We start from the raw sequence: 226,159 nt of genomic DNA on the forward strand, positions 1-226,159 counted from the left end.
ATTCATTCATGCTCTCTCTCTCTCATTCCTTCCTTTATTCCCTTCCTACTCCCCTCCCTCACTCATTCGCTCCCTCCTTCTCTGAGTCCGGTAAATTGACTGTGACTGCTGATCTCCTGCCCCCTGCTGGATGTTGAGAGGCGATAAACAAAGACGGTGTGAACAGGTGTTTTCCTGTTTACTGAGATTCTGGTCTAAATCCAATTCGCCGCCCCGAAGTCTTGGTCGCAGCAGCCTCTAGGCATTCGTTTTTCTCCGCCTTCTCGCCGAGAGGATCCCTTCCTCCAAGGTTCATCTGTAATGGGCGTGTCCAGAGGTTAGAACCTGGAGAGACCTGTGATATAGATAGGGCCAGGGTGTCCTATTCTGCCATGTAGCCCGTTGTTAGAAAATAAAAGTCGATGTAGAAGAGAAAGACAGTAAATGAAAGAGAAGCACTGTTTTGGCCGAGTCCTGAGAGCTGCCTGGGGTTCCAGACAAGGGACAGGATGGAGGGTCAGCCTCTGGGAACAGAGGGTCCCAGTGGGAGTGGGCTTCAGTGAAGGCTCTCTGGAAAGATGACACTCCCCCACACACTCCAGCTGTGTAACAGATGAGGACTTTTGGGGGGGGGAGGAGGGACAATCTTCCTCCATTAGAAACACTGATCAGTAACCTCTTGTGCTGTCTGGAGGGACATGGGTGGTGGGGAGCCCGGAAAAGACTGTGCCTCACACACTCCAGACTTCATTTCTGCTTCACTTCGTTGACTGCAGAAGATTTAAGGTTTTATCTAGTGAAACATTCATTTGTAAGTGAATCTTCAGTTAAGACGTCCTGAGTGTTTGTGGGGAAAGGAAGGCTAGCAAATGGACCAGATGAGGACTTTGGGGGAGTGGGAAAAGCATTTTAGGAATGGGACTGTCAGCAAGGCGGTGGAGGTGAGATCCAAGGAAGTGAGTGGTTAAGAGGCTGCCAGGACTTTCTGAGGGAAAGTTGAGGACCAGACCCTGCCTTCTGGAGGTGCGTGTGTTGCTGAGGGCAGCCCTCAGCCAGGGCCAGCAGGTGCCAGTGCAGGTTGCAGAGCCTAGACCAGAGAGTGGGAGGAAGTGGAGCAAGGGGACAGAAGGGAACTTGTCCTCTGGTTGGCAGGGAGTGAGGACAGAGGGCTGATTGGAGATCTGGAAAGGAGGCAGGTTCCCCAGTACATGAGTGATGGGTGAGGAGCAATGAGCCCAAGTGATGGAAGGAGACAGTAGGACTACCCCAGTCACAAGGAGGCTGGAGCAGGAAGAGGGTTGGGGAAGACAAGGCCCACCTTTGCCCTAGGGAGGGTAAGGAGTCTGCAGGTGTCCAACCTTGGGCTTTTCTGGGGGAGTCAGGTCAGAGGTGAGGTCATTTTGATATCATACGCTGAACAAGTATAGGGGAAAGTGGCGTGGGTTGAGGGCAGAGCAAGAGGCACACTGATTTTCCAGGGGGCACTCAGAGAGCAGGAAATCACAGAGGGAACAGGAGGCACAATCTCAAAGGTCTAGTAGGGCTGGGTTTGAGGGTAGCCCCAGAGGATAGACGAGGCAAAGTCCTTAGATCTGTAACAGGGAGGCTTTGGATGTGTTCACAGGAACCCTTTTCTTGAAGTAGCAGAAGCCAGCCTACTGTGATTTGTGTGAAAAAAGGTAAGGACAGGAAGTCTGCAGGGATAGGCCTGGTCTCTGAGTTGAGGAAAATGGGACCACAGTTGGAGGGGAGAGAGAGAGCACCTTCAGTGTAGGAGGGAGGAGCTAGTGGGTGGAGAGAGCAAGGATGAGTGAGGGGGAGGAGGCCAAAAGAAGGTGGGGTGCTGTCCTGGCCAGGAGGGGAAGGGCATTCTCCAGTCTTCTCTGAACTAGAGGGACTATCTCAAAATACACCCTAGTTCCCCTACTGGAATGTTCTGGAGGAGGGGAGTAGCAGCAAGATAGCCTAAGGCCTCAGAAGCTGCAGTTTGCAAGATAATCTGGCATCCTCCCAAGGATGTGTTCCCATTCTCAAAGGGTACACACTTCATCTGCTGCTTCATGGCTGTCTTCCCAACCCCTAGAACAGGGCTGGCACTCAGTAAGTTACCAAGTAAAAAGAGGTCAAGGGAATTGAAACAGAAATAAAAAGCAGAGAGATTGGCTAAAGGACTGGTATAGATGGTAAAGGCTGTTTACTAGAAACTCCAAAGGAGGAAGTCCCAGTAGATGAAAACAAAGGAAGTTGAGTTCAATGTCAGTAACAATCAGGAAATGCATATGATATACCACATTTTCACATATTGTTAGAAACAACTTATTTTGACACTTGTTAAAACAGTAAGGAAGACTATTGTGATAGGGTTATGTGAGTAGGGAAGAGAGATAGGGTTTGACTCTGAATGTAGCAGAGACAGATGGGGGTTTATAACCAAGGATCAGGCTGAAAGGGCCAGTGAATGTAAAATTACTAAGATAAGACATCAAGGGTAGGGAGATTGTCCCTAAACTAACTTAGCAGAATTCTTTGCTAAGGCTGGCCTAGGCAAGGCAGAGACAGGACAGGGGGTAGGCTGAGGCCTCCTCAAGAGGAGGGCTCAGTTCAGTTGGTTAGAGCATTGTCTGAATACACCAAGGTTGCAGGTTCTATCTCCAGTCAGGGCACATACGAGAATCAACCAATGAATGCATCAACAAGTGGAACAACAAATCGATGTTCTCTCTCTTTCTCTGAAATCAGTAAATAAAAGAAGCGAATTCAGAGGATACTTACTAAAGTTTGGTGAAGGAGTCTTTGTCAACATCAACATGGCAAAATATAAAATAGGATGAGATCAAATGTTGGTTGGTAAGGGTGGGAATGTGTATACATTGCTGATGGGAAAGTGAATCAGAATAGCCAGCCCTGGCTGGTGGTGTTCAGTGGATTGAGTGCTGGCCTGCAAAGCAAGGGGTTACTGGCTCGATTCCCAGTCAGGGCACATGCCTGGGTTGTGGGCCAGGTCCCCAGTGGGGGCTCGTGGGAGGCAACCACACATTGATGTGTCTCTCCCTCTCTTTCTCACTCCCTTCTCCTCTCTCTAAAAATCAATAAATAAAATCTTTTTAAAATAAATAAATTAGAACTAATTCGGAGCATACTTGGAGCTCCAACTTGGAGCATATAAAGATTTTAAAATATGTCTGTGCCGCCCTGGCTGGTGTAGCTCAGTGGATTGAGCACGGGCCTGCGAACCAGATGATCGCGGTTCGATTCCTAGTCAGGGCACATGCCTGGGTTGCAGGCCAGTTTCCCGCAGGGGCCAGTTCCCTGCAGGGGATGCACGAGAAGCAACCATACATTGATGTTTCCTTCCTCTCTCTTTCCCTTCCCCTCTAAAGATAAATAAATAAAATATTAAAAAATAAAATAAAATATGTCTGTGCCGAGACTGACATGGCTCAGCTGGTTGAGTGTGGTCCGGCAAAGCAAAGGGTCGCTGGTTCAATTCCTGGTCAGGACACATGGCTTGGTCCCTGGCTGGGGAGAGAGGGGAGAGTGATTCAATCAGTGTTTCTCTCCCTTTCCTTCTCCCTCCCCCTCTTCTAAAAGGAAATAAATAAATTCTTTAAAAGAAACTACATCTGCACATTCTTTGACTCACTGGCCTTCAAAAAGTCAAACCCTGTCTCCCTCCCCTTGAATGTGGGCTGGACTTAGTGACTGGCTTCTAAGGAGCAGAATGAGGCAGAAGTGAAAGCATGTGATCTTCAAGGCCAGGTCATTCAAGTCCTTGTGGCTTTTCTGTGTTGCTGGGTGTGCAGGAAGCGATCCACCAGGTCGGGAAGACACTGAAGCAGCCCTAAGCAGAGGACTCCATGGAACAGAGGCCTCTGTCAAAACCAGCACCAACTTGTCAACCAGGACTGAGATGTCTGGGAAGCAGATCTCCCAGCCTCAGGCCTTCAGAGGAACCTCAAGAGAGTCTGAGGCAGAACCTGGCTGGTCCTCTCCTAAAGTCTTGACCCACAGAAACTATGAAAGATGATATATGCTTATTATTGTTTTCAACTGCTTGGCTGTGGTATTTTGTTTTCTGTGGTTTCAGTTACCTATGGTCAAATGTAGTCCAAACATAATAAATGGAAAACTCTAGAAATAATTCATAGGTTTTAAATTGTGCACCATTTTGAATACCAGGATGAAATCTTGCACCTTCTGACATCATCCCACCGAGCAGGGAAAGCATTCCTTCGCCTGACATCCCCACATTGTGCATGCTACCTGCCCATTAGTCTCTCAGTGAGCCATCCTGGATATCACACCGACCAGTGGTATCGCAGTGCCTGTGTTCAAGCATCGGGAGATGATTTAGGACCTTGCAGATACCTGGGTGCCAGCAGAGGTCTAAGGAAGAGGAAGACTGTGTTTAGTCTGTTGACTTTAGTTGGTGTGAATCTGGTGAAGAGGTTCCTGCCACTCTTATTTTTTTAATAAAAGGATTGCTTTATACCCCTAGCTGGTGTAGCTCAGTGGATTGAGCTTGGGCTGCGAACCAAAGGGTCACGGGTTCGATTTCCAGTTAGGGCACATGCCTGGGTTGTGGGCCAGGTCCCAAGTGGGGGCCACATGAGAGGCAACCACATGTCGATGTTTCTCTCTCTTTCCCCCTCCCTCCCTTCCCCTCTCTCTACAAATAAATAAATAATAACCTTTTTTAACCAGATTGCTTTTTAATAAAAGGATTGTTTGATGAACAATCATTATTTTTGTACATTCTTTCCTTATCTCCTCTGGAGAGGCACCTTCTGATAAGGGGCTGTTTTTGCAAGATTCTAGCCTCAAGCAGAATTCCTCTAATGATTAGCATGTCTGTATGCAAGACAAAGCAAAAGCTATTAGCCTGAAGGCCACAGGAGCAAAGCAAGCTTGAACATGATAGAGTTAGAGAGGCCAAGCATTTTAGCCTGTTACAATAGTATATACAGGTTTCAGAACTGTCCTAGGTTTAGTCTCTTGTAGCCACTGATAAGGGGGACTACTATAATTTCTTATGCAACAGCATTAGACAACTTAAGACCTACAACAAATGGCAGTAGCTAGTACCACTTAAATAAAATGCCAAGTGGCTCTCTGCAAACCAACAGCTCCACTCTGAGTATCTGTATTGAAGAAATACAGATGGAAATCCATCTTACCTCCTGATGGAATTAAGACAGCACAGCAGCCCTAGCTGGTAGCTCAGTTGGTTAGAGCATCATCTCAATATGCCACGGTTTTGGGTTTGGTTCCTCCTCAGGTACATGCCAGAATCAACTGATGAATGCATGAATGAGTGGAACAATGCACTAGTGATTCTCTCTCTCTCTCTCTCTCTCTCTCTCTTTTGTTCTCTCTCTTTAAAATCAACTTCACCCTGGCTGGTGTAGCTCAGTGGATTGAGCGAGGGCCTGCGAACCACACGATTGTGGTTCGATTCCCAGTCAGGGCACATGCCTGGGTTGCAGGCCAGTTCCCAGCAGGGGACTCAATAGAGGCAACCATACATTGATATTTCTCTCCTTCCCTCCCCCTCTAAAGATCAATTTAAAAAATCAATTTCAAAAAAAGTGAAGACAGAAAAAGAAAGAAAGAAAAGCCCTGACTTGTGGGCTCAGTAGATTAAGTGCGACCCTGCAAACAGAAAGGTCACCAGTTTGATTCCCAGTTGGGGCACATGCCTGCGTTTTGGGCCAGGCATGTTGAGGGAGTGTGGGAGGCAACCGACTGATGTATCTCTCACACAACAATGTTTCTCTCCCTCTCTTTCTCCTCCTCTTCCTCTCTCTAAAATAAATAAATAAATAAATAAATAAATAAAATCTTAAAAAAAAAAGGCAGTACAGCAGAGGATATTAATTGCAGCATATTTTCAATTGTGAAAAAGTGAATGTCCATGAACTATGGTGCATTAGTATGGCGGAATGACCTGCGTCGAGTGATCTAGGGGCTGTGATATAGCAATCGCTCTTATTAAGTGACAAGGACAAATTGTTAAAAGATACATAGTATACTGTTTATGCAAGAAACAACCAATGCTTTGAGGACTGAAGCCATTCACAACCTTCAGCTTACTGTTTCCATCAAGATGATTTCTTATGAACATTTCTTATGTTCCAACAGGATTGAATTCGGGAGGGTAAAGTTGCAAATAACTGTTTCTTTCAGGAACTTCCAGAGAATCTATTTATCTGAACAATAGGCTACTCAACTAGTGACCATCAGAGGGTATAGCCCCATCTCAAAACAACAGAGCGCTCTACTGAGTACCTTCAAGGCCTGTTCCCTCTTCAGGGCTGCTTCCGACCCCTCAGCTAGAGGTGTCCAGCGCTCCTGAAGCATTCTGTCGGGAGCTGTGCCCAATTATAATCAGGCTCTGATACTGAAGGGCCCACTGCCAAAGCCTTAGAAATGCAGAGTGGAGCAAAAGTAGGTTTACAGTTGTTCACATGGAAAATAATATAATAATTCATTAATAATCATGTAAGAATGAACTCTGTGTTTCGTGTACTCAAAACTATAAACCTCCTTTGGCCCCACCCTGTATAAACATGCTGCCTCCCACGGAATTCCATTTTCACCCACACAAAATCAATAATCGTTTCTCTTTTTTAAAGATTTTATTTATTTATTTTTAGAGAGAGGGGAAGGGAAGGACAAAGAGAGGGAGAGAAATATTGATGTGAGAAAGAAACATTGACTGGTTTGTTGCCTCTTGCACATCCCCAACCAGTGACCTGGCCTGCAACCCAGGCACGTTCCCTTACTGGGAATCTGACTGGTGATCTTTAGGTTTCCGGGATGGTGCCCAACCCACTGAGCCAGACTAGTTAGGGCAACAATAATTTCTTAATATCATCAAATAGTCAAGTAATCACATTTCCCAATTATCCTTTATATGTCTTTCCTTGTTGCTTTTGAAGTTTATTTGAATCAAAATCTAAACAAGGACCTCACATTGCAGAAAGTTGAGATGCCTCTAAAGTCTCTTTTAATCTTTGGGTTCTCCTAAAAATTGAAATATAGTTCACCCTTTTAAAAAATTTATTATTTTATTATTTATCTTTAGAGGGGAAGGGAAGGAGAGAGGGAGAGAAATATCAGTGTATGGTTGCCTCTCGTGCGTCCCCTGCTGGGAACTGGCCTGCAACCCAGGCATGTGCCCTGACTGGGAATCAAACTCTGATCCTTTAATTCGTAGGCTCACACTCAATCCACTGAGCTATGCCAGCCAGGACTAGTTCACCCTTTAAAAGGGTGAACTATATTTCAATTTTTCAAATGTGCTTGAGGGATACAGATAAGGTGACGAACCATCCGGGTTGGTCTGGGACTGAAGAGGTTGCAGGGATGCAGGACTTTCAGAGCTACAATTGGGAGAGTCCTGGGCAAACCAGGACAAGTTGATCACAAAGATACACAGATTTTTAAAAAAAATTATCTTCAGGAGAATGAGAGCAAAAAAGTTTAAAGATGTGAACAACTCTCCTGTCAACAACCCAAGAAGCCTTGTAGGCAAGGGGGGCCCCCTTTGTGGAAGTTGGTCACTTCCTCCTCTCCCAGCTCTCCCAGTCTGCATTCTCCACCCCAGTTTCCTGCCTGGGGTACAGGGGTAGCATGTGTACACAGCCCAACCTGGGCCTGCCTGGACCTACTTGACATCAGTAGGTGTCAGATCACAGTTTTTGAAGCCCATATTGGTGACTGTCCCCTTAACATTTGTGAACCATCTAGGCTCTGGACTTTTGTTGCCTGTCCTCTTTCCTCAGGGGCACAGACAAGGGGCCCATAGGTTTAATCTGCAGAACTCTTATCCTTCTAAAAGGCTCCTCCATCCCCCTCCACCCAGCTTCCATCTGGCATGCCTCCTCCCAGCAAGTCTGAATGCATCCAGGCATCAGCCAGGATCTAGGCTGCGTTCTCCATGAACAGGACATGGCTATTGGGCCAAACAGGTAAGCCCATGTCTAAAAATTAATAGATGTGGATTTGGTTCCTTACATCCCCAACCTCTACAAAATATGGCCATTGGTGGGATATGAGATTTCAAGAGTCTAATGGAGGTAAGAAGCACCGATGAATATCCATCTGGTCACTCTCATGCGGCGCTGGAAGGCAGCCACAGGAAGGCAGGGCCCAAATCATGTGGGCATAGTATCTGGCACACAGTAGGTGCTGATACATAGCTGATAAACCAGCTCTCCACTGCATCAGCTATAGATACTTGGCAGCTTCGTGTGGCACCCTCGACGGGTGCGGACCTCCTGCACCTGCTGAGACGTAGCATTACGTAGCATTACGTCCACCAGTAGCATTACGCAGTCCGCTGGCATCAGTTCGCAGTACTTGGCGCCCCCCCCCCCCCCCCATCGCGTGACAGTCGCGCTGGGAGAGGTGCGCATGGTTCGAGGAACCTTGGGGATGTCGAGGACATCCCTGCGTGACCGAAACTCCATTTCCCACAGGCCCGCACGCGCAACTCCATTTCCCACAATTCCCGCTCCTCTTCCGGCGTGGCCAAGGTGCTGTGGACGGCTTCCGGGTTTGGGCCTGGCGCTTCGGTTGTGTCGGTGGTGGCGGCGGAGTGGGACACGGGAGGTGGGAGCTGGGGGACCGGCATGGACGTTTCGGGGCAGGAGGCAGACTGGCGGAGCGCCGCCTTCCGGCAGAAGTTGGTCAGTCAAATGTGAGTAGGGGCCGGAGCGGAGGGCGGGATCCCGGGACCTTTCCCCTCAGCTCCCCCATCCTGGCTGGCGAGGCCCTGGCGAGACCCGCGGGAGACTTAGGGCGCCGGGACCCGCGGGGGCTCGAAGGCGCCCGGAGGCCGAAAGCGTCGGGGACCCGCGTGTGTCCCACGGCGCCGCCCTCCTCCTGCGGTCCTCTCCGTTCTCAGCCGACAGAGACTGCTTGTTAGCGTTCCTGGGGCCGAACTATGAAAACCATCCAGCCTTGGCTTATGAGTCATCGTCTTGAGCTTTCTTACTTGTCTTGTGTGTGCTTTGGGTGCAGACTTTCCCCTGCTTTGAATCACTGTGCATAAGAAAAAGGAATAAGGCAGCTCGTAGTGGCTTTAGCAGGTCAGGGTGCTTTGTGTTTCTCTTCCAGAAAAGCGTATCAGGGTAAGAGAAAGATTGGAGGGGGTGGATGTAAGATGAGGTTGCGAGCCTAGCTACTTGGGCCGTGGGCGGTGGGGACTGAGGATCTACGGGTGTCGCCGGTGGGGTCCCCCACCCCACGCCGCCTCCGCCCCTCCCCCTTGCCCCCCAGCGTGGACTTTCCCGAAGGGCGACTGGAAGAAGCTGTCAGGACTGGGAGGAGGGAGTGAAGAGCTAGCGTTAGTGTCTCATCCTCGCAGTCTCAGTTGTTGAACCCCTCAGTGCACGGACTGCCAGTGCACCCTAGGCTTCACCCTAATGGAACTGCAGCTTCTCACCCCGCACTGCTTGTTTCATTTAGTCTTTTACTGAGCTTACTGGCATGTCGTGCTAGCCACAGATTTGCCTGAGACAGCTCCTGCGTTCAGGGAACGTACGACCGTAAAGGAACAGTTACAGCGCAGTCTTGCTCCCAGAGGAAGAATTGACAGTTTCCTTGAGCAGTCCAGGAGCAGTCTTGTGAAGCGGATGAATAAACTTAGTCCTAAAAGGACAAGCAGGAGTATGATGGGCCATCATTCCAAGCTAAGGAGTGGGGAAGGCTGAGCACTCACTGCGTGGAAGATATTGCTGTAGGCTGAGAGTTCTGGGGCTTGAGGATTAGGAGGTTCAGCAGATGATCACGGAATGAAGGTGAGCAGGTGCTGACACGTTAGTGCTGTGCTAGGGAGCTGAGCCTGTGTTGGCATGTGTCCTGCTTTGAAGTAGAGGAATGCCGGAGTTAGAAGGATCCCTTGAGTCCCAGGAGATGGATGGATCAAGAACAGAGGAGAGAGACCAGTTAGGCCATTATGAGAGTTTTGAGCTCTTGGGGTTTGGAGACCTGTCATTTTTCATCCCTGTATTTCCACTGTTAGACCACTGCCTGTCACATGGCTCCACAGAATGGTTGCGGAATGACCTAACCAGGCAAGAGATGATAAAGGCCTGCATTATACAGTGTTAGAAACTGAAAGAGGAAGGCCATTCCAGAGAAAGGGGAGAGCAAGCTCTGACAGTCATCCTTGATGACTAACTGGATGGAGGGGGTGGGGCGCAGCCGTGTGGAAGGAAGGAAGTGGGGCGGAATACTGGGGAACCTGTACCACAGTGGGAGGAGTGGGGGCTGTAGAAGCAGTGGCTGGGGCGCTGCTGTGGAATAGTCTGGGGACAAATGTGCAGATACTGCAGAAGCAGTGAACCGTGTTTTGTGTTTGATTTGGTTTGGCTTGGCTTGGCTTTGATGTACTGGAGCTGTTTGTAGAGGGATGGCTCACTTCAGGGCTCTAGCAAGAAATGCTCCCAGGCAAAAGAGTCTCTTTTTGGGAAAGCGCAGAATTTAAGAATAGGAAGAATGAGTTGCAATCAGAGAAAATGGGGAGGGTGGGAGAGTGTCAGGGGGCTGAGAGGGTGATTGCAGAGTTTCTGGCTGTTAGGGACTGACTGGATACCTCACAATTCAACTTCCTTTTGCTTCCAGGAAAACTAGGTTCTTCCCATGCCCCCACCCCCCATTGTTCCTTGTGTACTTGTTTTCTGTTGCTGCCGCAACAAGTTACCACAAATATAGCATCTGAAAACAACATACATTTATTATCTTACAGGTTCTGAAGGTTAGATAGAGGTCTAGGTAGGTTCAGCTGAATCTTCTTCTGCCTAGGGTCTCATGGGGCTGAAATCAAGATGTTGGCAGGGGGCAGAATTTGCTTTCAGGCTCATTCCCGTTGCTGCCCGGTTTGGTTCCATGCAGCTGTGGGACTAAGGTGTCCTCACCCCTCACAGTTTGTTAGCCAGGGGTTAGACTCTGCTCCTGGGGGCTGCCTGTATCCCTCGTAGTTTCTGTGTGGCCCCTCCAGCAAGGGTGGGTCCCTCTGCCACAGCCCTCTGACTTCAGCCAGAGAAAATTCTCTACTAAAGGCTCAGATTAGATTGGGCCCACTGTGATAATCCAGGATGATGTCTCTGTTTTTCTCTCTTAATTACATCTGGAAAAGTCCCTTCTGCTCTGGAATGTAGCATAGTCACAGGTTCCTGGGATGAGGACATGGACATTCTGGGGGAGTTCTGCCTTCCCCTGGCATGGGCAGTTTCAGAGGCTATCTCCCTAACATGACGTGGACGTGCTCACTTCTCAATTTGTGTTTTCTCTTGGGTTCCGTTTGGGAGTCATGAGGACTTAAATGAAAGGACTCGGGTTAGGATACTATACATAATTGTTCTGATTTTTTTCCCCAGTGTTTATGCTGTTGTTTAAGAGTTGGCCATCTTGGAAAATGTTTTGAACCCAAGTGATTTATAGTTGGTGAGGTTAACAAGAAAGCAGAGCAACGACTGAGAAGTTTGAAGAGGGAGCATCTGGTGGCCTGCTTCCTGGCTCCGCCTCCCCCTTAAACAGCTGCCCAGGGGGTACTGCTTCAGTGAGGGCCAAGCAAACTAGCCCCCCAGCTCCCACTGAGAAAAGGCAGTTTTGAGGTGGGGCTGGTTAGGAGAATCCTCACAGGTGCTGCCTCCTGCAGTGTCTTCTCAGCCCTGCACGGCCTCTACCTCGTCCGGGCCCATCCTGGACTGCTGTCTGCCTCTCTCCCGCACTCTCCCCTGCCCTGCTGAAACCCTAGCAGTGACTTTCTGTGGTTTTAGGACAACTCTAGATGACCCCCTCTCCCAGCCCCTCACCATGGCCTGGCCTGGCCACATCTTCTTACATCCCCGACCCTGTTCCAGCCCCTCTGGTCTTTCAGCTTCTTGAACATTCCAAGTTTTTTCTTTAAACAATGTATTATCAAATATTTAAGATAATATTTGATAGTAGACAGACTTCCCCACATTATATTTATGACTAGTTCCTTTTCTTCATTTAGATGTCTGCTTAAACAACAAATTCTCAGTACCCTTTCCTGCCCACCTTGCCTACAGTGGGTCTCATATGTTGTATCTCAGCACCTCTTAGTTTTGCATAGGACTCCAGTCCTATGAAGCACGGCACCTGGTGTTTAAAACACTTGTTGAAGAGTGCAAGAGTATTTTCCTGGGGCTACAGCAGTGGCCTTCTTTGCCTGTGCCATTGTGCATCGTGAAGCTCTGGAACCCCACTTTCTCCACTTGTTAGCTGAGTGACCTTGGGCAACACACTTGACCTTTCTGGATCGTCTCCCTCATCTATGAAATGAGAGGAGTCCAATGTGTCATGGGGGAGGTAGGAGGGAAAAATGAAGAGACCTCTGCTGGGGCCCTAGTAGAGGCCTCAGGACTCAGTGTCACATTCTTTTATTTTATTTTTTTAAGATTTTAATTTATTTATCTTTAGAGGGGAAGGGAAGGAGAGAGGGAGAGAAATATCAATTCATGGTTGCCTTTCTTGTGTCCCCTGCTGGGAACTGGCCTGCAACCCAGGCACGTGCCCTTACTGAGAATTGAACCACAGTTGTTTGGATCATAGGCCTGCACTCAATCCACTGAGCTACACAAGCCAGGGCATCAGTATTGCATTCTTGATGCCTCTTTCCGGGGCTCTTGGAGGAGTAGGAGCCTTGGATGATAAAGGTGAAACCCCTGAGCCTGGTTAGGGAAACTGATGACCCTTAAGGAACTTGTGGGGAGGGTAGCTGTGAAACTATCCTTGGGTTCATCTCTGCTTTCCACTGAACTCCCACTCTCTGCAGGACCTCGGGAGAAGCCCCTCCCACCTTACAGCTCCTGAGCTGGTTGCTCAGGAGGGCATTGGGTCTTCCCTGTGGGGTTTCCGGGTTAGTGTTGAGCACGTGTCTGGCCTGTAGGCCCCAGAGAACAGGCGTGTGTGAGTAGTGACCAGCATGTGCCTGGTAGGTAAGAGGGTAGGTAAGCCATTACTGCATGAAAGAACTTAATCATTTCTTTCCAACTCTTTAAAATTTTTCTCTCATCTTATCCTTGAACCTTTTATGCTTCCCACCCTTCAGCACAGCATATTCCACATATAGGCCTGGAATAAATAAATGTTGGGCTGCACAGATTGCAGAGGGGAAGAGACTTTGAGGGGAGGGCAGCCCTGTCTCAGGGTGCCAGTCGGGTGCCAGTCTTGTGCTAGGAGGGGCTTGGGGAACATGGAGTGGGGTCAGAGCAGACGGGGCAGCCACCTCTTCTGGCGCAGAGCCCAAAAGAGATGTGAGCTCCAGGTTGAGGACTCAGGAGATGCAGAGATTTTAGCCTAGGCTGTGAGGGTAAAGCCAAGTACTATATAACCAGAAACAAAAACAAAGGGAAAAACACACAAAAAAACCAAACTAAACAAAAAACCCCAGAGGATATAAAGAATAAACTGCACAGCAACTTTCAGTTGCCCGGAGAGGCCTTCAGAGGGCAGGGAGTGCCCTGAGACCTGCACAACCAGACCTCGCCCATGAGCTGTGGTCCCTGCCAGGGGCAGAAGCTAGTGTCTGGGCCCCGCTTTTTCTGGAGCTTATCCCACTCAGGCCCCCCAGCAGCCTGGTTCCTTCCCCGTGGGATTCTGGCCCTTGTTTTCCTGCCGTGCCCTGCTGCTTTCTTTGTAGCCTGGTTGAGGTCTAAATGCCTGGGCTGGTTTCTGTGTGGGACCCACTGCTAGGATGTCTGCTCCCTGAGGGCAGGGACCCTGTGTGATCACCTTCAAGCTCCATTCCCCCTGATGGCGACCAGGAAGTGATTGTTGAGACACTGGCTTCAGCATTCTGACCCTTGGCTCTCTACTGCCTCTAGACCAGGAGTGAGTGACCCGAGGGACGAAGTCCTCAGTCAGGTAGCTGCTCTGGAGTCTGGGGCTTTCTCCACAGTAGCAACAATGCACCGACGTGCACTGGGCGTGCTGTGCCGAGCCCCGTGCAGGAGTCGACGTGTTAGTTCACTGATTCTTCATGCTTGCCATGCCATAGATGCACTTCTTATTCCCATTTTTAAGATGAAGAAACAGACATAGAAAAGAGGCTGCAGCTGCTTGTAAAACTCACACTCTGCACATTATGAATGAATGCTTGCTGAGCTGTAGCAGGACAGAAGGGGCAAACCACTGTTTAATCTTTGACAGAGAGAGGTCACACCTTTTGCGGGGTAGAGGGGCAATGGCAACTGGAAGTTAACCCAAGTCCGTGGCATTAGAAGAGCGGGCTAACGGAGTCTACTGCTGGCAGGCATCCTCTTGGCAATTTTAGCAACTCCCCGTGGGTCCTTGGGCCCCAGGTAGTGACTGGCCCTCCAGTGATTGCAGGGAGGGCTGTAGAAAGCAGTGCTGTCTTCTGTTCTCTCAGCACAGCAAGCCCCTGCAGATCTGTGGCCTCCTCAGCCAGTCCCCAGACTCCACCAGCTCCTCTTTGTAGGTGACCCCACCCACCTACCACAGCTGCAGCCCTTATATCTATTCCTGACCAGACTCTTTCAACTGCTTATGTCATTCTTTTTTTTCTTTTCTTTTTAATGTATTTTATTGATTATGCCATTATAGTTGTCTTATTCCCCCCCTTCATTCCCCTCCACCCTGTATACCCCTCCCCCACCATTCCCCCTTTTTAGTTTATGTCCATGTGTCACAAGTTCTTTAGATTCTACATTTCCCATACTATTCTTGCCTTCCCCTCTACCTATTTTCTACCTACCATCTATGCTACTTATTCTTTGTACCTTCTCCCCCCTTCTCTTCCTTCCACTCCCCTGTTGCTAACCCTCCATGTGATCTCCATTTCTATGGTTCCGATCCTGATCTAGCTGTCCTCTTAGTTTGCTTTTGTTTTAGGTGTGGTTGTTAATAACTGTGAGTTTGCTGTCCTTTTACTGTTCATAGTTTTTATCTTCTTTTTCTTAGATAAGTCCCTTTAACATTTCATGTAATAAACGCTCGGTGATGATGAACTCCTTGAATTTGATCTTATCTGAGAAGCACTTTATCTGCCCTTCCATTCAAAATGAAAGCTTTGCTGGATAGAGCAATCTTGGATGTAGGTCTTTGGATTTCATGACTTGGAATACTTCTTTCCAGCCCCTTCTTGCCTGTAAGGTCTCTTTTGAGAAATCAGCTGACAGTCTGATGGGAGCTCCTTTGTAGATGACTATCCCCTTATCTCTTGCTGCTTCTAGGATTCTCTCCATTTTAATCTTAGCTAATGTAATTATGATGTGCCTTGGTGTGTTCCTCCTTTGGTCCATCTTCTTTGGGACTCTCTGAGCTTCCTGGACTTCCTGGAAGTCTATTTCCTTTGCCAGACTGGGAAAGTTCTCCTTTATTATTTGTTCAAATAAGTTTTCCACTCACGGCTGTTCCTCTTCCCCTTCTGGTACCCCTAATAATTCAGATGTTGGAGCATTTAAAGATGTCCTGGAAGTTCCTAAGCCTCTCCTCATTTTTTTGAATTCTCGTTTCTTCATTCCTTTCTGGTTGGATGTTTTGTTCTTCCTTCTGTTCCATTCCATTGATTTGAGTCCCAGTTTCCTTTCCATCACTATTGGTTTCCTGTGCATTTCCCTTCGTTTCACTTAGTTTAGCCTTCATTTGTTCCTCTAATTTGTGACTATAATCAACCAGTTCTGTGAGCATCCTGATCACCAGTGTTTTGAACTGTGCATCTGATGGGTTGGCTCTCTCTTGGTCACTTAGAAGTATTGGTTCTGGGGCTTTGAGTTCTTCTTGAGCCATAATGTTTTGGTCTGTTCGCATCTGTTACATATGAGGGGCAGAGCCTTAGGTGTTCACCAGGGCGGGGTGACCCAGTTTCTGGGTTGTGACGCTGTATGTGGGGACAGGATCAGAGAGGGGCAATGGTGGTTGTTCCATTCTCTCTCTCGGATTTCAGTCCCCTCTGCTGCTTCCCGCAAGCAAACCGGGCCCTTCTGGTGCTGGTTCCCGGGGGGTGTGGGCTTATGTACCCTCCAGGACCCTGTGAGTCTCTCCAACAAACTCTCTGTGAGCCTGGGAGCTTCTCCTGGCACCCCGACCCCAGAAGTTTTTCCAATTGGTGCTTTTAGGCTTTAATTCCTGTCACTGGGGCCCTAGCCTGAGTGGTCTGTCTCACTGCTCACTCCTTCGCCTGGTTTATTTGAGTGCGAATGTGTGACCTCGGTCAGCCAGCCACCTTGCGCCTTCACTGGGTCCGCACGTTGCCACCCCACACCTGGGATCTGCCAACTGCCACCTGTGCACCTGGGTCGGTCCAGCCACTTTTTCTGCGAGACCCTGCTCCGCCAGCCGCTGACTCAGCCCCTCTTACCAGTCTGTCTGAATGGTTCATTGTCGGACTTCCATACAGTTCAATTTTCTGTGTTTTGGTTGCATTTTTGTTACTAAAACTTTGTGGTCTTTAAACTTGGTTGTGCGAGGAGGCACAGTGTTTCCAGTTATGCCTCCATCTTGGCCGGAAGTCCCCTGAAATTATGTCATTCTTGACAAGGTGGCTGTGGCTAGTCCAGGACCCATGTTATGTGGTGCAAAGGACTATGGCCACGTGATTATCTGTCATGAAAGACAAGGGGGTACCTACCCCTTTAAAGCATTCCTTAGAGTAATAATGTTGGTTACATACCCAGAAGGTACTTTTTTAAAAAGAAGGTACATTTTTAAAGGAATTCCAATAAAGTTTTAAAAATTCAAACTGGATAGCTCAGTGGATTGAGCACGGGCCTGCGAACCAGAGGATCGTGGTTCGATTCCCAGTCAGGGCACATGCTTGGGTTGCAGACTGGTTCCCTGCAGGCCAACTCCCAGCAGGGGATGCACGAAAGGCAACCATACATTGATGTTTCTCTCCCTCTCCTTCCCCTCTAAAGATAAATAAATAAATAAATAAAATCTTTAAAAAAAAAATCTGTAAAAAAAAAAAAAATTCAAACTGGAAAGTTTAAATCATAAACCCAAGTGGTATAGTTTAAAGACCCCGTGTCCATGTACCCACCACTCAGCTTCGAATGAGCAACTCTTGCTTCATGGATTCTGCCTCCTCCCCCAATTATTTTGATGCTCAGAGCGTGTGAGTGGCTGCCGAGTGCCTGTGGGTCCAACTCTGAGTCCGGCCCCCTTACCCCGGGTCTGCGCCTGCCTGCCCGCTCCACCATACTGTGTTGCCCGGGGGCGCCTCACCCTAGCTGCTCAGCATCCTGTTTGTTCCCCTGCCATAGCAGAGCGCAGCAGTCCCATCCCACTCACTTTCCAAAGACACTGGGCCTCCAACTGCCCCCGGCTTTTTAGTCGGAATGCCTCAGGCATGAGGGTTCTCGAATCAGAGTTGACCCCTGTCTCACCAGCAGTGCCATGGCCTGGTCAGGTTCTGTGGCAACAGTGGATTAAACCGAACGGCAGTTACTTCTGGGTTGAAAGCTGTGGCGCTTCACAGCTGAAGACACAGGCATCCTCGCAAACTGCTGCTGGAGCACATCAATTAGGTCAATTTTCTGGAAGGCTGTTGGCAATGTGCTCACCCCAGTAACCTTAAAATGTTCCTTTCCTTTGGCATTTCCTCCAGAGCTCTTAGCAGGAGTGTCCAAGGTCTGGTGGTGATGACGCTGCCCGTCTCCATATCACGTCCAGAGCGGGGTAGGGAAGACAAGCCAGCACTGGGAGCTGGGTCAGACTAGTAGTTGTAGCTGCAGATGGTAGGCTGGGTGCTGCTGTTAGAAAGGACGTGAGCGATCCTCCATAACACATTGTTATTGAGAAGAACACGTTAGCAAGCAGGATGCCATGGTGCAGGCTGAGTTTTGTTAAATAGATGTCTTTAGCTGGTTATCTGATTTTAATTTTCTTTGTAATTTTAGTACATATATGTATGTGTGTATTTTTGTAAACAATAAACACGCATCCTTTTATAATCAACTCTTGTGAAGATGAGATGCGGTGGCTGTGGTCACAGGCAGCTTCTATAGGTGGGAAGCCATCATGTGCTCTGTCAGCAGGGCAGGTCCTCTCTCACCTGGGTCTTGGGTGCCAGCACAACCTTCTTAAGACAATTCTGTCTTTTCCACCCCTGCTAAGAAGCATTCTTCTTTCAATCCAGCTGGCACTCCCTCTGTGCTGGTGTGAGAGCCCCAGCATGTTTCCTGCTCCGTGCCCCACTCTCTGGTCCCCATCGCAGCTGGTTCTCCCTCTGTCATTCTTTCCCTTCCCTGTTGGAGGTTTGGCTATGGCCTCATCCCTTACTCGTGGGACGATGGCTCAGCCCACTGAGGTTCCTACTTCCTCTTGAGTTTGTAGAGCCCTCGTTGGCTGCATCCTGGCATGAAATGAACTCTTTTTTGCTATTTTTACACTCATTATTATTATTATTTCACTCTGCCAACAACATTGTAAATTCCTTGAGTGTAGGAGCTGGCCTTGCACCCGCACATCTCATTTACCTCCTAGCACAGTGCCTTGGCTTAGACAAGAGGTGCGCACGGTAATTGCAGATAGGGTTGTAGGAAGCAGTGCCGCCTACTCTTCTTCCAGTCTGCCGGGGCTTTGTCCATTAGTGCTACCTGAACACTGGACTGCTTCTCCTTCTGAGCCTTTTTCTTTTTTAACTGAGACATTTGTTTAAAGACAAAGGGGAATCCAGGCTGTTACTAGATGGTTCTGTTTAGCAGATAAGCAGATGAGCACCCAGTCTCAGAGAACAAAGAGGGATGGACTAGGTGGAATCCTTTTGAAACTCACCATGAGGGGGATGAAGAATTTTTTTTTTAATTTCAAGAATGTTTTAAACATTAACAGAGTTGCAAGGATAGTAGAGGAGACTCAGGCACGCCCTTCTCTCTGATTCACTGATTGTCTCACAAATGCCTTCCTGGTGCTAATGTTTGATGAATGGCAGCCAGTGATTGTTCTTCCTCCTTCTGGACCCTTTGTCCCCACAGGGTCTTTGCATGGGAATCTGCTTAGAGGGATGGGGGCAGGTGGGAACAGGTGAGGTGTGACCTAGTTGCTGGTCAGCCTTTGAGCTGAGCCACTTCTTGCAGTCTGTGAGAGGGACAGCAAGGCAGAGGAGTGGCATCCAGGCCAAAGCTCCCAGACTAGAAAGGCTCCAGCCTCTGGGGCTCCCGTTCTTCCCATTCCTTCCTGTCCAGGCTCTGGTGGGTACTGGGAGGCAGTGCTTCTTGGTTATGAACTGGCTTATCCCCATCCCCACTGTCCTGTTCTGCTCCTCTCTCTCTAACTTCCTTTCAGTCCTCATCAGAGGTGACATCTGAGGAAGTAATCTGGCTGCCACATGTGGATGGGGGTCCCATGATAAAGTAGAAAGAATGCCAGCCTGGGCCCTTCAGTCACCATAGGTCTGCTTCAGTCCATGCTACGGAGGACTCACGCCCGTGCAAGTGCTGCTTGTGGAAGTACTGCCGAGTCTCTGCCAGGTGCTCTGTAATAGGAGCTCAGGCTTGAGGCTGATCAAGTCCAAACCCAAGGATGGAGCACAGGCAGGATTCTGTAGCCTGAGCTCGAGCTCTTGCGTGTTTTACAAAATATTTCTTTACATTAAGTATAACTAGCCTACTGCAGTGAATGACTTAAGGACATGAATCTTGGGCATGGCAGTGCAAGATGAATGTTCATGCATGTAAATGCCCCCATAGCCACCACCAAGACCTGTATCTTAAACAGGCCAGCAGGCTCCTCCCTGTGCTTCAGCGGTGCAGACCCTGCCCCGCTCTCTGACTTCCCCAGGCATGGAGACATCTGTTCTTAAACTTCCTGTCAGTGGAATCACACTCTGCAATCTTGCATCTGACTCATTCAGCATTATGTCTGTGAAATTTATTTATTTTTTAATATTTTATTTATTTATTTTTAGAGAGAGGGGATGGGAAGGAGAAAGAGTGGGAGAGAAACATCAGTGTGTGGTTTGTCTCTCATGTGTCTCCTAGTGGGGACCTGGCCTGCAACCCAGGCATGTGCCCTGACTGGGAATTGAACCGGCGACCCTTTGCTTCAAAGGTCTGTGCTCAATCCACTGAGCTACACTAGCCAGAGCCGAAATTTATTTTTGTAGGTAGCAATTTTTATTTATACCTCATATCATTCATTACATTGCGTGACTACCCCAGATTATTTTCTCTCCTACCCTTGATGGATGTTGAGGTTAGTTCCAATAGGAGGCTCTGAAGACTATACTTTCAGGGATCATTTCTGTAGTTTGTTACCAGTAATAGGCTCTGCAGATACAGTGCCAGGGGTGTTTTGGTTCCTGTTTTATGATGAGTACATATGGTTACTCTCTGGGCTGTGGACCCAGGGCTGGGTGCAAGGGCATGGCCTCAGCTGCAGCATGATCTACCAATTTTTCTAGGTGGTACCAATTTACATTCCCATAGGCCGTGTGGGGGAGTTCTGCTTCAGACATCCTTGCCAACACCTCGAATTGTCAGGTAACCTGCCTTTATAACAAGCATCCTTGTTGATCTTAATGCACACTCAAATTTTTTTTTAAATATATTTTATTGATTATACCATTACAGTTGTTCTATTCCCCCCTTCAATCCCCTCCACCCACACCCTCCCTCCCCCACCATTCTCCCCCACTTAGTTTATAACCACGTGTCTCAAGTTCTTTGGATTCTATGTTTCCCCCACTATTCTCGCCCTCCCCCCTATCTATTTTCTGCCTACCATCTATGCTATTTTCTGTGCCTTCTCCCCTCTTCTCCCCCTCCCACCCCCCTGTTTCTAACCCTCCATGTGTTCTTCTTTTCTATGGTTCCACTCCTGATCTAGCTGTCTTCTTGGTTTGCTTTTGTTTTAGGTGTGGTTGTTAATACCTGTGTGTTTGCTGTCCTTTCACTGTTCATCTTTTTCATCTTCTTTTTCTTATATAAGTCCCTTTAGCATTTCATATAATAAGGGCTTGGTGATGATGAACTCCTTGAACTTGACCTTATCTGAGAAGCACTTTATCTGTCCTTCCATTCTAAATGAAAGTTTTGCTGGATAAAGCAATCTTGGCTGTAGGTCTTTGGATTTCATGACTTGGAATACTTCTTTCCAGCCCCTTCTTGCCTGTAAGGTCTCTTTTGAGAAATCCGCTGACAGTCTGATGGGTACTCCTTTGTAGGTGACTGTCCCCTTATCCCTTGCTGCTTCTAGGATTCTCTCCTTCATTTTGGTCTTGGCTAATGTAATTATGATGTGCCTTGGTGTGTTCCTTCTTGGGTCCAACTTCTTTGGCACTCTCTGAGCTTCCTGGATTTCCTGGAAGTCTATTTCCTTTGCCAGACTGGGGAAGTTCTCCTTTATTATTTGTTCAAATACGTTTTCCACTCGTGGCTGTTTCTTTCCCCCTTCTGGTACCCCTATAATCCGGATGTTGGAACGTTTAAAGATGTCCTGGAGGTTCCTAAGCCTCTCCTCATTTTTTTGAATTCTCATTTCTTCATTCCTTTCTGGTGGGATGTTTTGTTCTTCCTTCTGGTCCATTCCATTGATTTGAGTCCCAGTTTCCTTTCCATCACTATTGGTTTCCTGTGCATCTCCCTTCATTTCAATCAGTCCAGCCCTCACACGTTCCTCTAATTTGTAACTTTGTTCCTCTAATTTGTGACTATAATCAACCAGTTCTGTGAGCATCCTGACAAATAGTGTCCTGAATTGTGCTTCTGAGAGGCTGGCAATTTCTCGGTCGCTTAGAGTTATTGGCTCTGAGACTTTGAGTTCTTCTTGTGCCATCTTTCGGGTTGTTCGTGCCTGTTCCATAGCAGGATCAGAGCCCTAAAGTGTTCACTAGAACAGGGCAACTCAGTCGCTGGGTTGTGACGTTGTATGTGGGGGCGGGGTCAAAGAGGGACAATGGCTCTCACTGGTATTGCAGGGCAACTAAGTCGCTGGGTTGTGACACTGTATGTGGGTGCGGGGTCAAAGAGGGACTCTGGCGTCCCGTCTGCCGCCTGCCGCCCTGGCCCTCACCGGCGCTGAAGGGCAACTAAGTCGCTGGGTTGTGACGCTGTATGTGGGGGCTGGGTCAAAGAGGGACTATGGCGTCCTGTCCCCCGCCTGCCGCCACGGCCCTCACCGGTGCCGCAGTTGCTGCCATCAGTCACCGGGCCCACGCGTTTTGTCCCACTGCACGCGAGTGTGCCACCGCCGTCAGCCCTCGCCCCCTGGGGCCTGCGTGGTCTGTCTCACTGTGCGCGAATATGCGCCCGCGGTCTGCCCCGCACCCCAACTGGTTCCCGTCTGCCTGCGTGCCTGGGTCGGGGGCCATGTCCTGCCCGACCCTTCTCGCTGCTGGCTCCGCCCCTCTTACCGTCCCCGTTGAACGGTTAGATGTAGTCGGACTTCCGTATAATTCAATTTTCTGTCGTTTGGTTGTGTCTTTGTTTCTCCAAACCTTTGTTGTATTCAATCTTGGTTGTGGGAGAAGGCACAGTGTTTCCACCTATGCCTCCATCTTGGCGGAAGTCCTCCACACTCAAATTTGAGACCCGCTGGGTGCAGTGTCAACAGGAATGGAAAGAATGATTTGGGAGGGAGAGAAACTGTAAGGAAAGAAACGAAAGAGTTTGGTGACTGTGCTTGTGTGTGTTGTGTGTACATACACGTAGGAGGAAGGGGGAGGAGAAAGACACCAGAAGGAGAAGAGCCCTGATTTGGAGAGGTGGGGTGTAGAGGGTGATGTGCAGAGTGTGGGGGTGCCAAACCTTCTAGGGGAGAAAAGTCCATCAGCCAGTGGGAGATGCACAGAGCAAATCAGGGAGAGCAGTCGGCTGCAGGAGTGACACGGGTAGGATGTTCTCATCCTCGGGTTGGGACGGCAGGGGAGGCCGAGCAGATGGCCCTGGAGGAGGGCTGTGGGGGCAGAACAGATGTAGCAAAAGGCTGGAGGGAGAGGTTCTGGGCGCAGGGAAGCCAGTACCCCCAGCTCAGGCCTGGCTCTACCTCCTGGTTTGGTCAGAGTGTTCAGGCCTTGTGGCCGAAGTGCTTCATTCCCTTCCAGATAGCACTGTAGGGGCTTTCAAAACAGGAAAGTGTTTTCCTAATCTCTCTGCCCACAGATACCTGTTACCGACTTTCTGATCTATTTCCTCCAGTCCTGTTTTTGTGTACATATAACTTTATTTGTATGTATTTTGAATATGTAGCTACATTTGTATTTCTAAGTGGAATTCAGCTCTGAGTTTAGACTGAGTCACTGTGACTTGCTTACAGCTTAGGTTTTGTGTATCTCCTGGGTGGCGTCTGCCTAGGACCTGTTTGTCCCGCCTCCCAGGCTCCTGCAGGGCAGGGGCCACACTTGCATAGCAAGTTGCCTAGCCCGAGGGGCTCTTTCACACAGTCAGGCTCTGTCTGCATAGCTAAGGTCTAGACTGACTTCTAGCTGAGGGAGCAGATTTTTAAAAACCTTTTAGAAGAAGTTATTTCTCTCTTTTTAAATAAAAACAACTTTTAAAAAGTTTATTGATTTTAAGGTCAGAGAGGGAAAAAGAGAAAGAGAGAGACATATCATCGATTTGTTTTTCCTCTTTTTGGTTCATTCATTGGTTAATTCTTATATGTGCTGTGACCAGGGATTGAACCTGCAACAACCTTGGTGTATTGGGGCTACTTTCTACCCCACTGAGCTACCCTGCCAGGTGGCTCACTGATTTTAGAGAGAGGCTAAGGGAGGGAGGGAGAGAGGGAGAGAAATGTAGATCAGTTGCCTCTCACATGCACCCTGACTGGGGACTGAACCCACAACTCAGGCATGTGCCCTGACTGAAAATCAAATCCACAACCTTTCAGTTTACGGGATGACACTCTAACCAACTAAGCCACACCAGCCAGAGCCCAGAGCTGATTTTTAAAAAACATTTATTGGTTACCGCCCTCCAGGGGCCCAGGCTCCTTCTGGCCGAAGGGAGAACTTGTAGTTGCCGTGAGTCAGCGTGCAGGTCCACTCACTCCCTGTGCGACAGCCCAAACAGCCTCTCTGGGGAACACTGTGGGAGCTAAACCTCTTCTAGGCTCCTCTGCACGGTCATCTGCGTGCTTGACATGAGCATTTTACTTACTTTGTTAAAATCTTCATTGTAGACTTTTCCAAACATCCACAGAAGTACAGTTAGTAGGAAAATGTCTCCTAGTTACTTCCAGAGGTAGCAGCATATGGCCTCTGTTTCATCTGTCACTCTTCACCTCTTCCTTAAATCACATCCCAGGCACCATGTGATTTCAAATGCCGATACTTGAGTGCAGGTCTCTAAAAGATAGAATTTACCTCCTGTGCCCAGATACCACAAAATCATGTGAAATAAGCATTTTATTAAATTACTGGGTTGGCAGAGAGCATCCTTCCCACGTGGCTGCGTGGTGGTGAGTGGGATGTGATTGGGGCAGGAGCTGGGGGAAGTGAGAATGGTTCCAGGACTGGAGCCCAGCAGCCAGTGCCTGGACAGGGTCCAGAGAGCTCTCCAGCCCTGGCCGGGTAGTTCAGTTGGTTGGGGCGTTGTCCCCGCACACCAAAAGGTTGCGGGTTCGATCCCTAGTGGGAGCGCATACAGGAGGCTTTTCTCTCACATTGATGTTTCTCCTTTTCTTTCCCTCTCCTCCTTCCTCTTTCTCTAAAATAAGTAAACACATCCTTGGGCGGGGGGGTTAAAAAAACAGAAAAGAGGCCTCTCAGCTTTCCTGGGCCCTGTTGAGGCCAGACCTCAGAGAGGCTTGTGTAGTCTTCTGAGCTAGCTCGCATAACAGCACGCCCTTTTAAGGACAGCGGCATTTTCTGTAGGTGTGGTTCTTCCATTGGTCTCATTTATTGGGATTGGAGAAATCTTGAGAGCAGAAATTGGACCACCAAATCAAATGAAACAAGAGTAATTGTGAGGAGAAAGTGTTTTAGTTTCTTTTTTTTTAAATTCTTTTTATTTATCTTTAGAGGGGAAGGGAAGGAGAGGGGGAGAGAAATATCAATGTATGGTTGCCTCTCGGGTGCTCCCTGACAGGAACTGCATTCCCTGCTGGGAACTGGCCTGCAACCCAGGCATGTGCCCTGATTGGGAATCGAACCACAATCCTCTGGTTCGCAGGCCCGCGCTCAATCCACTGAGCTACACCAGCCAGGGCAAGTTTCTTGTGTTTGTATACTTAAAAAGTTTATTTCCGCAAGACTAAAATACCCCTTCCTACATGTAGGTGGATGGTTAACTTCTGAAATATGTATTTTTATTTTGTTAAAAAATGCTTTTATGTTTGTTTAGAAAGTCAGAGAACCAGAATGCAGAAGCAAGCTAACAGAGAAGAGGAAGAAGTTGCCGTCTGGGATAAAGTTGGGCCGGCAGGCTGCTTGCCGCCTGTGGGGCTGAGAAGGCTCCCTCCGCGTCTAGGCCAGATGTTTGCTTTGGTTACTTCCAGTGACTGTGCAATCTGTGTCTCATCTTTTCCTGCCTCCGACATGAAACCACCTGGGGCACCGGTACAGTAAACTGCTAACTGGTGCAGAGTGGTGGAAGGCCGGAGGGGCATGAGGCTGCTTTGTAGCCATCCGTGGACCTGGTGAAGTTTGCCTGACTAGTGAACGGCCCTGCAGGACAGGGAAGGGGTTTTTCCAGCTGTGGGGATGGTGGGGAGACTGCTTTGCCAGCACCTCTCTGACTGTGCTCAGACTGAACGGCCCCCTGGGAGCACTGGAATGAATGTGTGGTTGGCTGTTGGGCCACTCCTGGAGGTCAGATTGCTGATGAAATGGAAGCTTCCTGTCTCCCTGTTGGCAGAGTAAGGGAGTTTGGATAGATGAGGGACACTCCTCTTGATAGCTGGCATTCACGGTGTATTTCTCTGTGGCAGAGTCTGTGGCACACTTTTCAGGTAAATTGTGTCGTTTAACTTTTAATTACCTTTTATTTTAACAAAAGGGTATCACATGAATTTTTAAAGTCAGGGGACGATGAAAGACTTATGAGAAACTGTGGTGGTTCCCTCCTCACCAAGTCCTCCCCCGTGGGTCTCCGCTCTTTCCTCCAGCATATGCCTGTGACTCGAAGTGCTGTGCACGAGTGTTCTCTTGTGTCATCCCGTTCGTGACTTTTATGAGTTATCTGCTGATTTTCTGTGCAGCTCCCATTACACAGCTGTTATCTCTGCTTCTGCCTCGGCCCACCTGTGTTTTACCTTCTGGGTCAGTGGGTGAGGAATGCTGATGTTTTATGCCTACACAAATGAGAGTCACAGTGGAGCATAGTGGCATTCTGTGATCGTTTGGTTTTTTTCTCCTAGAAAAAAAAATGCCTCCTTAAAATGTGCCTAGTTTTCTGTGTAACTGTGGCTACTTCTTCAGATACCTTCTGGTAGCCTGTGGGCACAATTACCTTGTACTCAGTGCTGCCAGGCTATTCATTCCAGCTTTTCCCCTGGACTTCCTTTCCTGGGCAGTGGCCAGCGGTGTGGGGAGGACAAGCCTTGTGGGCTTGTCTCTCAGTTGCATGGCTGAATGGCTCTGGTGTCGGGCCTCCTTCTCTGGATCCAGTGGGGACAATGCTCTAACCAGCTGAGCTACCCAGCCAGGGCTGGAGATTTCCTCAGCTTTGTCTCTCACTTTTCCTGGTAACGTGCTTTTATTTGTAAGGATACTTTGTTTTTCGCCCTGGCTGGTGTAGCTCAGTGGATTGAGCACAGGTCTGCAAACCAAAGGGTTGCTGGTTCGATTCCCAGTCTAGGGTACATGCCTAGGTTGCAGGCCAGGTCCCCAGTGAGGGGCATGTGAGAAGCACACACTGATATTTGTCTCCCTTTCTTTCTTTCTCCCTCCCTTCCCCTCTCTAAAAATAGATAAATAAAATCTGAAAAAAAGGAATACTTTGTTATTGTAATCTGACTTCTCCTGTTTTATAGCATCCTGTTCTTGTTAAATAGATGCATGCCTTTTCTCTATGGATAATAAACACAATTTCTGGACATTTTCTTCTTCCTGCTGAGTTTCTGACAGCTACAAACAACATTTCTGATGGGGGAGGTCTTTTTAAAAAAAAGATTGTATTTATTTATTTATTTATTTATTTTAGAGAGAGGGGAAAGGAGCAAGAAAAGAGAGGGAGAGGAATATCAATGTGCAAGAGAAACATCGATTGGTTGCCTCTTGCACGCCCCCAACTGAGGACCTGGCCCACAACCCAGGTGTGTGCCCTGACCAGGAATCAAACCGTGACCTTTTTGGCCCGCAGGACAATGCTCAACCCACTGAGCCACACCAGTCAGGGTGCAAGGGTTTTTATCTGCCACATTGGGGTGTCTGGGAGCCCTCGGTTGGCTTCTCCCTCTAAGAATGGGGCACCACATAGGTGAGTGGACACTGCTCACCTGGGCTTGTCCACTCCTGCAGCTACAGTTTCTCTGAATCTTTCTTCTGGAGCGAGGTCTTCCAAATGCTGGGCTGAGGGGGAAGGCCTGGCGCCCGCCTGCTGGGCACCGTGCTGGAGGGGCTGCAGGTGGGTGGGTCTCGGCAGTTCGTGTGGATCTAGTCACTTGGATGGGCTGCAGCCCACCTGTTTCATTACCCTCCCCACGCCTGTTCAGCTGGGTAGGTTGGCCCTCTAGTCCAGTGACTCGCATTCTGTGCTTTTCCAGAGAATGCAGTCCCCTCTCTAGTGGTTTCCTGATGTGGGGGTGGTTACATAGCAGTGCAAGTCGGGGAGGGATGTGGGGTGGCTTTCTCCAGGAATCCTCCCATTCGCCATAGTCCCAAGCATCTGGACTCCCCGATGTCCTGAGCCATGCGAATACGCAGCTGTCCCTGGTGGTCGCTCAGCCATGCTTTCTTGGTTGGCGTGCGGTGTCCATCACCACTCACTTGGCCATCAGCCCTCTGATCTCCAGAAGTGTTGGTGCCGCCCCTCCCATTCTTTCCATCTTTGTGAGTTTGTGTTAGAGAAAAACAAAGTCCTTTTCTTTCCTGTGACTTTAGTGTTGTTTTTAGAAGAAAATTAGATGTGTGGCTTCAGTTCCTCACTCAAACCTGGAGGTTATATTTCATTTAATTTTATTTTTAAAGTGAAATCATTGTGGGGAATGTGTTTATTTGGATTGTGACTTAAGCAAGCTTCATTTAAACCAAGCACTTCACCCCTCACAGGGCTTTGTTCCTCCACAGATAGGGGTCCCTCTTTTCAGAGGGCCAGAACATTGCATTTGGAATCGTGTTTTTCATTCTGATCCCTTATCTTTCTGCTCTCCAAATAAATTCCTAATTTAAAAAAAACTGGCACCTAAAAGAGTGTAAGATTTTGGGGGAACAAGCCAGAATTATAGTGAAAGATGGGTCCTGTCTGAATTGAAAATAGGAAACCCATAGATGTGACAAGGATCAGGCAACGTTGTGTTTCCCCCTCGGTGCCTCGGTGCCCGTGTGTGATTTGCTCTCCTCCAGTCTGTCTTCACCTCCTGGCCCCTTTCCTGAAGGCAGGCTCACAGAGTTCCTTGGCACTAGAGTGGCACAGAAGTTTTGTGGCTGTCCTCATCCTCGTACCCAGCTGGCGTTTAGGGAGGGGCACAGTTCTTTTTCATGCTGGCCTGAACTGTGCCTTAGCAAACACAGAGCACCCCGGGACTGCACCACAGATGCTGGGAGCATCCCCCACAAACTTTCCGGCCACTGTGCAGGCCGCACATATAGGCAGGATGGGCACTGCCCTGAGCACCCTGACCGGGCAGTGTGGCTGCCAGAGACTGACCCCTCAAACAGCAGGGCTGGGCTTGAGTCACTGCGGGCCTGGATCATTGATCGGGGCAGCTGTTCCTGTTTCCCCAGTAGATGGCCGGGGAAAGTGCAGTAGACATCTTTTAATCCGGCAAAATCTTTTTCCCTTTGTGGGGTCTACTTTCTGTGATGTGCTTAGGAAAGCCTTCCTCATACCACTGTTGTGTAACTGTTTTCTTGTTATCATCTGTTATTTTAGGATTGGGGTTTTTGCACACGCAGGGTCACACACACGAGCTTCCCGCTCCTGTCCCACTAGCAGGTAGGTGGCAGTCCACCAGGCGGTCTCTCTTTGGGGGTGCGGGGTGGGCTGGTGAACATTCTTGCCGCATTGGGGCTTAGTGAGTGGAGGGTATTGTGGTTCTCCAATCAGGAGATGTTCCTCAGGGCAGAGTGAGAGTCTTTCATACCGTTGGGTGGGCAGATGGGGTCCCGTTCACCCGTGGTCAGAGGTAAGGAACGGTGAGGCAGAGCAGGCCGCGCTGAGGCCGGCCTGTCCTCTCATGCTGGCCCCTTCTGTATACCTCCCTCCATCTGGGCCACAGCCTGATTTTCAGAGTGCTCCTCAATGAAGAAGATTCACCTGGGCCGCTGAGTGCCTTTCCCAAGACTTGAGTGGGCGAGTGGCCAGGCTGGAATTTGAGCCGCAGTCTGCGCAGTTCCAGAGCCCAGGCCCACCCTCCTCTGCCTACTCCTTGCCAGGCAGCTGCCCAGCACTTCCTCCCGCACCGCCACATGCCTTTCCCCAATCTGTCCTCTGTAGCCTGGACATGCTTGTTCGAGGCCTGGTTTCCCCCGTGCCTGCCACACTGATCCTCAGGTTCTGCATCTCATGTTTCATTAAAATACATGACGTTAACCATTTCTTGTGTCTAAGATTGCAGGGTGTTTTCTTAATGTGTCACCGCCTTCTGCTCTGGCAGGATCTGGACAGTAAGGGCCTCCTTTGGTCCCTGGAGGGAGAGCTCACAGGCCTGTGTGATGGGTCAGGTCCTCTCTCAGCAGGCTCTAGTTTAAGTGAGACACAGTGGAGCCCTGCCTAGGCAGGCAGGTACAGCCGTGGTAACCAGGAGGAAACAGGCTGAGGGAGTTGGCGGAGCCCAGGTCACTCCAAGAGCTGTGTGCTCTGAGCCCGTGTCAGTCCATTAATTTTCTCGGGGGCTGGTCCGGCCCAGGCAGACAGAGCCCTTCTGTTACGGTGCTAATGCCTCCCTGGCAGCTTTGGTTTTGGTGTCTGGACTGGGGCAGGATGGCCATTTAGAGTCTGTCCCTGTGAGCAGACACCGGTTTTAGGGACAGTGGCTGGAAGGGGTTGGTTTTCTGGGGGCGGAGGCTGAGGAGTGGCCATTCAGGTGTAGCTGCTCCTGCAGGTCTTCTGGGGCGTCAGCAAGGTATACCTCGGGGTGGGGGGAATGGAGGGGCTTTGGCAAGCAGCCGGTTCTGTCCCTGTGCGGGGTACTCCCAGTGTGGGCCTGGGTCCTGACGATGGCCTCACACAGTGGATGTATTAGGGCCTGAGTGCAGAGGAGGGACACCATACCCAGGCACGAGTATGCAGTGTGGTGTGACATGCAGTCAGAGCCCAGACCTGGACGGGTGCCTCTGACACAATGCTGAGATGGCTGGATAGGAGAGGGCAGGCCCTCTCCTTGGGGGGAAGTGTAAGATACTAACAGAGAGCATAATTGCCTGGTTCCTTTTTTGCCTCATCTTCTGTGTTCTGGAGCTTGATCTGCAGACTAGAAACGGGAGCAAAAACATTGTTAAAAATATGGTTTGCAGACCTGAAAACATCGCTCAGAGCACCTGTTTATTCTTTAACCAAGCAACGCGCAGCAGTGGAAGGGACAAGTGCATGACAGAGCACGGCGCTGCCTCGCACGGCCCCGGTGCCTGGCCAAGGAGCGGCCTTCCTCCTTGGCTCTGTACTGGTGCAACCCCTCTCTGGGCTCACGGGAGAACTGGACATTTATCCCAGTTCCGTTTCCTGTTTTTAAGATATGTGCTCCAGCTTGACAAGATATGCCTGTTTTTGCCCTGGCCGGTGGCTCAGTGGGTTGGAGTGTTGTCCCGTACACAAAAAGGTTGTGGGTTTAATTCCCAGTCAGTGCACAGACCTAGGTTGCAGGCTCAAGTCCTGGTCAGGGCACGTACCTGGGTTGTGTGTTTGATCCCAGGTTGTGGCATGTACAGGAGGCAATCGGTTGGTGTTTCTCTCTCTTCGTCTCTCTCTCCCCCTCTCCATCTCTCCCCTCCCCCCTTCATTTCTCTAAGCATATCCTCGGGTGAAGATTAAAAGCTAAAAACAAAAGGAAGCTATGCCTGTTTCTGGCCTCCAGTGTTGTTGATGCTCCTCGGGCTGAGTCACTAACAGCTGGTGCCCGTGCCATCTGTGTCGTCTGTGACGTGGCCCTGACCAGGACAGGATAGGGCTCCTCCAGCAGAGCCCCTGGTATCTGGTACCTTCAGGCCTGCTGCAGTCCCACACACACCTCAAAGCTATTATAGTAAACCAGTGTCTGTGTGTGATCTTTATGGATGTGCCAGGTGTCATCCCTGTGGTTGAGATGCACAGTGTCTGGCCCTGGCTGGTGTGGCTCAATCAGTTGGGTGTCGTCCCTCGAACTGAAGGGTCTCGGGTTCGATTCTCTGTCAGGGAACATGCCTGGGTTGCAGGCCAGGTCCCCATTTGGAGGCATGAGAGAGACAATTGATGTTTCTCTCCTTCTCTATTTCCTTCTCTTTTGCTTTGTGTAAAAATAAATAAAGTCTTTAAAAAATGCACTGTATCTGTGGGGCCTATGAGTCTACTGACCCTATAAAAGATGGCCAGCCAGTAGCTCAGGGGGAGAACTTCCAGCCAGCCAGGAACCTGGTTAAGCCCTTGGGGATAGCTGCTCTTGGGCTAAGAGCCCATCTGTGTAACCAAGTCTCACTTTCAGAGATCTCAGCACCCCTCTCTGCCTCTCTGTGCTTCACATGGTGGCTCCTGGCTCCACCTTCTACCCATAGCCTCCCCACTCTCCACCCATTCAGCCTCCTGGCTCTCCTGCTGACCAGCAAGTGCCCTCTTGCCATGTCCACTGCTCTGCTCTGGGTCCTCCTTTTGGTCCCTGGCTCTGTGGCAGGGGTTGCCTCACTGCTGTCAGAAGGTGGCGAGGGGAACAGGTACTCTCCAGGGGGGTGCAGGTGAGGCACCCTTCTGAAGACAGGTCTGCTCGGTCACTTCTCTTGTCAGAAGTGCTTAGTGACTTAGAGCCTACAGGTGACATTTCTCAATGCCATGTGGGGAGTATTTGCCTCACATGGGTGCCAAGACCTCCTGGCTTGCTAGCCTCACTTCCCTGTGTGTAGGGTCTTGAGTTTTCTCTCTGCGTCATTCCTCTTGCCTCTCTCTTGTGGTCCTGGTCATACACCCTCTTGTGCAGGCATCTGCTCCACTTTAGGGGCTCTGCCAGCAGGAACCTGGTACTGCCTCCTGTGCAGCCTTGAGGAAGCAGACAGAGGGCAGGGACCCTAAACTCACTTGTGTTGGCTGAGTGATTCCGTGGTGTAGTGGGTCAGTGTCATTTTATTTTTTGTATACATTAATGCAGATTTGCCCATCTCTTAGCATTTGGCCTCCTTTCTGCGATTTCTCGAAGAATCACAAATCTGACCCTGCAGCCCCACATGTACACGCTGTCAGTGTCTGGGGTTTCTTTGTCTGGAATGGTCGGAATGCTTTCTAGCAGCAGCTGGACTGGGCTTGTTTGATTCACGTGGGGGAGGCAGCAGAGCCCTGACCTGTGCGTTCATGTGTTTACCAGCCGTCTCAAGGCTGGGGAGATGGGCAGGGAGACCTGTTCTGTAGGGAAGAAAACAGTCTGTGAGCAGAGGGACCAGGCTTCCAGCCCCAGGCCTGAGATGCCCCTTCCTTTCTAACAAATGCACGTGTGTTCTCATCTGTGTGTGTGTGCACGCAGATGTGGGTGCTGCCGTTCCAAGGGAGCTCAAGCCTGGCTAATGTGCATGGCTGTACCCCAGCGGAGCATTGACATGATGAAAGCGTGTGATAGGGTTTCATCTTTTATTGTGTATGTATGGGCAAATGTGCTTTTAAGATGTTTTCCTCATGTGTGGTCTGTCTCCTGGCTCCCACCTGGAGAACCTGCACATCCCCCTTTTGCCTTGGGGGCACTGAGAGATGACTTGTCTGCGAAGGAGAGTGGAGCTGGGATCCCATTGCTTTTAATGCCAGAGTTGGGTGGGGACCAAGACCATTCAGAGAGCGGGAAATAGAGGCTGGCCAGCCACGCAGCCTTCCAATGTATACTTGATTTTGTGCTGGTTGTGAGTTATCACCAGGCCCTGCCCCCTCTGTCTCCTCTGCCCCCTCATGCTGGTGGTGGCTGTTTTGCTTCGTGGTAACCATCTTTCCTGTTCCTTCCTTCTTGTGACCCTGCCCTCTTATTCCCTTGCTCAGCCACCTTTCATTGCTTTGCTGAGCACCCCTCCCTTGTTGCTTCTCCTAGACCTCAGTGAGGCTGGTGTGCTGGGGGACAGGCCCCTCCCACCCAGGGGCAGTTGCTGTGCAGGGCCTTCTGGCCGGGAACCGTGCGGGAGCAGACTCATAGGTGTGTCAACATCTCCTCTTTTTTTGTCTTTCAGCGAGGATGCCATGAGAAAAGCTGGCGTGGCCCATAGTAAATCCAGCAAGGAAATGGAGAGCCATGTATTCCTGAAGGCCAAGACCCGGGTAAGACCATGCTGGGCAGAGCCCATGGCAGAGAGACTCGGGAAAGGCAGGGTGTGATGCAGACTCCAGAAGCCCCTCTGCCTGGGGAGTGGGGATGGGGTGGCTGCTCACTGATTGGCCACAGGCACTATCAGCTTTGCCTGCAGCACTCGGTGGGTCTTCCCTTGTGTCCACGGTGTAGGTACAGGGAGGTTACTGGGTGAACTCCCAAGATACAGGCCCAGCGTCTGACCCCAGAACTCACTACAAGCGTCCTCCATTCGTGGTTGGCACCCATCAATCCTGCAGTGCATTCACTTAGGTCCCAACTGCTCCAGTAGAAGGGATGAGTACTTTGGCTCTTGCCTGAGTGTCAGCTCTACCAGGGGGTCTTCACTTAAGACTCACAGGGCCCTGACATGTGGACCCAGAAGAGTTCCTGTCCCCTTTTGTTAAGGGATGAAGGTGGTGCTAGTGGAGATTGAGGCCTTGATCAAAGAACCAGACAGAGGAGTATCACTGGTGGAGTAGCTGGGGAGGATTTCTGGTGTGTGAGCGACCCCCTGGGCCGACCACCTCCTCCGGTATGTGCACTTTCCCTGGGCGGAGCTGTGTTAGTAGAAATGAAGCAGAACGGGCACAAAGAAGCCAGGCTGCTTGTCTAAAGTTACCCAGCCCGTGCAAGGTGGGACTAATGCCTGGAGCTTTTGTTCTGCACCATCCTGCCCTATCCTCCTTGTACTGGGTTGGCCAAAAAGTTCGTTACGTTTTTTCCATAAAATAAAAGGCACGTTCTTCGTTTTCACCAATAACTTTATCGATTTGGATATTTTGAGTATGTCAGCTGTCTCCCACCATTGGGCTCTAGTGGGTAGAGCCCGGGGTGCTGCTAACCGTCTTCCAGTGCATAAGACAGTAAAGAATTGCTTGGCCACAATGTCAATAGTACCTAGAAATTTTGCAAACTTTTGGCACATTTGATCAGTCACAGCACCTTCTCCATATACTGTACAAATAATTTTTTGCATTTCAATTCTGTTTTTACCTTTCTTGAAATAATAAAGCGTAATATGCCCAAAATGTTGCTTATTTTCTTCCATCTTCATTATTAAAATGGCTACACAAAAATTTACCAATTTTGATAATTTATTAAACAATGCATGGTGATATGACAGCTCACAATACAGTCTAACAAAATTGTTTCGAATGAAGTTAAAGACAACTAAGCACTTCTAGAGCCATCTTTTTTTTTATTAAAGATTTTATTTATTTATCTTTAGAGGGGAAAGGAAGGAGAGAAGGAGAGAAATATCAGTGTATGGTTGCCTCTTGTGCATCCCCTGCTGGGAACTGGCCTGCAACCCAGGCATGTGCCCTGACTGGGAATCGAATTGCAATTGTGTGGTTCACAGGCCCGTGCTCAATCCACTGAGCTACATCAGCCAGGGCAAGAGCCATCTTATGGAAAAAACTAAATGAAGTTTTTGGCCACCCAGTCACTCCCAACCTTCAGTGCCCCCCTGATGCATCAGCTGTGCGCTAAGACGTGGTGCAGCGTTGGAACTCCGAGACACACTTAGGCATCACAAATTCAAAGCAGGCGTTATTTATGGCCCTTGATTGGATACTGATTGGATAAACCGACTGGCAAGTCACCTAGAGGCCAGTTGGGGAAATCTGAGCATGGGCTGCATGCTGAGATGAGGTGAACGTTCAGTGAAGTGCAAAGGTAGAGGTGACTGGCTGGAAAAGGCAGGTTCCAGAAACCATCTGTACAGTTTGGTGTTAAAGGTCAGAGCACATGAGTGTGTGTTTGTGAGCACATGTACATGCAAGGGAGGGCTATGTGCCCTGGGTATATATAATGAGCATTTTTTTTCTTTTTCTTTTTTCTGTAACAACTTTATTGAGATCTACTTCACATACTATACAATTTACTCTCTCTCTTTTTTTTTTTACAATTTACCCATTTAAAGTGTGCGATTCAGTGGTCTTTAGGAGACTCACAGAGTTGTTCACCACCACCACAATCTAAATTTTAGAACATTTACTAAAGGAAACTCCGTATCCAGCCCTGGCTGGTGTGGCCGAGTGCTAGCCTGTGAACCAAAGGGTCGCAGGTTTGATTCCCGGTCAGGGCACGTGCCTGGGCTGCAGGCCTAGTGCCCAGTAGGGGTCCCATGAGAGGCAGCCACACATTGATACTTCTTTCCCTTTCTTTCTCCCTCCCTTCAGTTCTCTAAAAATAAATAAATAAAATATTTTTTAAAAATAGAAACTCTGTATCCATTCTGTTATTCTCCATTTTCCCTTGACCCTTAGCCCTAAGCAACCACTTACCTGCTTCTTGTTGCTATGAATTTGACTGTTTTGAACTTTGCATGAAAATGCAATCATACATTATATGCTTTTGTGACTGATTTCTTTCACTTAGCGTATTTTCAAGGCTCATTCTTAACTCACGTTGTAGCATGTACTTTATTCCTTGTAGTTGCTGACTAACATTCCGTCATATGGATGTGCCATAGTCTACGTACTCAGTTGACGGACTTTGGATTGTTTCCACACTTTGGCTGTTATGAGTAATGCTGCTACCGTCATTTACGTACAGGTTTTTAATTTTACTTCTCTTGGATGTATACCTAGGAGTGGAATTGCTGGGTCATATGGTGACTGTGCGTAACCTTTTGAGAAACTGTCAGACAGTTTTCCAAAGCAGCTGCATCGTTTTACATTCACATCAGCGCTGTACGAGGTTCCAGTTTTCCCACTCTTTGTCAGTACTTGTTATTGTGTGTCTTTTTCATAATAGCTATCATAACGAGTGTGAAGGAGCATCTCATTGTGGTTTTGATTTGCATTTCTCTGGTGACTAAGGATACGGAGCATCTTTTCATGTGCTATAAGCCATTGCATGTTTTCTTCGGAGACATGTTTATTCCAATCCTCTGCCCATTTTAAAATTGTGTTCTTGGTTTTTTTATTGTTAGACTTAGAGTTCTTTATGTACTTTAGATACAAGTCTCTTATTAGATATATCATTTGCAAATATTTGGGGGATGGGATGATGTTTTTATTAATTTGTATTGTAATTAAAAGAACTTTGATAAGGGCTCATTGAGCTGTGTCAACTAGTGAAATGCCAAACTTGTTGGTTCAGTATTGTTTGTTATATATTGTTTCATATGGAACTGCCCGAAACCTTAGTGGTCTAAAGCAGTGTGTCATTTCTTCTGATTCTGTATGTCAGGAATTGGGGCAGTTGGGGTTGCCTGTCTGGCAGTCCACTGGTCTCACTTATGACCTCTCGTGTAGCTGCGTCCGGCTGGCAGCTGTGTGGGCCAGATGGCGCATAAGGCTTTACTCCCATGTCTGCACATGAGTTTTCCTTCCACGTAGTGTCTCCAGCAGCATAGCCCTGGCTTCCTACTGCAGGGTAACTGGCTTCCGAGGAGTAGGAAGTGGAGGCTGCCTGTCCTCAGAAGTCCTAGAACATTGTATGGGTACAGGAGGCCCAAAGACCAGTGCAGATTCAAGGGAGTGAGAATCACCTCCACCTTTTGATGTGAGCAGTGGCACGCGGGTACAAAGAAGCTGGTGACTGTCAGCAGCCCTCTCAGAGACTGGCTGCCATGGAGACTCAGGGCAGCGGGGGAGTAAGCCTCACAGCCCAAAGTGAGCATCCAGCAGGCAGCGCTTCCCTCACTGTCTCAGCCTTTGCCTTTCTGCCGCCCACACACTGGGCCTTAGCAATTTCAGCCCCACCTCCTTTGTTTGAGCTGGTTCTGTTGTGAATCCTTAACTCCAAGATGAGGCCCTGTTTGGAAGAGACAGTTGTGAGAGGTGTTGGAACCGTTTTACAGTGACACACTGCTTAGGCACTGCGGTCTGGGGCCCGGCTTTTCACCACTGCTCAAGTGCCGCAGAGAACCAGCCGTGGTGTGGCCCTTCATGACAGGTGGGAATTGGGAGGACCCTCTGGGTCAGGCAGTGCCTGGCCTGCTTGTTACCTGTGACCCCACTAGAGTGACTGTGAAAGAATTTAAAAGGTGGGACTCCGGGGCAGGGAAAAGGATGGGGAAGAGTGATTTCTGTGTTTTTCTGGACTTTGGGAGGAGCTGGGAGGTGGGGGAGGCCATAGAAAAGAGGCCGACCTAACTTGGGAACTCTGGCAAGCTGGTAGGTCCCCAAGTGACTGTTCTGAAGGACAATGAGGTGCTAATGGGCTGCCCAGGGCAAGGAAAACCTTGAGTACATTTGTTCGAAAGAATTCACCAAATTGTCTGGTGTGGGCTTATCCTTCCAGTGTGAGTGTTGCCAGTCCAAGGTAAAGCCCTCCCTGCTTGTCATCGGCTGGCTCCCGGCCTCAGGGCCAGATCTCATTTGTTCCCTCTAGAGTGATGTCCCCTTGCAAGGCCCTTTTCTGTGTGTTTCACCTGTGTGAGCTCACTTGACCTCACATCAGCCCTGCGAAGCAGGTACAGCAAATCTGTAGAGAGGTCCGGTTTCAGATCCTGGGGTCTTCTGCGGAAGGGAGTGCTTGCAGCAGACCTGCACCGCTCAGTCCCCAATGGTTTCCGAGTGACCCAGTCTTTGCAAGAATTTCAGAGATGTGTTTAATCCATAAGAAAGCCCCTTGGCAGCAGTGTGGCGTAATTGTGTCCTCTGCCCATTTCTCCTGTCAGGTGGTTACAGCCCTCCTTCCCTCCCACCCCTCCCATCCCCGCAGGTCTCCACACTGGTCTGGTCTCGAGAGCCTCCACAGGTGGAGCAGCCTCAGCCAGGAGCAGATGGTGCTGTCGCCTCTGCCCTGGGCCAGGGAGTGGCGCTGGGACTGCTGCATAGTGGCATCAGCAACCTGGCTCTGAGCCCTCACTCCTGGTTCTATGTGAAGGGCATTGGGGACATGCTCCTGAGCCCCATTACTGTAGCTTGTGTTTTCATAACAGTATCTGGTTGCTTTTTAAACCTGCTTCCTCTTGTCTTACCTTTTATGGAAGTGGAGAGAACTTCACAAATTCTTTTAACCTATTGCCCATCTAAAAGATGGCCCAAGGCCCTAACGAGACATCAGAGTCAGATTTAGACCTGGCAACTCGCAGTCCTCATCACCTCATACTTGTGTCCTGAGCTTCCTTTAGACAGACACCCCTCCCCCACCCCTGCCTCCTTCCTTGCTCACCAAACTGCTGTCCCTCAAGAAGCAGCCTCCGTGGGTGGTCCAGACGCAGGAGCCCTGACACCAGTGGCCTCTTCACTCCTATTACCCCATCTTTCCTGCTGGAACAAGGTGGGGGCAGTGGGAATTGGTAGTGTTGACAACCTCCTTCGTGCCCCTTCCCTCCGGCGGAGCCTCACTCTCCCTCTTTCTGTACCGGCCTCCGTGGGTGCGCTTACCATCCCAGCTCTGCCTTTCCCCTGGGCCTTGCCTCCCCGTGGTTTCCTCTGTTGGTTCCCCTGGTGGGAAAAAGTGATGGCGTGAAGTCTGGAGTTAGATGAGGGAGAGTCGAGACTTAGAAAGTGTACTTACAGTTTTACATTCCCATGAGCCCACTTTCATTTGATTCCCCCTCCCTCGGAGGTGTCCTTACAACAGAGGCTCACTGTGTGTCCCTGGGCTCGCAGGCATGTGTCCAGGGCGGTTCTACTTCAGGGGCTGGGGCCGGGTCCTGGGCATTGTCTTGCCCATCTGCAGTCCAGCGGACCCTCACTGTCACTGATGCAGGAGGAGGGTCACGTGAGCAGGGCAGAGTGTGAAGGCCTTGCACCTTTGGGGCGGCCTTGGTGGAGGGATAGGCATTTTGAGGAGGGGAAGGGGTTCAGCTCCTGTGAAATAGATTGGAACTCAGGCATTCCTTTGTTGACTATGGGACAAATCTGCAGTAGTGGTTCCCCCGGAATGTCCGGGAGTGAGTGTCCTTGGTTGCAAGGAGTACAATTGGTGGAAGGCAGGCCCTGCTGGGCAGTTCCAGAAACACAGCAGCTGGGACAAAGAGGGCCCTCGAAGTGGCCTTCACCTGCCACCCTTGAGTGACCCAGTGTCCTCTCCCTTGCCTGTGCAGTAAATTCAGATGAACACAGATCTCCAAAAGCACAGCTAGGGGCACACATCCAGATTTGCATGCAAGTGTGACGTCAGCAGTCAAAAAGCAACAGGCTGGGTAGTAAAAGCGAAAGCACTTCGATGCAAATAGTGCAAAGACAAGAGCGGCCCGGCCCGCCCATGACAACTTCTGGTGATGCCAAGTGACCTTAGAACAGCCCCTCATCCCCACTGGACCCACATGTGAAAAGAGAGGCATGCGCGTGCGGGTGCTCGCCCTCCCAGTTCAGCGTTCACAGCAGGGAGGAAGGAGCAGCAGTTTGAGGTCTCCTGGTGCCCTTCTTGTTTTTCTGTTTCTCTGCGCCTTTTCTTGGCCTCTGCTAGCTGAGCTCTGACAGCTTCTCTCTGAGATTCCAGAGGAGGCCCAGCCCTGAGGCCCTTCAGGAAGAGCCCTCAGCCTGGTGGCAGGCGGGTGGGAAGGGGCGGGGAAGCGGCCTGGTTTCTTCATCTTGGATTAAACTGCTTCCTGTTTTCACTTTTAGGACGAGTACCTGTCTCTGGTGGCCAGGCTCATTATCCATTTTCGAGACATTCGTAAGTAACAGTTTGCATTTCTGGTTGTGATTGCTGCTAGAGGCAGCCCTGTCTTGCGGTAGAGACTTACTTGGCCATAGTGCCTGATTTAGAATGTCTGTGTAGAAACTCCTGCTTTCTGGAAAGCTCTAACTGCTTTGTGTTTGATTCCATATTTCCCATCCACCCCTCAATGCTGCCCCAGAGCCTCAGCCTCAAAAATGCTGATTTTGGCATAGTGCATATGTTAGTCTCGAAGTGGTTAAACTGGACTGCTGTTTTTGCTTGTCCATTTAATCTCCTTTTTAAAAAGGACTGTTGCTTTTTTTTCTAGGCAGTCCTTAAGCAGTTCGCCCTGGAATAGAAACTTCTTTCCCTGATTGGTGGTTTTATTGACCCATGGAGGCCTGACCTACATGTGTGATTCTGTCAGGCTGGAAGCTTCTGAGGCCAGCTTCCTCGGTCCTGCCTCTAGCTCCTTGCCGTGGTGAGGGATGCCCAGTCCTGCCACATTCCTCTTCTGGCTCCCTGGGTCTTGCTGTGGTTCTGTCAGCCAGGCCTAGCAGTAGCCAGGGCTCTTCAGAAGTGAATGTCATGGCATCCCAAGGTCAGGGTCCTGGTTGTCTTCCATGGAGACAGTGAGGGTTCCTGGATAGCTGCAGTCTCTAGAGGAAACAGGCTGATGGGGCACTCTGTGGTTTCAGCCAGCAGTGACTCCTGCCTGCCTGCAGCTGTGTTACCATGGGAGATGGGCTCCTGACACAGCCTGTCCTGGGGGCGTGCACGTGGGGGGTCCAGTGGCTGCTCCCCCAGTTGTAGAGGCAGCTACAGATTTGCTGTCAGTAATCATGGACCAAGCGAGAACCCCAGAGCCCCTGTGTGGCCAGCAGGGTTTGCTTCTTTCCACACCGACTTTTTACCAGGACTGCCAGCCAGGCGAACCTCACTTGATTTCATTTTTGTGCTGGGTTTGAGAAGGTTCTATGGAGTACAGAACAAGAAGAGACAGAAATAGGAGCCTGGGGAATGAGCAACCTGGATGGTCCACCCTGATTTGTCCTGGCAGAGACTCTGCCTGTTGGGGCGGAGCTGGCCTGTTCAGGAGGTGGCCCTGGCATGCTGGCACACACAGCCTTGTGGACAAGGCTGTCCACAGCCGCCTCACCACTTCCTCACAAGAGGGTGGAACTCATGTTGTGGTTTCCCATCTCAGCGAGATTTGGCATCACACCTACCTTGGCCAGCCTCAGTTTCCTCTGGAAAATGGAGATGCTGCCCCACCAGTGTAGGCTGACGAGAGAGGTGTCATGTTCTCAGTACCGTCCTGGGCCTGTCATGGATCCCTGTGGCTTTCCTGTTTGTTGCTCAGGGCACGAGCTGAGACCCCGGACCTGGGAAGGAAGGAGAGCTAGCGCAGGCCCAGGGTGCATGAGCTTCTACCTGGAGGCTGTTCTCTGAGGCCCTGGTTGACATGGGCAATTCTGCACCTTCTTCCCCCGAAGCCTCCTCCTGCGTCAGCCCTGCAAGGAGTGGGACGCGCGTGCGCGCACACACAGACACACGCACGCTGATGCCCTGAGGTCTGTTTTATCTAGTTTCTAGGCAGGGTTAGCTCTGTTTTATTAAACGACCTCTGGGCACATGCCTGTAAAACTGACTTACTATGGAAATATGTGGTTATGTGAAACTTTGTTTACTTTTTCTCTTTTAATATAGATAACAAGAAATCTCAAGCTTCTGTCAGTGGTAAGAATTTTTCCTTTTTGAATTCGCATTTCCCCAACCCTGGCCCTGGGGCAGCAGGAATGAGATTGTGGAAGTCACGGATGCTGGGGGTTAAGCTGCTCTAGAGGGCAGAGTTCACGGAGAACAGACCTCTGGCTGGTGAGGATCCTGGAGCTGCGCCCCATGCTCCCCGCCCTCCTCTTCCCGTGCCCATGAGATAGTGCTGCCCTGTCGCATTTCACTTAAATATGGTTTTCACTCAGCAAAAAGATGATAAAAACTCACATAGTTATTGAGACATTATCTAAAATTTCCAGCTCTCTGGGAGAGAACGGCTATGGTAGATTCAGTGTAACAGCATATAGTCGTTCTTAAGTAAGAATTCTCTTTCTTAAGTTGCAAAGTTTCTTCATCAGTTAAAAATTATTCTGTTTGGCCCTGGCTGGCGTAGCTCAGTGGATTGAGCACAGGCCTGAGAACCAGAGGATCGCGGTTCGATTCCCAGTCAGGGCACATGCCTGGGTTGCAGGCCAGTTCCCTGCAGGCCAACTCCCAGCAGGGAATGCACGAAAGGCAACCATACATTGATGTTTCTCTCCCTCTCTCCTTCCCCTCTAAAGATAAATAAATTTTTTAAAAAACTATTACTATTTAAAAAATTATTTTTTAATTTTAAGACTTTATCACACATAAGGGAAACCCTGTTTGATGATTCAGTCTTGGTTTCACTGACTGAGTTGCCAGTGAAGGGATTTAGGCCCAAGATGCCCAAATAAGCCCCAACCTGTCAGGAAGGGAGCCAACACACCATATGTCTTATATACCAGACACCCTGCTGGCCTCAGCTGAGCCAACTGCACTTGACCGTGTGTGCCCTATCTCCCCTCAGGGTCTCTCTGCATGTATAGTGCTTCCCAGCCAACTGGGGCCTGGTGGGATCAGAGTACATGGCCAGGAGGATGTCTGGGCTCTCGGCATTGGAGCTACGCTCCTTGGGCACCCAATTCTGTAGCAAGGTGCCCGGTCCAGGCCCTGCCTCCCTGCAGCGAGCCTTTTGCCGTGAGCCGACACTCAGGAGAGTGTCAGCTTCCGTGTCCCGGTTCAGCATTCATCACAGAACTGAACCTGCAGACCTGGTGGGCTTGGCAAGTACCATGGTGCTCCTGGGCACTGTGTGGGCCTCTCTGTCACACCCTTGCTTGCACTGGGATGGTGGCCCTGGACGGAGAGTGTGCCTAAGAATTGTTCCTCAGTGGAGTTCTGCAGATTAGCAGAGGTGGCCTCCTGGTGTGCAAATAGAGTGTGACCTCCCTGGAAAACATCTGCTTGCCCTCCCCCTCCACCCCACCCTGTGTTCTTGTTTACTTGGAGAAGGGCCTTTGTGTGCTAGCCCAGAGGGAAGGGTTGTGCAGCCAGAAGGGGTGGGGGCCGCCACCACTCCTGGAGGGCCAGTCTGTCCCTCAACGTTAGGACCCTGGCATGGGCCAGACTAGGACTGGGACAGGCTTCCTGCTGAGAAGGGCTCTAGAAGTAGTAAAAACACACAAGGCATCCTGCCCCCTGGGGCGTGACAGCAGTTGGGGAGGCTTCCAGGGCTTGGGCCTCTCACTAGGTGGGACTTTGAGGGAGTCGAGCCCGGAGGCCACTAGGAAGTGTTTACTCTGGGAGGTCTCATGGCCTTCCAAGCCCCGCCGGTCCATCGGGCACTTCCCTGAGACGCCATGCCCTGTGTTCCCACAGACCCCATGAATGCACTTCAGAGCCTGACTGGCGGACCCGCTGCAGGAGCAGCAGGAATCGGCATGCCTTCTCGGGGCCCAGGACAGTCCCTAGGCGGGATGGGAGGCCTTGGTGCCATGGGTCAGCCGATGCCCCTGTCCGGGCAGCCGCCCCCCGGCACCTCAGGGATGGCCCCCCACGGCATGGCTGTTGTGTCCACGGCAGCTCCGCAGAGTGAGTATCACGCCTCTCAGAGAACCTGCCGCTCTCTTTGGAGGCCACACACATTTCATTCCTTTGCTTTGGATGGTACCCTGAAAGTCGTGGAGAAGCTCCAAGAAGCTGTGTTTTTCTTTGTTGGTATGGAGAGGAAAGTCTCCAAGCCTTCTGTAAGCTACCAGCAGAGTTAAGTGACGCCAAAGCCCCCTTTCTACCCCTGGGCAGGAGTGAAGGACTTGGAGGAGGTGGGGGCTCCCTCCAGGGGGTTGTATTTTGTAGCTATAGTGGAAATGGTTCATCTCACAGTGTTCCTGGCCGTGAAGTGCTGTTAGCAACCTGTGACCCCAGGACTGCCCCTATCTCAGGAGCCTCTTTGCACTTCTCTGCAGGACACGGCCCCTTGTCTTCTGCACCCAGCTGCCCCTTCTGGAAGGTGGACTACAGCGCAGGGCTCCCTCTTCCTTCCAGGGCCTGTCTCAATGGACCTTTGATTTTCATAAACATTTATTCAGGACTTTGAATGTACTTCAGGACTGCAAAGCCTTCAGCACTTTTCCCCCCCGTGTAGAACATTTTTTTTTTAAATAGTTTGAGTCACAGGAAGTTGCAGAATAGCTCAGAGTTCCCATGTGCCCTTTACCCAGCTTCCCCAACGATGATAATCTTAGTAACACTATCAAAACTGAGAGATGAACATGGGGACGCTTTGTCAACTCAGGTGGACTATTCAGATGCCACCAGTTTTTACACATGTTCTCTGTGTGTGGTTCCGTGAGACTTCATTGTGCGGACTTAAGGAGCTGTCCCCACGGTCAGCCTGCAGAGCCGTCAGAGCACTGCCAACAAGTGACCGCACTTGCCCTCCAGCTCTGAGCCCGGGCAGTCGCTGGTCTGTTCTCAGTCTCTGTAATTGTGTCACTTTGGCAAGTCACATCAGTGGCATCACACAGTGTCCAACATTTTGACATTGGTGTCACTCAGCATAACGCCCCTGAGGTTCTCCAAGTTGTATCAGTAATTTGTTCTGCTTGTTGCTGAGTGCCGTCCATGGGCTGAGTGCACCAAGTCTACTTGTGCCTCCACCCTTGGAGGACGTCTGGGTTGTTTCCAGTTTGGGGCTGTTAGAGATAGAAAGCTGCTGTGGACACTCGTGTACAGGTGGTGGTGTTTTGATCTATTTTTGCCATGTAGTCCTTAGAGTAACCCTGTGAAGAGGGCAGTGTTACTGCCTCTGCTTTGCCCGTAAGGCCTAGAGCTGGGGTCGAACCCAAGCTGCCTGACCCTGAGTGCTGTGTATTGGCATTGCCTTGCTCTTCTCAGGTGCCACGGTGTCCTCCTTCCTGCCCACTCATACACTGGAACCATCCATCCCCCGCCATTCCCTTCTTCAGGTCTTCAGTCTCTTCTCCTTACTGATGTCTTGTGGTCAGACTCAGTTCTTCACTCAGTTCTTCATGTTGGGCTCCTTTGTCCCCTTTTGTCTTATCAGCACACCTGATACACTTACAAGGTAGCTTGTGGAAGAATGTGCAGGAGAGGTGTGGGCGCCTTTCTACATTATACTCTGGCATACTGGTTGAATTTCTTTTATCACAAACTGATATTTCATAATAAGAGATAGTTTTAAAATATATGAATTTAGAATGTTCCCATGATTTGCCTTGCAGTCTCACACCTAAGACTTTATTTGTCAGTTCAGTGGCAAAAGCTTTGGTATCCTGCCTGCACCCTCCCCAATCTGACCTTGACCCACATCCTGTTTTCAGGTTCTGAGGGACCTGGTCTCTTATGTGGCACCAGAAGGAGGTTGAAGTGGGTTCTGCACTTTCTTGCCCTGCTGCTGCCTCTCTCAGAGACCCTCCTTCCCTGCCCTTGACCTCTTGCCTGCCTACTCTACCTGGAGTAGCTATCATGGTCCACTAGGCCTTTGCTCTCCCTTTCTAACATTTTTTCCAGATCCCACTTCAAGCCTTCACCCAGTGCCCCCAGAGGGCAGGGCCTTCGTCAGAGGTTTAGCCAGGGCTCTCAAAGGGTGGTGCAGGGCGTACTGCGATGGTCTCGAGTGGCCCCGGGTAGTCACGGGGAACGCTCTGACTGCCGATGAGGCTGTGGGTTTGGGTGAAGGGTTGGAGTGAGACTATCACTCTCGACATCTTTGTTCCTCAGTGAATTTTATATTGTGTGTGTGTAAAACGGACTTTAAAAAAAGAAGTGCTATTTCTGGCTGGTTGACAGACTGGGTGCTGAGGAGCCCTCCTTCTTCTGGATAGCCAGATCCTGGGTAAGCCGCATTTTGAGTTGCTGGGCTCCCAAAAGGTAGGGGACGCTCTTTGCCTTGCTGTGCCTCGGTCTACCCACTGCAGGATGGGGGAGAGCAAGCCTGGGATCCCTCCATCCATCAGGATTTGTGCTGAGGCCCTTGGCTTCCCTAGCTCCCCCAGAAGCAAGGGCTGATTGGAGAATAATTAGGACTGTGGGAATTGCAGTTAAGGTCAAGCACACAATCAAAGATCAGCAGGCATGAGAGGAAGCAGACACTGTGTGGAGGAACGGAATAAACAGTTGTGGAAATTCCCAGGGACCACATACACAGCAGTTGTTAGATGTGGGCTTGGCCTGCTTCTGATGAACAAGCACTGTGGTACACTACCAGGAGTGACCAGCAGGTCTGGAAAGGAACCAAATAGAGGTTGTAGAAATTGAGAAAAAAATTACTGAAAGAAGAAAGTATGGGTGAATAAACAGTGCATTAGATATAGCTGAAGAAACGCTGTGACTGGTGTGGCTCAGTTGGTTGGAGGGTTGTCCCATAAACCAAAAGGTCACAGGTTCAGTTCCTGGTCAGGGCACGTGTCTAGGTTACAGGTTTGGTCCCCAATCCCTTGTTTGGGTGCATACGGGAGGCAACCAATCGATGTTTCTCTCTCTCTCTCTCCTTCTCTCTGCCCTTCTCCCCCCACCCCCACCCCCACTGCCTTCTCTCTCTCTGGAATTTAAAAAGAAAGTAAAAAAGATACAGATGAAGAAAAAATTTGTGAACTAGAAGCTACATTTAAAGAAATTATGTAGAACGTAGCCCAGAGAAGAGCACATGAAAAATAGGAGTTTCCTTAGGTGGAAATTGGTCAAAGTGTAGAAAGGATCTCTCTATTCTTTTTTTATAACAGCTTTATTGAGGTACAGTATATATACCATATAGTTTACCCATTTAAAGTGAAACTCTCGATAGTGTTTAGTATATTCACAGAGTTATGCAACCATCACCGCAATCAATTTTAGAACCTTTTCATTACTCAAAAAGAAACTGCTCCAGCCTGGGCCGGTGCGGCTCCGTGGATTGAGTGGAAATCTTGTAAATGATTGTTCATATCAGTGTTTCTCATAACAGCCAAGAAATGGAAACAAGCCAAATGTCCATTCCTGATGAATGGGTGAACTAAATGTGGGAGATCTGTATAGTGGAACCCTATTTGGCAATAAGAAGAAATGAAACAGAGCCCTGGCTGATGTGGCTCAGTGTGCCAGCCTGTGAACCAAGGGTCGTCAGTTCAATACCCAGTCAGGGCACATGCCTGGGTTGCAGGCTGGGTCCCCAGTGGGGGGCTCTTGAGAGGCAACCATACACTGATGTTTCTCTCCCTCTCTTTTTCCCTCCCTTCCCCTCTAAAAATAAATAAATGAAATCTTTAAAAAATAAGAAAAGAGCCTGGCTAGTATAGCTCAGTGGATTGAACGCGGGCTGTGAACCAAAGGGTCACCAGTTCAATTCCCAGTCAGGGCACATGCCTGGGTTGTGGGCCAGGTCCCCAGTGGGGGCCACATGAGAGGCAACCACACACTGATGTTCCTGTCTCTCTTTCTGCCTCCCTTCCCCTCTGCCGAAAAATAAACATAAATAAAGCCTTTAAAAAAAAGTAAAGAAAATATCAGGAAGGTTTTTAGAAAAAGAAGAAGAAATGAAATACTGATACATCTAGAGCATGGGTGAACCTTGTAAATATGCTAAGCAAAAGAAGCCAGTCACAAAGACCACGTATTATGAGGTTCCATTAATTCGAAATGTCCGGAATAGGCAGATCCATAAAGACAGAAAGTAGATTAGCGGTCACAAGAGGCTGGGCCTTTTGGCCATCCACAAGACTTAGCCCTTTTCTTTTTTTCTTCATTATTGTAGAGCCATTCGTAATAGTGAGTTCCATAATCAACATGAATACTGCTCCCATCACATCTGTTCAGTCCCAGCAGTGGGCAGGGCCGTGGGTGGTCTCACCACCCTACCCGAGTGCACAGCACTGGGAAATGGGCCTTTGCCTGGTGCCTGTCTCGTACTGCCGGGCCTGATTCCCGGGTCTGGTGTCCAGCCCAGCTGCAGCTTCAGCAGGTGGCGTTGCAGCAGCAGCAGCAGCAGCAGCAGTTCCAGCAGCAGCAGGTGGCGTTACAGCAGCAGCAGCAGCAGCAGCAGCAGCAGCAGTTCCAGGCTCAGCAGAATGCTATGCAGCAGCAGTTCCAGGCAGTGGTGCAGCAGCAGCAGCAGCTTCAACAGCAGCAGCAGCAGCAGCAGCAGCACCTGATTAAATTGCAACATCAAAACCAGCAACAGGTACCAGGTGCTCTCCCTCCTGTGACATTTGAGCCCTGGACACACACCAGCCACTGTGCTGGGTATGGGGGCCCAGAGTGCCTCGGCTTCCTTCCTCATGGGCTCTCCACAGAGCCTGGGACGTGGAGGAGAAACAGGCCCTGACTTGGCAGGAGAGTGCTGTGATCGCACAAGGAGAGCCTCCCCGCCAGTCTTGGGTGTCTAGCTGTAGGCCTACTGTGTGCTGGGGGCTGACTCAGTGGAGGCTCTGGGTTCAAGCGATTCATGTAAGAGTTAAGTGAATCAAGAAGTGAGAAGAACACCCCAAGATGCAGGAATGCTTGAGCCATCTCTGGGCTTGTTTGGTGTCTGGACGCAGCACTAATTGGCCTCCATCTGGGGGCCTGCAGGGTCACGGCAACGTCCAAGAGAACCTGCTTCTAAGAAAACACTTTCTTCCTCCCATGGCTCGCAGTCAGCATGCAGATGTGTTAAGCACCTATTGTTACACCTGCTCTTGGTCGAGGGAGAGTCTCTGACGGGACCTCTCCATTTTTCAGCCTTCTCCAGGCTTTGGCTCGCTGACTCCTTTTCCCAGTGGCTGCAGTCCTGGATCTGGGAGGCTTCTCTCCCAGAGCCAACAGGGACTTTTCGGTCCTACTCTTCATCCTCATCCTGAAAAGCAGACATTGGCCATCTCTGTGAGGCCTATACTGTTGACCACTGTAGGGGACCAAGCTGCATCACTGGGGTGCCTTCAGAGATCTGCGTCACCCTAGCATGTGTCCCAGGTTCCATGGGGTTGCACCCATGTTAACCCCTTACTAAGCCCTCCTGATATTTGCCTTGAATCTTCTTTCATTCTCCCAGGCCTAGGGATGGACCAGTATCTGATGTCCAGAGAGCGTGTCCTCAGTGTCCTTCTGTGGGAAGTGCTCCCTCTGCCCCATATGAGGGCAGGCTTCCTGGGGGCAAGGCTGGCACAGGGCCCAGAGGCTGATGTGGTGATGGGGTGCTGATTGTTCTGCCCCTAGATACAGCAGCAGCAGCAGCTACAGAGGATGGCACAGTTGCAGCTGCAGCAGCAGCAGCAGGCTTTGCAGGCCCAGCCGCCGATACAGCAGCCACCAATGCAGCAGCCACAGCCTCCCCTCTCCCAGGCCCTGCCTCAGCAGCTGCAACAGATGCACCACCCACAGCACCACCAGCCACAGCCACAGCCCCAGCAACCACCCATTGCTCAGAACCAACCGTCGCAGCTCCCGCCACAGTCACAGACCCAGCCTTTGGTGTCGCAGGCTCCAGCCCTCCCTGGGCAGATGCTGTACACCCAACCACAGCTAAAACTCGTGAGTACCCATGACTCATGGTGGGTCATAGCTCTTCCCTTGTATCACATGTAGCTGGTGGCTGTGAGCAGTTTCTGGGGCTCCTGAGCTACTGATGGCACACCCTCTCTTTAAGTACCGGGACTCAGGTGGCCCTCCCCACGGTAGCCTCCCCTTCTGGCTCAGTGAGGGACTGTGCATTTCAAGAGCTCCTGCGTGCTACATGGAGGGCGCCCTGTCCTGGGGAAGCAATTTGTCTTCCGAGCAGCATGGCTCCTTTCGGTGGTGGCCATGGCCATTTCAGCATCGTGGACGATTAGATGGACAGAGCATGTACACTCTCACTGTGGGGAGGACATGTCACCTCCATTGAGTATCCATGATGATTTGCTTAGCTGCTCAGAGCTCCTGATCAAAGATATCTGTCATTACCATATTTCTTAGTGGGATATTAATATAAAACATTACGTTCTCATTAGGCATCTCTGTTCAAAGATTCAATCAGTGACATTTACACAGATGACAGCATATTGTTACCAATTCAGGAGTAGCTGCATCAAGGAGCCATTTTCATGTTTTTTGGGGGGAGTGGGTTTATTTATTATTTTGGCTCACTTCCTTGGTTTTCATGGCCTTTTATATTTGTGATTCATTGGCTGCAGTAGGGACAGGCTAGGCCTGAACTGAGTGGTAGGTGAGCAGGAGGCCCTCAGGGACAGGCTGAAAAGCTAGCAATAATTGTGAGGAGCAGGTGTAAGCACACCTGTTACCTGGGAGCCAGCCTGCTGCTGGCTGGCCAGCCACCCTGGTCTTCTGTGAGGCATCAGGGCTCCAAGTGGGACTCTTGCAGACTGTTAGTGTGCTTGGCCCAGAAGTTGAGCAGACTGGGCTGTGCAGTTGGGGCCATTGATTTGCTTGTAGTGGTAGCTGATGGTGACATCTCAGTGGGAAGGCTGCTCTTCTCACTGGAGTTAGAGGAGGTGTCTCAGCTGTGCCAACTCAGAGCCAGGCTGGTATGGGCCATTTCTGGTGGGCTAGGTGGATAAGGAATGGCCAGTAAGGTGATATACCCAGAAAAGTCATAGTGATCCCATCTTCCTCAGGAAAAGCTTCCCCCAGAGGTAGTGGGTGCTCTGCTTTCTGTGGCTCCAAACTGCATTCTCCCTTCTTCCTTCAGGTCCGTACTCCAATGGTGGTGCAGCAGCCACAGGCACAGCCCCCGGTGCAGCAGCAGACAGCGGTGCCGACAGCTCAGGCCCCCCAGATAGTGGGTTCTGGAGTCCAGGTGAGGGCCAGCAGAGCCGAGAGCAGTAGTTGCTAGCAGGTGCATGTCCACTTGGGGATGGAGCTGGATTTCCGCGCAATGTGGCCAGGGTCCTGATTGGATCGGGGGCCAGGTTTGTAAAGCATGGGGCTCCTCTTCCCTCGGCGCTTTGTAAGATGATGGCTTTCCTGGAGCTGGCCCCTGTGGTCATGGGGTAGCCAGCTCTGCATGATCATATCTGGGTCCCCCAGCTGCACATGTCATTCCCACCTCTCCTCTGATGTCCTTTATTATCTCTTTCCTTCTTCTGAGACCACTCAGTGGAGAGGGGGACATTGCAGTCCCGTGCTTGCCTCAGCTCTGAGTATAGGGCTGGCAGCGGGTGGACAGTAGCTCTGTAGAAAGTGGGAAAAGCACAAAAATGGCAGCATCTTGCTCCAGCTGACAGCGCAGGCTTACACTGTGGGTCCCCAGCCTGACTGACTCCTGGTGCTCATCCCCTGTGCTGGGAAGCGTGGCCAAGACCTGCCATGTCTACCCTCTATGTGTTGGATGTCAGTGGGGAGGAGGAGGCCTTGTGCTGCCTTTCCTAGTAGAGGGAGATTCTCGTTGGTCCCAGGGCAATGGGGGGCTGGAGATTGGCCCTGTGACTTCTCCCTAGAAACACCTCCTTGCCCTTGTGCTGGTGCCGATGTGGGGAGACTTGCAGTCCGGAGCCTGGGTTCTTCCTGTCTCCACCCAGGGGTAGGAGCGCTGATTGCCCGGCCCTGAAGGGAGTGTTGGCTTTAGATGGAGCACACCTGCTAGTAGATGTGCTGAGACTACAGCCACCCAGTGCCACGCTGCCTTCCTGTCCCGCTTGTTACCTGTGAGTGCACCAAGCTCCCTGCTGTTGCACAGGGCCACGTGTCGAGCACTCTGGGATTGGTGTGTTCCTTTGGTGTCCGACAACATTTCCCTGTGGGTGTGGGCTCAGAAGCAGCCTTTCCTGGTCCCAGCTGTGTTGCTGGAGTGTTGGAAAGCTGCCTGAGGTGTGTGGATACAGCTGAGCCAGTCTCGCAACCTCCAGGGTCACTGTACCAAATGACCTGGGCCCAGAGTCCCCTAGGTTACCAGCTTGCCCAGACATGGTCTTGTGCAAAACACAGCCTGTACTTCACATTTGGTTCAGGGGAGGGGCTGGCTCCCCTTGTGACCAGGTCGGAGTCCGTTTCTGTGGCCACCGAGTGTGTCCTGGGCTTGTCCTCAGGTCTCCTAGGACTCCCTGCTCGTGGTGTCTCATACAGAGAAGGAGGCGGTGCCTGTCTAGAACCTTGACCCACCCAGCCCCCAGAAACCACTTCCCCTGCTGCTTTGTGACCCTCCCTCCTCTGCCCCAGGGCCGTTCTTAATGGAGACTTCTGGTTCTCGGTCTGGTCTCGTAGGAGAGGCTTGACACTTTTTACTTTGCAGTGGGCTGTTCTGAAGCAGAACTTCCTTCCCTCTTCATTCCATTTCTGTGGTGTTTGGGAATGAGCCTCCATGGAATAGCGGATGACTTCCGATGGTCTGGGCCCATCCTGCTGGCTTATTATTACTAGGCTTCCAGCTGAAGGAAGTATACTGCCTGTAACTTTCCTGGTGTCTCACCACCTTCCAAAAGCAAACGCAATTATTTGCGCTCGGTACCCTGCAGTGAACCCATGCTTTTCCCAGCACACACTCTTCCCTCTGCTTCTGCCGGAGGTTTCTGTCCAACCAGCTTGGGAGCTCGACTGTGGGCTCAGCCATGGGCTCAGTCACTTCTAGAGTGACCTTGATTCATAGGAACCTTCTTTCCCTGTGGGTGGGGCATTCAGGGCCTCTTTTCAGGCGGGACTCCGGTAGCTGGGGGCGATGAAGGAGAACACCACTTGAGTACTTATGGGTGGGTTTGGTTTTTCCAAGAATGCACCTCCAGTGTTTTTTTAGGAGCGATGCCCACCTCATTCCAACGTGTCTTGTCACAGACCAGTGTCGTGCAGGGTGTGGCTTGCGGTGGGGTTCCCAGGCGTTGGTGGCAGAGGGAGCGTTCTTGAAGCCCAGGCGTGTGAGTGCGTGTTTGTGCTCTGCCTCTCAGTCCACACGCAGACCTCGGCAGTCCTCTGCCCCTGGTCTGCTGGTTCATCTGTGGGCTCGTGGCAGGCAGGGCCATTTCGTGGGTGCCGGTTGGCCAGCATCCCTGTTTTCTGTTAGCAGTGGGGTCCCCAGGGTGGGATGAGCTCTCCAGGGTTGGGGGGGGTGATGTCACTGGATTCACAGCCTTCCTTTATTCACAGCCTTTGCAACCAGGGTTGGCACAGTGGACAAGACAAAGCAAGAGATACTCTGACCCCAAAACTTATAAAAATATGTGGTGACTAAAAATGGAAAGTAGTTAAGAGAAGGGTAAATAAGGGAAGGATTTCGGGGCAGAACAGTGTGGCATCCTCAGTTCTCAAGTGTCGTAGCCACAGGGCACACACAGGGTTCTGCGGAGCTTATTTCCTAGTCACATCACAATAGAAGTAAAACGTTCTGTAATTAAAGTCTCTCAGTCAACGTTATTTTATGGGTAGTGTTTCTACTTATGAATGCATCCTACTGACCTTAATTACTGTCTTGTTTTGGGATCCTGAGATTATTTTTAGTTTTCTGCCATTACCAGCGATGTATGTCCTGATGCCTGGTTAGGTTCTGAGTTGTTTCCTGATGCTTCCCAGAAGCGAGTCACTGAGTCACTTTGATGTCCTCGAATTATATCAGCCAGTCATATACCAGAAGCTCAAACACACCAGCTAGGACTCCAGTGTGGCGGCCACACATCAGGACACAGCGGCCACGTGTAGCAGTTTTGCGTATGTAAGTGATGGCACAGGAGCGAGCGCTGGCTCCTCCAAAGGAGTGCGGAGACCCGGCCTGAGCGGGAGCCTGCGCACCTTGTCCCCCGAGTCTGCCCCCCAGAGAAGGAAAGGGGGCCTTGCTGGATGCTCCGTGGGGCTCAGCTGGGGCCTGAGCTTGGGGTTTGGTGTTCCAGGAAAATTGGTATGCATAGTGTATATATGCCTGGCTCTCACATCTGACGTCACTCTCGTAAATGAGGTGGTTGACGCCACCTTCACTGCAGCGGGATTTGCTAGAGCGCACGGGGTAGCTGTGCTAATGTCTGTTTCTGTCCCAAATGGTGTCTGCGACTGAAGATACAACCACGGCAGAATGTGTCTCCATTTCCAAACCGTTCCTGTTTTTATCTTTTAACATTCAATTCTTTTGTTTTATGGAAACTTAACTGTAATTCTCCAGTTACAAAGAGTCACCATCAAAGGTACTTCCCTGACATGGTACCCTGCATGGACCCCCCTCCTTCAGGGCTTTCCTGCCCAGTGACCAAGGGGGAGCCAGGCCCGCAGCCTTTGGGATGGAGGCTCAACTCCTTTCTGGGTAGATGTGTGTTGGGAGGCTGGGAAAGTGAGTTGCTGGGTGTTCGCTGCCTGGCCCATCAGAGTCAGTAAACCCTGCTACTATGTTTTATTAGAACTTGTGGTGAAAAGAAAATGCGCTTTTTCTCCCCGGAGTTCTCAGAAGAAAACTAGTCAGCAGCAAATTAGATTTAAGCTTTCATTCCTTATTACTTTTGGTTTTTTTTTTCTGGAAAAAACATGCAACTCTCTTGCACCACCTGACTTCCAGGCCTTTCCCCCTCTGGAAGGAGCCCTGCTGCCTGGCCCCTGGGCTCAGACGGGCTCCTCCAAGGGCAGTGCACCGGCACTTGTGAATGGACAGTGTTCGCTATTACTCCATCTGACTATGGGCTGAGAGCTGCACCCAGGGGAGAGGGGCTTTTGGCCCCGCCCCCGGGTTTGGGGAGAGCCACGCTTCTCCAAGGCTTCCCATCCTCTCGCCCCCGCCAATGCCCTGCTTTGTGTCTGATTGGCTGGTGAGTGTTGGGCTCTTCAGGATCATGCTTGTGTTTGGCAGACACTAGAATGGCTTCCTCATCCCCCACCACCAGGTAGTTCTTCCTCTGGGGTGGCTGCAGGAATGTCTGCTTCCAGTCCTGTGTGCAGGCCGCCCCATCCTGCAGCTGTTGGGAGGTTCAAGTTGGAATCTGCTATTGTGTGCCACCTGCAGCTTGCAGTGCCTGCTGCATGCCACTGTGGATGTGAGTGTGGGGCACACTTGAGATGCCTCGAGTCAGCCCTCAGGCCTTTCCGCTGCTTCAGAGCTCTGTCCTAGCTGCACGGACTGAATGGCCACCGTGCAGCCTCGGTCTCATGGGCTGGCTCGCAGCCTCCTGGGACAGATGTTTTGTTTTTCCGTGGGTCCTCCCACTTCCTTTCTGAGGGGCTGCGTTTTTTCATCTGAACAGCTGTGAATGTGTGCAAGCCTGTTCCCCAGGCCTCAGGGGACCACAGGCCAGGACTCAGCGCAGGGCCGCCTGGACACTTGTGGAAGTGGGAGTTGAGGAAGGTGGCCCCAGTGTGTGCCCAGGTTCTGGGGTCTGGAGTTGTCTTGTATATCTAGGAACACAGCTGGCCCACGTTGTTGAGGGAGGTGCACCTTCTCAAGAGCTCGAGGCTTCAGGCAGAGTCCCAGGCATCCCTTGCTGACCTCCCCCTGATTTTGGTTACAAAGTAGTTCTCCTGAAGAAACTCAGACTCCTGGAGGAGAGCAGGACAGTTTGAGTCCAGGCCCTCAGTAGTGTTTTCATCGGGCAGTGGGTATTGGGAAGGAACAGTGCCGTGGCCGGCTAACTGGGGCACTTTCTCCAGTTCAGTGGCAGCCAACTCCCCCTGACCAGCTTTGGTGGAGTGTGCTTTTCCCAAGTCTGTCCCAGGAGCCCGGTCTCCCAGAAACGCCACCCCTGACCCTTGAGTTCTGGCCTTGAAGGCTCTGCAGGTGCACCAGCAGATCAGAAGCTTGTTGAGGGAGGGCAGTCTACAGGACAGGAAGGGCCACGGGCCGCATTCTTGGCAGTGCCTTGATGGGCCTCAGTGCTGTGGGCTCGAACACAGAGACCAGGCTGCCCCTAGCCCCTGAAGGCCCCTCACCCTTGTCACGGAGGCTGCACACCCCTCTCCACCTGCCCCCGCACTGTGTTTCTTTGTTGCGATCACCTTGTCTGTTGTCCCTCTGTCCTCAAGATGATCACCGCAGCCTTGGCTCAAGGCGGGATGCAAGTAACAACCCGGTTCCCGCCCACCACCACCGTGTCTGCCATCCAGGCCAGCTCCATCCCTTTGGGCGGACAGCCCTCAGCACAGGTATTTACGGGGCGGTGCCCAGGGCCCCTGGGAAGCTCGGGGTCCGCTGAGCGCCTTGGTGAGGCCCACCGTAACCTCTGTGACTCCCTTCACAGGGCTCTAAGTGCCCAGCCCAGCTTCCATGAGGCCAAACCCTGCTCGTTTCTTGAGGGGATGTGAGTAAATACCTGGGCTTATTTGTGTTTTAGTGTTTTGGATAGTTCTGATGTTTTCATTTTCTGGAGAATGTGAGAGCAGAATATATATATTTTTTAATTAATTTATTTATTTATCTTTAGAGGGGAAGGGAAGGACAGGAGAGAAATATCAGTGTATCGCTGCTTCTGGTGTGTCCCCTGCAGGGAACCAGCCTGCAACCCAGGCATGTGCCCTGACTGGGAATCGAACAGCGATACTCTGGTTCGCAGGCCCGCGCTCAGTCCACTGAGCTACACCAGCCGGGGCTCAGAATATTTTTTTTTCATGTTAGCATTTCAGACAGTCACAATGTTGTCATTTCTGTGGTCAAACAACACAGAAGCAGAGCAAATAGATTTGCTTTGCAGGGCTGTGCCATCTAACACTGTCGCCACTGTCGCCACTCGCCGTACGTGGCCGTTTACATTTAAATTAAGTAAATTAAGTAAAACTAAAAATTCAGTTCCTCAAGTTATAATCAGTTCAGTTACATTTCAAGTGCCCAGTAGTCCCTTGGGGAAGTTAGTGGCGGTTGTGCCCGTCATCACAGACCACCCGCCAGCTGAGTCAGTGTGAGGACACGCAACATCGCCAGGCCATGCTGTCACGGTTTCCTGTGTCGAGTGGGGAATTCACTACACAGGCCCCCCTTCCAGGTAGATGAAGGCCTCTGTGCACCTTACACTTTTGGGGGGATATGACTTTCTGGTTCTTCAGTATGAGGAAATTTGGAATTCTTCCATGGTATTTTTGTGTAACAAATAGTCATGTGCATTCCATGGGCCAGGCCCCATTCTAAGTTTCTGAGAATAAAATGGAGATAAGGTTTCCTTATCTTACAGACTTTTTCTTCATTTGAGTGGGTTTGCTGTGAAGACCTCAGATTTGCCAAAAACTTTAACATACATTTTCTGTTGTAAGAGAGATGCATTACAATCCTAGGAGACAGCAGCCCTTCCCTGACCTTCCAGGGTTTAACCTGCTCTCCCCTCAAACCCCCACTTCCCCCCCCCCCCCGCCACACANACTCCCCCCCCCCCCCCCGCCACACACACACAGGGCCAGGGACGCCTGGCATTCAGCTGGCCATAGAGTGGGTTCTAGGATCAGTGTGCAGCCGATGTTGTGCCGGTGTATTTCTAACCCTTTTCTTCTGAGAAAAGAGAGCTTATTCCGAGAATGTATTATTGGATGTATTATTGAAATGTAGCCAGGAGTCAGCCCTGCTGTCCCAGTAAGGGTCCCACCTAAGCTCTCAGCAGCTGGCATCCCCAGAACTTAGCAAGTGTATACAGCCTGTCATGTGGCTACTGTCTGCCCCCGGCTCCCAGCACACAGTCCCCAGCGGGCTGTGCTCAGCACCTGCTGTGCCCACTTGGGACCTTTGGCAACAAATTAGGTTCAAGAAAACAGAACGCCAGCTCTTCTTCCATCAGCCCTCTTCGAGACAGGGTTCCTCCGTCCTCATCTCTCTCCCAACCTGGCCCCCGGCCACTGTTTCATCTTGTGGTATGGATGCTCACAGATGCAAATGGCTGTAACCAAGCGGAATTCTGTGCCAGACACATGAAGGACACAATGCCCCCAGTGCGGGAGTCCAGAGGTGACGTGGCTTTCTGTCCCAACACTCCCTTGATGGGTGTAAGCAGGTGGCTCCACATTGGGACTCATGTTGCTCTTGAAAGTGACTCAGGACACACTGTTTGCAGGAGGCCAGAAGCATGGTGCAGTCCCTGGGATATCCAACAGGTGCTGACGGTCCCAGGAGGGCTGCAGTTGGAGGTGCCATCAGCCTCCCCTGAGGCTTCCACGCAGCCTCCCTGCCCTCCGGCCTTGGCGCCCTCCAGCCCCGCCTCCTGCCTGCCTGCCTGCTTGCCCCTTGCGTGCTCTCTGCATCCACCCTGCCTTCTGTCTGCTTCCCTGAAGGCCCCCTTTCCCCTGGGGATGCAGATGACGCCAAGTTCCCTGGACTCCCCACCCTTCCCGCTAGCCATTTGACCTCGAGTAAGCCAGTTCCCTCTGAGCTTTCAGTTCCTGTGTGTGACATGTGGGTGATAGGGTGGCACTCAAACTCCCTCCCCTGGAAGGGGCAGCATTCTGTGGCTTTGCCAGTAGCTGGGATAGACACACCCGTGCCTGTGGCAGAGTGCTGGAGAGGTGAGAGAAGTGGAGCTGGAGCGCAGTGCCCCCTGATGGGCTCGCCACAGAACGGAGGGTGCACAGCTGTGTTGTTCTCTGTCCCAAGCCAGCTGGACCCAGTGCGAACCTGGAGACCAGGGTTACTGTCTTGTTCACTGCCTCACTAGGCCAGTTTTTTCTGGACATGGGCCTTTGGGTGACTGCGTCCCGTCCCAGGTGTGCCACTGGTGACTCAGGACTTGGGAGTCCTGGGAGCCTGGGGCCTCCCAGCACTGGCTCCTGGAGAGGCGTCCTGAAGACCTGTGAGGAGTAATATTTGCTGCCAACAGAAACTCTGCATTTTTCCAGAGGACCTGTTGGATGCAAAGAGATCTGGATTGGATGTTGGAGGCCGAGGGGTCTCCCTTAGGAGCCTTGGGAGTGGGAGCCACAGTGGCCAGAAGGGTGGAGCCCAGGGCTGGACCCAAGAGGTGGACTTGGGCAAGAGGCAGCACCTCGGAGCTGGTGCCCACGGCCTGGGCAGGCTGGTCTCACCATGTCTCCGACCCGCGGACTCGTGCCTTGGGAACTGCACGTGTTGGTGGCTCCTTGGAACCCAAAAGCAGAGGCTGTGGGCAAAGTGCACCCTGCTTCCCTACAGTCTGAGTGCTGAGGGAGCATCTTAAAATACAAGGTGGGGCAAAAGTAGGTTTGCACACCCTGGCTGCTATGGCTCAGGGGTTTGAGTGCCAGCCTGTTGACCAAAGATTGCCGGTTGGATTCCCAGTCAGGGCATGTGCCTGGGTTGTGGGCTGGGTCCCTGGTTGGGGCATATGAGATCAGTGTTCCTTTTACACATCCATGTTTCTCTTCCTCTCTTTCTACCTCCTTTCCCCTCTCGCTTACAAATAAATTAAAATCTTTTTTTAAAAAGCAGGTTCACAGTGGTTCGTAGGGAAAAATAATACAGTCATTAGTAAACAATAACACAAGGATGAACTCTGTTTTGTGTACTCACAACTGTAAACTTACTTTTGCCCACCCTACACAATTTCAGGTGTTTCAGTGGAAAGTGGGCTGTCCAGTGGCCTCCCCACTGCAGTGGCCCCACGCCTGCAGGTGCCTCGTTCCGCTTCAGAGGAGCACCAGCCTTAAGCTACAGACAAGAGCTGGACACCTTCTAAAAGGGACAGCTGCTTGAGCAGAGGCTGAAGCACTTCTCTTGGGCAGGTGGGGAGCTGGTTCGGCCCAGGTGGTCAGGACAAGGCCAGGTCAAGGGCTTTGACTTGAAGGCAGGAAGAGGGTGAGGCAAGAGGCAGCTTCAGGGACTCTAGGGCAGCAGAGAGTGGCAGCGACTCAGAGTCTGGGAAAGGTTGGGGCTGGGGCAGGGGAGGAGCAGGCTCTACAGGGAGGCGCCCATGGCTGACAGGCTGGGCCTGGAGTGGGGCCCCAGGGCCTTTGCCTCCCCTCCTGGCGCCACATGCGGTTGTCTGAATGGACTCTTCTGAGGCGGCCTGTTCATCTTCCTGGTCCTGGGACTTCGTTGGCCCCTGAGTGTATTTTCTGGTGCAGGGGCCACGACGAGGGCGAGTCCTGCCCAGAGGGAAAGCTGCTGAGCTCCGTTGCCAGCCAAGCTGCTCCAGGCCCCGCCCTGCCCCTGCTTGTGTCAGTGTGAACACCTACGACCACATCACTCCCCTCAAGCTCCCTCAGTGCAGCCTTTCCACTCCCAGCCAGCTGTCTGGTCAGAGGGGTGGGAACAGCCCATTCCGTCTTGGGTTTGTGCCTTTCTGACCCAACCGTGTTGGAAGTGTCCTGGTGTGGGCTCTGTACCCACTGCAGCTCCGTCCTGCACACTCAGTGGGATGGGATAGGAAGCCAGAGAACAGGAGGGGCAGTCTGTTTCCTTCCTGGAGTTTGGTTCAGGCAGTACAAGAGAAAGGGCAGGGCCCAGGCCCACCCCGCCCAGCCAGTGGGGTAGGCGGTGAGGAGGGTGGCATTCTGTTTTCCCTGTGGGATCTGGGCCCCGCGAAACATTCTCTCCTGCTCCCTGGCAAGAGGACTGGGATGCAGCAGTCCCCTCCAAGCGATCCTCACGCAGTACTCCCAGTGCCGTGCATGGTGCAGCGGCTTGTGGGGGAGAGGTGTGAAGCTGAGGCCTCGGACCGCCTCGCTGTCCAGAGTGCCCTGGCAGAGGGCAGAGTCAGTCTATAGAAGTGGGTGGTTCAGGAGGTGGGCTGTGGGCAGGGCTATAGAAATTAGCCTCTGAGGAGGTGCTCGCAGGAGGTTGACTAGGCTGTGGGTGTGAAGCTGCTGCCAACCCTTGGGAGCACTGAGGCTGGCAGGGTCTTTGGAGCGGTCCCGATGTGTTGAGGGGCCAGGCCTTTATGCCACCGTGACCGAGCACCGAAAAAGGCAGCCCTCTGCAGGGCTTGTTGCGGGAGATGCTGGTTCTCCTGGGCTGGCCAGCAGGCATCGTCCTCACCCTCTGGAACTGCTGTCTCGAGCTTCTCCAGAAAGTGATGGTTTCACACTTTCTTGTGCCTGATTCCTGGGTGGAGTGGTTCCACCCTGTGGAGTTCACAGCCTAATAGGGCACAACGACACTGGCGCAGTTGACTGTTGTGTCCTCCTCAGTGAGGACTGCAGGGAGTGGGGCGAGCCCTGGCTCTGCAGGTAAGGAAATGGCTTCTGAGAACAACTCCGAGCCGCTCATGTCTCTCAGTGGGACCTGCGGGTCCAGCCCGAGGAGCCCCAGGAGAGGCGTGCTGGTGAGGGCAGATGCAGGGGCCACTCTGCTCCCACTAAGTGCAAGACCAGTTTCCCCTGTGACCGGGGATGGAGGCGCTCGTGGAAGCAGAGTAGATAGTCTCTCCCATCAGAGCAGGGCCCACAGAGGTGAGCACACATTGAGGCCACAGGCCGTCCCCGGCCTTATGCTCCACAGTCCCCCACACCCATGAGGCAGGGACATGGGGGCGTCCTGTCCCAACACAGAAGGCCCAATACATCGTGGGTCTCACACCGTGGAGCAAGGGCAACCCAGCCTGGCCTGAGTCGCTGTGTGTTTCTGTGCACACCCGAGAGGTGGGGCGTGCCTGTATTAGTGCTTGAGAAGCAGGGCCTCAAAGAGAGACAAGGCTGGCAGTGAGGCTGGGAGAGAGAAGGGGCTGTGCGTGAGGGTGGGGCCGTCGAGCCTGGGCGGATGGGAACATGGGGACAACTGGAGTGAGAGCGAGTGGCAGGTGAGCAGGCTGAGCCCCCTCCACTTCCAGGTCAGCCAGAGCAGCCTCACCATGCTGTCGTCGCCATCGCCTGGCCAGCAGGTGCAGACCCCGCAGTCGATGCCCCCTCCACCCCAGCCATCCCCGCAGCCTGGCCAGCCCAGCTCGCAGCCCAACTCCAACGTCAGGTAGGCCCTGCCAGGGTACCCCGCCCACTTGGCTCACAGGGAGGGGCCCTGCCGGTGCCCACAGCCCACAGACACACTCTCTTTGACTTTGCTGCAGCTCCGGCCCTGCCCCATCCCCAAGCAGCTTCTTGCCCAGCCCCTCACCACAGCCTTCCCAGAGTCCAGTGACAGCGCGCACCCCGCAGAACTTCAGTGTGCCCTCCCCGGGACCTTTAAACACTCCTGGTAAGTGGGGCTCAGTGTGGGAATGTGTAGCCTGGGGCCCAGTCAGGTCACCCACACACCGCCCTGGGAGCTGAGGTGCCAAGGGCCACCCCTCATCTTGAGGCACCTTGTAAGGGGGTGAGCAAACTCACACCCTCGGGGCCCCAAGCGCCCCGCCTGGAGGGTTTGCAGAGAGCTGGGCCTCTGTGGGCGGGCTGCGCTCACAGGACCGTGTCCTGCAGTGAACCCCAGCTCCGTCATGAGCCCCGCGGGCTCCAGCCAGGCCGAGGAGCAGCAGTACCTGGACAAGCTGAAGCAGCTCTCCAAGTACATTGAGCCACTGCGCCGTATGATCAACAAGATCGACAAGAATGAAGGTGAAGGTGGGGCCGGCCGGGGATTGGGGCAGGACCTGCAGATCCCCAGGCTGTGTCTTAGTGTCCCCACTTCTGTTCCAGACAGAAAAAAGGACCTGAGTAAGATGAAGAGCCTTCTAGACATCCTGACAGACCCCTCCAAGCGGTGAGCTTTGTCCTCAGGTCCCCAGGGGAAGGGTGGCGCTGTGCCCATGGCTCAGGGAGGGTCCCTGGCTGCTCGGCCGGCCCAGCCTAGGGCAGTGCAGAGTTTAAAGAAGGGGCTGTGGCATCGCAGCTGTGTGTCATAGGGCCATTGGCTAGCTCTGGGCTTGCGGTGGCCCTCACTAATCCAGCTGCATGAGACAGGCCTCAGTCTGACTTTCAGCCCTGCCCCCGACTTACTGGTAGCCTTGGACAAGCCACAGTGTCTCAGTTTCCCCATCTGCACGAGGGACAGCTGGGGCCCTCATGCGTTAGCTGTGAATGTGAAATGAGACAGTGTCTTCCGAAGCACTTGGGTGGCAGGGGAGAGCCAGGTTGTCACACAGCACCGTGCCCCTTCTGTGGCGCCAAGCTGCGACAGTGCCACAGACTGCACGTGTGGACTGGCCTTCGGGTACTGCCCTTGGCCCAGGTGGTTTTCTCCTCCTGAGAGGTCATCCCGCTTTGCTTTTCTGGACAGAATGCTAGACACTGCAGGACGGGCCTGTTAGAGCTTGATGGTCTGCCAGGGCTTCTTGCCTTGACCCCTCCTATTGGGCTACAGGCCCTTGGTCCCACCCTGTGGCCCATCACGCCTATACCTTGTCTGCCGACCAGGACTGAGCAGCTCCTGGGGGTGGGATCGCCACACCATGGACCCTGGGTCTGGGAAAGGCTGGTCAGCTGGCTGGGGTTCCTGTGGAGGGTTCCAGTGGCCAAGGCCCCTGGGCTGGCCCTGTCCGGGGAGGATGGGTGCAGTTGTAGTCAGCATAGGAGAGCTGCCAGCTCCCCTACCCTCCAGCACAGGGGGTTAGCACATGCCCTCTCCCCGCAGGTGTCCCCTGAAGACTCTGCAGAAGTGTGAGATCGCCCTGGAGAAACTCAAGAATGACATGGCAGTGGTGAGTGAGGTGCTGTGGCCTGGTGGAGTTCAGAGGGCCGCAGGCATCCCTGGGAATATCAGGGCTCAGGCAACAGCAACTCAGAACCACAGGCTGGGAGGAGCCTTCACAGTCCAGGGCAGGCAGAGGGGGCTCATCGCTCAGCCTGGGGACCCTGTCTGGAGCCTTCTTCTAGATAGGTGTGCTGTGGGTGGTGGGGATGTGGGAGAAATTGCCCCCTGGGTGCTGCCTCCACCCCCCAGGCTTGTGGGTTTTACTGTAAGCTGCCGCCACCATCCTGCCTCCGCTTGCTGAGCACTAGGTCAGGCCCCCGTGGGAGGGGACTTGGGGAGAATGTGTCCAGGATTGGCCATCTTTGTCTGCAGGGGTCGGAGGTGGTGGGGAAGCCTTGGGAAGTCTGGCTGTATGTAGGGTTGAGGGCCTTGGGGTCTGGAGAGCCTTCCCAAGAGTGGGCTGCTTACCCCACCCGTCCTGTTTCAGCCCACGCCCCCACCGCCCCCGGTACCGCCAACCAAACAGCAGTACCTGTGCCAGCCGCTCCTGGATGCTGTCCTGGCCAACATCCGCTCACCCGTCTTCAACCATTCTCTGTACCGCACATTCATGCCAGCCATGACAGCCATCCATGGCCCGCCCGCCACGTATGTACAGCCCAGGGCTTAGCCTTGAGGTAGGTGGCGGGTGGTGAGCCACAGGCCACAGCCCGGCCCAGTGTGGTCACCATGGTCGCCTCTCCCAGGGTGCCAGTGGTGTGTGCCCGGAAGCGTAAGTTTGAAGAGGATGAGCGGCAGAGCATCCCCAATGTGCTCCAGGGGGAGGTGGCCAGACTAGACCCCAAGTTCCTGGTGAACTTGGACCCTTCTCACTGCAGCAACAACGGCACCGTCCACCTGATCTGCAACCTGCGTGAGTACCCAGGGAGGGCGGGGCCGGCGAGGGGAGCCCGGCAGCGAGGCCCCAGGGTTCTGCCATGTCCCCAGGCCGCGGTGCTCTGGGCACAAAGACTTCCAGGCCCTGCCTCAGAACTGGTCCAGCCGGGACTGTGTTCCACACAGTGCTCGGCCGCCCACAGACCTGCAGGATCACAGCCCAGCCCCGGGCCCATAGCCCTTCTGACCCTCTCAGGAGTCTGCCTGCGTTGTCCTTGATCCTGACACACCTGGCCCCAGGACACCTACCACGGGGCTGGACCATGAGCCCACGCACTCTCACCTCCCCCCGATGTCAGGGCAGCCCCCTCCTGTGCAGCTGTGGAAACCTGTGAATCAGTGACCTCTGGGCTTCACAGCCTCACCAGAGCAGGGCTGTGATGCAGGCTGTGTGGAGTCACAGTCACAGCCTCTTGTGTTGCAGACGACAAGGACCTCCCAAACGTGCCACCACTGGAGCTCAGTGTGCCCGCTGACTACCCCGCCCAGAGCCCACTGTGGATTGACCGGCAGTGGCAGTATGGTGAGTGTGCCCAGAGGGTGGCTGTGGGGAGGCCTCTTGGCTGCTCCTAGGGACCCAAGGCAGGTGGGGGTCAGCTCTGGGCAACCCGGGTTTTCTCCACGTGCACTCTCCCGAGCATGGCCCCTCCCTCTTCTCTGGCTCTCCCTTCATGGACAAGAGCAGGTTGCTCAGCAGCCGCTGGAGAAAGAAGAGTCTCTGCCCGCATTGTGTCCCTGTGCCTGTCCTGCAGCTCCAAGGCATCCATGTCCAATAAGGGAGGAGGGAGCAGGCCAGCTGTCCCAGCATCCCCTGGGGGCTTCTGCCAGGCTGACGTGGGGGAGCAGACAGGAGCGTGGGCTCATGGGGAGCTATCTGGGTGACATGGCGCTATGGCAGAGGCCCAGAGAGTTTCAGTGATAGTGACAGTCCCCTGAGGCTCAGACCTGGCACACAGGGGACCAGGACTCGGACCCTGAGGCTTTCCCTGAGGGAAAGCCCTGGGCTCCAGGGCCATTCATTTTCCAGTTCTCCAGTGACACCTGGGCCAGGAAGAGTCAGCAGGGCATGGGAGATGGCATCCCCAGTGTCTGTGTGACGTGTCCCAGATGCCAGCCCTGGCCTGTGAGAGCAGGTTCTCTCCAGTCTCCCACAGAAGCTGCTCATGTGGGCCAGGGGCAGGCCTGGTGCCGCGCTGTTCCGGCAAAGGGCACAGAGCTAAAGGCTGGCTGCTCTGTTGCAGACGCCAACCCCTTCCTGCAGTCGGTGCACCGATTCATGACCTCCAGGCTGCTGCAGCTCCCCGACAAGCACTCGGTCACAGCCCTGCTCAACACCTGGGCGCAGAGCATCCACCAGGCCTGCCTGTCGGCTGCCTAGCCATCGCCACTGCTGCATCGGGCTGCCAGCCCACCGGGACCATGGGGTCAGCCGACAGACAGCCTTGTCGGGGCCACAGAGGACACATGCCTCGTGTCAGACATTTCTAGCTGTTGGCTCTCTTAGAGAGCCTGGACTTAGGTTAGCTTTCCTGCTTTTATCTTCTGCCTTGGGGACCTACCAGACATTCTCCCACACTTGTACGGGACTGGGACAGGTGGCTGCGGAGCTGGCTGCATCGGTGGTGGCAGTGAGTTTCTCCAGAGGCAGACGCCCTCCAGGCCTGCGCTCCTTGGGCTGCTGCCCCTTTGGCTTCTGCAGGGCCTGTGTCCTTCCTCCACATTATGGGGGAGAAAGCAGGGCCTTGTCAGAGCCCTGTGTGTGGGGGCCAGGAAACACTCTGCCCATTTCTGTAGGGGAACACGGCGAACGTGGGAAACCCAGCAGACACACAGAATCCCCCCATCACAGTGCCATGTTCAGAGTTTGCCACCATTGGCATATGGGGCAGGCCACGAGGAGGCTCCTGCATCCGGGGCGCCGGCTGCTACTCAGAGGGAAGTCTGGCCTGTGGGTGGTGGCAAGTCCCCACTACCAGCGGGACCTCATACCTCACGGCTTTTCCCTTTAAGCCCTGGGGGCCTGCTGAGCACTGGGTGCTGGGGGCAGAGGCGTCTGAGGGAATCCTGGCCCTGGCACCGTGTGCACTAGTGGGCTCCCTTGGGGTCAGGGAGCCATTCTCTGGGCCTGGCATCCTCAGAGCCACTCCAGAGTGAGGACTCCCTGACGGGACATCAGCCGGCCCTCTTTTTTATGTGCACTACCATATCATGCGTGGTTCTTATAATAAATGTATTATTCCTGTGTCTGTCATGGCTTTGTCACTGTGTCCCCCTCCCGTGATCGTCTTCAGGGAGGGACTCTGTCAGGCCTGAGCCATGTTCCCCATCTTGGAGATGCCCATGGATGCCCAGACCTCAGTTCACCCTCCGACTGTCGATGCCCCGCCCTGGTTCACCTCCGGGTTCCTGGCGAAGGCCCCGCTCCCTGAAGCCAGGGAGGCGGAGATGAGCACTGAGGAGATGGCCAGTGGGGCCAGCACAACGGTCCTGTTGGGGAGGTTCGGCATGAAATTGGCCACCTCCGGGAGACAGAGGATGAAGCTGCTGCTCTGGCAATTGAGGGGTTGATGTCGGCCCTCGTGGGGCAGGGTGGGGCCCCAGCCCCAATAGAGGACAGTGGGCTCGGAGGGGTGGCTTCGTAGCTGTTTGTCAGTGTGGACACAAGATGTCTCTGAGGCTGGAGGATGGCATCTGAGGAGCCCACACGCCCAAGAAGCATGTGGGCAGGCAGGAGGCCCTCCAGGCGCGCGTGCCTGGAAGGCTGCCCCTCCTCTAGCTGCAGGCCGGGAAATAGTCCTGTGCTCCCAGCCGGGTGCATGCTACGCCTGAGCTCATTTCCAGGGCAGCTTCCAGACGGCCCCCACTCATTACAGCGCACAGAGCGGGGGCCCTCCCGGGGCAGCAGTGCCTGAGAGCCAGCGAGGGACCAGACTCGGGACCAGGAAAAACAAGCTTTATTTTGTCTTCTACAGGTGGGGTAATACTTCTAACACGATTTTGTGTAAATGCAGAATAGTAAAATACCAAGCAAGAAAATAAACAGTTTCTCAGTCCTGAGACCAAGGACTCTGTCTGCTGTCAGTTGGTTTATATGGCACTAGAATGCTTTGGGGACACTACCTGGAGAGGGTCGGTGTCTCCAGCTGTGCCCAGGCCCGGCTGTGGACCACCGTGAGGACCGCACGAGGGCACTAGAGCATGGAGCGGTGCAGCCGTCGGTTCTGCACCACCTGCAGCCTCTTCTGCCGTTCGGCAAAGTTATTCTTCAGGGTTTGCTTCAGTGCGGGCAGGATGGCACGCTCCGTCCCGGGTATCGGGCTCAGAATCAGGCTGGTGGGAGTGGAGGGCAGCAGAGACAGGCCTGCAAGTGACCGCCGGGGCCTGCTCTGCGCTGGGCCTGGCCCTCCTCTCCTTGTAGGTGCCCCACCCACCCCGTGCCCTTGGTACTCACCATTTCTTAGAGACACCCTTAGTGGGGACCTTGGGGAGCTGCGAGGCTTCCTGGTCCCTGACGAAGGAAGGGCAAGCAGTGAGCCTCACGCAGTCAGGCCCCCACTGTGCTGGGAAAGAGCCACACCGGGCACTTACGTGGATCTCGGGCCAGGCTCCTCAGGTGTCACCTGGGATGACCTCTGGGTCCCTTCCAGGAGAGACTTGAGATGCTGCAGCTGAAAGGCAGGAAGAAGCACCGTGGCCGAGGCTTGGGAGACTCCAGGGCTGCCCCCCACCGCCCAAGCCTCACCTCTTGGGCCTGCAGGAGGTTGGCATTCCACAGCTGCCGGATGATTACCTCACACTGCTGAACCGAGGTGGGTTTGCGCAAATGGGGGGGCAGGCTCATCAGGGGGTGTGCCCCCATCACCTGCTTGCCCTTGTACTGGCTGCCTGCCGCAACAGTGGCCTCGAGATTGAAGGTCTTCACTTCTTCATCTCTGAAATGGTCATGCAGCAGCCCAGGGGTGGCCTGCCAGGCTTGGCCTCACTGCCCGCCAACCCGCAGGGCAGCGCCCTCACCAACGTGAGGCCAGCATGGGGAAGAGGGGCACCAACACAGCCTCCTCAGGGGCCTGGATTCCTTCTGCTGGCTAGGGCACTCCAGGCCTCAGGTGTGGGTCTGAGGCCTGTCTCTTCCCCTCTCGAGGTGCACTAAGGGTCAGATGTGGTTCAAGCTGTCCTGACCCCAAACCTGGTAGAGCTGGTCAGGAGGGACTCTAAGGACTGTGCAGAGAAGCAGGAGCCTGTCCTGTTGGCTGTACTACCTGGGGGACAACGGGGTCTCCTTTTCTGGTGCAAAGTCCAGACTCACTGCTGCTTCCCTTTCCAGGCAAGTTTCAAAAACTGTGGTGTCCTGCCTTCCAGTGGCCAAGTGAGTTCCCCAGGGTGAAGCCTGGGAACCTGACTCATCATTCTTGGCGCAAAGCACACTCATTTGGAGGTTAAATTCTTTGAGACAATGGTTTAGGGGCTGCTGCTGGCCTCTCTTGTGGGCTGAGGTCAACACATGTACCCCTCAGGGCCCCCAGCTTGGTTCATGCTGGAGGCCAGCCTGGTTAGGAGGCAAAGCCATGGGCTGGTTCTTGGTTGTGAACCTACTAAATGCCTTACTTGGCCAGCCCCTGTATCCCCGTGGGCTTGTCTGCCTTGCTGCGAAGTAGGGCAGCAGCCGAGTTCTTCTCCTCCAGGTCTGTCTTCTGGGGAACCTCAGCTTTCAAGTCCTGCTTCTTTGAGCTGGGCTGTGGCCTGGCCTTGCCTTGAGGGTTAGCTACAGATCAGACCCAGACAGGGCCAGTCATTGCGGGCCTGAAGTGCCGGTGCCCAGATCCTCCAGGATCAGCTGTGTGTGCCCAAGGAGCCCCCGCCCCCGCCGCCTCCTGGGAAAAAGGAGATGGTAACAGAGCCTCCTGCTGGAAAACATGAGTGAGGGTCTGAGGACAGAGCCTGTGGGTGGTGTCTGCCGAACGCTCTGACATGGGAACCGGCCTGTCTCCTCTCAGCGTTTGGAAAATGCTGGGGGCAGGGTAACGGCCCCCCCCCCCACTGCAGTAAGCTGTCCCAACTCTGAAGCAGCACCCTGCTTGGAGCAAAATGAAACTGAATGAGATCTTGACCCAGCCTACACAGGTTTACGTTCCAAGGACAAGGTCCATGGGCTGCCGGGGTCCTACTGGGAGCAGGGGCTGCTGCTCCTCAGGATGCCTGGCCTTCCAGGGCAGATAATGGGGAGCAGAGGCTCTGAACTGCCCTCAGGCAGCAGAGGACACCACAGCCCAGGACTCCATGGGCAGGGCCAGTGCACCTGCATCCTGCCTGCTTCGTGGGCACACTGCATGCAGGGCTTCTGCAAACAGCCAGCTCACCACCCCTCCCCAGAAGACCACTCAGAGAGGCTGTCAGTGAATCTGCCTGCCCACCGTCCCACTGCAGGGCGGGCCTGCCTTGGGACCTTGTGCCCCTCATTGAAATGACAAAATTTTGCAGCCAGACCCACTGAGCCTTTGCAGCCTCCCTCTGGCAGGCCCCCAGTCCTTTCCCACCCAACCTGAGCCCCCTACTGGTGGTTTCAGCTCACCACACCCTCCTTGGATCCCTTCAGTTGCCCCTTAACCCTCAAGTCCAAGGGCCCTAACAAAGGCACCCCTGCCCCAGGGCTGCCCAACAGTGGGGCACTTGCCCCCACCACCTTAAGCACACTCAGCATGCTCACCTGACACCGCTGAATTTGAGATGGGCTTGCTGGACTGAAAGCTGGAATTGGAGCTGCTGCCTGTGGGCAAATGTGCAGGGGTCAACCCAAGATGGCAACAGTGATGCTTGGGTCCTGGCTTCCCCAGCAGCTTCTGCACAGCAAGGGGCTGGGCACATCATGCCTGCCTACTGGCCTGACAGCTCCTGGGCCCGGGCATTGATGCAGAACCCTCCCCAACACTCTGGTCAGGCAGCCCCAGACCCAGCCAGTGTCTGAGGGAGCCAAGACCATGGGAAAAGTGGCTTTCTGAAAGGCCATCCACAAAGCAGGAGCTTGGGATCCTAGAAGTTGCAGGTCTCGAAGGAGTACTACCTCTCCTGATGTCCCACCAGAGACCTCCCCCCGCCCAACTGCTGGATGGGCATCACTGTGTGCCTAGGGCAGCTCACTGGAGAAGGGCTGCCCCACTGGGGAAGGGCTCCCACCACCCCATTCTCCATGTGTGTCCCTCAGGAACAGAGATTCCCAGGTGCCCCTCACACTGGGGCATACCAGGCTGGCACCATCACCACCCGGGCTTCCTCCCAGGCTCAGGCCTGGCCCCAAAGGTTAAAGGGGAGAACAAGCCTAAGAGAGCCTGGGCTGGGCTGGGCTGGGGGAAGGGCCTCAGACAAGTGGCTGCGGGCCTCTAGGTCTGTGCTTCCTTCTCCTAGCCCCCATAGTTGCTTCTGAGATAGCAGGCAGGACGCACCCCCCCCCCCCCCGTTGCCCCACCAATCTGTCCCAGTGAGTGAGGGACCAGAGACACAGGGCTGTGCTGGGCTCTCAAGCATTTCAGAGGGAACCTGGAGCGGGCCAGAGCAGCAGGCCAAGAGGTAGTGAGGTTGGGGAGGGCAGGGGGAGGGCCCAGGCAGCCCCCCACTCACAGCTTTTCTGCCCACTGACTCTACTGTTCAGACTTCTGGCTTTGGGGTCCCTGAGAGTGGCACCTTTGTGCTCGCCACCCAGACCGTGGCTGGGGGCAGTGGTGCCTATCTATCCAGATGCTCCAGGGCCCCTCACCACAAGGACAGAGCCTGGGCCGGGGTCGCTGGGTGGGTACAGGCAGTCTGGAAGGGCTGCTCTTGATAGTGGTGACTTTCCATCAGGCACCGAGGGCTTCAGTCTTACCTTTCTTCTGTTGTTTCTGATTCATTATCAGCTTGTAATGGAGCTCTGAAAGCAAGCACATGTTCTCGTTGTTTTCCAGGTCACAGCCATTTTGAGAGGTGCTTGGCTTGCCCTGCCCACTCCTTCTCAGCTGAGTCTCTAAGAGGCCTCAGGGACCCTGCACCATGGGNGCAGGCCAAGAGGTAGTGAGGTTGGGGAGGGCAGGGGGAGGGCCCAGGCAGTCCCCCACTCACAGCTTTTCTGCCCACTGACCCTACTGTTCAGACTTCTGGCTTTGGGGTCCCTGAGAGTGGCATCTTTGTGCTCGCCACCCAGACCGTGGCTGGGGGCAGTGGTGCCTATCTGTCCAGATGCTCCAGGGCCCCTCACCACGAGGACAGCCTGGGCCGGGGTCGCTGGGTGGGTACAGGCAGTCTGGAGGGGCTGCTCTTGATAGTGGTGACTTTCCATCAGGCACCGAGGGCTTCAGTCTTACCTTTCTTCTGTTGTTTCTGATTCATTATCAGCTTGTAATGGAGCTCTGAAAGCAAGCACATGTTCTCGTTGTTTTCCAGGTCACAGCCATTTTGAGAGGTGCTTGGCTTGCCCTGCCCACTCCTTCTCAGCTGAGTCTCTAAGAGGCCTCAGGGACCCTGCACCATGGGCCAAGCCTTTGCCTTGGGCACCCTAGGGCCAAAATGCCTCTGGCTATTCCCTGAGCCAAAGCCCCTGCACAAGAGCCTGAAGTCCTACCATTCATCCATGAGGCCTACTGGGCAACCCTCTGCCAGGTGGGGGCTTGGTCCCAGCTGTACAGGGGTGAGTCGTGATGACCCGGCTTTCCAGGAGCCCCAGGCCATGGATGAGCTGGCACAGTCAGTGCATCAGCCAAGTGACGTCCAACCCACCAGCTGGCCACATCCAGCCTGTGTCAGGAAGGGACTGGGATGAGACTCATGAAGACAAGGGGAGGGGAGGGTCCAGACATGATGGAGACCCTGTGTTGGCATGCCTGGCACTCCAGGTAGAGGCAGCGGGAGAAAGGAGGGGAGAGAGAAACCCAGGCAGGCCTGGGAGAGAGCTAGAGCGAGGAAGGCCAGAGAGAGGGCAAGGTCCCATGGTGGAGGCCTCAAGTTCTGTTTAAGGCCTGGCTCACTGGAGCTGGGGAGCCTCAAGGGGTGTGGTTAGGAAAGGAGGTCTGCCCTGAGAAGACACAGGGCACAGAGCCAGAGGTGTCTGGGGAGGACCTGGATAGGGCCCCAGGACCCTTTGGGGCCAGCATACCTGCCCTTGATCTGGGTGGCTTGGTGTGTGAAAATTCACCGAGCTATATCCTGGTACTTTCAGGGGTATGTTTTACTCCTCTAAAAAGTTCTTAAAACGAGGTGGAGGCCCTGCCTACAGAGAAGGCTGGCTGGGTGACCTGGGAAATGACGCCACCAGACTTGCCCTCGCCAGATGGGCAGATGACCAGGAAGGCACCTCCCACCACGACCGAGGCTGGGTTTTTTGGCCTGGGGCAGGGAGTTGGAACCCCGAGTGGTAGGACTCGGGCATGGGGCTTGCTGCCCTGTGTACTCCCTGAACTCTGCATAGAGTCCATATACTGTTTGGGTGCTGAAAGCGGTGGGAGGTTGTCAGGGAGGCAAGGTCTTCGGGTATCTCAGGGCCCCACGGAGCGGGGGCGTACTGCCCCCACCCCGCCCCGCCCCGGCGCTGCCACCCCACTCACCCTTGTTCTCCCGTTTCAGGTGCTCAATCTCCTCGTGAAGTTTGACCAGAGTCTCTGAGTGCTGCTGCTGCAGGAACTGCAGGCTCTTCTCCAGGTCCAGTACCCGCTTCTGCGCCTCGCTGAGCCCGACCTGCACGTTGTATTGCCCCGGGTGCTGGAGGGCTGGGGGCTGGCGTTGGCGCGGACGCGACGCCCCCCAGGAGCTCGGGATCCCCGAGCTGGGGGGCCGCTGCCCGGCCACCACCCCTGCCAAACTCATATCTCCGGAGCTGCTGCCGCTGCGTGTCCAGTGGGTGGCCGGGCGCCGCGTTGCCATGGAAACGGGCACGATCTAGGGCGTGCGGTGTGAATGGGGCGGGGTCTGGTTGGCGGGGGCGTGGTGGACGGGTGGAGCCCAGATGAATCCCACGTCATTTAAAAGGAATCCTCTGGCTTAATTAACCGTCAAAAAAAATCGGCTCCTTTACAGTAAGCCTCAGCATTTAATTTGCTTGTTGTGCTTTAGTGGTTTACTTTTTGAACAAATAATTCGATTATAGGTTCAAAAGTCAAAAGGTAGTGTTTCCACTTCCAATAACTGCAGAAACCCCATGCATTATGAAATGTGGACAAAATATACGAGACAGCTAAGTCTGAGGCACTGAAGGTCAAAAAGCAGGTGGAAACCGGAGGGGAGGCATCTTAAAATCCCCTGAGGGCCCTGGCTGGTGTGGCTCAGTGGATTGAATGCCAGCCTGAGAACCTAAAGGTCGTGGATTCGAATCCCATCAGGGCAAATGCCTGGGTTGCGGGCTGATTCCCCAGTTGGGGCCAGGAGCGTGCAAGAGGCAACTGATTGATGTATTTGTTTCACATCGATGTCTCTCTCCCTCTCTTCCCCCATCTCTAAAACTAAATAAATAAAATCTTTAAAATCCTCTGAGAGATCTCTCTACTCAGCCAGACCTCAAGAGGCTGTCATAGTCTTATTGGCTCCAGGAGGCAGAGGATGAGTTTGCTGCCGCTGATAATTGAGGGGGTGATGCTGGGTAGTTCGGATCTTCCGCAGGTGAGAAGTGGGAAGCTACAATTCCCTTCCAATAGATGGCTGGCACGAACCGCACATGTGGGTAAAACCCCAGGATCCCAGGAAAAGACAAAGCTGAAAGGGCCTAGAACTGAGAAGATTCATTTTCTGTCAACTCCAGGAAAGGCTTGGTAAACACCTAGTGTTCCATTTAACCCTAAAAGGGCCTTAGCTTGGGAATAAAGACCCTGTCCTAGAGATAAGGATTTGCACCAAGACTGTGGGAAAAATCGAAGTATATCTGCCCGGATAAAATTGAAAGCCAAGCCTCTGCAGGGTCATGGTGGTCTTCCAGTAATTCAGCTCCAACGAGAGGAAAACAACACTTTTCAGAGAATTACACCAGAACCCAGGGTTTCTATGGCACATTATCCACGATGTCTGAAATACAAGAAAAACACCAGACATGCAGAGAAACAGACAAATGAAATTGAGTCAAGAGGAAAAAAAAATCAGATTCAGTCAAGTGAAAGACAAATAATTATAGATAATAGAATTAATAGAAAACTGCTTTATAACAAATATATTTAAAAAGCTTAGCCCTGGCTGGTGTAGCTCAGTGGATTGAGCACGGGCCTGCGAACCAGAGGATCGCGGTTCAATTCCCAGTTCGATTCCCAGTCAGGGCACATGCCTGGGTTGCAGGCTGGTTCCCTGCAGGCCAACTCCCAGCAGGGGACGCACGAAAGGCAACCATACATTGATGCTTCTCTTCCTCTCTCCTTCCCTTCCCCTCTAAAGATAAATAAATAAAATATTTTTTAAAAAAAGGAAAGAAAATACTGTTAGGCTTGTTATTTCAGCATCCAGGACCGTTTCCTTTGCTCTTTCCTCAATGCCAGAGAATTCACACTGGACAGAACTCCACATATTTACATTTTGCAAATTTTTAAAAAATTAACATCATTCATACTTTATTGTGTACTTAATAGATGATTATCTTTTCATTGTGTTAAAATATATATAACATAAAGTTTACCATTTTAACCATTTAAAGTGTGCGATTCAGTGGTATTAAATAAATGCACAGTGCTGTGTAGCCATCACCAAAAAAAAAATAAAAAAATAAAAAAATAAAATAAATAAAAAGCTGCCGTGGCCGGTGTGGCTCAGTGGGTTGAATGCAGGCCTGTGAATCAAAGGATAGTTGGTTTGACTGCCAGCCAGGGTGTGTGCCTGGGGTGTAGGCCAGGTCCCCCAGTGTGGGACGTGTGAGAGGTAACCACACATTGATGTTTGTCTCCCTCTCTTCCCCTCTAAAAATAAATTTAAAAAATTTTAAATCCTAAAAAGCTACAGAAAAAAATGGCTATAGTGATTGAAACCACCGGGAATTTTTCAAAATAATAGGGAAAGTATATGTATGCATACATATTTTTAAATTATTTATTTATTTGTTTGGTTGGTTGGTTTATTGAGGGGAAGGGAGAAAGAGAGGGAGAGAAACATCAGTCAGTTGATTCTCAGGGACTGAACCTGAAACCCAGGCATGTGCCCTAACCAGGAATTGAACCAGTGACCTTTTGCTTTGCAGGACAATGACCAGCCAACTGAGCCTCAACAGTCAGGGTTTTTTTAAAGGATATCCTAGAACTAAAGACATATCTGGACTTCTGGTTTCTTGGTCTGGCATGTAAGGAACTTTGAAGTTGTCACTCCCATCAACACAAAAAGAAAAAAGCTGAACAAACCGACAATCAGTAACTCTCAGATCCATCAGAGGACTGAGGTCACAGGGCAAACGACTGCCCCACAACTGGAGAGACAGCCGGACAGAGCCACAGCTCACTGGAGCCAGACCTCCCAGGAGCCAGCGGGAAAACCCAGACTGTGTTGGTGAATTGCTGGGGCGGCTCACTGCGGGAGTCCAAAAACCCAAGGGGAGGGCCCAGTCTTACGAGGTCCTCACACTTTTGGGAGTTTAGCTTCCAGGAGCTCTATCATGTTCTCACGGGGAAGAATGGAGACAAATCTCCTTGTGGTCCCAGCACAAGGAGAGGGGAGTAGCCATTCTGAAATATGCACACGACATTCTGTTCTTTACCAGGCCTCCGCTGTCCTCCCCACCCAAAGACACCCTAGGAGCTAAACTGACTGGGAATCTGGCAGAGCCAAACTCACTTGGAGGAAGGGAAATACCCAAATCCAGCCTACCCTACCTTCCCTCTCTCCACCACGTCAACAGGGGTTCTGTATTAAAAAAGGAAAACACAGTGAATCTCCTCTCAGCCTTAGTTTAAAAATAAGCTAATAGTAAAACCCAAAGATAACAGGGAAGACAAAAAAAAAGGTGTAAGAGAACACTGTGCTTCTGACACCCATGACTTTAGCAAGCAGTGAACATGAACTAAGCCCCACTCAGATTAACAACTCCACACCAAAAACCTATTTACCTCAGTTCCTTCTATCCAGTACATCATGTTCCGCTTTCTTTTTTAAAATATTGTTATTTATTAAAAATTTTTTTAAAGTATTTTATTATTTTTAGAGAGAGGGGAAGGGAAGGAGAAAGAGAGGGAAAGAAACATCAGTGTGTGGTTGCCTCTCACATGGCACCCACTGAGGACCTGGCCCACAACCCAGGCCTGTGCCCTGACTGGGAATCAAGCTGCAGTTGTTTGGTTCCCAGGCCCGCGCTCAATCCACTGAGCTACACCAGCCAGGGCAAGAATGTTCTTGATGATTTCATCAGTAGATTGGACATGGCCAAGGACAGAATCAGTAAGCTTCAAGATACGTAAATAGAAACTTCCAAAACAGAAATGCAAAGAGGAAAATGAATGCAAGAGAACAGAATACCCAAGACCTATGGGACTAACAAAAGAGGAAACATATGCATAATGAAAATATCAGAAGAGAGCAAGGAAGACAGAAAATATTTCAAGCAATAATAATTGGTAATTTCACAAAATTAATGAGAGACAACAAATCATATATCCAGGAAGCTCAGGGAACACCAAGCAGGATAAATTCCAAAGAATCCTAGTTCTAGGCATATCATATTCAAACTGCAGAAAATTAAAAAGAAAATGTTGAAAGAAACAAGAGGGAAAAGAAAACCTATAAAGGAGCAAAGATAAAATTATATTGGACAGCTTGGAAACCATGCAAGCAGTAAGAGGGAAGGTAAATATTCATAGCACTGCAAGGAAAAAACCCCACCAATGTACAGTACTGTTTAGCCACCTAAATTTTCTTTCAAAAGTGAAAGACAGTGTGTTCTTAAACAAATAAAAATTGAGGGACTTTGTCACAAGTAGTTGTCCCAAGTTCGTAACATTTCCTGCTTTGCAAGAAATGTTATTCAGAAAGAAGAAAAGTTATATAAGTCGGAACTTGTTTTTACCTGAAGAACACTGTTCTTCATGTAAACAAAAGTAAAATATTTTCTTTCTCGTATTAATAGAACAGATAACAGTTTGTTCAAAATACTAACAGCAAGAAAGCATTTGGCGTTAGCCATTACAGCCCATGGATAAGTGAAATGAGCCACAGCAACGTTACACGGAGAGGGAAGACCTGGGGACCCTCCATCACAAGTTACCGGAGCTCCCACGAAGCAGCAGTGCTGTTTGAAAGAGGCCTTGGATGCGTCATAACTGCAAATCCAGTTTAAGGCAACCAGGAAAAATAAGTACATAATAAATGCATAAATAATAATAAAACTTATAACTTGTTTATATATAATTTATATAACCATAATATACAGAAATGTACATTATAGTAACACATATTTATTTAGCCATCCTGCTTGTGCACCATCTGCTTCCTCCACGCCAGCTCCCAGGCCCCTGACCTCCTGAACCCAGGCCCTCCCTTTCTTGCCCTCCCCATTCTTCCTGGTTCTGCACCAGGAGGTCCCAGAGCTGGGGTGGCCCTGCCTGCTCTGTTCCCAGCATAGCTGAAGGTGCACATAGTAGGTGGCTATTCATGGCTGACGAATGTATATTTTGAATAGAGTGGGGTGTTGGTGAATGTTTCAGAAGGAAAAAGAGACAAGAGTCCTGGCTGGAGGGTTCAGTTGGTTGGAGCATCATCCCATCCATCTATCAGAAGACTGTGGGTTTGATCCCTGGTTGGGGCACATAGGGGAGACAACCACTTGATGATTCTCTAAAATCAGTAAGAAAACATTTCCTTGGGTGAGGATAAAAAAAAGGGGGGGGGAGAGAAATGTGGGCAGGGGTGGAATTCTGTCAGGGGAAGCCAAGGGGATGTGGGGGCGAAATGGCGCCACCAATCTCTCACTCTGGCCACCACCTGGCAGTGTTCACTTCTCATCTCTCCACCCGAGTCTGATGACAGCGGCCAGTTCGGTTCCCAGCGGCAGTGTGACCCTCTGAGCTTCCCAGCGCCACAGAAAGTGCAGCCCAGGTTCCAAGATCACTAGTTTTGTCCCACATTAAAGCTGACTCCGACCCGCTGAGGAATAGAAGGCAAAGTCCTCCCAGCTCAGACTGATCTCGGGGGCTGAGCTGGCGGAGGCCCACTTGGTCTGCATCCCCAAACCTCTGGGGCCCAGTCTCCATCACGGCCACTTCCCTGCACCTGCCTGTCTGCTGCTGCTCCCAGTGAACCCCTGACCCCGGGGTGAGGCACGGCAGGACACCCAGTGGCCTGAGCCCAGGCACTGACTCAGGGTTGAGGATGGGTGTCTTCAGACCCACAGTCAGGTACAAGCCTGATGGGGTTTTTGGTCACAGGCCACCCAACACCAGTTTACATTGGAACACACAGTCTAACTGCTGGTTTGGAAACGTAAGAGCCACCACCAGCAGCAGCACATGCACCAAAGACATGGCTCAGTCGGGGTGGCCTCGGTGGCAACCCTCTCCGGTGTGCCATCTGTGCGACAAAAGGCACAAGCCCCGGGGGCGTTTCTGGCAGCCCACGGGTGGTTGTTATTTGAATACTGAAGTGCTTTCAAAAGGTTCTCTTTGATTTTATTGAAGAGACAAACAAAGCTTTTGATCATCTTTGGTTGTAGACCAGAGGCTGGCAGAACGAACCTGGAGGTCGCCCTATGCCGGCAGGGGGGAGCCCTACCGGGCCAGGCGGGGCCACGGCCACCACTGAGGCAAGTGCTGGCTGACGTGGGGCCCGCGGGACACTGGGGTGAAGCGCTGCCTCCTCCCCACCCCCAGTTCTCCTCGAGAATCTCCTCTCCTCAGAACCTGAACTGTGTGGCCCAGGCTTCAAACTGCTAGAACTCAGACTGACCTTGCTTTGCCAAGTGTGGTGGCAAAACTTAGTTTTAAAATTCAGAGTCAGAGAACTGTCATTTAATTTCCTCAGCAATCTCTTTTCAGGTCTTTGATTCCTCTCTGGAGCCAGAGGCTGAGCTACTGTCTGGTGTCACCCAGGGAGGGGAGACTCACGTCACACTGTCCACCTCAAGAGCCCTCGGGAAGAACTGACTGGCTGGTTTCACATGGCTAAATCCCGACGCGGTTAACAAAGAGAAAGGCCTTGAAAGCCATCTCACTGTGGGGCCTCTGTGGGAAGGAGGAAGGCCCAGCGGCTGGGCCAAGGACTGCTCCCGTGCCGCACAGCTCAGGGGGCCCTGGACAGCGCCCTTCTGGGCCGAGGGTGGCCTGCACACCCTTCTCTTCCAGGATCTCTTCCCAAAGCTTCGGAGGCCACAGCAAAGTGGCCCCTAGAAGTGTGAGGATGACCGGGCTCAGGCTCTGAGGTGGCCTCCTGGGAACACAGGAAGGGCCATGTGGGGACAGAGGGTGGCTCGTGGTCAGAGCTGGTGCGGCCTGCCCTGCTCCATCAGCAGTGTCATGGCCGCGGCGTAGAGGAAGTAGCCCAGCACGAGGAGCAGAGCGCAGGGCAGGGGCCCGATGCAGAACAGAGAGGCCACAAAGAAGGCCAGCAGCAGCGACAGCAGCGTTCGGTAGCTGCCCAGGAAGCGCAGGCTGAGCCTGGGGCCCCGGGCACGATGGGCCGTGCGCCCCTGCCCCACGGGGCTCAGCAGGTGCCTGCTAGCCAGCCCAGGCTCCATGAGGTGGTATCTACAGAAGCTGCCGAGGAAGTCCGCCCGGGAGCACAGGGCTGCCATCTGTCCTGCAAACTAGAGCAGACAGAGGCACAGGAAAGTGGGCAGTAGGCAGGGGCCACACTTTCCACCCTTTTGGGGGCCCAGAGCAAAGGATGCAGCCCTCCACCCACACTCACCCTGTGGTTGATGGCAGAGGACAGCCGGAAGAGGAAGCGGACCAGGCTGGCAATCTCATAGCTCCGGATAGGCTGTAGCTCTGAGTCCCCCTGGTATTCGATGTCAAACTTTCGCAGCCCGTTGATGATCTAGAAGCAGCAGGCAAGGTGAGCCCCAGGTGAGACCGGGGCCACAGGAGCCATCCAGGAAACACCTTTGCAAACAACTCAGCAGTCACCTCTGCTCGTGGGGGGTGGGAACGGGCCGGTGAGACCACCAGCCGTGCTGCCTGGAGTGAGCCGGAGGGCCAGCCCCTTGGGGGTGCGGGCCTTACCTGGTACCGACCCAGGGGTGTGAGGAGGAGTCCGTCCTCACCCACGATGCAGTCCGGGAGCTGCTTCTTTCCATTCTCATCCTGAGTCGTCCCCAAGGCGAGAGTGAGCTGGGTGAGCTGGGCCTCACTGAGCTGTCGGAGAGAAACCACCGGCTCTCAGTTTGCAGGTGAAAGGAGGAAACTGTCTTCAACCCACTGGGCCCCTGGCAGTGACAACGATGGGACCCAGACATAACGCTGCGGGCACAGGCCAGCGTCTCCCACATTGACCCCTTTATGGCAGAACCCATGCTGGGCTCTGGTCCGTGGCTGAGCAGTGGGGTGATGGCCATAGGACCCAACCCGGGGAGGTGACGGCCCCGCGGCTCATACTCGGAACATCTGGCACAGGTACTCCAGGGCCTTTTCCAGGTACTCGTCTGTCTTGCGGACACTGTCCTGCCCCACATCGTCCAGGTCATTGGCTGGGTAGGAGCTGTTTGTGTCCGAGAGGTAGAAGCCCAGCCATGACAGAAAGGGGCGACCGGCTGTGCTCTCCCCACACTGGTCGGAGATGGACTTGGCTGTCTGCTTGGCCTGCGTGATGAGCTGAGCCAGGCGTAACACCTGCGGGGCAGAGGGGAGGTCAGCAAGCTCTGATGGGGTCACTCCATGACACCGGGCCACCAACAGACCAGCAGGCCGTCCTGGGGGAGCCTGCCAAGGGCCAGGAGGGGTGCCCTCCACATAATGAAGAGTTTAAAAAACTAAGATGCATATTCTAAATGTGGGGAATTTCCAACAAACACTGCCTCGATTATCAGAGATCAGCTAGACTTCACTGAACAAAAAAAAGAGGGGGGGCAGAGGAAGTGTGCACTCAACGCCTAACCGTCCTCCTTTCCCCAGCTTGCGCACACCCTTTCCGGCTCGCTGTCCCAGAGGGTCAGGACGGCCTGTGGCTGGTGCAGCCCAGACCCACTCACCAGCGTCCGGACCTCTGGCCCAAACATCGGGGTGTACTTGCAGTCCTGGCCTTCCAGGCTGTAGACGTGGCTCTTCACCTTGAAGGAGGTGTCGGTGACAGCTGGTGGCCAAGACGACAGGAAGCTGCCAGAGAACGTGGGAGCGGTGAAGAGCCGGTGCTGGCGGTGGGGGATGACGGGCTCGGGCTCCAGGAACAGCTGCTCACCTGGAAGGCAGAACGCAGGTCTGGCTTTGGATTCCAAGGACACAAAATATCCAGTTACCACTGGCCAGCTCCCTAAGTGCCTCCTGAGGTTTCCGAACAGCAGGGACCATGCAGTGAAAGGGCCCAGGTCCTGATGCTCCCAGAGCCCCTGCGGGTCCCAAGTGGAAGGCCAACACTTGCCGAGAGAGAGCACAGGGAGTTAATTCTCAACAAAGCTGGCTTCGATGAAAGTAGGACTGGGACCGAGACTGCCATGCGTCACCAGTGAGACAGCTCAGAGATCTGCCCCCATCCTGCTGGGCACACCAGACTCTAGCCCAGGGTGCTGAGCTACAGGGACGATGGGGTTCGGCCAGGCTCAGACCTCCACCCTGCCACTGGGCACCAGGACTCCCTATGCCACTCCTCGCCAGGCCCCCTTACAAGCCGCGAGGCACATCTAGGGTCTGGGATTCCCTCTCTAAGTGCAGCTTCCAAAGGCTAAGGGCTTACCTTTCTGGATCATCTCAGCCAGGTTGGGCTGGGCAAAGACCTTGGCCACTCGGAACACCATAAGTGCGTTCTTGGGGCTGACCAGGTCGGTGCGCAGTGCACGGCTCAGGAAGCCCACAAAGAGCTTGGTGTACATCAGCAGGTTTTCCTGCACAAAGGGTGCCCTGAGGACCAGGACGCTAGTCAGGGGCCAGATCTCCCACTGGGGGCAAGGACCATGTGGCCTTGCCCCCTTTCCCCAGTCATAACCTCATGAAGTATCAAGAATGGAGGCTGGGGGAGTCTGGGGGTGGCAGAGGAGATGGCAGGGCAGAGACTGGCAAGACCTAAGCCCCCTGAGGACAAAGGATTCTCCCCAGAATGAGGTTCTTTCTGAGAGGACCAAGGCCGTCAGGGCAGCCAAGGGATGCACAGGAGGTGGCAATCGCAGATGCCGACGGGGCTGGCTGGGAGATGTCAGGGATGTGCAGTGGCTGTTGTAAAAGAGCTGCTGACAGCCCTGGCTGGTATAGCTCAGTGGACTGAGCACGGGCCTGCAAACCACACGATCGCAGTTTGATTCCCAGTCAGGGCACATGCCTGGGTTGCAGGCCAGTTCCCATTTTCCGGCAGGGGATGCACGAGAGGCAACCATACATTGATATTTCTCTCCCTCTCTCCTTCCCTTCCCCTCTAAAAATAAATAAAATCTTAAAAAAAAAAAAAAGAGCTGCTGAGGGAGGTTTGGGGTGAGCATGAACATACATTGGAGGGAGACAATAATGGTAAGGCGAGAGAGGGGAAGCAGGTGGCCTGCTATTTCCATGGAAACCAACCCCAGGGCCCAGGCAAGACACAGCAGAATCAAGGAGGGGCAGCCGGGGCCCCCACTGTGCAGGACCTCGGAGGAGAGCCCCAGGAGGCCCCCGGAGCAGCTGCCCTGGGGAGGGCAGGGTGCCAGGCTCACCATCTCTCCAACACGCAGCGGGCCTGGCCATCAGGGCTCTGAGACTGCTTGTCAGGCGCGTACCTCCAGGGCTGCAGGTAGCTTAACCACATCTCCAGGACCTGTGAGATGTGTGCACACACATGGGCTGTGGGGGACAGGCTTGGGGAAGATCCCTGGGCCATCTGGCTCAGGAGGCAGCTCATGGGAACAGAAGCACGTTTCCAGCTGTGGGATTTAGCTCTGCTGGGGTAGGCGGGGGGGGGGGGGGGCACGGGCGCCAGGTTCTGGCTTCTGCCTGCACTCCCCTCAGAGGGCACTGGAGGGACTCAGTGCCCCTCTGGAATGTTTAACCCTCTCAGTAGCCCTTCAGAAGCAGGGCCAGGCACAGCTCAGTGAGGCGCGACAGGACCCACACTCACAGCTCTGAACGACGCATCCAGGGGCCAGTGGCCGAAGCAGTGCTGCAGGAAAAGGTAGAGCTTCTGCTGGACAAACCTCGGGATGGCAGCCCTGCAGGAGAGGAAGTGGGCACCTCAGCGGCTCCCACCCCCTGGGAGCGAGACTTCATATTTTTAGCCCCTTCTTCTGAGGAAGAAACTGCGGTTCAGAGGTTAGGGAACGTCCCGAGGACACACTGCATGCAGGTGGCCATACAGTGCGGCTCCTGTATTTGTCGGCTTGGCTCACAGCCCCAGCCCTTTCCCTGCCTGACAAGGGGGACGGGCTCCACAGAACTGAGCCTCCTGTGGCAACTGATCCGCCCTGCTGTGAAGGTCTCCCCGGCCCATTAGTTTTGCCTGCCAATTGGAAGGGACAAGAGGGACAAGACAGGGCCTTTCCCTCGCTGGCATGGCTCTTTCCATCAGAGGGCTGGCCTGGAGGGAAAGGCCACAAAAGCCAGAGAAGCAGCTGCGTGCCCCCACCCACCTCTGAGGCCAGGGTGGAGGTGAGGAGACAGAGCCAGGAGGGGACACAGTGACTGCCCACCTGACCCACCCTGCAGAGGCCTCACACACCTCTGCTCACCTGGCCCACACGCCCTGGGCAGAGGTCACTGGGCAACACATGTGTGGGGGACACAGAGGCAGGCAGAAGCACAGCAGCCTGGCGTGCAGCCCCATACCTACCGTTTGAACTCCTCCAGGGGGCTAGTGGCATGGGAGTGGGTGGAGGGCGAGACCTGCTCGGGCTTCAGGCTGTTGGAGAAGGCGTGCAGGTGCTTGACCAGCAGGCGCACCACCAGCACATGCTCCTCGGTGGGCGTAAACGACTCCTAAGGCAGAGAGGGGCATGGTGTCAGAACCCAGATCCTTCTGAGCTAGAACCCCCACGTCTGACCATGTCCCACCAGGGCCCATCTCTGCTCTCCAAGCTGGAAGCAGGACCATCTGGGGCCCCACCCAGCCTGCCACCCGCTGATGACCCTGGCGCCACAGGGTCCGAGACTGGCTAAGGGTGGCAAAGCCTGCAGTGTGCCTGGACAGCTGCTGAAGCAGACAAGCTGGCCCAGTACTTCCCTGCGGACTTCAAACCCCTCATCTGAAGCCCCCATGGGTGCCTTGTCTGGGCTGTCCATCGGGTCGTCAGGGGTCCTCACCTCCTGGCCAGCCAGAGGATGAGGAGCAGCGCGGGGGCAGACCAACATCCTACCTGGGATCTGGACTCAGGGTATTCCCCTGCCTCCCAGGTATGTGCAGACAGCTCGCTGTGGCCCACAGCTTCCCTTTTCCAGGTGAAGCACTCACTCCCCAGTTCCTCCTGCTGCTCCCCGTCCAGGACATGGCCCTCCCCTTGCCAATGAACCTGGAGTCAGCACAACCCCAAAGGCCAGAGCACCCGCCATCTTGTGAGCCAAACGCTTGGTTCAGAGTCCTCATAGTATCTTTGAGAACCAGACCCGAGAGAAAAGCCTGTTTGTCAGCTGTTCAGGGGCGGAGTGCAGGGTGGAGCCTCCCTAGTGACAGAGGACACATGGGAAGGCAGGACCCACTGCCCCCACCCCAAACGCTCTGACTATCCAGATGGACATGCTCCTCCCCCCACACTCACCCCCAGCCCTCTAGGGCCTCAACAAACTCGCTGGAAGAGGTCTGGCAGCCTCATCCCAACGCAGAGTGGTGCTGAGGCTGGTGCAGGCCCTGCCTCCTGGCACACCCAGTGACACGGGCCCCTAGGGGCTCAGGAAGCCAGCCTGCTGGGCTCTGCTCCCAGCACTGTCTACACAGCTCTCCCTGCCGTGGAAATGCTGCCATAGGCCAAGGTGACACGCCCTGCAGGTCCCTACATCTACAGATGATACTACTGCTTACCTGCATCTTTAAGTTTTCATGCAATGAGTTTATTACTTAATAATAAAAGATTGGGGCCTGTCGGGGTGGCTCAATTGGTTGGAGCGTTGCCCCATATACCAGAGGGTTGCAGGTTCCATTCCCAATCACGTATCTAGATTGCAGATTCAATCCCCGCAGCTGAGTTGCATATGGGAGGTGGCCAGTCAGTTTCTCTCTCTCTCAAATCAATACACATATCCTCAGTGAGGACTAAAAAAGATTAGAAGGGCATCAATTCCAGGCCGTAACTCCCAGCTGAGTGCCCTCGCCTTCCTCATTCCTGATCCTTCTGTGGACACGCACAGGGGAACTGGGACCCCTGCTCCATCTCTACCCATGCTCCTTGCCACTTCTGGAGAGGCAGGCTCCCCACCACAGGCCCCCAGCAACCACACCATAACCCCCTCAGCTACCTCCCCTCTAGGTTTGTCAGGTCAGTCTTTCCCTCCAACTCCACACCCTCCTGAGCCAAAGCCCCACGGGACTCTGGCTACAGCTGCAGGTGGCCTCCTCCACCTTTTAAGGAGACTCTCCCAAAGCCCATTCCAGGGCCCCCGGCCCCCGCTGTGGAGCGAATGCAGCCGGACTTTTCTCCAGGGATCCTTCCCTTGGCTGAGTGAGATTCTCCCAACAGAGGCTGGAGCAGCACCCACTCCTGTGTTCAGCTGGTCCATGCTAAACCTTCTGGAACATTCTCTTCCCTTCTCACTGCAGCTGCTGCTGCTTCTGAGCAGAAACCCTGATATGTGCTACACGCTGACTATTCTATCCCAGCAAAACAAGATTTTTTACCTTGAGTTCAAATTCAATGTGGTGTGAAATAGCTAGGCTCCTGGCTGGGAGCCTGGCTCCAAATACACCATCCGGCTGTTTCTGCCTAGCCTTCCAGGCTCATCTCATACATAAGTGAACTATGAGGTAACACCCTACAGGGCTGACCACAAATCTGTCACACTGTTCATTTCTGCCTAAGCAGACCACAATCTCCATGAGGTCATAGCTCACTCTTGTCCACCTGTGGAGGATTCCACGAGTCTATAAGCTTGCAGAAAGCCAGGCCTACTTGTTCGGGAACCGACCGCATCTCCAAGCGAGAGGGCCAAGCCAAGAGTTTTCCTGCTCCTCTGCCTCACACAGAGGTTCAGGGCAGCAGGGGCCCTGCCCACAGCCCCTGGGCCCTGTGTGCTCGGTCACTTCCTCAGTACCAGGCTTGCACTGCAGGGTGAGTGGGGCCACGCACAGGCACAGATATTCGCTCCCTTGAATCAGCGCCAAGCACGGAGCCCCCACAGCACCCGAGAACTTGTGATACCTCAGCCGCCTTGAGGCTTGGCCAGGCAGATCTGATGACACCATAGCCAGCAGGGATCATGTGCCCCACTCCCTGCCACATGGCTGTACATCCCAAACCCTGGCTACTCCATAAACCTGGAGGCCGTGCCAGGCTGAAGGGCCAGGCTCCCCCCCCCAAGCCCCAGGACCCTGCTCTGTGTGAACCAGGTCTCTATAGCAGCCCCAGCAGGCTCCCAGCCATGCCCTTGCTTTACCACTGCACTGATATGAGCTCTGTGGCTTACACCACAGGGCAGGGGTGAAACGGAACAGATCAAGAGCAGCCAGTACTTGGTAGGCGTGGAGGGCCTGGAGGCTGGGTTGGGCAGGGCTGTGAAAGGCGCTGGAGACACTGAGTCGGTAGTGCAGAACCTCCAGCTGAGACAATAAAACACAGAAGCCAGACAGGGTGGAGGAAGGGAAGGGAAAGGGGAGAGTGGTGGGGAAAGAAAAAAAAAGTGAGAGCCCAGAAGTAAGGAGAAAAAAACAAAAAACAAAAGCATGTCAGTGACAATCCTAATAATCACGGCCCACCAACCTCAGGCCAGTGAGACCACCCTCTCAGCAACCCAGACCAAGCCCCTCTCAGCAGTACCTGCCAGGCAGAGGGGTGGACAGACCCTTTCAGTCACTGGGAGGCCTGATGGCCTCCATGTCACTGGGGCCTGAGGGCCCTTCCAGCTCTCTGGCCTGACTCAGTTTCCTTCCAGAGGCTCCTGCTCTCCCCCGACCCTGCTGGCACTGTGCATGCATGCTGCAGCTGGCCAGGGGCCCAGGTGCCTCGCTGGGATACACTGCCAACCATCAAGACCCTGAAGGCCTGAGGCTCAGGAAAGAAACTGTTTTAGGAGCCAGTTCTAGAAGGAGGCTTTCCTGCCGAGAACACAAAAATATGTAATTTACTGGACTTCCTTGCCCCGGGGAGAAATCTACCAGCACACTTCCCATGTGTCTAAGATCTAATCACTGTTCTCTCCTGACGGTGGCTGGTTCCAAAAGGCGGCACGGAGGTGAGCATAGGTTCAGCCCTCCAGGCCTTGCCAAATGCCCTCTACACTGGACATTCTGGATACGGTTAAAGGAGGCGCAAACACTCCTTGGCTCTAATTCTGGGAAGACCAGCCTCTACCTCACCAGGAGCCCCCAGCCTCCAGATACATGGAGACTTTCATCGGTCCCGATGGCAAGAATCTGGCCATGGTCACACATTCCCAGAGGCAGCTAGAACCCTGAACCCGAGACACACGAATGACAGCTGAGCAAGCATGCTGTCGGGCCCACTCTTGGACCTTCTGCCCTGCCTCCCCGAGAAAGCAGCCCTCTGCCAGCCAAGCACAGTCCAGAGGCAGCCCCAGCACACACCCTGCCCTGCAAGGGCCGTGCCTGAGCAGCACGCCCCACACAGGAGAGGGCAGAGTGAGTGTGCTGGACTCCAAGGAGACAGGCACAGCCAGAGACACGCGGAGCAGGGGTGGGAAGGAGCACAGCAAGGGGGTGTTGGCCATTCATAACCTTCCTCTGGGCCAGACCTTGGGCTCAGCTGCAGTTCTCAGTGAGGATTCAGGGCACAGTTTTCCTATCGGGTCCCTGTCCTAGCCTGTGGGGACACAGGGCAGCCCCACACCAGCCTGCAGGGCTGTAGCCATCCTTACTACTCTTCCAGAAGCGCCACTCAGCAAGCTGGGTGTAATGGAGGCCAGGCCTCCAAGGAGCAAGCATGCATCTCTGCACTCAGCCCAGCCATGGATGCACTGAGGGCTTCAGGAGCTACGCTTCCAGCTTCCCTAAAACCAGCATTTGCCAGGATTTCCATGCGGTGCGGCGCAGTGCAGTGTGGGCACTGCAGTGTGGATGATAACAAGAAGCCTTAGATGGAGCAGACCTCCACAGCGGTCTTGCCCAGCTTCTGACGCATCGTTGTTTCAGGTTTTGTTCTTCTACTTCAGTAGGAGTCCAAGGGCTAAACCTCCCTGGGTGCCTGGTGGGAATGACTGTTGCCCTCCCCACCGCCTGCTCCCAACCATTCTGAGCAGCTTTCACCCACCCCGTGGTCTGACCAAGAGGAAGCAAATGTGGGGAGAAGGGGAAGGCCCCCCCGTCCCAGCAGGAACAGGCTACTGCCCCTTCCCCGTGTGGACTCAGAATCCTCACGTGACAGCCCAGAAAGGCCTTTCTGCCTCACACATCTGCTAAAAGGGAAAGTGAGCATCGTTCCCACTGGCTCAGAAGACCAAAGAACGAGCAGATCAGGAAAGCAATGCAGTGAAGTGGCCTCTGCAAGCCCAAGCCACATGCACAGGGTAAGCGAGCCTCCCAGGATCCCGCGAGGAAGCCAGGAACATGCAGAGTCCGCTCTGGAAGCAGGAAGGACAGCGCAAGAGTGTTGTGACGTGAGAGGCCCAGCCCGGAACAGAGCCCCCTGTTCTCCTCTGCCTCCTGTGTGACACCAGAGAAGGAGATTCGGGGCACCCTGCACTTTAGAAGGGCAGTAATGGGAGGGCTGCACCCCAGCCCCCTCCACGGAGAGCACTGGGGACACGGACCTGGCTGCTGAGACTCCGCAGCAGGAACAGAACCGCCACTTCTTCCAGGATCACAGAGGGAAAGTTACAGAGAGCCATTTCCCATTTTTAAACAAACCCTATGTCCTAATTCTTAAGGAAGCTTGTGAGGGCTTTGTCTGGCAGTAATGAAAAAGCAAAGTCTAAGGAGTCACACACTGCAGTCTCTCAGAGCACGAACCCAAGTGCCCATCTTACTAACCGAGCAGAACTGTTCTGTTCCGGATGGGCCAGTGGGCCATGGGCCCCACGGACAGCAACCCCGGGAGGCTGCCAGGGTCTTGACCACCTCCACGCCTCTGCACACAAGTGTGCGGCCCAGCCAAAGAGGGGGAGAGGCGAGGAGAGGAGAGGAAATAGGCGAGGCCACGTGCAGGAGGGCGTCAGGCCTCAACCACCAAAAAAGCCTGCGGATGCCGAGGAGGCGGAGAACCCGGGTAGTGGGTGTCTGCTGGGCGCCCCCTCAGCAGGAAGAGGCACTATGATGGTAGAGGGAAATGGCAGAGGGGGACTCAGACCCGACTCCCAGGAGCACAGGGGCTCCCCTGCCTCCACAGTGCAAGCACCACCACCTCATCTGCTTCCGCTCTCAGGAAGGGCCCCGGAGAGGACAGGCCTCCAGCCCTCAGGTGGGAGCCCACCACAAAACACAATGCACCTGCTGTGCAGCATCTCAGTGGGGCTGGTGGCAGGCTTGTTTCCCACCATCGACTAACTGATATCAAGGACAAGAAGTAGCAGGCTGACCAGAGACACAAGGACCAGAGCAGGAGGTGGAAAGAAAAACTGTGGTGACATACCTTGGCATGAGGGGACTGCATTTTTTGATACATCTCCAAGGAATAATGATGAAGCCACATTTCAACAAAAACCTGCAAAAGAGCATCAGCTGGTCAAATGAATTTGCGAGAGTGTCAAGACCAATCGGGAAAAGGACAGTCTTTTCCACAAAGCTGCTGAAAAAAGCAGGGTGTCCACATGCAAATGAACGAAGTTGGACCTTTTCCTAATACCACAAAAAAGATTAACTCAAAATGGACCTAAGACCTAGATGTGAGAGCTAAACTTACAAAACTCTTAGAAGAAAGTACGGGAGAAACCTTCATGACATTGCATTTGGCAATGGTTAAGAAACTTCAAAAGCACAGGCAATAAAGGAAAAACAGGCAAACTAGATTTCATGAAAATGAAAAACTTTTGTGCATCAAAAAATATTATTGAGAGTAAAAAGGCAAGCCACAGAGTGGGGGAAAATATTTGTAATTCATGTATCTGATAAGGGATTAATGCCCCAAATATATAGAGAATGCCTAAAACTCAATGTTCAATGACAAAAAAAACAAAAACAAAACAAAACACACACCCAAAAACACAAAACCCAATTCAAAAATGGGCAAAGGACTTAGACATTTCTCCAAAAATAAACAACAGGACATGAGAAGATACTCAATACCACTAATCATTACAGTAACACAAATAAAAATTGCAATGAAATACCACCTCATATCCACTAGGGTGGTTGTAACAAAAAAAGAGGAAATGATGAGCACCGGAGGGGAGTAAGTGGCTCCCCACGCACCGCTGGTGGAATGTAAAATGATGCAGCCACTGTGGATGAGATCTTGGTCCACCGACGAGATTCGGGGAAATACGACAGGGCAGCTGATGGTGACTCCAACAAAGGATTTGTGTTTTGAACAGCAGAAGGGACACCGGGAGAACTGTGCGAGGTCCCAAGGCACCTACACTTTGAAGGGAACTGAGGTGTCATTGTCCTATGTACAGTATTTCTTGTATTTTTTCTCTTCTTCAATAAATGTCTCTGTTTTTCACAATACATGGCTGGACACCTTCTGGACATCACTACCCCTGACCCTTAACAACAGTTAAGATGACAAATTTTGTTATGTGTATTTTATGTAACTTAGAAAAAAGCACTAGCATTTCAGTCTAGGACAGACCCCTCCAGTGCTGTCCTGTAAGCTCATGCCATGGTCACCCGCCATCCCCCTGGGGCCAGCAGAGCCCACAGCCCACATTATCCGGCGCCATCTGAAGCACCAGGCTCCTTGGTGAACAGGGAAGATGGATTCCAGCCGTCCCACCTCCCAGCTGTGGCAAGAATATAGGAGCCTCTAACAACACAGCAACCCACATGCCAAGAGTTATACACAAGGTGGGAGGGACAGAATCCCATCTTATCCACATTCCACGTTGCCAGCAACGTCTGTTGTTACCAACTCAGCCCCAGAATCCTGCATGAGAACCAGCTAGACCTCACTCTCCAAGGTGAGAAAACCAGGCCTGGGAGGTGGCCTGCGCTGTGCGGTGGGAGAGAACCAGACCAAGCCTGCAGGGGAAGCTGGAGCGGCACCAGGGCAGACAAGGGGCACTGCCACCTCCCAGGTGGACCCGGGACACAGAAGGGCTGGGGGCTGCCTGCTGACCAAGGTGAAGGCCTCAAAGGAACTCTCTATTCAGTATCACAAAAATGTTGCCGGGGCAACACTTAATATCCACAGGACAATGACCACAGAAAATGCCACGAAGCACATGGGAGTGGGCCAGTGTGGTGGGGTGGGGTGGGGAAAGCATTCACAAAGACCCACTGGCAACCGTAAGACTGCGCAGTGAGTACACCACCACGAGAAAAACCAAACAAATCTGGGTGGACCGGGCCTCCTGGGATGATAAACACTGCCAGTGAGACACAGGTTAGACAGGTGGGCGAGTTTCTTCCCGTCCATGTTCTAAATGTCACAGGGGTCTTCAAGTCTCTGCCCCCCTGGGATGGAAGGTGGCTGAGCAGTTTATCTGAAAGGAAAGCAGAGAGGAGCCGCCTCGGTTCTCACCTGCAACAGAGTTTCTGACCTCCAGATCTCATGGGAGGCAGGGTCTGCGTTCACAGATGTCTGATGAGAGATGTGTCGCTTTAGGAGACTGGTGTGGTGGAGGCCATAAGAGGCGAAAGGCATGGCTGGTGTCCTGAGGGAGACACAGAAACAGGCCCTTGTTAGGGACTCCCACTGGCACGACCAGGGGCAACCAGGACATCAAAATCAACGACCACAGTAACAAGTGCAACCTGCTGAATCACACAATGACCCCCCAGTCCGTGCTGATATGGACAAATAAATAATGGGAACAAGAGAGTCCCTAATAAACACCGAAGTGATGAAAATGAAAAAACCACAACTTGGCAAGCATCATATTAATGACAGATCTGGCCAAGGGTTGCTAACACCAGTGCTAACTGCAGTCATCAGGCACCTTCAACCAGCTTGCAGCTTCGTGTCACCTACCACCTATCACCTACCACCTGCCGCCCTCTCACCACCTCTGTGCAGGGCTTGGCTGCTGCGCGTGGGGTGGGCAGAACACAGCCCGTCCCAACAGCAGAGCCCTGCAGCCACAGGGCCTGACCAATGACCAGGAATGGCCACTGAAAGCGAAAACACAGACCCCCTCCTCACCCCTGCCCTGTGGTCCGTGCTATGGCAGCTGTGGTTGGAGAATCTCAGGCATAAAAAAAGCAGGGCTCCCTGGACAAAGAGTGGCACCACTGTCCCATGAGCAATGCCTACTGACCAGGCCACTCCCTTGCAGAAGAGCCAGGTAGCCGGAGAGCCTACCTGGGAGCTGGGGAAGGACTGGGTCCCCCTGGGCTGGAGGAGAGCGGGGGGAGCACGCTGCCTTCCGTGGGCAGGAACCACGACAGGTACCGGTCCACCAGGATGAAATAGGCGCAGTCTGAAGTACGGACATGGAGGGCCCCAGGGAGCGGCTGGGAAACAAAACTCAAGTCAGCGTGTGGTTCTGGGCAGCCGCCCAGGCTGCAGACCCCCGCAGTCACACGAAGGCCCTGGGGTGTGGGCTGTGCCTGCAGCCAGCCATGAGCAATGAGGGTGGTGCCAGGAGAAAAGCTCCCACCAGACAGCCTGACGAAACCCACAGTCCCACCCTGCCCCAACATCCGGCGGGCACCTCCTGAGGGAACCCCAACCGCCACTCGAGGTGCCTAGGTCGCCACATGTCACCAGTTAAGTCTGCCCACCCAACTGTTCCCCTACATGAGGATGACCCGAAGGACGAAGGCTGGAAGAAGAAGGAAAGGAGGACCCAGAGAAAGGAGGCAGGGAGGGGAGAGGAGAGACAGAAGGCAGAGCAAGGCTGGCAGCCGGCTCCCAGGCCACGTCCCCAGCTCCCCCTGATACGTGAAAACAAAAGCCCGGGGCCACAGGCCTCACCCCTCACAGGGTCTCCAGAAAAGCACTGCCGAGAGGAGTTCTATACCTTTTGAGTGATGAGGCTCAAAGCGAAAAAGAACATGTAATACTCGAACGGATCTGAAGGCAGCATCAGGGGCCAAACGGCAGAGTCGCTGGGCCACCCCCCCCACCCCTGCACTGTGCTGGCCACCCCGGCCTCCCTGCCCATGGGGCTAGCAAAGGATACTGAGGGCCAGGTTCAGGCCGAGGCCCCCGGCGGCAGGGAACTGGACCTTATTGTGGTACAGAGGGCTGTCAGGGAGCACACGCTCCTGGATGGATGCCTTCACGGGGCCCTGTGGGGAGGGGGAGGCAGGCTCGCAGGCAGGCTCCTGCTCGGTGCCCCACACACGGCGCAGCTCTTTGGCAAAGCCGCCGAGGAGGCAGCCAGCCCATGGAACCTGTCTGTGGGAACAGTACTATGCTCTGCATAGCACCTGAGCAAAAGAGTCTTTACTTAGAATCTTTCACATCATCCCCATAAAGAGCGGCAAACAACAAGGGCCCCTGCCCACCCACCACCCCTGCAGCAACTGGCCAGGGCTCTCTGCCCCAAGCACAGGTCTCAACCCCACTGCTTACTTACGGGCAGGTAGGAGACAGGAAAATCAAACTTATAGTCTTCAGCTTGAAGTTTATAAACCAACTTCATCATTGGGCCACTGAACATGAAATTAAACCAACAAGAACAGGGCAAATGAACCACAAAACACGTTGCCTCAATTGGTTTCTTAACTTTAAAAAGTACAGTGATTTAAAAATGAGATCGACAGAGGACACATACAGTTCCTCAGGCGACAAACCTACCTACCCAGGGTCTAGAAATTCCATCACAAGACTGTACTCTACGGGGCTCACGCGTCCCTGCAAGCAGCGGAGGTTCCAGCCGAGGAGAACGCCATCCAGGCTGCCGAAAATGCTCTCTACCAGCCACGGGAAGATGGCGTGCAGCTCCTGAAACAGTGAGCAAGTAGGGCTTTGGGCGGGCTCGCTGCGGACAGTGCCCACTAGCCCACTGCTGGGCAGTGTGCCAGCTCCAGCCCTGCGCCACAACCATGTGCTGCCCACTTCCCAGCTGGATCTGACCTCTGGGGATGTCACTCCCCAGTTCAAAGGCCCACGGACCAGCGCGGCACCCGCAGGAACCTGGCACAGCTGCGCTGACACAGGCCGTGGACTCCGTCACTGCGGCCCCATGAGACACGGAGCAGTGCTGCTTTCTATCTGGGCCAGTTACACAAGTCAGCATCTTTAAAGTTCCTCAAAAATGTCAAAAACTTCTGATCTGAAGAGAGCTTTACTATAAAAGGCGGCAACATTCTTTCTCAAAGTGAGCCCTTGAAACCGAGACTTACCATCATTTATTTGGCAGTAACCCCTTCTCAGGCTGGCTTCTTGAACTTACCCCACTTACTACTGGACATTTCTGCATGTGATGCAAATACACACTTTCAGTGTTCACATCAGGGTTTATCAACTTTGGCACTGTTGACATTTTCGGCTGAACACTTCTTTGTTGTGGCGGCTGTGCTGTGCATTATGGGATGCTTCACCAGCACGCCTGGCCTCTACCACTCAATGCCATTAGCACCAACCCCATGTAACAACCAGAAATGTCCCTGGACATTGCCAAGCACCCCATGTAGGACAGAAGCATCTATAACCAAAAACCATGGGTCTACATAGTCACACATCTAAATGTATCCACAAACGTCATAGTCACGGGGCCCGGTCAGGCCTCGTGCGGCGCAGTGCTCAGGGGCAGGAACCAGGGTCCGCAACAACATTTTCAGGACAGTGAGAGACATGCCATGAGACATGCCCCAAAGAGATGCTAGCAGAGCTGTACCTTTGCTGGAAAATCCTCGATGACTTTAACCAAGTCCTGGCACCGTTGTGCAAAAGGTTTATTTATAGAGTCAGCTTTGAGGCTAGCCTAGAAGAAACCGAAAAAAAAAAAAATCATTAACATGTTCATTTGGAAGCTCTTGATGATACTCTGGCTGGAGCCAAAACAGAAGCCCAAATGGCAGGCTGGAATGAGATACACAGCACTGGCCTGATTCCCTAATACCTCATACATCAGGTCATGCACATGTCAGTGACCTAAAGGATGCTACTAGAAGAGAGGTCCCATGCTCTCTAGACCAGCAACTGTCAGGCCTGCTTCTCAGCACCCTCTGTTAGGCATTGCCGGTTACCTCAAAGAGCTGCACATTATCAAAATAAAACCGACTGCTGCCTGACCCATAAGCAGGGGGTCAGCCCCGCACCCTAGAGAGGCCCCTGGGAACAGGGTTCCCCTCACAGACCACAGCATCCACCAGGTGTGTGTGCACAAAATGGAAATTCCCTGTGTGACTGCCCACCCACTTCCATACTGTGATCGTCAGGAAGAATGTCCAGTGAAATGAGGGTGTCTTTTGTTGCCATTTAAGCCCTTCACCAAACTATCCTTATGAACCTACTGAACCTTCACAACCTGAAGAAACAGGCAGATTCAAAACCGCAGACGGCTCCAGCCAGGTGCTGGTACTAATCACGAAGGTGACGGGAAGAGCAGAAGGCATTCAGGCACAGGCCGAAGGAATCTACTTGTGGGCATGGGGTGTGCGTACCCCGACTACACCAAGAAAAGAAGCCGCTGCACAAATGAAGATCGAGAGGAAGTGCCCAAGTTTCAACAAAGAGGGCTTTGCCCAGGGTTATTATCTAAGGCCTTGTCCGCCTCCAGACGAGGGTGGAGTCCATGGGGTCCCAGTCAGAGCAGAAGACCTGGGCTGTAGAGGCCGTGGTTGGCTCTGTCAACCCTAGTGAGTTCGCTGTGGAAGAATGTCCTTCCAAAGAAACGTTTATGTGAAGTATCTTCTGGGAACTGATATCTGAAACTTTCACCACTGACATTTGCCTCACGCTCGACTTCTCCATGTCATGTTTAATATTTACAGTGCAGGCCTGGTCGCCCCCAACACAGCAGTGTCCCACTGCCTTTCACTGATGACAGTTATTTTTATTATTTAAAAAAAATTTTTTTTTAGATTTTATTTACTTATGTTTAGAGGGGAAGAGAAGGATAGAGGGAGAGAAACATCGATGTATAGTTGCCTCTCCTGAGTCCCCTGCTGGGAACTGGCCTGCAACCCAGGCACGTGCCCTGACTGGGAATCGAACCGCAATCCTCTGGTTCGCAGGCCCGCGCTCAATCCACTGAGCTACACCAGCCAGAGGACACTGATGACAGTTATAATTATTACTTTTTTGTGTAAGAATTTACAATACTCAAAAATTCAAATGTACATCCTTTTGAGTTGCTGCTCCTCCTCATACCCCAAGAAGCAGGGGACAATGGCATTTGAATCAACTTGCCTTGCAGATGAGAAAACCAGGGCTCAGCAGGTGAATAAACCCAAGGTCTGGCAGAGGCAGCCTAAGGATTTCAACCCCGAGTGCAGTGCTATTTCCATCACACGTTCCCCAATCAACCACTGCGGAGTTTAAGGCAGTGGAAAGAACTCTCAAGTCCCCCAGCTTGGAACTACCATTGCACGGGCACTCACGCGGGCATTTGATACTCACCAGCAGGAAGCTGGGCTGTTGCAGGTGAGGGAACGCCATAGCAGCCTCCCAGGGAGAGTTGAAAATGGCCGTCTTAGGAAACCACTGTAGAAAAGCAAGGATGGAACCTCAACACCTGCCAAACCACAGAATACTGCATCGCTTCGCAATGCCCAGGAAAACATGTGTAACTCAGCACATGCTGCACTGCCACGCCCCACACATCATAGACACGCTGTTCTCACGAGGTCCACAGCAGCCAGCTTCAGAGCCAACTCCAAGGTGGTGAACCCTTGGGAACGTGGGGTCATGCCTGTATAGCACTTGCTACGTGTCAGGCCAGGTTCTAAGGGTTCTTAATATATTTCTCACTTAATTCTTGGTGTTTGGCAGAATTCTTAGGTAGCCCTTCGAGTGCCCGTCCCTGGTTATTCAATTAAACATTCATCTAAGTATTGCTGTGAAGGACTTCGTAGACACAATTAAAGGGTCAGGTTAGTGGACCACAAAATAAAACACAGAGCAGTTCTGGTTGACAGCCAGCACGGAAACAGGGCCCTTAGTTCTGCGCCTCCAAAGAACTCTGACAGCAACCTGAACACATCCGGAAGGAGCTACTTCTCCATGGCATCCAGGTAAGAGTGAAGCCAGCCAATACCTTGATTTCGGCCTTGTGAGACCCTAATGAATTTAGCAGCTTAAAACTTTACCCCTTTAAGAGATAATAAAGGGGTGAAGTTTTTTAAAGATTTTATTTATCTTTAGAGGGGAAGGGAAGGAGAGAGGGAGAGAAATATCAATGTAGGGTTGCCTCTCATGCGCCCCCTGCTGGGAACTGGCCTGCAACCCAGGCATGTGCCCTGACTGGGAATCGAACCAGGATCCTTTGGTTTGCAGGCCCACACTCCATCCACTGAGCTACACCAGCCAGGGCTAAAGGGGTGAAGTTTTAAGCTGCTAAATTCATTATGCCAAAAAAGAAGAAATACATCCACACAAAAACCCTACAAGGTCAGTACAGATGAGGAAATGGAGGCTGAGAGAAGGCAAGTCCTTTGCCCTTACCAAGCTGGTAAACAGCAGAACCAATATTCAAATACAGAGACCTCCCCACGCATCTCTCACAGAGACGGGCGGGTGAATCTCCTCTGTATTGCCTGTGCTCTGTGAGAACGAAGGGAGGGGTGAACAAGCCCTGCCAAAGAAGCCTTTGGTCTGGTCATCAGAGTCAGGAGTAGCTCTCCAGGTTCCTACTTCTCTGCTCACTCAGGTCAAGAAATGAAATAATCCGGATGTGATCTGCATAGAGAGGAAGCCTGCCTCATTCCAGTGATGGGTTAACTGATGGCTTTCCTGGTACAGCTCTGCCCACAGCCTGAGTAAGGGCACTGAGGGGGTAAGTCACAGCATAACGTGGGTAGACAGTGGCTGGGTGCAAGGGGGCTGTGTAGGCAGTTGAGGGGTTGACAGTGCCAACCTGCCACTTGGCAACACAAAGACTTCCAAGGTTTTTCTCAGCTCTTTGTTTGTTTATTTACCTTTAGAGGGATGGGAAGGGAGGGAAAAAGAAAGGGAGAAAAACACTGACCTGTGAGAGATACATCAGCTGGTTGGCTCTCCAACGCCCCCAGCTGGGGACCTGGCCCACAACCCCGGTGTGTGTCCTCACTGGGAATCGACGACCCTTGGGTTCTCAGGCCAGCATGCAATCCACTGAGCCACACCAGCCAGGGCTCAACTCTTAAACCAGCTCTCAGTTTCAGTTTTAAGAAAGACTTAAAACAAATAAAACACCTCAGTCCTAAATCAAATGGCCAACAGAGCTATTCCAAAATGACCAAAGCGGCATAAAATCCTGAACTGTTTGCAAAAGGCAGAGCTTTAGAAATGAGGTGAAAGCACCTCCTTGCTCAGAGGGAGCTTGCAGAGGCAAGGCCTGAAGGAATGAGGCCAGAGGCGCCAAACTAGGGGTCTTTCCAAGGGTGGCAGTGTCTGTTCTCTGGCCCTGCCACGGGCAGGCGCCCCCCATGACCCCCTTCTGCACTGTGCACCCAGCGTATGCTTCATCCCACCACTTCAACGACCCCTTTCTGCAAGAGCTGCTTCGGACCTTGTCTGGGGATTCTTCCGGGGGCGGCAGCCCTCGTTGCCGATCATGCCAAGCATATCACGCTACTGTCAAGGACTCCCCCTAGCTGCTCTAAGCTATCACAACTGGGGAAACTGAGGCTTGAAAAAAATTGAGCCTCCCAGGGAGGAAGGCTCGGGCTGGGACTCACACCTAGCTCTTGCTCCTACACGGTTTGTTGAGTCCAAGGCTCAACTTTAACTCGAAGTTCTTCCTCCCAACTCGTCCAACGAACGTTAACCGAGCACCCACCGGGACGGCATGGGCGAGCCGCGCGGGAAGGTGGCAGGAGGGCGTAGCTCGGACCCTCGGCTCCTCCGCCGGCCCGAACCCGGGGCTCGCGGAGGAACCGAGACAGCCTCGGCGGCAGTTCGGGAAGGCTGCCGGCACGTGGGACCATCCTGCGCGCGGTTCCGGCCACACTCACCTGTGGAGTCCATAGTTTCGTTCACCTCACGGACTCCGGCTACTATTCGGTATCCGGCGCTGGAGTGTCGTCATCAAGCTGCGCGAGGCGACACGCCCCCTGGCCTGGCGGGAAACGCGCCTCTACCTCTTCGCCCGGCTATCTCAAAAGGCGCGTGCGTAAAGCGAAGGCGGCCTAGGTTGATGGGTTCATTTCTGTATGAGTGCGCGGTGGGTGCGATGCCTCTGCGCCCCTCACTCTTGAGCTCGTGCACCGAGTCCACGCCGAGCAGCGCGCGTGCGCATCAGGAGAGGTTGTTAATTACGTGCCACCAGGGGCGCATCCTGGCTCAGAACAATCACACTTTGTGCACTGACTGCCCTTTGTCCCACAAGCATTTATTGAGCGCCCACTGTATTACAGACATTGCACTGGATATTTCTACTTCAGCGACAAGGACCAGTGCAGTCTAGCAGGGAAGTCCTCATCACCAAAGATCAGGTCTCCATGGCCCGCCACCGTATCCCCCATGCCTAACACAGTGCCCGACACGTAAATGTGGGTCGAATGGCGGAGGGGAGATGAACCAATCCCCGCCCCCCGGGGTTGGGTTGTCCGGGAGGCCAGGCGGTGGCGCTGCTGGGAGAGGAACCGCCAGCGAGGCCAGCCCAGGGCTCTGTAGGAGCGCCGAACGAGGCGGGGTGAGGTCGGGACTCTAGTCTTCCCGCAGGTCGAGCAGATGGCGGCTCCGGGCTCCGGGCCCGGGCCACCCCCGGGGCTGGAGGCGGCCCTACAGAAGCTCGCGCTGCGGCGGAAGAAGGTGCTGAGCGCCGAGGAGATGGAGCTGTACGAGCTGGCGCAGGCGGCTGGCGGTGCCATGGACCCCGACGTGTTCAAGTGAGCGGGTGGGGGCTGCGCGCTTCTCGGACCCCCAGACATTCCTGCTCTCAGCTCCCCGCCGGGCCACTGATCTATATATGAGTCCCCTGTCCTTGTCGGAACCCCCCTGGGGACCCAGAGAGAGGGGTGGCCCTCTTGGGCCTAACCCCATTCTGATAGCTATGTCTGGCCCGTTCTCGCAAGAGCTCATGGGCCGATGAGCAGGAGGGCTCACTCCATACCGCGTCTGTTCTAACCAGGATCCTGGTGGACCTGCTGAAGCTGAACGTCGCGCCTCTGGCAGTCTTCCAGATGCTCAAGTCCATGTGTGCTGGGCAGAGGCTGGCGAGCGAGCCCCAGGACTCTGCGGCTATGTCCCTGCCCACATCGAGCATGCCGGAGACCCGAGGTCAGAGTTGGGGTGCTCTCTTGCCCCTGTGGCCCAGGAGGTGGGGTTTTCGGGGCCAGATGGTGGGCAGTGCCCAGCACAGCAGGGCACTGAGGGCTGTGGCCAGGCATTTCTGTAGGATTTCTCCCAGGGCTCTCCCCTTTGGCTCAGTCCCCAGCTTTGGCTTCAGTGCTAGCCTTGAGAGAGTACGTCTAGATCAGGTAGGCGGAATAGGTGCCCCAGCGTGGCCCAAGCAGGCTAGGGCTCGTCTGGGATTTTGCTGTCCCAGGCTCTTCTCACCTCATCACTCATGCCTTCAAATCACAAATACAGGGAGGAGACTGCCTTGGTTCCTGTTCTCTTGGTGTGTGCAGTGTCCACGGGAATGCTCCAAGAGTGGGCAGGCAGAGGCCTTCCTACAGCCCCCTACCCTATACGTACCTCACCCAGCTTCAGATACTGTCCAGGAGTTGCCTTGGATTTGGGGCCAGGTGTCAGCATGGCAGTCCTTGCTACCCTAGACCGTCAGGGGACAGAGGCCTGAGTGGCAGAGCACTGGGCTCAGGCTTGAGGGGCTGTCTCACCCTCAAGGGTCATGACTAAGGGATGAACAGGTGCTGGTGATAAGGATGTTATGACGGAGCACCTTGTCACTTATAATCCTGAGGGCTGTCAGAAACCCTCTGAGATGCAGCAGAACCTTCTTAGCCAGAGCACTCAGGCACTTACATTCTGAGAAACAGCTGACATTGGAGGAGAGGGCAGGTTGGCCCCTTTGGGTGGGAGTGCCAGGGTCCTAGGCACTCGCTTCCTCTCTCCTGAGAGGCCCTGAGCCTCCTCACTGACCCATGCTCCATCTCCTCTCTTTGTGTCTCTCTCTGACCTGCAGAGGCCTCCTTTCTCTCTGCCAAGAACTGTAGCCCCTCTGCAAGGCCCTCCTTTTCCTCGGCCCCGCGGCCTGCGGCCTCTCCGGTTCTGCATCACAGCCCAGCTGCCACGCACTCGCCTCTCTCTCCGGGGCCCCCCGGTTCCCTCCGGTTCTCTTGCTGCCTGTTCTCTCCTTTTGCAGGTTGCATTTATTGGTTTATCTCTGGGGGATGGTGTGCTCTTTTGTTTCCATGGAAACTGCTACACCCCAACAAAGCCAGGGTAGCTTTTAGCTGCAAGGGCAGGGTCCTGCTGGCCATCTCTGCCATGCAGCTTAGAAAGTGAGGACATGATTTCATGGTTTATTAAGAGACAACCCCAGTACTTCCAGAATGGGACCAACACCCCTTACCCCACAGAGACTAACTCTGTGGGTGAGACTTGCACTCTATAGAGGTGCCCCTGCCCCAGAAGAAGACAAGAGGTCAAGGGGCAGGGAGCAGGCATGTGGCATGCTGTGGACTGCAAAGCCTCAGGTGTGAGAAACACCTGAGTTTCTTAGATGCTGTCACATATCTGGATGGGCAGCCTGGAGGGTAAAGCCATGATTCCCCTTTCCTGCCTGGTTCCGGAGCTGCGGGTACATTGTAGGCATTGCCAGGTGTGATGAGGCTGGGGGCTTGAGATCCCACACGTGCTCTGGCTTTCCCCTTCTACACACCCCGTCTCACATTCCCCACCTCACCATTCCAGGTGTCACCTGGAACTCAGGCTAGGGAGGTGTAGGGTAGGGCTAAGAGGCAGTTCAGAGTAGGGGTGGGGGGACTACAGGCTGAGCTGAGGAACTGATGGGTGAGTTCCCAGAGGGAGGGAGGAACTGGGAACAGAGAGGGTAGCACCACTCGCTCAGTGACTCTGGGTGCCAGGCCACCTTTCAGTGCTGAGGGCACAGTGGGGCTGCAAGATGGACATGCTCTCAGTCCGGTGAGGGAGATGGCTATATGAGAGACAGGAACTGAAGCTGCAGGGGTTAAGCAGGCTATGGGGTGTGTGTGGGGGGGCGGGGTAGGGGACCGGGTCCTCTGCTAGCTGCAGAGCCCTGGGAGGTGGGGAGGGGCCAAGAGAGAAAAGGTGGGCTGAGATGCATGGTATGGTTCAGGCCATGGTGGGAGCTGGGCCTGTGCTGGAGGGTGGGGGTGAGAGGACAATGGAGAATCAGGAGGTGCACCACAGGCATGGTGCTGGGAGCACTGGCCTAGAGGGGTTGGGAAGATCAGAGGTAGGTAGGGACAGGAGTGGAGAACAGAGGTCGTTTTCTCCCAGAGGCTCAGGCATTGGATCCTACTAGGCTGGTGGCCAGGAGCCAGGCTAGGAAGACACGGGGGCCCTGGGGAGGTGCATGGTGTGCATAGAAGGCAGCCTGGGAGGTCACTGATAGAGAAAAGTTGGAGGGGAGCAGGGCAGTTAAGGGGCCATGCCAGGAGTGTGCTACAGCCGAGAGGCAGAGGCCACTGGACAAGACATCTCTGAAGCCACGAGTCACGGCGTCTGTTCACACAGACCTTCCAGCTACCCCGTTAACAGCAGGTCGGGGTGGGGAAGATAGGTTGTCAGAGCAATCCAGCTGTGGGGACCGTGGTGGCCTAGGATGATGCTGGGGCTTTGGGGCTTTGGGGCTGACTGGCCTTAGGCTTCTCACAGAGTTGGGGTGTAGAGTTGCTCCTGGCCATCGTCTTGATTCTGTCTGGGTTTCTATCCCCCGCCCATTGAGGTGGCCTGCAGGGACTTCACCAGCAGGCTGACTCCTTTCTACCTGTTCCTGCAGAAAAGGGGCAAACAAGACCCCAAAGCACAGAAGAGTAATTCTTGTCATGGGGAGGATGTGGAGTCACTGAGGAAAAACTTAATTCAGTTGAGTGCTGTCTGTTGAAGTTTAGGGAAACTTAAGTTTTAAAAAGACATCCCTCCAGAACGTGTTAGGTGAAGTGGCGTGCAGAGGCCGGAGCTGCGCTGTCCAGCACGGGAGCCACGGCCCTGGGGTGTGCTGGGGAGGTGCCATGAGTGGGAGTCTGCACCACTGGCCCAGATGTCAAAGAATGGGCCCAGAAAGGGAACGTAACTCCTCACGAGTAATTTTTACATTGAGTACATCTTGAAAATGGGCTTTTTAATTAAAATATATTATGTAAATTTCCTGGGTTTTTTTTTTTTTTACTTTTTAATGTGGCTGCTAGGAAGTTTAAAATGCCATATGTGACTCGCACCATCTCTCTGTTGGACAGCAAGCGCTGCTGCAGAACGTGGCAGTGACGCTGTTCCTGAAACGCCGTCAGCACCCTGTGCATGTGTGGAGAGCACCTCCCACGAAGCATGGGCTAAGTTAAGGGTTAAAAGTCCATGTGTGCACATCGGTGTGGCGTGCCAGTCTTTGTTATTGTCTGTATGTGTTCTGGAAGCACTGATTAAGCCCCTGCTGTGTGCCCAGCCCTAAAAAGAGGGCAGCAGAGCTTTCAGTGGCTCTCCGGGAAAGGCCAGTGGCCTTGAAGACGCTGGGTGACCTGCGCTGCCTAGCCGGGCTGTGGCCTGTAGCTCTCTCTCCGTCTCCTCATTTCTCACTCATCTGTCCTCCCCGCCCACTCTGTTCTTTTCCTTCCTCATACAAAACACATTCAACTGCAGGCTCAGGCCAGTCACTAATATTTTGTCTTGGTGGCATCACTGGCCCATACTGCCACGAGGGGGCGCTTGCACCGCAAAGGAGAAAGGCCTCTTGGGGACCAGCCGCTCCTGCTGGGACTTCTTATAAATCTTTGTTCTCAAAACAGCTCTGCCTGCAGAGCTTGCAGGGGATGGTGAGTAGGACTCAGGTGGGCCACATCAAAGGTGAATGACAGACAGGGTCCCTCTGTGTCTCACCATCTCCCCAGCTTCAGGGGCTCCCCAAGTCACCAGGGGATGACAGGCTGGTGTGCTTTGGGAGTTTTACTTTATTAGGGGGTCACAAAACCCTGAGTGCACACAGGCTATAGGGGAACACAGGGGTAGAGGAACACTGACTTCTGAAGACAGTGCGCAGACCACTGCTTTTACTGTCCAGCAATGTCAGTCGCTGTGCCCCCAGGAACCGGGCGCATCCCTGCCTCTCCCCAGCCCGTGGTCATCCTCAGCTCAGCTTCATCCTCCATTCCACTCGACCTGCTCCAAAAAGTCCTGTGCTGGCTCCACCAGGGAGGGTGTGGCTGAGCCCGAGCCCAGCTGAACACGGTGGGCCTTTCCCTTGCAGACCCCACAGACCATTCTCTACCCTCCGTCTCCCTGAAGAGGCCTGAACGTATCTCCCCAGTAACCCCAAGAGCGTGGGATTCCTGAGGGTTTCATGAATCGCACAGAGCCCACTAAATGGTCTACTTGCATTGTTAGATGGCTTTCTTAATGTCCTCTATGGCTCAAAGCCACTTTGGTGTCTTATTTCCAGAGTTCAGGGCCTTGTCAGATTTATGGAGAAACATTATTTGCCCTTTTCTACTTTTCCCTCATCCTTGAGATTCCAGAAGGACCCTTGTCATTACACTGAGGGGTAGGGAACTCGTGTGACAGGCTAAAGAAAGCTGGCTCGAGAGCCAGGCCCACCTCTGAGACCCACCCTGCCACGTGCCCGGGGTGAGCTGTGCCTGAGCTGTACTTCTGAGTCCTTCAGCAAACACCCCCTGTTGAGAGTTTGTGGGATGCCCAGGGACCGAGGATTGGTGCCCCTAACCCAGGTGCTACGGAAGACCCAGATGACTCAGGTGCTTCTGTTACCAGCCTGATCTGCGCAGACACGGACCATTCAGGGAGGAGGAGAGTGCCCGGGAAGCAGCGAGCTGGCGGCCCTGCTGACGGCGAGCCCTCCCGTGCTACTGGCAGTTGTAGCTGTAACCACGGACGCCTCCCTGGGCAGGAGTCAGAGTCAGCACGCCGAGCTTCCCTGAAATTGGCCATCGATGCTTTCCCCCTCCTTTCGTGCATGACCTCCGTCCTAGGACACCCTCGAGGCCACCTGTGCTCTGCCAAGGACTACTCAGAATCCTGGGCTGATAGAGGGTTCCTGCTGAGAGGACTGTGAGCCCAGAAACATACTCGATGTCAGTGTTGCTCAAGGAACACAAGTACAGACAGGTACTGTGACCGTGGGGTTTGCCCTGGTTCCTAACGATCGTTCTCTGTGTCTGCTCAGGGAGAAACAAAGGCAGCACTGCTCTCGGTGGAGGCCCAGCCCTGGCAGAACGAAGCAGCCGGGAAGGATCCAGCCAGAGGTTGCCCCGACAGCCCAGTGCTACCAGGTTGCCCAAGGGGGGCGGGCCAGGGAAGAGCCCCACCCGCAGCACCTGAGCCCAGCAGAGACTGGTCATGCCCACCTGCTGTGGGCTCCACCGACCTGGACAAGGTTATGTATTATTTTCTCCATTTGGTAATAAACCTTTTTGAAAAAACTGAGGGTCCACTCAAGATGTTTTCTACCATCTTTTGAATATTTTAAAGCACAGATATTTAGAATTAGTTCTGTGTGCTGATCCTGATTATACTGCAGCTGAATTGACCCAGTGACGTCACCCTCCTGGAGCTCATTTTCTGGTCTGAGAGACTATATCCATATTACTAGGTCTTTTATTAATAGAGTTCAACACGTTTTGCTTGATGTGAAAGAGTGACGCGTTGAGACCATTCCCACGTGCTCAGGTGCAGTGGGGCAGGGGTCTCAGCACGGAGCGGGGACACTGTCAAGTCAGCACAGGACACAGATGAACTGTGCAGGGCATCTAACCTGTGGGCCAGGCACGCCACTGGGGACTGCAGTAAACCCCTCTCCCGCCAATGTCCTGACCTTACACATGTGACCCAGGCTTTTAGGGGTTCTGTAGACACCCCCCATCTATGGATCTCAGATTTTAAAACTCCACTCCTAAGCTTTTATACTTTAGTCCACACGTCCCATCAGTGGAAAAGCCTTAAAAATGGCAGATCCAGTTGAAAAACCTAACTCAATTTTCCTAGAATTTAGTAAATCTTTATGTTTTGAAATCTTGGATCGGAAATACTGTTTCCCTTGGGTCTGTCCTGTACGCAGTACTCCCTACAGGTGTGGTCAGTGCTGCATGCACCCAAAGTACAGCACCATGCAGCCCAGACCAGCCTTCCACGCAGGCCCGGCCGGCTTTGGGGTCCTACCACCCCAGTGGGCAGATGAGCGTGTCCCAGCCAGGCATGGCAGCAGACAGATGTGATACAGAAACTTTAATGGCAAACAACTTGAAACCAGGTGAGCTGAGGGGAGGCAGGAAAGGGTAGAAGAGAGGTACACATGCCAGCCCCCCTCTCCCACTCAGTATTCTTCCCCTTCCTCAGCCTCCGCTTCCACGGAATCCACGCCCACCTCCTCATAATCTTTCTCCAGAGCTGCCAGGTCCTCCCGGGCCTCGGAGAACTCCCCTTCCTCCATGCCCTCCCCCACGTACCAGTGCACAAAGGCTCGCTTGGCGTACATGAGATCGAACTTATGGTCCAGGCGGGCCCAGGCCTCGGCGATGGCGGTGGTGTTGCTCAGCATGCACACAGCCCTCTGCACCTTGGCCAGGTCTCCCCCGGGAACAACGGTGGGGGGCTGGTAGTTGATGCCCACCTGCCAGAGAAGGGAAATAAAACACTGTGTGAAGCCTCTGTCGAACCCAGAAATGGTAGCTGCTCTCTCAGAAACGTTCAACACATGGGTGCCCTGCCCTCTGGTGATCTGGCAGGGGCTCGATTCACCCGCAGTCTCTGAGCCCTTCTTTGCACCAGGCAAGGTGCCGGGAAGGCAGGGTGCTGGTTTCCAGACAAGGAAGTGGCTAGCGCCCGCCACTCTGGCTCAGTCCCAAGCTGCCTGAACGGCTGTGTCCCAGCCCCTGTGACATGTGATAGGCACCTGGTGATAGAACTGTCTTCCTTCTGAGGGAGGACACTGCCCTGGGTTCTTCATAGGTTACTTTCTCCATAGGCTTCAACAAGAAGGGAGTCGGGCTCCACGGCAGAAGCCTTTCACCCAGCACACAACTGTGATGGTGCTTCATGGGAGAACCTACCCCGGCCTTCCCACCGAACAATCAGTGTGTGCACGGCAGAGTGAAAGGGACATGGCCAGAGGACCTAGGGCCACTGCTACAACCGCAAAGCAGGTGGTCTGTGTGTGTGCTGAGTGGGAGGGAGGGGCTGCCTGCCATTCTAGGCTTCAGAACCAGAGGAGACAGGACCAGAGCTTTGGGCGGCAGAATGAGACAGGGTTGGCCAGAGTCAGAGCCAGCGAACTTTGTCCATAAAGGGTGAGACAGTACGCAAGCTCTGCTGTGTGGGTAAGTCTGTTCTGGCCACTCAGATATGTCTTTGGAGCACAAAAGCAGCCACAACAGGCCACTATATGGTGGAGGCTGTGTTCACGTTCAACTTTACATAATCAGGCGCTGGTCCACCACCCATGCTGACCCCTGAACTCCAGGATGAGAGAACCCAGCACAGCAGGCCCACCAGAAGCAGTGAGGGTCTGAGCCAGAGGGGGTGGCATCAAAAGCAAGGCTCAGGGAAGCAACAGTGCCCAGAGGGAAAGAACAGGCAGGAGTCAAGTACAGTGCAAAGCTGAAACGCCAGAGCAAGGCTGCTTTTCGGTTTCAAATGGAAGGCTGGTGCGAGATGGCGGCCAGAGGCAAACTCATCCAGGCCAGAATTCTGCAGCTTACAGGGGGAGAGAGAGATGTCGTCATTTTTTTCCATAAAAAGATTCACGATGATATTTCTTTAAATCAAACACTTCATAGGACACTTAAATTGGGTTTAATTTCTATATGCATATGGAATTAAGAGGGATTTAGTGACACTAATGTCCCAATTTTGATTATCCACACAAATGACCAAAAATGCCCAGAAATTTCCTATTACATAAAAAAAAGTCTTATAATAGCTACACAGCCCTGGCTGGTGTAGCTCAGTGGATTGAACATGGGCCTGCAAACCAGAGGATCGTGGTTGGATTCCCAGTCAGGGCACATGCCTGGGTCACAGGCCAGTTCCCATCGGAGGACGCAGGAAAGGCAACCATACATTGATATTTCTCTCCCTCTCTTCTTCCCTTCCCCTCTAAAGATAAATAAATAAAATCTTTTTAAAAAAGGACTTTGATTTTAAAAGAAAAAACTGTCTTATTTTTAAGGCTAACCAAGATTTCCCATACTAACTCCACCCACAAACAGGGGAACAGAGAGACTGCAGAAAATTTCCTGTTCTGTCAAAAAATTTTTTTCTCACCACAGATACACAATGTAATGATTCAGGAAGTTCAAAAGTCACCAGTGACACCCTGGCTGGGTGGCTCAGTTGGCTGAAGCATCATTCCGTAACAAAAAGTTTGCAGGTTCAGTTCCGGGTCAGGGCACACTGATAGTTTGCAGATTTGATTCTCAGTGAGAATGTGCAAGGGAGGCAAACTGTTCATGTTCCTCTCGCTTTCTCAAATCAATTTTTTAAAAATATTTTATTTATTTATCTTTCGAGGGGAAGGGAAGGAGAGAGGGAGAGAAACATCAATGTATGGTTGCCTTTCGTGCGTCCCCTGCTGGGTGCTGGCCTGCAGGGAACTGACCTGCAACCCAGGCATGTGCCCTGACTGGGAATCGAACCGCGATCGTCTGGTTCGCAGGTCCGCGCTCAATTCAAATCAATTTTAAAACACCATATCCTTGGGTGAGGATTAAGAAAAGAAAAAACACCATGGGATACACGATCACTCTGGTTCACTGACTGATGACCAGAGCCTAGCTGCCAGGGAACAGGATTCCCCACAAGGGCAGCATTCCACCCCTGGGTGTGCTATGCTGAAAGGAAAAAACACCCGTTATCCACCACATGGTCCTACCTTGAACCCCGTTGGGCACCAATCCACAAACTGGATGGTGCGCTTGGTCTTGATGGTGGCGATGGCCGCGTTGACGTCTTTCGGGACCACGTCCCCGCGGTACAACATGCAGCAGGCCATGTACTTGCCGTGGCGAGGGTCGCACTTGACCATCTGGTTGGCTGGCTCGAAGCAGGCGTTGGTGATCTCGGCCACGGACAGCTGCTCGTGGTAGGCCTTCTCGGCCGAGATGACCGGGGCGTAGGTGGCCAGGGGGAAGTGGATACGGGGGTACGGCACCAGGTTGGTCTGGAATTCCGTCAAGTCCACGTTCAGGGCCCCGTCGAAGCGCAGGGAGGCCGTGATGGAGGACACGATCTGCCCGATCAGACGATTGAGGTTGGTGTACGTGGGCCGCTCGATGTCCAGGTTGCGCCGACATATGTCGTAGATGGCTTCGTTGTCCACCATGAAGGCACAGTCGGAATGTTCCAGGGTCGTGTGGGTGGTCAGGATGGAGTTGTAGGGCTCCACCACGGCCGTGGACACCTGGGGGGCCGGGTAAATGGCGAATTCCAGCTTGGACTTCTTGCCATAGTCCACCGAGAGCCGTTCCATCAGCAGAGACGCAAAGCCAGAGCCGGTGCCGCCCCCGAAGCTGTGGAAGATGAGGAAGCCCTGCAGCCCTGTGCACAGATCCGCCTGAGAGAAAGCAGAGACCGTGAGCAGCGCCTGTCCCAGCCACACCGCCAACCTCCGACAAGCCTAGGTCGCTTCTCTTGGCCTCCACGAGAGCAAACCAATCCCACTTGTCCCCAGGGAACAGGCATCATCACACTTAGGCCCGAGGCAGAGCAGACACAAACATGTACGATGCACTGCAGCCACACCAGACAGGAAGACCACAGGTTCACTACTCTGGCCTCAGAGGGGGGATTCTGCCAAAGGGACCCTGCAGGGCCTCCCAGCACTCTTCTTACCAGTTTACGGATCCGGTCCAGGACCAGGTCCACAATCTCCTTGCCGATGGTGTAATGGCCTCTGGCGTAATTGTTGGCTGCATCTTCCTTCCCGGTGATCAGCTGCTCTGGGTGGAAGAGCTGCCTGTAGGTCCCCGTGCGCACTTCATCTACAGAGAGGACACGTGTGCAGTGGCTCTTTAAGGACAGTTGTTAACTTGCCAGCATGGACAGACTCAGGGACCATTCAATTCTACCGTACTGTTCCTCGCATCTCCACAGCACCAGTGTATCAGAGGGACTCCCTCTGTAATACACAGAGCGCATCTGCATTCTGTGGCTCTAGGGAGGTACACTCCACTCATGGCACAGATACCAGCTTGAGCAGTTCCCAAAGAAGGAACAGAGCTCGCAGCCCTGCACACAGGCAATTCTACATGTGCATATTTCTTTCACACCAAAGACATAAGTCAAAAACTAAATCCATGTTTCTCTGCCTCTCTTCACTCCTCTCTCTCTCTCAAAGTCAATACATAAAAAATTTTAAAAACTTCCATACTGGACATCACCAGGTCAGTGTGGTTGTGGCCAGGCAGTCATATCATGGCCCCTGTGAGGCATATAGGGTCACATTCTGTCCTCTCCTAGATGGCCCGACAGGTGCTCTCTCTGCAGCTCTCCTTGGAAACTATACTTCAGGTATCCAACCTGGAGGAAGCCAACAAATGTTCTCTCCTTTCTATGTTTGAGATGCATCAAAACTCTTGTGCGCCAGCCTGAGAGAGTGCACAGCATTCATGAGATAACGAGACCCCAGCCAGGGTCTACAGCTGCCTGGGGCTTGGGCAGTCACAGATGAACTGCTCACAATCCCAGTTTACTCCTGGGAAACTCCAGCTTTTTTCTGTATGTTAGGTTTTCCTAAACCAGAAGCCTAAGCCCCCATTTCAAGTATTAACTTTCAGTTTCTTGCCCAACATGGTCACAGATATACCCGTGTGTCTGCCCACCCCTTCTGCAGAGGGATTCCGAGGGGCACCCGCAGGGATTTAGCGAGGCTCTCCCAGCCTCCCTGGAAAGCCCCCCTCCTTGCCCGAGCACCTACCCACCACGGTGGGCTCCAGGTCCACAAACACTGCCCTGGGCACATGCTTGCCAGCTCCAGTCTCGCTGAAGAAAGTGTTGAACGAGTCGTCCCCACCACCAATGGTTTTGTCACTTGGCATTTGCCCGTCAGGCTGAATTCCATGTTCAAGGCAGTACAGTTCCCAGCAGGCATTGCCGATCTGGACACCGGCCTGTCCCACGTGGATAGAAATGCATTCACGCTGGGAAACAGAACATAGTGTGAGACCCCAGCCCCCTCATCTTCAAGGCAATCATCACTACATGGCATGAAAATAAAACCTGATACCATAAATTCATACAGTCGTGCAACACTTAATGACAGGAATACATTCTGAGCAATGCATCATCAGGCAATTTCTTGTCCTTGTGTGAACATCACAGAGTGCACTTACTCAGACCTAGATGTTATAGCCTACTACACACCAAGGCTATTGCCACAGCCTGTTGCTCCTGGGTACAAGACTGTACAGCACGTTTCTATACTAAACGGTGTAGGTAATTATAACACAATGGTGAGTGATGGTGTATTTAAACACAGACAAGGTACAGCACAGTAAAAATACAGCATAAAAGATTTTTTAAAAGGTACACCTGTATGGGGTACTTACCTGGGAACTTGCAGGGCTGGCTTAAGTACTATAAACTTTTATTTATTTATTTATTTATTTATTTATTTATTTATTTATTTATAGAGAGCGGAAGTGGGGAGAAAGAGAAACATCAATGTGTGGTTGCTTCTCACATGGCCCCCACTGGGGACCTGGCCCACAACCTAGGCATGTGCCCTGACTGGGAATCAAATCTGTGACCGTTTGGTTTGCTAGCCACGCCCAATCCACTGAGCTACACCAGCCGGGGCAGTACTATGAACTTTTAAATCATGTTTAGGCATTTCAACTTGAGAAGACACTATCATACGAACAAGCAATGCAATGGCTGAATAGTTCTTCTGAAAGTATTAATCATGGTATTTTTCTCGTTAAGACAAAGTCTTTGCTAAAAATAACAATTCCTAAAAATGATGAAAAACACACATTTTTTCCTAGTCCTGGAACTTCTTTCAGCTGTCATGTAATAAAAGTTAGCTTTCTTTTACACTTGAAATAATTCAACCTTAAAAAAATTTTTTTGAGAGCCCTAGCTGGTGTAGCTCAGCGGATTGAGCACGGACCAGTGAACTAGACGATCGCGGTTCGATTCCCAGTCAGGGCACATGCCTGGGTTGCAGGCCAGTTCCCAGCAGGGGATGCATGAGGAGCAACCATACATTGATGTTTCTCTTCCTCTCTCCTCCCCTTCCCCTCTAAAAGATAAATAAATAAAATATTTTTTTAAAGTTTTTTGAGCTTGATTTCATGCCATACAATGACCAACGACAGAAGTTTCAACACTAACTTTTACAAAGGGAGAAAGCTGAGGTTAGTGTGGGTTATTATGTAGGCGCACTTTTGACAAAGTTTGGAAGCTGCCATGGAAAGTAGGGCAGGAAACTGAGACTGAAATAAGTAGCCATCAACCTCCGTTAACTGAGAACAAGTGACACTTGAACTGGGTCACATAAAGTCCTGTGAGAGGATCATTCTGGCCTGTCTTCGAATATGGTTGTCTCCTGGGTGCCACTTGTTTTAGAAGCGCGAGGTGACAGAGGCGTTGGTTGGTTTCCATCGATGTTTAAACTACCTATGTCTTAATTCAACAATACCTAGGACATACCTATGCGCTGAGGACATAAAAATGAGCAATATAAATGCTGTGGAAAAACAGTAATTCTCATATATTGCCAATGATAAGGAATCTGATAATATCTACAAAATCACAGCCATCCATTTCTGGCATCACATACACACCCACACCAGTAGGAAATGGCTGGTAACAGACGTTATTGTACTTTTCTTGTGTAAAACACCAGAAAACATCCAAGTATCCAGCGATACAAAACAGGCCAAATAACCTACAGCCACTTGCTGGAATACTATGCGGCAGTGAACAGCAATGCAGTTCTTTGTATATTGGTAAGGAGGTAGCCAGATTTTTTGCACAACAAAAAAACAAGAAGCAAGAGCATTACTATGTGCTACCTTTGGCGCAAGAAAGGGAAAAGTATAAGCATATCTATTCCTGTTTGTAAGAAGTTATGAGTATAAACAAACAACCAAAAATTAAAAATCCTACCTAATGAAACAAGCCAGATTTTCAGCATATACTATTTTCTATCATTCTTAGTTCAAGACCTTGTAAATACTGCCTTTTTGCATAAGCACCCTCAGAAGCTCACACACAGCATAGCAAAGGCAAATAGGAGGGAGTTCAAGGTCAACACGATGTTGCTTTGGAAAGTAAGTGTGAGAGCAGAGGATGACTGCACTTTGCGGAGTGTGTCCGGTGCCCACTTTTGACTCCCTACTCCAGACACGGCTCCTAACACGACCCCGGAATACACCCTGGTCCCAGCGATACCGGGTCAGGGATAATACCCTCCTGCCCTCCTACTCCCTGGGCCTAATCCCCCACTATGTAGCCCGCCGTACCATGCTGGTCACTTCCTATCTTCACGCTGCGCTGCCACCTCCACTCTGTCCAACTCCTCACGCCCAATGGCCCGCCCTCCACGCCGAGCACAGAGTCCTGATTGACACGCTGCCTGTACAACTTCAATTGGCTCTGAGTGCTCCAGGGGACAGGCCTTAGGCTGGAACCCCAATTGCGATTGGCCATTTTCTATCCAAAGCTACAAAATCTCTTTTCATTGGTCTTTTCTTTGGGCGGGAAGTGGCAACTCCACCTCGGCCAAGAGCGGCAGACACCGGCTGAGCAGCTGTGATGGGTGGCGGGTGGCAGCAGGGCTAAGAAGGAGCCCTTGCTTATGAGTGGAGGCCACTCTACATCAGCTGACACCTCCTGAGTTTGTCCACGTGTTTGTGGACAAAATATAGTCTTACTATAGAGCTGTCGGGGGGTGTTAGAAATTAGGAGGGCTGGTAACTGTGACAGGCCTTTGCAGACCTAAGCTGGAGCAAATACCTGTAAGGTCTACTCAGTTAGCATCCTTTTACTGGTGATGTTAGTATCCTAGGTTGGTAAAAATTTTAAAGTCCAGAGTGTGCCAGGGGGCCAGCCTGTGCATTGGAGCTCTTGCAAGAGTATGAGATGTGGACCATGGGTATAAGTTCCCAGAAGGAAGTGGCTAAGAAGCTCTAGGAGGGAGGGAGGTGTTAATTCCACCTTCATGAAGACTTAGAACATCTCTGCAAAGAGGGATGGATGGTGTGTGCAGGGCAGGCAGGGGAAGAAGGAGGTCAGAGAGCTGTAAGTTTTGCCTGGGTACTGGCCTGGCTTGGGTGGGCGGAAGCCAGCCAGCAGCACATGCAGGTTGAACTGGCTGTTTAGGGGGGAGCACATGGTAGGAGAGGGAAATAGGGTAGGGGGCCCCATAAACAGTCATTGCAAGAGGCCAAAGGATTGCCCACACATGCACACACCTTGGTGAGAGCACATGCAGGATTCCCAAGGTTCCTGGAAGGGTGACTGAGCCCTCAGTTCACCTCTGGCTCCAATTCCCTCCATGCCTGTTGCTGGTCCATGGTGTGTCTGTGTTTACCCCACAGACACAGGAAATAGCCCCTTTTCTAAGCATAACCCGAATGAGCTAGAATTTTCTTTCTTTTTTTGTAAAGATTTTGTATTTATTTATCTTTAGAGGGGAAGGGAAGGAGAGGAGAGAAATATCAATGTATGGTTGCCTCTCGTGAGTCCCCTGCTGGGAACTGGCCTGCAACCCAGGCATGTGCCCTGACTGGGAATTGAACCATGATCGTGTGGTTCACAGGCCCGTGCTCATTCCACTGAGCTACACCAGCCAGGGCAAGAATTTTCATAGAGAAATTAAAAGAAATATAATATAGATAACATCAGAAATAGCTTAAGTAAATTAAAAAAATACAAAACGCAGATTTCTTACCCTGCCTACCATTGCTAGGTCAAGGGGAGCATGAGGTCATGCTCACAGTGGCCGCTCAAATGATCTGGGTTTAAGCCACATCCTCCCCCGCCGTCACACTGTGGATTCAGTCAGCCAGCTCTTCTGCTGCCTACTCATTCTTTGCTCTGGCAGCTTTTAGAGAGTGTGGTCTGGGGCTTAGAGGGTTAGGCAGCTAGCTGGGGCTTCCAGGGATTGGTGTTGGGAAAATCAGATACGGGACTTTACCAGGGAGCCTTACAGTGGGTGCTAGGAACCAGGGTCAGCCTTGAGCAGAGAGAGGCTGACAGGAAACGGCCACCGATGAGCTCTTCTTCCAGGTGTTTGCCAACATGTGCTCCCAGATGTAGGTGCCTATGGTGAGCATATTGGTGTTTGGGGTCCTCATGGCTTTCACAGTGCTGCTGCTAGACCTTGAAACACTGGTCCAGTTCCTGTTCACTGGCACACTGCTGGCCTACAGTTTTGTGGCCACCACTGTGATTGTGCTATGCTTCCAGAAGTTCCCTCCTTTTAGTTCCCAGAGCTTGGCCCAGCCAGCTCTGGCCTCATGGCCAAGGAATACAAGTCCTTCCAAAACCGCTGACGGCCGGTGGGCACTGAGCAGGCCTCAGCCCCTGAGTTCAGGCAGCTATGGCCAGCGCTAATGCCCTACCTGGGCTTCTCGGGTGGGTGGAGCCTTCTGGCCCCCATGGCTTGGGCACTAGGTGTCATAGTGGCCTCGGCCATCAGCCTGGGCTGTGTGCTGGTCTTTGGGGACTCAGCTGTGCACCTTCCACTTGGGGACTACATCCTGCTGCTCCTACTCAGCACTACATTGCTTGTGCTTGGTCTCCTCATCCTGGGGGCCCACCAACAACCGCACCAGCAGGACACCTTCCAGGTAAGTCCTCTGGCCAACCCCCACTCATTATCAGCCAAGCCAGCTCCCTCTGCTCCTTCCTCCTCTGCCATGGCAGGATGTACCAGGGTGTTGTAGGGCTAGGGAGGCCAGCATACCCCTATCTGTATGGGGAGTGGGCAGCTGTCTCCAGAATCTGGAGAAAGGCTCTATGGATTCCTGAGAAATCAGGTCCTAGGCCTGCAGACCTTCCTGGTGCCCTTGACTGCAGCCCTGAGCATCCTCCTCAACACCTGCCTCGTGCTAAAGCTGAGCTACCCGACCTGGCTACCCTTGTCCATCTGGCTGCTGATGGGTGAGTGTGGGCCAGGCTGGGGTCCTGGGTGGGCTGCAGGAGAGCAGGGAGGGCAAGGAGGGTAAAGGGCTGGGACCTGCCCCTCAGGCTCGTGCAATCCTGCAGGACCCGTGATGTTTTCAGCTCTGGTAACTGGCAGAACATGGAGAACCAGCAGCAGCTGTAGCAGGCAGCCACCCCACACTGTACGGTGTCCCCCCACCATGTCTCCAGGGCCTGGAGGAGACAGTGCAGGTCATGCAGTCCCAGAGGCACTGGTCCTGGAGCCCGGCTTCATGGAATAGCCCACCAGTCCGTGAGGACAGCTGGAGGCCTGTCCACCCTCTCCCACCTCCTCAGGAGGCCCCTCTGTCTGGGGCAGCTTATGTTTGCAGGCCTGCTCACTTGGAGCAATCCTCAGGACCTTCGAGCTCAGCCCGGGTTCCACGCTTTGAGCCTTTGGGAGTGGGCCATGGCCAGGGCTGGTGTGATGGACACTTTGCTTAGCGTCTTCCAGTTTATGACCAATGCCAGTCACCTGGGCAGCTGGGGTGGGGTATGTGGGTAAGAGGCCCAAAGCCCCAAGGATCTACAAAAATAACTATTCGAGCAACCATCTGCCATCTTGTCCACTGTGACATTCCTTGTGGCACTGAGTCCTTGCCTGCCTCCAGGAACCAGGCAATTGTCCTCAATCCCCAGCAAAGGCACCTAGGTTCTGCAACGGGGAGGCACCAGCCCTGGGACAGCCCTGAGTGAGGAACACAGCCAGGCCTAGGTCCCGGGTCCTGCCCTCAGGTCAGTGCCTTCTGCTGACCTCAGAGGGGAGCCACACGCCCCCAAAAGCACCAGATGAGGAGGGGTCGGTGACAGGTGGGATCACAGGCTCTCCACATGTCCTCCAGGGGTGCATCCAGAGAGCAGAGCCGCCTGGGAAGGACAGTGGAGTTCTTGGTTGCCTTCGTTCCCCCAGGCTCCCAGAGAACACCGTGTGTGCCTGCATTGGCACAGGCTGCTCTCAGGCACGAGCCCACATGGTCCACACGGGTGCCCTGGGGAGCACAGATGCGGCTGCAGATGGATGCAACACCTGTTTCTGATTTCAGGCCCAGCTGGCCCAGCTGGCACTCATATTCTCGCTCTCTCTGTCTCTCTTTCTCTCCCTCTGCCCCTTCAAGGGCTTTGTGGTAAGGGCTCAGGATGGCGTGTGTATGGTGCACACGCTTATGTATGGGTGCTCAAGCACCTGGGCCTGCTCCAGGTACCTTCCAGCCCATTCAGTGGCTGTGAGACTCCAGTCCTTTGGGGGGGTTCCCAGGCCCACTCTGGCCCTCCCACACTGGGCTATGTCAAATGTAGACATGTCCAACTCCCCGTTCCTGCCTGTAAGAACCACACAGGAGGCTGCTGGCGTTGGCAGGCTTTACTCCTCAACTTCCTGCAGCCATGTTTTCAGCTTTGTCTGGGCCCTGAGGACAACCAGGTACATGAGACCCTGCTCCAACAACCAGGCCTCATGGCCGTGTTCTCTTCCCTGGCCCCTCCGAACCTGCCTCCTCATACACACTTCTCTGGGGACTGAGAGGGGGCCCACGGCTCTTGCTCAGGCCCCAGATGATTCCAGATGCTCACCCAGCCTGAGTCCCAACCCAGCCTTACCCAAATGACCCACATCACTCCATTGGCAAGTTGCCAGCTTGCCCCCAATCACCAGGGACCCATGAGGAAGCAGCTCTCGCCTCCCTGGGATGAGTACTCCCACATCCTTGCCCTGGGACTAAGAGAGGGTTTGAATCCTTTAGTCCCCACCCCTCCCCTCATGACCATGGATCTCTCAGACCTGGGGAAATTCCTCAGCAGGCAGGACACAGAGCCCCAAAGGATTCCAGAGCCAAAACCAGGCCAGCCTGCTGAGGGCTCTGTGTCCTTAGTTAGGGACACTTCTTCAGCCACTGGGCTTCACCTATGGTCATAGATAAGGCCTCCTGCCTGCAGCTGTCCAGACAGGTTTCTAGGCACAGCAGTGGACAGGACTGGGCCTCAGATATACATTCTGCCCACCCCCATGGCTCCCAGGATGCCCAGAAGGCAGGTTCCAGGGGGTTGGTCTTGGGACAGTGACCAAGGAGGCATATAGAAGGTCACAAAGACCCCGATGACCATAAGCTGAGCAGGTGTGGGCCCAAGAGGTACCTGTGCCCTTGCCTGGGGTGCCTGGTGGGATCATCCGCCCACCCTGCTCCCTTCCCATGGGAGAGGCCCAAGTCTAGGGTGACTTGCCCCCTGCAACCCAGCGCCCAAACAGCTGAGGCAGCGCCTCTTGTCGGGCTTCCTTCTACCTTGCTGTGGACTCCGGCCATGTGGCCCCCAGTGCAGCACAGCTGAGAGGGTGGGGGCTCTTCCTACAAGGTGGGGGCTGGCATGGGGAGGAGGGCTGGAAGCCAGGCAGGGATGGGGTTGGCTGTGGTCAGTGAGAGGGTCAGCACTGACAGCTGGTGAGCAGGCCACTGCTAGGAGCACGGGGGGCGGAGTTAGGAAGAGAGCTCTCCAAACATAGGCCCAGGGTTCTCCCCTTCTTCATGGCTTCTGTTCCGCTGCAGATCTCTGTGCACAACTGGCTTCTGTCCCTCCCCAGGCAGCGCTCTGCCAAGGCTGGAGCCAAGGCTGAAGCTGAAGGACAGTCGGCCTGGGAATTGAAGGTATATTCCTCCCACCCCGCAAGGGTGGTTCTGCTGAGACTTCGTCCTTGAGGTCTCCAAGGCGGGGCCTGACCCTTCCCAACCACAGGGAGTGGGTACAGGCCTCATGAATGGGCAAGCAAATGGGGGCCAGAGCCTGGGCAGGGCCACCCTGGCTTCAGTGTCTGGCTCCCAGCAGCAGCAGTAGCCATGGGGGCAGGTGCTGGGCCCCCTCTAAGGCACCTGGGCAGCCGGGTTTGGGGGTGCGGAGGCTAGGTCTGTCTGCTCAGGGTTGGCGGTCACCTTCGGGGCCTCTGCCTGCAGATGAGGACATTCGGTCGGGGCTCTGGCCGACACCCTCCGAGGGGAGCAGCACCCGGTGGTGGAGCAGGCCTGTAGCTCACCTCCTCATACTTGGTTGTCCAGTAGAAACTGGCTTCTCCGTCCACATACAGCAGCAGCAGGTCACAGAAGAAGGTGATCTGGGAGAGGCAGGATAGACAGGCCCGTGTCTGGGCCCCAGCCTACCCTCCTGCCCCCTCCCCAACCCTCACCCTGAGACTCAACAGCAGGCAGAAGGGGCCCATGTGCATGCAGGCGGGCAGGGCGCACCCTGTGTGCAGCCAGAGGGAGCGCTCACCACACCCAGCCAAGCTGCTCCAGTGCCCAAAGTGATGGCCGTGGGGATGAACCCAAACTTCCTTGCCTGAGAGATACCTGGGCTGAGCCTTTTAGTCCATGGTTGTCGCCTCCTCCCACAGCACCCTGCCCACCCCACCCGGCCCCTCCTACCCGCCCAGCAACTAGGATGTCGAAGCGAATCCCGTAGAGCTTAAGCAGAGTCCGGGCCTCCACGCCTGAGGCTTCCCACCAGTGAGTGGCTGTCCTGTGGGCAACAGAAAGTCTGGTGGCCTGTTCCACCCACTCCCTGGCCTCCCTCTGCTCATCCATCCATTCCATCAACCCCAAGCCCCAGCCCAGATCCCGGGGCTCAGCTCCATGTTGTTGCTGAGGGCACACAGGAGAAGCAAGCCAGGACCTGCCTCGTGGAAGCTTCCTGCTTCCTGAGGGGACAGGGACAGAAGAGTCTCTGAATAGACACCAACAGTGGGGGATGGGAGGACGTGGGGTTAGGTCGGGGCTGTGAGGGTCTGGAGTAGGGAGCTCATGCTCCCACAGAAACCGGGGCAGGCTCCCCGCAGGGGAGACTTTCAGGCCGGGGCCACAGAGTTCCGGAAGGATTCTAGGCTGAGAAAGTGGGGCCAGTGAGAACACAGAGGTGAGGGGAGCAGGGCATGAGCAAAGGCTGGGGAGGCAGCAAGGCCAGGCCTGGTGGCTGTGCGCACGTGTGCGTGTGAGCAACAGTGAGAAGGTGGCCTGAGGTGGCAGGAGGATTCTGGGCAGGGAAGGGGGGTCTGCTGGACTCAAAGACGTGACAGTAAATGCCATGCAAGATCCTGCGTGCATCCTAGATTGAGAAATAAAAATTTAGGAACGTTATCAGCACAGTTGGGGAAATTGGAATGTGAGTTTGGTCTGCGGTGTTGCATTTCCTGTGTGTGACAGTCGAACAGTGGTCCCATGGGGAAGGTCCTCAGGCTCAGCACGGTGTTGAGGGGGCGCGTATCTGGATGTTGCCACTTATTTCTAAATGGTGGCACTCAAAAGCTGTCTAAACACACCTGGCTCACTCTAGAGAAGGAGGGAGAAGCAAGGGTGGCAAAAGGAAAAAAACAAACAAAAACCCTGGTGAACCCAGATAAAGAGTATATGGGTGTTCATGGTACTAATCTTTGAACTTTCCTATAGATTTAAAAAATAAAACCTTAAGGGAAAAGTGAAAAAGAAAGCTCCCTCCACTGTGGAGGGTAGATGCTAGGGTGGAGGAGAGGCTGGAAGTGAGAAGTCCCAGCAATAACACAGGGTGTCGGGACCTATGGGGTGAAGCGGGGAGAGCTCAGAAAGAGGCTGGACAGAACATGTGCTGGGAGATTTGGAGCTGAGAATGCCCCCTTCTGCTCCTGGGACCCCCCTCTTACACAGAGAAGAGCATCCGGGGGGCTAGGCTGGGGTCTGTCCTAGCCTCCACAGGAGGACAGGTGGAGGTAGGCCTGGCTGAGGAGCAGCATGCGAACACTGGGGGCTGTGGGGGTGGCACCTGAAGTTGTAGCTCCTCTCCTGCAGGTGGAAGGAGTAGTCAGGTCGGCAGTCGGAGTCCCTGATGTCCAGGTCGCAGTCCCAGAGGACACGGATGCCTACAGCACCGCCCTGCACACAGCACATCACTGCTCTGCTGGCGCCTGGGCTCGGACCCTCCCCGAGTCCTCCCGGAACCCTGATCTCCACACACCCACCAGCAATGCCAGGTCCTCGAAGTCCCCTCCAGCTGCAGCCACGAGGTCCCCAATGCGGAACACCGGGCAGTAGGGGCTGGAGAGGGGATCATATCGGCAGTGCTTGAAATAGGTATTGTCCCAGGTCTCCAAGGTATTGGACCTGAGAGGGGCCGGGGGAGGAAAGATCAGGATGGGATGGTGATAAGGAGGGCCTGGGGCCTGTGAAGACCCACCCACGCTTACTTGAAGAAGTTGAACTTGCTAAAAGTGACAGTGTTTTTGATGAACAGTGTGAAGTTCTCTGCCTGGACCAGCAGGGGCTGCCTGTGGGCAGGGGGAAGTCAGGGGCAGGCTCTGCCGGTCCAGGCCCGGCCTTGGGAGTTGGGGGAGACTTACGTGGGCACAGTGCCACTCTCCACTGGGCACCAGCCCTGGATCTCGCAGGTCCTGTGGGTCTCGTTGAACACCACACACTGGCCTGTTTTAATGCCTTGAAAACACAAGACAGTCTCTGGGCCTGAAGTGGGGCTGAGTGAACAAGGGGCTATTGACAAAAAGGAGAGACGCAGAGGCATCACCGAGCCCACGTTCAGGAGCCACCCAGGGTCCTGGCCTGCACCCCCGAACCTCACTTCCAATCGAGGCACTGGAAGGCAGGGCCCACTGTTACCATGGCTGTGTGTTCCCGTCTCCCCTTCAGGACAGTCTTCGTGGGCCCAGCAGCTGGCCAGTGGGATGGATGGGTGCTGAGATGGGTGAGAGCACAGTTGTCCATGGCCCGGTGGGTGACCAGCCCTGCCATCCGCAGGGCCATGTCCCTCCCACCTTAGCCCCCCAGGGTTCCCCGAGTTTAGGGGCACACGGAAAAGCTGAAGGGCGAAAAGAAGCGGAGGCAGTCAGAGCAGGGAGTGTGGGCAACCCCCGACCAGATGGGGTGTGGGGGCTGTGCTCCAAGGCAGGGTGAGACTTTGCCTCCTGGAGGTTGTCTCCCTGGTGAGACAGAATGATCCACCCAGTCCCAGCTCCTCTGAATCTAATTCATTTTTATTTTTAAGATTTTGTTTATTTAGTTTTAGAGAGAGAGGAAGGGAAGTAGAGAGACGGAGAGAAACATCCATATGAACGAGGAACATCCATCAGTTGCTCTCGTATGTCCCCTAACCCTAACTCTGACCCGGGGGCTGAACCCGCAACCCAGGCGTATGCCCAGACCAAGAATCAAACCAGCAACCTTTCACTTTGCAGAATAATGCCCAGCAACTGAGCGGCATCCTAATTGGTCAGGCTGTATCCTCATTCAGACCACACAATAGGGAAGGTGGAGGGGCCCTGGGAAGGGCAGGTTAGTGCTGGAGGCGCTGGATGTGGTAGTCAAGGATGGGACCCCAGCCCAAGGGGCCTGGGGAGGGAAGTAGGACACCAAAGGCTAGGCCCTTCCCTGCTGTTCTTCAGTAAAACAGGGACATTAATGAGTGCGCAGAGTTCTGGGGATGAGCCAGGGGGGAAGGTGGTGAGCTTTCTTAGGGTCCCAGACCCCAGAGAGGAAGGTACCCCTGGGCATCAGGCACTTGCACAGACATGGCTCCACCTGGGGTGGAGGACAGACACCACTGTCCAGGGAGCCCAGCTCAGGGGCAGCAGGAGGAACAGCGAAGGGCTCGGGCACTCTGAAAAGCCAAATGAGACCAGGAGACGTTGTGGGTGGTGGGACTGTGATAAGTGGGCTGGAGACAGTGTGGTGCCACCTGTTCTGCCCAGTTGTCTCCACCTGAGTCCCGAGTCTGCCTCTCTTCTCCATACTGCCTGGACCACCGTATCCCCCAACTGGACCCCCCTTGTGACCCGGACAGAGCCCTGCCTCTGCCCTCAACTATCTCCACCAGCAACTGGTTGCCCAGGTACAGGAGATGGAGTACCCTTCCCCTGAGCCCATCCATGGCTGCCTGCTGCTCCTGTGACCAAATTCAGCTCCTTAGTGGGACTCACAGGGCCCCTGAGATCTCACATCCCCGCCTTCCCACCCCAGTCCACATCTAGGCTGCAGACCCACTCGGCAGTAACTGACTCTGGAGCTGCCTCACCTCCAGTAGCTCAGGCCCCTTGCCCACACAGGCCCCTCTGCCTGCGCATATTTAAAATCCTACTTGAGCCTCCAGTCCTGCAGGAAACCTTCTCTGAGGCCCCGGGCTGGCAGAAGCACCTCCCTGGGTCTCCGGCTGCAGCCTCTGCCCCCATCTCAGGACCATCCCTTTGGCTGGGCTGCCTGGGCAGGGGTTTCTTGAAGTACGGGGACAGGGTTTTGCAAGCACTGGCCTGGGGGAGGCTCAGCAAGTGTTTGCTGCAGGAACACAGGGCGTGTGCTGGGAGGGACCAGACTACCAGGGTCCCTGAGAGGAGCTGGTAGGAACTCTGGCTGGTCTCAGGCAGCTGAGTTTTCAGATTAAATGAATTATTTCCCAGCTCCAGCAGTTTCTTGCAAAGGGCCAAAAGTCAGGACATGGGCAAAGAATCACGTGGAGTCAGAAAACATAGACTCATGGTCCCAGCAAAAACCAGAATAGCCGACAAACTGAATGTGAAGCAGACGTCTTCTGAGCATTAGAGGCGGAAAGACAAGCGTAAGCTTCATGCACGTGACTCCCCTCCTTTGAGAACAGGGCCAGCCAGGGACAGGAGGCACCCTCCGCAACTGTGGTGGGACCAACCACCTGGGTTCAGGGGACAAGTGACCACACAGTCCAGCATTTAGTCCAGCCCAGCAAGCAATTAAATGTCGGACTCAATTAAAGAAAGGTGTCACCAGGGAGGTAGGTTCCAGGGTTATGTCCTGGTCTCAACTGTTCAAACAAAATTACAGCTGGGAAACTGTACACTTAAAAATGGTTAAGATGATAAATCTTAGATTTATTGTATTTTATTGCAATAAAAAAATTGGGAGGGAAAGCCACAGCTGGGGAGGAGAACAAGTGTGCTCTGTGACACACTTGGATCCCAGGCGCGTGCCTATAACTGCAGGACGAACTAAAACTGGCCCTGCTTCTAACAAGACCCAGAGCCAGAATTTAAACCTTGGAACGCTAGGCACAACTAGCCCTTGTGAGCCTTCGACTGCCCCCACCACCACCACGGAACCAAATGACCAGGACAGAACCAGAACCTGAACACACAGGGACTTCCAGGATCAAAAAGGTCTGCTGTCCAGGGAGAACCGGGGCTGAGACCCCTTATAATCCCCCCTCCATGCCAACCCTGGATTAAGGCAAATCTGAGCCTTGCTTATCTCCTTATTGGCCAAACTCAGAAATAAAAACTCTTTCTTTTCCCAAGAGCTGGTGCCATAGAATTGGCCCCAATGTGCACTGTGAGCCTTTGCCTAGTTAGGTGACAGTTTGGGCACCACAGTGTGGGCTTCTGCGTATGCACATTGGGCTGTGAGCTCTTGCTCGGTCACGGGTCCAGGGGAGGAGGAAAGGTGAGCCTTCAGGGGGAGAATCTGCATTTCTGTTGAGAAATGAACAGAGGGTGGGAACTCCTGCTTGCCCACAGTCACAGCAAAAAGTACCCGGAGATCATAAGTGCACCTGAACTCATACGCAGGGCTGCGCCATGTTTGCCAACCAAAATGAAAACTGCCTGGGGACACATCAGTAGAGGCTGGGCATGGAGAAGGGGAGGTGACCTCCCAGCCTGGCTCTTGCTGCTAGAGACCCCTGGGCATTGTGCACAGGTCCGGGTGTCACACTGTCACACTGACAGCCTGGCTGGAGAGTGCCGAGGGGCAGAACCAGGTTGGGAGGGGCCTGGATACCCCACAGGGAATGACAGTGGAAGGCTCTGGAAGCCTCCCTCTCAGATGTCCAGAGTCCTGTCACCCACGGGCTTGGAGGCCTTGGGTAAGCGACTCAACTCACTGAGCCTCAGCCTTCTCATCTTAAATGGGAATTGCAGCAATGCCCACCAGCCAGGGTGCTCATGAAGACTAAATGAACGATTCACACAAAGGCTTTGTCCCAGTGCCTGGGACACAATAGCACTTACAGAGCCATCAGTCACCCTGGGAAGGAGAAGGGAGGACACGGCTGGTGACCCAAGGCTGCAAGGCTCCTGGGCATCCTCACCTCTGGGCACCTGCCCTGAACTTGTTGTGGTGTCACAAGGAAGTTGGTCACCAAGAAGAACACGTTTTCTCCCTAGAAGACAAGGGTCGGGGTTTGCACCTGCAAGGCTACCTGCACGGGAGAGGACAGCCACTGGCAGCTTGGTGTGGGAGGGAAGGAGCCCTGGCCTCATCCAGTCATCACCCCCGGGGCCCAGGACAACGCCTCCATGGGGCAAACTCAAGGAGAGGTGACGGGAGGCTGGCTGTGTTTCTGGCCATTTCTGAGCCCGTGTCTGCCTCTCTGAGACAAACTTATTTCTCACATCCACTTTCACTCACTCAGAATTTCCTAAGAGCCCCTTGTTTCTAGGCACTAAAGAGCCAGCATTGAGTTAGGCCGAGCACCCACCCGGGCTGTGGGAAGGTGGACCCCTCCTTGCATGCATGGCCAAGAGCCAGGGGAGCAGGGAGTGAGTTCTGCCTGGGCAAAAGGGGGCCAGGAACAGGAAGGGTGGCTGGCACCTGTGTGCTGAGCGTGAGAGCTTTGTGAATTTGGGGCAACGTACACCCAGGAAGGGGAGGCAAGGGCTGGCTAGAGGGCAGAGGGCAGAGGGCAGAGGGGTATGGCAGTGGCCAGGATCTGGAGGGACTTGGTGGCCACCATCTTGGACAGGGAGCCTTCCAAGGGTGGAAGCAAGGGCCGGCAGGCTCAGATGATGTCACATGTGAAGGCTGCTGCACTTGGGGGCACACGTGACGTCACATGTGAAGGCTCAGCATGGGTGCACCTGGGGACTCCCTAGAAGAGCACAGCCTGAGACAGGCAGGGTGTGTGCTGCAGTGGAAACTGTTAGGAGAAGGACAGGACGGGGGAGAGACAGGGAGATGTCCACCTGAGTCCAGCTCTGGCTCTGACAGATGAACATGGGTCACATTGGGAAAGAGAGGAGACTTCTCTTTGGACACAGTGGGTGTGCTCAGGACCACTGCTCGCCGGGTTCACAATTTGGGCACCAGCAGGACAGAGGAGAAACAGGCTGTGGACAATCTGGGTAGAAGGAGGAGCGGCCAGAGTGTAGTGTGGGGGCAGAGGAGGAGGGCCTGATGGCAGCTCCCTGGGTCAGGGATGTGAGCATGCAGGAAGTTCCAGGCCCAAGCCACCCCCCCAATCCCCTCCCACTTCACCCTCAAGCTCAAGCTCAATGTCAAGTTTCTAGACATTCCATTCTTTTTCAGATGCAACCTTTGTAAATGTAGCTCTCCTGGCCTGGCTTCCTGACCCCTCCTCTCACTCACCTGGACGCTTCTTACACATGCCCGATACCCCTGTCCAGGTGCCATTCCTCTGGGAGGCTCTTCCCAAGCCCAGCCCTGTGACAGTGCCAGCACCCGCCTCTGGCACCACATGTCTCTCTTGCACACACTTGCTGCAACTGTGGTATCAGAGGCGTCAGCGCCTGACAGCAGCCCTGAGACACCCACCTGTGCCGGCTTCACGAAGTCAGCCACGTCCCACAGCCGATTCCCCAGCTCCTTGATCTGGGTCACAGAAACCCCTTTGAGTTTGGTGATAACAGAAACCTGGGGCTCCACGTCCTGTACCTGGTAGCCTTTGTTGGCGAGGAGGGCCCACCTGGGGAGGAGGCAATGGGCAGTACGGTGTGTCCCTGGCGCACTGTGAGCAGCGGCAGAGCTAGGCCCTACTTGCTCAGTCTCTCTCCCTCACTCACTATAGGTCACCAGTTCACCACTTGGGTCCCCTGCCTCCTCTCTACCAGCATGTCCCCTAACCCCCCACCCCCAAACACCCTGAACAGACCACCAGCACAGGCCATCATCGGAGAGCCAGTGCCCACATGGGTGTCTCCTGTTAGGCAGCCATGGGCTTGGAGATGCCCACTACCACCTCCTCCACCAGCCAACACCCTCCCTCTGCCCCAGCAGACCCAGCTTCTTCCTACCCTGACCCAGCCAGAACTTGTGGTCTCTGTCTGGGGCCTTGGGTTCCAGCTCTCACAGGTGTCAGAGACTATATCCTGCACTGTGCCCAGAGCCCAACGAGGGGCTAGGGGCAAAGCTAAGGAGAAGGGGCAGTGGGCACACAGGAAGACACAGACATACACTTATACTTGCTCTTGCGCCCACAGGCCCCTACACAGACAGATAGCCTTCCTTCCCCCTACCCACTACCCTGTCCCAACCTACCCTGCCTCTACCACCACCAGCCCAGCCCCTGAAGAGTCAAACCCTCAACCCTCAGCCCAGCAGGACCGTTCACGGCCCCTCTGGCCAGTGTGGCCAAGAGCCGTTCTCTTACCCTACCACGTAGACCACGACCCCAAGCTGCAGCAGCCTCTGCAGGACGCCCACCCGCCAGTTCCTGGTCATCACATACTTCTCAGTCTTGTAATCCAGAAGCCCCCAGGCGGTCAAGGCCCCTAGGGAGCCCATGCTCCCAGCTCCTGCTGGCTGCTGGGGCACATGAGTCAGCACAGCAGCTGCAGTCACAGCTGAACAGGAGATAAAGCAGGAGCCCGAGGAGGACCAGGCCAGCAGCTATTAAAGGGACAGAATCCACTTGGGCCAGAATCCAGCCTCCACCCCCATCCCCCACCCCCAGCCCTGGGCTCAGTCCCATCCCCCAGCTGCCCTGGACCGTTCACCCTCTCCAGTCTTTCTCTGGGGGACCCGGGCCCACAGAGAGTAGCGGCTCCTGTCTGCTGCCCTCTGGCCTCACTTCCTTGGGTGACAAGGGGATGATAGGTGTTTCAGGTGCCGTGAGAGGACAGCCTTGGGGCTGCAGGAGTCCACAGGAAGGGCCAAGAAAATCCTCAGAAAGAAGTGACCTCTGAACTCACACTTGAAGATTCTGAAGTCCAACAAAGTTGGGGAGGAATGCATGTTCCTGGTGGAGGAAGCTGCATATAGACACTAGAGTATGAGTGAGAACTGAGACCCACAGAGAGCGTGACTCTGGCCTCAGAGAGGAGGGTGGCCAGGCTCCATGAGGTGCCCCAAGCCCTCCGGAGAGATGGCCTCACATAGCTGGCTGCCAGTACCGACCGAGAGCAGGTGGAAGGCCTGAGCAGGAGTAAAAGCCCAGAGTCAGGCGTCTTCCCCAGTTTGTGGGAAGGTGGGCGATGCCTGAACTGCATGAGATGCAGGGAGAGCAAGCGCCCGCAAAGAGCCTGGCATTGCGCCTTCCCGGGGCTCTCATTCTTTTCTAACTAGGAACCGACTCAAGGTCGGTCAGACGGCGGAGGTTTCTGCGGCAACCATCAACACCAAGTTGCCGGGGCGACTGCGTGGTCTCTATTTGCAGCAGTAGGTGCCTGTTCACTGCACACCACATGCGATTGGAGGCTGAAGCCGGAGGGTCCGCCCAAATTCCCTGGCTGAGCTCCGGGGACAGTGGAGCGAAGTCCCAGCCTTGGTGCCCGCAATTGCAGAATGAGCGTAACCTCGACGGGTCCCTGCGGGAAGTCAGGGGAGAATGAAGAGCAGGGGGAAGAGGCAGTGGCAGCTGCCGCTGGGAGTCTTACAGAGGTCCTGGAAGTCCAGGACGGTTGGAACACAGATTCGGACTCCAACCTGGAGACGGAAGGTGCCCCCGGGGCAGGGGTTGCCAGGCAGGCCTCTGGGAATGGTGGAGGGAACAGGCTGGGGCTGAGTGAACAGAGGCCTCTGTCCCCTCCATGGGACAACTTCAGTGCAGCGGTGGCAGCATCTCCAGCCCGTGCCCTTTCTGCAATGCTCCTGGGAGCACCAGAAGTTCCACCATTAGGGCATTCGTCTAGAGTGATGTTAAAGTGCTGGGTAGTGAGAGAAGACGGGGCAGCCCTTGGAAGGTGGCTGGCTGTGCCTGAATAGAGATCCACATTCTTCTTCCTGTCTTCTATCAGGCATCCATGGTCTTGGAGAACTGGTCACAGACACGCTCTACCTGAGGTCATGCCAGGCCTACAGCGCCGTGCCTGCCTCCCGCTTTCTGCACCAAGGGAGAGCCCCAGAGCTGAACCTGCGGTACCGAGGTCTGGGGCCCCAGGTACCCCAGGGGATGGGCTTGAGGGGGGAGAACTTGGGAGGATGCAGCCATGGGTGTGGCCTCTTCCTGAGTCCATCCCACACACTCCTTGACCTTGCTCTGTGTCAGGCTTATCCCTCTCCCACATCTGGGTGACAGGTGGGATCTCGGCTATGACAGAGCTCAGTATAGGGCTGGGGAGCCTGCAGGGGGCACCTAACATGCTACAGGGCCAGGAGAGGCTCCAGGAGGCGAGAGCTGGGAGCCTAGAATGAGAAGCAGGTGACCCTGGTCACGTGGGGAAAGGAGGGCCTTCCACCTGGAACTCACCAAGAGGGTTGAGCTCTGGAAACATGAGCCAGAGTAGTAGCTATCTGTGCCTGGGGCCTTCGGCCCTGGGAAGGACCAGGCCTCTGGGGCCCTCTCTGTTCCAGGGGGCCCGGGCTCTGGCTTCTGCTCTAACCTCCAATCCCTACATCAAGCGTCTGGACCTCCGCGACAATGGGCTCTGTGGGGCCGGTGCGGCAGCCCTGGCACGCGCCCTAAGAAAAAGCAGCAGCATCTGTGGTAGGTGCTGAGCCTCGGGCAGGTGGGCAGACTCGGGTCCTCCCTTTCGTAAGGGGCGTGCCCCTCATACACACAGCCAGACCTTCTCTCACCTGGAGCCGGCTGGGGTTGCTGGGCCGGGGCCTCATCCCAAGGGTGGAGTTAGGCCCTCTGTGGTGCACCCAACGCTGGACGCCACTCCTATCCTGACCCCCCCGCCCCACCCACTCACTTCCTCCCCTAGTCAGCCCACTCTTCACATGGTGGCCTCCCAACAACTGAATGCAAGTTGGAGGGTCCTTTGACACACAGGTAGGGGCTGGGCAGAGCGAGAGGAGAGAGGACTGGGTGGGTGTTCAGTGGGGCTGGATCCAAATGCCGCTGGATCCAAATACCCCACCAAAGAGTGGGGTAACCCTTGGCAAGGAGCCAAACTTTGCTAGGCCTCAGTTGCCAATCTGGGAAATGGCCCAACAATACCACTTAGCCCTTGAGGATATGGTGAGTGAGCATTGGTGAAACTATGTGTGGCCCACATAAATGCCCTGGGCATGGCCACCTAGACTGCTATGGCCAGTCCCAGAAATGTGGCAGTGAGGGCTTCTGGGGGTGGGCTGTATTGTTGCCAGTCACCAACGATCTACAGGGTAGCTGCATTTCCACCATGAGCATTCTCCACAGCACCAGGAAGTAGGTGGTTTTAGCCCCTTGGCACAAAAGTTACTGGACATATGGGGTGGGGGTGGGCAACAGGGGAGCTGCCTGGGGCCTGAGGATACCCAGCTGATGGGTGTCAGAATTACCATGTGCCCCAGGATGGTTCAGCTACAAAGCCCCTTCTGCTGCCTCTGGTCTAGAGGTTTCAGGGATGAAGAAGGGTGGAGGAGGACGGTGCCTGGCTTTGAATCCCACTGACTGAGGACTGGTGCTGACCCCCAGATGTGGACCTGTCGGAGAACCAGCTGGGAGCAGTGGGAGCCCAGGTCGTCTGTGCCGCCCTCATGGCAAACCCAGCCATACAGAAGGTCCAGCTGGCAGGGAACAGCCTGGAGGAGCAGGCAGCCCAGTACCTTGCTGAACTCCTGCTGGCCCACACAGGCCTGAACTCCCTTGACCTGAGCTATAACCAGCTAAATGACCAAGCAGGTAGTATCTGGCCAGGGCCACCATGGGGCGCTTGAGTTCTTCTTCCTGGAGAGAGGTGGGTGGGGGTTGGCAGGACCAATCTGGCCATCCGTGCTCTAGCTGCTGCTCCCCAGGTCCCACTGCGACCTGCCACTTTCCCACTCCTCCCACAGAGAGCCTCTTAATCCACTCCACGAATACCTCCGTGCCTGCTGCTACATGTGTTGGGAGCTGATTTGGCTACTAGGGATCTAGCCATGAACAAAACAAAGCCCCTGGCCTTAAGGAACACATATTAACAACATAATTTTCCATAATTCTTGATGCTTAAAAAAAGGCATAATTCTAGAGAAGAATTGGGACCACCCACTACAGGGGTGGCCAGGGTGGCCTCTGTACAGAGATGACATTTAAACTGAGATGGGCAGAGTGGGCAGGAATCAGCCATGGCAAGATCAGACAGAGAGCATTCGAGAACATGCAGGCCTATCTCTCAGACTGACAGACCACAGAGTGACTAGGCTAGTGAGTCAGGGGAGAGTGGCGAGGCCTTTGGGTGGAAAAGCAACAGGGGGCTGTAGAGCTACAAATCATGGCAAAAGGCATGCAGATCTTATTCTACGTGCTGTGGAAGACATCAGTGGGATGCCTTGATCTTACTACTTTCTCTCATGCCCCAGGGCCTTTGCATGGGCTATCTGCTTTGCCTGCCCTCAACCCTCCAATCAATTATAAAAATCACCTGGGACCTTGGGTTAGGAATACAGATTCCTGGGCACCTGCTGAACCAGATTCTTGGGTGGGGGTGGGGGGTGTCCATGCATCTGAATTTTACCAGATGCCCAAGGAGATTTATCTGATCCAGAAAGTTTGGAAATCACTGCTCTGTCTCAAGCTGCTTAGAGTGAATGCTGTGGCACCAGCCCTGGCCTATGAGAATCAGCCCTAGAATTTAACTGCCAGAGAGCCAGTTGGCCTTCTAAGACAATTATTGTGAGAAGCCAGTGAAATTAAAAGAGGAACTCATTTCAGACTTTCAGCAAAGTATAGGTGTCCCTCTGGGCCTGCACCATCAGAGGGCAAGTGCCAGAGAGGCAGCCAGGATGGAGGGGGCCGGAAGCTAAGGCCCTGCAAAGGCTGCACAAATTATAGAGTTGGGGGTCCTCAGCCTGGAAAAGGACAGACATAGTGGGCCATTTTGTTTCCCTAAGTGAGGACCCGTGGGTGGGCCCGACTCCCTTGAGGGGTGAAGGAGCTCGGGTCTCAGTCGCCCACCTAACCGCGGTAACCATAGCACCTACTTCATAGGTTGGCTGCAGGGGTCACAAAGACGAAGCATGAAAACTACCAGAGGGTTAATTCATGCATGCACGTAGAAGAAACTTCTTACCCCCCAGCTGTTTAGCAAACTAGGGCCTCCCTACAAAGTGAGGGACCACCGCCATCTCCTCCCAGCCCTGGAAGTGTCTGGGGAAGAGGAAAGCACCTGAAGTATCTGAAAGAGAGCCTGTGGGAGTCAGACCCAGTGCTGGGCGCAGAGTCTGGAACCCTGTCCTCAGGGCGGCAGCGTAGGGCTGCCTTGCAGCTTTACGGGAGCTCTCCAAGGTGCTAAAACTGTCTGCTGGCCCCAGTGTTCTGGCTGCGCGCTCTGCTCAGTTCATGTTTTTCCTCTGTGCATTTCTTCAGACCAGCCTTACTAGACCTATGTTAGGTGCTGGGGCCAGGCCGAGGGGGGTGACACAGCAGGTGAACAGAAGTCTAATGGCCAGAGCCTGGAAGGATGAAAGCAGTGGACATGAGACCCAAGGTAGCCCAGCTGAGCTGGGCAGGAAAGGCTTCCTGATGCTAACAGCCCTCATTAGAAGGACGAAGAGCTGTTAGCCAGGTGAAGAGGGGCATCGGCCAGGAGGTGTGTTGGTGCTGGCACTTTTGTGACCTGGAAGAGGTCAGACTGGTGGAGTGATGACAGTGAAGTGCAGGGTGCGTGGGTGGCTAGGGCTTCTGCTCACTTGACACACTAAATATCGCTAGGGTCTCTCGCCCCATGTGCCCCCCCATTTCCTTTTTCTACCACAACTGCCTCCTCTTCACAACAGTTGTGTCCATCTTGTCACCTCCTGCCTAGACTATGTCACAAGCCTTTCAACTAGTTCCCAGCCTCGTATCTCTGCCCCCACCCACCCCAATCCACCCCCTACACCCACTGCGGAATCCAGCCTGCCACTTCTTCCTTTAAAAGATTTTACTTATTTATTTTTAGAGAGGGGAAGGGAAGGACAAAGATAGAGATAGAAACACCAGTGTGGGGGAGAAACATTGATCGGTTGCCTCTCCTACATGCCCCAGCCAGGGACTGGACCTGCAACCCGAGCACGTGCCCTGACCGAGAATGGAACTGGAGACCCCTCACTTTGCAGAACGCCCAGCCAACTGAGCCAGACTTTTCACTCATTAAAGACCTCCCTGCTCCCTCACCAATAATAGGGCAGTGCCCAAGACCCTTGGCCTGGTGTTGAAACCCTCTCACCATCTCTCAATGGCCCACCACTCCTCATTCCACAGACTTCCCTGTCTTTGCCCCCAGAGCCAGGCTGGCGTGTATTTGCCCAAGTACCCCGTGCTCCCCATGTCTCTGCACATCCTGTCTGCTCTTTGTGTGCAGACATGCGTGGTGAATCCCTTAGTCTTCAAGCTTATCTCCGCTGTCCCCACTTTTCTGACCACTCCCCAAATAGGGTTACCTCCACTCTGTTCCCATGTCTCCAGTCTGTAGTTATAATAGCTCACATCCCATTCATTTGTGCTTATATCCCCCCCACTAAATATGAGATCCTCAGAAGCAGGGAAAGCCCACATTGTGTTCAACTCTGTGACCCTCATGCCCAGCAGAGACCCTGTCACACTGCAGACATCAGTATTATTCTTTGAAAGAGTGAGCAGAGTGAATAAGAATGTCTGTCTTGGTGTTTTGCAAGGAGAGATGCTTGGACCGGCCTTGGCAGAAAACACAGGACTCACTGAGCTTAACGTAAGCTGGAATCATCTTCGAGGCCCAGGAGCTGTCTCTTTTGCCAGAGGACTGGGGGTATGAGGTCTGCACCCCCACCCCACCCCACAGCCAGCCCCTCCAGACTGCCCCTTGAAGCCAAGTCTCCCAAGGGCTAGCCCCCCATCGCTGCAGCTCTTCAGAAATGAGCCTTGGATCTTTCGAGCAGAGCTTAAGAAATATTTTGTTGGGTGGGTGTCTTTAATTTTCCAGCCCCATTTAACAACTTTGATACACTGTGCCAATCTCAAGTCACTTACTGAGGGCTCTCCAGCTGAATGTGGCACACCTTCCCCAGACATCACAGACACTCTGCTGGGAGGGGACAGTGCACAGACTGGTGACACGTGCTCACTATGGGGCACGCACCAGTGCTTCCTTGAGAGCCACCCTTGCGCCCTTGGATCCCAGCACACACTCTAACGGGCCGCCTGCTCCCACAGTTGTGGTTCATGGGCCTCGGGAATGGGTGGCTCCAGCCCCTGATAAGGTGGCACAAAACACCTGTGGTGTCGTGTGTCAGGTACCTTTTTCAGGTTCTCCTCAGGGAATGGCAGCCACTGCCTTGCCCTCCAACAGAGGCTGAGCTGGGGCCCTGGCCCACAAGGTGACAGCCCTGTCTTCCCAGCGTACCTACAAGCTCCTGCCCTTCACATCACAGCCCCCCGGGCAGGTTTCATCCAACTCAGGGCCCCTGAGCTGCTCTGTGCCTTGGGGTACTTGCCCTTGAGAGGCCCCCAAGCAGCCGTGGGGCCTACTGACTCTGTCTCTGGGGCCTGCTGCCACAGGCAGACCCCTCGATCTCAGGGGAGTCATACCCACACCCACCTCTGTGCTGTGCTTCCGGTTGCTCAGCTCTACTGGTCGCCATCATCCAAGCCACGAGACTGCCCTGAAACCTGTGTCCTTCCTCTCAGTCCCTGCTCTTTGCACCCCAGGTGCCCTGGGCTTAAAGGCTGTGGCCCTTTCTCCACTGTCACTTGTGGTCCCATGGCTTTGCTCTTTTGTATCCCAGGCAAACATCTTCCTGAGAGTCCTGGACATCTCGTACAATGGCTTTGGAGATCCTGGAGCCTCTGCAGTGGGGGAGGCACTTAGGACCAACAATGTGTTGGAGGAACTCAACATGAGGTGAGGTGCACGGGGTGTCCTCCATGTCTCAATGTGTGGGCTTATCGCCACTTCAGGGACCAGAGGCTCCATGATCTTGTTACTGTTCACCACTTTAATTCCCAAACCGGCCACAATGATGGGGCTTGGGCCACAACCAGGGAGATGTCCTCTCACTTGAGGTCATTTATATGCTGGGCTCATCATTCCTACCACACAGGCAGGGGCTAGCAGTTACAAACGTATGTAAAAGCCTCTTCAGCAGAGCCGGGTGTGGGCTGGGTGCTCTGAGTTTTCCTCCCTGTCAGAAGAGAAGCTGACTCCAACGAGTGGGCGCACACTCGTACTCTGCTCTGCAGGGGGCTGCTGGGGGGCCTGCGGCGTGTTAGCTGCTCTTCCACACCCAGACAGACTCAGCAGGTAAGTAACCACAGCAGGGGCCACAGATTCAGAGGGATGGAGAAAGGCAGAGACCCAACAGGTCCTGCTTGGAATGCCATGGCTGAGCCCCTCCCAGGGGCTACAGTGTGAACAGGGCCTGCCTGCTATAGTTCTGCCCTCATTTCCGTCCCATTGCAGGAGCCGAGGTCAGGGAATTCTGTGAGGAGAAATGCTGAAATTTGAGAAGTCAGAGAGAAATAGGACTAGCTTCAGAGACAAAGTGGCCAAGTACTATGCTGAGGCCTGGAATCTGGGTCCACCAGGAAGAGACATGGGAAGGGAGATGGGTGGTTTTCCAAAACAAATGTTGTCATGGGGATAGGTGCCAGGGGTCAGCTGGGGCAGAGCATCTGCTGAGCTCTGACGGCCAGGGGGCAACAGCTGGGGTGGGGTGGGGGGACATCTCCAGGCGTGTCAGCTGGGTGATCTCCCTGAACACTGGGAGCCTCCAGCGAAGGAGGGTCACTATCCAGCTTTTACTCCCTGGCCAGTATAGGATCGCTGGGGCATGGGTGGAGACTGGAACTGAAGCTCCACCTAGGGGATGCACCAGCAGTGCCAGCTGGGACCCTGGGACAATCTGGGTTCGCACAGCTACTCAGAAGGTAGCACAATGCGCATGTCTTTCTGTTGCAGCAACAACCATATCTCTGTGGTGGGAGCCCTGAGCCTGGGCCTGGGCCTCCGGGTCAACCAGACACTGAGGATTCTTGTTGTGAGTGCTAGCCTGATGGGGGAGGCCCCGGCGGACCTGCCTGAGCCTGTCCGCACAGATCCCTCCCCTGCCAACTGCCTCCACCCCAGTGGCATCAGGGAACACAGGCCTCCTGGATTCCTCTTGTACCACTTCTTCCCCTTGCCACTCACTCACCCCTTTCTGGTCTGGCCCACGCACTGCTTCAGACTCCTCCNCATGTCTTTCTGTTGTAGCAACAACCATATCTCTGTGGTGGGAGCCCTGAGCCTGGGCCTGGGCCTCCGGGTCAACCAGACACTGAGGATTCTTGCTGTGAGTGCTAGCCTGATGGGGGAGGCCCCGGCGGACCTGCCTGAGCCTGTCCGCACAGATCCCTCCCCTGCCAACTGCCTCCACCCCAGTGGCATCAGGGAACACAGGCCTCCTGGATTCCTCTTGTACCACTTCTTCCCCTTGCCACTCACTCACCCCTTTCTGGTCTGGCCCACGCACTGCTTCAGACTCCTCCCTGCTCCATCCTCCCCTCCCAGTGGCATCACCACATCTCCCAACTGTCCTTTCTCCTTCCAAGCCCACTGAAGTGATGCTCTGCTGCTGCTGACTGAGCACCCTTGCTTCCCCTTCATCTTCTTCCGTGCTCTTCCTCTGGCCTTGCTAGATAGAACCCGGGATCAGCCTGGGGAATATTGCCGGTCACTTCTCAGACCTGCCCGAGGCCCAGTGCCCACAGCAGGGGTTGCCCTCCTCCAGGGTTGCCAGTGGGGAGGGAGCAGCTAAGCAGAAGGCAGAGAAGCAAGGGTGAAGTGAGGGTAGAGAAGCTCCCTGAGAACCACTGTGCCAACAGCATATGCTCAGAGGACAGTGCCACAAGTTCCAGGGGGGACATCCAGCCCCGTCTGACCCTCAGCTCCCTCAGTCAGCAGAGGAGCCCCATGCAACACTCCTGTCTGGAGCCTGAGGCTCACTGCTCTCCCATCATCCACCCCCTACCCCCATCCCACCCACCCCCTTCCTGCACTGGGGCCCTTTCCTCAGCTCTGGCTCCAAATTTCCACCTGCTGGATGGTCCCTCAGATGTTCCACAGGCACATGGAATTCTGAGTCCACCCTGAACGAATCATCTCCCTCTAGAGGCCGCCTCTTGGGTGTGTGTGTGTGTGTGTGTGTGTGTAGTGGGGGCGGTTAGAGGGAGGGCTCCTTCTCACCAGTCAGAAGCTGGAGTCCAGTGCCTATCCCTCCTTCACGGCACCTCCTGCAGAGCTCACTTTCCTTCCTCAAGATTTGTTGACCAGCTAGTTTCTCATCTCTGGCTCTTCCTCCCCACTTGCTATCTGTTGAACTTTCTAAACCTGAAATATCCCTCGGCCCCTCCCTGCTTTAAACCCACCGGAGGCTCCCCACCTGATAAATTCAAGCTTAGTATCATGCCACTGGCAGCGGGTCGTCAGGATCTGCTCACCTGCCTTTCCCTCCTGCCTTGAAATCCATCTCTCTCACCCAGGCTCCGTGGAATTCCCCAGACACTGTGTGATTTCCCATCTCTCTTTGCTCCTGCTGATTCTCTTGCTGAAATATCCTGCTCTATCCACTCACCTATATAGCTCAGCTCAGATGGGTGTTTGATCACCCATCCAACCTGACCTCCCAGGTAGAGTTGGTTCACACTCACACTCTCTCGTTGCACTAATCACACTGTACTTTGTGATGTTTCTTTACCCTCTTCTCCTCCAGTTGGTGAGCTCTTTAAGGGTAGGAGTATATCCGGGTGTCTGTATCTTTGGCACGCAGCAGAGCCAGGCACTGGGTGGGTGCTCAGTGTCTACTTCCCTCCTTCCCCAGCCCTGCAGCCTCACTCAGGGCAGTCTGCCTGGTGGAGACATTTGTGAGCTGAGACAGTGGGGCTGTCTGGAGGCGCATCATCAGAGCTGAGCAATCCCTAATCTTCCCTTTCCCGTTGCTCTCCCGGCCTCCCCGGGACCAGCTTTTCTCAGCTTTGTGTGCATGTGTTTCTCAGGTATCCAGGAACCCCATGCGAAGTGAAGGCTGCTTGGGTGTCCTCAAGTCTGTCCAGGGTAATCCAGTGTCTCCCCTGGAACTGCTGGATTTCTCTGTAAGAACTTTTTATAAACCTCACCCCTGAGCCTCCCCACAGCCCTGAGGTGTATTTAGAGGGGAAAGTGGGGCTTAGAGAAATAAGAGAGCCCTGCGCACATACATGGCACGGCCCAGTCTGAGTTCCACCCCAGGCCACTCTGGCTCCACTCCCACTCCTGACTGGGGGTACCACCGTGGTCTTCCCTTGGAGCCTGGCCTGTGCTCTTCATTGGCTGAGAGAGAATAAGTAACTTGGGGACAATGCTCACTGTTCACTGATACCTGGATTGGCAGATTCAGCACCCAAAAGGTGCCCCCTTGCCCACCCAGCCTGTACTGCCTGCAAGTGAATCACGGTGCTGGAAAAGTCACTACTGTGGCTATGAGGGAAATCAGGACTTCTCTTCATTCAATTTTGCCTTTTAAATATAAAAACAAATGTCACCCTTTTCTAAGGTGGTTAACATTAAGGAGAAAATGCCCAAATATGAATTATTAACAGAAAACCTAGTTGCAAGTCACTGCTTGTTCCACCCTGATTTATCTCAACCCAGACTTGAGCGGAATCTTGCCAGAGACATGTGTTTACAGTCTTCCGGCTGCACAACTGGTTTCAAACATCCTTATTCTTTCCTTCCACTTGCCTGACCTCTTCGGCTCCAAAGCCAGAGTGACGACCATGTTCCCTCCGCTCTGAGAGTTCCTCTTACGACTGAATTCTATCACTCTAAAAAAGTGGAATGATATATGAAACTGTCCTGACAAAATACATATATGCTTATTTGATACAATGTATGGTTATTATCAGGAGCTTTTAGCACCACAGGATTTGGAATCAGACCGGCCTGGGACCAAGTGCTGAGCCTGTCCTATGGGATCTTGGATTCTGCATTAGAGACCGACACTAAGCAAGATGTCGTGTTCTGTTTTCCTTTCCCTTTACTGTTACCATTAGTCCGATCTGACTTGGATTTTACCCTCAGCTGTAAAGGAAATATTTCTGAATCCTTACAGTGCTCATAAAACTCTTCCCAGAACTCAGTCTTATCTTTACGTGCACGGGGGCTAACACCTCCCACCCAGGACCACTGGGAAGGCAGGATGAGGTGGCAGACCCCATGGACGGGGCCTGCGCAGAGAAGACTCGGCTGGTGCTCGCTCTCCTCTCCTCAGACCCTTTGTTCTTCCTTCTTTTTTTAAATTGAGAAACATTTATGCTGAAAAGGGCACACAGATTAGGGGCAGAGCTCGGTGAATTTTCAGGAGCAGGACACACATGCAGGAGCAGCCCCCAGCTCAGGAAATAGAGCAGGCCGCCAGAAGCCTCCCTAGAGCAGCTTCTTTCCTTGGTTTTAATAGTTTGGGGAGGAATGACATTGCCACCCACACGGGAGAGGCTGTCCTAAGGAGCTTCTTCAAGAACTTGTGTGTGTAAATAAAAAGGTCAAGTTCTCAGAAAATGATCATTGGTTTCTCCTCAGGATATCCAGGTGAACAAAGAGTTTGACGACCTCGCTAGCTCAGTGAAGGTAATTCTTCCAGGGCTCTGCATAAAGACGGATGCTGGCAGAGTGGAGTACAGAAAAGAGTTACTGGCAGTCTTCGGACCAGCATCTGCCCCTAAATGACGGTGGAGTGTGACCTCACGATGCCTTCTTACCACTTGAGTTTACACTGAGTTCCCATGGAAACCAGGTGGTGAGTCCTATGGAACTGACCTTCACAGTGACTCAGACCCCTGTACCCTCCTCTCCATCCCTGACCACTGAACAGATCCGGGCCTTCCTTTGCGCTCACTCCTTCATGGAACACGGAAGTCATACCACGTGCTGCATACTGAGCTGGGCATGGGACCACAGGTGCCCAAACAATTTCCTGCTCTGGTGACTAGTTCAGGAGACAATTAAGATATAAAGTGGTGTGCAACTGGCATTGCCACACGCAACTGGCCGTGATGCAGACTGTCACAACTTGTTTGGAAGGCAGCTTGTCATTAGGCACCAAGAGCCTCAAAACTGCCTGTGTCCTTTGATCTTACTCTCCAACTCATCTGTTCTCCAGAAACAATGCTGCTTATAATAATGGAAATTGGCAATAATTTAAGTGCCAAATATGAGGGGACTGGTTACTAAGATTTGGAATTCTGCAAACATTGAGAACCAAGAGTTCAAAGTACAGTGAGCAATTTGTGAAATGACACACAATTAACGTTAGGTGAGAAAATCAGTATAAAAAGACCACATGGTTTGGCCATTCTGCCAAAGGTTAAACATGGAGTTACCATATGACCCGGCAAATCCACGCCTAGAGAAATAAAAACATAGGTCCACACAAAAACTTGTATACAAATGTTCATAGCAGCATTATTAATAATATCCACAAAGTATAAATCCTCACCAACTGATGCATGGATAAATAAAATGTGGTATACCCATATAATGGTATATTAATTGGCAATAAAAAGGAGTGAAATTTGGAGTAATAAAAATGTTCTAAAATTGATTATGGTAATAGTTGCACAATTATATGAATATACTAAAAGTAATTGAATTGTATACCTTAAATATGTGAATTGTATGGTATGTGAATTATATCTCAATAAAGGTGTTAAAAGAAAAAAGGAGTGAAGTATTGGTACTTATTGCAACATGGACAATTTGTGAAAGCATCAGGTATGCAAAGTAAAAGAAGTCAGTGACAAAAGACCACGTATTGTATAAGTCAGGTTGTGTGAAATGTTTAGACAAGGCAGACCTACAGAGATAGAAGGTAGAAGTTGCCTAGGGCTGGGGAAATAGGATGGATTGAGAGTTGACAGGTAGAGGGAATGGGTTTCACTTTGGGGATGATCAAAATGTTTTAAAAGTGGTTGTGGTGATGGTTGCATAATTCTGTGAATATATAAAAACCATTTAATTGCATACCACTTTAAATGGGCGAACTGTATGATGGCATGTGAACTACATCTCAAGAAAGTTGTTACCCCCGCAGAAAAGTCATATTGTTTGATCCAAATTGTGTTTAGAAAAAGGAAAAGACCCCCCTCGCCAAACGATCCTGTTTGTGAGTTTATGGATTTTAATTTTACTCATATTTTCCTGCATTTCCACATTTTCTACTGTAAGTATGTGTTACTTTCCTAATCAGAAAAAGAAATAGTATTGCTCTGGCTGGTGTAGCTCACTGGATTGATCGCGGGCCTGCGAACCACACAATCGCGGTTCGATTCCCAGTAAGGGCACATGCCTGGGTTGCAGGCCAGTTCCCAGTGGGGGACTCACGAGAGGCGACCATACATTGATGTTTCTCTCCTTCTCTCCTTCCCTTCCTCTCTAATGATAAAGAAATAAAATGTAAAAAAGAAAAAGAAAAAAGAAATAGTACTTAAAAACACAACATGGTACAATTCAGTTGTGTGCATGGCACGGTTGGAGCCCTAAGTAAAGAGGGTGCTACAGACTGAATTATAGCCCCCAATTCATATCGCAAAGCCTTAACTCCTAATGTGACCGTATTTGAAAACAGAACGTAATTAAGGTTAAATGAAGTCATAGAGGTGAGGCTGTGATCCAATAGGATTAGTGTCCTTATAAGAAGAGGCCCCACAAAGCTTCCTGCCCCAGCCTCTTATGTGAAGACAGAGCAAGACACTGCAAGTCAGAAAGCAAGCCCTCACAGAAATCAACCCTCCCAGACCTTGATCTGGAATTTCTAGCCTCCTGAACTGTGAGAAAATAATTTCTGTTTCTTAAGCCACTCTTTCTGTGGTATTTTGTTATGGCAGCATAAGCTGAATAAGACAGAAAGATTCACTTTTGCGGGGAGAATAGGCAGGGAGGCTTTCTCCCGGCTTCCCTGGTTCTCTGATGACTCCACCCCCTTCACCGCCCTCCTCCCTATTACCAATGCCATCTTTCCAAGGGCAGATCTGATGGCACCGTTCAGAGGCTCCCCAAGACCTTCAGGCAAGTTCCAACTCCTCTCTCTGGCATGTCCCATGTCAGGGGGCGGGTTCCCCACTCTTCTCTACGGAGAAGGTAAGGGTCTGGCTGGAATGGCAGAACAGAGCGCTGCGTTATGGTGATGAGCTGGGGGTGGGCCTGTATCCCTCCAACCACCCTTTTCCCAGAAGTGAACACACATTGGATCCTAAAGAAAATTCAGTCGATCTTTATGGAATGGAAGAAACAAAGTGATTGTTCCAAAGTCCTCCAAAATGGACACTGTGCCCCAGCCCAGCTCTTGCGTAACCCATCTCCCTTGTCCCAGGATACCAATCCCTCGTTAAGGAAGTAATCAAATTCGGCCCGTTTCCTGGGTGCTGGCTGGGAAAGGCCTTTCTGCACTGGAAAGGGGTGGAAAACACTGGGAGGTGGCCGTGTTTGCAAAGACGTGAATAAGAAGCAGAAAGGCGAGGGCCTGGCGGGGCCTGGCAAGAGTATGCCTGGCGAGGGGATGCCAAAACAGGTGGACATCAAGCCGTTCGCACGCTGCTGGGGACTTACATGCACGGTAATGTTCTCTGACCCACCCAGGGGGGCGCCAAAGCTGCTTCAATCTCAAATCGGAGAACGACCCCGGAAGATCTGGATCTGGGGTCAGCCCGCCTCGACCCTACAATCTTCCCGCCAAACTTATGCCCAATGAGAAAGTACCACACTCCATGAGTCGAGCAACAGCCAATCAGAAGCTGGATTCTAGTTCGGCCTGCCCCATGGCACTCCGGACCAATGGCCGCCTAGGCATCGCAGGGCCTTAAGGGGCAGCGTGCGCATTGCGGAGGGGTCAGCAGTTGGGCGCGCGGCGGCGGCAGATCGGTTGAGGTGTGTTAGCAGAGCCCGGCGGCGGCAGAGTTCACCATGGTAAGGCCCTAGACCCTGCGGGCATTGGAAGGACCTGAGAAACCCACGAGCTGCCATTGCCCAGGCGGGAGAGGAGTTGAAGCCCGCCCCGTGTGGCTGCAGATGAAAAGGTCCAGGGTGCCGCAGAAGCGAGCATTGGCGACTAGAGGGGGGCAGGAGAGAGCAAGCACAGCACCATCCCGGCAGCACCACGAAGCCTGGAGGCCTCTGTCTGGACTGGCACACGAGGACACTGGCTTGCTCTGAGTTTGTGTGCTCAAAGGCCATTCCACCTCCTCCCTGCCCCACCCCAGTGTGGGAGTGGCAAGGGCAGGCAGTTCCCCAGAAACTGGGCCATAATGAGCCAGGGCAGCAGCTTGTCTGTTGGGTAGCCTTGACTCTGTCTCTTGAGAGGACAAACTGTACGTAGTGTTGGATTCCTGAGGACTTCAGGGTGGTGCTCAGACTTCTGGTCTCCGGACCTCCCTACACTTGTCCCATTAGAAATTGAAACAGAACTGTGAAAATATTTATTCACTTTAAAACAACACAACGTAAATAACAAATGTCCAATTCTGAGCAGCCATTTTGTCGTTTCTTTCGAGTACAAATAGTATTCATGAAAAAAACCCAGCTAGTTCACAGTTGGTAACTCAAATATATATCTGCTTTTTCTCAAGAGAGCTGTATTTCAGCCTGTGCACAAGTACTTTATGTGTACTTTCCCATTTTGTCACAGTACGCAGGGTAGAGGTTTAATAAGATTAATAAATTTTGCTTCAACAAGGACATTCTTACATGAAAATGGCCTTTTCCCCCTTTTTACTGAGTGCATAAGGCCGAGGAACCACTGGTACAGTTTGGTGCTAGTACCCTGATTTGTGTTCAGGGGCCAAAAATTTTACCCATTTTCATGTTCTTGTTTATGAGATAGTTCCATACTTATCCAGAAGCTTCAGCTTCCTGCCATCAAATATGCAAACATACCTTTTTGGTCTCCTTCCTTCACATTAAAATAAACTCTGCTTCCTCTTTGTCAGTGATTCATTGCTGCATTACCTGAATCTTTGATGCCCTGCTGACTGAGATTTGATATGTGTATAACAGAAAAAAAGGCCTCCAAGTTCTTAGTATTGTACATTAGAATTTGGGGTGGGTGAGACACCTCAAATTTCATTTGATCTACGTATTTGTAAGGATGATGTGTCTAAAATGTATTAAGTGATTAGTGACTATACAGTTAGGTTCCCAGGAGGAAAGAGGTGGTACATTCAAAATAGGTACTTTAAGGAGAATCTTTTAAAAAGGTGGGGTATTTGCCCTGGCTGGTGTGGCTCAGTGGACTGAGTGCTGGCCTGAGAACCAAAAGGTTGCCGGTTCAATTCCTGGTCTGGGGCACATGTCTGGGTTGCAGGCCAGGTACCCAGTAGGGGGTTGTACAAGAGGCATGTGTCCACAACCCAGGCATGTGCCCTGACTGGGAATCGAACCGATGACCCTTTTGTTCACAGGCCAGCACTCAATCCACCGAGCCATACTAGCCAGGGCAATAACCTAGTGTTTGTATAGTAGAAAACACTTAAGTTCTGGCACTTAGCTAGGGTGATGTAGAGCACCTCAGTATCCGACAGGAATAAGTAGGTCACATAAGAGTCATTGAAAATAAGGTTTGAGGCCTGGCTGGTGTGACTCAGTGGATGTAGTGCCGGCCTCCAAACCAAAAGGTCACCTGTTTGATGCTCAGTCAGGGCACGTATCTGGGTTGTGGGTCCCCAGTTAGAGGCTAGTTGAGGACATGCTACAGGCAACCTATCAATGTTTCTCCCTCCCTTTCCCCTCTCTCTAAAAAAAAAAGTAAGTAAAATCTTTATTTAAAAAAGAAGGAAATAAGATTTGAGAAAGCCTTAAACACTGAAGTACATATATATATTAATTTCTCATGCCATATAGTGATAATTCTTTTGAAAACAAATGGGTCTCACACTATGTTCTGTTTCCCAGCGTGAATGCATTTCTATCCACGTGGGACAGGCCGGTGTCCAGATCGGCAATGCCTGCTGGGAACTGTACTGCCTTGAACATGGAATTCAGCCTGACGGGCAAATGCCAAGTGACAAAACCATTGGTGGTGGGGACGACTCGTTCAACACGTTCTTCAGCGAGACTGGGGCTGGCAAGCATGTGCCCAGGGCAGTGTTTGTGGACCTGGAGCCCACCGTGGTGGGTAGGTGCTCGGGCAAGGAGGGGGCTTTCCAGGGAGGCTGGGAGAGCCTGGCTAAATCCCTACGAGTGCCCCTCGGAATCCCTCTGCAGAAGGGGTGGGCAGACACACGGGTATATCCGTGACCGTGTTGGGCGAGAAACTGAAAGTTAATACTTGAAATGGGGGCTTAGGCTTCTGGTTTAGGAAAACCTAACATACAGAAAAAAGCTGGAGTTTCCCAGGAGTAAACTGGGATTGTGAGCAGTTCATCTGTGACTGCCCAAGCCCCAGGCAGCTGTAGACCCTGGCTGGGGTCTCGTTATCTCATGAATGCTGTGCACTCTCTCAGGCTGGCGCACAAGAGTTTTGATGCATCTCAAACATAGAAAGGAGAGAACATTTGTTGGCTTCCTCCANCCGTGGTGGGTAGGTGCTCAGGCAAGGAGGGGGGCTTTCCAGGGAGGCTGGGAGAGCCTCGCTAAATCCCTACGAGTGCCCCTCGGAATCCCTCTGCAGAAGGGGTGGGCAGACACACGGGTATATCCGTGACCGTGTTGGGCGAGAAACCGAAAGTTAATACTTGAAATGGGGGTTTAGGCTTCTGGTTTAGGAAAACCTAACATACAGAAAAAAAGCTGGAGTTTCCCAGGAGTAAACTGGGATTGTGAGCAGTTCGTCTGTGACTGCCCAAGCCCCAGGCAGCTGTAGACCCTGGCTGGGGTCTCGTTATCTCATGAATGCTGTGCACTCTCTCAGGCTGGTGCACAAGAGTTTTGATGCATCTCAAACATAGAAAAGAGAGAACATTTGTTGGCTTCCTCCAGGTTGGATGCCTGAAGTATAGTTTCCAAGGAGAGCTGCAGAGAGAGCACCTGTCAGGGGCCATCTAGGAGAGGACAGAATGTGACCCTATATGCCTCACAGGGGCCATGATATGACTGCCTGGCCAAAACCACACTGACCTGGTGATGTCCAGTATAGAAGTTTTTAAAATTTTTTATGTATTGAGTTTGAGAGAGAGAGAGGAGTGAAGAGAGGCAGAGAAACATGGATTTAGTTTTTGTCTTATGTCTTTGGTGTGAAAGAAATATGCACATGTAGAATTGCCTGTGTGCAGGGCTGCGAGCTCTGTTCCTTCTTTGGGAACTGCTCAAGCTGGTATCTGTGCCATGAGTGGAGTGTACCTCCCTAGAGCCACAGAATGCAGATGCGCTCTGTGTATTACAGAGGGAGTCCCTCTGATACACTGGTGCTGTGGAGATGCGAGGAACAGTACGGTAGAATTGAATGGTCCCTGAGTCTGTCCATGCTGGCAAGTTAACAACTGTCCTTAAAGAGCCACTGCACACGTGTCCTCTCTGTAGATGAAGTGCGCACGGGGACCTACAGGCAGCTCTTCCACCCAGAGCAGCTGATCACCGGGAAGGAAGATGCAGCCAACAATTACGCCAGAGGCCATTACACCATCGGCAAGGAGATTGTGGACCTGGTCCTGGACCGGATCCGTAAACTGGTAAGAAGAGTGCTGGGAGGCCCTACAGGGTCCCTTTGGCAGAATCCCCCCTCTGAGGCCAGAGTAGTGAACCTGTGGTCTTCCCGTCTGGTGTGGCTGCAGTGCATCGTACATGTTTGTGTCTGCTCTGCCTCAGGCCTAAGTGTGATGATGCCTGTTCCCTGGGGACAAGTGGGATTGGTTTGCTCTCGTGGAGGCCAAGAGAAGCGACCTAGGCTTGTCGGAGGTTGGCGGTGTGGCTGGGACAGGCGCTGCTCACGGTCTCTGCTTTCTCTCAGGCGGATCTGTGCACAGGGCTGCAGGGCTTCCTCATCTTCCACAGCTTCGGGGGCGGCACCGGCTCTGGCTTTGCGTCTCTGCTGATGGAACGGCTCTCGGTGGACTATGGCAAGAAGTCCAAGCTGGAATTCGCCATTTACCCGGCCCCCCAGGTGTCCACGGCCGTGGTGGAGCCCTACAACTCCATCCTGACCACCCACACGACCCTGGAACATTCCGACTGTGCCTTCATGGTGGACAACGAAGCCATCTACGACATATGTCGGCGCAACCTGGACATCGAGCGGCCCACGTACACCAACCTCAATCGTCTGATCGGGCAGATCGTGTCCTCCATCACGGCCTCCCTGCGCTTCGACGGGGCCCTGAACGTGGACTTGACGGAATTCCAGACCAACCTGGTGCCGTACCCCCGTATCCACTTCCCCCTGGCCACCTACGCCCCGGTCATCTCGGCCGAGAAGGCCTACCACGAGCAGCTGTCCGTGGCCGAGATCACCAACGCCTGCTTCGAGCCAGCCAACCAGATGGTCAAGTGCGACCCTCGCCACGGCAAGTACATGGCCTGCTGCATGTTGTACCGCGGGGACGTGGTCCCGAAAGACGTCAACGCGGCCATCGCCACCATCAAGACCAAGCGCACCATCCAGTTTGTGGATTGGTGCCCAACGGGGTTCAAGGTAGGACCATGTGGTGGATAACGGGTGCTTTTGCCTTTCAGCATAGCACACCCAGGGGTGGAATGCTGCCCTTGTGGGGAATCCTGTTCCCTGGCAGCTAGGCTCTGGTCATCAGTCAGTGAACCAGAGTGATCTTGTATCCTGTGGTGTCTTTTGAACTTCTTTCCTGAGTCATGACACTCTTTATCTGTGGTCAGAAAAAAATTTTTTAACAAAAGGAAATTTTCTAAAGGATATCTGTGCCCACGTGGGTGGTAGAATTAGTTTAGAAAAAAATAGATTGGCCTTAGAAATATTTTTTATTAGAAACTTTTTGGGTATTTTGCTAATTCGTGTTGATATTTGAAATTGAGCCTTTGTTATAAATTGATTCCATCGTGTGCTTAGACTCATTAACTTTGTGCCGCCTTCTTTAAGTCCTTGTTCACAATTGGTTTTCTGCATGAGATAAAACTGTAGACCCCACATCTGTAAGCCCTCATGAGCCCTAAGGTGTTGGGAAGTTGCAAATTCTAGGGTCATGCCACACTGACGTCACACAAGTTGTTGAAACTATCTAGCCCTCTGTCAGCCCCACCCACTTTAAGACACTGTGATGCTGTCATCTATGAGGAAATAAAATTGATGACTTAAAGTGACTCATAAAAAGGATAACATTTACAACAGGTTTCACTGCTCTGGATATAATCTTTAAATCTTACATAGGTTTGCAGACCTTAGAGGTTTTACGTAGGAGTGGAAACCTTCCATTCCGAGTTCTTGAGTGAAGAAAAGCTTTCAGTCACTGACCTTTGAAAAGTAAGGACATCGCCTGACTGGTGTAGCTCAGTGGATTGAGCACGGGCTGTGAACCAAAGGGTCGCTGGTTTGATTCCCAGTCAGGACACATGTCTAGGTTGTGGGCCAGGTCCCCAGTGGGGGCCATATGAGAGGCAACCACACATTGATGTAACTCGCCTGCTCTTTCTCTCTTCCCCTCTTTCTAAAAATAAATAAATAAAATCTTTTAAAAGAAAAGCAAAGTAAGGACATCCAAGACAGCCTCAGCTGGGAAGCACTGTGGAAGGTGCTGTGCCCTGTGCTCAGGTAACTCCCCTAGCTGAGCCTCTGCCCTCTGTGAGCCAGTAGGGAGGCTGCTGGTTTGTGGGAAGTTAAAGCTTCTGTCCCCAAAGAAGACAGTCCAGCCTCAGATGGACTGTGTTGAATTCTCATGCCTCTAAGTTCTTTTGTGTCAGAGTGTGATTTCACCATGTTCTTTTTTTTAAAATATATATTTTTTAAGATTTTATTTATTTATGGAGGGGAAGGAGAGAGGGAGAGAAACATCAATGTATGGTTGCCTTTTGTGCATCCCCTGCTGGTAGTTAGCCTGCAAGGAACCGGTTTGCAACCCAGGCATGTGCCCTGACTGGGAATCAAACCTCGATCGTGTGGTTCGCAGGCCCACGCTCAATCCACCGAGCTACGCCAGCCAGGGCTAAAATATTTTATTTATTTATCTTTAGAGGGGAAGGGAAGGAGAGAGGAAGAGAAACATCAATGTATGGTTGCTTCTCCTGCATCCCCTGCTGGGAACTGGCCCCTGCTGGGAACTGGCCTGCAACCCAGGAATGTGCCCTGACTGGGAATCGATGACCATATGTTCTTAAACAACCATTTGCTCAGGGTCATGATATTTTCAAGGAAACTTACATATTTAAATATGGATAGGTTTTTATTATAAAAATGGACATTATGTGGCAAAATATTAAAACAATGCCCTGGCTGGTGTGGTTCAGTGGATTGAGTGCTGGCCTGTGAACCAAAGGGTTGTTGATTTGACTCCCAGTCAGGACACATGCCTGGGTTGCAGGCCAGGTCCCCAGTTGGGGTCGTGTGAGAGGCAACCACACATTGATATTTTTCTCCCTCTCTTCCCCTCTCTCTAAAAATAAATTTGAAAATTTTAAAATAAAAACAATGAAGAGAAACTGAAGTTTTTCCCTCCTTTCCCAGAGCTTTGCTTGTCCTGAAAGTGATTTTCTGTACATATTCAAGGTGTATTATGCCCCTTGATATATGGTTGATAATGATGGAGGCTGGCAACACGGGTGAAGTGTGCACAGTCCTTTCACGTAGGTGACTGATGTGAATCACTGCACACAGGTGGCCAGAGATAACAGGAAGTTGGTGGCACTCCCACTTAGTAGGGCCAGCTGGCCTGGCCTTAGAGCCATGAGAGCCCTTGATCAGGGTCAGAACTTTCTGTGCCCTTCGCCCTGCTCCTCCAAACTCTTCTGGGGACTGGCATTGCCTAGCTGCTACTAACAGCTGTCCTAGCTCACCAGAGCATAAATTGGCGACCACCTCAGCACACTGCCAGGCATTTGTTTTCCGCCAGCATGATGTTCTCTAAGCTGTCCAAGGCTCTGGTCTAGTTGTTCCCATATAGGTATATCTAAGCATAAATACACAGAATCCAACTTGCTTTTCTTCTTACCAAGTATACAGTATACCTTGGACATATTTATTGGGTTGGCCAAAAAGATGGCTCTAGTAGTGTTGTCTTTAACTTCATTTGAAACAATTCTGGTAGATTGTATTGTGACATCTGTCATATCAGCGTGCATTTAAAAACTTGTCAAAATTGGTGAAGTTTTGTGTAGTTATTTTAATAATGAAGATAGAAAAATATAAGTAACATTTTCAGCATATTATGCTTTATTATTTCAAGAATGGTAACGCAACTGAAACACACAAAAAAGATTTGGGTATTGTATGGAGAAGGTGCTGTGACTGATTGAAAGTGTGAAAAATGGTTTGTGAAATTTTGTGCTGGAGGGTTCTTCTTGGAAAATGCTCCACACACAGGTAGACCAGTTGAAGTTGATAGTGATCAAATTAAGACATTAATTGAGAGCAATCAACATTATACTATGAGGGAGATATCTGCAATACTCAAAATATCCATATCAATAAAGTTACTGTTGAAAATGAAAAATGTGTCTTTTATTTCATGCAAAAAGCTAAACAAACTTTTTGGCCAACCCAGTATACAAGGTCTGTTCAGAAAAAGTCCAGCCATTGTTAATATAATGAGAATGGTTTGCATGACTTAAATGTAACCTGGCAGTCAAGGAGAGTGGACCAGAATGCACATGGGTAAACGACGATGTCTTCACTATACTAGTCAGCAGGTACAGTAGTTGCCATTGTGTGAGCAAGTGTACTGTGTGGTTGTCACATTCAAATGGCTGAGCAAGTAGAGCAAGGAATCTACATCAAATTTTGTGTTAAGCTTGAACATCCCTTCATGGAAACTGCTTGGGTGAATCTGGCCACAGCTTACGGGCAACTGGGGATTGGCAGCTTCATCATGACACCACCCATTCATACGTAATGTCTTGTGCAGTTTATTGGCGAAATATAGTTCATACAGGTGATTTAGCCCCCTCTACAGCCCACATTTGACGCTCCTGTGACTTTCAGCTTTTCCCAAAACTAATTATCACTTCTGAAAGGGAAGAGATGACAGACCATCAGTGAGATTCAGGAAAGTATGTCAGAGCAGATGATGGCAATTGGGAGAATTGTGTGAGGTCCCAAGGTGCCTACTTTGAAGGGGACTGAGGCATCACCTCTGTGTACAATGTTTCTTGTATATTCATCAATAAATGTCTCTTTTTCATATTACATGGCTGGATACCTTCTGGAAAGACCTAAGGCAGGACAGATTTCTCCTTGTTTTTCATAGTTGCATATAGTATTTCACTGACTGGGTGTATAATTTAACTAGTTTCCTATGATGGAAAAAGCTGGCCATTTATTTCCAGCTCTGCTAATAAGGTACTTTAAATATAAAGAAATCTTTGTACATGTAGTTCTGTGTTCTTGTATGGGTGTAACCAAAAAGTGAACGTACACGGTCAAAGGATACTAAATGTTGATAGATACTGCCCAAAACTAATGAACCAGTTTCTATAGGGCATCATTTATACTGGGCCCACAGCTCCAGGTCTGAAAAATAAGCTGAGACCACAATATAAACTGATTTTCCCTTCTCTGGCAGGTGGGCATCAACTACCAGCCCCCCACCGTTGTTCCCGGGGGAGACCTGGCCAAGGTGCAGAGGGCTGTGTGCATGCTGAGCAACACCACCGCCATCGCCGAGGCCTGGGCCCGCCTGGACCATAAGTTCGATCTCATGTATGCCAAGCGAGCCTTTGTGCACTGGTACGTGGGGGAGGGCATGGAGGAAGGGGAGTTCTCCGAGGCCCGGGAGGACCTGGCAGCTCTGGAGAAAGATTATGAGGAGGTGGGCGTGGATTCCGTGGAAGCGGAGGCTGAGGAAGGGGAAGAATACTGAGTGGCAGAGTTGCGCTGGCGCCCATCCCTTTGTGTTACCCCCCACTATAACTGTTACAAGATATGTTTACCTATTAAAGTTTCTGTATTGAGGCATCATTTGTCCCTTGTTCTGTATTTTGACAAAATTCTACATCCAGATACCTGCCTTTTTCCAAGTGTTTCTAGGGGGAAACGTTTCCATTTTAATTTGTTTTGTGTGTGTGTGTGTGTGTGTGTGAAGATTTTCTCTTAGAGGGGGGAGGAAGAGGCAGGAAACATCAATGTGAGAGGGAACCATGAACTGGTTGCCTCCTGCATGCCCTCATTTGGAGACCTGGCCTGCAACCCAGGCTGGTGCCCTGACAGAGAATCGAACCAGCGACCTTTCGTTTCAAGGTGGATACTCAATCCACAGAGCTACACCAGCCAGGGCAAAATAATTTCCTTTCAAACTAAATTAAGCAAGTCTGTGATTAGTTACCACATTACTCCCAGAAAGAAGGCTTCAAAAGGCATGGCTGAGGAAAGGACGACGAAATGCTTCAATTATTTTAAATTCAAGCATTCTTAAATCCCATGTCCCATACTGTGATGTTCTTTGAAAAATGCAAGAGTAACATGGTTTTCCCTAAACTGTGAAGTGTCCGTTCTCACCCTGTCTTGTGGGCATGACCCAGAAGGCATCCTTGCCCAGCACTAACCCAGTGTACGACCTCCGTTTTCAAAAAGGCCCTTAGCTTTTCTCTTTCTGATTCTTGCTGGAAGTCGTTAGCACAAAACCTTTTGTCTATCACATTTTCTTTTTACATCTTTTTTTTAAAGATTTTATTTACTTATGTTTAGAGGGGAAGGGAAGGAGAGAGGGAAAGAAATATCAATGTATGGTTGCCTCTAGTGCATCCCCTGCTGGGAACTGGCCTGCAACCCAGGCATGTGCCCTGACTGGGAATCAAACCTCCATCGTGTGGTTCCCAGGCCCGAGCTCAATCCACTGAGCTAAACCAGCCAGGGCTGCCTATCACATTTTCTAAAAACGTAATCAGTAGCCACTGTCCACCCAATTAGAAGCACCTTCACAGAAGTGAACACTGTTTTCTACCAGGTTTGAACTCGTGGCCCTGCCCCTTTAATCTTGGCGTTGGACGGTTTTTTTTTTTTTTTTTGCAACCGTGGCCTCCTGAGACTGCCTGCATGGGTCCAGTTCCAGGGCACTACCGGTTAACCGCCAATAATTAGACCCGAAAGGACAAAAGAGAGGCCGGCTAATTCTGCGACGGCGCTTACGTCCTGGTTCGCGCGCCCCGCGACAACCCCACGCGCTCTCAGCTTCCGGAGCCTGCCCCGCCCCCTCTGGGCAAGCGTCCCATACTCCCTAGTCTCTATGGTACCAACTTCCGCCCCTCTCCACACCTCGCGAGACTCCGGCGGCTTAGCTATGGCGAGATCGTGAGTGCCGCTGATAGGAGTCACGAGAAGGGGCTGGAACGGGGCTCAGGCGAGATCTGGCACTGGGAGACTAGGCAAGACAGGGCCACCTGAACCGGAGCGGCGGCTGGGGGCTCGAGCCCCTATGGGGCCGCATAGCCGCCCGCGACCAAGCTTCCGCTTCTTCCCCAGATGCCGCGTCACTGCTCCGCCGCCGGCTGCTGCACACGGGATACGCGCGAGACGCGCAATCGCGGCATCTCCTTCCACAGGTCAGCGCGCGTGCGTGCTGGCTCGCAAAGGTTGACGTGCGCTGGTGCCCGTTTTGCTAGCTTGAAGCTAGGATTGCGCGTGCGCCCTTCTGTGGTTGGGCCGAGGCTTGAACTTGTGGGTGGCAGAGGTTGAAGCGGGCGGTCCAAGTGGGACTGAGGCCATAAGGGAGAATAAGGATGCACGTCCATCACTCTTGGATCCTCTGCTCTGCGATTCTTACCTGCTAGGTGACGCTGAGCAAATTGCGCCTCCTGTGAGGCCTCAATTTCTTCGTCTGTGCCTGGGTGGGTGGTGCTTAGCTGGAATGATTGAAGGGAGGTCTGGCAGCATGTGCAGGGCCCGCTGTTCATCTGAGGAGCTTAGGCATCATGGCCCCAGGGCTTCAGACAGCCTGGGATTCACGGGTTTGTGGCTTTACAGACTTCCCAAAAAGGACAACCCAAGGCGAGGCTTGTGGCTGGCCAACTGCCAGAGGCTGGACCCCAGTGGCCAGGGCCTGTGGGACCCAGCATCTGAGTACATCTACTTCTGCTCCAAACACTTCGAGGAGAACTGCTTTGAGCTGGTGGGAATCAGGTGAGCCTCTTTGCTAGCCAGCATTGGGCCCGATGAGGAGGTCCCTGGCACATCTCACACAAGGACAGGCAGACCAGATTTCAGGGATAGCTCTTGAAGGGATACCTCTTGCTGGGAGACAAGGTATCAGGGATACCTCTTCCCAGCGCTACCTCAGTTTCCTCTTCTGACATGAGGATGGTAAGACCCACTCCTTCAGAATGACTGTGCCAGTCACGCAGGAAAAAAACATGAGCTTTTCTAGAGGGGGTTTCTCAGCACTCCAGTCTTCCCACCAAGTCCACAATAATTCTTTTTGGCTGGGCAGCACAGTTCTGGTGGAACTTTTCCATGCACCTTAATTTTGAGGAACCTTGCAGGGAAGAGTTTGGTGTAACTCTGGCTAACTTGGCATTCCCCAAACTAAACGTCTGCCAGCACTGGGAAGTGTACTCCAGGGTGCTGAAGGGCATTCTGACTGAGTCCTCTCTGGTCAGCTGGGGGTGGCAGTGTTGTCCTTCTGTCATCCAGGCTGCTTTCCCCTACAGTGGCTATCACAGGCTGAAGGAGGGTGCAGTTCCCACAATATTTGAGTCTTTCTCCAAGTTGCGCCGAACAACCAAGACCAAGGGGCACAGTTACCCACCTGGTCCCCCCAACGTCAGCCGGCTCCGGCGATGCAGGAAGCGGTATGTGCTATGGGTGGAGGTATGCCCCTCTCAACCCAGTTTTGAGGTACTGGGCTATAGAGTGTCTCCCAGCAGCTGTGGACAGGGCTGAGCCTGTGTAGCGGGCTGGTGCCCCTGGCCAGGGGGCTGGTAAAGTGGGATCTGGCAAGCCCTTCGCCTGACCTATCAGTCTCCTGCCCCACAGCTGCTCTGAGGGCCGAGGGCCCATGACTCCTTTTTCTCCACCTCCACCTGCTGAGGTTACCTGCTTTCCTGTGGAAGAGGTCTCAGCACCTGCTGCTTTGCCTGCTTCCCCCACTGGTAGGCTGGAGCCTGGCCTCAGCAGCCCCTTCTCAGACCTCCTGGGGCCCCTGGGTGCCCAAGCGGATGAAGCAGGCTGCAGCACCCAGCCCTCACCAGAGCGGGAGCCAGAACGGCAGCCGTCCCCTCTTGAGCCGAGGCCTGTCTCACCCTCAACCTACATGCTGCGCCTCCCTCCTCCTGCCGGAGCCTACATCCAGAATGAGCACAGCTACCAGGTGGGCAGTGCCCTGCTCTGGAAGCGGCGGGCTGAGGCTGCACTTGATGCCCTGGACAAGGCTCAGCGCCAGCTGCAGGCCTGCAAACGGCGGGAGCAGAGGCTAAGGCTGCGGCTAACCAAGCTACAGCAGGAACGAGCGCGGGAAGAGCGGGCACGGGAGAAACGGGCTCAGGCAGATGCCCGCCAGACTCTGAAGGAGCACGTGCAGGACTTTGCCATGCAGCTGAGCAGCAGCATGACCTGAGTGAGGGGTCGCTGGACTCAGGACTGATTGAGGGGCTGGCTCTTAGGGCTGCAAGCCTTTTTCTTAGAATCCACCTGGAAAGGGACCTCATGTGAGCTGCATCCACCAGACCTACCAGGTGCCCTAATAAAGTGGTTTCTAGCAGGCTCTATATCTGGTTCAGCTGGGGGCTGGGGCCCCTTCCTCCGTACCAGGCTTGTTCTACCAGACAATGGCTAAAGCCCTGAGTGAGCTCAGACCCTGGAGTCCAAGCTCTGAGCTGTGGAGGGCAGAATCCTGCTCTTGCCCGCTCCTCCCTGTGCAGCTCTGTGCCCCACAGGGTTCTGAGGGACAGGGTGGTATGCGCAGAGGCCGGGGCAGCACTCAGCACTGTCCCTTGGTACCTGAAATAGTGTTGACTTAAGCAAGCTGGTTTCTTTGAAGACATTCCCAAAACTCAAGCCAGACTATTCCTTTGCAGGGACACAACAGACTCAGTCTGCACAACCTGAGTTCGGGCCTGAAGGCCAGCCTCCCATTCACAACTGGGCCTATCTCATCTGAAAACGGACCAGAATGATTTCTGGGGGTGGCTATGTTTGGCGAGTAGTGAGCCCTCAGAAATGGCATTTCTGATCCCTGGAGGTCTAGAGAAGCAGGGGAGGCACAAAGCAGCAGTCTTGGCTTCGATCTGTTTCCCCACTCTTCAGTTTGACTGGAATGTAGGCCTCCCTGCATCTGTAATCATGACAAACAGCTTAGCACACGGGGCAGTTTTAACTGCACAGGGGACCTCACCCTGCTGGGCCACAAACACCCCAGAACAGCTGAATTATTTTCAGTCCTGTGAACTGCTACAGTGTTCTGAAATTTGCTTTTTAGAGCCCTTGGTGTGTGGCTTTGTTTATTCATAGCATGTCCAGGAAAGTGGCTAGTTACAAGGGTCCCAACTGGTTCACTGCACAGCAGGGCTTACAGATCATTCCCCAGGGTTTCCAGGCTGGTTTTCTTCCCCAAGCTGTTTTCTGGCTTGCAGAAGAGTGCCCACCCGCCACCGGGGCTCCTCATCCATGCTCTTATGACAAGGGCTGTGGAGTGGCACTTGCCACTCTGTCGTGGGACACAGGAAGGAAGTGAGCTCTAAGGCAGGGAAGAGATCACTCCCCACTAAATGGATTACTGGCAGTTGGAGAAGGGATTCTTATTCTCAGAAAGGGGACAGAATGGTGCCTTCTGTATTGGACAGAAATCACACAAGGCCCCCTGTTGGGACAGGGAAGGGTGCGTTCCATCCTGTGCAGGAGCCTACGTGTAGGGGTGGGAGAGGTCATCCCAGCTTACTCCCAGGAAGGGAGAAGCCAGCCTGGACTCCTCCACATCCCCTTCCCCCATGTGTCTAGGCAGCCCCAGATAGGAGCTAGAAGTTGCTGACATGCATGGAGAACCAGGCAACACAGCAATCCCACAATTGGGCCAAATGTCCAGTCCACAGCTTTGGGAGAGCCAAGGGCTCTCCGATGGGGAACCATGCCAGCAAGGTGTGAGTAGTAAGGACCACTGCTGTGGCTTTAATGGAGGCATGGATACTAAGGGACAGGGACCTGGGGGGCATCTTTGCTGACTTTGCCTCAGTGCAGTCGAGGGCCCTGAGGCACACACGGGTGTGTGGGATCTGGAAGCCCCTCTGGAATCCAGACCCAGTCCAGAGTGGGTGACCCTGTGGGCTGGGAGCTGACCCCAGGGCCCTTCACACCCCAAAATTCACCTTAAAAGGCATGGAAACTCATCTTGAATCAGTCCATGTGCCTGTCATTATTGCCCGCATATACATTCTGGGTGACAGGAGCGGCCCTTTCACCAACCTTGGTGAGGGTGTTGTATGGACCCTGTGTTGGAGAGACCTCAGCACAGCTGTGGCCAGACCCATAAGCCATGCTGGGTCCCTGCTCAGTCAGAGCCCCAAAGCCAGCTCCCTGGTACGCTCTTCCCACTGCTGGGCGCTTGCCAGGACCCCTGCCTTCTGCTGTGTCATCACTGAACCCTAGCTTCCCACCCCGGGAGAGGGTGCCGGCCAGGGGTCCTGCTTCACCATCTGCGTCCTGTGGGGCCTGTGTCATCGGCAGTGAAATGAAGCACTTGGAGCCCCTCATGTCCTCTCAGCTCTCTTCTGAGGCTCTAGGTACCTGTGCCTTGGCTAGTAGGTCTGACCACTCCATCGCAGGCAGTTTTTGCAGAGGACAGGGCAGGCCTGGTCATTCTCCATTCATGGGCTGGCACCACCTGGGCCCTCATATGTCGGCACCCAGCTCTGCGCACTGCTTGTCGGAGATGTGGGAGGCCAGGGAGTCTATGATGTCAAGCAGCAGCTGCTGACTCAGGGAGCGCAGTGTGGGCAACTTGGAGACCTGCGGGAGGTGACCGAAAAGCCAGAACAGGATGGAACTGAATTCATGAGAGGATTGGGAGGGTTCCACAGATGGGGTGAGGAGTGGCCAGTGGGTGGGTGGCCCTGCTTGGTTATCCCCAGGGCCCACTGCTGCAGAAGACAGCCCTGTTCTAGTCACCCTCCCCTCACCTGCTGCCATGGGAGAGTGGGCCCCGAGGATGGGGGGCGAGCAGGGAGTGCTGAGCCAGGAGGGCCCTGACCTTAGTGAACTGGTGCACGATGATGTGCAGGCAGTGCCGCTTCATGTCCAGCGCCTGCGTCTTGTCAGCCGCCTCCAGGATCTGGAACAGCAGATTCCTTGAGGTGCTGCCCCACCTCTCACCCACCCACCCAGGTGCCGGGAGACCAGTAGGCACCAGGGGTACTACCTGAAGCACATTCTGTACGGTCACATTCATCTCCAGGTTCTGCTTACAGTATGCCTGCAGCCGATTGTTGTAAAAGCCATAGTAGTAGGGGGCCGCAAACAGGTAGCTGGGGAGCTGGTTAAGGAGCTGCCGCCGAAGGAACTGTCCTCCCACGCCGCCCCCCCCCCCCGGGAGAGTGTATCTGGAGCCCTGGCCTGCCAGGGGCAGAGGAGAGCTAGGACCGCACCTGCCCAGAACCAGGGGACCTGCCCCACCAGGAGGGTCTGGCAAGGGTTCCAAGAGCACTGACTTGATCTCTGCACAGACTCTGAACCCCTCAGAGGTCAAGGGCCCTATCAAGACCAAAAAATACCACAGCACTCTCTCTCCAGGAAAACACCTATGTGCATCTTTGCAGAACCATCTGCAGTCTCCCAGAGCCCAAAAGTGCACCCTCACACCCCATGCTCAGACCCTCACTGAAGTGACACAATCAGGGATCACTCTATGTCCACTTGCTCACCTGTCACACAGAGCAATGCCCAATCCCTTACTCTGAGCATGCATGACAATCAAGAATCCATCTATCCCTCCTGGTTACAAACCCCGTGGTGCTGGCCAAGCAACTGTTTCAGAGAAGTCTGGGAGAGGACAAGGCACCAGGAAAGGAAATCCTCTGGAAATCACCCAGCCAGGATCAGTCAGCTGGGCCACCCGACGTGGGTGCTGAAAGCCCATGATGACCTGGGAGCGCCCTTGGGGATGAGGATGCAGCGAGTCCTCCGGAGGCATGTTGACCTCACCGTAGTAGATGTAGCGTAGCATGGACTCGAAGGCCTGCCTGCTGGGCACCATCTCCCCAATGGAAATGTTTACCTGCCCATCCTCGGGCATGAAGGACCGGAACATGGCCTCAAAGTAGCTGCAGACAGGGTGGCAAAGGCTTGGCTCAGCAGATGCAGTCAGCGCCTGGCCTACACTACCCAACAGCTGCACCCACACCCACCTGGAGCGAGCGGCCAGAATGGCCTTGTGGGCCGGCCGAGGGTGCCCATCCAGCAGCAGCGTGATGTCACAGAACTCGGCACCTGCCCCCTCCAGGTATGCCTTCATGTCCTGGATCAGAGATGTGCCTGGCGGGGCATGAAGGGACCCTGAGCACAGCCTCCTGCACATCTGTCCCTTCTTTGACCCTAAATGGACCTCCACCAGACCAGAGGTCTCATTCTGGTCCTTGAGGCACTGCCAGGCCCTGTCCTCAGTTCCCAACACAGCCCTCAGGCCTATCCACCCTCGGAGTCTGATCTCTAAGACTCAGCCAACTGAGCCTTTCTCTGGGCCTGGCATGCCCTGTGTGCTTGCTGTGTGTCACCTGGAGCCAGCTGCCAGGGGGAGCACAGGACCCAGGGAGAGTCGGGGAAGAAGGAGCCTGTGCCCTCCCTTCCCAGGCTAGGGGGAAACAGGGAGGCACTGGTAGCAGCTGAGGTCTGCAGGCTGCACTCACCCCTCAGTGGGCCCCAGACTTGGGTACCCCAAGAAGTGTGATGACTAAGCACATAACCCTGAGCACATGGCTCACTTCAGAAGCTGTCAGATCTGATGTCATTCAGGGCAGGCACCCTCACCAGAGAGGTGCCCCATGTCCCCTTCAGAAAGGGACTCAGGAGGTCCCCTGCCCTCAGGCACATAGACTGCTGTACAAAACCCCATGGGCTGGGCATTCTTCCTTCAGCTGAGCCTGAACTGCCTCCCTCTTTGCCCCTGTCCCTGTATCTGGAGAGCACTGAGGTCCTCCCTCCACCCACCCCTCCACCCCTGCCTGAGCGTCTGGCAGGTGATTCCATGCCTCCCAAGTCTCGACCAAGATGAATGACACCTAGCCAGCCACTGGCGGGAAGGGACCAGGCTCCCTACCGATGTCCACGGGCTGGTCTGAGGGAGTACGGGGGGGTGGCTGCTGCTTCCGCCGAACAATCTCCACAATCAGTGGGGATGAGAGGTGCTCGAACTCCTTCATCATGATCACCTGGTTGAAGTGGGACTCCTTCACCACGAAGTTCAGGCAGTGTTCCTGGGACAGATAGGCCAGGCAGGCAGGCATGGTCAGGTCTTGGCCCCAACAAGGCACCAGACTGGGCAAGGGGCTTGCAGCAGTGGGTGGGGCGGACTGCGATGCACCTTCAGCTGGCCCAGCTGCAGCCTGGCGGCACTCTCGCACACGACCAGCACGTTCTGCAGGTCCACGGAGGCCTCGATGTACTGCCGACACAGCTGCTCCAGGCGGCACAGCTGGAAGCTCAGCGCCAACTTGTACACGTCCATGATGAGCAGCACGTCCTCCACGTGGCCTGCACCCAAGAGCTCCCTGAGCACTGAGGACCTCAGGCAGCCGGGAGGGGAAGATGGGGCCCAGGCTGCCCACCTGCAAGCAGGGGTGCTCACACCCCCACCCTGCTCCTGCCCTGCCCCAGCCCAGACAGACCTTTCCTCGGGTATTTGATCTTATCAGTGTAGAGGAACTGCATGAGCACCTCGAAGGGCCGGGCCTCAGCCTCTCGGATGGCCACACGCAGTAGGGGCTGCCGGGCCCCGCCCCCAGCACCACCAGGGGCCTCCCTGGGAACCAGAGCTGCCTCCTCCTCTAGCTTCTATGGAAAGAGAAAGGGAAGCTCAAGAACACCCCATGGATGCTCTTGGGAGGATGCATGCTCGTGGAGGCGGGGCCAGGTGGGGCAGCTCCTCACCTGGGCCAGTCGCTCCCTCGCCTGTACTATTTTCCTTCGGAGCCAGCGGCTGCGTGCTGTGACAATGGCCACATGGCCCTGCACACACTCTTCCTTCTGCAGCAAGAACAACATCTTGATGAAAGCCAGCCAGAGCAGGGGCCTAGGGACTTCAGGCACCAGTGGGCAGCCAGCGTGTCTCTGGGAGCAAAGCCCCGCCTCCTCCACAGTGGCCTGGGCTTGGCACAGAAAGGGCACCCACCTCGCCCAGAACAAACTCCACGTCGCAGAACTGGCGGCTCTCCCAGAGCCGCCCATAGTCTTCATGGAGCGTGCACTTGGGGTAACAGGAGAACTGCAGGAGGAGACCATGGTGTCACCAAGTGAAGACACTGTCACCCCTGACTTTGCCCCCTCCAGGAAATGAGTGTCTTTGACACCCAAATGCCAAGCTCAGATCAGCCCGGCTCCCTCCACAGACTCAGGTGGCTTTCCAGACCCCCACTGGCTCTGCTGTGAGCCCTCGCTCTGCCCCACCAGCCACACCCTGCACTGAGGTTCCTGACTGCCTCAGCCCAGAGCCCCTCGTCCCACCCCAGCATCCAGACTCTTCAGAAAGGGTGCCGTTTCACCAGGTGCAGCCCTGGCTCTGATGCCCTGGGACAAACTCCACCGCTACCCCCTGGGTCTCAGTTTCCATCACCAGGGCCCATTCGCCCTGGCTGGCCCCATGTAGAGTCAGCTCATGAGGTAGCCGCCTGCTCTGCAGGCCTGTGAGACTCACCTGGAACCTGTACATCTCCCCACTGCGGATGTTGTTGTCCACAGTGCCCCCGAAGATGTACATGGCGTCCGAGATCACAGCAGCCGCATGGAAGAGCCTTCCGCTGGGCAGCTGCGTGGGCAGGGGACAAGTTGGCAGGGTGGGAGAGGGCAGGGCTAGGTCTCCAGCAGGGAGCTGGCTGAGGCCAGGAGTGGGCCATGTTGTAGGCAATGACATGGCACCACTGGCCTTGAAGGAGGGGTCGGAGCAGGCCCTGAGACACAGCTATGGGCACAGGGCAGGAGGCAGGGCCTGTGTAGGTAAGCAGGCAGGATGGGGCCCTTGTGACCCACACGGGGGACACAGCAGGTGCTAGGTCTCACGTGCTGCACCAACATGGCTGGGGCAGCAGGGCATGGGCTCCTGACCCTCAACTCACCAGGTGACCCCAACAAGTACCTCTCTGAGTCTCAGTCTCCCCACCTTTGAGATGGGCTGATCACAGGCCTGCCTTCAGGGGTTGAGAGAGCGGTAACGAGGGCATGGGCCCTCACCTCTGAGGCTGGCGGGGAAGGCTGCTTGGTGTTGGTGGTGCCAAAATCCAGGCCAAATACATCTCGGGACTTCTTGAAGCCGCCTCGATCCTCAGAGAGCAGGGCAGGCACCTCCTCAGAAGCAGCCGCTCGCTCTGGCACCTCAGCCCCACCAACCTGGTAGGACACATGTGGGCGCACAACCAGTCAGCAAGGGCCAGGCAGGCACTACAGACAGCTCGCCAAGGGGCCAGGTGGAGGCACATGGGGAGAGCCACAGGACACCGGCTGAGTCGGGGAGCTAGGAGAACACTCTCAGCACAATGCAAACATGGTGGGAAGTAGAATCTTACAAGCCCACAGGCTATAAGACGGAGAATGGGCAGAGAGGCCCAGGACCCAGGGTCAGGCCAGGGCAGGTGTCCAGGGCTGAGGGCACCCTGGCCTTGCTCCTGCTGGCTGTCTGGAGTCCTGGGAGCGCCCTGGGGCTGTGAGGAAGGGGCTTGGAGCCAGTGGCTCAGGAACACACCCTAGGCCACAGGCCCTGGGTCTCCTTGGCAACACCTGGGAGCGCTCACCTCGCTGTCCGAACTGGGCTGGACGACCTCCCAGGTCTGAAAGTCCACGTCATAGCAGTGTAGCTCATTGGGCAGAGTGTTGTCAGCTGCGCCCCCAAACACGTAGAGGTGGCGGTCAAAGGCCACCATGGTGTGCCCGTAGCGCCGTTGAGGGGGTGGCGGAGAGCCCCGAAGCAGATGCTCAGTGGGGATGCGAGTCCACCTGGGGGCACCCAGCACAGAACCAGTGCCTAACAGGGGCTCCTGCTGCCCTGTGGCCTCCACCTGGCCCCCAAGTCCCCCCCCCGCACAGGACCAGTCTGTGAAGTGCCCTGCAACCCCTGGGAGACCTTCCCAGGCTGAGGGGGACCTGCAGTGTGTGCCCAGTGTCCCTCGCCCCTTTTCACTCTGGCACCAGCTCTGCCCACCTCTTCATGTAGGGGAACAAAGGGTGCAAGCATGAGGCTGGGTAGGAGGCTGCTTGGGGGCTGGAGGGGGGCTGGCCTGTGAGGAAGGCAGCACCATGCTGGCTCCACCCAACAGGGCTACCAGTACCAATCCGGTACCAATCCGGTACCAATCAGGCTGCTGCTGGTGGCCAAGTGTCCTGTGGTTTTCTTCCTATCCCATCTCCTTTACCCCAAACTACAACTTGCCCCCTACTCCGGTCTTGGCCCCTCACCTTGCCGCCCTCTGTATTCTAAATACACCTTCCTCAGCTTGCTCCGTAAGTACCCCCAGACCCCCATGTGGCCCTCAGGCCCTGTTCTTCCCTTAGTACTGGCTCTTCCCTGAGAGGCCCCTTGCAGATCAGCCACCTGTTCACCTAGCCAGAGCCTGTATGTCTGCCCCAAAGCCTCCCCATGCTGGGTTATGCCCGGCCTCTACCCATGCCCCTTGCTTCTCCAGGTCTTCCCCTGCCTGCTCCGAGCTCTTTGTGGCACCCACTGTCCTGAGGGCCAAGGTCAGGGTGGAGCAGCAGGCCTGTGTGCAGTGTGACTCTCCTCCCGGCCTAACCACCAGGGACAAAAGAGTTGGCCGGGCATCAGCAGGGTCTTCCCTGCCCAGGATGCCTCCTCCCTGCTGACACCCTGGTACCCAAGGCAGCTTCAAGTCCCCCCCACCAAGCCTCCCTGACCTGCAGCTGAAACTCCATTAAGTCCCAAAGCCAATGCCTGGTCCTGACCTTAGTCCCTATCCCAGGGGTCAAGGGCTGGCCAGCACTCAAGGCCAGCAAAGGCTGGGAGCTCTCAGGGCCCTTGCACCCCTCTAGTCTTCTGCCACCATGTGAGCTCTATGCCAGCCACATTTGTCACTGGTGGCACTGACCATTCACTCAGAGAGGCAGGCTGCCTAGGCCCTATCTTGCTGAGCTGCAGCCACGCCCAAGGGGTCAGCAGGGGGCATCTGGCCCAGTCTGTCCCAAGGCACTGCACGTCCCCGCTCCGGGAGGGAGGGCAGCTGGCCCTGCTTTATGTGGGAACCCATGGGGATGGCTCCAGAGGCAGGCGTGGGGAGCCGGCTGAGGGCCCACCCCTGGGGTACTCACATCTTGTCCTTAAATTCAAACTGGAAGAGGTTGTTGGTGATCTTGGCTCCACTCTGCCCCGAGAACACAAACATCTTGTCGCGGCACACGGCCACCGGGAAGTTGCAGCAAGATGGCGGGATCTCGCCGCTCTGGGCCACCTGTGGGGGTAGGAGGCAGCTCAACCCCGGGCCTTCACAGGACCCGGCACACTTGTTGGTGCATACGCTGCTGAGCTGGGACAGCTTTTATTCCCGAAGTTTCTTCTGTGAAGGAGGGTTCATGTATCGCTTTTTGCAGAACATCCTAAAACCCCACCTCACCCTCCTACATGGGGGCTGAAAACATCGTTAAAGAGGAAAGAAACCCCCCAGGAAAAGAATAGTCAGCAGGACAGCAGGTGGTGCGCTGTCCTCACTGTGTTCAGATAAGGGTGGTTACACCTGAACCGCGTCAGTCACCATGACAGGCTGCTGTCCAAAGCGCAGGACCTTTAGTCACCAGGTAACTGCCGCTGGGATTCGCTGTGTGGGCAGGCAGGTCAGCATGAAGGGCGAGGGTGGACAGGGCCAGGCTTTGGCAGAGGGCAACATGGCAGCCTCCACCCCCACCCAGACTGGCCCACCTGTCCTCAAACCTGTAACCTCCCTGCCTCGCCTCCCGCTCCAGCCCCCTATCCCCTGTACTCACCTCCCTTCCTCTCGTTACCCTGGGCCCCTCACATCCCACACCTCCCTGTCTCCCCACAACCTCACCCCAGGCCCCCAGCCTCTTACCTCCTCCCAGCACGTGAGCTCTCTGTCCTGCAGGCCAATGGTCCACATGTCATTCAGCCTGAATGAGGACAAAAGGGTCAGGGTGCCTGTCCTGGGGCTGGATGTCAGGGGGGGCCTGGGCCTGGTCAGGAGAGAAGGCTCTAGGGAAGAACAAGCTGTCACTTGGGGACTGGTCCAGGGACTCTGTGGCAGCCATGAAGCTTCAGTTGGGGTGTTGTAAGGGCTGTACTGAGTCCCTGTTGTGCCAGGCCCCTGCCCAGCCCGGGCAGGAAAAGAGGTCTCACCTGAAGAAAGGCCTCACTCTTGACATTTAGGGCAGGGGACAGGGTCAACCACTCAGCTGATCCCTGGGGCTAAGAGAGGATCTCAGAAAGGCTATGCTCACAGAAACCACACTGTTTAGAGTTTCTACAATGCTGAAGTTTGGGGGAATGAGCACACGCTGCTTTTGTAATCAGAAAAATAAAGCAAAGCCAATTTGCTAAAATAGGAAGGAAAATGCCTATAACATAGGCTAGAAGTCTGTTCTCCTCCATAGGGGAGGGGCTGAGTCTGAGCCCTGCAGCTGCCGCCCACTTGCTCATTGCCCCTTAAGGTCATTCCTTGCTGTGGACCTGAGTATTCTCACCCCAGCAATTCCTCCCTCCACACCCCCAAGCTCTCTGTTCTGGAGACCTGCACAACAGCTGCATAAACTTGGTGGGGGCAGGCGGGGGCTCCATTCAGTGGCCATCACCCTCATCCTGCCCATCTTCCACTTCACTCATCCCCTGTCTACACATCCAGCCTCCTGAGGGACCCCCAGCCTGAGCCCTCCAAGGCTAAGAAGGCCCACTCTGTGTACCAGTACCCTGGGCCACTCAGAGGTGGAATGCATGGCCAGGCCACCACCTACCTGGCATTGCCATCGTAACCAGCAAAGATCCATAACTTGTCACTGTACACCGTGGCACCATGGGCTGACCTAGCAACGGGCAACCTGGAGCAACAGGCAGGGAAAGGATGAGGCCACCCAGTGCAGATGTGAGCCTCACAGCCCCAGGATGGTCCTATAGCCACGGCCCTGCAAGTCCTGCCAGGCCCTAGGACTGCCGTGTCCACATCTGCTGACACTGGGACCCCAGGGACTCTAGCCAGGGTATAACCAACAACACCAGGGGCTGAGCTCATGGGGCACCAGGACACTGATGAGGCATTCAGACATCCACAGGGTACAGAGTCCTCTGCCAGCCGCTACCAAATATCAAAGGGTGTGCTGGTGAGGCAGGACCATAGAAGCACCCATCACAAGACATTCCACCCCTTCTACTTTTGACAAGAAGATACCTAAGAGCTGGGAGGAGGCTGCAAACAGGTTAACACCAGCTCCCAGGCCTCTCTGAGCTTTTTGTTAACCTGCAAACAGGTTAACACCAGCTCCCAGACCTCTCTGAGCTCTTCACCTGTGATGCTCCAGGGCCAGAGAACCCTCAGCACAACCCCCAAAGTTTTCAGCAGTTTCTCACCGTCCTTCAATTTTCCACTCCGTCCACTGGCCAGTTGCAAACTTGTATTCAAAGAGGTCATTTTTATTCTTCAAGTTAGAATTGGAATAAATGTCCCCAGTGTAACCCCCTGGGTAAAGAGAGAGATATGTGTCACCCAAAGGCAGCATTGCAGAGTCCTCAAACCCTGGGAGGCAAGGACACAATGTGGCCCTGTGGAAAATGCATTCCAGAACTCCCTCTGCACACCCTGGGAGCACCTACTGGGTGCCTGCCTCTGTGCTGGGCTCTGGAAACACAGAGATCAGCAGGACCCCATTCCCTGTCGCTCACGGGGAGGAAAAGCCACCTTCCGGCCCATTCACAGAAGCAGACCGTTCCCATGCAGGCCAGGAAATCAGGCCGAGGGGCAAGCAGACAGAGAGAGGCCAGCCAAGCACAGCACTGGGCCTGATGGGAGGGCACGGGATCCTCGGCCTGGGAGGTAGGTGGCGGCTCACCAAAAACGAACATGCTGCTCCCGTAGACCACGGCTGAGTGGTGGTAGCGGGGGGCTGGCGGGGTCCCAGTGGTGAAGGCCCTGGCAGGGGAACAAGAGGCAATGAGTGTCGGCAGTATTTTGAAGGTTAATAACTGTATCATTACAAAAACTTTTTAGGCCCTGGTTGGTGTAGCTCAGTGGATTGAGCGCGGGCCTGTGAACCACACAATCGCGGTTCGATTCCCAGTCAGGGCACATGCCTGGGTTGCAGGCCAGTTCCCAGCAGGCGACTCATGAGAGGCAACCATACATTAATATTTCTCTCTTTCTCTCCTTCCTTTCCCCTCTAAAGATGAATAAATAAATCTTTAAAAGAAAAAAAACCCAAACTTTTTAAAAAGTTACCAATAAGGGGAAAAAAACTAGCACTAAAATTTATGTATTGCCCCTTTACCAGAAGCCACTGTCCACAGCTAGTGGTCTACCCCACCCCTTCCTTGGCACATTGTGCCTCTGAGTGATTTTTAAACACGGAATCTTGCGGTAGACATTTTGTAATATGTTTTTCAACTAAGCAGACTGTGAATAGGTCTTCAGGCTTCTCTAGAATCGTCACTACCCCCTTCTCACAGCTGTACTAAAATCTGTGGGTGGTCCAGAAACTTTACCCACCAAGTTAAAAACCCATTTATACTGCTTCCTGGGGGCTGCTCCTTCTCAGTCTTATACATAGGGAATTTTTAACAAAGAACTGAAAAGCCTTCAGAGTGGTTTTAAAAATGAATCTGTGCTAGTGGCTGTACTTCAAAATGAAGTGCGGGGGAAACGACACGGACATTTCTGTGGCGATCCCAGCGCTGCCCAGGTCTCGGGGGCAGGAGGCAGGCACATGGAGTGATGCTGCCCCAGGTGCCAGGTTCAGCCTCTGTGGGTCTCAGGTCCCGACATCCTCCTCCGCCAAGGAGGCAGTCAGACCCCACCCCAGAGGGCTGCTGGGGCTGAGAGGGGAGTGTGCAGAGGTCCTGTGCAGAGCGTGGCACACGAGGGGCCTGGTGAACCCGTGCTTCTGCACAGACAGACAGCAGAGCTCAAGAGGAAACCCAGCTACCTCCTAATCCCAGAGCCTGTTTCTCCCACTCAGCTGTGAACTGCTCCTAGTCAAGGGCCGGACTGGAGGGCACAGATACGCAGTGCTCAGAGAGGGCAGGTGTCTTATCCAAGGCTATAGGACCATCTACGGGCGGGAGGCCAGGGTCCACGTGATGCCCACTGCCTGGGTAGGGTCTCCGGGCAGAGGCTGGGCTCCATGTGGTAGGGAGCGGAGAGGAGCCCCTACAGCAGCAGAGGCAATCCTAAAAGGACCCATCAACTGACGGCCCTCCATGTTGGCTCCAGGCCCCAGCTTGGAAGACAGGCTTGGTGACCGAAGGGCTCTCCTGGGGTAGAATTTTGAGGACCCACAACTGGATCAAACAGATTTCCTAAGGAACAGGATTCAGAATAACAAATCTCAGTCATGGACTGGAAAAGAAACCGAGCGACAGAGGGACCACTGAGAGAGGTGCTGGGCTTCTCTCTACCTCTCCAGGAACGTGACTCGGCCGGCAATCAGCCCAAAAGAGTACCACCGAGTTCTAGGAGAAGAGCACAGACTTGGGACTCAGGAGGCCACCCACCTGCACCAGGAACAGTCCTTCACGTCAAACCTCAGGAGGTCGTTGAGCATCGTCTTCCTGAAAGACAGCCAGGGACAGGTGGGCTCAGTCCTGGCCTGCTCTGCAGGGTGTTGCCCAGCCAAGACCCAGAAGATGGACAGGGCAGGCCAGGGGCTGGGTGAGTTGTTTTGGGTGGACTTAGCCAGGGCCAGAGAACCAGGTGAGGCCCAAGGGACCAGACAGGTGACCACAAAGGAAGCTCCTGAGCTGGTGCAGGTGCAGGGTCTGTCTGCCAGGCGTCAGAACCGAAGCCTGACCTGGACCACCCCGCCGCGGACCCGAGAGCTTGCACTTCACGCCAGGCTCCAGAATCCCCACTCGCATGTCCGAGTGCCCCCTTCTCGGAGGCTGTGCCACCACAGTGCAGATGCTCACCCTCGTCTCAGGAAAGGCCCCTGCCCTGCTCTCAGATCTTCCTGCCACCTCTTTATCACAAAGCCAGTGTAACAACTACACCAAAGATACAATAAATCAGAGTGGCTGATGCACAATACAATATACAGATGACGTATTTATAGAATTGTATACCTGAAACCTATATAATTTTATTAACCAATGTCACCCCAAAAATCGCAGTAAAAATAAATAAATAAACAAATGACGACAACAATGACGAAAGATACAATAAAACAGAAAACAAGTCCACAGGGCATGGCATCATCTAACCCAACTGCACGGTATCACCCAGGCCCTGTCACTAAGGGGGAAGAAGGGTGTCAGCCCAGCAGGAGCCCAGCATCCCCTGCACGGTCCAACTCCGTCTGCACCGGACAGCAGAGCTCTCCACCTGCATTTACAGAACAGGAAGCAGCCTGGGAGATAAAGGACCTGTCTGAGGCCATGCAACCAGGAAGCCAGGAGCTGGGAAGCAGAGGTATGACAGTTAACTCCTCCCCTCTCCCATTTGCCCCCACTCCACTACCCAACTCCCAGGGCTGTAGGCCATTTTTTAAATTGATTTTGAGAGAGAAAGAAGGAGAGGGAGAGGAAGAGAGAGTCATTCGACTTACTTATGCATTCACTGGTTGATTCTTGTATGTGCCCTGATGATAGAACCTGAAACCTGGGCAGATCAGGAGGACTCTCCAACCAACTGACCTACCCACCCAGTGCCAGGCCATCTTTCTTCCTACTCAGTCATTCTAAAAAGTTACAACTAGATTGAGACAGATCTATACTCTGTTTCTCAGTGTCCCATTGCAGCCAAAATATCTCTGCTTGTTGCTACAGTTCCTGACACAGAATACCTCTGGGGCCCTGGCTGGTGTAGCTCAATGGATTGAGCATGGGCTGTAAACTAAAGGGTCGCCAGTTCGATTCCCAGTCAAAGCACATGCCTGGGTTGCAGGCCAGGTCCCCAGTAGGGGGTGTGCAGGAGGCAACCACACATTGATGTTTCTCTCCCTCTCTTTCTCCTTCTCTTCCCCTCTCTCTAAAAATAAATAAATAAAATCTTTTTAAAAATTTAAAAAGAATACCTCTGGGGATGTTCCCAGCCACTGCCCTGTGCTGGCCACCACACCTTTTCTGGTCTGGGGGATTCCCACTGAGGTTCCAGTAAATGTCTTTATATCACTTGTTCACATGCGAAACATTTGTTGAGCTGCCTGGGTGCTGGGATACAGACCCTGCCCTGGAGGAGACAAGTAACCGACATCTGTATGCTCTGGGATGAATGGGCCAGAAAGAGGAGCAGAAGGGGAGGGGAGGGCCACTGATTGATCCAGGTGGTCTGGGTGGTTGTGGAAGGCCTCACTCACAGGTGATTCAGAGGAAGGGCAGAAGGGTGAGCAGGAGGGAACAGCCAGTACCAGGGCCTGGCAGGATGCTTGGCACAATCTGAGCACAGCAAGGCAGCGGTGCGGCCCTGGGCGGTGGCAGGTGAAGGCAGAGGAGCAGTGGGGGCACACTGACTGCCAAGCAGGCTGGGGCTTTTAGTCAGAGAGGTAGAGAGACATCTGTGCATTATCCACCAAGGAGGAACACACCCTGACTTGCATTTTCAAATGGATCCCTCTGCTTATTCACGGGGAAGAGAGTGGGGGACATGGCTGAAAGCCAGGGGACCATGCCTGAGGAGGCTCTTCTGCCCATTCTACAGACCCTTATAGGATCCTGCCTACCCCATCAGCCCCAAGTCAGCTTCCCCAGGAAGTCCTGTGGGACTCCAATCAGAGGCCAGCCCTTCCTGGCCGCTAGGCCAGGTCCTGTGGTTGAAAGGTGGTGACAGGACTTATGAGCAGGATGGGTTGTGTGCAAACAATGCACCCTCAACACAGGGAGACTTCTGTGCTGAGCCCCTCACGGCCTTGTGGTCACTCGACCTCATGGAGCACACAGAGCTGCCCCATATACAGAGAAGGAGACCAGAGTGCAGTTAGTGCTGTTAAGCCACCTGCCCAAGCCCAAGGACACAAAGCTCTAACTTGAACTGAGCTTTGCTTGTCCAAGAGACCAAGCTTCCGCCCCACATCCAACAGGCTCCTAGCCCTCCCAGATGCCTGGTGGGCATCTCTGGCCTTTTCTGAGCACATCAACGAACAAATGAAGGCAGGCGTCCCTGTTCAGACCCGGAGCCAGTGCTCTTCTGCACTCTCCCACCTCCAGGCCACTGCCCACACTGACCCCTCTGCTTGGCACATTCTCCCTTTTTTGCATGGCTCACTCTTACTACTCTCTCAGGTCATCGGCCCTTCCACAAAGGCTTTCCTGACAGGACCAGACGCCCCCATCCTGGCCCTGTGTTCCCTGCTCCTGTGCCTGTGCCCAGTACCTGACACAGCCCAGCCCACACTAAGACAGCTCTTCCCTTCGGGGGAGGTTCCACTCACGGGGAGCGGGTCAGAGGGAAACATGCCAGGGGGGGAGGCAGCTACACAATCCGAGGGTTCACCCTGACCATGGTCTTCTAGCAAAGAAGAACAGCCACAGCTGAACTGGGCACAGTTCGGGTGACAGAGGAGTGCTCCCGCACCAGGACATCAGGACATTGCCAGGAGTTTATAGCAATGTGGGAAAACCATTTCCAAAAAGTGAAAAGTGTGGGAAATAAATAAAACTGCCCTCCATGCCTTCTCAGCTGCCGTGTGAGCATGTGGATGAGGCCTAGAGAGAAGTGTAGGGAAGGAAAAGTACCTGGCAGGGTGGCAGCCAGGACAGATGTGTTTCTTTCTGGGTCTGGTCAATCAGAGCAAGAGGGAAATTTCTGTGTCCTGAGCATGCACTCGCCACTAGATGCTATGCTGAGGACTTTGAGTGCAGGGAACCCCACAGACCGGAAAAATGGAGCTGAGTGCTTAGCTGGCAATTGTAAAGAGAACAGCAAAGCTGCAGAAGCCCAGTCCAAACCACCATGTTTCTCCCTCCCCAGTCCAAACACCCTGATGCTCAGACTCACCCATTGTCTCCACCAAATACATAGATGGCATCTTTATAGGCCACCACTGTGTGCTTGCTGCGCCTAGAAAGGAAGGAGAAGTGAGGAGCGGTGAGGCCAGGACCCTCCTGGGGGCACCCGGGGAATGGGACCAAGCATCCAGGATGCCACTGAAGTTGGATAACACCTCTCAACTACCAAGATGAACAGAAACCTGTAAATTCCACCAGTACACCAAAACACTCTGCATCTGGGGAACTCTCTAGAATCCTCATCCCACTGCAGAGCACCTGGGACCCTGGCTGGAGACTCACAAACAAAACAGAACTCTAGTACCCTGCCCCTCTCAAAACCCTTGCCACAGAGCAGGGGAGGTAAAGGAGGGTAAAGGGGGGACAAATGGTGATGGAAGGAGACTTGTAGTGAATACACAATACATTATATAGATAATGTATTATAGAATTGTACACCTGTAACCTATAGAACGTTATTAAACAATATCAAACCCCGCCCAATAAATTAAAAAAGAAAAACCCACGAAACTGCCCTGGACATCGTCCTGGACACCACCACTCCTCTCTCCACTACCATATACCGCCCTGGCCTCCCCCCTGGAACCCGCCATGAAACCCTCTCAGACACCCCCATCCCCAAACTCCCTGAACCACGCCGTACCGAGCCCCCACGAACTCGTCGCAGGGCGGGAGGCGCCGCCAGCGGTGCACAGTCTCGAAGGGCCCAAAGTTGAGCGTCAGGTACTCGACACTGTCCGAGCAGCTGTGGTCAAAGTCCACGCTCGGGGCTACCTTGGACCGCGCGCCGCTCGCCAGCGCCCCGGCCCCGATCGGCCCTCCAGAGCCGCCCGTCCCAGCCATCCTGGGTCCACGTCCGAGCGATCACCGTGCTGGCGAGACGTGCGGCCACCGCCCTGGGTTGCCCAGTGGGACTGCATTTCCCAGAGAGCTCCGGGCCGAGGGCACGGACTTCCGGCTCTCGCGGAGCTTCCCGAGAAGCCTAGCGCTCCGCGTGGCCCAGCGGACGGGCGCGGCACCTGGGTCGCAGTGTGCGCCAGTGTCTAACCTCCTGGGAAGCATTTCCCGCGGAGTGCCGGCGCCAGGTCCCACCCCTGTCCGACTGCACTTCCCGGGCGCCTGCCCGGAGATCGGCTACCGTTCCCGGCATGCCGTGTCTAAGCAGGGCTTGGCCGTGATCGTCCTCCGCTCCCGAGATCCCGGGTGGAGGGTTCCGAGCTCCTAGTGGCCTCCGCAGGCAGCCCATCCCCTTCCTGCTCAGGCCCCCAGCCCGAAGCCCAGAAGTCTGCCCCCAGTGTTCTTATTTATTGATTGCGAGGCAATGTGGCTCAGAGGTTCTGTATTCTCATTCCTACTTAATAGCAGAGGCTCAGTTTCTTCACCTGCGATACGTGGGTTCCGGGAAGCTCTGGCTGCCTTGAGAAGCATGAGGGCTATCTTAGGACCCAGCTCCTACAGCTGTAAGTGCGCAAATGCTCCCAACCTGCCAGACTTGTGCAGCCTCCGAGCTCTGAAGAAGCGTGTCCTGTCTCAAGCCCTTTGCACCTGCATTCTCCTCTACCTGGAATGCCCTTCCTTCAAAATCCAGATTCCAGACTGGTTGGAGAAACCCTTCCTAAACCTCCGGAGGTAGAATCAGTTGCTCCCTCCTCTGGGCACTCGGTATAGCACTGAGCAGTCTGTGGCTGTGCCTGTCTCCCTGTCACTTACAGTCTCCCTCATGAGTGCCCAGTTACAATGGAAGTCACACAGATCTGCAAATGTGCATGTTTTAATTTTGAGATAATGTCTAGTATGTTGCAAGGTCCTACAGGGGACCAGTCCCAAAGAGGGAGAAGAGGCAGGGCCTGTCCTGCCTCTACTGCCAGCCACTGACAGCAGTCCAGGCCTTGGGTGGTGAGCATCACTTGAAAGCAGTAGAGGTGTCTCTGGAGGTGAGACAGGCAGCTGATGGCAAGCACTGGGTTCTTTCCTGGGGGATCCTGGGAAATTGGAGGTTGGCACCTGCCCCCAGGGCTTGGTCTCTGTCCCTGGTGCCCCATAATGCCTGCCCAAGTCTGCTTCATGCAAGCTCAGGATCCTTTCCCTGTGAGCCAGGACATGTCGCCGGTCCTGCAGGAATGAAGGGAGGAAGAGTCAGAGTGGAAGAGACCAGGCTTCCCACTCAGCACCATGAGCAGCTGGCCCTTGAGGGTAGCAGGGCCTGCTCTGTGCCAGGCCCTGGTGCCCAGCAGGGATGTGTACTTGGGCAGAGGGGCAAAAACCATCAGGTGCAGACTCTGGGTTGAGGCAGGAAAGGCTCAGAATAGTCAACAGGAAGGACAGGACACACGTACTTGCTGTGCAGCAGAAACAGCCTTTGTGAGGGCAAGAGGGAGAGACAGAGAAGGCCAGGGAAGAGCATGTCATTTATGTCCCCTTTTGGTTCTCCACTGTTTCTAGCCTGAAGCCTACCCCCATCCCGTGGCCTCCAGGCTTTCCTCAGTCCCTGGGGGATCTCTGTCAGCAGGTAAAGCTCACAGGGGCACTCCCATTGACACCATGGTGATATGAGGGTTATGACTGGTGTCCAGTGTCTCCCAGACCCCAGACCCCCCGAATCTCTCTGCAGCCCAGCACTTCCCCACCTGGTTTCTGCCATGTGTGGGGGTCAGTGACTGCCCAAGCAGTGCGCCTTGACCCCTCCCACAGTACTGGCCCTGCCTGGGGACATGGCCCCTTTTCCTTCAGTCTCTCAAGAGTATATATAACCAACCCACTCCTAAATCACAACCTTGGTCCCACATGGCCCCATAGCCCTGGAAGCCTCAGACTGAGGGGGACCAAAGTGGGGGGACTGGCTCTGGAGGGCTGTGAGGCAGCTGACTGCCCTGGAAACATTGAGCCAGTCCTTGGGTAGGCTTCTAGCCCCCTGCCCCGGGCCTCCAATGCCCACACTCACTCCACTTCCCGCTTCCGGATGGCACGGCCTGAGGCCAGCACCTCGGCCACCTTGGACACGATAGGATCATAGTTCATGCTGGCCACAGCGATCACCTCGTCGCCTCTGCAGGGAGAGGGTGGGTGAGCCCCCTGACTGCCCAGCAGTGGTCCCTCTTCTTGGAGACCCTGACATATTCCTGTCCACCTGGGACCCAGGAGGGGAATCTTACCCAGAACAGGAATGTCCTGAGCACCCAACCCCCCCTGATTTGCACTTTAGCCCAGCATGGGCTTTGGGCTTCTGTGGGACCCCCATGGAGGTTCCAGGCATACTCTTCAATGGGGTTCAGGCTTCTGTCCTGGGATTAGCACTCTTTATCTGTGTGACTCTCCTCAGTGTAAATGCCGATGTCGACACCCCCCTTGAAGAGCTGTGTTGACGATAAAATGCCCCGCCTCAATGCGTGGCAGCTGGAGGAGTTGCTGCCCCATCTCCTCACCTTTCCTCAGCAGTTCCTCCTGCCTAGCTCTTCCCAGTGCCACTCAATCCACCTTTCAGGTAAGAACCCCTCATCTGGAGGCTTCTCTGAGATGGGCTCCCCCTCCGGACTGAGCCCTTGCTGTTTCGTGCCCCTGCTCCGCCCCGTTGCTCTCACTTGGTGTAAAAAGCCACAAACTTCAGCTCCTCCAGATCCCCTTGGATGATGACATCGTCAAAGCCTTCTCCGTACCCTGTGGGCCAAGCAGGCGGGCAGCGCCCACGTGAGCTCAGTAAAGCAGATGGGACTCCACCGGGTCAGTGTCCTGCCCTCCTGTCCCCTGTATCCCTCTTCAGGCCTAGCTCTTTGTCCTTTTAGGTAGGTAGTTCCTGGCCCTACGCGCAGTGAGTGCCCTACAACTTTCTACAACTACCTTGGCCCCGCCCTAGTCTGCTCATAGCCCCGCCCCAACTCCAAGCCCCACCCCTGCACTCTGGTAACACCTTAGCCCCGCCCCGTTCCGAGGTTCAGTTACCCGCATAGCGCAGGCTTTTGCCGAACATGGCTGTCCATAGGTAGGGTACGGTGCTGATCTCTGCCTCCTGCGCCAGCATGTTCTGGGCCGCCACGCGCCCTGCGGGACCCAGAAGAGTGAAAGCTCCGACCCTGGCCTCCACCATCCCTATACTGCCTGCCTCTGGCTCTCTGGGACCCCTCACATGTGGGGTTACTTCTTGCCTCCCCAGAGGTCAAGAGGTAACTTACTGTACAGCCCACCACCCAAGCTTGGTTGCAGCTGATTGATACAGAGGGGGACACCTAGCTCAAGGCTGGCCACTTAGATTGCTTCTCTGAAGAATTTGAATGAAGTGCCCTGGATCGGGAAGGTGGGCTTCCTGGGGATGTGGGGCTGCCGGGTTGTCTCACGTGAGCACACGGACAACTATTCAGACTCATCAGGTCCAAAGAGGGAGCAGGAGAGCAGGCATAAATAGCCTGGAAGCAGAGATGCCAGGCACACCCGGGCCCCAGAGAGAATAGCATGGATAGCTTCCTAGTTCAGGAAGCTCCACCCCCACCCTCCCATTAAACCTTAATTGCATTGAGGCATAGCCTCTGCTCCTTAAAACCCAGCACCAACCTTGGATCCGAACAGAAATTGGTACAGGAGTGGGGTTTCAGGCAGCAGAGGCTCAGATAACATGCAGGCAGAGGGGAGGGGAGGCGGGTGCAGGGAGTCTGGGGTCCTCCCTCTAAAGCGGCTGACTTGCTGGCACCTGCAGCTCAGGGCCCCAGACTGGGTGTGAATAGTGGGCACATCTTCAGAGGCTTGGTGGGGGGGAGATCTGTCCCTCAGAGAGCACCGCAGTTCCCCACTGAGCCCCAGGTCTCCAGGCCCAGATGGCCTCCTCCCAGGGGTCTGCATGAGGCATCTGGGTTCTGAGTCAATCGAGTGGCCCAAGGGAGACAGAGGCACTGAGTGGGGAGCTGGCCCATGTCCCACTAAATCCCCTTTTCCTTCCTCGGTGAACGTGTGTCTTTGAGTACAAAAGGAAAGGCGAGGCTATGGGGAGGACAAGTGGGGGTGGGGCACTGTAGCTGGCCGAATGGGGCATCCACAGGCCAGAGGAGGGAGGTCTCTGGAGATGGGCCACATGTAAGGCTTATGCTGTGACCCGGCTTGGTGATCACCTGGATGGGACTGACCCAGACAGGCCACCACAGAGCTTTGAGTGGCTCTGCAACCAGCAACCAGGACCCAAGAACAGCAACTGAGGGCTGGGCTGGGGGGGAGGCTGAGACCCCGAGACAGCCTCCCCGCCCTTATCCTGGCACAGGGCTGGCCATACCCTGGGCATGAGCCATCTGCCAGTGCGGGATGTTCACTTTTCGATTGTTCCTCCAGGCCAAGGGGAAGGTGACTGCGTCGCCAGCTGCAAACACACCTGGGACGTTGGTCTGCATCATCTGTGGGGAGAAGGTCCAGGACTCTGTAGGTGGGAAGGGGGCCCTGGCCTGGACCTCCCATGGCCCCCATCCAGGTACCCTTCCCACCCTACCGAGCCCCACCTTGTTGACAGGGATGAAGCCTCGGGAATCCAGGCTGATGCCGCTCTGCCTCAGGAAGCCCGTGGAGGGCACCGCACCTGGCAGGATGGTGCCGCTGTGTCCACTTCTCTCACCTCACTGCTCTGCGTGACCCACACCCTCCATGTGCCACAACCCAGCCCCATGCTGACCACCCAATGGGCTGCATACCCTGCAGCCTGTGTGTGTCCTGCCACTCTGCCTGGATCCTCACATACCCGTGTCTCCCATTAGGCATCATGTATTGTCACCTCTAAGAAGTGGTCCTGGATGCCCCCTGATGGGGGTGGGCATACCATGCCACCCCAGCCCCTGTGCTGCCACCTCCTAGCTTTGTTCCTCCCCAAACCAATAGCTTCGCTGGATCAGGGACCAGGTAGAGGCATGTTTGTGTCCTGCAGCCCACACAGGGCAGGCCACAGAGTCAAGTGAGAGTGGGCAGTGCTCCCTGGGAGTGTCTTCCGTGCCAGGCCTGGGCCAAGCCCAGTACACGCATAATTCCCCAACAGCCCTTTGAGGTGGGCACAGTCCTGGTCCCTATCTGATAGATGCAAAAACTGAGGCTCAGGGACTGGCCTCAAGCTGTGCTCCTTCATACCCGCCCTCCTGCCCACTTACCAATGCCCACCACACAGACGTCGGCCCGCACCACCTTGCTGCTCTTCAGCACGACTTCCTTCAGCTGTGGGAAGGACGCAGGGGAGCAGTGGGGCCCAGCTCCCAGGCACAGGGGAGAGGGGACAGAACATGGCAGGGGGTGGGGAGAAGGGCCCACCTTTCCCTCCTGCGCCCGCAGCTCTGACACCTCTGTCTGCATGTAGAACTTGACTCGGTTGTTCTCAAACATCTGTCAGGGCAGGTGGGCGGTGGGCAGCGGGTGAGAGCCCGGCTGGGACCGGTCTGGTTCTGAGGGGCTGGGGACCGGTGTGGACTCACCTTCATGAGGGCACGACCCACGCGCTCCCCCAGGAACCTCCTGAAGGGCGTCTCCTCCAGTTCCACCACAGACACCGAGTGGGCCTTCTCAGTCAGGTAGGCAGCCACCTCCATCCCTGGGCCAGGGTTGTGGGCAGCAGGCTGGCACCCTGTGCCTCCTAGAGCCAGTACTACCTTGGGGTTGGCCACCTCCACCCCGCCACCCACAGCTGCTCACCCAGGAAGCCGGCTCCCACGATCACTGTGTTGCGGCCCCGAGCCAGCCTCACCACGCGGTTGGCATCCTCAGGCGTCCGGATAGTGAACACGTTCTCCACTTCTTTGCCTTTGCAGCTCAGGGTCTTAGGGCTGCAACACAGCCAGCATCAGTGAGGGGCTCCTGGCACTCTGAGCCCTCCCATCCTGGCCAGTGGCCTGTCTGGTACCCAACAGAGGGCAGTGGAAGAGACACTCCCACCTGCTTCCTGGTGCCAGCAGAAGCTTGCTGTACTCCAGCTTGAAGCCATCCTTGAACACGACCTTCTTGTTTCTCACATCCACTGTGACTACCTGCAACACCCACCCCCCCAGGCAGAGGATGGACCTGGGCCTGGCCATCCACGTCCAGGTCCCACAGTATGCCCAGAGCCCTGCCAGCCCATCTAAGCAGCTCCACAGAGCTTCTCCTGACACCTGACACCGGGCTTGTCCTTCCCCTCTCACCTGGCAATTCCTCTGCCTTCGTTAAGCTTCTCACATCATCTTTTCCTCAAAGCCCTCCTTATACCCCCTAAGTCCCACCAGGTTCTTCCAGCCCAGCCAGAACAGACCATCTGTGTCCCACACACTTGGGCTATGTATGTGCCTGTGACCCTACCAAGAAGATCCAGTGCAGCCTCCCAGGCCAGGAGCACCCCCAGGTGCCTAGGCAGCAAGGCCAGGAGGGCAGAGCACACCCACATCTTCAGGAGCCTATGCGTCCTCACGCCCTTCATGGTTCCCCAGCCTTGTCCTCTACCTGGGCCTCGGTGAGCACCTCGATGCCATAGGCTCGGAAGAACTCCTTGGGCCTCAGGGCCAGCTGCTCGGGCTGGGCGTCCAGGGACTGTGGGAAGAGCCAGCTTGAGATGGAGCCATGCAACAGAGGACCTGGAGCCCAGGGAGGGTGGAGCCAGCCCCAGGTCACACGGGGGCTGCAGGATAGAACTCAACAAGCCCATGTCTTCAAACTCCAGGCTCTGGCATGAGCGGAGCGGGCAGCTGGCCAGACCCCCAACAGGCAGCAGTTTGACTGCTCCCAGAGGGACAGAGCCCTGTTTCCAATCACCCCACCCCCACCTTGCTGAGCTTGGGCCGGTCGTAGGGGAGGTGCCGGTCCAGCGTGCACAGGACGATCCTATCTGAGAAGCCCTCTTGCCGCAGAGTCTCTGCACACACCAAGCCAGCTGCACCTGAGGGGAGGGGGCTGTGGGTCAAGGAACACCTCTCCCCCACCCCATCCTGCCTGTCATTACCCCACCACAAACCTGCGCCCACAATGAGCACGTTGGTGCTGCCGCTGTGACCAGCACTTGGAGAGATGCACTTGGCCATCACCTTGGTCCTTCGCTGCAGCTGCAAGGCCTAGTAGTCGCCAGAGAGTGGGGGGCAGCTGGGAGCTGGAGTCATGGCCAACGTCCTTACACCATAAGCCCAGCAGTCCAGCCTCATCCCCACCACACACCCTTCACTCTGCTCCCCAGCCACCCTCACCAGAACCCCTCCCATCATAGAACTTTGCATTTGCTGTTCCTCTGGCTTTCCCTTTTATCTGAGCCCCAAGCCACCCCCTTACCTGCTTGCTGGCCCGGACATACACCTTCTCCTTCTCAATCTTCACCTGCAAGTGCTGTGGTACTCAGAACCAGGCTTTGGGGGCTCCAGTCCCTGACCATGTAGCCCCAGGCTCCCAGTCTACCACATACCCAGCCCCACCTGGAACTTGTGTAGACTGTCCAGACCAGGGAAGTCCTCCAGGTCTCCAGTGTTGATGTTGAAGCAGGCACCATGCCAAGGACAGCGCACCCGGCCACGGGACAGTACACCTGAGGTGGGGCAGTGCTGAGCTGGGGTCACCTGCAAGAGTCCCTCTCCAAGAATTCCTGTGTCCCAGCCCCTGCAGACCCTCCCACATAGTCCTGGAGACCTTCCCCACCAATAGATGAGGCACTGGGGGTCCAGGGAGGAGCCAATCTGGGCTGGGGCCTGGAAGAGCTGGGGCTTGATGGTGCAGTGGCCAAGCCCCAGCTCTTCCAGGCCCCAGCCCAGATTGGAAATAAGTGCAGTGGCCACGTCAGGAGGCCACACCCACACCCACTCTGTGCACGTGGACAACTCACCTTTCACCAGGGGTGCACCATAGTGTGGACACTTGTGGCCCAGGGCATGGAACTCTCCATTGTCCTTCACCAGCAACACTTTGCCCCAGCCCAGCTCCACTTCCCGCATCCTGGGGAAGAGCCGCACTCAGAAGTCAGACCAGATGCGAGGTACCACCTCCTGCCAGCACCTCCTCCCAGATTCCAGCCTTCTATGGAGCAGGCCCTGACCAGCAGAAGCCACAAAGGCTGTGGCCAGGATGGCTAACCCTGGGCCCCTTCCGGGCCTTCTGCCCACCTTATCTGTGGTTGATGCTTGCCCTCCCACCTTGGGCTCCCTGACCCCTGTGCCAGGCCCAGCACCCACTGGCCATTCTCGAGGTCCTTGACATGACAGACGGCAGCCTCCACACAGTCCTGAGTGCCAGGGTAAGGGTGAGGGGCAGGCAGGCGCTCCTCCGAGTGGAAGTGGCGGGCAGTGCCATTGCCCTGGTAGGCCCGGGGGCTGCTCTTCCCGCTGGCCGACAGCTCCTCCTTGCCCCGCTCCTTCTCCGGCAGCACCACCTCGATCTTGAGCTCCACTGTGGGCAGGTGGGGGCCACCATGAGCCCCTCGCCCGCCCACCTCCTCACCCACCCCAAAACTCTGGGCAGGGCTTGCTCTTCTAAGTGCAGCTTCTCCCCTGCACCTGGACCTTTCCAGAAAGCCACCGGCACCAGCAGCAGAGAGCCTTAAAGCAGACAAGAAGCAGGGAAGGGGCAGCAGGGAAGGGCACTGGGTGGGCTTGCATTGATTTCTGCATGATTTTATTTCAATAACAAAATTAGACTTCCGCCAAGATGGAGGCATAGGTGGAAACACCGTGCCTTCTCCCACAACCAAGTTTGAATACACCAAAGGTTTAGTAAACAAAGATACAGCCAAAGAACAGAAAACTGAACTATACGGAAGTTTGACAACAACTGGGACTGGTAAGAGGGGTGGAGCCAGCAGTGGAGCAGGGTCTGGCAGGTAGGATCCCCCCCGACCCAGGCAACCCAGGTGATCCAGGCGCGCAGGCAGCCGGGGTAGCATCGAGGACCAGTGAGGGTGTGGAGCAGGCTGAGCGTGGTTGCACATTGGCGCCATTGCTTTCCTTTGACCCCACCCCCATGTGCAGCATCACAACCCAGCGACTGAGTGGCCCCGCCCTGGTGAACACCTAGGGCTCTGCTCCTCATACGTAACAGGCACTAGCAGTCCAAAATATGGCTCAAGAAGAACTCAAAGCCCCAGAGCCAATAACTCTAAGTGACCAGGAAACAGTGAACCTCTCAGATGCACAGTTCAAAACACTGGTGATCAGGATGCTCACAGAACTGGTTGATTATAGTCACAAATTAGAGGAACATATGAAGGCTAAACTAATTGAAATGAAGGGAAATAAATGCACAGGAAACCAACAGTGATGGAAAGGAAACTGGGACTCAAATCAAGGGAGTGGACCAGAAGGAAGAACAAAACATCCAACCAGAAAAGAATGAAGAAACAAGAATTTAATAAAAAAATGAGGAGAGACTTAGGAAGCTCCAGGACATCTTTAAATGTTCCAACATCCGAATTATAGGGGTACCAAAAGGGGAAAAGAAACAGCCACAAGTGGAAACCATATTTGAACAAATAATAAAGGAGAACTTCCCCAGTCTGGCAAAGGAAATACACTTCCAGGAAGTCCAGGAAGCTCAGAGAGTCCCAAAGAAGTTGGGCCCAAGAAGGAACACACCAAGGCACATTATAATTACATTAGCCAAGATTAAAATGAAGGAGAGAATCCTAGAAGCAGCAAGAGATAAGGGGACAGTCACCTACAAAGGAGTTCCCATCAGACTGTCAGCAGATTTCTCAAAAGAGACCTTACAGGCAAGAAGGGGCTGGAAAGAAGTATTCCAAGTCATAAAAGGCAAGGACCTACATCCAAGGTTGCTCTATCCAGCAAAGCTTTCATTTAGAATGGAAGGACAGATAAAGTGCTTCTCAGATAAGATCAAATTCAAGGAGTTCATCATCACCAAGCCCTTATTATATGAAATGTTAAAGGGACTTATCTAAGAAAAAGAAGATAAAAAATATGAACAGTGAAAGGACAGCAAACTCACAGTTATCAACAACCACACCTAAAACAAAAGCAAACCAAGAGAACAGCTAGATCAGGAGTGGAACCATAGAAATGAAGATCACATGGAGGCTTAGCAACAGGGGAGTGGGAGGAGGAGAAGGGGGGAGAAGGTACAGAAAATAACATAGACAATAGATAGAAAATAGATAGGGGGAGGGCAAGAATAGTAGGGGAAATATAGAATCTAATGAACTTGAGACACGTGGTCATAAACTAAAGGAGGGGAATGGTGGGGGACGGGGTGTGCAGGGTGGAGGATAACGAAGAGGGGGGAATAGAACAACAACTGTAACGGTATAATCAATAAAATATACTAAAAAAAAACAAAATTAGTGAGGGTAGCACAAACAAAGCTCCTTCAACCCCGAAACTGCCCTTCCTCCAGGAATGTGTGTGGGGAAAGAGCCCTGGTACCCTGAGCTTTGATCTGACTCCAGGGGCATGGTCCCCAGTGGAAAACAATGACACCCCCGAGGGATCGGGGCATGTTTAGGGTCTGACTCAAGTGAGAACAGGGCATCCCAAACAGGTGTAGCTCAGATCCTGGCCGGTGAATCTGGGTGGTGGGAAATCACAGGTTCATCGTTTTATGCTTGCAACTTTCCCATAGGTTTAAACTTTTTCTCAAAGTTAAAAAAAAAAAAAGCCCTGGCCAGATAGCTCAGTCGGTTAGAGCATCATCCCAATGCACCAAGGTGGCAGTTTCGATCCCGAGTCACGGCACACACAAGAATCAACCAACAGATGAATAAATAGATGGAACAACAAATCAATGTTTCTTTCTCTCCCTTCCTCTCTCTTTTCTAAAATCAATAGATAATTAAGTGTACACAACTTAATTTCACAACTTCTTTTTTTTTAAATATTTTATTTATTTATCTTTAGAGAGGAAGGGAAGGAGAGAAGGAGAGAAACATCAATGTGTGGTTGCCTCTCGTGAGTCCCCTGCCGGGAACTGGCCTGCAACCCAGGCATGTGCCCTGACTGGGAATCGAACCGCGATCGTGTGGTTCGTAGGCCCGCGCTCAATCCACTGAGCTACACCAGCCAGGGCTCACAACTTCTTAAAATAGCTATTCAAGAATTCAGTTCAAGAATCCTTCAGCATTTATCAAGTACTGGTTTTTCAGCATCTTCATGTGCACGGGTCTGGGGGCTCGGGGGTGACCCCACGGGGGGGAGTGCATGTGGACAAAGCAGGCAGGGCATAGCACAGCCTCCCCGCCCACAACCAGCCTCCACACAGAAGACAGGTTCCCATCTGCCCCTGGGGCAGTTCTCAGGAGGAGTTAGCTGGAGAGTGTCATTTTCTTCTTTATACTTTTCCACATTTTCCAAATTCCCCACAATGTGCCTGGGTTTTTTTTTTCTAATTAGAAGGGAACAATAAACAGAATTTTCAGCAGCGATAATCTGGCCTCCTGGGTGGGGGCTGCAGGGAGTGAGGCCAAGGGATGGAAACTAAGTCCCTGGCACAGCACGGGCCCGATGAGGGAGCAGGCGGTGCCTTGAGGCGCCCAAGGCACCAGAGGTTCCAGGCATTTCCCAGCTCACCTCTCAAGCCCTCCACCTCAAAGCTGGCACTCCAGGAGCAAAAAACCCAGAGTCACACCTCCTGGCCTTTGCCTCTGCGATCCCCTGGGCCCAGGCTACCATCCCTCCTGGCCCTGGCTAACTCCTGCCCATGCACCCAGACATAGCTCAGGTGTTGCCTCCCTGCACTGCCCAGCTCCTGCATGGCCCTCATCTGATGCTGTGCTAATCCCCTACCCTAGCCTGGGAGCCTAGGGGGAAGCCCTCCCATCCTCAAGTCCCCGCCCCCAGCTCAGGCCTGGCGCAGCAGGTGTGAAGGCCCACTCCATGATTCCAGCTGGGCAGGAGGGGCACCTGAGCATGCCAAAGCTGTTGTGTCAGGTGCAGGGGGGTTATGGGTGGAGCGGGGTTTTCCCCTTCATTTTCCACACTTTATGTAATAGTGTTAGAATGTTTTCAGAAGAATTAAAAAGCAAAATACTTTGGACTCAGCTGACACCAGCTGTGTGAGCTTTAGAGAGGGAGCTCGAAAGAACAGCCTGGCAGGGGCCCAGATAACAGCCAAGCCAGGCTGTTTGCACCGTCCACCTCCTTCCAGAAGGCTCCGAGGCCCTGCCAGGTGCACTCGGACTGGAAACCATTAAGTCAGGAGCAGTGGTAGGAAGGCAAATAGGTAGGAGGGTCTCTGCTCACTCACAGAACCAAAGCAATCCTAACTCCATGATTCCCGGCTGCCCACGGGACCACGGGCCGCTGCCTTAGCCTCTTCGGGCAGATGCCCTTGTTAGAGAACAGAGAGAAAAACACCTGCCTCTCTGGTGACAGTGAATGTGGAAGGAGATAATACATGGAACCCAGAGCAGAAAAGCTCAACAGATGAAATTGGGTGACAGTGTTTGATCGGTTAGTTCGGAGCTTCCTGGCAGCCACGGTAAGGAGGGAAAGCCTTCAGGTAGCACTTGTGGACTAATAAAAGGCGGGTGACCAGATACGGAGAGAGGTGCACTTCCTCCTAGTTCTGAGCTTAGCAAGAGTCTGGCCTGGAGCACTTCCTACAAAGAACGGGGTCCGAGCAAGGTAGTAAGTGAGGAATTTATACGAAGATCTTCTTGTTTTGGTTTCCCTGTGGTCCCTTCTGACCTCAGCTGAACCCTCATAGTCAAATGCTCTCATTCCCACACCCTGAAATTCCCTGAGTCTCAACCCCTGACCTGCCCAGGATGTGTGCCTGGGGCCCGAACTCCTACCCTCCCGCCAAAGCCCCAGAGGGGGTCCTGGCTGCAGACATCCCAGCCCCAAAAGAGGACATGGTAACATTTTTGCAAGTGCCACCTATGTGCCTGACCCAGTGCTAAGCACAACAGCCCACACAGGGGGCACAATTGGCCCCATTTTACAAGTTTGGGACAACTCAGACTCAGAAGGGTGAAGTCATCTGCCCAGTCACACACCCAGGAAGGGAGGATGGATTTGGACTCAAGAGGCTAAGTTCTTAGCACACCGCTGGTACAGTCTATACCAGGAGTCCTGGGGCCAGCGGTCCCAGGCAGGCCAGCTCTCCACACACCTTTAAAGGAAACTACAGGTGGCATCTTCTGCCCAGGGCCTCCTGCCAGCTGGGGCCAGCGAGTATCCTCCTGCCTAGCGCGGATGGGGGAAGGCTGAGGTCAAGGCAGTGGACATCATTTGCCCGGGTCATACAAGGAGGCAGGGAGGGTGGTGGAATCTGGCCCTAGGCTGAGTGTCTGCAGCACTGAGTGACGGGAGGGCAGGTGTGGGCGAGTCCCTCTGTCTGGCAGGGCATCATGCATCTCCTCTTGACCCCAAGTTCTCCCTCAGACCCAAGAAAAGGAGAAAAGCCTCAGGCATTCTAAGGTAATGGAGCTGATGGGTATCAGGTAAGGGAAGCTGGGGCGAGCCAAACTGGGCAGGGTGGCCTGGACAGGGTGGGCGGGGCACTGACTGGGCACTAGGGAGGCCTCTCTCTCGGCCTCCTTGGTTTCTTCATCTGTGACATGGCTGCATACCTGGCTTTCCTGGGTATTTTGAGGATGGAAGAGGGACAGTGGGGCTGGAGGGAGAGCTCGACAGAGAAGTCTTCAGCCTAGAACAAACCCAGGCCACCCCAGGGCCCTAGGACAGCCAGACCCTGAGCTTGAACTTCTTAGGCCAAGCAGGGGGGCATTCCCTACACAGATGGAAAAGGGTGGCCAGAGAGGCTGAATGTGGCCCAAGGTCACACAGGGGTCAGAAGAGGTGAACAGGGCTAGGATCTGTCCAATCCATTCTCACAGAAACTCTGAAAGGTCAGGCTCACTTTGCAGAGAGGGACAATGAGGCACAGAGAGGTAACTTATGAACCCTGTGTCACAGAGGGGCTGAGGGTGTCTGTCCCATAGCCTCCCTTCTCTGCGCTGAGCAACACAGCTGCCTTTCCCCACCCTGTGCCAGGAGGAACCCTCCCTTCCCCTTTCCAAGATCCAGCTGCTATTCGCACCACCAGCACCCAAAGCCCCAAATGAAGAGGAAGGGTCACTGCAGGGGGGCCAGGCCCCCAACCCCTTCCTGCCTGCAGCACATTAACATTCGCAGCAGCAGTAGCAGCAGCGGAGGCTGCCACCCAGCCTGACCTACTTCGGAGGCAGTGGGGGAGGGGGAGGAGGAAGGTGGCAGAAGGAGGGAGGAGGGTGGAGAAAGGAGGGAAGGGGTGGAGAATGGAGGGAGGGGGGAAGTAAAAAGAGGAGATACCTGGCTTGGGCTTGGAGAAGCAGCCTCCCATGGTGAGTGGCCTCAGCTGGGCAGGAGGCAGGCGTACAGATGGCTGGCCGGGGAGGCTAGGATGCCCCCGGTGGGGCTGGACCTCCCAAGACCCTTGGAAATGCTGGTGTGGCCATCCCAGCAGGAGCTGCCTTCAGAACCTGTGGGGGTCGGGGAAAGGGGACATCAACGGGGATCAGGGCTTAGAGATAAAACCAGCATGGCAGGGGGCTTTCTGGAATAGGCTCCCACTGGAGCTGAGAAACGTTGCATAAAGGGGAGCCAGACCCCAGAGGAACAACAGGACCCTGGGGGCACCTCCCCTCCAGGCTCAGCATCCTCACTCCTCACTCGCACCTTTGCCCAGGTTCTACCCACCACCAGGGGAGTCCCTTCACCAGACTTTTAGGTCCAGCCCGACAACTGCTTTATCCAGGAAATCTGACCTGATTTCTGCTGCCCCTTCAAAATCCTGTAGCCTGGGAGTCCCGGGACCCTCCTTTCTCCTTGAAGGCCACCACAGCTGGGGTCAAACCCCAGATCCCCTTGGCCAGAGCTTCCTGTCCTCTGGTTTCTCCTTCCTACAATGGGATGACATTTAGTTCTCTCTGGTCCCTGCACTCACCCTGGCTGCCAGCCCCTGGATACCCACCTCCTTCAAGGGCAGCCACTGCTTCTTGCTCCCAGCCCAACAGGAGACCCAGCCTGCCAGGCCCTGGAAGGCAAGGCAAGGGGGCAGGGGTCCAAGCGGCAGCCCAGCCTCCACCCCTCCTCCCAGTGTGAGCTGCCGCCAGGAGGGCTGGGGGGTGGGACTGGGCCAGTCCACTTGTCCCCAGGGAAACCCAGCTCCATGGTGAACAGAAGTGGGCAGCAAGCCCAAGCCTGGGCCTGATCAGGTCCGGGGAAAGGGAGGCTAGGCACACAGTACTGCCACAGGCCATGCCCAGCAACCATGAGCTCCCCCTGACCTTCACTCTTCACAAATGCCCACCAGGCCCATGGTGCTAAGGTCATGCCCAACAGCAGATAGAAAAACCGAGGGGCCAAGGATTTACCAAGGTCAAGTAGTAGGTAAGGGCATCTTGGTGACTTCCCACCCCCTTCCCACCTTAGTTCCAAGAGGAGCAGGAACCCAAGAAGCTCACATATCTCTCTGCGGGAGGGCCCACCAAGTCAACAAAGAGATCCGTGCGGCCAATGAGGCCTCAAGGACACAGGATGGGCTATCTAGAAGGTGCAGCTTACAGAGTGGACTTTGGAAGACCCAGGATGAAAGTTCAGCTACTCTGTTTACAACTGACCTCCTCACAGTCTACCCACAGTCACCCCATTTGTTTTCCCCGCAAGTTCTTCCTGAAGTCTAACTTGAGGTGAGGCTGAGGCTCATTAGGTCTAGTGCAGATCCCAGCAAGGACCCTGGATGGGTACCTGAGGGCAAAAGGGTCAAGAAGATAGGAGGAAAAGGTTGGGGAAGGACCACCTACTTCCTGGCACTTGATCTTACCTGCCCTATTGGTGCCCATTATAGGCCACAAACCACGGCACCCAAAGGCCACCTGGGCACACCCATGCTCTCTTCCCTACTGTCACCAAGGCAAGTTTGTAAAATGTGGCCACCATCTGCACTGCCTGCACCCTCCCTGGGCACAACGGGGCCTCTCCCCAGATCCTGGCTGCCCCGCTAGGTTAGCCCTGCCTACCTCCTTCCAGCCTGAACCACAGATCCCCAAAAAGGTGGGACCTCAACTTGCCACCAAGGGTCTCTTTAGGGTGTTCCCTTGCATTCCAGGTGTTCAGGTGTTTAGACCCTTCAGAGCTGTGGGCCTGGAAACAGATTTGCTGGGGACTGAAGCTTCTCCAGGCCTACTGTGTGCTAAGCCAGCTTGGCGCCCTCCTGTCTCCTGCAGGCCCAGGCACCTCCCCTCAAAGGCAGAAGTCTTTGTCAGGGGCAGGACAGAAGAGGATCCCAAGTTTTTGCAGCATGCTGTCCTTTGCCTACAAGCTGCCCAATGCCAAAAAACTGTAACAGTGCCTGAGTGCTAACTTCCCACTAGGAGCCAGTGTCCTGTCCCAGACCATCCTCCCAGGGGCCCAGCTGGTGCATGCTGGGAGGAGCCTCTCCTCCCTCTTTCCTCTGGGTCCCACTCTTCACCAAGGGTTACGTGGGTCCTTCCATACCCACCCTGGGAGGCTCCTGCCCACCTCGGGCTAACTCCCGATGGCATCCAAGCTCCTCAGCCAGGCGTTCGAGTTTGGGGTGCTAGCGGTCCTCACCTCCTCCCCCAAGGAGCTCAAGCGCAAACGCTCTGTGCACTCTCCCTGCCTTTGCACGTGCAGTTCCTTTATCCGAGATGTCCTTTCAAGCAGCCCTCACATCGCCCAGGTCCCCCCACCACACCGAGTGGCTAGGAAGGGAGAATGCCACACAGTAGGTCTGTGCGGGGTAGGGCCAGCGGGAGAAAGGAGAAGGAAGACGGGCGCTCCCATCCCAGCTTGTTCTACCTCCCACCACCACCCCGCGCAACTGGCTGTTGGCCCCCAGCTCCCATAGCGCTGGCCCCAGGTCCCAGACCCGAGAGCCCGCACACTAGCCTGGGGTACGGAGGCTCCGGGTTCCCAGAGCGCTGGCCCCAGGTCCCAGACCCGAGAGCCCGCACACTAGCCTAGGGTACGGAGGCTCCGGGTAGGAACCCGGGGGCAGAGGCAGGGTTGTGCTGTCTAGACCTAGACCGGGGTCCCGGGAGCAGGAGGTGGGCGCTCACCTAGGCTGGGCGCGGGCGTCAGCTCAGGAGCCGCTCGGGACCGCAGCCGAGGGGGGCGGGCGGGGGGAGGAGGAGCGGGCGGGGGCGGGGCAGGCGCTGCGGCGACACTGCGGCCCCGGAGCCGGAGCTCTCAGCCCCGCCCCGCCGGGCGGTGCAGGTCGAGAGGTCCCGGGTCAGGGGTCGGCCCTCGGCCTTGGAGTTCGGATGTGACTCGCGGGGTGCGGGGAGGCAGCCAGGGGCCCTTCTGGCCATAAACTCTTTGGCTGCTTCTGGGATCCTTGGGATACTCGCGACCCCCAAGAGACGCCAATCTGGGGCACGCACCGGGTCCGATTCTTCCCCCGCCCCACTGTCTTCGAACTCCAAACTCCCGTAGACAGCATGGGGGAAGTTGAATAACCCGAAGAACCTCTCCAAGAAAGAAAACCCAAATCGACTCCCACCTGCTTGCTCCCCAGACACCTTCCTTTACTGGCTCTGAGCGTTCAGTCTCCCAGATCTCCTAGCCCCTTCCCTATCCCCTCCACACACACACACACACACACACACACACACACACGCACGTGCTACATTCTAACTTATATTTTATTATTTTCTCTTTCCCACCTGTTATTATACCAGAACTTCCTGGGTCCCCATAAATCCTGGTGCACCCTGATGTTGTGACCCTTCCTCCAGGAAGCCCTCCTTAACCAACATCCTCAGATTCCATCAGGACCTGATATGACCCCTGGACCCCAGGGTTTTATTGTCCTGACTGTCCAGATCCTTGCGTTATGGTTTTGTCTCACCAGCAAACTGGAATTCAGTGACTATGTGGGAAATGAATAAATGGCACATTCCAGGGAAGTGATGTCACATCTATCACTAAACATATCAGGGCCCACCAACTCTGTTGTCCTGTTATTGCTCCTTTGGTGGCTTGAGTTGGGTCCTCATTTTTTTTCTGCCTCTTCCCTTTCTTAGCCTTGCTCTCTCCCTATAAGGATGACAATAAGACAGCAGTAATGGCCCTTTAATTATGCCACACATCACCTAGGGGGGCCAGCACAACACCCCCCCTCATTTTACTGATGGGGAAGCTCAAAGGCTAAGTCTCCCCTAGGGGCAGGACCAAAGCCTTCATGGGTCACACTCACACAAATGGGTGTGGGGTCCAGGCCTGGTGAGGGACATGCGGCTCTGTTCAGGCTATCCGTCTGTGGCCATGTGTAGTTTTTACAGCTTGATTGTTGCCACTGCCATCACTGGGCAGATGGCATTGCCTGAGCCTGGTGCCCTTGGCCTCCAAACAGCCTGCCCCCATTCTGTACATGTGCTGACTTCGCCCACACCTCACCCCTCTCCCCACCCGCAACCCAAGAAGGCAGTATGCCCCATGGTCATGGCTGTAGCTTCACATGCACTTATTACTGTAATCTTCACGACATCCTGAAGAGCAAATTTCTCTTTGTATCATTTCCACTTTACAGGTGGGGAAACTGAGGTTCAGAGAGGTTGGAGGCTCCCCAAGGCCAATAGCTGGCGTGTGGCAGACCTTACAGACTTACAATATGGGAGGGCGGGAGTTGGACGGGAGAGGCCTTCCAGGCCCAGCCAAGGCCTCCAGGTCTCCAGTGCAGAGTTCAAGTCCTGCTCTGTGAACCCTTCAATTAGGGAACCCCTCAGCCCTAGGTTTCCCAGGAACATGGGAGTTACTGCACTGGCCTGGGCTGGGCTGCCTCCAGGACATCGTGATGGGGGCAGGACCAGGCACTCATGCTGTGGGCTGGAGGCTGCTGAGCTTGGAGTGCCAGAGATGAAACCTGGGGGGTAGGTCGGTATGGGCACTGAGGAGGCCAGGAACCTGGGGAGATGTGCTGACATGGGATGATTGCGGCCCTGACGTGGGGGAGCCCATCATGGTGCCCTTTGCCCTGGGGATTGGGCTGAAGGCTCTCTAACTGCCCCATGGTGGGACAGAAATGGCAAAGTCCCCATGGAGCCAAAGTTAGAACTGGAGGTAGGCTAGGAGTGCTGCTTCCTGCAGAGACCCTGGGCTTTGGGGTGGTGCCCATGGACGCGGGGATCCAAGGACACTCAGTAGGCTTCTGAGCCTTGGGTAGGTCCTGGTCTAGCTAGTCCCAAAGATGATTCTGACAAGGCAATAGCATCGGCCCAGCAGCCTTAACAATACCTAATGGGACAACAGCAAAGAGGGAAATCAAGCTCTGGGTCCAGATGTAGTGAAGTGCCCTGAAGGGACTGAGGTCCACCTAGACCAGCAGACACCCCAAAGGCAGGGTGTGGGTTGCCGAAGTCTGAGAAGAAGGTGGGTGATCCTTGCCCATACCCCAGCCCTGGAGTACCTCCACCATGCAGCAAGCCTGTCTCTGCCCTCCTTTACATCTTCTCCTTCCTGTCAGTTTCCTTATTGCCCACTCCCCTCAGCCTAGAGTCTCCCAGGCCCCAGCCCAGGTTGGTCCTTTTTCAGTTGAGAAAATGAAATGGGAGGTAGCTGCAATGTCTAACATTGGGATTGACAAGGGCGCCCTCTGGAGGCCAATCTGAGGGTCCGCAGGGCCCTCCTTGAGCTCCGGGTTTCTGAGGGAAGGAAGGGGTTGAAAGTCGGGGCCTCTTTCCTGCCAATTTAGGTGGATTTCCAGATAGAGAGATACCTCAGTTTGACTAACATATCCCCAGGAAATGTTGGGCTCCTGATAAAGCACAGCCAACATCTGAGCTGAGGCCAGCTGTGGTGAGGAGCAAGATGGGTGGAAGTGGTAACCATAGCTGAACAGTGATTTATTCGTACAGAAGCAGACGTTGAGAGGATCCTCAGGCTGGGTCAAGCTCCAGGTCAAACCCCATCCCCAGTCTCATCCATGACTCCCTAGCTTGCTCTGGCTACTGCAGTCCAGTCTCTCCGCTGCTCAGGTTGGTTTACACAGTCTGACCACCATGTTCCCAGCACCCCCTGGGTCCTCAGAGTTCTCTCTGACTCTGCCAGGCCCAGCTTCAGCTCCCCCAAACCTCTTAGCCCAGGCTGAGCCCTCCCCAAGGTGCTGGCTTGCTGCCAGCACTGTCCTGTTCTCAGACTCTGGGGCTTCTAGTCCTCACGAGGGGAGGGAAAGGTCAGGAGGGCTTTACTAGGAGGCAGCAGGAGCTGAGGACAGATGGGCCGGTTGGAGTTCATCAAAGGGGAGAAGGGCATCCAGGCAGGAGAAATGTGTGGGCAAAGGCCAGGAGATAAGGTGTCAAGTTCTGGGAAATTCGGAGTGTGCCAATCCAGTCTGGCCTGAATATTGGGTTCTGGGTAGGGGTGTGGCGTTAAGCATGTCATGGGCCAGGGAGGAGTTGGGTAAGGGCTTTTCATCACATGTGTCTTTAGGAATAAAACATACCAGCAACTAGGACTGACACTGGACTAAAAGGGAGAAGGGAGTCCAGGAGGTGAGGAGACATCTGGGGCAAGGAGTGGGCCAGAGTGAGGCCAAGGGCTGGAAGGCAGGCCCTGCCCCAGTGGTCTTTACTTAGACCTGAGGATTTTCTGTCATCAAAAGATTGACAGCTTCCCCAAACCCCAGTGACTGAGGGACTGATATAAGCTGCCTCACGCACAGAGTGGAAAAGTGCAACACTGTTTAGCGTTAAATGGGCATCTACAGAAGTTCTGTAAAGACAGTATAGGTATTTCCTTATGCAGTGCTGGTTGGAAGTGTAAACAGGCAGTCCCTACAGAGGGCAATTAGGCAACAGCCCTCAGAGTTGCAAATGCCTGGAGCCCATGGCCCAGCAATCCCACTCTGAGGAACTTTTTTTTTGAAAGGATCTGACCACCTGAGGTTGGAAAGCACCTACATGTCTATCAATAGAGGACTATAAATGAATGACAATGCATCCATCTCATGGACTACTGTATGGTGATGAAAAAGAACAAAGATTCAGCCCTGGCTGGTGTAGCTCAGTGGATTGAGCTCGGGCTTCGAACCAAAGGGTTGCAGGTTCAATTACCAGTCAGGGCACATGCCTCGGTTGCAGGCCAGGTCACCAGGTGGGGACCACACAAGAGGCAACCACACATTGATGTTTCTCTCTTTGCCCCTCCCTTCCCCTCTCTAAAAAGAAATAAATAAAAATTTAAAAAATAGGTTATAAAGAACAAAGATTCAATGTGCTGATTCATAACAACCTCAAAGAGACTGAGGGAATACAGCACTGTGCAGAAGAGTAAGTAATCTATGCTGTGTGCAAAGAAAACATTGACTATTTCCAGACATATTCTCTTGTATGCTATTTAATGACTCTAAAAAGGTATGTACAATAAACTGGAAACACAGAGGTTGTGGGGAGTAGAAAGGTCAGGGAGGGAGAACTTTTATCAGATACCCATCTTTTGAATGCTGCATCTCTAGATGTTTTCCCTCCAAAGCCAAATTTCTCAAGCTCCTTGAACTGTCATGGTGAGCTCAGGTGGGCTGCAAACCTCCATTCCTGGAGGGTTGGCACTGGAGCTTGGGTCCTCTCCTTTGGTAACTGCCCTGGCACAACCCTGCCCAGGTCCCTTCTGCTCTTGGTGCCTGCCCTCGCCTGCTCTCTACGCGGTGGGCAGACCATCTACTCCCTGCACCTCAGGTTTGGCTGCCGGGCAGCTCTGAGTGCCCACTCAGAGGGCTTCCCCTTCTCCGACCCTCTTAGACTTTACAGTGGGTTCCACAAGGCTGTCTCAGGTGCGTGAGTGTGGGCTGTTCTCCCTGGGTGGCTGCCCAGCCATCTACTCTAGACCTCCCTCCTCTACCAGTGCCCGTCCCCACTATTAGTGACCACAGGAGTCTAAAATTACCTTAGGTTCTTTAGGGCCAAAAGCCAAGGGAAGGGTGGGAGGGAGAAGGCAGTGCTGATGACCCCGCCTCCCACTGTCGCCCAGCCCTCTGCCTGCCACTAGGGAGCCCGGGGCCAAACCCTGAAGTCCCAGGGCAAGGGGCCCGCAAAAGGGACTCCACTTCCCAGGACCCTCTGCGGGCAGCAGAAGCCCTGTGCTGTGGAGAATGTCGGGTGGGTCAACTCTTTCCAGGACCTTCAGGCGGGGAGGGAGCCTTCAGGGGCCCAGAGCCTTAAGTCCTCCACGTCCACGAAGCAAGGGGTCCACCCTCCCTGTAACTCCTACCCCAGCTGGGGACCAAGGACTCCCTAGGGTCCGACCCCTGCCCTCAGCGGGCGGCCGGATGTAAGGGGTCTGGAGGACCCACAGTGGAGTTTCACCCGAGTTTACCACCTGCCCGACGGCGTCCCGCTGTCCATCTCTCGATTCCCCCATAAAGGTGGACAGGAAGAGCGCCCGGACAGGGAGTCCCGCTGAGGTGCTGGCAGGCCAGGGTCTCAGCTCTCCTGCTGGCTGGCTCCAGTCTGCACTCCAGCGCACCAGCTTCCCAGTGCACCAGCTTCGTTCTCAATGGGTGGCACGTGGATGACAGCCCGTTGTCAAACAGGCCATCTGGCTGGCCCAGGGCTTTGGGCAGCCAGATGGGCAGGAGTGAAGAGGTTCACTGGCACAATGCTTCTCAAACCTCTGGAGAATTAAAAAAAAAAAAAGCCAGCACCCAGATCCTTGAAACCAGGACCTGGAGTGGGATCCCAGGGTCTCCTCCCCCATGCTGTGTGGGCTAAGGGTCAAAAGTACTGATGAGAGTTGAGGGAGGGCAAATCACTCCGGGTCTCGAGTCACAGAGGGAACTTGGGCCAAGACAAAAGCAGTAGTATTCCGAGGCCAGATTACCTGGATTTCCCCTTCCCTAGGCAGCCTGGACGCCTTCCAGCACAGGCCCTGGACTCCACAGCGGGGACCCCCAGACCCCTAGCACCAGGAGCTTTTCAAGGCACGGTAGGGATTCCCGCGCCGGCGCTCCAGCTGATTGTGTACCACCCAGGGAACCGAAGTGTGCAGGAAAGGCGGCAAAGGCCTATTTCATGCCTCAACTGATGGGTACAAATCCCACTTTCTGCTGAACAGCCCTCAGATACTGGGGCCTCCTAGAAGCCCCGCAGTGTCACGGATTTCACTGCAGGGTGAGGTTTTAGGACCAGGGCTCGGGCTCCTGGGGGCAAGCCCTGTGGGTCATCTAGTAGAGGACGGGGGGGGGGGGGGGGGGGGGCCGAGGGGGGGGCGGGGGNATGGAGGGGCGGCCCCCACACCCAGCCCCACTTCTGAGGACCCAGGATTTCTGACCAAAAGAAATGTTTTCAAACTTAAAGTATTCTTCAAAGGTGTCTCTGGGGCACTTTTTCCCCCCAGAATGATTTGACAGTTTTGGTACTTCCATTCAAGACAAACTTTTCTCTCAAGTTCTGCAGAATCTTGAAAGTAGGAGCCAGGAAGCCCCGTAGTTCTATATAAATACGATTGGTATCACTTCCTGAAACTAGTTTCCGGAGGTTTTACCACATAATTTGGACCTCTCACTACGCACACAAATAAGCTCAGAAACAGGGCTCTGGCTGAGGGGGGTGTCGGGGAAATCAGTGAGCCCCCAACACCTCAAGCTGTCCACCTAAAGGTCCCTACACAAGCAGGAACACAAAAAAGGGTTTTAAAAAGCCAAACAGATGCCGTGCCTGGGTAGCTCAGTTGGTTACAGCATTGCCCTGATATATCAAAGGTGTGGGTTCAATCCCTGGTCAGGCCACATACAAGAATCAACCAGTGAGTGAGTAAGCAAATCGACAAATTGATGTCTCTAAAATCAATAAATAAAAATAATAAAAGGTTAAAAAAGAAGAGCCTCAGAGGTATCATGCCCTGATCTGGAACAGGGCTACCTGACTATTCATTTTCTGTGACTTCTGCTTGAAACCATTCAACTGTGGCTAACTCATGCTTAACAAGTACTTAACAGAAGCCTTCAAATATGGGTGTCTGTGAAGAAAAACACCCGCATTTACCTCGGTATAAAGCCTGATAACTATTGCCTCATCCTCAGAAGGCCAAGAGTAAGCACCAGCTGCTGCTTTTCTGTAGGGAGGACTCAAGGTGGGGCAAGTCCCACTCTGTTTCATGGTCAGTAGCAGGGCTGGGTTGCAGGACTCGCCCTCGGTGAAGTGCCTGGCGTTTCACCACGAACTGCTGAGGCTGGTGGGGGCTGAGCACCTCCAGGCAGCACTGAGGAGACACTGAAACACTGAAGCTGCTGCCACCACCGGCTGATGCAAGTTTTATTGAGACAATGTACAAACAGGCCATGGAAACAAAGGTTCTGATGCCAGAACCAGTAACGTAAAGTGAAATACAAAAATAAAAAGGCACTAATCTGTTAAGAAAAGACACTCAATGTATTCTAAGAATATAAGTCATTTAATACTGTTAATTTTATAGCACAAAATAAAACAAGCTATGATCCCCAAAAATAATTTTAAAAGCTTACACAGAAAATATTATTGCCTGAAGTTTACGATCTTTAAGTTACAGGTCAGGAGTTTTGTGTTGTTTTTATTGTTTCAAAACACACAGTGAAGACCGTCTAGAAGCAAGGCCACTGTTTCTCCTGCAGAGACAACGACCCTGTCCTCAGAGAATTGTCCTTCTGCTCCTTTAGAACGCACAACCAGCTCAGCGTCCGCACTGTCAGCAGTTACCAGGGACATTGGTCTCTGGCCCCGGAGGGTAGAGTTTGAGGCAGAGCTCAGTGGTGTCCACAGAAAGCATTAGTCTTAGGTATTGTGTTAAAACAAGAATTCACTCATTTTAAGAAGTTAATGAACATAATATTAAAGGATTAAATTATAAACACCTGGCACAAAACACACCATCCCTTTTCAAAAATAAAATGTTCCTTTTCATCTGAGCAGTCGCTACAAAACTGAGCTGTCCGCGCCGCACGCTATCTGTAAACGGCTGTAAAAGAAAGCACAGTGCCAGGGATGCGTGCGCTCCGAGGAGGGAGCAGCTGTCCTTCCCTCTTTTCGGTCAACAGGGAACACAGAAGGGGTCTCTTCTGGGCGACTGAAGTCAATGTGTCCTCCTCTTTGTTAACCATGCCATCAGGTGGTACCACACTGTGCATAAATGACAAAAATGACTCCCGTGTTGAAGATCCTTCCCAGGATAAGTTTTGAATAAAATGTCAATGCCCTTTAGTACGTAACTCGTTCACTTCCCAAGTGAATTAATTTAACATCCAAATATTTTCTTAAGTGACAAGCAGTACAGTAGAGCAAGTAGCAATAACAAACCATCCTAAAAGGGAAGTGCGCCCAGGAGGGAAGGAAGCTCTTCTGAAAGATTCTCATCACTTTCTGAAGTACTCTTCCCAGACTGCTAGGGAACCCACACACACAGCCAAGGCAAGGGTGCTGTTTTTTATGTTTAGTGTGAAAAAGAGAATTTCCCTGCCTGATTAAAAAACTACCGAGATTCTAAGTCAAAAAGGCGCTACTTTTGGCACGTATCTTGAGAGTTCAGAACTCAAGGCTCACCTTGTTTGAGGCTCTGAGTCTCCAGGGCAGTCCTGGAGACACGTATGTGGGCTGAAGTGGTGAGCAGACTTACAACGAAGCCAAACCTAGGTGTGAGTGTTCCAATTCTGAAGTGCTCCACATAATGTGGGTCTTGCTACACTGGTCCGCAGACATGGCTGAAAGAAAACCTTGCTGTGCAAAACCATCATTTTACTTCTTGTGTTCTGAGCCAACTACTGTCATGAGAGGTGCCACACCCCTCAGTTAATGGGCACACATTCCACCTTCTGCTAGTAATAGAAGTTACTGGAGTAATAGCTGCAAGGCTAGTTTCCAGGCAGAGTGTGGGGACCCTTCCATGCACATGTCACTTGTTGTCATTGGGCCTCAACTAAGAACAAGCCGCAACTGCAATGGATGGGTACCTTCAGAACCACAGGTGCCCATAGTTCTCACTTGATTAGGAAGAGCTGACTGCTGTCTTCTTTAAGAAAAAGTACAGACAGGGAGCCACAGTGATATTTTTCCCAACTGACCATTAATTTAGTCTCACAGGAGCACTCTCAAGATTCTTTAATATGGTGGTTACCTGTCTGATAGAACGTGGATTAAAATAATTTTTAAAAATTGTTTTGCTAGTTCTGTTACCAGAATGTATTGCTCTAACCCTCAAAACCTAAGACCTTTGGGAGACAGACAGATACAGCAGATGTTCAGTAAACACAGAGCTGCTCATTAGGCTGCTGCTACATCTCCAGGTCCACTGTATTCTTTGTAGCTGAGGCCTGTCATCATCAGCTTCCAGAATTCTAGTCTGCTATAGCTACTTGCACCAGTTGGCTTACACAAAGAAGCCTCTTTCAGGTAACAAGGAAATTAATATCGAACTGGTAAATGCTTAATGGTTTATTGGCTAATGGTTCTCCCTAGCCACTACAACATTAGACATCAAATACATTAACCAATATCCACAGTCTGCACTTTCTTTGCCTGGGAGCATCATGAGCACACAGAGGAACCAGTATTAGCAGCACCATCTTTCTCTGGCAGCCTGGCGAGCCTGCGCTGGGGCAAGGAGTGCTGGGCTTCAGAGAGCAGAATTTAAAGATTCATTAATGAATTCACTGATTCTATGAACAACCTCCCTTTTTAAAGAAACGTATGTCCTATACTTAAAAAGGGTACACTCACTGAACCCCAAAATAAAAAAACTGGTCAAGTGCCCTCTCCCCAAATGTTCCTATCACTGACAAACAAGGCAAAAGCAAAGGTTCCCCCAAATCACCCTCCACACTATTGCTTTGGGGGAGAATATAATCCAAAAGGCTGCCCATACAGCTTGGCACACCACGACTGCTGAGTTTTGGGGTATTGGGTGTTGTTTGCTATATGGCTAAAAGATACTGCCGCCAACCAAGACAATAAAGGCCTCCTCTTCAGGGTTTTTCTTCTTTTTTTCATTTCCTTTAGTTACAGCAGCTCCACTTTAGAAACTCAGATGCAGGTGTCATTCCTGGTGATATCACAAAAATCCAACCTGCTACTTAAAAACCTGTTCAGAACACACAAGTCTAATTAATTAAAGTCTTTCAAAATCAAACCAAAAGAAAAAAAAAGACAAAAGCCAGATTTGGGGAGTTGAGGATAGACTTCCCTCTTCTTTAAGGTTCAGTTGCTCTGTTCTTTAAAGAAAAACAAACTTAGCAATTCAGCCACTGTTTTATGGAACAGCAACGTGCAATGTCTCGCCATGGCCTGGAGCTTTCTCTGATGAACACGACAGAAACAGTCACATGTACAACAGGGCACTGATGAGAAGGACCCTTGCCTTGTCAGCTCCTCTTCACTTGTGTGCTTCCACCAGTACTTCCAGTTTATGATTCAAAAGAACTCTAAAATCTGCTACCCTTTGACAATACAACTATGATACAAATGCCGAGGCAGCCACTGTGTGCATTCCAAATGCATATGAGACCGCCAGTCTGAAAAAGGCTGGACGTCGGCAATGCAGTGTAACTTGCCTATGAAATAGAATGCTTTTCCACTGAAAGGACTATGACAGGCAGAACAATGAAGCAGCAGAAAACAGGGCAACGGCAATCACTCATTTTCATCTGGGTTTTGAGGGTCAATGATTTTGACGTGAGTGAAGGGAAAAAGCCCTTTGCGCCCATTGACTTCACCTTCCCACTGGCCATTTATATTCATCCTAGTGACTTTCACAATGTCACCAACCTGTAAGAATGGAGAAAGAAAACAAAGTCAGCATGTTCTCTGTAAACTAAAGAAAAGAGAAAATTAACATTAAATCACACACACTGTCCTAACCAAAGAAAACTACACATCTTTTTAGGACTCAACTTAACACTATCAGCCATTTTTAAAAAGCACCAAGAAGTAACTCCCTTTACAGGAGGACTGGAAACGCACCAGCTGTGCAGGTGACTATCTCTACATACGCCACTGGGAAGCAGACAACTTACTGTTTTGCCAACGCCTACTAAGTTTGTAAATTTGGTAGTTTTGTCCAAATGTGACCACCTATCAGTATGAAAAGGGCTCACGCTGCAAAGAGTTGAGGGAAAGGCCCAAACAGGATGGAGAAGGAACCTGAGAATGCAGCATAGGCCTGGGTTTCTAATTCAATTGACACTGTGGATCAAGGACTTGCCCATGTGGCCTCATTTTCAGAGATTCTACCTCCTCTTTGACCCCCAACATACAGCAACCTCCTGGAAGGTGTGCTGGGGTAAAAGATCCAGAGGCTAGAGCCCTCCTCAAGGTCATAGGCTGGTCCACCATGAAGTAGGGGTACAAAGCTAGGCAGCAACCAGTGCTGGACACTTGTGTCCTTGCCACTTTGCACAGTGCAAAGGGCAGCAGGGCCCACCAGCACTTAGGACAACTCAGCCTCCCCCTGAGCTTTTCTCACCAAGACATCCTCTGCCCTTAATACACTATCTTCTTAACTTCTGACTGGAAAGGCAGGCTGGCTGCCACGAGTTTTCTACCTTCCCATCCTTCATTACTATTTTGCAGATTTTTTTAAAAAAAGATTCCATTTATTTATTTTTAGAGAGAGGGGAAAGGTAGGGAGAAAGAGAGGGAGAGAAACACAATGCGCATCAGAAAACAGTGAGTGCATCTCTCACACACCCCACCGGGGACCTGGCTCACAACCCAAGCGTATGGCCTAACTGGGAATCGAACAACCTTTTGGTCCACAGGCTGGCGCCCAATTCACTGAATAACACCAGACAGGGCTCAAACCTTCATTATTTGATTTTATCATTCTATTTGCTCACTGGGATGTATGAACCCAGCCATTTAGAAAAACTTGTAATTTCTCAAACCTATTGAGAACTAAAACTGTAGTCACTATATTTCCACGGGAGAAAAAGCACTATTACTAAATGGAACTTCTGGTCTTGTGGAAGGGGCTTATTCTGGGTACTCAATGGAAAAAAGAACTTATTCTGGGTACAAAATGACAATGGAAAAAAGAACTTTATCCCCTGAGGCTCCCTGGTTAGAACACAGTATAAATCCAGTTAAAAAAAACTTTTTTCCCCTTTAAGTTTCCTGTCTGAATTCAGTCTCAAACTCCTTTCTTTAGAAAAACCACCAACTGCCCAGGCCGGTGTGGCTCAGTAGATTGAGTGCCAGCCTATGAACAGAAAGGTTGTTGCTTTGATTCCCAGTCAGAGCACATGCCTGGATTGCAGGCCAGGTCCCTCGTTGGGAGTGTGCAAAAGGCAACCTATTGATGTATCTCTGACACACTGATATTTCTCTCCCTCTTTCTCTCTACCTTTCCCCCCTCTCTAAAAATCTGGCCTCTTTAAGTTTTCATTGCAGGGACCTGCTGTCTTGTCGTTCAGAATATAGTGAAGCCATCAAGATGAAGAGCTTCACTATCCTGCTTCTGTATTCAACATGTCATATTCTTTGCTCATTTCCTTGTGACCTAAGAAAATAGGTTGCCTCTTTATTAAAATAAACACACAAAAAGGCAAGGACAAGTAAGAGGGTGTATATCAGAAGAGAGGATTCGGGGGTGGGGGTGTGGATCAGGCAAACACCTGGTGTATTCTGCTGTCCTAAGGGACAATGATCAGAGGGCACCTGGGCAGTCTGGGGCAGGCAGGCAGGAACTCAAGAGCCAGATCCCAGATCAGACTCCAGAAAGACGTTAAAAATAAAAGGTTACAGCAAGAATGAGCCCAGACTAAAAAGAAACAAAGTTACAGCTGCTGCTGACAGGTGATGTTCTGCATATGTCAGAATCAATAGCTTCTCCATGTGACTGAAGTTTTTGTTTGCCCTACTCACTTGATGGTCTACAAAAAATACTTTGAAATTGTCTTATCTTTTTCTTTTGCTATCTTTAAACTAGACTCCAGATGCTCAGAGAGCAGGTACTTCGCAGAAAGTGTGAAATTTTAGTTTGCTTTAGCTGAAAAGGACAGTTTCACCTTCCTGAAAATTTGGCCCTGGACAGCTTTTCCTCTTTTCTTGGGTGAGCTCATCCCTCTAGCCTGGGAACTAGGAAATGCATTCTGATCTGCTTGTGTGCCCAGCTTCGGTTCTCCCCAGCCTCTCACAAATTGTCTCTAACCGCCCAGCCATCCTGCACTGAGCCACCTTACCTTCCATCATCTATTTCACCCCAGTCCAATCAACCAACTCCTAATTACCCTCCTCTCCTATAGCCAAACCTTGCCTACCATACCCTTGGCTACTGTTCCCATCATTTCACCAAGAAACTCCTGATGACCCAAGTCAATAGCCTGAGTCCAATTTTCTACCTAAAACCATAACGTTACTCTTAGAAGAAAACATAAGGGTAAATCTGACCCTGGATTTGGCAGTGGATTATTAGATATGACATCAAAAGCGTGTAAGTTTAACTTAATCAAAATTAAGAGTGTGCATCAAGCTGAGCCAGCCTGTGAACCAAAGGGTCACAGGTTTGAGTCAGAGCACGAAAGCATTATATCAGATCTACCACTGTATGAGTAGAAATTTAAAATGTAGTTTTTATATTTTGTGATATAAAATATTCAATAAAACTTCTATAAAAAAAGAATGTGCATCAAAGCATACTATTAAGAAAGTGAAAAGACGACCTACAGAATGAGAAAAAAATTTAGAAATCATGTTTGATAACAGCTTAATATCCAAAATATGTAAAGAAATCCTCAAACCCAATAACAAAAAACAAACAACCCATTTTAAAAATGGGGAAAAAGTTTGAATGTGCCCCCAAAGACAATATAAAAATGGCCAAGAAGCACATGAAAAGATGCTCAACATCTTTAGGAATTATGAAAATGCAAATCAAAACCACTGTAAGGTATCACTGCACAGCCTGTAGGATGGCCATAATAAAAAAAAGGAAAATAAGTGTTGATAAGTATGTGGAGAACTGGAGAACTGTAACGTGTGCATTATTGGTGGGGTTGTAAAATGATGCTGCCACTATGGAAAATATGGAAATATTTTCCCCATTCCCCCCAAAATGGAAAACATGTATTCAAACAAAAACTAGTACATGAATGTTCACAATACTGTTCTTAATAACCAAAAGGGGAATAACTGATGTCCATTACCTAACGAGTAGCTAAACATAATGTATAGTCCTATAATGGAACATTATTTGGTCATAGGAAGAGTGAAAATATATGCTACAACATGGTGAACCTTAAAACACTGTGCTAAAGGAAATAAGACAGACCTAAAGGACAAATACTGAATTTCTATCTGGGGCAAGGAAAAAGTTTTGGAACTAGTGATGATGATTGCACAACACTGTGATGATATAATGAATGACACTGAGTTGTACACCTAAAAATGGCAAACAAATTTCACAATTAAAAAACAAAACAAAACACAATAGGGCTTTTTTTTTTTAAAGACCATTGGTTAGCCCTGGCTGGTGTAGCTCAGTGGATTGAGCACAGGCCTGCGACTCAGACAATCTCGGTTTGATTCTCAGTCAGGGCACATGCCTGGGTTGCAGGCCAGTTCCCTGCAGGCCAACTTCCAGCAGGGGACGTGCGAAAGGCAACCATACATTGATGTTTCTCTCCCTCTCTCCTTTCCTTCCCCTCTAAAGATAAATAAATAAAATCTTAAAAAAAAAAAAAAGACCATTGGTTAAATCCTAGCTCTGGTACATAGCACCTGTGAGACCATCAGCAAATAACAACACAGAGCTCAAGTTTTAAGTGAATAAACTGGTACTGATGTCATCCACCCCCACGAGGATTAACTAAAATACTCTCTGTGAGGCCCCTCACTGACAGTTCTTATTCAAAAGCTATTACCACATACAAAAAACTGAGGTCAGCACTAATGTCCCCAGGCTGGGACATGCCTTGCTTGAATCACACTAGGGCCACAATTTCATGTTTTGTTTTACCCAATTTACATATTACGGAAGAAGAAGGAAAAGTTTAAAAGAATAATCTCTGACTCACAACCACAAGTATGTATGTTATAAAAATCTTAAAATATAGAATTCTAAAGGACTTTCTACAAATTCCAAGTTTTTTTTTTAAGGCTTTGTTTATTTATTTGTTAGAAAGAGGAAAAGGGAGGGAGAAAAAAAGGGAAAGAAACATAGAGCTGTTGCCTTGGCATGAAACCGGTGACCTTTCGCTTTGTGGGAAGATGCCCGACCAACTGAGCCACAATGGTCAGGACTAAAGATTCCAACTTTTGATAAGGTTTTGTGATTAAGGGAAAAAAGCACTTTTAGTATAGAAGTAGAGTATATCAAATTCCTAAAACTACATGCTGTTAAGGACAACCAACAACACCAAAGACAAAAGGGAGGAAGAAGAGCCCATCCGTGCTGAGGAAATGCCCTGAGATTCTTGTATTAAGAAGCTGACTGCAAGCTCCTAGGCATCTCTGACACACCTCAGTGAGAACAGGCATCACTGGGGACTGCAATAGCAAGTGGCCCATTACATGTTAGGAGGTTATGACCCTGAACAGATCTCCAGAGCTAAGCTGGATGCTTATTAATGAATGTGTACAGCCCTGACATTACTGTGGGTATATAAACTACAGGTCACCCAGCCACAGAAACTCACAGATAATCCTTGAGAGGTTTAAAAAATATAGCCACTACTACTGACACCTGTATTCACTCTGCAGACTTCATCTCAGTAAGACATAGAAGAAGTAGTGATTAAACTGCTAGCGTGAATTTAATTCTAACCAATGAAGCAAAACCAACTGGTTGAAGTAGAAATCTGAGAATTCCAGGGCACTCAGTGAAGGAACTGGGACCACAGGCCTTAAGAAGGCCAATTCATAAAATTGTGAGACCAGATGTACCCTGATGAGTAGGGGTTTCAAAATGGGGCGAAGGAAATCCAAGAAGAAATGTGAACAACACAATCACAAATGACCCCAAAGGGAGTGGAGAGTTGAGAATGGTGGTGAGCCCCCCTGTCCCAAACTCTTGAGCATCATAAAAAGAACACAGACCAAAGATAAAAGGATGACCTTCTCTGATAAAGATATCTAAGTACTTATCAAACACCCTGGCAAGCAGGAATAAGAGTTTAATAGTGGTCTCTTGCCATAGAACTATATCACAAGACACTGCCAGACCTATGAAGGGTCAAGTTTCTTGGCTTTTGATGATGGCAAGTTCTACAAAACATAAAAGGTGAGCTGGAAATCAAACCTGGACAAAATTTCAGAATCAACAAGCAAAATATGGTTCACAAGCATTAGAATGGGAAATGGGATGCTTGGAAGGCTGAGCCCAAAAACAGTCATGACAGATCACAACCTCTCTGTGTTTGTTGAAATGAGACATTAGATGAGGAGAAGCTGTAAGAGAGAATTCGGTACAAAGATCTGGATTGTGCTTTTATGAACTCTGCAGTTAGCATGAACCCAGGGGGGTGGGGATGTGGATCAACATGCTACAAGACACAATCAAGATTTTAAAAGATTCAGGCCCTGGATGGGTAGCTCAGTTGGTTAGAGTGTAGTCCTGATACACCAACTTTGCAGAATTGATCTCTGGTCAGGGAACACACAAGAAGCAACCAATGAATGCATAAATAAGTGGGACAATAAATCAATGTTTCTCTCTTGGGGGAAAAAGAAGAAGAAGATTCAGAAGTGTACAAATGGGCTAAGACTGAAAAGAAGAACAAAGAAAAAAACCTGGAGGGACAACCATAGGGCAACATGCTGAAGTCCAAACATGAGCCAGGCAAATACAGGAAGGGGACTCACAGCAGTTTGTGAGATGCAAAGAATTTAACTACCCAAGTCACCCAACATGGAAGGAACTACCTCGTAAGACTGTCCCAGAAGCCCTGGCTGGTGTAGCTCAGTGGATTGAGCGCGGGCCTGTGAACCAGACGATCGCGGTTCAATTCCCAGTCAGGGCACATGCCTGGGTTGCAGGCCAGTTCCCCGCAGGGGCCAATTCCCAGCAGGGGATGCACAAGAAGCAACCATACATTGATGTTTCTCTTCCTCCTTCCCTTCCCCTCTAAAAATAAATAAATAAAATGTAAAAAAAAAAAAAAAGACTGTCCCAGAAATTCCACAAGGACAGAAACCTTTGTTTTGTTCACTGCTATACTCCAACTCCTGTAACAATGTCTGGCCACATAAGCAGCACTCAAATCTTCACTGAAGGAATGAGTGTTTTTGGAGATTTCCAAGTTGAAACTGGGGCACCAACACATTTAGACACTGTAGAAAGCTAAAATCACTAGGAAGATGGTTAGGCCAAATGATCCTGCCTTTCTTCTTGGTTTGTGTCAATTCCATCCTGAACCACTTTAAGCCTTACCTACAGCCTAAGAAATGGTTATTCTTTTCTGTTCCACTGACTTTTGATTGCCACAGACCCCTACCTCATGTCACCAACTATATTCTTAACTCACACCACAGGGAAAATGGCTCATTTTAGAAACTTTGATACAAATTTTCTTTTCTTTTTTCAATATTATATTTATTTTTAGAGAGAGAAGAAGAGAAGGAGAAAGAGTGGGAGAGAAACATCAATGTACGGTTGCCTCTCCTGTGTCCCCTACTGGGGACCTGGCCTACAACCCAGGCATGTGCTCTGACTGGGAACCAAACCAGTGACCCTTTGCTTCACAGGCCTGTGCTCAATCCAGTGAGCTACACCAGCCAGGGCTGATACAAATTTTCACACTCATGGGCCTGTATACTCAGAGTTAAGTACAATTCTGAAGATTAAAGACATTTCTTCCCTTTCTTTTCTAGTCAGGCAAGTATACTGAAATACATGTGTGAGAATGAAATTATAGGGGTACTCAAACATTTGCTCTAATTTATTTTAAAAATCAATAAAAAAAAAGGTATATTGCCCGCAAAATTCAGAATCTCCTCTATTGCAAGGAACTGGCTACTTCATACCTCAATAAAAATAACATAAAAAAACTGTTCTCTTCAGCTTAGCCCTTTTGATGATATGGCAACAGCCCACTTCCCTGCTTTTGTCTTTTGCCACTTTTACCCAACATACTCAGCATTCTCAACAACCCACAGCTTCTCAGTAGTGTTAGTCTTATTTATCCAAGCTCTTCCCTCGGCTAGAAATGCCTTCCCGCATCACCCAGCTAACTTCGTAACTCAGTTCAAAGGTTACCTACTCCAAGAAGCCTTCCCAGACTCCTATTCCCCTCTCCAACTCTCCCTTGTACTCTGTGATATCAGCACACTTATCACACTGTTTGTCTCTATTCTTTCATAACGTGGTAAGCTCTTTGGTGGTAGGACCCCACAAGGCACCCCTCACAGGTTGGCTGCATGAATGGATGATAATGAACAAACTAACATCAACTCTCAGAGCCAAGGTGCCTGCCCCTTTAAATAAGTTATTTATTTATTCATTTATTTTTAGAGGGGAAAGGGAGAAAGAGAGGAGAAAAACATCAATGTGAGAGAGAAACATCAACCAGTTGCTTCTTGTATGCGTCCTGACTGGGAACTGAACGGAAGACCCTGCTTTGCAGGACTACACCCAACCAACTGACCCACACTGGCCAGGGAAGAGCCAGGCAGAGGCCTTCAAGCTCGAAGAATTTAAATAACTTGTCCAAGATCACACCAGGAAAAGCCAGGGCCTGAATGAGGGTCCATGATCTTTCCTAACCATCTCACTTTCCACAGAATGCAACTTTGGCTACAAGTATTTTATGACAATAGCATCCTTACTCCAAACATTATCTTCTGGCCAATGATCTACTTGTGGAAAAAGCTACATTGCTTTCCTCAACCTGAGAATGTTCTGGTAGGGTGTGACCTGTTTCCCAGGAGCCCTTCCAGTCCTGTGTCACATCAAGGGCATGGGAGAGTTGTTTTCAAGGAGTAGGGACACCCACCTCACATGGGCAGCAACTGTTCCCTTTCAAACCAAACCTCTAGGATCAACTCATTTCTTGAAAAGAGGTGAACAAGAGAGGGAAATGGCTAAACATAGACCTGTTTTAAAAACATCTCTTTACCTGCATGAACATTCTTTTGAAAATCAAGTTTTATGAGGAAAATAAGTGAAATAATTTTAGAAATAAAGTTCACCTAAACTATCACCATTCTTTGTAATACTATCAAGGGAAATACAAGGCTTCAATTACTGGTACATTTTGTCCTATTTGTCTCACCTTTTTCATTTTAATTTTAATACTTTTATTCTGGTAACCTAATTGCAGTTGTCCCAAGTGAATTGTTTTTAACAAGATCAGATAGGTGCCACTAAGTTTTAGAAGATAACGCAATTAATAGAAATATTCAGTTATGCTATAGCTAAAAGTCTCATTTAAACATACAGAATGAGAAATACCATTAAAGAGAATTTGGCAAAGGTATGTATTTCTTGGGTCCTATTTACAATATCTGTGAAGCACCAAAGCAAGACTTTGACAAGGCTTACATGGCTGGTTACTGTCACAATCTGAGAGTCTAGGAGAGCTACATAATGGCCAAGAATACATGTTACCTTAAAATATGCATCATTAACCAGAAAGGCATTCTCCTCCTTCTGGTCTGAGGCACCTACCCATGTATCCACTCACCAAATTAAGTAATCCCCTCTATGGTACCTGCTGATCTTCCTCTCTGCAACCTCCTATGCCCTATGCATACTCCAAGAATGCGCTGGAGATAGGGGTTTCTAAAACGCGTCTCTTCACACCAGAGGTCAACAGGCAGGCGTCCTAAATGGAGTGAGGCTTTAAACACTAATTTGGGTAGGAACTCAATTCCTGACTTCCTTCGGGGTCTTAGAATTCTGACTGGGACTCTCAACCCCCAAGGTTGTCACCCTGACATGCCAAAAATCAGCTGCCCAATACATGCAAGTTACACCTACACTCTGAATCCTAACTCCCAACTCCTATGATGCAATGACAGATGTGAAAATGCCTCAGATGGCAGAAACCACTACACAAACTAGAAGGTAGGAAGAGCCCAGGACACACCGAGTTACTTAAGCGTGTTGAGAAGGAGCAGACTAGTCCAGATGTGTGTACTGTGCAGGGGCAGGTCTGTGTGGGGATGAGAAAACCAGAAGGCCTGCTCAGCTGGACTCGATATCTATGGAGGCACCTTCCTCTGTTTTTTCTCTCCTAGTCTTCCACTGGGGAGTGTAAAAGCACCCGGGTCCTATCCAGACCCTGGTCCCTGCCAAAGCCTCATGTTTTCCTTACAGAAAGCATGAGAGGGAGAAGCAATCATGGACTCTGAAACAAACCTTCAGGTGTAGTTCACATGTGACTCCTGGTTCAGAGAATATGGAGAATAACCAAAGGAAAAATATAAACAAAACAAATTACAACTAATTTTTGACTGTAGGCAGAATGTTTTGCAAGTTAAATTTTAATTTTTGGAAGCAAGAGGCTCCATTACTTCATCCTTCTGCCATGAACCTAGGCCGTCTCCTTTCCCTGCCCTGCTTTAATCTTGAGGTAAATACACAGAGAACAATCATAAGTTAACTTTGTTTCTCTAACATATATGCAATTTGATAATATTAAGAAAAAGTATCCAACTGTAGTCATATTATAATGATACACTGCAGTTTGTGGTTCACAAAGCATTTTCAGTTATCAATAAATGAGAGCTGAGATTTGTGGTACCAAATCCCATGTTCTGATACAATACTATATAGGGCCTACCTCACCGTAGGCATTTTATAACTCACTAAAAAATATATGGGACTATTCTAAAAATATGAATTTTTAAAATCTACTTATTTTGCTCTGGCTGGTGTAGCTCAGTGGATGAGCGCAGGCCTGTGAACCACACAATCGAGGTTCAATTCCCAGTCAGGGCACATGCCTGGGTTGCAGGCCAGTTCCCAGCAGGGGACCCCACAAGAGGCAACCATACACTGATATTTCTCTCCTTCTCTTTCCCTCTAAAGATAAATAAATAAAATATTTTTTAAAAATCTACTTAATTTGTCAGAGTCTCCTGTTTGTTCTCTCCCCAGGACGGCCATGGGGTCTGTGCTCATATATGGTCACTCTGGGCTTAGTCAGCTATCTCATCAAACTTCTTTCTACCTTCTGGTAGAAACTGTGGTATTGAGGCTTTACCACCCCCCCCAACAAACTCATCAACATTGGTCTTGAGAACTTTTTTTGTACTTCCACAAGCTACAGTAATATGCTAAGCTTTGCAAGACTCTTTTTAAGTTAGAAGAACATGACTTGGCAATTAAAATGTTCAAGTTCTAGGCCCAGGCCAGGTATTTTGGTTGGTTAGAGCAGTCCTGAAACACCAAGGATGTTGGTTTGGTCCCCAGTCAGAGCACACACAGGAATCAACCTATGAATGCATAAATAAGTGGAAAACAAATTGTTGTCTTTCTTTCAAATCAATTTAAAAAAAAGCTCAAGTTCTATTTCATGCTATTGTAATTTATAAAAATCTCTCAAAATTTTAAAATTACTCCTCTGCCTGGCTGAACAGAATCCTAAAACATTTGTTCATATTTCCCCTCAACTCAGCAGACCACAATGTTAGAAATATGGAAAGATACAAGTGGCTGTGTGTATGTCTATCTACTGATGCTATTTCTAGGTCATGGGTTTTAACCATCATCTTTCCTTACTGGAACTTGGAAGAAACAAGGAATAGGAAAGGACAAAAGACTCATGTGGAACATTCACAGGAGATCTTCCAAAATCATCCGGTTCTCTTATTCCTGTGAATATAACTTCACAGAAACAAAGTTAAAACTGAAGATAAAAACTGAATGTTAACCCCCCAAAACAGCCTTAGTAGATTTTACCTCTAATGCCAAGGCAGTCTTGTCATATGCACAAGGTACTCTTTTCTGGATGGCTTTTGCAAAGACAGGTCCATTCTGTGTGGATGGCAAAGGGTTGATCGCTGCTCCAGGAGCACTGGAGACCGCAGGTAGAGGAGTTGTGGTCTGAGGTTGAGCATACGCATGAGCAGGTTCTGGGATCCCGTAACTGTTGGAATTCCTATTTCCATGCTTTCCATGTGGCGAGGATCTCACAAGCTTTTCAACATAAGGGACAGGAATCATCCCAACCCGGCCGTCCTTGTTCCGGGCACTCCACCATTGTTCTTCAGGCTTCTCTATTATCACCAGGATCTCACCTTTTTTAAAGGGTAGGTCTTCAGCATCATTCCCAGGAAAATCATACAGAGTCCGTACATATTCCAGATTTTCTTCTGCTGTAGGCAGGTTTGGTGCTGATACAGATCCCATTGGAGGGCTTGGATACCTTAAGAGAGAAAAAAATTAAGAGAAAAACCTTACTCTCTGCCAGTGTTTGTCAAACTTTTAAATAAACTATTCTCTATAATAAATTATTTTCCTCTCTATATTCTCAGAAGTTAGAAAGGTTCTGTCACAGTGTTTTCCTATTACTTGTATCATAACAGAAGTTAATAACCTGAATATACCTTTTTAAATCACATGCCACGGGCGCACGCGCGCACACACACACACACACACACACACACCATACCTCTGTTTTACAGGAACCTCTTCTTTACACAGAGATATCTGGTGTGAGTCTATTTTTAAAATCTCAAGTAAGTTCAGTAGCTGTCTCTCTTAGGACCCTGTCACAACCACCACGCACTCTTCCTCGCGGTCCTAATCTATGGTAGGCATCCTGCACACTTTCCTGGACATCCACGAAGAAGATGACAAAGACCTTTGTCTCTGTCCCTCACAATATAAAAACCAGAAATGGGTTTATATGTTTTCCAAATTTAAAAAACCTCACTGCATCTTGTATGGGAATCATCTGAACATCCAAATGAAAGCACGTGAAAAGTGTTCACTATAAAACTCACAGGGCAGGAGCGCTCATCTAGGCATTAGTCTATAGACACCACCATACCTCCTCTGCTGTGCTTACAGATTCAACGTGTATTTGATATGCACGTGTAACTGCACTCCCAGAGACAATCACACAAGCACAGACCTCTGCTCTCCAGCCAACACCCCATTTATAATGCCCCTTCTGCAAAAGAAATAGTCTCTCTCTCCGCTTCTTTCAGAACCTAAGAAATGTTCTGAGAGCTGCAAACACAGCTGAAGTTTTGAAGCAACTATTTTACCATTACCTGCCTCACCCCCCATAACTTTTCTGAAGCTCTGAAGCACACAATGTGCACCAGAGTAATAAACCCTGGGCTTCACACGAAGAGTCTGCCTATTAGGAGATGACTTTTGTCTGCAGTACCATTCACCAGAGCCAGGTTCTAGACTAGCCCTGAGTACCCCTAGTACTTCCACTGACTATGGTTTCCAATTAGCTCATGGCCACTCTCTGTCTTTATTTCTCCACCAATGATCTAAGAAGTTATTTCATAGCAACATACTCTATGTCAAAACATTTTAATTTTTTTTAAAGTTTGCTTTATAAGAAGTGTCACATTACAACATTCAACAAAAAGGCAAAATAAAAGATTTAAAAAATCCCATAGTTCATGCCCTAATGTAGCTACAATTTTCCTTCTGTTCTCCCCTCCCACCAGCCCAGCTTATGGCTTTCCTTTAAAACGGGCCCTATATGCCTGCTGCAGGGTTCTTGGGGGGCCTAATATTACACCACAGGCATTCTCCCATATCGCTGGTCTTCTTCCTGATGACTTTCATTTTCATGTCAGGGTAACATTTCATTCTGGGAGTCTACTGCAATGAAGCACCCCCGTTTTCCGGGACATTTAGTTTTTCTTTCTTCCTATTTAATCATTCATGCTTTTTTTTTTAACTTTACATAAACTAGTCCCTGAATACCACTCTGACCTTTTCTCTGGTAACTGTCTGTTGCTCACCATACTCTAATCTCTGTCTATGCTTAGAACTCAACCAGCACATTTTTAAAAATATATTTATTTATTTATTTATTTGAGAGAGATGGGGAAGAGAGGAAGAAAGAGAGGGAGTGAAACATCAATGTATGGTTGCCTCTAGCACACCCCATACTGGGGATATGGCCTGCAACCCAGGCATGTGCCCTGACTGGGAATCAAACCAGCAATGCTTTGGTTCACAGGCCTGTACTCAATCCACTGAGCCACACCAACCAGGGCATGCCACAAACTCTTTTAACCACATTTTCCCTATATTGGATTTTTTTGTAAAGCCTAGATTTCTAGATTAAAGAACAGGATCATTTTCATGGTCCTTGGTACATACATGCCACATAACTTTCCAAAGGCAGTCTTCATAATTTGGCAAAACTTTCACCTTTATTATTCAAAAAAGATTTCATTTACTTTTAGAGAGAGGGAAAAGGGGAGGGGGAGAGAGAGAGAAACATCGACTGGTTGCCTCTTGTATATACCCCATCAGGGAACAATCCCGTAACCCAGGCATGAAGCCTGACTGGGAATCAAACCTGTGACCTTTTATTTTGCGGGATGACGCCCAACCAACTGAGCCATACTGGTCAGGGCAAACTTTTTACCTTTATAAAAAATTTTTAATTGACTTTTTAGAAAGAGGGAAGATGGAAAGGAAGGGGAGAAAGAAAGAGGGTGAGAAATCCCAATTTTGACATTCCACTTATTCATGTATTCATTGGTTGCTTCATGTATGTGCTCTGACAGGGGACGGAACCTGATAGGCTGCCACCTTGGCCTATTGGGACTTTGCTGACCTGAATTACCCGCCAGGACAAAACTTGTCCTATGCCAGGCATTATTTACAGTCTTTGGAGACATTAAATGGCTTAATCCTGCCCTGGCTGGGTGGCCCAAATGGTTGCAGTGTTGTCCCTTATACCAAAAATAGGATGCAAGTTTGATTCTCGGTCAGAGCACACACCTAGTTACAGGTTTGATCCCTGGTCGGGGGCATACTAGAGGCAACCAAGTTTGATGTTTCTCTCCTAGATCAAAGTTTCTCTCTCTCTCTCTCTCTCTCTCAAATCAATTTAAAATATCCTCGGGGAGGGTTTAAAAACAAAGGGGGCCCTGGCTGGTGTGGCTCAGTGGATTGAGCACCAGCCTGAGAATAGGAAGGTTGCTGGTTTGATTCCCCCGACAGGGCACATGCCTAGGCTGCAGGCCAGGTCCCCAGTTGGGGGCATGCCAGAGGCAGCTGACTGATGATGTTCTCTCACACATTTATGTTTCTCTCCCTCTCTTTATCCCTCCTTTCCCCTATCTCTAAAAATAAATAAAATATTTTAAAAGAAAAAATAAAAGGGGGGTACATAAACATTGAAGATTTTTCTGATTATATACATGTATAAATATAGTCTCTTAAATGTATGAAGTATTTCACAATAAAGAGTTGAAAGATAAAAACAGATGGTAAAAGAATCAATTCCTGGAAGACCGGCTAAGTACCCCTCTAGTAAAGCTGCTTTAAATAATCCTTCTTAGTACTCAGTGTCATTGGACACTGAGGGCCTCTCCCTTCCAGCCCCAGACATTCACAGCATCACTAATGGTCCTGCTTCTGTGCTTCTTCACCTCCTTCCATGGCTTCTCTTCCTTTGCTCATTCCCATTCCGCTTATCCTGGGGATTCCATCTAAGCTTAGACTCCCAAATCTATAAATTTAGCCAGCAACTCTCTTAGCAACAAACCCATCAGACTGCCAAACATCAACTGGCTTCCCAGTTGAAAAGAATCATAAATAGACAATAAATAGATTTATTTATCAAATAAATTTGATAAATTTATGATTTATCAAATCATAAATCACTTGACCCTGACCCTTTCTCTTCTACTCTCTCAATTAAAGATATCTTTCAATCATCCATCCCTGAAGGCAAACCTCTTCCCTCACCTTCTATATGCAACTACCCAAGGAAGACTGTCAGTTTCCATTTTACATTCCCAAAGCATCTAACCTTAGTTTCAGCTTCTCAAAATGCACAAAAAGCCCTGGCCGGTGTGGCTGGTTGGAGTATTGTCCCGTGCACCCAAAGGTCAAAGGTTTGATTCCCTGTCAGGGCATATACCTAGGTTGCGCTGGTTTGGTCCCCAGCCCGGGCACATATGGGGCACCAATGGATGTTTCTTTCTCAATAAAATCAATGTATCCTCAGGTGAGGATTTAAAAAAATATATACTAAAAGCTAAAGACTAGAAAGCACCCTTTGAAGTTGACAGATTTTGTGAGAGACAGGCTTATGTATTTTGGTTGTTTTATTCTTTCTTCCCAGCTTACTTCCCATCACTCACATTAATTACACTCCGTGCCTTTCCCAGCAAGCACTGCTACCACCTCTTCTACTGCATACACTTGTTCTCATACTTCAAGAATCAAGTTTGAACGAGTACCTTCTCTATCAATCTTCCCTAACCCTTTATTTGATTATACTTGCTTTTAAACTCCCATGGTATTATATTTTAATTTGTCCCATATACTGCGCTTCTCAAAGGCTAAAACCATGCTTTATTCCCATTATATGCCTTGAACCTAGTACTGGGCTTTAGTGTAGAGTAGGCCTATATACACTGAAATTCCTGCTAATAAAATTAAAATGCCGAAGACACAGAGTAGCATTTCCTATTCCAATTTCTATACTTTTTTTCTTTTGAAAGCAGAAAAGCGTTGCCATTTCAACTTCCTGAACCTGGTTTAATTCTGTTACACAGGCTAGGAAATTCTGATTTGCCTTCCAAGCCTCTTTACCTCACCACTGCTCCACGTGTACTCTTAGCCATCTTTCCAGACTAGCTGCCACATATCTGGACACATTATTTATTAGGATCTTAGCTCAGACTCTAGGATAACTTGAACTCCCACTAATAAGTACTGCCTCCTTTTACTTATCAGAAAGAATCAAAATATTTTAGCCCAAAGGAGCCTTAGAAATAATCCAGTCCAACTACTCAGATCAAAAGGAAAATTCTCTCTTAGATAAAAAAATTCTCACCCTGACTGGTGTAGCTCAGTGGATTGAGCTCGGACCTGCGAACCAAAGGATCTAGGTTCGATTCCCAGTAAGGGCACATGCCTGGGTTGCAGGCCAGTTCCCAGCAGCAAATGCATTAAGAGGCAACCAAAGATTGATGTTTCTCTCCCTCTCTCCTTCCCTTCCCCTCTAAAGATAAATAAAATCTTAAAAAAAAAATTCTCTGGATTCGAGTCTTAAACAAGAGATATGTCACAAATCAAACAGCTACCAGTATTTTACATGCCATGGGAACACAACTCTTAAAACTGGGCAAGCTTCCATTCCAGGTATAATGACAATATTCTTATATCTCATCTGAATAGAATTTAGATGATTTTAAATACCAGTAAGAGGAACTTCAAAGGTTTATTCACAGTGTTGAATCCTATGGTAATCAAAATTACTGGTAATCCCTACTCCTAAATAGAAAAGTTCAGATTTGAGGTCCATTAAATATTTAGAACAGGGGATGTGGGAGAAAATGTGACCCTGCTGACTGTGGTATCATCCTCTGGTCCATGCAGAGTTTCCTTTCTGCTCCACAGGTTTGAGGGTCCTCCTCTGGGCACTCAAGTTAAGCTTTTCTGGTTCTCCCACAGATACGTTACCACATTAGATTGCATGGAAGCAGCCTTTAAAAAATCTTGGTAACCAGTAAGCTCCTCAAGAACATGACAAGAACTGTTGATTTAATGTTAGTTCCATGTTACTAGGTACATGCGATATGCAATGTCTATTGAAAAAAACAAGATTTTCTGAGGGTCAACTTGCCTCAGTTTTTAAATGTTTACTTCTCATTATTTTTCTCCTAGCCTTCATACATAAACTAGAACTGGAAAAGCAAGTTACACAAAACACACTTTCAAGCCCTGGCTGGTGTAGCTCAGTGGATTGGGCACCAAGCTGTGAATCAAAGGGTTGCTGGTTTTGAGTCCCAGTCAGGGCTTATGCCTGGGTTGCAGGCCTGGTCCCCCAGGAGGGGGCAGCATTCACGAGGCAACCACAAGCTGTTGTTTCTCTCCCTCTCTCCTTCCTTCCCCTCTCCCTAGAAATAAACAAAGTCTAGAAATAAACAAATAAAATCTTTAAAAAGAAAACACACTTTCAAGTTTCTAAACTATGGGAAAATGTAGTTCATATCTACAGAAACCCCAGAAACCCCTCAGAAACCTCTTGGAAATAGCCTCTATTAAATAAAAAAACACTAGTGCTTACCTTACTACTGACTATAACCACCACCACAGGATATTGGTCAAATAATTTGTAATAGAAAAATTACCCCCACGTGCACAAAGAGAATAGTGTCATTCAAAATCAACAAAAGCCATCAGGCTCCAGGGAACACACCCACATGCCTCTCTTCCCTCTCAAGAGTCCCCATGAGACTTGCAACCAGGGAGCAGTGGGCAGTGGCAGCTAATCCTGGGCTAACCCCCTGAACCTGATTCCAAGGCCCCTTTTCTCCGACTTTCCAGAGAGCCAAAGCAGCCTCGCATAGACTCTCTCCTGTTGCTTCTTCTGTCCTAAGCCTTTCCCTGTTTCACTTGTTTAATAAATGTACTCTTGGGGACAGGGGAAGCCACCTGACATGCTACCTTTTGGGGATTAAGTTTACCATAGACAAATACAAAAAAACAATTACAGTAATAAGAGAAACCTAAAGGACAAAGTTACAAATATACCGAGTCATTTTTGTCTCTTCCTTTTACTTCCTCTATCACTCCCCTCTCTTGAATCAGCATCAATCTTATCTCCAAAATAGGCACCTCCACCAAGCCACAGCTGTCCACATGACGTCTATCTAACCTGTGACATATGCAATCAGTCACCATTATTTTGCACCTGGATTAAGTAACAGCCCTGAGTTCAAACTCCTCCCATGGCACCAAATGCACTCCATAATGGAGAAAGTATGTATGTCACCCATCTTTTCCAATACCTATCACTGGGAGAAAATTCTCTTGTAAATATTTGAATGAAAATATAAATTAGCCCTGACCAGTGTGGCTAAGTTGGCTGGGCATTGTCTCACAAAGTGAATGATCACCAATTTGATTCCTAGTCAGGGCACATGTCTGGGTCGCGGGTTCAGTCCCAGGTTGGGACATGTATGAGAGACAACCAACTGAAGTTCTCTCCCTCTCTTTCTCCTTCCCTTTCCCCCTTTCTTAAAAGATAAAATAAAATAAAACATATATATATTTAAAAGTTAAGAAATATTCCTGCCCTGGATGGTTGGCTCAATTGATTGAAGCGTTGTCCCACACACCAAAAGGTTGAAGGTTTGATTCCTGGTCAGGGCCATACCTAGACTGCAGGTTTGATCCCCAGTAGGGGTGTGTACAGAAGGCAACAGATTGATGTTTCTTTCTCTCTCCCTTCCCCTCTCTCTAAAATCAATAAACATAGCCTTGGGTGAAGATTTTTTTAAGTTAAGGAATATTCCAATAAAAAATCAGATCAGAACAAAACAAGCAACGACTCCTAAATTCTGAGGAAGTCATACCCTTCTGCTAAGCAATAAACACAAAATAAATTACTGGCCATAGGTCATATAATTATGCCTTTAAAAAGAGCTTAGTTTTGATACCTAAAAAGTTAAACCACTTAATTTTTTCCCATTTACGGTGAGAAGAAGCATTACATGCATTTTGCAACTGGCCAAGGTTTTACTAGCCTCTAGTTTTCCATAAAGGCTAATATCACATCAAACCAAATCCATAAATTTCAGGCTTTGGAGAGGCAATCCAAAGACTAAGTACAACAAAGTAAATCCAGTTGGGGCCTAATTCAACCAGGATTGAAGGGCCTCTGAAAGATAGCAGGACAGAGAAGGAGAAACAAAGCTGAAAGTGAGGGGAAAGGATCAGGGAAAGGCCCTATTATTTGTGAGGAGCCTGGAACAACAGGTAAGCTTTCAATAGGTGAGGAGTGGGTGGAGTTAGGCAGTCTAAGAAGAGACAGCACACTGAGCAAAGGTTTCCAGGGAATGAGTAAGCAGACTAATGGGGCTGCACTAGTTAGGAGGGGAAGGAGACAAGCACAGACATCGAACATGTATTTGGTGAGACATGGTGTATGGAAAATACGGAGTTGCTTTTTAGGGGTAGCATGAGCCACTATAGCATATTCCTTTTTCTCCCTCTAAAAGGGGATCTATTTTTTAGACCTTTTTTGGGGGGGGGAAAGGAGAGAAACAAACTTTTAACGTGCCAGAAACACATCTGTTGCCCCTCTGTGAAACCCCAACAGGAGACCTGGTCTGCACCCAGGCATGTGCCCTGACTGGGAATCAAATGGGCAACCTTTTGGTTTGCAGGCTGACATTCAATCCACTGAGCCACACCAGCCAGGGCTCAAGCCATTTATTAACTCACTATGTGGTACAGCTGTATTATATAGTACCTGCCACCTCAACCTAAGCACAATGCCTTGCACATTGCTTGGCTTAATAAATGCTTGAAATTTATGATGTAATTCACTTTCCCAAGTTAAGGAAGTCATTTACTAAAACATATTATAAAATCTCACCACAGTATGTTCTAAGATGCTCTACAGCCCTTTATATTGGAACTACATTGTGCTCAAAGTTGAATCCAATCAGTAGCTTCTTCAGGGACCCAGTTTCACCAATCAGATTCTTGGTGTCTAGGTCTTTGTTATACAGTATTTGATTTATAATCACTTTCTCCCAGTTTTTAAAGTCCATTTACTCCAGTAGTTAAATCTTATGGCCATTATACTGTCATAGCTTCATTTCTTCTCTCTATTGCACACACACAACACTTAGACCAGGCATCCAGTATTCCTTAAGTAACTACAGTAGCTTTTAATGTTTAAAGCTCATAGTAATAGCTTGTCAGCAAACCTATAAAATGAGAAATATTTCATCCCCCAAAATCTGTATTAACACCCAGTCCTTTTAAAATAGATATTTAAGAAACAAATAAAATGCCTTTTATTTTTAAAATTTTAGGCAATTTCTTCAGCTCAACTTTGGCATAATTTAAATTGAAGAAACACTGATAAAACACCGATGAAAGCAAATGAAAACATATAAATACAGGCATTTTACTTGGAAAAGGAGATGCTTGATGCTCAGCGTCAAATAGATACTAAATTAAAAGATATTAAGTCATTAATCTTAAAACAAAAAGTACATCTAAAATTCAAAAAAACTGTCTTTCAAAAAATTCCCTTAATAAACATTCTAGGGTTATTCTTCCTTGAAATACAACCAAATGGTTTGCTAGCTTACTAATGATCCAGCTTGGGGGGAAAGTATAAAATAAAAATTCAAAAGGAAATTCTCGTTAAAGCTGATGTGCCCTCTTTAAAAATTTTTGTATTTAATGTATAACAGGTGTCTGGCTATTTCAACCTTGGCACCAAAGCATTAATATACAGTTCTGATACTTCAGTTACAGGTTTTTGTTCATAAATGCTAAAGCATTTTCATTTGTCGACTGTTCCAAAGGCTGCTAGACAGGAGTTCTTAACCTGGAGTTCAGAGATCTGCAGGGAGTTCAAGAACCTTGAATGGTGTGCAAACGGGTGTGTACGTGCATTTCGGGGGAGGATGCCAACGGCTACGTTCAGAGTCTTAAAAGAAGTCTGTGGTCCAAAAAAGGTTAAAAAAAAACCCAAACAACAAAATCCTGCTTTAGTATCATAACTAAATAAGGAACCTGACGAAAGACAGAAACCCGTACATTTTAATTTTTAACTATGCAACCGCCGTGAACACGCATCCCCTCATCCACAGTGACCCAGATCCTGACACTAGCCTTCCATTCGGAACGCTTTCTGGAAAGTAATTTGGTTTACGCTATGAGGAAATGAGTTCAATCACCCGAACCCACACACACACTCTTGGATTGACCCCATGCACCAACTCGGCCATTGTCAACCCTCTCCCCTGGGGTCGGGTGGGTAGCACGCCCCGGGAGCGCGGGCGCTCGCGTACCTGGGTGCGGGCTCGATTAGGGTGGTGGTGTCCAGGTAGTGAATCTTGTAGAACTCCAGCAGGGCCGGCAAGTGGTCAAACTCCTGGTCCCCAATCTTAAAACGGCGGTTGGGCAGCGAGTTGATGATGTAGTGGGAGACCCGCGAATTCTCGGACACCGATAACACATAGTCCCCGGGGCAGGTGGAGGAGTCGCGGACTAAAAACATTCCGTGGCGCTGGCCCTGGAGCCGGGTCTGCGCCTCCTGGCGAGACACTGGCCCCATGTACCAAGAGGAGCGATCAGAGGAGTCGAACCTGGCGGAGGACATGGTGTCGGGCGGAGGCTGTGGGTAGGGTCGGGGCGGCGGCTGCTCTCGCCTGCTCTGGACACTTATTCCCGGCAGACGGCTTTGGGGCCGAAGAAGGGCCTCTCCGCACACTTCGAGGCGTGCTTAGAGGGCCGAGGCAGCACCTTCCTCTCGGCTCCTGCTCCACAGCATCCTCCACTTTAGCCCGCCTGCTCTGGGGCCGCCTCACGGAAGGAGCCGGCTCAGGGAACGCGGGGTAGAGCCCGAGGTCGCGGCGGGCGAAGCCGAACCGCAGCGGAGGCCACCCCGGGGTTCTCGGGCTGCCCCGCGTACCGGGAGTGCCTCCCTCCAGTCACTCCTGGCCTGAAGCGCACCGGCTCCGCGCGCCCTACGGCTCTGCACCGACCCCAGCTGCTACACCAAGTTCCAAACTCCAAGGAGCGGCGCGCCTCCAGGGCGGTTTAGCCTAGCCGGTTCCCAAGAGCCACAGCAACAAAATGGCGGACGCGAGAGAAGCAGCCGGCCACCTCCCCCTCCGCTCAGCGCGCTCTGTAGGCGCACGCGCGGGCCCCGGCTCCCAGAGGCAGTCGGGGCCCTCCCCTGACGCCCTGCGGCACAGCCAATCAGGAGCGCTGTCGTGACGGTTCGGCCTTGCGCCGCGCGCTCTTGCTCCCGCGTTCCGGGAGTAGGCAGAGGAGTCAGAGGAGTCCGAGGCAGTGGGCACTCCCTTCTTGGCCCTCCGTACGCCGCCGGGGGCGCTGCTGCTCCCGGGTGGTAGGAAAACAGCTGGAGCTGAGAGGGAGCGGCATTTCGAAAACCTGCTCTGGGAACAAAGCGTAACGTGCAGGCCGAATCTCTGGCCAGGGAGGCGTGGTACTGAGTGACCTGGCCAGCCGAGGGGATAGTCCAGGATGGGTTGAGGTGGCTTAGGAAGGAGATGGCCCGTGAAGCTGAGGCGGCCACCTAGGGAGGGACTAGATGACCCTTATCCGAGGCGTCCTGGTAGGCTAAGCGACTCGGAGCGGCCAAGTGACCCAACAGGCACTAGGAGAGGGTGAGGTTGGACTGACAGGATTAAGCGGGCTAGGAAACAGCCTGGTCGTTCCTGGCGCTGAATAAAAAATAAAAAACAAACAAACAAAAAAAAAACAGACTCTTCTCGGGCGTGGCCGTCCCTGGCTGAGGGCTCAGCCTACTTCTCCGTTAGTCTTTCATTCCCCGCTTGTTTACCCCGCTCCAGCCGCGCCTTCTTTGCCTTTCTGTTCCTCAACTAGAATGAACATTTTAAGGAAGCGCGGACCTGGCCTATCTTGTTCACCTCTGGGCCTACCACGATGCATGGCCCTGAGTTGATGCTCAAATATTTGTTGAATGACTGACGAGAAAAAACCTCCCGGCTACTGGTGCCAAATTATTGGCAGCGCCACCCCAGGAACTGGACAGACCAGCCGGTCCAGGCACTGCCTGGGTGGTTCAGTGGGTTGAAGCCTCGTCCGGCTACCCCAAGGTTGCGGGCACTGGCCCATACAAGAAACAAATCAGTTTTTTTCTCTCTCTCTAAAATAAATCACAAATTAAAAAAATATATATATATATAGCAAAGGACTTAACAATCTCAGAAATGCCACTCAAACGTCTCTCTTCTTTATTGATCCGGACACAGGTATGTAAGTCTGGAAAAAGCCTTTTAACTTGTTACATTGCAAATTAATTATCTTCAATTGAAGGTAGGCTGGAAGTTCCTCAGTTGCACAATTAAATGGATTTTGAAATATGTAAAGTTCCACTGTACTTGCCATCAAGATCTGAAAATGCTGCTGGAACTGTAGTTTGAGCTCAGAAAATGTATGTGCTGCAAATTTGTGTGGAAATGGAGCTCTTGCTTTTGTTTAAACTTCTGACAGCATGGGAAGTGTAACAGCACTTGTAACATTAAAGCAGCGTAACATTACTTGTGCTTCAAAACATTAGTTATTGTCAAAATGACTTTTCTGCAGTATACATTTCACATATAAGCACTGTTCTGCCCCATAACCTTAGGCTGAATTAAGAAACATTATCAATTAGCCCTGGCAGGTGTAGCTCAGTGCAAACCAGAGTCACCAGTGAGGAAGCATGTTTGGTTTGTGGGCTGGGTCCCCAGTGGGGGGCATGTGAGAGGTAACCACATATTGATGTCCCTTTTTCCTTCCTTTCTCCTCTCTAAAAAGAAATAAATAAAACCTTTAAAGAAACTATCAGTTATATAGCAAAAGCTAATTTCCAAGGCCATTAAGTATTCGGTAATAATGGTTTAGAATGTTTCTCTGTTCTGAAAAATCTGTCTTGGCTCTGAGATGAAAAACAAAACCCAGTAAAACTTTAACATTGCTAAGCCATCAAACTGCTGTGTAGTAGGGCAAGTCAGGACATTCAGCTTCTAATTTCAACAAAATTCATAGATCTGCCCTGGCTGGGTAGCTCAGTTGGTTAGAGCATCATCCCATACAGCAAAATGATGCAGGTTTGACCATTGGTCAAGGCACATACCTAATTTTTGGTTTGATCCC

At 52.4% G+C, this 226,159-nt stretch overlaps 12 protein-coding genes and 2 pseudogenes across 30 annotated transcripts; 7 read left to right on the forward strand and 7 right to left on the reverse strand.

The window, feature by feature from the left end:
• The first annotated feature begins 8,512 nt into the window (after nucleotides 1-8,512).
• On the forward strand, nucleotides 8,513-65,952 carry MED15 (mediator complex subunit 15). Of its 7 annotated transcripts, none has more exons than XM_037067481.1 (18): nucleotides 8,513-8,683; nucleotides 33,404-33,491; nucleotides 40,056-40,107; nucleotides 41,803-41,832; nucleotides 43,552-43,764; nucleotides 48,111-48,349; nucleotides 49,363-49,677; nucleotides 50,834-50,941; nucleotides 56,062-56,181; nucleotides 61,752-61,888; nucleotides 61,986-62,113; nucleotides 62,335-62,469; nucleotides 62,551-62,614; nucleotides 63,485-63,551; nucleotides 64,032-64,192; nucleotides 64,291-64,457; nucleotides 64,884-65,003; nucleotides 65,722-65,952. In XM_037067481.1, exons 1-18 carry the CDS (start codon nucleotides 8,616-8,618, stop codon nucleotides 65,856-65,858), a joined length of 2,349 nt encoding a protein of 782 aa, XP_036923376.1. In that variant the 5' UTR covers nucleotides 8,513-8,615; the 3' UTR covers nucleotides 65,859-65,952. The 7 variants fall into 7 exon arrangements, with proteins under 7 accessions (XP_036923376.1, XP_036923381.1, XP_036923380.1 ...); XM_037067483.1 differs by having other exon boundaries at nucleotides 8,514-8,683; nucleotides 64,905-65,003; XM_037067484.1 differs by lacking the exon at nucleotides 8,513-8,683 and adding an exon at nucleotides 28,997-29,015.
• On the forward strand, nucleotides 20,196-20,268 carry LOC119001912 (uncharacterized; annotated as a pseudogene).
• A 1,480-nt stretch (nucleotides 65,953-67,432) lies between the features above and the next one.
• LOC119001910 (coiled-coil domain-containing protein 74A-like) lies at nucleotides 67,433-73,800 on the reverse strand. Of its 4 annotated transcripts, none has more exons than XM_037067492.1 (8): nucleotides 73,048-73,800; nucleotides 71,812-71,856; nucleotides 70,185-70,244; nucleotides 69,086-69,242; nucleotides 68,271-68,412; nucleotides 68,069-68,148; nucleotides 67,932-67,988; nucleotides 67,433-67,810 (listed from the first exon to the last, which is right to left on the reverse strand). In XM_037067492.1, the coding sequence occupies exons 1-8, from the start codon at nucleotides 73,361-73,363 to the stop codon at nucleotides 67,672-67,674; spliced, it is 996 nt and encodes a 331-aa protein (XP_036923387.1). In that variant the 5' UTR covers nucleotides 73,364-73,800; the 3' UTR covers nucleotides 67,433-67,671. The 4 variants fall into 4 exon arrangements, with proteins under 4 accessions (XP_036923387.1, XP_036923386.1, XP_036923385.1 ...); XM_037067491.1 differs by having other exon boundaries at nucleotides 67,433-67,841; nucleotides 68,223-68,412; XM_037067490.1 differs by lacking the exon at nucleotides 71,812-71,856 and adding an exon at nucleotides 71,337-71,381 and having other exon boundaries at nucleotides 68,223-68,412; nucleotides 73,048-73,799.
• A 5,234-nt stretch (nucleotides 73,801-79,034) lies between these two features.
• SMPD4 (sphingomyelin phosphodiesterase 4) lies at nucleotides 79,035-100,039 on the reverse strand. Of its 2 annotated transcripts, XM_037067476.1 has the most exons (20): nucleotides 99,800-100,039; nucleotides 97,266-97,349; nucleotides 95,539-95,625; nucleotides 94,501-94,643; nucleotides 94,276-94,351; nucleotides 93,877-93,985; nucleotides 93,715-93,767; nucleotides 93,054-93,205; nucleotides 92,274-92,406; nucleotides 90,222-90,293; nucleotides 87,152-87,238; nucleotides 84,326-84,471; nucleotides 83,618-83,708; nucleotides 83,217-83,317; nucleotides 82,271-82,434; nucleotides 81,573-81,778; nucleotides 80,980-81,213; nucleotides 80,608-80,739; nucleotides 80,294-80,422; nucleotides 79,035-80,189 (listed from the first exon to the last, which is right to left on the reverse strand). In XM_037067476.1, the coding sequence occupies exons 2-20, from the start codon at nucleotides 97,302-97,304 to the stop codon at nucleotides 79,860-79,862; spliced, it is 2,484 nt and encodes an 827-aa protein (XP_036923371.1). In that variant the 5' UTR covers nucleotides 97,305-97,349; nucleotides 99,800-100,039; the 3' UTR covers nucleotides 79,035-79,859. The 2 variants fall into 2 exon arrangements, with proteins under 2 accessions (XP_036923371.1, XP_036923372.1); XM_037067477.1 differs by lacking the exon at nucleotides 87,152-87,238 and having other exon boundaries at nucleotides 99,800-100,038.
• Nucleotides 100,040-100,393: 354 nt separating this feature from the next.
• MZT2B (mitotic spindle organizing protein 2B) lies at nucleotides 100,394-106,384 on the forward strand. 2 transcript variants are annotated; one of them, XM_037067480.1, is made up of 4 exons: nucleotides 100,394-100,675; nucleotides 100,918-101,066; nucleotides 101,935-102,114; nucleotides 106,129-106,384. In XM_037067480.1, exons 1-4 carry the CDS (start codon nucleotides 100,518-100,520, stop codon nucleotides 106,281-106,283), a joined length of 642 nt encoding a protein of 213 aa, XP_036923375.1. In that variant the 5' UTR covers nucleotides 100,394-100,517; the 3' UTR covers nucleotides 106,284-106,384. The 2 variants fall into 2 exon arrangements, with proteins under 2 accessions (XP_036923375.1, XP_036923374.1); XM_037067479.1 differs by lacking the exon at nucleotides 101,935-102,114 and having other exon boundaries at nucleotides 100,411-100,675.
• Nucleotides 106,385-107,273: 889 nt separating this feature from the next.
• On the reverse strand, nucleotides 107,274-112,164 carry LOC119001905 (tubulin alpha-3 chain-like; annotated as a pseudogene).
• A 2,053-nt stretch (nucleotides 112,165-114,217) lies between these two features.
• SLC7A4 (solute carrier family 7 member 4) lies at nucleotides 114,218-117,352 on the forward strand. The gene is given in 5 exon segments (XM_037067436.1): nucleotides 114,218-114,232; nucleotides 116,163-116,393; nucleotides 116,396-116,755; nucleotides 116,960-117,068; nucleotides 117,282-117,352. Coding segments are annotated over 5 exon segments (786 nt in total).
• A 754-nt stretch (nucleotides 117,353-118,106) lies between these two features.
• Nucleotides 118,107-128,670, reverse strand: P2RX6 (purinergic receptor P2X 6). Its single transcript, XM_037067478.1, is given in 13 exon segments — nucleotides 118,107-119,988; nucleotides 119,990-120,043; nucleotides 120,130-120,207; nucleotides 120,366-120,431; nucleotides 120,518-120,611; nucleotides 121,884-121,993; nucleotides 122,080-122,221; nucleotides 122,305-122,385; nucleotides 122,458-122,551; nucleotides 122,732-122,807; nucleotides 126,180-126,251; nucleotides 127,643-127,793; nucleotides 128,478-128,670. Coding segments are annotated over 13 exon segments (1,290 nt in total). The 5' UTR covers nucleotides 128,612-128,670; the 3' UTR covers nucleotides 118,107-119,850.
• Nucleotides 128,671-129,592: 922 nt separating this feature from the next.
• Nucleotides 129,593-141,745, forward strand: LRRC74B (leucine rich repeat containing 74B). The gene is made up of 9 exons (XM_037067449.1): nucleotides 129,593-129,764; nucleotides 130,063-130,205; nucleotides 130,619-130,751; nucleotides 131,670-131,876; nucleotides 134,831-134,940; nucleotides 135,917-136,032; nucleotides 137,089-137,167; nucleotides 139,164-139,259; nucleotides 140,725-141,745. The coding sequence occupies exons 1-9, from the start codon at nucleotides 129,611-129,613 to the stop codon at nucleotides 140,869-140,871; spliced, it is 1,185 nt and encodes a 394-aa protein (XP_036923344.1). The 5' UTR covers nucleotides 129,593-129,610; the 3' UTR covers nucleotides 140,872-141,745.
• Nucleotides 141,746-146,023: 4,278 nt separating this feature from the next.
• Nucleotides 146,024-153,118, forward strand: LOC119001898 (tubulin alpha-3 chain-like). Its single transcript, XM_037067467.1, is given in 5 exon segments — nucleotides 146,024-146,066; nucleotides 146,069-146,308; nucleotides 147,652-147,800; nucleotides 148,079-148,759; nucleotides 152,808-153,118. Coding segments are annotated over 5 exon segments (1,410 nt in total). The 3' UTR covers nucleotides 153,105-153,118.
• Nucleotides 153,119-154,478: 1,360 nt separating this feature from the next.
• On the forward strand, nucleotides 154,479-156,937 carry THAP7 (THAP domain containing 7). The gene is made up of 5 exons (XM_037067468.1): nucleotides 154,479-154,531; nucleotides 154,703-154,782; nucleotides 155,204-155,359; nucleotides 155,887-156,027; nucleotides 156,212-156,937. The coding sequence occupies exons 2-5, from the start codon at nucleotides 154,703-154,705 to the stop codon at nucleotides 156,789-156,791; spliced, it is 957 nt and encodes a 318-aa protein (XP_036923363.1). The 5' UTR covers nucleotides 154,479-154,531; the 3' UTR covers nucleotides 156,792-156,937.
• A 703-nt stretch (nucleotides 156,938-157,640) lies between these two features.
• Nucleotides 157,641-174,473, reverse strand: LZTR1 (leucine zipper like post translational regulator 1). 2 transcript variants are annotated; one of them, XM_037067458.1, is made up of 21 exons: nucleotides 174,175-174,473; nucleotides 173,521-173,583; nucleotides 170,085-170,141; nucleotides 168,428-168,507; nucleotides 167,949-168,057; nucleotides 167,339-167,422; nucleotides 166,444-166,501; nucleotides 165,689-165,828; nucleotides 164,161-164,362; nucleotides 163,604-163,759; nucleotides 163,071-163,181; nucleotides 162,549-162,641; nucleotides 162,308-162,403; nucleotides 162,046-162,208; nucleotides 161,742-161,911; nucleotides 161,478-161,634; nucleotides 160,570-160,696; nucleotides 160,336-160,485; nucleotides 159,585-159,690; nucleotides 159,417-159,497; nucleotides 157,641-159,175 (listed from the first exon to the last, which is right to left on the reverse strand). In XM_037067458.1, the coding sequence occupies exons 1-21, from the start codon at nucleotides 174,372-174,374 to the stop codon at nucleotides 159,059-159,061; spliced, it is 2,520 nt and encodes an 839-aa protein (XP_036923353.1). In that variant the 5' UTR covers nucleotides 174,375-174,473; the 3' UTR covers nucleotides 157,641-159,058. The 2 variants fall into 2 exon arrangements, with proteins under 2 accessions (XP_036923353.1, XP_036923352.1); XM_037067457.1 differs by having other exon boundaries at nucleotides 162,046-162,211; nucleotides 174,175-174,472.
• Nucleotides 174,474-175,286: 813 nt separating this feature from the next.
• AIFM3 (AIF family member 3) lies at nucleotides 175,287-191,559 on the reverse strand. 7 transcript variants are annotated; one of them, XM_037067459.1, is made up of 22 exons: nucleotides 191,500-191,559; nucleotides 189,184-189,318; nucleotides 188,729-188,898; nucleotides 182,660-182,873; nucleotides 182,314-182,423; nucleotides 181,910-182,019; nucleotides 181,770-181,814; nucleotides 181,462-181,558; nucleotides 181,274-181,386; nucleotides 180,954-181,040; nucleotides 180,414-180,505; nucleotides 180,174-180,304; nucleotides 179,957-180,072; nucleotides 179,796-179,867; nucleotides 179,639-179,702; nucleotides 179,003-179,079; nucleotides 178,783-178,900; nucleotides 177,468-177,566; nucleotides 177,110-177,185; nucleotides 176,473-176,577; nucleotides 175,868-175,888; nucleotides 175,287-175,643 (listed from the first exon to the last, which is right to left on the reverse strand). In XM_037067459.1, the coding sequence occupies exons 3-22, from the start codon at nucleotides 188,757-188,759 to the stop codon at nucleotides 175,604-175,606; spliced, it is 1,818 nt and encodes a 605-aa protein (XP_036923354.1). In that variant the 5' UTR covers nucleotides 188,760-188,898; nucleotides 189,184-189,318; nucleotides 191,500-191,559; the 3' UTR covers nucleotides 175,287-175,603. The 7 variants fall into 7 exon arrangements, with proteins under 7 accessions (XP_036923354.1, XP_036923355.1, XP_036923358.1 ...); XM_037067460.1 differs by lacking the exon at nucleotides 191,500-191,559 and adding an exon at nucleotides 189,390-189,468; XM_037067463.1 differs by lacking the exon at nucleotides 175,868-175,888.
• A 7,101-nt stretch (nucleotides 191,560-198,660) lies between these two features.
• CRKL (CRK like proto-oncogene, adaptor protein) lies at nucleotides 198,661-224,164 on the reverse strand. The gene is made up of 3 exons (XM_037067303.1): nucleotides 223,321-224,164; nucleotides 213,239-213,704; nucleotides 198,661-202,164 (listed from the first exon to the last, which is right to left on the reverse strand). The coding sequence occupies exons 1-3, from the start codon at nucleotides 223,629-223,631 to the stop codon at nucleotides 202,030-202,032; spliced, it is 912 nt and encodes a 303-aa protein (XP_036923198.1). The 5' UTR covers nucleotides 223,632-224,164; the 3' UTR covers nucleotides 198,661-202,029.
• Between the last annotated feature and the right edge of the window lie 1,995 nt (nucleotides 224,165-226,159).

Source organism: Sturnira hondurensis, unplaced genomic scaffold, assembly GCF_014824575.4.
Source record: "Sturnira hondurensis isolate 20B ecotype Veracruz unplaced genomic scaffold, ASM1482457v3 Scaffold0017254, whole genome shotgun sequence".
Lineage (NCBI taxonomy): Eukaryota > Metazoa > Chordata > Mammalia > Chiroptera > Phyllostomidae > Sturnira > Sturnira hondurensis.

Bases quoted from the DNA above. Each gene is read 5' to 3' on its own strand.
- LZTR1 (XM_037067457.1), bottom strand. From the start codon at position 174,374: ATGGCTGGGACGGGCGGCTCTGGAGGGCCGATCGGGGCCGGGGCGCTG. The intron at 163,182-163,603 runs GTGAGGGCCCAT...CTGCCCACGCAG, and splicing joins CTTCCCCGCCAGCCTCAGAG to CTGCCCAGCGGAAGGCTCTT. The intron at 159,691-160,335 runs GCATCCTCATCC...CCAGCTCCCCAG, and splicing joins ATGCCTCCGGAGGACTCGCT to CTACCTGTTTGCGGCCCCCT.
- SMPD4 (XM_037067476.1), bottom strand. From the start codon at position 97,304: ATGGCGTTCCCTCACCTGCAACAGCCCAGCTTCCTGCTG. The intron at 94,644-95,538 runs GTACAGCTCTGC...TCACTGTTTCAG, and splicing joins TCGAGGATTTTCCAGCAAAG to GAGCTGCACGCCATCTTCCC. The intron at 80,740-80,979 runs GTATGAGCCGCG...TCTCTCCGACAG, and splicing joins ACCTGTGCCAGATGTTCCGA to CTCAGTGAGGCCCAGCTCAC.
- CRKL (XM_037067303.1), bottom strand. From the start codon at position 223,631: ATGTCCTCCGCCAGGTTCGACTCCTCTGATCGCTCCTCTTGGTACATG. The intron at 213,705-223,320 runs GTACGCGAGCGC...TTCTCTCTTAAG, and splicing joins CTAATCGAGCCCGCACCCAG to GTATCCAAGCCCTCCAATGG. The intron at 202,165-213,238 runs GTAAAATCTACT...CCATTCTTACAG, and splicing joins AGACTGCCTTGGCATTAGAG to GTTGGTGACATTGTGAAAGT.
- LRRC74B (XM_037067449.1), top strand. From the start codon at position 129,611: ATGAGCGTAACCTCGACGGGTCCCTGCGGGAAGTCAGGGGAGAATGAA. The intron at 129,765-130,062 runs GTGCCCCCGGGG...GTCTTCTATCAG, and splicing joins CTCCAACCTGGAGACGGAAG to GCATCCATGGTCTTGGAGAA. The intron at 130,752-131,669 runs GTAGGTGCTGAG...GCTGACCCCCAG, and splicing joins AAAAAGCAGCAGCATCTGTG to ATGTGGACCTGTCGGAGAAC.
- LOC119001910 (XM_037067490.1), bottom strand. From the start codon at position 73,363: ATGGCAACGCGGCGCCCGGCCACCCACTGGACACGCAGCGGCAGCAGC. The intron at 71,382-73,047 runs GTGAGTGGGGTG...GCTTGCTTTCAG, and splicing joins CCTGAAACGGGAGAACAAGG to AGCTCCATTACAAGCTGATA. The intron at 68,413-69,085 runs GTAAGGCATTTA...TGACCATTTCAG, and splicing joins GGGATACAGGGGCTGGCCAA to AGATGAAGAAGTGAAGACCT.
- THAP7 (XM_037067468.1), top strand. From the start codon at position 154,703: ATGCCGCGTCACTGCTCCGCCGCCGGCTGCTGCACACGGGATACGCGC. The intron at 154,783-155,203 runs GTCAGCGCGCGT...GTGGCTTTACAG, and splicing joins CGCGGCATCTCCTTCCACAG to ACTTCCCAAAAAGGACAACC. The intron at 155,360-155,886 runs GTGAGCCTCTTT...TTTCCCCTACAG, and splicing joins TTTGAGCTGGTGGGAATCAG to TGGCTATCACAGGCTGAAGG.
- AIFM3 (XM_037067459.1), bottom strand. From the start codon at position 188,759: ATGGGAGGCTGCTTCTCCAAGCCCAAGCCAG. The intron at 182,874-188,728 runs GTATCTCCTCTT...ACCTGCCCACAG, and splicing joins CTTCTCCAAGCCCAAGCCAG to TGGAGCTCAAGATCGAGGTG. The intron at 175,889-176,472 runs GTGAGTGTGGGC...GCCCTCACAAAG, and splicing joins ATCCGGAAGCGGGAAGTGGA to GCTGTTTCTGCTGCACAGCA.
- MZT2B (XM_037067480.1), top strand. From the start codon at position 100,518: ATGGCGGCTCCGGGCTCCGGGCCCGGGCCACCCCCGGGGCTGGAGGCG. The intron at 100,676-100,917 runs GTGAGCGGGTGG...TGTTCTAACCAG, and splicing joins ATGGACCCCGACGTGTTCAA to GATCCTGGTGGACCTGCTGA. The intron at 101,067-101,934 runs GTCAGAGTTGGG...TCTGACCTGCAG, and splicing joins GAGCATGCCGGAGACCCGAG to AGGCCTCCTTTCTCTCTGCC.
- MED15 (XM_037067481.1), top strand. From the start codon at position 8,616: ATGGACGTTTCGGGGCAGGAGGCAGACTGGCGGAGCGCCGCCTTCCGG. The intron at 40,108-41,802 runs GTAAGTAACAGT...CTTTTAATATAG, and splicing joins TATCCATTTTCGAGACATTC to ATAACAAGAAATCTCAAGCT. The intron at 65,004-65,721 runs GTGAGTGTGCCC...GCTCTGTTGCAG, and splicing joins TGACCGGCAGTGGCAGTATG to ACGCCAACCCCTTCCTGCAG.